Genomic DNA, 288,358 nt, shown 5'->3' with positions numbered 1-288,358 from the left:
CCCCATCTCACTGTACAGGCAATCACAGCCCTCTCCAAACCCCCATCTCACTGTACAGGCAATCACAGCTCTTTCCAAACACCCATCTCACTGTACAGGCAATCACAGCCCTCTCCAAACCCCCATCTCACTGTACAGGCAATCACAGCCCTCTCCAAACCCCTCTCTCACTGTACAGGCAATCACAGCCCTCTCCAACCCCCCATCTCACTGTACAGGCAATCACAGCTCTTTCCAAACCCCCATCTCACTGTACAGGCAATCACAGCCCTCTCCAAACCCCCATCTCACTGTACAGGCAATCACAAGCCTCTCCAAACCCCCATCTCACTGTACCAGCAATCACAGCTCTTTCCAAACCCCCATTTCACTGTACAGGCAATCACAGCCCTCTCCAAACCCCCATCTCACTGTACAGGCAATCACAGCCCTCTCCAAACCCCCATCTCACTGTACAGGCAATCACAGCTCTTTCCAAACCCCCATCTCACTGTACAGGCAATCACAGCCCTCTCCAAACCCCCATCTCACTGTACAGGCAATCACAGCTCTTTCCAAACACCCATCTCACTGTACAGGCAATCACAGCCCTCTCCAAACCCCCATCTCACTGTACAGGCAATCACAGCCCTCTCCAAACCCCTCTCTCACTGTACAGGCAATCACAGCCCTCTCCAAACCCCCATCTCACTGTACAGGCAATCACAGCTCTTTCCAAACCCCCATCTCATTGTACAGGCAATCACAGCCCTCTCCAAACCCCCATCTCACTGTACAGGCAATCACAACCCTCTCCAAACCCCCATCTCACTGTACAGGCAATCACAGCCCTCTCCAAACCCCCATCTCACTGTACAGGCAATCACAGCCCTCTCCAAACCCCCATCTCACTGTACAGGCAATCACACAGCCCTCTCCAAACCCCCATCTCACTGTACAGGCAATCACACAGCCCTCTCCAAACCCCCATCTCACTGTACAGGCAATCACAGCTCCCTCCAAACCCCCATCTCACTAGACCAGCAATCACAGCCCTCTCCAAACCCCCATCTCACTGTACAGGCAATCACAGCACTCTCCAAACCCCCATCTCACTAGACCAGCAATCACAGCACTCTCCAAACCCCCATCTCACTATACCAGCAATCACAGCTCTCTCGACCAGCAATCACAGCTCTCTCCAAACCCCCATCTCTCTATACCAGCAATCACAGCTCTCTCCAAACCCCCAGCTCACTATACCAGCAATCACAGCTCTCTCCAAACCCCCATCTCATTAGACCAGCAATCACAGCACTCTCCAAACCCCCATCTCACTATACCAGCAATCACAGCTCTTTCCAAACCCCCATTTCACTGTAGCAGCAATCACAGCCCTCTCCAAACCCCCATCTCACTGTACAGGCAATCACAGCCCTCTCCAAACCCCCATCTCACTGTACAGGCAATCACAGCCCTCTCCAAACCCCCATCTCACTGTACAGGCAATCACACAGCCCTCTCCAAACCCCCATCTCACTGTACAGGCAATCACACAGCCCTCTCCAAACCCCCATCTCACTGTACAGGCAATCACACAGCCCTCTCCAAACCCCCATCTCACTGTACAGGCAATCACAGCTCCCTCCAAACCCCCATCTCACTAGACCAGCAATCACAGCCCTCTCCAAACCCCCATCTCACTGTACAGGCAATCACAGCACTCTCCAAACCCCCATCTCACTAGACCAGCAATCACAGCTCTCTCCAAACCCTCAGCTCACTATACCAGCAATCACAGCACTCTCCAAACCCCCATCTCACTAGACCAGCAATCACAGCCCTCTCCAAACCCTCAGCTCACTGTACAGGCAATCACAGCACTCTCCAAACCCCCATCTCACTATACCAGCAATCACAGCTCTCTCCAAACCCCCAGCTCACTAGACCAGCAATCACAGCTCTTTCCAAACCCCCATCTCTCTATACCAGCAATCACAGCTCTCTCCAAACCCCCAGCTCACTATACCAGCAATCACAGCTCTCTCCAAACCCCCAGCTCACTAGACCAGCAATCACAGCTCTCTCCAAACCCCCATCTCTCTATACCAGCAATCACAGCTCTCTCCAAACCCCCATCTCACTAGACCAGCAATCACAGCTCTCTCCAAACCCCCATCTCACTAGACCAGCAATCACAGCTCTCTCCAAACCCCCATCTCACTATACCAGCAATCACAGCTCTCTCCAAACCCCCATCTCACTGTACCAGCAATCACAGTTCTCTCCAAACCCCCATCTCACTGTACCAGCAATCACAGCTCTCTCCAAACCCCCATCTCACTATACCAGCAATCACAGCACTCTCCAAACCCCCATCTCACTGTACCAGCAATCACAGCACTCTCCAAACCCCCATCTCACTGTACCAGCAATCACAGCACTCTCCAAACCGCTCACTATACCAGCAATCACAGCTCACAGAAGGGTGTAGGGAGGCTCCCGTAAACGCCAGCCTAGACCAATCAGGCCGAACGCCTGCGTGTGCTGTCGGCTCGATGTAACACTCACTCTCGGGGCGTAGATGTGAAGAATCGACTCTTGGCCCAGGCACTGGTGGGTTGCCAATATCTGTGGAACCAGATGCCAACAGGAGTCAGCGCCTCTAGCAGATGGGAGGCACATTTCCTTCACCCACTGGATTTCTCCAATCCCACTGCAGTTTGAAGGAATCCAGGCCACCCCCCCCCGCCCCACCCCGCCAAACAAACCCACTGATCCCAACACTTCCTGCCAGGTGTGTAATCATTGGTGTTGAAAAACTTCAGTGAAATGGAAGCGAGTGAACAAGTCACATCATGTGTGACCCAGCAGCTCAGGGCTATCAGGCACAGATTGAGGTGAATGCTTCTTCCCCCACATCCAGCACTGTGTACAGGCAGGCATCCGTCCAGCACGAGAATCTGGTGCGTCAGGCTGCAGGCTGCAGCTGTTCTGCATGTCGAGACTCATCTGCTGACAGGGATAGAACTCATCCCTCAAGTCTCTGCTTTTCTGGCTGTCGACTGCACTCCACGTTCTCAAACCACTCAGAATACTCGAAGAATCTGTACAGCCTGATTTCAGCCACAACAGTCCAATTTCAATAGTTCCTTACCATAACCTACTCTGCACATACCATTTCTCTATAAAACAGCAGTATTAGAAGAAGACTTGGATTTATATAGCACCTTTCACGACCAACGGATGTCTCAAAGCACTTTACATCCAATGAAGTACTTTTGGAGTGTAGTCACTGTTGAAATGTGGGAAACGCGACACCCAACTTGCGCACAGCAAGCTCCCACAAACAGCAATGTGATAATGACCAGATAATTTTTTTTTTTGTTATGTTGATTGAGGGATAAATATTGGCCAGGACACCGGGGATAACTCCCCTGCTCTTCTTCAAAATAGTGCCATGGGATCTTTTACATCCACCTAAGAGAGCAGATGTCTCGTCCGAAAGATGGCACCTTCGACAGTGCAGCCCTCCCTCAGCACTGCACTGGAGTGACAGCCTAGATTTTTGTGTGCTCAAGTTGGATAGGCTGGGTTTATTTTCCTTGGAACAGAGGAGGCTGAGGGGAGACTTCATTGAGGTGTATTAAATTGAGGGGCCTGGTTTTTTTGGCAGAGGAGTCAACAACCAGGTGCCATAAATTTGGAATAATTGGTCGAAGGTTTGGAGCGGAATTGGAGGAAGGTTTCTTCGCGCAGAGGGTTTTGGGGATCTGGGGCTCACTTCCTAGAGGGGTGGTGGAGGCAGAGACCCTCACCACATTGAAAAGGTATTTGGAAGTGCCGTAATCTGCAGGGCTACGGACCTAGAGCTGGAAATTTGGATTAGGCTGGATAACCTCTTGTTGACCGGCGTGGACCGAAATGGCCTATGATTCTAAGTCCTTGGAAACATAGAAACACAGAAAATAGGTGCAGGAGTAGGCCATTCGGTCCTTCGAGCCTGCTGCACCATTCAATAAGATCATGGCTGATCATTTCCTCAGTACCCCTTTCCTGCTTTCTCTCCATACCCCTTGATCCTGTTAACTGTAAGGACCATATCGAACTCCCTCTTGAATATATTCAATGAACTGGCATCAACAACTCTCTGAGGCAGGGAATTCCACAGGTTAACAACTTTTGGAGTGAAGAAGTTTCTCCTCATCTCAGTCCTAAATGGCTTATCCCTTATCCTAAGACTGTGTCCCCGGTTCTGGATTTCCCCAACATTGGGAACATTCTACCCGCATCTAACCTGTCCCGTCCCGTCAGAATCTTATATGTTTCTATGAGATCCCCTCTCATCCTTCTAAACTCCAATGTATAAAGGCCCAGTTGATCCAGTCTCTCCTCATATATCAGTCCTGCCATCCCAGGAATCAGTCTGGTGAACCTTTGCTGCACTCCCTCAATTGCAAGAACGGTTAGGTTAGGTTAGGTTAGATGAGTGGGCAAATGCATGGCAGATGAAGTATAATGTGGATAAATGTGAGGTTATCCACTTTGGTGGTAAAAACAGAGAGACAGACTATTATCTGAATGGTGACAGATTAGGAAAAGGGGAGGTGCAACGAGACCTGGGTGTCATGGTACATCAGTCATTGAAGGTTGGCATGCAGGTACAGCAGGCGGTTAGGAAAGCAAATGGCATGTTGGCCTTCATAGCGAGGGGATTTGAGTACAGGGGCAGGGAGGTGTTGCTACAGTTGTACAGGGCCTTGGTGAGGCCACACCTGGAGTATTGTGTACAGTTTTGGTCTCCTAACCTGAGGAAGGACATTCTTGCTATTGAGGGAGTGCAGCGAAGGTTCACCAGACTGATTCCCGGGATGGCGGGACTGACCTATCAAGAAAGACTGGATCAACTGGGCTTGTATTCACTGGAATTCAGAAGAATGAGAGGGGACCTCATAGAAACGTTTAAAATTCTGACGTGGTTAGACAGGTTAGATGCAGGAAGAATGTTCCCAATGTTGGGGAAGTCCAGAACCAGGGGACACAGTCTAAGGATAAGGGGTAAGCCATTTAGGACCGAGATGAGGAGGAATTTCTTCACCCAGAGAGTGGTGAACCTGTGGAATTCTCTACCACAGAAAGTTGAGGCCAATTCACTAAATATATTCAAAAAGGAGTTAGATGAAGTCCTTACTACTAGGGGGATCAAGGGGTATGGTGAGAAAGCAGGAATGGGGTACTGAAGTTGCATGTTCAGCCATGAACTCATTGAATGGTGGTGCAGGCTAGAAGGGCCGAATGGCCTACTCCTGCACCTATTTTCTATGTTTCTATGTCCTTCCTCAAATTAGGAGACCAAAACTGAACACAATATTCCAGGTGAGGCCTCACCAAGGCCCTGTACAATTGCAGTAAGACCTCCCTGCTCCTATACTCAAATCCCCTAGCTATGAAGGCCAACATACCATTTGCCTTCTTCACCGCCTGCTGTACCTATATGCCAACTTTCAATGACTGATGAATCATGACACCCAGGTCTCCCCTTTTCCTAATCTGCCGCCATTCAGATAATAATTCAGAAGGTTGAAAGACTTGAACCCACAACCTTCTGACTCAAAGGCAAGAGTGCTACCCAACCACTGAGCCACAGCTGCCACCATAAACTCCTTTAAACGTGGTGTGACCATCCTGCCACCCTCAATCTACCTGTAGCTTATCCAATCCTTTCTTCACAATTACCTCTCTCTGCCCTGATCGCTACTCGGGAGTACCCTTCACATTGAATTGCTCGTCATGGATATCAGCACGAAAATCTTGTTTCAGAGGAGAGGCCAACCATAGCCACGGCGCAAAGGGTTGGGGGAGGCAGGGGTTTGTATCGTACAGCAATTTATACCTTACAGCCTCGAAGCAGGCCAGTCGAGAACACCAGAGGCAGAGGGTCAGCTAGGCAGAATGCCTGCCTGTACAGTTGGCAAACTTGCTGCAGAGCCTGTAAACTGGGGCAAACGTGTTGAAGTCAGCATCGGCACTGATCCACCCTATTTAACCCCGGTTGTAACCTACCCTTTCAAAATCAGTGCACTAATTGATGAGACAGATGATCCACCCAGAGCTGAGCAGCCAGGTTATTAAAGGCAAATGTGAGAGATTTTCTCCTTGGGCTCAGTGTCACTTGCTATTTTCGTCATTGGACCCCACGTCCCCTACCATAGCGTGCCATTACCTGCACAGTATCTAGGTGAATGTAGAGACCCAGGGGACAAGCCGAGAACCTTTGTCGCTGCACCCCAGCTCATAGGGATATATCACGTGTTGCAACGTGATCTTATCTTCAGTGGAAAGAACTAACACTACGCTCAGGGTCCTTCACAATGTTAAACAGCTAAATAAGTAGAATTTTTACTGTTAATTGCAAGCTTTACTAACCTTGTTCCAATGTTTGAAAACAAAACATGCATCTCCTGCACTAACTCTTGACATAGCACTGACCATGGAAACATGGTTGTTTGCTTATTGGCCACTTGCTACCTTGGCTCGTACTCCTGACAGCTTCAGACTGGCTCGCAAGCCGAATGCAGGAACCCAATGCAAGTCCACATGGGTAGCCCCTGGCTACGGAGCAGCAGGTCAAAAGGGAACACACAGAATTGTGGCAGCGCCCCTCCCACTGACCTACCACGTTTTCAGCACAGTATTAATGGACAAATAAAGGCTCCCTGAAAAAGTGCAACATCCCCACTGACCCTGGCCAAAGACCGCCCTAAGTGGAGGAAGTGCAACCGGGAAGGCGCTGAGCACCTCGAGTCTCATCGACGAGAGCATGCAAAAATCAAGAGCAGGCAGCGGAAGGCGCGTGCAGCAAACCAGTCCCACCCAACCTTTCCTTCACCTGTGACAGGGACTGTGGCTCTCGTATTGGACTGTTCAGCCACCGAAGGACTCATTTTAAGAGTGGAAGCAAGTCTTCCTCGATTCCGAGGGGCTGCCTATAATGATGATGAATGGACAATGAAACTTATTACTTTAAAAAGGTTGTCAGTCACATCACCTGGTTCTGACAAAGGGTTATACCCAAAGTTTACGCTCTCCACAGATGCTGACTCGTGCGTTTACACAATTTCCGCTTACATTTCAGATTAGCAGCATTTGCAATTTGTGATGTTTGAACTGAATGGCATGGCTTGACTCATTGATCACTTTGTAACACTTGTACTGAATGAAGGACCACAAACAAAGGCAGTGATCAGCCCAAGACCTGCAAGGTCTTGTTCCAAGATGTATTAATCAGCCAAATTCTAATATAACATTCTCTCCAGTTTCGAAAACCAGCTAACAGTACCGGACTTTAACCTTGTGTGCATCCTGATCAGCAAGAAAGAATCCAGTAAATAACCCCTCACAGATAAAAGAGCTTTATTTTTGGCACAACCATAAACAGCAGACAGTGCACTCCGAGTTGAGAAAAGGAACACGGAGACAGGAATTGGCTCACTCATCTCTCCAGTGAGCAAGACATGTATTTATATAGCCCCTTTCATGACCTCAGGATGTCCCATAGTGCTTTACAACCAATGAAGTACCTTTGAAGTGTTGCAATGTAGGAAACACAGCAGTCAATTTGCAGGTCCCACAAACAGCAGTGTGATAGTGACCAGATAATCGACTTTTTTTTTTAAAAAGAGATGTTGATTGAGGGATAAATATTGGCCTGGACACCAGGAATAACTCATCTGCTCTTCAAAATAGTGCCATGAAATCTTTTATATCCATCTGAGAGACCAGACTAACGTCTCATCCAGAAGACAAGCGGAATCAGACCAGCAGTTGGCATGCTATCCCTGACCTCAGCACAGCTGAGTTAGGAAAGCAGTGTTCTTCTCCTGAAATTCTGCTGGAACGTGCTCTTGTGATCTGTAGGCTCGGACAGTATCGGGCTTGACAGTGATGAGCGTCACAGATTGGGTTCCCATGTGCAGAATGGCCATTCGGGTGGAACTTGACCCCAATGAGGGTCAACATCTTCAAGCAACCAAATAAATAGGCTCCCCATTTCTGGGATCAGAGGGGAAGCACAAGACTGAATGTTAACACAAAAGTGAAATGCTGGAATCTGACATAAAAACAGAAAATGCTGGAAATCTCAGTGGGTCAGGCAGCATCTGTGGAGAGAGAAACAGAGTTAACGTTTCAAGTCTGTGACCTTTGTCAGAACTGGAAAGTTTGAGATATAACAGATTGTGAAGGAAGTGCGGGGGCACTGAAAGGGGGGAGGAAAGAACAAAAGGGAAGGTCAGTGAAAGGGTGGAAGACAGGAGAGATTAGAGAGACAAAAGGGATGATGGGCAAATTGAGATGGTAATGGCACAAGTTGGGAAATTAAAGATGAGTCCAGATAGGGTGTGAAGGGCGGAATCACCACCAGCTGCCATGGGAGAGAGAAAATAAGGGAGGGTTGTTTAAAAAGAAGGGAAAGGGAAAAAAAAAGAGGCTGGGGTTATGATCTGAAATTGTTGAACTCGATGTTGAGTCCAGAAGGCCGTAAAGTGCCTAAACGAAAGATGAGGTACTGTTGCTCGAGCTTGCGTGAGCTTCACTGGCCTCTCCCGCATCCAAGTGGAGGCAAGTTTTGACTCCATCAGAGGCAATCTACTGCTTCCTCAGCTGGAAGGGAACAAATGGAAGTGTACCAGGGGAAGAGAGATGGTGAGCTAGTGGTCCAGGAAGCAGAGAACCAGCTGCAATGGCCAAGCTCTAACTTTCTGATCCCTCGAGTTTTGCTTGTGTGATTTATGGGGCCATCGTAAGCCCGACATTCCAGGCTGCAGCGACCACAAGACGGCTCCACCGTCTTTCCTTGAAGCACAGTGACAGTCGCTGTGTAAGCAAACACAACAACCCACAAACAACCAAGAGAAGAAAGGCTGGCTCATCTGTTTCTGGTGATGTTAGGAGAGTGAGGAATCGTTCCACACAGTCTTCGATCCTCATCCAAGCAGTTAACTGGGGCCTCAGTTTTAAGATCTCAGCAGAAAAACAGCACCTCCAACAAAACACTTCACTCAGTATTGCACTGGAATATGAACCAACTTGGAGCTCAAAGCCCTGGTACATAACCCACAGCCTTATGAACCAGAGGCAAGAGTTCTACCAACTGAGACAAGCTGACATTTACCAAATCATTCCCAGATATTTATTACTCAGTACATAACCCATCTGGACCCCTCAATTCGATTCCAGCTTGTGACTCATATCTAGGTTTCCATTACTGCGTGTGTAAAATAATGAAAGTGCTATCACAACAGAAATAGCTGAATTTGCGGGGAAACAGAATAAATCAGGTCTTGCTCATCTTATATATACTCTGCCTGTACACTTCAGTCAAGCACTGCATTCGCTGAGCAACACAAAGTGTGGAACTGACAAGTCCTCGGTATCACTCCAGGGAATCGTCACCACACCTGAACTGCAGGTGGCAGGTGAATCCGCTCAGTCAGCTGTGGGATCGCTGTGTCCTGCTACTTCAACACCACAGATCCAAATACAACGCCACATATCCTAATACAATGCCACAGATCCTAATACAATCATCCTGGCAAATGATACTTAAAGGGCTGATGGTGGATAGGCAATGGCAGACATTTAAAGATCACATGGATGAACTACAACAATTGTACATCCTTGTCTGGAGTAAAAATAAAAAGGGGAAGGTGACTCAACCGTGGCTAACAAGGGAAATTAGGGATAGGTTAAATCCAAGCAAGAGGCATATAAATTGGTCAGAAAAAGCAGCAAACCTGAGGACTGGGAGAAATTTAGAATCCAGCAGAGGACGACGAAGGGTTTAATTAGGAGGGGGAAAATAGAGTACGAGAGGAAGCTTGCAGGGAACATAAAATCTGACTACAAAAGCCTCTATAAATATGTGAATAGAAAAAGATAAGTGAAGACTAATGTAGGTCCCTTGCAGTCAGAATCAGGTGAGTTCATAATGGGGAACAAGGAAATGGCAGACAATTGAACAAATACTTTGGTTCTGTCTTCATGAAGGAAGACACGAATAACCTCCCGAAAATAATAGGGGACCGAGGGTCTAGCGAGAAGGAGGAACGGAAGGAAATCCTCATTAATCAGGAAATTGTGTTAGGGAAATTGATGGGTGTGAAGGCCGATAAATCCCCAGGGCCTGATAGTCTGCATTCCAGAGTACTTAAGGAGGTGGCCCTAGAAATAGTGGATGCATTGGTGGTCATTTTCCAACATTCTATAGACTCTGGATCAGTTCCTATGGATTGGAGGGTAACTAATGTAACCCCACTTTTTAAAAAAAGGAGGGAGAGAGAAAACAGAGAATTATAGACCAGTTAGCCTGACATCAGTAGTGGGGAAAATGCTGGAATCAATTATTAAAGGTGAAATAGCAGCGCATTTGTAAAGCAGTGACAGGATCGTTCAAAGTCAGCATGGATTTATGAAAGGGAAATCATGCTTGACAAATCTTCTGGAATTTTTTGAGGATGCAACTAGTAGAGTGGACAAGGGAGAATCAGTGGATGTGGTGTATTTGGACTTTCAAAAGGCTTTTGACAAGGTACCACACAAGAGATTAGTGTGCAAAATTAAAGCACATGGGATTGGGGGGGGGGGGTAATGTATTGACGTGGATAGAGAACTGGTTGGCAAATAGGAATAAACGGGTCCTTTTCAGAATGGCAGGCAGTGACTAGTGGAGTACCGCAAGGTTCAGTGCTGGGACCCCAGCTATTTACAATATACATTAATGATTTAGATGAAGGAATTGAATGTAATATCTCCAAGTTTGCAGATGACACTAAGCTAGGTGGCAGTGTGAGCTGTGAGGGGGAGGCTAAGAGGCTGCAGGGTAACTTGGACAGGTTAGGTGAGTGGGCAAATGCATGGCAGATGCAGTATAATGTAGAAAAATGTGAGGTTAGCCACTTTGGTGGCAAAAACAGGAAGGCTGAATATTATCTGAATGGCGATAGATTAGGAACAGGGGAGGTGCAATGAGACCTGGGTGTCATAGTACATCAGTCATTGAAAGCTGGCGTGCAGGTACAGCAGGCCTTCATAGCAAGAGGATTTGAGTATCGGTGTTACTGCAGTTGTACAGGGCCTTGGTGAGGCCACACCTTAAATACTGTGTACAGTTTTGGTCTCCTAATCTGAGGACAGACAGTCTTACTATTGAGGGAGTGCAGCGAAGGTTCACCAGACTGATTCCTGGGATGGCAGGACTGACATATGAGGAAAGACTGAATCGACTAGGCTTATATTCATTGGAATTTAAAAGAATGAGAGGGAATCACTTAGAAGCATATAAAATTCTGACAGGATTAGACAGGTTAGAGTCGGAAGAATGTTCCCAATGTTGGGGAAGTCCAGAACCAGGGGTCACAGTCTAAGGATAAGGGGTAAGCCATTTAGGACCGAGATGAGGAGAAACTTCTTCACCCAGAGAATTGTGAACCTGTGGAATTCTCTACCACAGAAAGTTGTTGAGGCCAGTTCATTAGATATATTCAAAAGGGAGTTAGATGTGACCCTTACGGCTAAAGGGATCAAAGGGTATGGAGAGAAAGCAGGAATGGGGTACTGAAGTTGCATGATCAGCCATGATCATATTGAATGGTGGTGCAGGCTCGAAGGACTGAATGGCCTACTCCTGCACCTATTTTCTATGCCACAGATCCGAAGGCAGTGCCAAAGATCCTGAAACCTTCCACGTGTCACACTTACACATCCTGGTAGCAGGTAGTCAGGGGACCTTTCAGCGGAAATCCAACTCATGGGGATCAGATGACATCAAAAGTAAGAACAAGGTTCATGTGCCTTACACTCACCAACAGACTGGAAAAAAACTGAATAATTCATTAACTGAGAAATACCACTGGCTAATTCAAAAAGATAGCAAAATATACTACTGCCTAATTCAATAATTGACCCAAAATATACCACAATCCAATTCTATATCTGACTAAAATATACTACAGGTCGAACCTCCCTCATCCAGAACCCTCCGGGATTGGTCAGTTCTGGTTAAGGGATTTTTCTGGACAAGGGGTGCTCACGTTAAATTAGATGGTACAGGTACTGAGCAGGGGTATATCGGGGCTGGCTGGCTTAAGGCTGGGAGTGCGGCAGAGAGAACTTTGGGGGGGGGGGGGGCGGTGGATCGCGGGGTCAGGCCAGCGATTGCAGGAGTCGGCTGCGAGGAAGGGCTTCAATTTGTTCATGTGGGAGTTCAGCGCATGCGCCACGCGGTGGCTGGGATTAGTTCTGGACGAGGGGTGGTTCTGGATAAGGGAGTTCTGGATAAGGGAGATTCAACCTGTCCTGCCCAATTCAATATTAAAATATACTCCTGCCCAATTCAATATCACTAAAATATACTCCTGCCCAATTCAGATTCCGACTAAAATATACTACTGCCCAATTCAATATCACTAAAATATACTACTGCCCAATTCAATATCACTAAAATATACTACTGCCCAATTCAATATCACAAATATACTTCTGCCCAATTCAATATCCGACTAAAATATACTACTGCCCAATTCAATATCACTAAAATATACTGCTGCCCAATTCAATATCACAAATATACTACTGCCCAATTCAACATCACTAAAATATACTACTGCCCAATTCAATATCACTAAAATATACTACTGCCCAGTTCAATATCCGACTAAAATATACTACTGCCCAATTCAATATCACTAAAATATACTGCTGCCCAATTCAATATCACAAATATACTACTGCCCAATTCAACATCACTAAAATATACTACTGCCCAATTCAATATCACTAAAATATACTACTGCCCAGTTCAGTATCACTAAAATATACTACTGCCCAATTCAATATCCGACTAAAATATACTACTGTTCAATTTGTTCTTTGACCTGTGTCTATCTGCGTGCACATTTTGGCTGCCCCTTCAGACCCGAGCCGTTAAACTCTTTTTACACTTCCTTCTCACGCTTTTTCTTTAATTCAATGCTCAATATCTAATGTGTTGTAAAATTATTGTGAAGCGCCTTGGGACGTTTTACTACGTTAAAGGCGCGATATAAATAAAAGCTATTATTATTACTGCCCAATTTAATATCACTAAAATATACTACGGCCCAATTCAATATCACTAAAATATACTACGGCCCAATTCAATATCACTAAAATATACTACTGCCCAATTCAATATCACAAATATACTACTGCCCAATTCAATATCACTAAAATATACTACTGCCCAATTCAATATCACAAATATACTACTGCCCAATTCAATATCACTAAAATATACTACGGCCCAATTCAATATCACTAAAATATACTACTGCCCAATTCAATATCACAAATATACTACTGCCCAATTCAATATCACAAATATACTACTGCCCAATTCAATATCACTAAAATATACTGCTGCCCAATTCAATATCACTAAAATATACTACTGCCCAATTCAATATCACTAAAATATAGTACTGCCCAATTCAATATCACTAAAATATACTCCTGCCCAATTCAATGGACCCAAGTTTCCACATGATTTGCTCCTAATTTTTAGGAGCAACTGGTGTAGAACGGAGTATCTTAGAAATCAGAATTCTCGTCATTTAGTTTGCTCCAGTTCTAGTCAGTTAGAACACTTTCACTTTGGAAGAGAATTTTTTTTTCAAAAGGGGGCGTATCCGGCCACTTACGCCTGTTTTCAAAGTTTCGTCAGTGAAAACTTACTCCAAACTAACTTAGAATGGAGTAAGTGAAGATTTTTGTACACTCGAAAAAACCTTGTCTACTCTTTAGAAAATCAGGCGTAGGTTACAAATCAGGCGTTGGGAATGGTGGGGGGCGGGGGGGGGTTTAAAAGGGAAATTTACAAACATTAAACACTTCAGTTTCACAAATAAAGAGCCATCATCAATAATAAATGATAAATACATCAATAAATCAACCAATAAATCAATCAAAAAAAATTAATGGGGGGGGGGGGAAGGAGACCGGGGGGGGGGGGGGTGGGAAGGAGACCGGGGGGAAGGAGACCGGGGGGGGGGGGGAAAAGGAGATTGGGGGGTGGGAAGGGTTGGGGGTGGAGGAGAAGGGGGAGGGAGGCTGAACGGGCCGGGCCCGAGACTTCGGGCAGAGCCCGTCCCCAGCACCAGATTTCCAGGTAGGTGACATTGGGTCGGGTCGGGGGGGTGGTGGGAGGGAGGTCGGTTCGGTTCGGGTCGGCGGGAGGAGGGAGCGGGAGTCGGGTCGGGTCCGTCGGGGCAGGGGGGGGGAAGCGGGAGTCGGTATCGGGTCCGGTCCGGAGGCGGGAATCACGAGTCGTGTCGGGTCGGCAGGAAGCAGATGCTGGCCATGGGAGGAGCCTTATTCACGCAGCCCCAGTGAGGCCATTCAGCCACGCCTAGGGGCTGCGTGCTTCGGGCCCCTCCTACACAGTTTTGTGCGCCTGGAGCTACTGCACTTGCGCGCCCACTGTAGCGCACATGTGCAGAGGTCCCTGCACGGTTTTCGGCGCAGGGACCTGGCTCCGCCCCCTACAGCTCCTGCTGCGCTGCACCGAGGGCCAGAGGACCTGCAGGGAGGTGGAGAATCTGGAGGGTTTTTTTTAAAGACGCACTTTGTGGCACGAAAAACGGGCGTCCAGGTCGGGACTGCGCTGTTCTAGGCGCGGCTCGAAACTTGGGCCCAATATCACTAAAATATACTACTGCTGAATTCAATATCCGACTAAAATATACTACCGCCCAATTCAATATCACTAAATTATAATACTGTGTGCAGTTTTGGTTTCCATATTTACGAAAGTAGATACTTGCTTTGGAGGCAGTTCCCAGAAGGTTTACTAGATTGATTCCGTGGATGAGGACGTTGACTTATAAGGAAAGGTTGAGTAGTTTGGGCCTCTACTCATTGGACTTAAGAATAATGAGAGGTGATCTTATCAAAACGTATAAGATTATGAGGGGGCTTGACAAGTTGGATGCAGAGAGGATGTTGCCACTGATGGGGGAGATTAGAACTAAAGAGCATGATCTTAGAATAAGGGGCTGCCCATTTGAAACAGAGAGGAGGAGGAATTTCTTCTGAGGGTTGTAAGTCTGTGGAATTCGCTGCCTCAGAGAGCTGTGAAGCTGGGACATGGAATAAATTTAAGACAGAAATAGACAGTTTCTTAAACGATAAGGGGATAAGGGGATAAGGGGTTATGGGGAGCGGGCAGGGAAGTGGAGCTGAGTCCATGATCAGATCAGCCATGATCTTATTGAATGGCGGAGCAGGCTCGAGGGGCCGTATAGCCTACTCCTGTTCTTATTTCTTATGTTCTTCTACTACTGCCCAATTCAAAACAGTTGAATCAGAGGACGTGTCAATATTCACAAATAGATTCGACAGGCAGTTGAAGGAAAGCTGGATAAAGGGAAGTGGGATTAGATCTACTCCTCGCTCAGGGTATAAACACCATCATGGTTGAGCTGAATGACCTGCTTCTGTGCTTTAATTTCTATATCATATTCTGCAAGCTCTGGTATGGCGCTGAACCCACCAGAGGCAAATGGAGTACCAACTTGCCAATGTGACAAAGTTTCGGCACCAAACTATAGGTGTAAATCCCAGCTTTTGCACTTTACAGACCAGCAACAAAACGTCAATCTCAAAGCAATCTGAAGTCACCTTGAACATAATTAAACAAACTGGAACAATCACCAAGCAATTAGCTTGTCGCTAACAGGATATGGGTGTTATCAGACAGTCTTTCGCTTTCAACGTTGCCTGAAAACTAACTACCGCAAGAAAATACTGACCTTCAGCCTGCAGGAACAGTTTTCAACTCAAAATCTGTATTAGCAGGTTGCTAAAAGCCACACGAAGATAAAGGAAGTAGTTTACTCAGAGTAGCGAGCAGAGAGGTTTCTGCAGTCAAGCGAGCAAGTTATACATGTACTTTTGAACAGCACAAAGTCCAAGGGGGAGTTTCTGTCGTGCAGACTTCCTCTGGCTGCCTCCAGGTAAACGATCAACATTTCTCCTGTACTTCGCTTCCTACTTTTAAAAGCTCTCCACTTGTGCAAGGGACAGTGGAGGCCAAAGAGGAAGCTGTGCGAGTACACAACGGCACAAAGAGCCGTCAGTTCCTGTTAATGACATCCTGCCCAGGCACAGCAACAAAATTGCATTTTTGATGCGGTAGAGACTGTAATCCACAGCACAATACATTCGGCACCTTTACAAGCCATGTCTTGGGGCCTGCTCACACCTGCCGATGGGCCACCACCAGAGCCGAATGCCCCTGACCTCTGCCCACTCAGAATTCGAACACAAGCTTCAAACACTGCTTGTATTGAACTTCAGACAGCTGCATCGAACAGCAACACCTCAGACCAACTACGATATCCTCTGAGGCTCAGTGGGTAGCACTCTCGCCTCGGTGTCAGAAGGTTGCCCCACTCCATAGACTTGAGCACAAAATTCTAGGCGGACACTCCAGTGCAGTGCTGAGGGAGTGCTGCACAGTAGGAGGTGCCGTCAGTCGGATGTGGACATAAAAGATTCCATGGCACTATTTTGAAGAGTAGGGGAGTTATCCCTGGTGCCCTGACCAATATTTATCCCTCAATCAACGTAAGAAAAATAGATTATCTGGTCATTATCACATTGCTGTGTGCAAATTGGCTGCCGCTTTTACCACATTACAACAGTGACTACACTCCAAAAGTTATTTTTTGGCTGTAAAGCACTTTGGGACATCCGGTGGTCGCGAAGTGCGCTACAGAAATGCAAGTCTTTCTAGTTCTGCACCCCGGCTGCATTCAAACTCCATCAACCGGCATCACCACTATCTGGAATTTGACCTACACCCAATAAACTGGGATACCACCAACAGTCCTCAGTACCTGATTACCACAATCAGTCCCTCCGTACTCTGGTCCCGACTGGTGTGAGACCACCGCAGGTCGGGGCTATAAATAGAGCTGGAGCGCCGGGCCCTGGAACATCGTGGGTGAAGGCGCGGCGAATGAGGGTATGGGGCCCAGAAGAGCCAAGGGCCCAGGGGCAGCACGAGCCAGCCCATACTGCAATGTGTGCGGGCACTAGGTCCGTGCAGCAGAGCAGGTCTCCAGCCGTCCTTGCCTAGGATAAAGGCCTAGCTCTGTTGAGCCCGTGTGGTGGCTGGTGTGCAACGATCACCACACGTTTAAAAAAATCCACGCACAGGCATCTTCCACCCCCCTCAATTGGAGTTCAGGACTGGAACATCGGCTCCTTTAATGAAACATCTGTGAACTCTCATGGAAGCAAGTCATCCTCGTTCGAGGGATCGCCTCTGACGACAACTCTGGTCCTGTGAGCAGTCATCTCATTAGCACCGTGCAAGTTTACAGCCTTGAGATAGCTGGCCATAGGGAATGTGACAGGTTGCTTTATTATGATAGTGGAGGGGCAAAATGATGAGGCTTAAATGCTGCTTTCTGCAGAACAAGCACTGCCCCAAAGCCAAGGGTCGTCCACTTGCATTGAAAGAACTTGCATTTACATCGCGTCTTTCACGAACTCAGGGCATCCCAAAGCGCTTCACAGCTAGTGAAGTACTTTTGATGAATATCACTGTTGTAATGTAGGTGTGGAAATGTATTCTTTATCTAAGCTGATACCACACGGTATTTGTGTGCCCTTTGCAATATATATAACAAAATGGAGTCCTGGTTCTTCCAGAACTTTCTGCATAAAAGCAGTCAACTTGCATAAACAGCTAAACCTGGTTTGAGATGGCTGATGGCCATCAGACAGCTAGGAGACAAGTCATGCTGAGACAAGTACCCCCCCCCCCCCCCATGATGCTCTCCTATTGTCTATACGACACCAGTTCCATGCCACCCCACCCTTTTCGAAGTACTCAAACCACCAGCCATTATCTCTTGTAGAGACCTCATCCATTTGATGCAAAAAGATAACTGACTAGGAAACTGGACAATCCTGACACAATGCAAGACAGGTAATAGCTCATTACCTCACTCTCATGGAGTAATGGCCGGCTGGCCAACTGATAACCCTGACAAAAGGAAATATCTGGAAACCATGTCAGGACAAGGATGTAGTAATTAACTCTTTATCTGTATTCACTGACTGCGAGACAGAGCCAATACCACCTAAGAGAATGGGTAAAGTGGACTAAGGGTGAAAACAGGCCATTTCCACCCGATGGTTCATTCAATTTAGAGAGAATAACATGTCTAGAAGAATGCCTTATAGACAGAGACCCAGGTAGAAGAGGTAAAAAGAAAGTGAATTGGTCAGCGTTTGGAGATTGGAAAAGGGAAGCTGAGGAACGACACGAGAAGAGCCTAAGAGTTAGCAAGCGGTGTACTAGAGGGAGAAAGCAGGTGGATGAACGAGTAGAGCAGGTGAATCGCCCTCGACATAAACATCCATCTGTTATGGTTGCTAAAGAGACAAAGGCACACTCACCAAGTGCCCCTAAGGGTTGGGAAAAAGATGAGGATGAGGACTGGGACGAGGATTGGACTCCCTACAGCCATCGACCACCGCCGTATGTTCCACCCCCAGGGGGTGCTCCAGGCCAACAAAGAGGAGACGATCCTCGGGCTGGAGCACAGGGAAATGGGGTAACACCCGCTCCCAACGATGCAGGTGCAGCTGCAGGAAAAATAGATCAGTCACAAGGGAATCAATACCATGACGGCCCTGCAGGTGGCACACGAAGTCTTACCTGTGGACAAGGGCCCAGTGCCCTGGAGCCATCATCATCTGCATACCCAGTAAGACTTATTCCCAGTCCACTCTCTGGGGGGGGGCTCCAGTCCCGATTTATCGACCATGGTCACCAAGTGATTTAAGAATAATTGTGGAAGGATTGGCAGACCCTAAAACCAATATTGAAAAGGCCATAGACCAGTTAAAAGTGATCATCTTGTGCCACGAACCCAGTATATTAGATGGTCAAATCTTACTGAAAGCATGGTTAAAGGACACGAAATTTGCCAAACTTGAGATAAAATTCAAAAATTTTAAAACCCATCGAGAGGCTCCAGATGCAGATCCCAGCACGAAGCCAGGAGAGGGGTTCTGGGAAAGATATTGGGAAGCCTTGCATTCGGTGTACCAAGAAAAACGAATTGGTCCAAAATTATGGAAATTACACAAAGAAAGGAGGAGGATTATGTAGAAAGAGTGCGAGAGATCATGAACCAATGTTCAGGCATGAAAATAGAGGAGGTAGAAGCTCCTATGATCAGCGCCATGGTAAACGGGCTACGACCGGAACTCAGAGATCGCTTTAAACTAGTTTGTCTCGGATGGCGACAGGAATCGCTATCCAAGGTTGTATCTATGTTAAAGGACATACAAGAGCGAAATAGAGAATCTAAAAGCAAGGTCACCATGTTTGTGGAACAAGCAGCTCCAACAACACCCACCCCGGTGACACCGTCCTATGCCCCCCCCCCCCCACCCAGGGTAGAGGAAGAGGGCGAGGCAGAGGAGGATATTACAGGGGAAGAGGAAGAGGAGGTGCAGGGCGGGAACAATATGATACCTGTTACAATTGTGGTCAGATTGGACACTGGGCTAGAAATTGCCGGGCAAAACAGCAACAACCAAATTATGGTTGGACTCAACAGGCAGGTAATAGAGCACCCCCTCCCCCTCCAGAACCCAACCCGTATGCGACCCAAGTCCAGGTACATGCTAGACCTCAGACTAATTTCTCTGTTCAAGATCCATTTGGATCACAGAATCAAAAGCAATTCGGCCAACAACCAAATTGCCCATATAATGATCAATGACGCCCAATCCCTGACCCGAGTGCTGCGAACAAACAGCTACCCGTCATTTCGTTAAATGCCATAGGAGAACCTGAAGTAAAAATACGCATACAAGGAAAGGATATCCCATTCCTAGTGGATACTGGTGCCACCTATTCGGTCCTTTCAAGGGAGGATACAAGGGGAATTCCCACTTCCACTAATCAAACCTCAGTGATTGGACTATCTGGACACGCGCAGCAAATGTTTTTCTCCAACCCTATCAATGTACAATTAGAAGATTACGAAGATAGTCATTCATTCCTACTGTCTAAGGAGGTTCCAGTGAATCTGTGTGGACGTGACCTGTTATGTAAAATGAGTGCCACGATCCTCTGTTCCCCAGCTGGTATGGAGGTTCGAGTCCCCATAGATAAATGTGGCGCATATCCACTACTTCAACCCACAACTCCCATATTGTATGCCTGGAAAAATTTGGACCCCACACTAAGCAAAACCCTATCCTATTTGGTTGGTTCATATTGGTGCGTAACAAGGTTAATCAGACTACCTCAAATCTCAAACCTTGGGAAATTGGCACGAAACATTACCCTGCACAGCATATTGTGACAACACGGGATCAGACGCTACAGCACAAATCTTTTATCAACCATTCCTGCACCAGAAACATCAATTGATGATCGAACAAATTTTTATCGGACCTGAAGGCATAGTGGCAGGGGTTGAATTATCCTCCCACAGTCAGAGCTTGTTTAGGGTTAAAGGGAGCGTTCCACACTGCACCCTTGCGGTTGCAGGCACACATAAACCCCAGGATTTGGGACGAATGGTTAAAAGAATGCAAGGATCCCCAGTGCAAGAGGAATGGCACACACTTAATGGAACTTTGGGGCAACATGAAAGGGGGGGGGGGGAGGCTATTCTGTCAAGTTGAATGGGAAAATATACTTCGATGCTGTCTTAGAAGAAAGGATGCTTTCAGCCACTAGCTTCCCATTACAACAAAGCACAGCAGAACTTCTTGCTAAGGTTCCAGAGCAACTATGGTCTACACACGCTAATGAAGTAGGAAAGATGCTCACCGCCCAACCATATAAGGTAGCGATCAATTCAACCGCCCCACTCCCCAAGAAGCCCCAATATCGCTTGTCCCCAGCCGCAGAACAAGGTATCGAGCCAGTCATTAAGTCACTGCTGGCCCAGGGAATAATCGTTCCAACTAGAAGTCCATGTAACACACCGATCTTTCCGGTGCAGAAGCCCAATAGTGACAAATGGAGATTTGTCCAAGACCTACGAGCTGTGAATAATTCTGTATTCCCAACTTATCCGGTGGTACCCAACCCGGCAATTATACTTGCCAGTATTCCGGCATCCTCAACGTATTACACAGTAATTGATCTGTGTTCCGCATTTTTCTCAATACCTATTCACCCAGAGTCTCAATTCCTGTTTGCCTTCACGTATAAAGGACGCCAATATACGTGGACAAGACTCCCGCAGGGATTTACCGAGAGCCCTACTATATTCTCACAATGCCTAAAGAGGGATCTGGAAAATGTAATTTTACCAGGTTCTACACTTGTGCAGTATGATGATGACTTATTGTTCGCCTCACCCTCCAAATTGGTCTGTGAAACGGACTCTCTTGTGTTATTAAAAGCCCTGGCCTCGAAAGGACACAAGGTGTCAAAGGCAAAGTTACAATTTGTCTCAGAAGAGGTTCGATATTGAGGGCACGAATTGGTCAGAGATACGAGACAATTGACACAAGACCGAGTAAAAGCAATCTGCTCTGCCCCACTACCAGTAACCAAGAGAAAAATGAAACACCTCCTCGGCATGACAGGATACTGCCAGCAATGGGTTATGAGTTATTTTGAGATCGTTAGACCAGTTAGACATGTCCATGCCCGCACTACCAGAGAAGTTGATTTGGAATGAGGTAACCCGGAATGCTTTCCAGAACCTTAAACAGTCCCTCACTTCAGCACCCGCCATGGGATTACGCAGACTACCAGGATGTCTTCCTTCGTTGGCAGCAGCTTATTATGCTATGCAACAGGCTCAGACAATAACTTTAAATCATCAAACCATTTTGTATATCCCACACTCTGTCGAGATTTTACTTACTAAGTGTGCCACCCAACACCTAACCTCCGCAAGAACCACTAAATATGAGGTCTAACTGTTATCAAATCCGAACCTTATCAAAAGATGCACTACCTTAAATCCAGCCACTTTACTCCCCACGGAAGAAGACGGCGAACCCCATTCATGTGAAATGGTAATCGAATTAGTGACTAAACCACGTATCAATCTAACAGATGTACCAATGTGTAACCCTGATCTAGTGTACTATGTTGACGGATCAGCCCTACGAAATGATAGGGGCCAACCTAGAGCGGCTTATGCAATTGTAACCCAGTTTAATGTTGTCGAAACAGCCTCTCTTCCAGACTCCTTTTCAGCCCAACAAGCCAAATTGTTTGCGTTAACTCGAGCCTGTATTCTGGCTGAAGGACAAACAGTTAATATCTACACTGATTCCAGGTATGCTTTTGGGGTATCACATGATTATGGACAAATTTGGAAGATTCGCGGGTACCTGACTTCTTCAGGAACCCCTATCAAAAATGCAGAACGTGTAAAATCTTCTGCGAGCCATTCAATGCCCCTTGAAACTTGCCAATATCAAATGCCAAGCACATACAGGCCAGTCGAATGAGGTGGCACTTGGGAATGCCAGAGCTGATAATGCAGCTAAGTCAGCAGCTCTGTCAAAAGGGGGGATGCAGGTGTCATTGTTCCCACGAAGGAAAAATAATTGCTCAGACCTGCCACCTACTATTAATGATGTGCTGGCCTTTTAGACACAGGCCAGTACGGATGAGGTGACCTGGACGAAGGATCAATGTTATAAAAATCCAGAAGGAATATGGGTTCACCATGACGGCCGCGTGGTGGCACCCAAATCCTTACTTCCATGGATTGCCCGATGTATTCATACGTTCACACATGCAGGCAAAGGGGGAATGGCAGATTATATTTTGGCAACTTGGTATGCACCAGGTATTTCGGCAATCGTAAAACAAATCTGTGAAAATTGTGTTACCTGTCAGACAATGAATCCGGGTAAGATGGAAAAAGTAGAATTTGCATCCCACCCAAATCCAGTCGGGCCTTTTGTACATTTACAAATGGATTTTATTGAATTACCTATGTGTATGGGATTCAAGTATGTATTAGTTATTGTAGATGTGTTCTCTAGATGGATTGAAGCCTTTCCATGTAAAAAGGCCAATGCCACTACTATTGCTAAATGTTTGTTAAAGGAAATCGTACCGCGCTTCGGAATCCCTGCTAAGCTTTCTAGTGATAACGGGTCACATTTCACGGGAACTGTTATAAGAGAAATGTGTAAAGCTTTTCAGATTAATCAACGTTTTCATTGCAGTTATCATCCACAATCAGCTGGACTTGTTGAAAGATATAATGGAATGCTTAAAAATAAGCTGGCAAAACTATGCAATGACACTGGACTGAAATGGACAGAACTGCTGCCCTTAGCTTTGATGGTAATGCGATCTGCAACCAACAGAACAACAGGCCTGTCACCGCATGAGATAGTTATGGGACGTCCCCAACGACTACCTTTTACAGCACCATTTACTGCAAAACAAATGGACATCCACAAAATGGAGGAAAATATGTTGAATTATTGCATTGCACTAACCAAATGTATTTCCAGCTTTCATTCACAGGTAAAGGAAGCCCAAGTCAAGCCAGCGGAAGGGAAGTGTCATAACCTGGAGCCAGGGGAATTCGTTTACATCAAGATTTTTAAAAGAAAAAGCAGTCTACAGCCAAGATTCGAAGGACCATACCAGGTCTTGCTGGCGACCAATACTGCAATGAAGGTAAAGGAAAGACCAACATGGATCCATGCATCCCATTGCAAACGGGCACCCGACCAGGAGGAAGGGAAGAAGGAACCAGAGGAACAGAAAAAGGAAGACTGAATAAGGAACTGTATGGACTATGGGGACTGATGGTGCTGGGCTTGACAGGGTTTTACTTTGCATTATTGATTACACCAGGGGTACAGACCCGCCACCGAAGGGAATTGCAAGTAAACGTATTTATGACACTGAATCATAGGTATGCTCAAGAAAGAAACTTGTCGAGTTGTTGGATATGTTCCCATGTACCTGTCCACTCCGAAGGGGGTATTCCCCTGAGATCTGTCCCCTTTAACGAATCAGAAATGGTAGAATGGTTGATAGTGCAAAATAGGACAAACCTAACTAAGGGGCCAGAAACGAAGGAGCAAACAGAATGGAGGTCAGCAGGGTATAAACTTACAGCCTTCCAGGGATGATACCAGCTCAATTATGATAATAACCGTCAGCCTCCCTTCCTAAGCATTACTCCCAGAATAGGAAATCCTGAAGGTATAATATGCCTAGTGAATAATGAGACTAAAGGACCCGAAATGGGACGCAGCAAGTGTTCCTAAATGGTAAGCCACAACTAATCCCACGGATGGGAGAAAGATAGCAACCGTTGGCTGGACAATGGTCCATAACAAAGCCCCAGGTGAAGGGTGGGAAGGTGAGACCTCTCGAGTATGGATAGCGCGAAAGGACCAAGAGCTGACGTCCTATAATTGCACCTACTTTATTTGTGGCCATAAAGCCTACCCATGGTTACCAGCCAACTGGACAGGGTCCTGTTACTTAGGATATGTGGTACCCTTTATCAGATCAATAAAGACTCTAAGGGATGCCTATGGAAGTCATAGATTTAAACGGGATTTGACATGGCTAAACGGAATATTCAAGGTAATGGTGCCACCCTATGGAATAGCATCAACCGAATGGCAGTTATGGGAACTGGCTAACTTAGTCAAATCAGTAGCCAACGCAACTTCCCAAGCCTTTGAAGGGGTAAATGATGAAATGGTAGCTATTCGAACAGTTGCTCTCCAAAATCGTATGGCCTTAGATTATCTCCTAACCAAGGAGGGAGGGACATGCGCATTAAAGGTGGAGAATGCTGTACGTATATCCCAGATAAATCAGAAGAAATCGGCAGTCTAGCTGAATACATCAGGAAAAAGGTAATAGAGTATAAACAGACAGTTGGCCAGGACGGTATCACCTTGTGGGGTTGGGCATCGGGATGGTTGGGATCCCTAGGGAAATCTGTGGTACAGGGTTTGATCATATTCCTGCTGATAGTCTTCGCCCTGTATCTATTATTTGTCGTCGTTAAGTGTTGCTGTGCCAGGGTGGGAAAAACTATGTTACCTACCGAGACCACGGCTAGAGTTATGGTAGCAACAACTGCTGAAGGCTCTTGTGTGGAAATGGAAATGGAGAGACTGTACAAGATCAGAATGGATTAAGTTGTCCTTGTGAAGGACAAAATGGGGGAATGTGGAAATGTATTCTTTATCTAAGCTGATACCATACAGTATTTGTGTGCCCTTTGCAATATATATAACAAAATGGAGTCCTGGTTCTTCCAGAACTTTCTGCATAAAAACAGTCAACTTGCATAAACAGCTAAACCTGGTTTGAGATGGCTGATGGCTATCAGACAGCTAGGAGACAAGTCATGCTGAGACAAGTACCCCCCCATGATGCTCTCCTATTGTCTATACGACACCAGTTCCATGTCACCCCACCCTTTTCGAAGTATTCAAACCACCAGCCATTATCTCTTGTAGAGACCTCATCCATTTGATGCAAAAAGATAACTGACTAGGAAACTGAACAATCCTGACACAATGCAAGACAGGTAATAGCTCATTGCCACACTCTCATGGAGTAATGGCCGGCTGGCCAACTAATAACCCTGACAAAAGGAAATATCTGGAAACCATGTCAGGACATGGATGTAGTAATTAACTCTTTATCTGTATTCACTGACTGCGAGACAGAGCCAATACACAGGGAGAGGCCATAACTTGGGTTTTACTGTATAAATATCTCGTGAAACTGTACCATTTCGGAGGTGTTCACTTAGCCCTTGACTGAGTGTGACCTGCCCCTTGCTAGCAAGTAAATTAAAGAAACTTCTGCCGGAGCTGTAAGTGTCGGAGTCATTTTCTTCGGAGGTCGAGATTTCGACATAGGAAATAACGTAGAAATGAAGCAGGACCAAACCATCTCATGATACTGGAGCACTGAGAGTCTTGGGTTATATGACAGGATCTCTACTGTCACAATGCCCTCTCAGTCTCTCCCAAACAGATAAGTTCTTTCCTTCAATCTGTAGAACACTCGGCACATTTCTAATAATCTTCCACCCCCAATCACAGCTGAGCAAAATCCTGGATGCTTTTGTCAGGCCTCTCCGGTTTTATACATAGCAACTTTCTCAACCACCACCCTCCCTCCCCCCCACACTCCCTGAAGGAAAGGGCTCAGTACTGGGATACAGCTCTGCAGATGGCCTCCCCAAATGTGAGTGCAAAGAGCGATGGCAGGCTATTTGATCACGAGGAGCGTGTAACTTTCAAAAGGAAACTGGATATATACTTGAAATGGAAACATTTGCAGGGGCTATGGGGAAAAAGCAAGGAAGTGTAATTTAATTGGATAGCTCTTTGAAAGAAACAGCACAAGCACCATGGGTCAAATGGTCTCTCTGAATGCTATATGATTCCAGGAGCAGCATCCGAGTATGGTAGCGTAGTGGTTATGTTGCTGGACAGTAATCCAGAGGCCTGGACTAATGATCCAGAGTTCAAATCCCACTACAGCAGCTGAAAAATGTAATTTTAATTAAATTAATCTGGAATAAAATGATAATATCAGTAACGCTCACCATAAGTTTACTGGAAATCGGCACGGTCCCGACCTGTAAGACCATCAGCAGGCCGGGGCCATTGGAGGGGGCAGCGTGCGGCGGCATACGTCTGCAGGGAGCAGCGCGTGCTGCTGCAGGAGGGCGATAGCTGTGAAGCCAGGTCACTGATTGCAGTGCGGGCAGGCACAGCAGGAGGGGCAAAGGAGCGGCAAGAGTTTGTCGAGGGAAGTGATCGGGGCCCAGGAGAGGCGTGAGTTTGGGACTCAGAAGAAGCGAGGGCTCAGGGGCAGCACGGGCCAGCCCACACTGCGATGTGTGTGTGTGTGCTCGGTCTGTGCAGCACAGCAGGTCTCCAATTAGTCTTGGGTAATCCTTGCCACTGGACCAAGACCTAGCTCTGTCAAGCCCCTGTGGTGGCTGGTGTGCAATCCACGCACAGGCATCTTCCACCCTTCAAGATGTAGTTCGGGATCTGGAATATTAGTTCGGGATCCGGAACATTAAAACACCTGTGAACTCATCCCTTTTTGGTGTGGAAGCAAGTCATCCTCGCTTCGAGGGACTGCCTATGATGATAATGAAATTTACCGGATTGTCGTAAAAACCCATCCGCTTCACGAATGGGAAGGAACTATGCAGCCCTTACCCGTTCTGGCCTATTTGTGACTCCAGACCAGCAGCAATGTGGTTGACTCTCAAGTGCCCTCTGAAATGGTCTTGCAAGTCACTCAGTTGTATAAGGCAGCTCACCACCGCCTTCTCAAGGGCAATTCGGGATGGGAAATATATGCTGGCCTTGACATGCAACGCCCACATCCCATGAATGAAGTACAAAAATCAAATCCACGCCGATCCTTAAGCCAATGCCCATCCTTCACCCACCAATACATACACTTTGTGGTAAGGGTGGCTCACTGAAACCGGGGTCACGTCCCTTTGGTGTCCAAGACTGGACTGATGTACTTCAAAAGAGGCCACCAAAGATGTGAAATATCGCAGACAATCCCCAGCCACAAGACCACACATGATCAGTACCTCCCAGACAACAGCAAGCCAACATGTTGTTGGGACCACAGATGCTGCCATTTCACAGAAGGGGAGAAAAATACAGAACTTCAATTTCGAGAACAGACTTTTCATGCCTGGTTCACAATTTAAAAAATTTCTGCACATCCCACTTTAAAAAAAAAGCCTGGGATGTCTGAATCAAAGCCAGACAAGCATCAACCATGATGGACTTACCCCTCCCACCACCCACCTCGTCCATGAACACTCAGGTGAATCGTAGCAAACCTACCTCTGCCTAATTGAGAATAGGTAACTCAAGGCAAACTAAGGATTGGGCCTTGCAAACATAGCCAATTACTGCAGCAAGTGGTGCACTCGCTAACTGAGCCACTGTTAGTGTTGTGCACAAACATTTATCAACTAAAGTTTCCAAAACACACAGCTCAATACAATCGAGGACAGATAACGCAAGGATGATGATAGTAAGATGTAAGATTATTGACTGTCAGTTCATACCACTCTCACCTTAAGTCAGAAGATTGTGGGTTCAAGCCCTATTGCAGAACACAAGCACAACAGCTAGACTGACATCTCAGTACAGTACTGAGGGACTGCCGATGATGACAGAGGTGCCGTTTTTCCAGTGAGATATTAAACCAATGCCCCATCTGCCTGGTCAGGAGGATATTAAAAAGATTTCCACAACACTATTCGAGGCAGAGCAGACTGATCTCCCGGTGTCCTGGTCAACATTCCTCTGTCAACCAAAAACAGATTAACTGGCATTTATCTCACTGTGGGCTCTTGCTATGCACACATTGGCTGCTACATTTATAACAGTAACACTTTAAAAGTCTTAATTGTGGCCGCCAGAGGATGTAAAAGCTGCTACATATGTGCAACTTTGTTCATTCTTTCAATGCATCACACTTTCTGATCAAAGCAAATAATACTTTATCAGACTTAGTTTTTCATTACAAATAGGAAACACGGGAATTCCAGACCCTTTGTTTGTACATTCTGAAGAGAAGTTGGCCCATGAAGCTTTGAGGAAGAAAGAAAGCAGGTTCAGACCTGTGTGCCCTGCTTGGAATGTACCAAATATTATAGTCTTGACTAAACACAAAACCTCTGCTTTGCTCCACGTCTGGCAACTCCACCACGACTGGTACAAATTATATTCCCATTATCAAATCAAGTGCTTTACGGACGAGATATCGCCAAGCACATTCTATCTGTGACTACCAGACGCAGAGGGTACAGTCAGCCATGAAGGAGTGCATTTGCATGTATCGGCAGATTCTAATCTTCCCCAGTCTGACTGCTGCTTCCAGCTCGTTTTCCATCAAAATCCTAACCGTAACCCTCAATAAAATCAGCACTTGCTCAAATCATACTAACCCTTCAAAGTGGATGATTCGGATAGTGTAACCACACCAACAACCAGATCAACTGGATTCACAGTACTGATTAAGCACTAGGAATATTTAATATCTATTATACACACACACACATATATATATATATATATATAGATACTGCATGAACCAATTCCTTCAGAATCAGAATTCTGGTTGCTTGCGACCATTTTCAGCATAAGTTTCGAACAGTGCCATCTCCTATTATGTAGAATCGAACAATTATACTGCTCTGTTGCACTTCCGCTCAAAGTTTTCCAGTGCTGTAGAGTCAGGAAATGGTAGAGAAAGCTTCTATGCAGTTTGCAGTACAATGCTGAGATTCAGGTATTACGAGACCTGTGCAGTGATCCAATACATGCTTTGCCCATCACCCCATATCTTCTCCCTACATGAAACACCCCCCTACACTAAACACCCCAGAACCTCCTGACTGATGGAAAGACCTTCCCCAAATCTAAGATCCGCACACACCAGCTTCCCAAAAGAATACCACAAGTTCTCCCTGATCTGATCCAGAGATGCTCCACAACCAAAACTGCTCTCCCTGACCCCAAGACCCCTTCACCCCCTCTCTCTGCCTTCCAAGACATCATTGCACGCTGACGCCCCGCCCCCAAGAAACCTTTATACCCTGACCCCGAGACCTCCCTCACAACTTCTCCCTGAACCCGAGACCCACCTCACCAGAACCCCTCACCCTGATTCCGAGACCCCCTCCACTCACACCTTCTCCCTGAGCCCCTCACTCCGAGGCCCCCCACCAAGATCTCAACCCCCCCCCCCTCAAACCTTCTCCCCGAGCCCCTCACCCAAGACCCCCCCTCTCACACCTTCTCCCCTCACCGGGCCTCCGGCCGGGCCCAGATGTTTCTGCATTTCCCGCCTGGGCTGCAGGCCCCCAGGTTCCCCCCCTTGCCCCGGTCTCACCCCCATCTCTGACCCCCAGGCTTCCTCACACAGTCGCGGCTGGAGACGCGCAGCAGGTGCCGGCCCCGATGAGTCGGCTGTCGGGGTCACTCACTCACCCGAAGTGCGGGGTCGTGGGTCCGGCGGGAGGGGCGGTGCGGACTCCCCCTGGCCGGGCGGGCAGCAGCTCTCTCTCTCTCTCTCTCTCTCACACACACACACACACACACAGGGCAAGCCGCGGCCGAATGGTGGAGAGAAGCGGAAGTGAAGCCGTGGCCCAGCCCAGGAAAGTGCGGGGCGCCAGATCCGGGCGGGGCTAGGCCCAGTCCCCGACTCCTCCCTCTCCCACCCCCGCCTCAATCTCCCTCCCAGGCTCCGCTCTGAGCGGCGATTAGTGAGTTTTAGGTGCATGTTGGGATTTGTAGTCTTCAGCCCCGGCACCCGTCACCTGGCCTCAGGGAGATCGCGAGAAAGGCGGACTACAACTCCCGACATGCGCGGCGCCTGGCTGCTGCATTGTGGGAGGGCCGCGCGGCCCGGCCCCGCGGGGCCCAGAACTACATCCCCCAGTACGCACCGCGCCAACCACTGCTGGTTACCGGAAATTGATGCTGCTCCTGTTGCCATGGAAACGGAGTGTTGCCTGCGGACTGTTGCTGGGGTTTGGCACTGACTCCCTGAAGTTAACTCCACATTGAGCAGTCTCTGTCAGTCAGAGCTGCTTTCTGGCAAAACTGGGCGTCGGCACCACCCAGACATCCTGAGCATTCAGCACAATTGCCTCCAGCCCAAGAACTTCCTTGGCCTCTCGAGGCCTCAACACAAATCCCCCGGGACTACTCAGGTCGCTTCAGACCTCAGCCTGTCCGATGTCCATGATAGTTACTTCCCAGGCGTTTACACCGGAGGTGGCACAGGAGCTCAGCACAGATCAGAGCAGCCAACCTCAATCCATGGAATCATACAGCTTAACTGCATAGAAAGAGCGGCGATGAGAACTGGAGAATAGATTCAGTGGGGAGAGAGGCAAAGCTGGAATTTAGCAGCAGAAAAGTAGAAAGTGAATTTGGAAGACAGAGTAAACTCCTTCTTCAGCAGTCGCTCGGCGTCGAGGATGACTTGCTTCCACACTAAAAATAAGTTCTCATGCGACCGAAGAGTCCAATGCGAGACTTACAGTCTCTGTCACAGGTGGGGCAGACCAGTAGTTGAAGGAACGGATGGGTTGGGTGTTTGGGTTGCTGCGCGCTCCTTCCGCAGTCGACTCTTGGCTTCAGCTTGCTCTCGGCGAAGACACTCGAAGTGTTCGCCACCTTCCCGGATGCTTTTCGGTCCACTTGTGCCAGGGATTCCTAGGTGTTGGTGGGGATGTTGCACTTTTTCAAGGAGGGTGTCCTTGAAGCGCTTCCTCTGACCACCTGGGGCTCATTTGCCATGTCGGAGTTCCGTGTAGAGTACTTGTTTTTGGAGTCTCGTATCGTGCATGCGGATGATGTGGCCCATCCATCAGAGCTGATCAAACGTGGTCAATGCTTTGATGCTCAGGATGTTGGCCTGGGCAAGAACACTAATGTTGGTACGCCTATCCTGCCGATGGATTTGCAGGATCTTGCAGAGGCAGCGTTGGTGGTACTTCTCCAGTGCTTTGAGGTGCCTGCTGTACATAGTCCATGTCTCTGAAGCATATAGGAGGACGGGTATCACTACAGCACTGTAGACCATGAGCTTGGTGCCGTATTTGAGGTCCTGGTCTTCAAACACCCTCTTCCTCAGGTGAACGAAGGCTGCGCTGGCACACTGAAGGCAGTGTTGGACTTCGTCATCGACATCTGCCCTTGTTGACAGTAAACTCCCGAGGTATGGAAAATTGTCCACGATGTCCAAGGCCTCATCGTGGATTTTGATAATCAGAGAACAGTGCTGTGTGGTGGGGGCAGGTTGGTAGAGGACCTTTGTGTAACGGATGTTTAGTGTAAAGTCCAAGCTCTCGTATACTTCGGTGAAGGAGTTTACGATGGCTTAGAGTTCAGCCACCCGAGTGTGCGCAGATGCAGGCATCATCTACATACTGCAATTCAATGAGGATGGGACGACCTTGGCTCTGGCCTGGAGGCGGCAGAGGTTGAACAGTTTCCCTTTTGTTCTGTAGATTAGCTCCACTCCAGCGGGGAGCTTGCTGAGAGTGAGATGGAGCATTGCAGCAAGGAAGATCGAGAAGAGCGTTGGTGCGATGACACAGTCTTGCTTGACCCCAGTCCAAATGTGAATTGGGTCTGTGATGGATCTGTTGGTCAGGATCACGGCCTGCATGTCATCGTGAAGCAGGCGCAGGATGGTGACAAACTTTTGAGGGCAGCCGAATTTGAGGAGGACACTCTATAATCCCTCACGGTTGACAGTGTCGAAGGCCTTTGTGACATCAAAGAAGGCCATGTACAAGGGTTGGTGCTGTTCCCTGCATTTCTCTTGGATTTTCCGCGCGGTGAAGATGATGTCCGTTGTGCCCCTTAGTGGGCGGAATCCACATTGCGACTCTGGGGCTGGAAAATAGACAACCAGAGAGTTTGGCACCACTAAATGAAATATACTTCAATGCAAGGAGTATAGGAAATAAGGCAGATGAGCTGAGAGCACAGATCGACACTTGGGAGTATGATATTATAACTATTACTGAGACATGGCTGAAAGAAGGGCAGGTATGACAGCTCAACATTCCTAGTTACAGGTTTTCAGACGGGATAGAGAGGGGGGTAAAAAACGAGGGGGAGTCGCAGTATTAATTAAAGAAACAATTACAGCTGTGAGAAGGGATGATATGTTAGAGGGGTCATCAAACGGGGCCATATGGGTTGAATTGAAGAACAAAAAAGGGGCGATCACACTACTGGAAGTGTACTATAGACCCCCAAATAGTCAGAGGGAGATAGAAGAACAAATATGCGGGCAAATTGCTGAAAAGTGCAAAAACAATAGAGTTGTAATAGTGGGGGATTTCAACTACACTACTATTAACTGGGAAAAAAAGTAGTGTAAATAGCACAGAGGGTGTGGAATGCCTAAAATGCATTCAGGTGAACCTCTTTAGCCAGTATGTAACAAGCCCAACAAGGGAGGGGGCGGTTCTGGACTTGGTTTTGGGGAATGAAGAGGGGCAGGTGGAAGGGGTATCAGTAGGAGAGCATTTTGGTGCTAGTGATCATAATTCAGTAAGATTTAGGGTAGTTATGGAAAAGGACAAAGGTGGACCAGGAGAAAAAAATCTTAATTGGGGTAAAGCTAATTTTGCTGAGCTGAGATGGGATTTGGCCAAAGTGGACTGGAAATGACTACTTGATGTTAAATCAGTGTCAGAGCAGTGGGAGGCATTCAAGGAGGAGATCCTGAGGGTACAGAGCAAGTATGTTCTCTTAAAGAAAAAGAAAAACGGTAGTGCTAACAAACCTAGAGCCCCCTGGATGTCAAGGGACATCGAGGGTAGGATAAAGAAAAAAAGGGAGGCTTATGACAGGTACCGAGGGCTCAATACTCCAGAAACTCTAGAGGAGTATAAGAAGTGCAGGGGTGCAATTAAAAAAGATATCAGGAAAACAAAGAGAGAGCATGAAAGAATGATGGCAAGTAAAATCAGGGAAAATCCAACGATGTTTTATAAATACATTAAGAGCAAGAGGATAGCTAGAGAAAGAGTGGGGCCTATTAGAGACCATAAAGGAAATCTGTGTGTGGAGGCAGAAGATGTGGGTAGGATTCTTAATGAATATTTGCATCTATTTTCACAAATGAGAGGGGCGATGCAGACTTTGCAATGAGGGAGGAGGAGTGTGAAATATTTGACGAGATAAACATAGTGAGAGAGGAAGTATTAAGGGGCTTATCAGCTTTGAAAGTAGATAAATCCCCTGGCCCGGATGAAATGTAAGAGAAGCAAAAGAGGAAATAGCAGATGCTCTGACCATCATTTCCCAATCCTCTCTGGTTACAGGTGTAGTGCCAGAGGACTGGAGGACTGCGAATGTTGTACCTTTGTTTAAAAAGGGAGAAAGGGATAGACCTAGTAATTACAGGCCAGTGGTGGGAAAATTATTGGAAAAATTCCTGCGGGACAGGATAAATCTTCATTTGGAAAGACATGGATTAATCAAGGACAGTCAGCATGGATTTGTTAAGGGAAGGTCGTATCTGACTAACTTGATTGACTTTTTCGAGGAGGTAACCAGGAGTGTCGATGAGGGCAGTGCATATGCTGCAGTGTATGTAGATTTTAGCAAAGCTTTTGATAAGGTTCCACATGGCAAACTGGTCATGAAAGTAAAAGCCCATGGGATCCCGGGCAAAGTGGCAAGCTGGATTAAAAATTGGCTCAGAGGCAGGAAGCAAAGGGTAATGATTGATGAGTGTTTTTGTGACTGGAAGGCTGTATCCAGTGGGGTTCCACAGGGCTCAGTGCTGGGTCCCTTGCTTTTTGTGGTATATATCAATGACTTGGACTTGAATGTTGGAGGTATGATTAAGAAGTTTGCAGATGACACTAAAGTAGGCTGTGTGGTTGATAATGAAGAAGAAAGCTGTGGACTGCAGGAAGATATCAAGGTACTGGTCAGGTGGGCAGAATAGTGGCAAATGGAATTCAATTCTGATAAGTGTGAGGTAATGCATTTGGGGAGATCTAACAAGGCAAGAGAATACACATTATATGGTAAAGTGTAGAGGAACAAAGGGACCTTGGAGTGCGTGTCCACAGATCCCTGAAGGTAGCAGGCCAGGTAGATAAGGTGGTTAAGAAGGCATATGGAATATTTGCCTGAACTGCATAAAACACTGTTTAGGCCGCAGCTAGAGTACTGTGTCATCATCATAGGCAGTCCCTCGAATTCAAGGAAGACTTGCTTCCACTCTAAATGTGAGTTCTCAGGAGACTGAACAGTCCACGTGTCTGTCACAGGTGGGACAGACAGTTATTGGAGGAAAGGGTGGGTGGGGAGCCTGGTTTGCCGCACGCTCCTTCCGCTGCCTGCGCTTGATTTCGGCGACAAGACTCAAGGTGCTCAGCGTCCTGCTGGATGCTCTTCCTCCACGTGGGCGGTCTTTGGCCTGGGACTCCCAGGTGTCGGTGGGGATGTTGCACTTAATCAAGGAGGCTTTGAGGGTGTCCTTGAAACGTTTCTTCTGCCCACCTGGGGCTCGCTTGCCCACCGGAGCTGGTCGAGTGTGGTCAGTGCTTCGATGCTGGGGATGACGGCCTGATTGAGATCACTGACGTTGGTGGGTCTGTCCTCCCAGGGGATTTGCAGGATCTTGCGGAGATATTGTTGGTGGTATTTCTCCAGTGACTTGAGGTGTCTACTGTATATGGTCCACGTCTCTGAGCCATACAGGAGGGCAAGTATCACTACAGCCCTGTAGACCATAAGCTTGGTGCCAGATTTGAGGGCCTGAACACTCTTCCTCAGGCGGCTGAAGGCTGCGCTGGCGCACTGGAGGCTGTGTTGAACCTCGTCGTCAATGTCTGCTCTTGCTGATAACAGGCTCCCGAGGTATGGAAAATGTTGTCCAGGGCTGCGCCATGGATCTTGATGACTGGGGGCAGTGCTGAGTGGCGGGGTCAGGTTAGTGGAGGACCTTTGTCTTTCGGATGTTTAGTGTAAGGCCTATGCTTTCGTACGCCCCAGTGAAGATGATGATGTTGTTGTCAGCCACTGGGAAAGTCATTGCTAGAATCCTCCTCAACCGTCTTCTCCCTGTAGCTGAGGAGCTCCTCCAGGAGTCACAGTGCGGATTCCGTCCATTACAGGGTACAACGGAATGATCTTTATGGCACAACAACTGCAAGAGAAATGCAGGGAACAGCACCAACCCTTATACATGGCCTTCTTTGACCTTACAAAGGCCTTTTGACACTGTTAACCGCGAGGGACTATGGAGCGTCCTCCTCCGTTTTGGCTGTCCTCAAAAGTTTGTCGCCATCTTCCGCCTGCTCCACGACGACATGAAAGCTGTGATCCCTTGTTGTGTATCTGTAAAGCATGCACTCCCATGTTCCACCACCAGGGAGCTCATCCCCTGAAGTCCCAAGGGATCCCAGCATCTCTTGGGAGCACTGTATATAAACCGGCCCCTAAGGCCTGTTCCTCACTCTGGAGTGTCTTATTAAAGACTGAGATCAGTGTTACTTTAACCTCCCTGTGTGCAGCCCATCTGTGTTAGGAACACAATAACTGGCAACGAGAATACGAATCCAACGCAAAGATTCCGCAAACTGTGGGCATCTGGAGAAGTTCTCGGAGGTGAGGACTGGGAAACCTATGTCGAACGGCTAGACCAGTACTTTGTAGCCAGCGAGCTGGACGGAGAAGGAAGCGCTGCAAAAAGGAGAACGGTCCTCCTCACAGTCTACAGAGCACCGACCTACAGCCTATATCATGTATTCAACTGTCATTGTATCCCATGTATAAACTGACCTAAGTTGTACACCGTGAGAACATTGACCACTAGGTGGTGAACTTGTGGGAGACACTCCTAACCAGGAGTTTCATGTATAAAAGGGGACGCTCCACCCACCTTCATCACTTCAGCGCTGGCTAATAAAGGTTACTGGTCACAGAGTGACCTTCTCTCAAGTATGGGCCTCATGTGTATTTATACTAGAAAGTAAGGATATATTATTGCCGATGAGAAACTGGGATTTAAACCACGTGAGCATGGCCACTAGCAGCACAGATGAGAGGTACTGTGTTGGTGATGATTGGGACGATTTTATTGAGAGATTACAGCAAAGTTTCGTCACCAAGGAATGGTTGGGACAGGATTCGGCCGACAAACGCAGGGCTCATCTTCTGACGGTTTGTGAGTCCAGGACGTACTCCCTGATGAAGGACCTTTTAGCGCCAGAGAAGCCGGCGGACAAAACTTTTGAAGAGCTCAGTAAGTTGATCGAGGAACACTTTAAACCGGCGAGCAGCATGCACATGGCGAGGCACCGGTTTTTCACGCACCGGCGGCGAGAAGGACAAAGCGTTCAGACTTCGTGGCAGACCTCCGGTGACTGGCGAGCCTATGTAAGTTCCCAGATGCATGCAGAGCGGAGATGCTGCGAGACTTTTTTATTGAGGGCGCCGGGCACTGATTGAGACCAAAGTCTTGACCCTGGAAACGGCAGCGTTGATGGCCCAGACATTTATCTCAGGAGAGGAAGAGACCAGAATGATGTTTGACAAAAATCTTGGCCTAAATGCAGCAAATGGACAGGGAGTCAACATTGTTAACGGGGGATGCAGTTCTCTCGGTAGGCAGGGGCAATCGGACATGCCCGAGCATGTAGTCGAACCCAAAGGGGAAATTCAACAAAGACAATGGCTAGCTGAATGGCGATTCATGTCATCGCAAAGGACAAGGCGGCTAGTAATGGGGCCATCAACACCTGTCAATGGTGCGTTTAAGGACAGTCAGAGACGATCGACGGGTAATGCACCTTTTGTTTCCAACAACGGCTCATGTTGGAGGTGTGGAGGCAAACTCGCAGCCTGAGCTTGCAGGTATCAGCAATATACCTGCAGAAACTGCAACGTCAGCGGTCACTTGGCACATATGTGCAGGAAGCCTGCAGCCAGATTGATGTACGAGGAGGACGGGCCCGATGTAAGCCCTACGAGGCCAAATGAACACTGGGGGAAATCGCTGGAAGCTGAAGTTCAGTGAGTTCATGTGGAGCACATATACAGTTCATACACCGGGACGCCACCGATAATGATGAAAGTGCTCCTCAATGGCATCCCAGTATCAATGGAGCTAGACACAGGGGCCAGCCTGTCCCTGATGAGTATCAAACAGTTCGACAAGTTGTGGGCATCCAAGGCCAGGAGGTCAAAATTATTGCCGATTGACGCACAGCTACGGACATATACAAAGGAGATCATTCCGATGCTAGGCGCTACGGTAGTCGTGACCCACAAAGATTCGGAGAACAGATTGCCACTCTGGATTGTTCCGGGCGACGGTCCCGCATTACTGGCGAGGAGTTGGTTTGCTGTCAAGAACTGGAAATGGGGCGATGTCAATGCAATTTCTTCTGTGGAGCGAGTATCATGCTGCCAGGTCCTGGACAAATTGGACTCATTATTTCAACCCGGCATTGGCACTTTCATGGGGACCAAGGTAGTGATTCACATAAACCCGGACACCAGGCCAGTACACCACAAGGCCAGAGCGGTGCCGTACGTGATGCGGGAAAAGATTGAAGGCGAATTGGACCGCCTGCTGAGGGAAGGCATCATCTCGCCAGTCAAATTCAGTGATTGGGCGAGCCCGATTGTGCCGGTGCTCAAGGTGGATGGGTCGGTCAGGATATGTGGTGATTACAAGGCCACCATCAATCGTGTGTCACTCCCAAGACCAGTACCGCTACCGAGAGCGGAGGACCTCTTTGCGATGCTATCCGGTGGCAAACTTTTTTCAAAATTGGACCTGACCTCAGCTTACATGACCCAGGAGCTGGCGAGTGAATCAAAGAAGCTGACCACCATCACAACACACAAGCGGTTGTTTGAGTACAACAGATGTTCGTTCGGGATTCGCTCGGCTGCCGCGATCTTTCAACGAAATATGGAAAGCCTCCTCAAGTCGATTCCAAGGACGGTGGTTTTTCAAGATGACATCCTCATCACAGGTTGTGATACTGAAGAACACCTCCACAACCTGGAGGAGGTGCTATGCAGACTGGACCGGGTAGGGCAGCGACTGAAAAAGGCGAAGTGCGTCTTCCTAGCTCGAGGTAGAATTCCTGGGAATGAGGGTAGCAGCAGACGGGATCAGACCTACCGCGTCCAAAACGGAAGTGATCCAGAGAGCACCCAGACCCCGTAACACGACGGAGCTGCGTTCGTTCCTGGGACTCCTGAACTATTTTGGTAACTTTCTTCCCAAATTGAGCCGCTACACGTGCTCCTACGTAAAGGTCGCGATTGGATCTGGGGGCACAGCCAGGAAAGGGCTTTTAATAGAGCATGCAATTTGTTTGCTCCAACAATCTTTGTTAACGCTATATGACCCATGTAAGAAACTTGTTTTAACGTGCGATGCGTCGTCCTATGGGGTCGGGTGTGTGTTGCAGCATGTTAATGCCAAGGGTCAGTTACAGCCGGTAGCTTATGCCTCCAGAAGTCTGTCCCAGGCAGAAAGGGGCTACGGGATGGTAGAAAAGGAGGCGCTCGCATGTGTATATGCGGTAAAGAAAATGCACCAGTACCTGTTTGGCAAGAAATTTGAGCTGGAGACAGATCACAAACCCCTAACGTCCCTTTTGGCCGACAACAAGGCCATAAATGCAAATGCATCGGCCCGCATACAGAGGTGGGCAATCACGTTAGCTGCCTATGACTATACAATTCGGCACAGACCGGGCACTGAAAACTGCGCCGAGCACTCAGCAGGCTCCCACTAGCCACCACTGGGGGGGCAACCGAGCATGCTGCTGAGATGGTCATGGCTGTTGAAGCTTTCGAAAGCAAAGGCTCACCCGTGACAGCCCGTCAGTTCAAAGTCTGGACAAATAGAGACCCGCTACTGTCTTTAGTCAAGAAATGTGTCCTGAATGGGGACTGGGCAGCCCTTTCACGGGCGCAAGGATGAACTCTCGAATCAGGCCGATTGCCTACGATGGGAAAACCGAGTAGTCATGCCCCAGATGGGCAGAGAGGTGTTCATCAGAGAACTCCACAATGAGCACGCGGGCATTGTCACGATGAAGGCAATTGCCAGGTCACACGTTTGGTGGCCAGGGATAGATGCAGACCTGGAACTTTATGTTCGCATGTGCAACACGTGTACCCAGCTGAGCAATGCGCCCAGGGAAGCCCCCCTTAGCTCCTGGCCCGCCAAGCCATGGTCACGCATCCATGTGGACTACGCAGGTCCTTTCATGGGAAAAATGTTTTTGGTTGTAGTAGACGCCTACTCCAAATGGATTGAGTGTGACATTCTTAATTCAAGCACATCCTCTGCCACGGTAGAAAGTCTACGGGCAATGTTCGCCGCCCATGACCTACGGGACGTCTTGGTCAGCGACAATGGCCCGTGCTTCACAAGCATTGAATTCCAGGACTTCATGGCAGGAAATTATATCAACCATGTCAGAACGGCACCGTTCAAGCCGGCCTCAAACGGCCAGGTGGAACGAGCAGTGCAGATAATCAAACAGGGGATGTTCAGAATCCAAGGGGGTTCCCTACAAAGCTGCTTATCACGCCTCCTGTTGGCCAATAGATCCCGACCACACTCGCTCACAGGGGTTCAACCCACAGAGTCAATGACCCTGTCTTTGTCCTCAACTATGTTGCAGGGCCCAAATGGCTCGCAGGCACTGTGATTGCCAAAGAGGGAAATAGGATTCTGGTAGTTAAACTTACCAATGGACAAATCTGCCGCAAACACGTGGATCAAACAAAAAGGAGGTTCAGCAACCCCATAGAAGAAGCAGAGGAAGAACACGATGTAGAGTTCACTCCACCACAGGTGACCAAACACCGGAACCAAGTGGAGAAGAGGCCAGTCACTGTGGGCAGTCTGGACAGGCCTGAGGCACCACAAACAGCAGATACTCAGGCCAGCGCCCAACAACTGGAGCCCCAACTCAGGCACTCTACAAGGGAGCGTAAACCACCAGAGAGACTTAACCTGTGACCCCAATAAGACTTTGGGGGGAGGTGATGTCATGTATTCAACTGTCATTGTAACCCATGTATAAACTGACCTAAGTTGTACACCGTGAGAACATTGACCACTAGGTGGTGAACTTGTGGGAGACACTCCAAACCTGGACTTTCAGGTATAAAAGGGGAAGCTCCACCCACCTTCATCACTTCAGTGCAGGCTAATAAAGGTTAATAATATGGGCCTCGTGTGTATTTATACTGTATAGTAAGGACATATTAGCCTCAATCTTCTGGCTCCGGTGAAACCCACAGATAAGTCGTATGAGGAGCTGTGAACACTGGTTCAGGAGCATCTTAACCCGAGGGTAAGCGTGCTGATGGCGAGGTATCGGTTCTGCACATGCCAGCGATCTGAAGGTCAGGAAGTGGCGAGCTACGTCGCCGAGCTAAGGTGACTTGGAGGACAATGTGAGTTTGATGGCTACCTGGAGCAAATGCTCAGAGACTTTTTTGTACTGGGCATTGGCCACGAGACCATCCTACGAAAGCTTTTGACTGTAGAGACACCGACCCTCAGTAAGGCCATTGCGATAGCACAGGCGTTTATGTCCACCAGTGATAACACCAAACAAATCTCTCAGCACACAAGTGCGAGAAATGTTCATAAATTAACTGGAACTCTGTTTGCGAGCAGAAATGTACAAGGCAGAGCCCATGAGTCTGCAACTGCCAGCAGGTGACCCAGATGACTCAGAGTCCCCAACAAAGGATGAATGCAAGGCAATTCATACCCTGTTGGCGCTGTGGAGGCTTCCATTCAGCCTATTCATGCCGCTTCAAAGGGTATGTTTGCAAGAGTTGTGGAACAATGGGGCACCTCCAATGAGCTTGCAGATGAGCTGCAAGCTCTGCAAAATCTGCGAACCACCATGTGGCAGAGGAAGCTCGGTCCATGGTGGATCAAAGCAATTTCAAGCCTCAGATAGAGGAGGCAGATGCTGAAGTACACGGGGCGCACACATTTTCGATGAAATGTCCATCTATAATGCTAAACGTAAAATTGAATGGCTTACCCGTAGCCATGGAACTGGACACTGGCGCTAGCCAATCCATCATGAGCAAAAAGATGTTTGAGAGATTGTGATGCAACAAGGCATTCAGACCAGCCCTGAGCCCCAACAACACAAAACTGAGAATGTACACCAAAGAGCTTATCACTGTCCTGGGCAGCGTCATGGTCAAGGTCATCTACGAGGGCACGGTGCATGAACTGCCACTCTGGATTGTCCCGGGCGATGGCCCCACACTGCTTGGAAAGAGCTGGCTGGGCAAAATCCGCTGGAACTGGGATGACATCCGAGCACTATCACATGTCGATGAGGCCTCATGTACCCAGGTTCTTAACAAATTTCCTTCCCTTTTTGAGCCAGGCATTGGAAACTTTTGCGGGGCGAAGGAGCGGATCCACTTGGTTCCAGAGGCACGACCCATTCACCACAAGTCGTGAGCGGTACCTCACCTGATGAGGGAGAGAGTGGAAATCGAGCTGGACAGGCTGCAACGCAAAGGGCATCATCTCCCCAGTGGAATTCAGCGAGTGGGCCAGCCCGATTGTTCCAGTACTCAAAAGTGATGGCACGGTCAGGATTTGCGGTGATTATAAAGTTACTATTAATTCTTTCTTGCTACAGGACCAATACCCGCTACCTAAGGCAGACGACCTATTTGCGACGCTGGCAGGAGGCAAGACGTTCACTAAGATTGACCTGACTTTGGCCTACATGACGCAGGAGCTGGAGGAGCCTTCGAAGGGCCTCACCTGCATCAACATGCACAAGGGACTGTTCATCTACAACAGATGTACGTTTGGAATTCGGTCGGCTGCAGCGATCGTCCAGAGAAACATGGAGAGCCTACTCAAGTCGGTACCACACACAGTGGTCTTTCAGGACGACACATTGGTCACGGGTCGGGACACCGCCGAGCACCTACAAAACCTGGAGGAGGTCCTCCAGTGACTGGATCGCGTAGGGCTGCGGCTAAAGAGGTCGAAACATGTCTTCATGGCAACAGAAGTGGAGTTTTTGGGGAGAACGATCATGGCGGATGGCAGTCGGCCCACAGATGCCAAGACAGAGGCTATCAGGAATGCGCCCAGGCCACAGAATGTCACGGAGCTGCGGTCATTCCTGGGACTCCTCAACTATTTTGGTAACTTCCTACCGGAATTAAGCACCCTTTTAGAGCTCCTCCACGTGTTATTGCGCAAAGGTGAGAACTGGGTATGGGGAAAAAAACAAGTAATTGCTTTTGAGAAAGCCAGAAACATTTTATGCTCCAACAAGCTGCTTGTATTGTATAACCCGTGTAAAAGACTTGTGCTAGCATGTGATGCGTCGTCGGACGGAGTCGGGTGTATCTTACAACAAGCTAACATTGCGGGGAAGTTGCAACTTGTCGCCTATGCTTCCAGGAGCTTGTCTAAGGCTGAGAGGGCCTACAGCATGATTGAGAAAGAGGCAATAGCATGTGTGTTCGGGGTAAAGAAAATGCATCAGTACCTGTTTGGCCTCAAATTTGAGCTGGAAACCGATCACAAGCCCCTCACATTGCTGTTCGTTGAAAACAAGGGGATAACTACTAATGCCTCAGCCCGCATACAAAGGTGGGCACTCGCGCTATCAGCGTTTAACTATACCATCCGCCACAGGCCAGGCACCGAGAACTGTGCAGATGCCCTCAGTCAGCTACCATTGCCCACCTCGTGGTGGAAATGGCACAGCCTGCAAACTTGTTGATGGTGGCGCAGCCAGTAGACTTGTTGATGGTCATGGAAGTGTTTGAAAATGATAAATCACCTGTCACGGCCCATCAGATTAGGACTTGGACCAGCCAAGATCCTCTGCTGTCCCTAGTAAAAAACTGTGTACTGCATGGGAGCTGGGCCAGCATCCCCGTTGAAATGCAAGAGCCAATCAAGCCGTTCCAACGGCGAAAGGACGAGCTGTCCATTCAAGCAGACTGACTGTTGTGGGATAAACGCGTAGTGCTACCAAAAAAGGGCAGGGAGACGTTCATCTCGGATCTCCATAGCACACACCCGGGTACAGTAATAATGAAAGCAATAGCCAGATCTCACATGTGGTGGCCCAGTATCGACTCTGACTTAGAGTCCTGTGTACGGCAATGCAGCATATCCCCAGGGCCTGATGGACTGCATCCCAGAGTACTTAAGGAGGTGGCCTTGGAAATAGCGGATGCATTGACAGTCATTCCATTGACTCTGGATCAGTTCCTATCGAGTGGAGGGTAGCCAATGTAACCCCACTTTTTAAAAAAGGAGGGAGAGAGAAAACAGGGAATTATAGACCGGTCAGCCTGACCTCAGTAGTGGGTAAAATGATGGAATCAATTATTAAGGATGTCATAGCAGCGCATTTGGAAAATGGTGACATGATAGGTCCAAGTCAGCATGGATTTGTGAAAGGGAAATCATGCTTGACAAATCTTCTGGAATTTTTTGAGGATGTTTCCAGTAAAGTGGACAAAGGAGAACCAGTTGATGTGGTATATTTGGACTTTCAGAAGGCTTTCGACAAGGTCCCACACAAGAGATTAATGTGCAAAGTTAAAGCACATGGGATTGGGGGTAGTGTGCTGACGTGGAGTGAGAACTGGTTGTCAGACAGGAAGCAAAGAGTAGGAGTAAATGGGTACTTTTCAGAATGGCAGGCAGTGACTAGTGGGTTACCGCAAGGTTCTGTGCTGGGGCCCCAGCTGTTTACATTGTACATTAATGATTTAGACGAGAGGATTAAATGTAGTATCTCCAAATTTGCGGATGACACTAAGTTGGGTGGCAGTGTGAGCTGCGAGGAAGATGCTATGAGGCTGCAGAGTGACTTGGATAGGTTAGGTGAGTGGGCAAATGCATGGCAGATGAAGTATAATGTGGATAAATGTGAGGTTATCCACTTCGGTGGTAAAAACAGAGAGACAGACTATTATCTGAATGGTGACAGATTAGGAAAAGGGAAGGTGCAACGAGACCTGGGTGTCATGGTACATCAGTCATTGAAGGTTGGCATGCAGGTACAGCAGGCGGTTAAGAAAGCAAATGGCATGTTGGCCTTCATAGCGAGGGGATTTGAGTACAGGGGCAGGGAGGTGTTGCTACAGTTGTACAGGGCCTTGGTGAGGCCACACCTGGAGTATTGTGTACAGTTTTGGTCTCCTAACTTGAGGAAGGACATTCTTGCTATTGAGGGAGTGCAGCGAAGATTCACCAGACTGATTCCCGGGATGGTGGGACTGACCTATCAAGAAAGACTGGATCAACTGGGCTTGTATTCACTGGAGTTCAGAAGAATGAGAGGGGACCTCATAGAAACGTTTAAAATTCTGACGGGTTTAGACAGGTTAGATGCAGGAAGAATGTTCCCAATGTTGGGGAAGTCCAGAACCAGGGGTCACAGTCTGAGGATAAGGGGTAAGCCATTTAGGATCGAGATGAGGAGAAACTTCTTCACCCAGAGAGTGGTGAACCTGTGGAATTCTCTACCACAAAAAGTTGTTGAGGCCAATTCACTAAATATATTCAAAAGGGAGTTAGATGAAGTCCTTACTACTCGGGGGATCAAGGGGTATGGCGAGAAAGCAGGAAGTGGGTACTGAAGTTTCATGTTCAGCCATGAACTCATTGAATGGCGGTGCAGGCTAGAAGGGCTGAATGGCCTGCTCCTGCACCTATTTTCTATGTTTCTATGTTTCTATATGTGCTCAGTTGAGCAACGTGCCCAGAGAGGCACCACTAAGTTTGTGGTCCTGGCCCTCCAGACCATGGTCGAGGATCCATGTTGACTATGTGGGCCCGTTCCTCTGTAAAATGTTCCTGGTGGTGGTGGATGCTTTTTCAAAATGGATTGAATGTGAAATAATGTCGAGAAGCACCGCCACCACCACCATTGAAAGCCTGAAGGCCAAGTTTGCCACCCACGGCCTGCCTGACATACTGATCAGTGACAACGGGCCATGTTTCACCAGTGCCGAATTTAAAGAATTCATGACCTACAATGGGATCAAACATATCACGTTGGCCCCATTTAAACCAGCCTCCAATGGGCAGGCAGAGCGGGCAGTACAAACATCAAACAGAGCCTTAAACGAGTCACAGAAGGCTCACTCCAAACCCGCCTGTCCCGAGTACTGCTCAGCTACCGCACAAGACCCCACTCGCTCACAGGGATGCCCCTGACTGAGCTACTCATGAAAAGGACACTTAAAACCAGACTCTCGCTGGTTCACTCCAACCTGCATGATCAGGTAGAGAGCAGGCGGCAGCAACAAAATGTAAACGATGGTCGCGCCACTGTGTCACGGGTAATTGATCTGAATGACCCTATGTATGTGCTAAACTATGGACATGGTCCCAAGTGGATCGTGGGCACGGTGATAGCTCAAGAAGGTAGTAGGGTGTTTGTAGTCCAACTAGACAATGGACAAATTTGCAGAAAGCACCTGGACCAAACGAGGCTGCGGTTCACAGACTGCCCTGAACAACCCACAGCAGACCCCACCTTTTTTGAGCCCACAAAACACACCCAAAGGATCAATGACAACACCCCGGACCAGGAAATCGAACCCATCACGCCCAACAGTCCAGCAAGGCCAGGCTCACCCAGCAGCCCTGCAGGGCCAACAACACGCCAGCCCAACGAGGGCACAGCCAACACACCAGAACAGACATTTGTACCGAGGCGGGCCACCAGGGAAAGAAAGGCTCCCGACCGCCTCACCTTGTAAATAGTTTTCACTTTGACTTTGGGGAGGAGTGATGTTGTGTATCTGTAAAGCATGCACTCCCATCTTCCGCCACCAGGGATCTCATCCCATGAAGTCCCAAGGGATCCCAGCATCCCTTGGGAGCACTGTATATAAGCCGGCCCCTAATGCCTGTTCCTCACTCTGGAGTGTCTTATTAAAGACTGAGGTCACTGTTACTTTAACCTCCCTGTGCAGCCTCATCTGTGTTAGGAACACAATAATCCTGACCAACAGATCCATCACAGACCCAATCAATGTCTGGACCGGGGTCAAGCAGGGCTGCATCATCGTGCCAACCCTCTTAGAAACACAGAAACATAGAAAATAGGTGCAGGAGTAGGCCATTCTGCCCTTCGAGCCTGCACCACCATTCAATATGATCATGGCTGATAATTTCTTCAACTTTAGTACCCCATTCCTGCTTTCTCTCCATACCCCTTGATCCCTTTAGTCTTAAGGGCCACGTCTAACTCCCTTTTGAATATATCTAACGAACTGGCCTCAACAACTCTCTGCGGTAGTGAATTCCACAGGTTCACAATTCTCTGAGTGAAGCAGTTTCTCCTGATCCCGGTGCGTTCTTGATGGCATCTGTCTTGGCGTCGGTGGTTCTGATGCCACCTGCTGCGATTCTTCTCCCTAAGAACTCGACCTCTGGCACCAGGAAAACACACTTCGAGCGTTTCAACCTGATTTCCACGTGATCTAGCCGATTTAGAACCTCTTCCAGGTTCTGGAAGTGTTCGATGGTGTCCCGACCTGTGACCAGTATGTCGTCCTGGAAAACCACGGTGCACGGAACCGACTTTAACAGGCTCTCCATGTACCTTTGGAAAATTGCCTCGGCCGATCGAATACAAAACGGGCATCTATTGTAGAAGAACAGACCTTAGTGTGTGTTGATGCCTCTAGGTCCTGCGTCATGTAGGCCGAGGTCAGGTCCAACTTGGTGAACGTCTTTCCTCCAGCCAGGATCGCAAATAGGTTGTCTGCCTTGGGTAGCGGGTACTGGTCCTGTCGCGAAAAATGGTTAATCGTTACTTTATAGTCCCCACAAATTCTGACCGTGCCATCGCCTTTGAGAACCAGAACAATCGGACTGGCCTACTCGTTGAACTCCACCATTGTGATGATGCCTGTCGTGTATCTTACATTATTATATATAACTGTATCCTAACATGCTATACATGACTGTAATAAGATATGACCTGTAACCACCAGCATACCGTACCACCAGGGGTGCACTTGCAAGTGACAGGTATATAAGGACAGGTCTCAGGCAAGTGCAGCATTCCAGAGCTGTGAAATAAAGGTGCAGGTCCAGAGTGACCTTGACTTCACTACATGCCTCTTGTGAATCTGTACTGAGGGGACAGGTGGCGACGAGTTACAGGATTACAGAATCCACAGAATGGCGAACAACGGATCAGATGAAAAGTACAATGCGGGAGACAATTGGGAGGACGTTATAGAAAGGCTCCAGCAAAGCTTTGTAACCAAAGACTGGTTAGGCGATGATAAGGCAGACAAGAGAAGAGCTCATCTCTTGACCAGCTGTGGCTTGAAAACATACGCTTTAATGAAGGATCTGTTGGCACCCGAGAAATCAGCAAGCAAGTCGTTTGAAGAATTGAGCACACTGGTAAGAGACCATCTGAAGCCAGCGAGCAGCCTACACATGGCCAGACACAGGTTCTACAACTACAGACGCTGTGTGGGCCAGAGCATACCCGACTTCATGGCGGAAATTCGGAAGTTGGCTAGTTTATGTGAGTTCTCCGATGAACTGAGGAGAGAAATGCTGAGAGACTTTTTCATTGAAGGAATAGGCCACGCAGGCATATTCCGAAAGCTCATAGAGACCAAGAACCTGACCTTAGAGGCAGCAGCAAGGGTTGCACAGACATTCTTGGTAGGGGAAGAAGAAACGAGGTTGATTTACAATGCAGGTACGACAACTAACGAAATATCGGAACAAGAAATTCACAGCACTAAACAAGCTGCTACCTCCACACACAGACAAAACAATAAGAACAGGCTCTCGACAGCAGGCAGAAGGGGTGGGCACTCGTCAAGGGGATGTCGATTTCAGCAGGCTGTTTGCAGAAATTGTGAATATACAGGGCATTTGGCCCGCATGTGCAAAAAAATGGCAGCTCGGTTGGTATACGAATCGGATGGGTCGGAAAGCGGACCAGAAGATGGTGGGAACAGTACCCGGGACACCGATGTACAGCGGGTCAACACGATCAATGGCCGCTGCTCCTACAACAGGATGCCTCCTATAATGATGAGGGTCCTACTCAACGGAATATCTGTCAACATGGAGCTGGATGCGGGAGCGAGTCAATCTCTCATGGGCGCTCAACAATTTGAACAACTGTGGCCGCATAAAAGAGACAGACCAAAACTCACAAGGTCGACACCAAACTAAGGACCTATACCAAAGAAATCGTACCAGTCCTCGGCAGCGCCATGCTCTCTGTCACACACAAAGTGACAGTGAACCGACTTCCCTTGTGGATTATCCCCGGAGACCCCCCAGCACTGCTGGGGAGAAGCTGGCTGGCAAAACTAAACTGGAAATGGGATGATGTCCGTGCCATGTCATTAGAGGAACGGACCTCCTGCTCAACAGTTATAAAGCGATTTGAACATCTCTTTCAGCCAGGTGTGGGCACTTTCAAAGGGGCCAAAGTCAAAATCTACATCACACAGGATGCTAGACCGGTCCATCACAAGGCCAGAGCTGTACCCTATGTGATGAGGGAAAAGATTGAACACAAACTAGACAGGCTTCTGCGGGAAGGCATTATACACCTGTGGAATTTAGCGACTGGGCAAGTCCCATCGTCCCAGTCATGAAGCCTGATGGATCCGTACGAATCTGTGGGGACTACAAATCTACCATAAACAGAGTCTCCCTACAGTACCAGTACCCGCGGAGGACTTATTTGCCACATTGGTTGGAGGTAAACTTTTCTCAAAATTAGACCTCACATCTGCGTATATGATGCAAGAATTGACCGAGGAATCCAAGCTACTCACCACCATCAACACACATCGAGGCCTTTTCATGTACAATCGATGCCCATTCGGCATCAGGTCGGCAGCTGCCATATTCCAGCGCAACATGGAGAGTCTGCTCAAGTCCATCCCGGGGACGGTTGTATTTCAAGACGACATACTTATCACGGGCAGGGACACCGACTCCCATCTCCGTAATTTGGAGGAAGTACTGAAGCGGCTGGATCGGGTAGGCCTACGAGTCAAGAAATCCAAGTGCCTGTTTCTCGCACCCGAGGTTGAATTTTTGGGCAGAAGGATTGCCGCTGATGGAATCCGCCCAACAGAGTCCAAAGCAGAAGCAATTCGCCTGGCACCCAGGCCCCGGAATGTCTCAAGAACTGCGCGCCTTTCTCGGGCTACTCAATTACTTTGGGAACTTTATGCAGAACTTAAGCATGCTGCTGGAGCCTCTCCACGTGCTACTCAGGAAGGGGTGCGATTGTTTTTGGGGGGATGCCCAGGAACGCGCCATCAATAAGGCACGCAACCTTCTGTGTTCCAACAGTGTTTTGACTTTCTTTGACCCAGGTAAAAAGCTAGTTCTCACATGCGATGCGTCAGCGTATGGGGTCGGGTGCGTTTTTCAACATGTCAATAGTGCGGGCAAATTACAACCCATTGCTTATGCCTCCAGGTCACTTTCGCGGGCGGAGCGCGGGTACGGAATGGTAGAGAAGGAGGCGCTCGCGTGCGTGTACAGTGTCAAAAAGATGCACCAATACCTTTTCGGGGCCAAGTTCGCGTTAGAAACTGACCACACGTCCCTCCTATCTGAGAGCAAGGCAATAAACGCCAACGCCTCGGCGCGAATTCAATGGTGGGCACTCATGCTGGCGTCCTACGACTATACCATAAGGCACAGACCAGGCACAGACAACTGTGCCGACGCGCTCAGCAGGCTACCCCTGGCGACCACGGAAGGGTCTGACGAACAGGACTGTGAGATAGTCATGGCAATCAATGCCTGTGAGTCCACAGGTTCGCCCATGACGGCTCGCCAAATCAGAGCCTGGACGGCCAGCTACCTCACGTTATCCTTAGTAAAAAGATGTGTCCTAACCGGTGACTGGGCAGAGGCTCGCGATGCCTGCCCCGAGGAATTAAAACCCTTTCACAGGCGCATGCATGAGCTATCACTACAAGCAGACTGCCTGATGTGAGGCAGCCAAGTAGTCATGCCTCTGCATTTGTTCGGGAGCTCCACCGCGAGCACCCAGGGATCGTTCTCATGAAGGCCATAGCCAAATCCCACGTCTGGTGGCCTGGAATTGATGCGGACTTGGAGCTCTGCGTCCGAAGGTGCACCATTTGTGCCCAACTCAGCATTGCCCCCAGGGAGGCTCCACTGAGCCCCTGGCCCTGGCCCTGGCCTACAAAACCATGGTCGCGGGTGCACGTAGACTATGCGGGCCCATTCATGGGCAAAATGACCTCGTAGTTGTAGATGCATTTTCAAAGTGGATCGAATGCACCATTTTAAACTCGAGCACAACCTCCACCACTGTGGAGAGCCTCGCAACCATGTTTACAATGCACGGAATCCCTGACATATTGGTCAGTGACAATGGTCCGTGCTTCACCAGCGCAGAATTCCAAGACTTTATAATTGACCACGGCATAAATCACGTCAAGACGGCACCGTTCAAGCTGGCCTCCAACGGCCAGGCAGAGAGAGCAGTGCAAATCATTAAACAATGCTTGCTTAAAATCCAAGATCCCACGCTGCAGGGTCGCCTGTCGCGACTGCTGCTAGCATACAGATCTCGTCCGCACTCACTGACTGGGATCCCCCCTGCGCAACTGTTGATGAAAAGGACTTTAAAAACAAGGCTCTCATTAATCCTCCCAGACATGCACGAAATCGTTGAGGCAAAGCGCCGTAAGCTGACTGAGTACCTTGACAGAAATTCAAGGGGGAGATGGAATGAGATAGGGGACAAAGTGTTTGTACTAAACTATGGCAGGGGTCCCAAATGGCTTGCAGGGACAGTAACGGGCAAGGAAGGAAACAGGCTACTGGTAGTACAAATGGACAATGGCAAAACCTGCCGGAGGCATGTAGACCAAGTCAAAAGCAGATTTACCAACAACACTGCAGAACCAGAGGCAGACTAGAATGTGGAACTCGCACCACATCTGGTGGACAGACAGAGGGAACAACCTGAGAAAAGGGCAATCCCAATAGACAGCCCAGACGAGTCAACAACAATCACACCAATCGAAACAGACAGCCCAGGCGAGATACCAGTAACCACACCCAAAGAAAAACAGACACCAAGGCAAACAACTGAACCACAACTCAGACGCTCCACGCGAGAGCGTAGACCACCTGAGAGACTGAACCTATAAAGACAATAAGACTTTGGGGGAGGGTGATGTCATGTATCTTACATTATTATATATAACTGTATCCTAACATGCTATACATGACTGTAATAAGATATGACCTGTAACCACCAGCATACCTTACCATCAGGGGTGCACTTGCAAGAGACAGGTATATAAGGACAGGTCTCAGGCAAGTGCAGCATTCCAGAGCTGTGAAATAAAGGTGTAGGTCCAGAGTGACCTTGACTTCACTACATGCCTCATGTGAATCTGTACTGAGGGGACAGGACTTTACAATGCCTTCTCGCTGCAGTCTGTCCAGCTCAATTCCCACTTTTTTTCGCATCATGTATGGCACCGCCCGTGCTTTGTGGTGGATGGGTCATGTACCGGGAACCAAGTGGATCTGCACCTTCGCCCCGAAAAACTTCCAATGCCTGGCTCAAACAACGACAGGAACTTGTTCAGAACCTGAGCACATGAGGCATCGTCGACGGACAAGAGCGCTCGGATGTCGTCCCAGTTCCAGCGGATTTTTCCCAGCCAGCTTCTGCCGAACAGTGTGGGGCCATCTCCTGGTACAATCCATAGAGGGAGTTCGTGCACTGCTCCATCATAGAAGACTTTTACTTCCGCTCTGCCAATAACAGGAATCAGTTCTTTGGTGTAAGTTCTTAGCTTGGTATGAATGGGGCTAAGCTTGGGCCTGTGTGTCTTGTTGCACCACAGCTTGTCGAAGGCCTTTTTGCTCATGATAGACTGACTCGCACCCCTGTCCAGTTCCATGGATACTGGAAATCCGTTCAGTTCAACTTTTAACACAATCGGTGGACATTTCGTGGTGAAGATGTGTACCCTGTACACTTCTGCCTCTCGGTTCGAGTCTCTAGTTCAGCCTGACCCACCATGGATTGATCTTCCTCTGCAATGTGGTGGTTTGCAGGCTTTGCACCTCGTCTGCACATTTGCTGAAGGTATCCCATTGTTCCACAGCCTTTGCATAGTGCTTGAAGCGGCATTGATGCGCTCGATGATCACCTCCGCAGCGCCAACAAGGTGTTAACTGCCTCGCATTAACGATTGATGGCGGACTCTGGGTCATCTGAGGTCGTGCAGCTGCCAACGTTCTGCCATATGCATTCCTGCCTGAAAATGACGTTACTTTGTGTACAGTACTAGCCAAAATCTCTTTATGCTGCGAAATTTGTTTGGTGTTATCGCTGGTGTACATACATGTCTGGGCTATCGTTATGGCTTTGTTTAGATTCGGTGTTTCAACAGTCAATAGTTTGCAAAGGATAACCTCATAGCCAATGCCAAGCACAAAAATGTCTCTTAGCATTTGCTCCAGGAATCCATCAAATTCGCAATGTCATGTAAGGCGCCTCAGTTCGGTGACGTAGCTCGCCACTTCCTGGTCTTCAGACCACTGACACGTGTAGAATCGATACCTTGCCATCAAAACGATTTCCTTCGGATTTAGGTGCTCCCGGACCAGCGTACACAGTTCTTCATAGGATTTAATTGTTGGTTTCACCGGAGCTAGAAGATTCTTCATGAAGCCATAGGGTGTTGCCCCACAGACGGTAAGGAGGAACGCTTGGCAGCGTTCTCATCCCCTTCCAGCTTGTTGGCCACAAAGTATTGGTCGAGTCGCTCCACGAAGGTCTCCTAATTGTCCTCTTCTGAGAATTTCTCCAGGATACCAACAGTTCTTTGCATGTTCGCGTGGTTATTCATTATCTCGTCGCCAATTGTTATGCTCATAATAAAGTAATGCAACTGAGTACTGTAGACAATGAGTAATTGTGACCTTAGCTCCTTTATTTAAACTCCAGAATCCTTGAACAGCATGGGAGGCCTGCTTATATGCAGTGCTCCCAAGGAATGCTGGGATCCCTTGGGACTCCAACTGGTAGGCCCTCTGGTGGCAGTATGATACAGGTTGCCTAGGGTTACATACATAACACCGATGTCAGGCTAACCGGTCTATAATTCCCTGTTTTCTCTCTCCCTCCTTTTTTAAAAAGTGGGGTTACTTTAGCTATCCTCCAATCCATAGGAACTGATCCAGAATCTATAGAATGTTGGAAAATGACCACCAATGCATCCACTATTTCTAGGGCCACTTCCTTAAGTACTCTGGAATGCAGACTATCAGGCCCTAGGGATTTATAGGCCTTCAGTCCCATCAATTTCCCTAACACAATTTCCTTACTAATAAGGATTTCCTTCAGTTCCTCCTTCTCGCTAGACCCTCGGTCCCCTAGTATTTCTGGAAGGTTATTTGTGTCTTCCTTAGTGAAGATAGAAACAAAGTATTTGTTCAATTGGTCTGCTATTTCTTTGTTCCCCATTATAAATTCACCTGATTCTGACTGCAAGGGTCGGCCTTTGTCTTCACTAATCTTTTTCTCTTCACATATCTGTTGAAACTTTTGCAGTCAGTTTTTATGTTCCCTGCAAGCTTACTCTCATACTCTATTTTCCCCCTCCTAATTAAACCCTTTGTACTCCTCTGCTGATTTCTAAATTTATCCCAGTCCTCAGGTTTGCTGCTTTTTCTGGCCAATTTATATGCCTTTTCTTTGGAGTTAACACTATCCCTTGTTAGCCACGGTTGAGCCACCTTCCCCGTTTTACTTTTACGCTAAATAGGGATGTACAATTGTTGAAGTTCATCCATGTGATCTTTAAATGTCTGCCATTGCCTATCCACTGTCAACCCTTTAAGTATCATTGTCCAGTCTGTCCGAGCCAATTCACGTCTCAGACCATCGAAGTTACCCTTCTTTAAGTTCAGGACTCTAGTCTCTGAATTAACTGTGCCATTCTCCATCTTAATGAAGAATTCTACCATGTTAAGGTCACTCTTCCCCAAGGGGCCTCGCACAACAAGATTGCTAATTAATCCTCTCTCGTTACACAACACTCAGTCTAGGATGGCCAGCTCACTAGTTGGTTCCTCGACGTATTCTCGATCTTCCTTGCTGCAATGCTCCACCTCACGCTCAACAAGCTCCCCGCTGGAGTGGAACTAAACTAGGCAGTACTGTGTGCTGTTCTGGTCACAGGAAAGATGTGATTGCACTGGAATGGGTGCAGAGGAGATTGACAAGAATGTTGCTTGGACTGAAGAATTTTGGCGATGAAGAAAGATTGGAGATGCTGGGTCTGTTTTCTTTGGAACAGAAGAGGCTGAGCGAAGCCCTGATTGAGGTGTATAAAATTAAGAGGGGCCTGGATACAGTAGATAGGGAGGATCTGTTTCCCTTGGCAGAGGGATCAACGACAAAGAGGCATAGATTTAAAGTAAATGGCGGGGAGGGGAGGTTTAGAGGGAAATTTCTTCACCCAGAGGGTGGTGGAGATCTGGAAGTCACTGCCTGAAAGGGTGAATGTGCGCTTAAAGTGCCATAACCTACAAGGCTATGGACCAAGAGCTGGAAAGTGCAATAGGCTGGATAGCTCTTGGTCGGTCGGCATGGATACTGTTGTGACTGTAAGCACTCTAAAAATGACTCCACGAGGCAAGGTATTGTACTTGAACTGAGGTAACCTTAGTCCATTTATTATAGTTCTTGAGTGAGGGTACAGTATGGTGAGCTCCCTTTTATACCTGGTTACCTGTAGTGTACGGGTGACCCCTAGGTCTCCACCAGTTGTTCCCTCTGGTGGTTCAAGTGTAGTGTATACAGTGTGAAGATACATCCAGTAGTCTTATGTGACTGTACATTGAGTGTACAGGTTATAAACTTATGTTATACATACACAACATCACTCTCCCCTAAGTCTTGTGCCACTGGCCTTTGCATTGTGTGCTCAAAGCCCTTGCACCTTGTCTATACTTTGGCTTGGCTCTCTCCCTGTAGACCCCCAAGTCCTTATTGCCACAACATTGGGAAATGGTCAGCAGTGGACGGTTAGAGGTTGCAGTGGGGATTGAGTGGGTTCTGGGTATGATCCATGTGTGTCCATGGCTACATACATCCATTTCCCCCCTGCCCCCCCCGCCACCCAGCCCATACATAGACCATGTGTGTGGCTCGACATCTGCATTGGCATACATGTACAGAGAATAAAGAATAGGATTAATTACATCACTGTTTGGGTTTTGCAGTAGTGGAACAAGTACATTTTACAGGTAAGGTACATATTGTGATATCACAGTCTTGCCCCTGGATTGTGTAGGTGCAGGTGGGTGAGGACACTAGTTCCAGTGTGACCGGACTGTGTCCAGGTTGTCTGATGGCAGCGCTGCGCCCCCTGCCAGCTGGGTGGGCTCGGATCGCCCACCTGGCTGAGTCTCAGGACTTTGCTGTTGCCTAGTGGTGGGCAGAGCCACAGGAGTGTGTGGCTTCCCTGTCCTCCTTTGAGGGCTGCAGGGTCTCCCTGCTGCCCTTCAGCGGTAGTGGGAGCCTGGTCATCCCAGGTCCCGTTGGGAGGGCTGGAGGGTGCTAGCCTCTTGCTCCCGGTACTGGCCCTAGTGGCCAGAGAAGTAGAGCTGATCTGGGGCAGGGTACCAGTAGTTGTGCCTTTGCCATCTGTTGATCGCTGGCCCTGCAGCTGGTATGCTCCCTCTGTGTGTAGCCACATTCCCTGGGGCATCACATTGGTCCCAGAGACGCAGGCTACATGATCAGGTAACCCACTGGACCTGGGTGCTTCCGACGGGAGGTTGCCCTTGGTTTTGTTGGTGTACTTGTAGAACCCGGCATCGCACATAATTTCTTCATTTACTGTTATAATACATTGGCTCCGACCGCAATCGCCCAACTCAACATGGTTCGTTACATTTACATACTTGCATTTGTCAATTACTTCTTTTCCATGTGTATTACCGGCATCGCTGTGCAAAGTTACATTTACATACTTGCATTTGTCAATTACATCTTTTACATGTGTATCACCGGCATCGCTGTACAAAGAGTGGAACTGTCCCTTTAATTTCGATGGGTTGCCGTTCTCCTTTAAGAGGGCCTTGCAGTCCTTACCCCAATACGGTTGGCTGCTCAGCATCACATGTTGCTCCCTCAATGTTGTCCCTCGTGGTCTGGCTGCCACCATCTTTACTTCAGGCGCTTTATCCCGTGGTGCGGGCGCCATCTTCTTTCTCTCCACAAGGTAGGCTGCGGTGATCCTTTTCTCCCCAGGTTCTGCCACAGAAACAGAGAAGTTACCTTCTGCACCGATTTTCTTCCTCCGGAGTCCTGCCACTGGAGCCTGGAAGGTGAGGTCGGGTCGTTTGGGCTGGATCATCTCGCCATTGGGTTGAACGGTCTGTGTCGTCTCCACGCAGTCGAGTTGAGCGGTTGGTTTTTCAGGTGCTGTGCTGGATCCAAATTTGGGGCCGCATAGGACGTCGATTGCCGGGGCCTGGAGGTTTCCCCAGCTCCAACGGAGTTGTTTCATCCATCTTCTTCATAGCAGCACTGGACCATCACCAGCAACGATCCACAACGATCCGCCATGGGACACCTGGACATCCACGCTGCCAACGACTAGGATGGTGTCGTTTGTGTAGGTGAGCAGCTTCACTTGGATCAGGATCATTTTAGGTCGTTCAATTGGATTGTCCCAGAGTTTCTCAAAGGCCGCCTGATTCATCAGTGACTGGCTCGCTCCTGTGTCCACCTCCATCGTGACTGGAACATCATTGATTTCAACTTCCATTTTCAACAGAGAGCTCTCAGTGGAGTAGGTAAACACTCCGTACATCTCTTCGTGGGGCTGAGCTGCCTCATGGACTCTCTCTTCATCATCGCTGGAGTCCGGATGATCGGCCAACTCTTCATCGACTCGGTGAGTAAAATTTCTCTTGCACATTCTCTGTAGGTGGCCCTTCGTGTTACAGGCTTTGCAAGTATAGTCTTTGTAGTGGCACTGGTGAGCCCTGTGATTTCCTCCACAGCGGGGTTGGTCTCATGTGACTGACTCAGGGTTGCAGGACTTGGGGTTCTGCTCTCGACCCTGAGAGAGACCGCTTGCAGCAGACTTGCCTCTAAAAGGCGCCAGTTGGTTCACAGTACTTGCTGGGTTAGAGTCCTGGGGGTGAGTCATCTGCTTGGAATCGCAGGCCGAGGCCATGAATGCCTGGCTCACGTTAATTGCCTTCTGCAGGGTGACCGTGGTGTCCGCCAAAAGCAGTCTGTGGAGAAGGCCCTCGTGGCCGATTCCAATAACTAAGATTTCCCTCAGCACTTCAGTGAGGTGGTCGCAAAAATCACACGGTGCAGCCATTCATCTGAGGTCTGCAGCATATTTTGCGATTTCATGGCCTTCGGGCCGCCGGTGTGTGAAGAACCGGTGTCTGGCTGTGAGGATGCTCTCCTTAGGTTTGAACTGTTCCTGTATCATCATTATGAGCGCCGCATATGTTTTGGTTGTTGTCTTCTCTGGGGCTAGCAAGTCCCTGACGAGACCATAAACGGTGGGTCCACAGCTGCTGAGCAGGATAGTTCTGCGCTTATCAGCTAGCGAGGTCGGTGTGTCTCCCGCCAGGTCGATCGCAATAAAAAAGCGTTCGAGCCTTTCCACAAAGGTCTCCCAATCTTCCCCTCGGCGAATTGTTGAAAGTTGCCAAGTTTTGGGAATTCGTAATCTCGTTGCCAGTTGTTGTGTCTGTAAGCACTCTAGTAATGACTCCACACGGTAAGGTATTGTACTTGAACTGTGGTGACCTTAGTCCATTTATTAAGGTCCTGAGTGAGGGTACAGCATGGTGATCTCCCTTTTATACCTGGTTACCTGTCGTGTACAGGTGATCCCTAGGTCTCCACCAGTTGCACCCTCTGGTGGTACAAGCATAGTGTATCCAGTGTGAAGATACATCCAGTAGTCTTATGTGACTGTACCTTGAGTGTACAGGGTATAAACTTATGTTATACATACACAACAAATACGATGGGCCAAAATAGCCTCCTTCCGTGCTGTAAATATCTATGATTCTATGATTCTATGGAAGAGGTTTGCGCTGGCTCTCTGCTGGAGCCAAGGATTGCCAACTCAGGCTGGTGGCATTCCTGGATGTTTGATCACGTGACAATCGAGGGATATACTTGCATTGGAGGCAGTTCAGAGAAGGTTCACGAGGTTGATTCCTGAGATGAAAGGGTTGTCTTATGAAGAAAGGTTGAGCCTATATTCTTTGGAGTTTACACGAATGAGAGGTGATCTTATTGAAACATATAAGATTCTGAGGAGGCTTGACAGGGTAGATGCAGAGAGAATGTTTCCCCTCGAGGGGGAATCTAGAACTAGGGGGCATCATTTCAGAATAAGGGGTCGCCCATTTATAACTGAGATGAAGAGGAATTTCTTCTCTGAGCGTCGTAAATCTGTGGAATTCTCTGCCCCAGAGATGTGTGGAGGCTGGGTCATTGAATATATTTAAGGTGGAGATAGACAGATTTCTGATCGATAAGGGAGTCAAGGGTATGGGGAGCGGGCAGGGAAGTGTAGTTGAGGCCAGGTTCAGATCAGCCATGATCTTATTGAATGGCGGAGTAGGCTTGAGGGCCAGATGGCCTACTCCTGCTCATATTTATTATGTTTTTATCTAACATCGGCATATGTTATTTGCATTGTAAAGGTTGGATAACCTGCAGTTGACTGTCTTTGCTTGTGGTTTTGCACCAACAGCTATAGTGCGAGAGGTTCCAAGAGCTAGGAGGCCACCTACGAGAAGGTGAAGCAGGGAAACCAAAGGGAGATGAGCGATTTGCAATCTCCCTCTCCCCCATGCTTCAACCCAATTCCCCAGTCTCCTTCTCTTCCTGAGACCCTATGCCAAGACCCCACATTCTCTCCCTCTCTTTCTCCTCCAACTCCCAAGCCCCCACCAACTCCCGATTTTTCCCTGCCATTGGACCCACACCATTGGACCCACACCATTGGATCCACACCATTGGACCCACACCATTGGATCCCACCATTGGATCCACACCATTGGATCCCACCATTGGACCCACACCATTGGATCCACACCATTGGATCCCACCATTGGACCCACACCATTGGATCCCACCATTGGACCCACACCATTGGACCCCCACCAATGCGACCCACGCCATTGGACCAATGCCATTGGACCCACGCCTATGCGACCCACACCATTAGACCCCCACCATTGGACCCCCACCAATGCGACCCACGCCATTGGACCCATGCCATTGGACCCACGCCAATGCGACCCACACCATTGGACCCCCACCAAGGCGACCCACGCCATTGGACCCATACCATTGGACCCACACCATTGCGACTCTACATTAAGCAGCATTCTTAGTGCAATGACAAGGAGTGAATCCAATCAGTGTACGGCTGTGTCACCGTGAGACAGTCCGTGAAACGGGGGTAATTTGAACTCACTGGGTGGTTGACTTCACTGGAGAGTAAAATGGGGCGGGGTATAAAACCAGTGTTGCACCCGATCCGGACCGTTTCCCAAGGCGGGTTAGGTTAAAATGTGTTTGCAATTAAGGAATCTTACTCAGGGGCTCAAGGCACAACTGGAAGAGAGGAAAACTTAGGTAATTCCATTCAGAGTACTGTTTTGTTCAGAAGGACTGATTTCTCCAGGTGAATGAGCAAGTTTTAATGAATCGGCAGAAATTCCACATGGCGGAACAGAGTAATTGGGCAGTTACACATAATAGGATTCCACGTAGACACTAGGAATGTGAACAGTCCATGAAAAATAAGTGACTCTTATAAGAAACATCAATTTTCTTCAAGTACATTCTGAAAATTCATATAATCAGACATTTGGTCACAGAAGATCATTTGGCCCAATGTGCCTGTACCCATGTCTGTGGTGAGCAGCAAACCAGAATTTCATCTCTGTTGTATTTTTGTCCCTTTACCATCCGGAACACTGGTCAACTAATGACTCTCCTCCTTGGATGGGGAGGCGAGGCGACGGTAGGTCAGTTCTCTTTGCAGTTGAACTGGCGCCTCGATGTCATACCTTATCTAAAATTCTCCAGGGCCTCATCCATCCCTATCTCTGTAACCTCCTCCAGCCCTACAACCCTCCAAGATCTCTGTGCTCCTCAAACTTTGGCCTCCTGTGCAACTCCGATTTCCATCGCCCCGCCATTGGTGGCTCCGCCTTCAGCAGCCTGGGCCCTAAGCACTGGAATTCCCCCTCTAAACCTCTCCACCTCTCTCTCCTCTTTTTAGACACTCCTTAAAACCTACCTTTTTGACCAAGCACTTGACCACCTGTCCAAATATCTCTTTATGTGGCTTAGTGTTGAATTTTGTTTCATAATGCACCTGTGAAGTGCTTTCACAGTTTTTACTATGTTAAAGGTGTTACATAAATAAGTTGTTGTTGTTGATAGCACACCAGCAATGGAAGTTTGTAATTAAGTTAACCATCTGGGGCCAACTCTTTTATCTGCACCAGGCATGTATGCAGTCCTCCCCAGGGTATTGTTCATGATTGACCAGCCACTCTGGCTCACTAAGGGAACGTTGAGGGATAGACCTATCACTGGGAGCCAAGATTCAGCCCACCCAGCGCGATATAACACTGTGAGCCAGTGTACTATTTGGGAAGCTACTTCTAATTGCACAAAGCGTAGGAAGTTTACCAAAGCTGTGTGCTGGTAGGCTGCATGATCTTATTTACTATTTGTGGGGTCTGGTTGTGCATAACTGGTTGCCTTTTTCACATAACAATGGTGACTATACTTCAACAGTAATTAGTTGGCTGTAAAGCTCTTTGGATCTTCTGAGGAAGTAAAAGGCACTATATAAACACGAGTTCTTTTTTTCTTTCTTGTGTGACTCTCCGAGGCATGGCAGTCTCTCTCTCTCTCTCTCTCTGTTAATAGCTACTACAAGATGACACAGTTTGTCAAGCTTGGGATCCAGACTGCCAGAGTTAGCTAAATCCCAGACTGGAGTCACATATGTGTGTTCAGGAGTCAGCATGATCCAAGCTTACTGGAGCAACCAGGGGTAAAATGATATAATCACATTTAATCGTAATAAAAAGAGGACAAGTATTAAATAAACTAATCATAGCCAAAGAGGATAAAACCCCTGGTCCAGATGGATTACATCTGCACATTTAAAAAAAAATCTAAGGAAGAGATACCAGAGGCATTACTACACATATTTAATAATTCATTGGAAATGGTGTTGTGCCAGATGATTGGTGGATGGCTAACGTAATACCTGTATTTAAGAAGGGGGAATAGAACATGTCCAGGGAACTATAGACCAGTAAGCTTCATATCGGTGTTAGGAAAAATATTGGAATCCCTATTAAAGGAGAAAATAGAACATCTAGAAACCAAAAATATAATAGTGAATAGTCAGCATGGATTTCAAAATGGAAAGTCTTGCTTGACCAACCTCATTGAATTTTTTGAAGGGGTAACAGAGAGAATAGACAAGGGTAATACAGTAGATGTAGTTTATCTAGATTTCCAAAAGGCCTTTGATAAGGTACCCCATAATAGACTGATGAACAAGGTCAGAGAATGCGGAGTCAGGGTTCAAGAGACGCGTCCTCCTCCACATCGGCTTCAAGACAGAAAGCAGAGAGTAGGGGTAAAATTCACAGTGGCAGAAGGTGGGTCGTGGGGTAGAAGAGCAAAGGGATCTGGGAGTGCAAATACACAAATTACTAAAAGTGGCGATGCAGGTTAATAAGGCCATACAAAAGCAAACCAAGCACTAGATTTATTTCTAGAGGGATAGAATTGAAAAGTAGGGCAGTTATGTTAAACTTGTATCGAACCTTGGTTAGACCACACTTGGAGTACTGCGTACAATTCTAGTCGCCATGTTATAAAAAGAATATAGGCACTGGAAAGGGTGCAGAGAAGATTTACAAGGATGAACAAGAATTGCGGGAGTATACATATCAGGAAAGGATGAACAGGCTGGATCTCTTTTCTCTTGAAACGAGAAGGCTGAGGGGTGACCTAATAGAGGCCTTTACAATAATGAAAGGATTTGATAGAGTGGATACAAAGATAATTTGTGGGGAAGAGCAAAACAAGAGACCATCAATATAAGACAGTCACCAAGAAATCCAATAGGGAATTCAGAAGAAACTTCTTTATCCAAAGAGTGGTGAAGCGAATAGTATCGATGCATTTAAAGGAGGCTAGGCAAGCATGTGAGGGAGAAGGGAATAGAGGGTTATGTGGATAGATTTAGATGAAGCCCGAGTGGAGCATAAACGGCGGCATGGATTGGTTGGCTCGAATGGCCTGTTTCTGTACCTATGTAATACCAGGATTTAGAGCAGACAGAAGAGGGGGGCATTACCCATGCAAAAAAAATTGAAGGACACACTTATTCATTCCCTTCACTCTGTTGCCCATGGACTAGACCTTTGCAGTCACTGAGAATCAGGGTCCAGGCTGATGATGTACTCATTGCAAGAGATGTTGAACAGGAGAGGCCAGGTTCCAGGCCAGCTCTGTTCTCAACCCTTGCGGCAGCACGCTTCCGCCAGGAACAAACAGGGCGGCGCCCAGTCTCGGTGCATGCGTGTGCCCCGGTGCCCGACTGTTTCCGGGTCAGTGAGGCCCCGAGATGGCGGCGGGCGGCAGCGAGTCTCGGGTCGGCGATGTGGAGGAGGACGCGTCTCAGCTCGTCTTTCCCAAAGGTACCCCCGGGGGGCGAGAGAGAGAGAGAGAGGCCCGGTACTCCCGGGGAGGGGGAGAGAGAGAGAGAAGCCGGTACCCCAGGGGGGAGGGGGGGGAGAGAGAGAGGGGGGCCTGGTACCCCCGGGGGGGGGGGGGGGGGGAGAGAGAGAGAGAGGGGCCTGGTACTCCCGGGGGGGGGGGGAGAGAGAGGGGCCGGTACCCCCGGGGGGGGGGGGGGGGGGAGAGAGAGAGAGAGAGAGGGGCCTGGTACCCCCGGGGGGGGGGGGGGAGAGAGAGAGAGAGGGGCCGGTACCTCCGGGGGGGGGGGGGGGGGGGGGAGAGAGAGAGAGAGGGGCCTGGTACTCCCGGGGGGGGGGGGGGGGGGGAGAGAGAGAGGGGCCTGGTACTCCCGGGGGGGGGGGGGAGAGAGAGGGGCCGGTACCCCCGGGGGGGGGGGGGGGGAGAGAGAGAGAGAGAGAGGGGCCTGGTACCCCCGGGGGGGGGGGGGGGAGAGAGAGAGAGAGGGGCCGGTACCTCCGGGGGGTGGGAGGAGTAAATAAAGACTTGGATTTCCAAAGCGCTTTTCATGACCACTGGGCATCTCAAAGCACTTTACAGCCAATGAAGTACTTTTGGAGTGTAGTCACTGTTGTAATGTGGGGGGCGGAGGAGAGGGAGCCCGGCCCTGGGGGGTGGAGGGCGAATGACCCCCTGGTCATGACCTGCAGTAACTGACGTTGAGGGGGGAGATATTCCTGCACCCCCCCATCCACTGGGCAGTGCCCCCTGAGCCCGGCTGCACAGAGTGCGGGCTCCTGCTGGCCGCTTCCCCCGCAATCGGTCTTTCGGATGAGACGTCAAACTGAGGCCCTGTCTGCCCCCTCAGGTGGGCGTAAAAGATCCCATAGCACTATTTCGAAGAAGAACAGGGGAGTTATCCCTGGTGTCCTCGGCCAATCTTTCTCCCTCAATCAACATAACAAAAAACAGACTATCTGGTCATTATCACATTGCTGTTTGTGGTAGCTTGCTGTGTGCAAATGGACTGCCGCGTTTCCTATATTACAAAACAGTGACTACACTCCAAAAGCTGTAAAGCGCTTTGGGATGACTGGCGGTCATGTAAATGCAAGTCTTCCTTTGTTTCTTTAATAGCCTTGGCATTGCTGGGTTGGGATCCCATCAAAAACAAAGCATCCCATTGGGGTTGGTGGTTTGAACAAGTCCATCGCTGCTCGGACTGTCACATATGTATCCGCAAAGCTCATTGGGCATTCCTTTTTCAAAAATCTCTTCTCTGTGTGCACTTCAAAGCAAAGAGATCATCATAGGATCATTATAGAGATGTAGCGTGTTGTAAACGACAGGGTAACCAATGTGGCGGAGAGGTGTGCCTTCCTTGGTCGTGAGAAAAAGACACAAAATCTCTGCCTCAATCCCCGCTTTAATTTTCCAGCTGGGTAACCTGTACATTGTGGGTTTATTTGGGTAATTCACCATTAATGTAAAAAAAAACGCAGCAAACGCGATATGGATGCCTGACCAGTCGACTACATTCAAGAATAAAAAGCAGTAACGTGGTCAAGGCCGGAGTTCAGAAGTAGAGAGGGAGCCATCATGCCACATATATGCCCATTTCAGTTTAAGAAAAATCTTGTTTACTTTTATGTTTTTTTGTAAATTTATCATTGCTTCCTGCCCATTCCCAAGTGAATAAACCATCGGCACTGCTGCCCATCAATCACTCAATTAGAGGGGCATTGTGACATCACCTTCTGATGGCACCCCCTTCATTTCTGTGCAATACTGCACACTGTTCCACGTTTCAGTCAGGTAGCTCAGTACACAGGAACTGCTATGTTCCGGATCTCGGAGCTGGAGCGCTCTGCCAGAGCATCGTCCAGCAATCTGGGTGTTATCGGAGCGCTTTGGGTGGGACGGTTATTGTGAGATAACTGACCGAGCGTCCGGCTGCAATTGGATGTGTTTTATGTTCTCACAGAGTTTGAAAGCTCAGAGACGCTGCTGAACTCGGAGGTCCACATGCTGCTGGAGCACAGGAAGCAGCAGAACGAGAGTGCCGAGGACGAGCAGGAGCTCTCTGAGGTCTTCATGAAAACATTGAACTACACAGCCAGATTCAGCCGCTTCAAAAACAGGGAGACCATCGCCAGTGTCAGGAGGTCAGTGCAGGAGCTGTTCCGTTCAAACTTCGCAGATCATAGACAAACAGTGGCGACTGTGCCAACTGTATCTCCCTTGGGGACGAGCTCAGTACAGAATTGGCCTGTGACATCAATCCTGTATGGCTTTTAGCTTCTGCCTTGCCTTTATGAATTAATAAGCCCAAGAGTCTTGTGTGAGCAACTTCAGTACTTTTTTTTAAAGAAATACAAGGTTTAGCCTCTGCTTTCCTTACATTGATACTGTAAAGTCCTGACCCCGCAGTACAGACTTACACGAGGCACATACTGAAGTCGAGGTCACTCTGGACCTGCACCTTTATTTCACAGCTCTCGAGTGCCACACTTGCCTGAGACCTGCCTTTATATACCTGTGTGGAACAGGTATGCAGTGTCTCCTGCAAGTGCACCCTTAGTGGTAAAGTATGCTTGTGGTTACAGGTCATATATAGTTACAGTCATGTATAGCATGGTAAGATACAGTTATATACAGTAGTGTGAGATACATGACATCACCCTCCCCCAAGGTCTTATTGTCTTTATAGATTCAGTGTCTCAGGTGGTCTACACTGTTGCGTGGAGCGTCTGAGTTGTGGTTCAGTTGTTTGCCTTGGTGCCTGTTTTTCTTTCGGTGTGATTGCTGGCATCTCGCCTGGGCTGTCTGTTTCGTTCAGTATGATTGTTGGTATCTCGCCTGGGCTGTCTGTTGAGATTGCCCTTTCCTCAGGTTGTTCCCTCTGTCCACCAGGTGTGGTGTGAGTTCCACATTGTAGTCTGCCTCTGGTTCTGCAGTGTTGTTGGTGAATCTACTTTTTACTTGGTCTACATGCCTCTGGCAGGTTTGGCCATTGTCCATTTGTACCATCAGTAGCCTGTTTCCTTCCTTGCCTGTTACTGTCCCTGCAAGCCATTTGGGACCCCTGCCATAGTTTAGCACAAGCACTTTGTCCCCTATCTCATTCCACCTCCCCCTCGAATTTCGGTCATGGTACTCAGTTAGCATCCGGCGCGTTGCCTCTATAATTTCGTGCATGTCTGGGAGGATTAACGAGAGCCTAGTCTTTAAGGTCCGTTTCATTAATAGTTGCGCGGGGGAGCCCCAGTCAACGAATGCGGACGAGATCTGTATGCCAGCAGCAGTCGCGACAGGCGACCCTGCAGCGTGGGACCTTGGATTTTTAACATGCCTAACGATTTGCACTGCTCGCTCCACCTGGCCATTGGAGGCCGGCTTGAACGGTGCCGTCTTAGCGTGATTTATGCCGTGGTCAACGATAAAATCTTGAAATTCTGCGCTGGTGAAGCATGGACCATTATCACTGACCAATATGTCAGGAATTACGTGTGTTGCAAACATGGTTCTAAGGCTCTCCACAGTGGTGGAGGCGGTGCTCGAGTTTAAAATGGTGCACTTGACCCACTTTGAAAATACATCGACGACTACGAGGAACATTTTGCCCATGAGTGGGCCCGCATAGTCTACATGCACCCACGACCATGGTTTGGTGGGCCAGGGGCTTAGAGGGGCTTTCCTGGGGGCATTACTGAGTTGGGCACAAATGGTGCACTGCCGGACGCAGAGCTCCAAGTCCGCATCAATGCCAGGCCACCAGACGTGGGATCTGGCTATGGCCTTCATAAGGACGATCCCTGGGTGCTCGCGGTGGAGCTCCCGGACAAACGCCTCTCTGCCTCGCAAAGGCATAACTACTCGGCTGCCCCACATCAGGCAGTCTGCCTGTAGTGATAGTTCATGCATGCGCCTATGGAAAGGTTTGATCTCCTCGGGGCAGGCATCGCGAGCCTCTGCCCAGTCACCAGTTAAAACACATCTTTTGACTAAGGATAACGTGGGGTCGCTGGTCGTCCAGGCTCTGATTTGACGAGCCGTCATGGGCGAACCTGTGGATTCAAAGGCATTGATTGCCATGACCATCTCACAGTCCTGTTCGTCGGACCCTTCCGTGGTCGCCAGGGGTAGCCTGCTAACCGCGTCGGCACAGTGGTCTGTGCCTTATTGTGTAGTCGTAAGACGCCAGCATGAGTGCCCACCGCTGAATGCGCGCCGAGGCGTTGCCGTTTATTGCCTTGCACTCGGATAGCAGGGACGTGAGGGGTTTGTGGTCAGTTTCTTGCACGAACTTGCCCCCGAAAAGGTATTGGTGCATCTTTTTGACACCGTACACGCACGCGAGCGCCTCCTTCTCAACCATTTCATACCTGCGCTCCGCCCGTGAAAGTGACCTGGAGGCATAAGCAATGGGTTGTAATTTACCCGCATCATTAACATGCTGTAAAACGCACCCGGCCTCGTACGCTGACGCATCACATGTAAGAACTAGCTTTTTACCTGGGTCAAAAAAGGCTAAAACACTGTTGGAACACAGAAGGTTGCATGCCTTATTGAAGGCGCGTCCCCCCCAAAACCAATCGCACCCCTTTCTGAGTAGCACGTGGAGAGGCTCCAGCAGCGTGCTCAAGTTCTGCATAAAGTTCCCAAAGTAATTGAGTAGCCCGAGAAAAGCGCGCAGTTCCGGGGCCTGGGTGCCAGACGAATTGCTTCGGTTTTGGATTCTGTTGGGCGGATTCTATCAACGGCAATCCTTCTGCCCAAAAATTCAACCTCGGGCGCGAGATACAGGCACTTGGATTTCTTAACTCTTAGGCCTACCCGATCCAATCGACTTAGTACTTCCTCCAAATTGCGGAGATGGGAGTCGGTGTCCCTGCCCGTGATGAGTATGACATCTTGAAACACAACCGTCCCCGGGATGGACTTGAGCAGACTCTCCATGTTGCGCTGGAATATAGCAGCTGTCGACCTGATGCCGAATGGGCATCGATTGTACATAAAAAGGCCTCGATGTGTGTTGATGGTGGTGAGTAGCTTAGACTTTTCGGTCAGTTCTTGTGTCATATACGCAGATGTGAGATCTAGTTTTGAGAAAAGTTTTCTTCCAACAAATGTGGCGAATAGGTCCTCCGCTCTGGGCAGCAGGTATTGGTCCTGTAGGGAGTCTCTGTTTATGGTAGACTTGTCATCCCCACAGATTCGTACGGATCCATCAGGCTTCATGACGGGGACGATGGGACTTGCCCAGTCGCTAAATTCCACGGGTGAGATAATGCCTTCCCGCAGAAGCCGGTCCAGTTCGTGTTCAATCTTCTCCCTCATCACATAAAGCACAGCTCTAGCCTTGTGTTGGACCGGTCTGGCATCCTGTGTGATGTAGATTGTAACTTTAGCCCCTTTGAAGGTGCCCACACCTGGCTGAAAGAGATGTTCAAAATGACTTAGAACTGTTGAACAGGAGGTCCGTTCCTCTGACGACATGGCATGAACATCATCCCATTTCCAATTTAGTTTTGACAGCCAGCTTCTCCCCAGCAGTGCTGGGAGATCTCCGGGGACAATCCACAGGGGAAGTCGGCTGACTGTCCCTTTGTGTGTGACAGAGAGCATGGTTCTGCCAAGGACTGGGACGATTTCTTTGATATAGGTCCTTAGTTTGGTGTCGATCCTTGTGAGTTTTGACCTGTTGCTTTTGTGCGGCCACAGCTGTTCAAATTGTTGGACGCCCATGAGAGATTGACTAGCTCCCGTGTCCAGTTCCATGTTGACGGGTATCCCGTTGAGTGGGACCCTCATCGTTATTGGAGGCGTCTTGTTGTAAGAACAGTGGACATTGATCGTGTTGACCCGCTGTACCTCGGTGTCCCGGGCACTGTCCCCACCGTCTTCTGGACCGCTTTCCGACCCTTCCGATTCGTATACCAGCCGAGCTGCTGTTTTTCTGCACATGCGAGCCAGGTGCCATGTATAGTTGCAGTTTCTGCAAACAGCATGCTGAAATCGACACCCCCTTGTTGAGTGCCTTCCCCCACATCTCCAGCACAGACCGCTTCCATTGTTTCCGAAGGATGAGCTGCGTCTGGCTGATCTCTCTTGAGCTTCTCTCAGTCTGTAGTTGATTGCTCGCATTGTGGGTTGATGAGGTGTGAACGGCCGTCCATGTGGCCCTTGATGGCTTCTGGCGCCACTGTCTGCTGTTGAAGGCCTGCTCTCCTGCCTTTGTCTGTGTGTGGGGGTAGCGGCTTGTTTCACGCTGTGAACCCCTTGTTCCAATGTTTCGTTAGTTGTCGTACTCGCAGTATAGATCAACCTCGTTTCTTCTTCTGCCAAGAATGTCTACGACCAGTGCTGCTGCCTCTAGGGTCAAGGTCTTGGTCTCTATAAGCTTTCGGAATATGCCTGCGTGGCCTATTCCTTCAATAAAAAAGTCTCTCAGTACTTCTCTCTTTAGTTCATAGGGGAACTCACATAAACTAGCCAGTCTCCGAAGTTCCGCCACGAAGTCGGGTATGCTCTGGCCCACACAGTGTCTGTAGTTGTAGAACCTGTGTCTGGCCATGTGTAGGCTGCTCGCTGGCTTCAGGTGGTCTCTCACCAGTGTGCTCAACTCCTCAAACGACTTGCTTGCTGGTTTCTCGGGTGCCAGCAGGTCCTTCATTAAGGCGTATGTTTTCGAGCCACAGCTGGTCAAGAGATGGGCTCTTGTCTGCCTTATCGTCGCCCAACCAGTCTTTGGTTACAAAGCTTTGCTGGAACCTTTCTATAAAGTCCTCCCAATTGTCTCCAGCATTGTATTTCTTATCTGAGCCGTTGGTAGCCATTCTGTGGATTCTGTGATCCCGTAACACGTCGCCACTGTAAAGTCCTGACCCTGCAGTACAGACTTACACGAGGCACATGCTGAAGTCAAGGTCACTGGACCTGCACCTTTATTTCACAGCTCTCGAGTGCCACACTTGCCTGAGACCTGCCTTTATATACCTGTGTGGAACAGGTATGCACTGTCTCCTGCAAGTGCACCCCTGGTGGTAAAGTATGCTTGTGGTTACAGGTCATATCTAGTTACAGTCATGTTTTGCATGGTAAGATATAGTTATATACAGTTGTGTGAGATACATGACAGATCCATCAATCACAGGAAACCTCATCATCATAGGCAGAACCTCGGAATCGAGGAAGACTTGCTTCCACTCTTAAAATGAGTTCTTGGGTGACTGAATAGTTCAATACGGGAACCACAGTCCCTGTCACAGGTGGGACAGATAGTCGTTGAGGGAAAGGATGGGTGAGACAGATTTGCCGCATACTCTTTCTGCTGCCTGCGCTTGGTTTCTGCATGCTCGCGGCGATGAGACTAGAGGTGCTCAGCGCCCTCCCGGATGAACTTCCTCCACTTAGGGCGGTCTTTGGCCAGGGACTCCCAGGTATCAGTGACACAATTGATAGCTGTCCGTATACTTACATGTAGCCAGCCCGCTGGATGGAACCTTGGATGTTCTGAGGCTGAACACCGCGGTGTTCTGACGTTTATACCCTATCATGATCCATCTTGTCAACTGACCCTTCTTTGTCTTGTTTGCTTTTGCCATGAAATTTGCAGCTGGGGCCCCTCTTATCTGTGATTTACAAGGAGCCATTCCTTGGTACCTCGCATCATTCAGTTACTTTCTTTCAGTAATTCTATGATCCCTAAACTAGCTTGCCTACTGTTAATTATGTAATAGTTTCATAATCATAGATAAAAACATCACATGCTGTTTCTCGCTCTTGCTTGAGCTTCCATTGCGGTTAATCACAGACAAACCCCCATTTCTCCTCCTTACATCACCTCGGTGCTCGCTATCCAGTCCGGAGGAATGGCTTATCATTGTTGCTTTGGCGACCTGTCTGCATTTCTAACCCTGGCTAACTTCTCTTTACCGTATCAGCCATTTTCTGTCTACGTAGGTCAGCAATTTTATGTCGATGTCCCTAAAACCTACACATCCTACAAACCATGTCTACTGGATGATACTGCCAGAGTCCTCAGAACAGTTCACCTGCTTTTGAGGATAGCTGTTATAATTGGGGTGATGGGGGGGGGTGGAAAATTAACTTTACAATCAACCAGATGGATGAATCTGCAATATTCACACGGAATTGTGGCCTTTCTGCTCAGTGGAAATGATTGTGTAGAATCCAGATAGGGCGACAGCCTCTTATGAAAAGGTTGAGTTGAAGCTGGTTTTATTTGAAGTATAACTCTCGTGCACTCTTTTTCTTTTTTGCAGTCTGCTGTTACAGAAGAAATTACACAAATTTGAGCTCGCCAGTCTGGCCAACCTGTGTCCCGAGACGGCCGAGGAGGCCAAAGCACTCATTCCCAGGTCAGTGCCCTGTCTGTTCTCAGATGGTGACATTTATCGGGCTACATGGTTCTATGCCTATATCTCTGTTTTTTGGGGCCTTTGGTCACAGCCAAAAGGAATTGGAGACGTCCCAGCACAATGAGTGTGAGGTGTTTATCAATTGCCAAGACAGACTAATGAATTGCTTATGGTTTACAGTCTCCGCATATTAACTACCTCTCGTTTAGGTGCTTTTGTGTGAGTACACTTTGCTTTAAAACCACAATATTTTAAATGAGCTCTTTTTCCAAATCTTTTCTGTGGAAAAAATGGTCTAAAGAACCCGAAAAGGGACAGGGAGTTGGTGTTCGATAAGTCGTGAACTGCATCGTGGACTTTGAAATCCCTTGCTGGGTGGCATTTTCAACATGTGGCCATGCAGAATAAATTGTGGAATTAGAATTAAAATGAAATGCTTTTTGTAGATCTCTGTAAACCCGATTGATTATTGATACCCAAGCATTTGCACTGCCAGGACAAGGTTTATGATCATTCCTTGATCCACAAGCTCATACAACCTTGCCATTGTCCTCTCTGGCGATTCCATCAAACTGAATCTGCTCAGCTTTCACGTGGGGAGATGCCTTCGGGTCCTGCAACTCTAGATGCCAAACATCATCATCATAGGCAGTCCCTCGGGGTCGAGAATGACTTGCTTCCACACCAAAAATGAGTACTCAGTTGATTGACGAACTAATTTTAAATGGTGGAAGATTGGAAGATGCCTGTGCATGAATTCTTTTAACGTGGGGTGACCGTTGCATACCAGCCACCACACGGGCTTGACAGAGCATGGTCTTGGCCCAGTGGCAAGGGGACCCAAGACAACTGGAGACCGCGCTCCGCCGTAGATGCCAATACAAACCAGATGCCACTCATCAATCAGTTATGGTGATTTTTTGTCTCCTGTTGTCGGTCAACAGAGCCCATACATCCCCCTCACAGCTTTTATTTCCAGCACTTGTCTGAACATGAATAGGCCTTCAGCTTCACTCATCTGCCTCTCAGCCCTCCCCGTGTCTGATGTCCTGTGTGACTGCGACCCATGGTATGTTATCCCTCCTCAACCTCTTCATGGCTTTCGATGAATTTGACCACAACAACCTCCTCCAACGCCTCTCTTTTGTGGTCCACCTTCATTGTGCCACCCTCGTACAGTTCCAACCGTAGCTATCCCACCCTATCCAGCACATCTCCTGCAATGGCTTCTCCTCATGTTCCTGCACCATACCTCCGTTGTGCCCCAAGGCTCTAACCTATTCTTCATTGATCTGATGCTCTGTCACATCGGCTGTAAACTTCCATTTGCATGGTGATACTAAGCTTTAACCTCTCCATCACCACCCATGATGCAATTGTTCTTTCCAACGGTGCCTGCCTGACATGAAGTTGTGGATCGTCCAGAGCTGCCTGCAGCTGAGCATTGATTATAAGAGCTTCTACAAGTATGTAAAAAGGAAGATCATAGCAAAAGTAACCGTTGGTCCTTTAGAGGCTGAGACAAGAGAAATTATAATGGGAAATAAGGAAATGGCAGAGGCTTCAAACAAATATTTTGACTTTGTCTTCTCAAGACATATAGCATACCAAACAAATATACCAAGGGGCTAATGAGAGTGAGAAACTTTGAAATAATGAATATCAGTAGAGAAAAGATACTTGAGAAACTAATGGGACTAAAAGCTGACAAATCCCCTGGACCTGACGGCCTACATCCTAGGCTTCTAAAATAGGCTGCAGAGATGGTGGATGCACTGGTTGTGATCTTCCAAAATTCCTCAGATTCTGGAGCAGTTCCGGCGGATTGCAAAGGTAGAAAATGTAACCCTGCTGTTCAAGAAAGGAGGGAGAGAGAAAGCAGGGAACTGCAGGCCAAATAGTCTGACCTCAGTCGTTAGGAAATGCTGGAATCCATTATTAAGGAACTGGTATCAGGGTACTTAGAAAAACATAATATGATTAGGCAGAGTCAACATAGTTTTAAGAAAGGGAAGTCATGTTTAACAAATTTATTTTAGAGTTTTTTGAGGATGTAACTAGCAGGGTAGATAAAGGGGAACCAGTGGATGTAATATATTTGGATTTCCAAAAGGCATTTGATAAGGTGCCACATAAAAGGTAGCAATGCAAAATAAGGGCTCATGGGGTTGGGGGTGATAGAGGATTGGTTAACGGACAGAAAACAGAGTAGGGATAAACAGGTAATTTTCTGGTTGGCAGGCTATAACTAGTGGGGTGCCGCAAGGATTAGTGCTGGGGCCTCAGCTATTTATAATCTATATTAATGACTTCGATGAAGGAACCCAATGTAATGAGAATTGTAAACCAACATGTTAGTTGCAGTTTATTATTGTGACAACAGTCCAAGCTTGTCATCTCACTTTTTGCCGGTTCTCTTGAGCAACTTATAAGTTCATCTGCCAATTAGAGCAAGATTAATAAAACAGAGCGAGGGTGTTCAGCTTTGAGTCCACTCTGAGCTCATCAAACAGCCATATCCCACTGAACTAGCCCCTGATGGACCAGTGACCTTGGAATGATATATTTTTTTCTGTCCCCCCCGCCCCTCCTGATCATTGATTCTCGCAGGGAGCAGTACCCCAGGCCGCGGGAGTCCTCTGGGCGTTCCTTGAGTGGCCAATCTTCATCTTGGTCCTAAACTCAACCCGTGCCCACTCTCCTGGACATCTTACTGGTTTACGAGTAGAAACACCAGCCTGGCTACGTTTTCTCCCACTGTCTTTTAGCACAGGAGGCTGTTGCCAATTGAAACCTCCAATTACTCCCCGGGTAAGATCTGCTAAATCAGCACAGAGTGAGGGTCAAACCCGGCATCTTGTCACCTCTGTGCCTCAGTACCATGCCACCCGCTGCATTGTGCCACTGAAGCAATTAGGGAAGCTTTTAGCTGTAATGCCAACAACAGCTTGTATTTATATAGCGCCTTTAACGTAGTAAAATGTCCCAAGGTGCTTAACAGGAGTGTTATAAAACAAAATAAATAAATTTGACACCAAGCCCCACACAAATAAATTACGGCAGATGACCAAAAGCTTGGTCAAAGAGGTCAGATTTAAAGAGCGTCTTAAAAGGAGGAAAGAGGCAGAGAGGTTTAGGCAGGGCGTTCCAGAGCTTGGGGCTGAGGCAACAGAAGGCACGGCCACCAATGGTTGAGCGATTTATAATCGGGGCAGAATTAGAGGAGCACAGACATTGGGGGGGGGAGGGAGGCGGCTGGAGGGGATTTCAGAGCTAGGGATGGGCGAGGCCATGGAGAGATTTGGAAATCAAGGCATAACCAATAAAAGCTTATCCTGTGAATAGATTGACTACATTGAGCGCAAAACCGATGGGCTTGATGCTGTTCTGCCACCGCGACCTGTGACCTCGATTGGATGTGTTGTCTGGGGCTTTAAAGCGACATAGATGTTTGTTGCACTGGTCTGTGGTGATGCTTGCAGTCTATTCATGTCTTTCTCTTTTTCCTTCCTCCACCTTCCCCATTCTCCGTTTTCAGTTTGGAAGGTCGATTTGAGGACGAGGAGCTCCAGCAAATCCTCGATGATATTCAGACCAAGCGAAGCTTTCAGTATTAACGGCACAGCCTGCGACCCACGGTTCTCTCCGGTGCTTGCTCACTGGACATTGGTGCTGGTGGTTCCCACTGACATGGACTCCTTTTAAAGAGTGACGGTGGAGAGGCTGTGGACTGAACCAGTCACACCACATCACCCGAGAGCGAAACCCTTGGAATAGTTCTGGATCCAACGTCATTCAGTAGCACATTCCATGAGCCACAGCATGTAAATATACTCTGGAATCACCTGTTTATCTAAAGGGAAAATTGTCATTTTTTTCATTCAGATGTCTAGATCACCCCCCCCCCCCCCCCCCCCTTGTTTTTATGTGTCAAATCTTTCTAACCGTCACTTTTGACAAACTGAAATCTTGTAACTAATTCTCAGAGGGCACTGGCCCCTTGTTTGATTAAAGTGAGGACACGTGTGTTGGAACCTGGTTGAAGATTGCCTCTTTGAAAGAAGTCGGGAGGGAATGAAGTTGTTTGGAGTCCACCATTTGGAGGCTTGTACGTAGATGTGAGAGTCAAGCAATGATCCATTGATAGTAACAGCCAAATTAAGGCACAATGCACCTTTTGTAAAGGAGGTGTATTTTACTAAATTGACCCATTATCCCAGACACTATACATAGCACAGGTACAGAGTTGGCCAGCCCCAGGTAAGGTGTCCCCGGCGGGCGGGCAGGTGGAGCGAGAGTCCTCTGCGTGCAGGTCGGCCAATAGTTGATAATCAAGGGCCGATAAGGAGGGAGGAACACTATCATTAAAGAAGTAGTACTCGGTAAAATAATGGGACTAAAGGCGGACAAGTCCCTTGGACCTGATGCCTTACATCCTAGGGTCTTAAAAGAAGTGGCTGCAAATGTAATGCCCCTATTTAAAAAAGGAAGCAGACAGAAACTATCGACCAGTTAGTCGAACATCTGTTGTTGGGAAAATGCTGGAGTTCATTATTAAGGAAGCTGTGGTGGGGCATTTGGAAAAGCATAATTCAGTACGCAGAGTCAGCATGGTTTGTGATGGGGAAATCATGTTTGACAAATTTGCTGGTGTTCTTTGAGGATGTAATGAGCAGGGTGGATAAGGACATAAGAAATAGGAGAAGGAGTAGGTTATTGCTCCGCCAGTCAATAAGATCATGGCTGATCTGATCATGGACTCAGCTCCACTTCCCTGCCTGCTCCCCATAGCCCTTTATTCCCATATCGCTCCGCATTAAATACATTCAATGATCCAGCCTCCGCAGCTCACTGGGTCAGAGAATTCCATAGATTTACAATCCTCTTAGAAGAAATTTCTCCTCATCTCAGTTTTAAATGGGCGGTCCCCTTATTCTGAGACTATGTCTCCTAGTTTTAGATTCCACCATGAGTGGAAATATTCTCTCTGCATCCACCTTGTCGAGCCCCCTCAGTATTAGATGTTTCAATAAGATCACCTCTCATTCTTCTGAATGCCAATGAGTATAGGCCCAACCTACTCAACCTATCCTCATAAGTCAACCCCCATCATCTCTGGAATCAACCGAGTGAACCTTCCCTGAACTGCCTCCAATGCAAGTATATCCTTCCTTAAATACGGAGACCAAAACTGTACGCAGTACTCCAGGTGTGGCCTCACCAATACCCTGTACAGTTGTAGCAGGACTTCTCTGCTTTTATACTCTATCCCCCTTGCAATAAAGGCCAACATTCCATTTGCCTTCCTGATTACTTGCTGTGCATGTACAGTGTCCCCGTACAGGTGTAGTGTTGTCTGATACAGGTACAGTGCCCCCCCCCCACACAGGTATAATGTCTCTTGTGTTCCCCACGCAGGTGCCGTGTCCCCCGGTACAGAGTTCCCTCCCCCCCCCGTCTCCTGTACAGGTAGTGTCGTCCCGTACAGGTATAGTAAGCAATATCTGCATAGGAGTGCCTCTGACCAGCGCTCCAACAACATACAGTAAGAAAATGAGGGATGAAGAGCTACCAGCATTTACACGGTATCTATGCTGAAGGCATTATCTGCTGGGTTTGGTACCACTGTGGTACTTCAGTCAACTTGCTGTTTCTCATGTATGAACCTAGGCAGTCGGTGGTGTCGGCCTATTTAACTAGACGGGTATCACGGCCGAGCCCAATTCCGTCATCCCCCAATATCCAGCAGGAACAGATGGACAGAGCAAGGTTGTCAACCATGGCCAATCTTCGCCCCTCATTCTTTGGTGGGTGGTGGGGGGTGTATGGCCAATTGTGACCTCCACCCCACCCTGACTGCCACCTCAGCTGAGAACGACTACCTCGGCAAGGCAGGGACCACGTGCACGCATTTAATTTGGCAAGGGAAAAGCCGGATATCTTTAAAGCCCCACATTTTGGGGTGACACTAAAAGCTTTGGAAACGGTACTTAATGTGCTGATTTAAATCTCCCCAGCCTCACAACACAATGTTGTTCTAAATCTAACTGGATGTGGAATCTACGCATCTTGGAATTAACAAACATAAATCGGGGGGAATGGAATGCACCATCCAATGTGCCATTTATGTGTGCCCTCTTCCCAACCAATATTTCAAATGTAGCTCTCCCAGATTGGATCTAGCATGGTTAGTCAGAGTAAATACCCCTGCATTCTGCCCTAACTATGTGCCTCAGACGATCACAACACAAGGCTCCAATGTAATATTCATTTCTCAAGCCAACTATACAAATGAGATTGTCAATCATTGTAAAATGGAGGCAGTTTGGAGACCTCTGCCCATTACGAGCTGTCAGAACACATCTCTTGAGACCCTTGAAGACAAAAGAAAGACTTGGATTTATATAGCACCTTTTACGATCAACGTCTCAAAGTACTTTTTGAAGTGTAATCACAGTTGTAAAGACTGAAACGCAGCAGCCAATTTGCACACATCAAACTCCCACAAACAGCAATGAGATAATGAGCAGATAATCTGTTTTGTTGATTGAACGATAAATATTGGCCAGGACATCAGGAATAACACCCCTGCACCTCTTCAAAATAGTGCCATGCGATCTTTTACGTCCACTTGAGAAAGCAGACATGGCCTCGGTTCAACGTCTTATCTGAAAGAAGGCACTTCCGACAGTACAGCACTCCCTCAGCACTGCATTGGAGTGTCAGCCTGAATTTTTTTGTGCTCAAGTCTCTGAAGCGGAACTTGAACCCACAACCTTCTGACTCTGAGGTGAGGGTGCTGCCCACTGAGCCACAGCTATCACTCGGGAGTTGGGGTCAAATACCATCTTAACCCAAGTCCCAGTGTTAAACAGCCATTCCTTCTGATAAACTAACTGCCAATAAATTATGTCCCTCGCTGTTCTATCCTGTCTTTATTTAATTTTATCTCCACTTCAGCTGAAAGTGGTGATTTGCATCCTCCAATGTGATCTGGACTGGTTTCGATCGCCCGAGGGGGTCTGAGAGCAACTTGATAGATTTTTCTTTCTCTCTGGTTCAGGGTTGTTTCCTTTTTTCCTTAAAATGATAGAAATTTACAGCACAGAAGGAGGCCATTTCGGCCCATAGTGTCTGTGCTAGCCGACCAAGAGCTATCCAGCCTAATCCCACTTTCCAGCTCTTGCTCTGTAGCCTTGTACTTTTAAGTATTTTTTAAATGAGGTGAGGCGTTCTGCCTCTACCACCCTTTCAGGCAGTGAGCTCCAGACCCCCACCACCCTCCGAGTGAAGAAATTTCCCCTCATATCCCCTCTAAACCTCCCCCCAATTACTTTAAATCTATGTCCCCTGGTTGTTGACCCCTCTGCCCGGGAAAACAGGTCCTTCCTATGCACTCTATCCTGGCCACTCGTAATTTTATACACCTCAATCAGGTCTCCCCTCAGCCTCCTCTGTTGCAAAGAAAACAGCCAGCATCTCCAATCTTTCCTCATAGCCAAAATTCTCCAGTCCAGGCAACATTCTTGTAAATCCCCTCTGTTCCTTTTCCAGTGCAATCACATCTTTCCTGTACTGTGGTGATAGAACTGACACAGTACTCCAGCTGCGGCCTAACCAGTGTTTTATACAGTTCAAGCATAACCTCCTTACTCTTGGATTCCATGCCTCGACTAATAAAGGCAAGTATTCCATATGCCTTCTTAACCACCTTATCTAGCTGGCCTGCTACCTTCAGGGATCTGTGGACCAGCACTCCAAGTTCCCTTTGTTCCTCTATACCTTTGTGTTGTACCATTTAATGTGTATTCCCTTGCCTTGTTAGACCTCCCCAGATGCATTATCTCACACTTATCCAGATTGAATTCCATTTGCCACTGTGCTGCCCACCTGACCAGTACATTGATATCTTCCCGCAGTCTGCAGCTTTCTTCTGCATTATCAACCACATGGCCTATTTTAGTGTCATCTGCAAACTTCTTAAGCATACCCCCAACATTCAAGTCCAAGTCATTGATATATACCACAAAAAGCAAGGGACCCAGCACTATGCCCTGTGGAACCTCACTGGATACAGCCTTCCAGTCACAAAAACCCTCATCAACCCTTACTCTTTGCTTCCTGCTTCTGAGACAATTTTAGATCCAACTTGCCACTTTGCCCTGGATCCCATGTGCTTTTACTTTTGTGACCAGTCTGCCATGTGGGACCTTATCAAAAAATCCATATACACTACATCATACACACTGCCCTCATTGACCCTCCTGGTTACGTCCTCGAAAAAGTCAATCAAGTTAATCAGACATGACCTTCCCTTAACAAATCCATGCTGACTGTCCTTGATTAATCCATGTCTTTCTAAATGAAGATTTATTCCTGTCCCTCAGGATTTTTTACAATAATTTTCCCACCACTGAGGTTAGGCTGACTGGCCCGTAATTACTCGGTCTATCCCTTTCTCCCTTTTTAAACACAGGTACAACATTAGCAGTCCTCCACTCTTCTGGCACCATACCTGTAGCCAGAGGGGACTGGAAAATGATAGTCAGAGCCTCTGCTATTTCCTCTTTTGCTTCTCTTAACAACCTGGGATACATTTCAACTGGGCCAGGGGATTTAATCACTTTCAAAGCTGCTAAGCCCCTTAATACTTCCTCACTATGTTTATCCCATCTAATATTTCACACTCCTCCCTCATTGCAAAGTCTGCATTGCCCCTCATTTGTGAAAACAGATGCATTCATTAAGAATCATACCCACGTCTTCTGCCTCCACACACAGACTTTCTTTGTGGTCTCTAATAGGCCCCACTCTTTCTCTAGTTATCCGAAGAACATAAGTAATAGGAACAGGAGTAGGCCATACGGCCCCTCGATCCTTCGCCGCCATTCAATACGATCATGGCTGATCTGATCATGGACTCAGCTCCATTTCTCCACCAGCTCCCCATGACCCCTTATCATTTAAGAAACTGTCTATTTCTGTCTTAAATTTATTCAGTGTCCAAGCTTCCACAGCTCTCTGAGGCCGCGAATTCCACAGATTTACAATCCTCAGAGAAGAAATTTCTCATCATTTCTGTTGTAACTGGGCGGCCTCTTATTCTAAGATCATGCCCACTAGTTCTAATCTCCCCCATCAGTGGAAACATCCTCTCTGCATCCACTTGTCCACTTATACGTTTTGATAAGATCACCTCTCATTCTTCTGAATTCCAATGAGTAGAGGCCCAACCTACTCAACCTTTCCTCATAAGTCAACCCCCTCATCCCTGGAATCAACCTAGTGAACCTTCTCTGAACTGCCTCCAAAGCAAATACATCCTTTCGTAAATATGGAAACCAAAACTACATGCAGTATTCCAGGTGTGGCTTCACCAAAACTTATATAGCTGTAGCAAAACTTCCCTGCTTTTACACGCCATCCTCTTTTCAATAAAGGCCAAGATACCATTGGTCTTCCTGATCACTTGCTGTACCTGCATACTATCCTTTTGCATTTCATGCACAAGTACCCCCAGGTCCCGCTGTACTGTGGTTCTTTGCAATCTTTCTCCATTTAAATAATAACTTGCTCTTTGATTTTTTTTCTGCCAAAGTTCATGACCTCACACTTTCCAACATTATACTCCATCTACCAAATTTTTGCCCACTCACTTAGCCTGTCGATGTCCTTTTGCAGATTTTGTGTCCTCCTCACACATTGTTTTTCCTCCCATCTTTGTATCGTCAGCAAACTTGGCTACATTACACTCAGTCCCTTCTTCCAAGTCGTTAATATAGATTGTAAATATATATATCCTCTTGCACTTAATGTATTTATAGAACATCTTTGGGTTTTCCCTGATTTTATTTGCCAATATTCTTTCATGCTCTCTCTTTGCTTTCCTCCAGGACCACTCGGCTCCAAACCTCATTACAGCCTTTGTCCAAACATGGTGAGGTGAGAGTGATTGCCCTTGACATCAAGGCAGCATTTGACCGAGTGTAGCATTAAGGAGCCCTAGTGAAATTGAAGTTAATGGGAATCAAGGGCAAACTCTCCACTGACTGGAGTTATACATAGCACAAAGGAAAATGTTGTGGTTGTTGGAGGTTAATCATCACAACCCCAGGACATCGCTGCAGGAATTCCTCAGCGCAGTGTCCTCGGCCCAACCGTCTTCAGCTACTTCATCATCATAAGGTCAGAAGTGGGGATGTTCGCTGATGATTGCAGTGCTCAGTTCCATTTGCAACTCCTCAGATAATGAAGCAGTCCATGCCCGCATGCAGCAAGACCTGGATGACATTCAGGCTTGGGCTGGTAAGTCGCAAGTAACATTTGCGCCATCGCCGAATCCACCACCATCAACATCCTGGGGGTCACCATTGACCAGAAACTTAACTGGATCACCCACATAAATACTGTGGCAACAAGAGCAGGTCAGAGGCTGGGTATTCTGCAGCGAGTGTCTCACCACCTGACTCTCCAAAGCCTTTCCACCATCGACAAGGCACAAGTCAGGAATATGATGGAATACTCTCCACTTGCCTGGATGAGTGCAGCTCCAACAACACCAAAGCTCGACACCATCCAAGCCAAAGCAGCCGCTTGATTGGCACCTCATCCACCACCTTAAACATTCACTCCCTCCATCACCAACGTACCGTGGCTGCTGTGTGTACCATCTATACGATGCACTGCAGCAACTCATCAAGGCTTCTTCGGCAGCACCTCCAAAACCTGCAACCTCTGCTACCTAGAAGGACAAGGGAAGCAGGCGCATGGGAACACCATCACCTGCAAGTTCCCCTCCAAATTACATACCATCCAGACTTGGAAATATATCACCGTTCCTGCATCGTCGCTGGGTCAAAATCTTGGAACTCCCTCCCTAACAGCACTGTGGAAGTGCCTTCACCACACGGACTGCAGCGGTTCAAGAAGGCGGCTCACTACCATCTTCTCGAGGGAAATTAGGGATGGGCAATAAATGCTGGCCTTGTCAGTGACGCCGACATCCCAGAACAAATAAAACAATAAATGTAATCCTTTCTGTCGGCTTTTAGTAAAGAGGATATCGGCGAGGAGGTAAATCTTGAATTGGGTGAGAATTAAATGGATGAAGTAAAATTTTAGATTGTTTGCCTAAAGGAATACAAAGTGCCATAGCTTATTCCCTTTCACCAATCTCAACTGTTAAGTATGGGAGAACTCCACAAGACTGAGTACTGTGAGGTAAAATTTCACTCGAGTGGCTAAGCAGCATGGCAGACAACCTTTTATACTCCCTTGCACAAGGTGTGCAGGTGACGCTTGGGCCTCCAACAGTTGCACCCTCTGGTGGTAAGCCTTACACAATTAAAATGTTTACATACATAACACCACTTCCGCCCCCCCCAAAAGTCTTTCATACAAATTATTTACAAGTTGAAACGATTCGGGGCCCTTTGCTCCCTGGTTGATCGTCTGAGTTCAAACTCTGGCATAGGTGAGTTGGTCGGACCATTGCTGCACTGCGGCGCAGCTGGTCTGATAGGACTGTTGGGAATGGAGGGTTCATCCTCTTGATTGACAGCGAGGTCAATTGCTGGTTGGGTGTGTGTTGGTGGATCGATGATAGTGGTGTCCTCTTCAGGTTGTTCCTGGTTGTCGGTGAACCGCAGTTTAGTCTGATCCAAATGTTTTCTGCACGTTTGTCCATTCAATAGTTTGACTATAAATACTCTATTCCCTTCCTTGGCCAAGACAGTGCCAGCGACCCATTTAGGACCATGACCGTAATTAAGGACAAACACAGGGTCGTTAACATCCATGTCACGCGATACAGCCGCGCGATCGTGGTTGATCAACACAGATGTGCAGATTGAAAGCACTCAGGACTCTGACACGGGACCTTCAAACAATGCAAGGCCAGTGCTCCCGAGAGGAAAAATGGGCATGGATTGAGGCAGGAATTAAGCTATGTGAAGATGGTGTCTGGAGACAAAGAGTTACCGACAAGCCAGTTGCGCCACAAGCGCTTATGCCTTTTTTAGCCCAACAGATCCACTCATGAGGACACTTGGCCTCACAACAGATGACGGCATGGTTCCAGAAAAGTTGGTGGGGCCGGGGATTTAAAAAACATGCCCAGCTGGTAGCAGACCGCTGTGTGGTCTGCCAGAAAAATAATTCTGGACCCATCACGGTAATGCCCCAACTGAGGCCCCCTACCCCTGTCGGACCATTCCAGCATCTGCAGGTTGATTATATATCTCTTCCTTCATGCCAAGGATACACTAACATTCTTGTCATGGTCGACAGATTATCTAGATGGGTAGAAGCTGTCCCAACTAAAAGAGCCACAACCAATCACACTGCAAAGGTCTTGTGTAAGGATTACATTCCCCGATTGGGAGTCCCGAGTAGCATTGACTCAGATCAGGGAACACACTTCACAGGTGCTGTCTGCCAAGAAGTCTGTAGGTTACTGAACATTACGTGGGATTTACACTGTCCTTATCATCCACAATCATCAGGACAAGTAGAGCGAATGAATCGAACTCTGAAACAACAGCTTGCCAAATATCACCAAGAAGGAACACCATGGCCCCAGGCACTACCAATAGTGCTATGTAGCATTAGGGCAACCCCGAACAGAACCACAGGTCTAAGCCCATTTGAAATGATAACAGGAAGACCCATGTCGCTGCCAGGAACTATCGATTTACGGAAAGCTGATGTTCACTTAATGAGTGACACTTTGTTATCATACTGTCAGAACCTAACCAATGCTATTAGTTCTGTTTCCCAACAGGTATCGGCAGTTTGGGGTAATCCACCCGAAGGAGGACACGACATCATCCCGGGAGTCTGGGTTTATGCGAAAAAGTTGCATAAAGAACCTTTGGGTGCCAAGTGGGAGGGACCTTATCAAGTGTTATTGACCATCCAGGCAGCTGGAAAGAAAAGGAAAGAAAGCCTGGATCCACGCTTCACACGTTAAACGAGCACCCGTAACTGAAGCTGAAATCTAATAAGGACAATTACTTTTTGCGAAAATGTATAAATTTACTGTATTACTGATTGTAGGTATTCTAGGCATAGGCCTACTTCTTACTAGCCGACCCTCTGCACCAAAGGGAAATAGTAGGGTAGCAAGGGAATTATAGTAACTGCTCCCGGAATTCTGAACAGGAAGGTACTTGCGCCCTACTCGGAACTGAGTATTGCACATATATCCCAGATAGCGCCAAAGAAATTACCCACTTAGCGGAGCATATCCAAAAGGAGGTAGAAAAACTTAAGCAAACCCCATCATTCACTTTGTGGAGCGGAGCCACTGAATGGCTAGGTTCAATAGGAACTTCATTGGTGGAAGGTATAATTCTAGTCGTTGCAATTATTTTACTTTTATATTGTTTGTTTATGTTGATTAAATGTTGTTGCAACCAGGCGGCTGTAGCTGCTGTCCCGCATGTGAGACACCTTGCAGGTCCCAGCAGACCGTCTGTATGTGGCACAGGGGTATGTTATGCTTAAGGGAAGGTTGGTTACTGGTTGAATTAAGATATTGATTTGGATTAAATTGGAATAAGGTTAATTAACCTACTAAAACCAGACTTCCATTGTGGCCATGATGGAATTCGGGTTGGTGTAAATTTGTGTGGAACTTACTAGTCCGGACATGTGGCGAAACACATCAACAAATTTTGGAAGGAAACTCTATTAACATGTATGAAATTATTTTGTAGAATGTTTAACCAGTGATATCTGATGTTTTATGATTCAGTTTGTGAAAGAATCAAAGGGGGGATTAATAGAGAATTCAAGCTCTGCAGCCTGGCTGCAGTTTTGAAAATTCACAGACCCCAAGTCAAAGCTGCTACGTGCAACTCAGCATGTTGTATTAAGTCATCAATCAACTTGACATTTTAGGACCCTTGGGTAGCAAGCCAATTAAAAGGTTAACAGACTATCAATTGAGCCAATAAGGTCAAAGAAGGCGAGTTCTTTTCTGTAAATTGAACCAGGTATAAGTGCAGCCATGTGGTCTCAGAAGGACAAAGGCCTGGCTTAAAGCCAGAAGCTTGTTGCTGCTGCCAGAATAAAGTTACATTAAAACTACAATCGGAGTTTGTATTTCATTGGAAATGAAGAGATCTAACAGTGGTACATGTTTTGCCAGTGACGCCGGGTTTCCACGTGACCATGTAGATCGGGCTGGACTAGGGAGAGCCTGGTTTTGAGTGCTCTCTTCATTAACAAATCTGCAGGTGGAACCCCAGTGAGCGGGTGGAATCACATCTGGTAGCTGAGCAGAACCCGAAATAAGCGGGTCTGCACGGAGCCTTCTGTCACGCTTTTCAAGTTTGGACTGCCCATTCCACTTGACGGTTGGATGCGGGCTTAAACGGGGCAGACCTGACATGCTTGATGCCATTGCGGGTCATAAACTCGTTGAATTCCGAGCTGGTGAAACACGGTCCATTGTCACTGACAAGGACGTTGGGCAAGTCATGGGTGATGAACATAGCCCGGAGGCTTTCAATGGTGGCAGTGGATGTGCTGGATGACATGATGATGCATTCAATCCATTTAGAGTAAACGTCCACTACAACTAAAAACATCTTTTCAAGAAAGGGGCCAGCAAATTCTACGTGGATCCTGGACCACGCTTTGGAGGGCCATGACCACAGACTCAATGGAGCCTCCCTTGGTGCATTGATCAATTGTGAGCACTTGTTGCACTGGTGTACGCATGACTCTAAGTCCGAGTCAATGCCGGGCCACCAAACATGCGACCTGGCTATAGCCTTCACCATGACTATGCCTGGGTGGGTATTGTGTAGATGCGTATAAACATTTCCCTGCCTTTTTATGGCAAAACCACGTGATTACCCCATATGAGACAATCCGACTGGATGGACGTTTCATCTTTGCGTCGGTGAAACGGCTTAATTTCATCTTGCATTTCCCCGGGAACGACCGACCAGCTCCCATTGAGGACACAACTTTTTACAAGTGATAGCACAGGATCCTGGCTGGTCCAGGTCCTGATCTGGCGAGCAGTGACGGGTGACCCCTCACTCTCAAAAGCATCCATGACCAGAAGCAAGTCTATGGGCTGCGCCATTTCCACCCTGATAGTGGGCAATGGTAGCCGACTGAGGCCATCAGCACAGTTCTCTGTGCCTGGTCTGTGGCGGATAACATAGTCATAGGTGGACAATGTTAGTGCCCATCTTTGGATGTGGGACGAAGCATTGGTGTTTATACCTTTGCTTTCTGAAAACAACGAAATGAGCGGTTTGTGGTCGGTTTCAAGCTCAAACCGAAGTCCAAATAGGTATTGGTGCATTTTCTTAACCCCAAATATGCACATGCTAACGCCTCTTTCCCAACCACACTGTAGACTCTTTCAGCCTTAGACAGACTTCTAGACCCGTATGCAACCAGTTGAAGGTTGCCCGATAAATTGGTTTGCTGTAACACACAGCCGACCCCGTACGAAGGTGCATCACAAGCTAGCACTAATCATTTACACGGGTCATACAGTACAAGTAAATTATTAGAACAAAGTAGGTTTCTGTCCTTCTCAAAGGCTGTCTCTTGAGTTTTACCCCAAACCCAATCGTCACCCTGACGTAGCAACATGTGCAATGGTTCCAGCAAAGTGCTTAACCCGGGTACCAAAATAGTTGAGGAGTCCCAGGAACGAACGCAGCTCCATCATATTCTGTGGTCTGGGTGCATTCTTGATGGCCTCTGTCTTTGAGTGCGTGGGTCTGATGCTGTCTGTCGCAATCTTTCTCCCCAAAAATTTGACCACTGGCACTAGGAAAACACACTTGGTGTGTTTCAGCCTGAGTCCCACTCTGTCGAGTAGACTCAGAACCTCTTCCAGGTTGTGCAGGTGTTCGGTGGTGTCACGACCGGTGATCAGGATGTCCTCTTGAAACACAACAGTGCGCGGAACCGATTTCAGCAGACTCTCCATGTTCCTCTGGAAGATGGCAGCAGCCGAGCGAATCCCAAAAGGGCACCTGTGGTATATAAACAGTCCTTTGTGCATGTTGATGCACGTCAATCTTTTTGAAGATTAAATCAGCTCCTGTGTCATGTAGTCGGAGGTTAGGTCCAACTTGATGAATGACTTCCCCCCGTCTAACGTTGCGAACATGTCATCTGCCTTGGGCAGCAGGTACTGATCTTGTAACGAGACTCGGTTGATCGTTATCTTGTAGTCTCTGCAGATTCTGACTGTGCCATCGCTTTTCAACACTGGAACAATCGGACTGGCCCACTCATTGAACACGACTGGCGATATGATTCCCTCTCATTGAAGTCTGTCCAGTTCGATCTCAACTTTTTCCCTCATCATATATGGAATGCTCGAGCCTTGTGACGAACGGGCCTTGCATCGGGGACTAGATGGATCTGCACCTTGGCGCCTGTGAAGTTGCCGATGCCTGGTTCAAATAGTGACGGAAACTTGCTCAGCACTTTGGCGAACGAGTCATCATCCACTGAAGATAGTGCTTTGATGTCATCCCAGCTCCATCGAATCTTTCCCAGCCAGCTTCTGCCGAATAGCATTGGGCCATCGCTTGGTACAATTCACAGTGATAAATCATGCACAGCTCCATCGTACGATACCTTAACTGCCACACTGCCAATGACTGGTATGAGCTCTTTGATGTAGGTGCACAGCTTTGTCTGAATCAGACTCAGTTTGGACATAAGAACATAAGAACATAAGAATTAGGAACAGGAGTAGGCCATCTAGCCCCTCGAGCCTGCTCCGCCATTCAATAAGATCATGGCTGATCTGGCCGTGGACTCAGCTCCACTTACCCGCCCGCTCCCCGTAACCCTTAATTCCCTTATTGGTTAAAAATCTATCTATCTGTGACTTGAATATATTCAATGAGCTAGCCTCAACTGCTTCCTTGGGCAGAGAATTCCACAGATTCACAACCCTCTGGGAGAAGAAATTCCTTCTCAACTCGGTTTTAAATTGGCTCCTCCGTATTTTGAGGCTGTGCCCCCTAGTTCTAGTCTCCCCGACCAGTGGAAACAACCTCTCCGCCTCTATCTTGTCTATACCTTTCATGATTTTAAATGTTTCTATAAGATCACCCCTCATCCTTCTGAACTCCAAGGAGTAAAGACCGAGTCTACTCAATCTATCATCATAAGGTAACCCCCTCATTTCCGGAATCAGCCTAGTGAATCGTCTCTGTACCCCCTCCAAAGCCAGTATATCCTTCCTTAAGTAAGGTGACCAAAACTGCACGCAGTACTCCAGGTGCGGCCTCACCAATACCTTATACAGTTGCAGCAGGACCTCCCTGCTTTTGTACTCCATCCCTCTCGCAATGAAGGCCAACATTCCATTCGCCTTCCTGATTACCTGCTGCACCTGCAAACTAACCTTTTGGGATTCATGCACAAGGATCCCCAGGTCCCTCTGCACCGCAGCATGTTGTAATTTCTCCCCATTCAAATAATAGTCCCTTTTACTGTTTTTTTTTCCCAAGGTGGATGACCTCACACTTTCCGAAATTGTATTCCATCTGCCAAACCTTAGCCCATTCGCTTAACCGATCCAAATCTCTTTGCAGCCTCTCTGTGTCCTCTACACAACCCGCTTTCCCACTAATCTTTGTGTCATCTGTAAATTTTGTTGCACTACACTCTGTCCCCTCTTCTAGGTCATCTATGTATATTGTAAACAGTTGTGGTCCCAGCACTGATCCCTGTGGCACACCACTAACCACTGATTTCCAACCGGAAAAGGACCCATTTATCCAGACTCTCTGCTTTCCGTTCGCCAGCCAATTCTCTATCCATGCTAATACATTTCCTCTGACTCCGCGTACCTTTATCTTCTGCAGTAACCTTTTGTGTGGCACCTTATCGAATGCCTTTTGGAAATCTAAGTACACCACATCCATCGGTACACCTCTATCCACCATGCTCGTTATATCCTCAAAGAATTCCAGTAAATTAGTTAAACATGATTTCCCCTTCATGAATCCATGCTGCGTATGCTTGATTGCACTATTCCTATCTAGATGTCCCGCTATTTCTTCCTTAATGATAGTTTCAAGCATTTTCCCCACTACAGATGTTAAACTAACCGGCCTATAGTTACCTGCCTTTTGCCTGCCCCCTTTTTTAAACAGAGGCATTACATTAGCTGCTTTCTAATCCGCTGGTACCTCCCCAGAGTCCAGAGAATTTTTGTAGATTATAACGAATGCATCTGCTATAACTTCCGCCATCTCTTTTAATACCCTGGGATGCATTTCATCAGGACCAGGGGACTTGTCTATCTTCAGTCCCATTAGCCTGTCCAGCACTACCCCGCTAGTGATGGTGATTGTCTCAAGGTCCTCCCTTCCCACATTCCTGTGACCAGCAATTTTTGGCATGGTTTTTGTGTCTTCCACTGTGAAGACGGAAGCAAAATAATTGTTTAAGGTCTCAGCCATTTCCACATTTCCCATTATTAAATCCCCCTTTTCATCTTCTAAGGGACCAACATTTACTTTAGTCACTCTTTTCCGTTTTATATATCTGTAAAAGCTTTTACTATCTGTTTTTATGTTTTGCGCAAGTTTACCTTCGTAATCTATCTTCCCTTTTTTTATTGCTTTTTTAGTCATTCTTTGCTGTTGCTTAAAATTTTCCCAATCCTCTAGTTTCCCACTAACCTTGGCCACCTTATACGCATTGGTCTTTGATTTGATACTTTCCTTTATTTCCTTGGTTATCCACGGCTGGTTATCCCTTCTCTTGCCGCCCTTCTTTTTCACTGGAATATATTTTTGTTGCGCACTATGAAAGAACTCCTTAAAAGTCCTCCACTGTTCCTCAATTGTGCCACCGTTTAGTCTGTGTTTCCAGTCTACTTTAGCCAACTCTGCCCTCATCCCACTGTAGTCCCCTTTGTTTAAGCATAGTACGCTCGTTTCTGACACAACTTCCTCATCCTCAATCTGTATTACAAATTCAACCATACTGTGATCACTCATTCTGAGGGGATCTTTTACTAGGAGATCGTTTATTTTTCCTGTCTCATTACACAGGACCAGATCTAAGATGGACCTTTGTGCATTGTTGCTCCACAGTTTCTCAAAAGCCTTCTGGCTCATAATTGACTGACTCGCCTCCTTGTCCAACTCCATTGATACCGGAATACCATTCAATTTGACTTTCAGCATGATAGGAGGGCTCTTGGTGGTAAAGGTATGTACCCCATACACTTCTGTCTCGGGTTGAGTTGCCTCTCGAGTTTGTTCTGCGTGATCCGCGCCGGATCGATCATCCTCTGCCGACTCTGCCACGTGGTGAGTAGCAGCACTCTTGCACATTTGCTGGAGGTGACCCATTGTTTCACAGCCTTTGCACACGGAGTGCTTGAATCGACATTGATGGGCTCGATGATTAGCCCCGCAGCGCCAACATGGTGCGAATGGATTTGCATTCACGCCCGATGGCAGACTCTGAGTCATCCTAGGTCTTGCAGCTGCAGACGTGTAGGCCCTGCCATATGCAGTTGTGCTTGCTAGCGATGTTATTTTATGCACACTACTTACCAGTGAGCTTCGATGCTGGGTAGGTATCTGTCTGGTATTATCGCTCGTGGGTATGAATGCCTGGACTATCCTGCTCAGGCCTTGCTCAGGTCTAGGGATTTGGCGGACAGCATCTTGCGAAGAATGATCTCGTGGCCGATGCCAAGCACAAAAAAGTCCCGCAGCATTTCCCCCAAAAATCCAGCAAATTGGCAAGTTCCCGCAAGGCATCTCAGGTTGGCGACATAACTCGCCACGTCCTGGTCCTTGGAGCGGTGGTGCGTGTAGAAGCGATACCTGGCCATTAAGATGCCCTCCTTCAGCTTGAACCAGCGTACACAACTCTGTATATGTCTTCTCCATTGGTTTCTCCAGTGCTTGATGAGGCCGTATATTGTGGACCCAAACACGGTGAGGAGAATCGCCCTGCGCTTGATCGCTTTATCATCCCCATCTAGCTCGTTGGCCACAAAGTACTGGTCGAGATGCTCAATGAAGGCTTCCCAATCATCACCCTCTACAAATCTCTCTAAAATGCCAATGGCAGTCATGACCGCGTGAAAGTTCGTAATCTGTTATTCGTTGCCAATTATTAAGTATGGAAGAACTCCACAAGACTGAGTACTGTGAGCTAAAACTGATGTGATCTTAGTCTCTTTAATACAACTCCAGAATGCTTAAGCAGCATGGCAGACAACCTTTTATACTCCCTTGCACAAGGTGTGCAGGTGACCCTTGGGCCTCCAACAGTTGCGCCCTCTGGTGGCAAGTCTTACACAGTTACAATGTTTACATACGTAAGTGTTTATTCTCTACAAACAGCATTTGCCGCTTGTTAGCCTAATTTTCCATCTATATGCCAAACCCCAACCTACATACTTAAACATTTCTTGTGTTTGTCCTTTCCAAATAATGGTGATCGCTGCAAACAGCAATGGCCTTGACTCTGATCCCTTAGGCACCCTGTTACTTGCCTCTTCAATTCTTTCGGATGAGACGTTGAGCAGAGGCCCCGTTTGCCCTCTCCGGTGGGTGTAAAAGATCCCACAGCACTATTTTTCGAAGCAGAGCAGGGGAGTTATCCTCAGTGTCCTGGTTGATATTCATTCCTCAATCAACATATCAAAAACAGATTATCTGGTCATTATCACATTGCTGTGTGTGGGAGCTTGCTGTGCGTGAGTTGGCTGCTGCGTTTCCCACATTACAACAGTGACTACACTCCAAAAGTACTTCATTGGCTGTAAAGTGCTTTGAGACGTTCAGTGGTCATGAAAGGTGCTATATAAATGCAAGTCTTTTTCATTGTTGCCTCTTACAACTTCCCTCGTTTCCTCTGATTCATCCAATTTACAATGGACTTCAAAAGTTATTCTCCTTTCCATGCATTCCACCCACATGGACTAATCTCCTGCTTGGCAGTGTGTCAAAAGCTTTACTAAAATGAATCAGCGTGTACACTGTTGATAGGAGTGTTGTCAACAAAATGTGCTGGGGAAATTGTCCCAGGAAGTAATTGTGACACAGGAAAGTGTGCTGTGAGCATGACTCATTCGGAGCAGGAGTAAGCCATTCGGCCCCTTGAGCCTGCTCCGCCATTCAATGAGATTATGGCTGATCTTCTACCTCAAGTCCACTTTCCTGCACTGTCCCCATATCCCTTGATTCCCTCAATATCCAAAAATCTATCGATCTCTGTCTTGCATATATAGAAAGACTGAGCCTCCACAGGACTCCGAGGTAGAGAATTCCACAGATTCACCACCCTCTGAGTGAAGAAGTTTCTCCTCATCTCAGTCCTAAATGGCCGACCCCTTATTCCAAGACTGTGACCCCTGGTTCTAGACTCCCCAGTCAGGGGAAACATCCTCCCTGCATCTACCCTGTCAAGCCCTGTAAGAACTTTGTATGTTTCATGAGCTCATCTCTCATTCTTCTAAACTCTGGAGAATATAGGCCTAGTCTGCTCAATCTCTCCTCATAGGACAATCCTCCCATCCCAGGAATCAGACTGGTGAACCTTCATTGCACTCCCTCTATGGCAAGTATATCCTTCCTTAGGTAAGGAGATCAAAACTGTACACAATACTCCAGGTGCGGTCTCACCAGGGCCCTATATAATTGCAGTAACCTCTTTACTCTTATACTCAAATCCTCTTGTAATAAAGGACAACATACCATTTGCTTTCTTAATTACTTGCTGTACCTGCATGTTAACTTTCAATGATTGGTGTACAAGGACATCCAGGTCCCTCTGAACACCAACACTTCCCAATCTCTCACCATTTAAAAAATACTCTGCTTTTTTATTTTTCCTACTAAAGTGGATAACTTCACATTTCTCCACATTATATTCCATTTGCCATGTTCTTGCCCACTCACTTAGCCTGTCTATATCTCCTTGAAGTCTCTTTGCATCCTCCTCACAACTTACAGTCCCACCTAGCTTTGTATCATCAGCAAACTTGGATATATTACATTTGGTCCCCTCATCCAAATCATTGATATAGATTGTGAATAGCTGGGGCCCAAGCACCGATCCTTGCGATTGGTAATAATGCATTACCGATGAATGATCTGTGGTGTTGCCCATGACAGACCAGGTGAATATCCCTCAGTGCATTGAAGAAGCTGTGGGTACACGGATGAAGATCTGCAATGGTAGAGGTGTGCAGCTGCAGGTGTGATTGAGTGAAAGGTAGCTTTGCGTGGAAGCTGCAGCATAATAGCAGCCCATTGAGCCCAACAATCTATACTGGTGTTTATATTCCACACGAACCTCTCACACTTAATGCCCCTCAGACCCTGCCCCAATATACCATTATTCCCATCTCCCCGTGTATCCATCAAGTATCCCCTTAAATGCATCAACACTGTCTGCTGCAACATTCTCACCCCTCACTAGATAAACAAATTCTATATTTGATCTGTAGTGGCTAACAAATAAATCTGCAGTGTCAGTAATATTGACCTTGAAACTATCGGATTGTCATAAAAACCCAACTGGTTCACTAATGTCCTACAAGGAAGAAAACCTGCCGTCCTAACCCAGTGTGGCCTATATGTGACTCCAGACCCACAGCAATGTGGCTGACTCTCAACTGCCCTCTGAAAGGGCCGAGTAAGCCACTCAGTTATATCACACAGCTACAAAAAAGCATAATGAGAATAAAACTGGATGAACCACCCGGCATCAACCAAGGCACCAGATTCAGACACGACAAAGGCCACACCCAGCCCAGTCGACCCTGTAAAATTCTCCTCACCCATATCTGGAGACTTGTGCCAAAATTGGAAGAGCTGTCCCACAGGCTAGTCAAACAACAGCCTGACATACTCATGCTGACAGAATCATACCTTTCCAGGAAACGTTACAGACCACCAAACAGTAGTAGGGAGGTTGGGGATGGCATCCAACAGCAAATTAAGGATGCTTGCAATAAGGGTACAGCAGTTATGATGAGTGACTTTAATCTACATATTGATTGAGCTAACCAAACTGTAGCAATACTATGGAGGAGAAGTTCTTGGAGTGTATAAGGGATGTTTTCTAGACCAATATGTCGAGGAACCAACTAGAGAGCAGACCATCCTAGACTGGGTCTTGTGTAACGAGAGAGGATTAATTCGAAATCTGGTCATGCGTGGCCCCTTGGGGAAGAGTGACCATAATATGGTAGAATTCTTCATTAAGATGGAGAGTGACACAGTTAATTCAAAGACTAGGGTCCTGAACTTAAAGAAAGGAAAATTCGACGGTATGAGACGTGAATTGGCTAAGATAGACTGGAGAATGATACTTAAAGGGTTGACAGTGGATAGACAACGGCAGACATTTAAAGATCACATGGATGAACTGCAACAATTGTACATCCCTGTGTGGCGTAAAAATAAAAAAGGGAAGGTGGCTCAACTGTGGCTAACAAGGGAAATTAGGGAAAGTGTTAAATCCAAGGAAGAGGCATATAAATTGACCAGAAAAAGCAGCAAACCTGAGGACTGGGAGAAATTTAGAATTCAGCAGAGGAGTACTAAGGGTTTAATTAGGAGGGGTAAAATAGAGTATGAGAGTAAGCTTGCAGGGAACATAAAAACTGACTGCAAAAGCTTCTATAGATATGTGAAGAGAACTAGATTATTGAAGACTTGCAGTCAGAATCAGGTGAATTCATAATGGGGAACAAGGAAATGGCAGACTAATTGAACAAATACTTTGGTTCTGTCTTCACGAAGGAAGACAAGAATAACCTCCCGAAAATACTAGGGGATCAAGGGTCTAGCGAGAAGGAGGAACTGAGGGAAATCCTTATTAGTCAGAAAATGGTGTTAGGGAAATTGAAGGGACTGAAGGCCGATAAATCCCCAGGGCCTGATAGTCTGCATCCCAGAGTACTTAAGGAAGTGGCCCGAGAAATAGTAGAAGCATTGGTGGTCATTTTCCAACATTCCATGGACTCTGGATCAGTTCCTATGGATTGGAGGGTAGCTAATGTAACCCTACTTTTTAAAAAAGGAGGGAGAGAGAAAATAGGGAATTATAGACTGGTTAGCCTGACATCAGTGCTGGAGTCAAATGCTGGAGTCAATTCCCACACAAGAGATTAATGTGCAAAGTTAAAGTACATGGGATTGGGGGTAGTGTGCTGACATGGATTGAGAACTGGTTGTCAGAAAGGAAGCAAAGAGTAGGAGTAAATGAGTACTTTTCAGAATGGCAGGCAGTGACTAGTGGGGTACCGCAATGTTCTGTGCTGGGGCCCCAGCTGTTTACACTGTACATTAATGATTTAGACGAGGGGATTAAATGTAGGATCTCCAAATTTGCGGATGACACTAAGTTGGGTGGCACTGTGAGCTGCGAGAAGGATGCTATGAGGCTGCAGGGGGACTTGGACAGGTTAGGTGGATGGGCAAATGCATGGCAGATGCAGTATAATGTGGATAAATGTGAGATCATCCACTTTGGTGGCAAAAACAGGAAGGCAGATTATTATCTGAATGGTGACAGATTAGGAAAAGGGGAGGTGCATCGAGACCTGGGTGTCATGGTACATCAGTCATTGAAGGTGGGCATGCAGGTGCAGCAGGCAGTAAAGAAAGCAAATGGCATGTTGGCCTTCATAGCGAGGGGATTTGAGTACAGGGCAGGGAGGTCTTGCTGCAGTTGTACAGGGCCTTGGTGAGACCACACCTTGAGTATTGTGTGCAGTTTTGGTCTCCTAATCTGAGGAAGGACGTGCTTGCAAAGGGAGTTCAGTGAAGGTTCACCAGACTGATTCCCGGGATGGCAGGACTGACATATGAGGAAAGACTGGATCGGCTAGGCTTCTACTCACTGGAATTTTGAAGAATGAGCGGAGATCTCATAGAAACGTATACAATTCTGACGGGACTGGACAGATTAGATGCAGGAAGAATGTTCCCGATGTTGGGGAAGTACAGAACCAGGGGACACAGTCTAAGGTAAGGGGTAAGCCATATAGGACCGAGATGAGAAGAAACTTTTTCACACAGAGAGTGGTGAACCTGTGGAATTCTCTGCCACAGAAAGTTGTTGAGTCCAGTTCATTAGAAATATTCAAAAGGGAGTTAGATGTGGCCCTTATGGCTAAAGGGATCAGGGGGTATGGAGAGAAGGCTGGAATGGGATACTTCAGCCATGATCATATTGAATGGTGGTGCACCTATTTTCTATGTTTCCATGTTTCCGCCAATGTCCCAGACTCCTCCATCACCATTCTTGGGTATGTCCTTTCCCAACAGCCAGGGTTCCGCTAGGACTACATGGCTCCAGACCTCATTGCAGCCTTGGTCCAAACATGCACAAAAAAGCTGAATTCCAGAGCTGAGGTGAGAGTGACTGCCATTGACATCAAGACCAAATGTGGCATCAAGGAGCCTCCATTGTAAGGTCAGAAGTGAGGATGTTCGCTGATGATTGCAGTGTTCAGTTCCATTTGCAACTCCTCAGATAATGAAGCAGTCCATGCCCAAATGCAGCAAGACCTAGACAACATTCAGGCTTGGGCTGATAAGTGGCAAGTAACATTTGCACCACACAAGTGCCAGGCAATGACCATCTCCAAGAAAAAAAGAGTCTAACCACCACCCCATGACATTCAATGGCTTTAACATCCTGGGGGTCATCATTGACCAGAAACTTAACTGGACCGGCCACATAAATACTGTGGCTACAAGAGCAGGTCAGAGGCTGGGTATTCTGTGGCGAGTGTTTCACCTCCTGACTCCCCAAAGCCTTTCCACCATCTACAAGGAACAAGTCAGGAGTGTGATGGAATACTCTCCACTTGCATGGATGAGTGCAGCTCCAACAACACTCAAGTGGCTCAGCATCATCCAGGTCAAAGCAGCTCGTTTGATCGTCATCACAGCCACCACCTTAAACTTCCACTCCCTCCAGCACCGGCGCACCGTGGCTGCAGTGTGTCCTATCTACAAGATGCACTGCAGCAACTCACCAAGGCTTCTTCGGCAGCAACTCCCAAACCCGCGACCTCTACCACCTAAAAGGACAAGGGCAGCAGGTGCATCGGAATACCACCACATCCAAATCTCCCTCCAAGTCACACACCATCCTGACATGGAAATATATCGCTGCTCCTTCATCGTCGTTGGGTCAGTACCTGGAACTCCCTCCCTAACAGCACTGTGGGAGTATGCCCTTGTCCTTTTAGGTGGTAGAGGTCGCTGGTTTGGGACTTGCTGCTGAAGAAGCCTTGGCGAGTTGCTGCAGTACATCTTGTAAATAGGACACACTGCAGCCACGGTGCGCCGGTGCTGGAGGGAGTGGAAGTTTAAGGTGGTGGCTGTGATGACGATCAAGCGAGCTGCTTTGACCTGGGTGATGCTGAGCCACTTGAGTATCTTCACCACAAGTACTGCAGCGGTTCAATAAGGTAGCTCACCACCACCTTCCCAAGGTCAATTCGGGATCGTTAATAAATGCTGGCCTTGCTAACAGCCTTTCCATCAAGTGAATAAATAAATAAAAAGTACATTTATGCTTTATAATGTATAAATTCTGTTGAAGTGACATGTAGAGGCATAAGTCATGATGCTCAAATAAGAAGTGTGCAACATAAATAGCAAATTTAATGGTTTGCTAATCCATCTCCCATGGTATTACACATGGAAAGTCAGAGAATATGGTCTGTCTCTTACCTGTATTGATTGTTGCTGTTTCTCTTGCTGAATACCCTCTTCTATTCCTGTCCTTAACACTTTTTGCTTTTATTTCTATCTTTATCTATTTTCCATTCAGGTGGGGCGTTGAGGGTAACATGGCCTGCTGTAGCAGGGGAATGCCAGTGGCTACAGGCTGCATTTAGGTTGGGGGTTGTGGGAACATTTTGAACTCGGCGGCTCTCTTCCCATTGCCCCAATTACTTGTGCACCTCCCACCCCTTGCTCCCATCACATTCCCTACCCTTCACCTTCTCACTACCATTTCTATTTTCTACTGCCTCACTCCTGTTAGTGCCCAAGGACATCTCCTTTCAACTACTCACTGAATCCCTGTATCTTCCCCTCCCCCTGCTTTGTTCACACTCACCTCACCTTTAATCTGCTATCTACTCTCCCCCGATCTCATCATCATAGGCAGTCCCTCGGAATCGAGGAAAACTTGCTTCCACTCTTAAAATGAGTCCTTATGTGGCTGACCAGTCCAATACGAGAACCACAGTCCCTGTCCTTTCCAGAAGAAGGTGTAACCTCCACCTTGTTCCTTGAGCTGGCCTTCCCCTTCCCGCCGGGTCTCGCTTAGGACGGTGATGTCGATATCAAAGCGTCTAAGTTCCTAGGCAACTATGGCAGTGTGGCGTTCTGGCCTGTCGCTGTTGGAGTTGTCCATGATGGTCCTGACGTTCCAGGTCCCGAATCTCACTCCGAGTCCCCCAATTTCACTCACTCACTCACTTACTCCCCCAAGGACAGGTGATGAGAGATGAGAGATTGTCTCTGCTTCAAGCTGTTTCCCTCCCTTCCCTAATTATTTCCCTCAAAGAGGCTTTGTTTTCTTTCATAATTCAATTAAAAAATCAAATTAGGATGAGGAAAGAAACTGTCAAATCTCTCACTCTCTATTTATCTGTATAACGCTCTTTTATGTGTCTCACAACTGGAAGCAATCAGCATTTTCCTTTCCCAACTGTGAACTGAACACGGGTGGAATGATTAGTTGGGTTCAGCATTTAGTTATACTGGTATTTTTCAAGCTACACTGTTAGCAGACACACACACATCTCTCAGCTTAATACACTTTCTGAAGTTTAGAGAACACAAAACAAAATAGGCAACATATGTGTAATCATAAGTAATATTTCCCCAATCTTTATCACAAACACATTCTCAAAGCCACACTTTAAAACAAGCAGCATACCTTTTACCTGAATAAAGCTTTCAAAATTTTTTCACTAGCTTTTTCAATCAATTTTGAAAAATAACTGACTAGAAATTGCTGGTAGCTAGAGAAAAATATTTCATTGGTACGGTTGACTGAAATTAGATAGACTGCACATGCTCAGACTGCACACACCAAATTCAGCCCACAGCTTCACAGCTTCAGGCAGAAATATCAAGTCTGAGCCCACACTCTGAGAGAGGCTAAGATCTGCAAGTTAAAACTCTAATGAAGGCATTAAAAGACACAACAGTGGTCAAAAACTCATTTCAGGGTCAAATATGACACCAAGGTTGAGAACAGTTTGGTTCAGCCTCGGACAGATGTTGGGGAGAGGGATGGAGTCAGTGGCGAGGGACTGAAAACAATGGCTTTGGTCTTCCCAATATTCAATTGGAGAAAATTTCTGCTCATCTAGAACTGGATGTCGGACAGTCTGACAATTTAGAGAACGGGGAGGGGTCGGGAGAAGTGGTGGTGAGGTAGAGCTGGGTGTCATCAGCGTACATGTGGAAATTGATTTTGTGTTTTCAAATGATGTACCAAGGGGCAACATGTAGATGAGAGATATGAGGGGGCCAAGGATAGATCCTTGGGGAACACCAGAGGTAACGATGCGGGGACGGGAAGAGAAACCATTGCGGGTGATTCTCTGGCTATGGTTAGCTAGGTAAGAAAGGAACCAGGCGATTGCAGTTCCACCCAGTGGACAACTGTGGAGAGGCGTTGGAGAAGGATAGAGTGGTCAACTGTGTCAAAGGCTGCAGACAAGTCAAGAAGGACGAGGAGGAATAGTTTTCCTTTGTCATAGTCACATGGTGACTTTGGTGAGAGCCGTTTCGGTACTGAGGCAGGCGCGGATTAGAGGGATTCAAACATGGAATTGTGGGAAAGAAGGGCACGGATTTGGGAGACTACAACATGTTCAAGGACTTTGCAGAGGACAGGGAGGTTGGAGATGGGGCGGTAGTTTGCAAGGACGGAGGGGTCGAGGGTTGTTGAGAGGTGATGATGGCAGATTTGAGGAGAGTGGGACAGTACCTGAGGAGAGCCGTTAACAATGTCAGCTAACACGAGAGCCGGAAAGGAAGTTAGGTGGCCAGCAGTTTGGTCAGAATAGGGTCAAGGGAGCAAGAAGTGGGTCTCATTGGCAGGATGAGCTCGGAAGGGTCATGAGGGGAGATCGGAAAGAAACTGGAGAAAGATGTGAGGTCAGGGCTAGGGCATGGGGGAACCTGAGAGAAAGTTTGGCCAGGTGGGCTAGAGGAAGGAAGGGAAGATGCAGAGGCGACTGAACGGATGGTATCAATCTTAGAGACAAAGAAGTCCATGAGCTCCTCACACTTATTGTCGGAGGTGAGAGTGGAGACAGGGGGAGAGGGGTTTAAAAAGACGGTTAGCAGTGGAGAATAGAAGCTGGGGTTTATCTTTACATTCCACAATGATTCTAGAATAATGAGCAGTTTTTGGCAGAAGAGAGTAGGACCTGATAATGCTTCATGTGGTCCAGCCTGATCTGGCAGTGAATGGCTAAACCAGTTGTCTGCCACATCCGTTCAAGTTTGCACCCCTTGGACTTAAGGGAGCGAAGATCAGGGCTGTACCAGGGGGAACGGCCAGTGTGAGAGAGAGTAATTGTTTTAACAGGGACGAGGGCAAAGGTCGTGGTGAGGGTGTGATTGAGCAGATCGGTAGCTGCAGAAATGTCATGGTGAAACTCTTTTAGGAGTAAACAAAAACCATTAAACCGTGCCCCCCGATCTGGGGGAAACACCAACATTTACAAGGCCCTTTTTATTATTTTTTGGGGGTTTTTTTTTGGGCACAGAATCAAATGTTTTTCCATGGTGAATGGAGGGCTAAAAGCTGGACAGTTGGGAGTCGTTAGGTGGAGTTGTAAGTCAGGAGAGAGTTTTATCGAGGGGCGGACACAGGAGGTAGGGATGATGGGGGGCGGTGGGGGAAGGGGGATGTAGGTGGAGAGCAATACGAGGAAGTGGTTAAAGATGGCCTTGTCTGGGATACACGGTATATAGTTCAAGTAGTTGAATGCAAAGCATCATTAATGGTTAGCATTGTAGATGAGTTGCAGTGAGGATACTGTAAGGATTACGGTATGTTTACACCGTGCGGTTTTTCGAGTGCGCAGCTTTGCAGAGTCGGGCGACACTCCCAGTGAAGGCAAGGTGGACAGCGCGCGTGCGCACGGGGCCGCGCCGGGCGCACGCTGGAGAGGGACGCGGCGGCGGGGGGCGCACACGCACCGGGCGCCGTGACATCACTTCCGGCGCAACGGGTGTGTGTGGTGTGTGTGTGGAAGATGGCGGCGGTGAGGAGAGCGGCGGCCTGAGGGGATCGAAAGGGCGGCAGCGGAGCGGCACCGGGGCGCAATCTGACGGAGCGAGCGAGGCCGCACTGCGGTAAGTGAGAGTCCCGCCGCTCGCCCCGCCCGCCTCAGTCTCACACTCCCCGGCCACAGTGGCGCAGTGTGCGCCGGCCGCCGCCATTTTGCGCACCGAGCCGGGAGAGAAGGTCCGGGGAGAGAGGGAAGGGAGAAGGCCAAAGGAGGAAGGGAGAAGGCCAAAGGAGGGAGGGAAAAGGGCCGGGGAGAGAGAAAAAGGCCGGGGGAAAGAGGGAAGGGAAAAGGGCCGGGGGAAAGAGGGAAGGGAAAAGGGCCGGGGGAAAGAGGGAAGGGAAAAAGGCCGGGGAAAGGGAAAAGGGCTGGGGAGAGAGAAGTGAAAAGGTCTGGGGAGAGAGAAAAGGGTCGGGGAGAGAGAAAAGGGTCGGGGAGAGAGGGAAGGGAAAAGGTCCCGAGGAGAGAGGGAAGGGAAAAGGTCCCGAGGAGAGAGGGGGAAGGGAAAAGGGCCGGGGGAGAGAGGGAAGGGAAAAGGGCCAAGGGAGAGAGGGAAGGGAAACGGGCCGAGGGAGAGAGGGAAGGGAAAAGGTCTCGGGGAGGAAGAAGACTTATTCTTGAGGTACAGAGGCTCCGGGCCTCGAAAGGACTGTGTCGCCCTGGTGAGTAGAATGGGATGTGCGGGTTGGGCTCTGGAGGTGAGAAGGGGACTGATAGAAAAAAGGAGGATTAGGGGTGCAGACTTGTTGGATTTCGTGGCACGTTTAATCTGCCCCGTGTTCAGCAGTGGGGGTTCGATGTGCCACAACTTGCATTCCTGACAAACGTGAAACTGGCAGGTGGGGAGGGGGAAGAATTGTTCAGTTGTACCTGGAGGAAAACGTGTCCTGAACTGGGGATTGAAAAACAAAACTGATTTTGGGAGAAGAAGAGGGACAAGATTGTCTAAGTCCACATAGTTGCGATTAACTGTGACAACATCTTGCATTTATGTGGAATCGTTAATAGCGTACCTTGACTCCGCTCCCATTTTCCATCTACATGCTGCTCCTTGATCATCATCATCCGAAAACAAAACGACACATTCCACATGTAATCTAACAACACCCAATTTTACCCCTCAACAGCCTCTGATTTGTCATACTGCTTGTCCGTCATCCAGTATTGGATGAGCAGAAATTTTTGTTGGTAGGGAAGATTACGGAATATTCACTCAAAAATGTAATAGAAAAACGTCTGAACCAAAAATACAACACGGATTTCAAAAGGAAAGGACATGCTTGAGCAACCTTATTGATTTCTTTGAAGAAGTAACGAGCAAATAAGGGTAATTTGGTAGATGCAATATTTGGATTTTCAAAAGATCTTCGATAAGCTACTGTATAGCAGACTAATGACCAATGCTGCTTCTATTTTTTTTGTGCGCGGCCCCTTTAAATTTGCGCGGCTATGCATGCGCTGTATCTCTTCCAGCGGTAACAGCTTGTGAGCGGCATGCGCAGAACCTCCGGATTGATGCACGTCCCTGAACATTAGGGGGGGCGTTGCTCATAACTAAGGTCAGAGGTTGTGGTGTCAAGGCCAAGTAACAGAATGAAACATCGAAACATAGAAAATACGTTCAGGAGTAGGCCATTAGGCCATTCGACCCTTCGAGCCTGCACCATCATTCAATAAGATCATGGCTGATATTCACCTCCGTAATCCTTTCCTGCTTTCTCTCCATACCCCTTGATCCCTTTAGCCGTAAGGGCCATATCTAACTCCCTCTTGAATATATCCAATGAACTGGCATCAACAATTCTCTGCAGTAGGGAATTCCACAGGTTAACAACTCTGAGTGAAGAAGTTTATCCTCATCTCGGTCCTAAATGGCTTACCCCTTATCCTTGGACTATGTCCTGTGGTTCTGGACTTCCCCAACATCGGGAACATTCTTCCTGCATCTAACCTGTCCAGTCCTGTCAGAATTTTATATGTTTCTATGAGATCCCCTCTCATCCTTCTAAACTTCAGTGAATACAGGCCCAGTCGATCCAGTCTCTCTTCATATGTCAGCCCTGCCATCCCGGGAATCAGTCTGGTGAACCTTTGCTGCACTCCCTCAATAGCAAGAATGTCCTTCCTCAGATTAGGGGACTAAAACTGAATATAATATTCCAGGTGAGGCCTCACCAAGGCCCTGTACAACTGTAGCAACACCTCCCTGCCCCTGTACTCAAATCCCCTCGCTATGAAGGCCAACATACCATTTGCCGCCTTCACTGCCTGCTGTACCTGCATGCGAACTTTCAATGACTGATGTACCATGGCACCCAGGTCTCGTTGCACCTCCCCTTTTCCTAATCTGCCGCCATTCAGATAATCTCACATTTATCCACATTATACTGCATCTGCCATGCATTTGCCCACTCGCCTAACCTGTTCAAGTCACCTTGCAGCCTCTTGGCGTCCTCCTCACACCGCCACCCAGCGTAGTGTCATCTGCAAACTTGGAGATATTACACTCAATTCTTTCATCTAAATCATTGATGTATATTGTAAATAGCTGGGGTCCCAGCACTGAGCCCTGCGGCACCCCATTAATCACTGCCTGCCATTCTGAAAAGGGCCCATTTATCCCGACTCTGCTTCCTCTCTGCCAACCAGTTATCTATCCGTCAGTACATTACCCCCAATACATGTGCTTTAATTTTGCACACCAATCTTTTGTGTGGGACCTTGTCACGGTTGTCAAAAAATAGCAAACTGGTTACAAAACAGAAAACAAGAGTAGGGGGCTAAAGGTGCATGGGCCACTGTTCACCATTTACATAAACTATTTGGACTCGTGAATTAGATGTACAATTTCAAAATTTGCAGATATCACCAAATTGGGGGTATAGTTAATACTGACGAGTGCAACAAAGTACAAGATGGCATTAATAAACTTGAAGGAGTTGCGTGTAAATGACAAATTAATTTGAATATGGATACGTGTTAGGTGGTGCATCGTGGAGGCCATATACCTCTGGGAAAATAAGAGTCTGGATGGGGTAGAGATGCATAGGGACCTAGGGTTGACCTATTAGAGGTCTTTAAAATTATGAAGGGATTTGATAGAGTAGACGTAATGAAGATGTGGGAAGTCCAAAACTCGGAGTCATCAATAAATCCAATGAGCTGTAGACTGCAGGAAGATATCAATGGACTGGTCAGGTGGGCAGGACAGTGGCAAATGGAATTCAATCCGGAGAAGTGTGAGATAATGCATTTGGGGAGGGCTAACGAGGCAAGGGAATACACATTAAAAGGTAGCATACTGAGAAGTGTCGATGAATAGAGGGACCTTGGAGTGCAGATCCCTGAAGCTAGCAGGACAGGTAGATAAGGTGGTTTTGAAGGCATACGGAACACAGGCCTTTTTATTAGCTGAGGCACAGAATAAATACTTGGAGTACTGGTCTCCAGATTACAAAAAGGATCGAGGTACAGGAGAAGGTGAAAAAAAGATTTACAAGGATGGTACCAGAACTGAGTGGTTATAAGAAAAGACTGGGACTCTTCAGAAAAGTGAAAGCTGAGGGGTGATCTAATCGAGGCCTTTAAAATTCTGAAGGGATTCGATAAGGTAGACAAAAAGATGTTTCTGTTTTTGGGGAGTCCAAAACTGGGAACGTAAATATAAGACTGGTACTAATAAATCCAATAGGGAATTCAGGAAAATCTTTACCCAAAGAGTGGTGAGAATGTGGAACTCGCTGCCACATGGAGTAGTTGAGGCTAATAACATAGATGCATTTAAGGGGATACTAGATAAGTACAGGAGGGAAAAAGGAATAGAGGGTATGATAATAGGGTTTGATGAAGTTGGGTGGGATGTGGCTCATGTGGAAGCATAGGTGCAGGAGCAGGCCCTTCGAGCCTGCACCACCATTCAATATGATCATGGCTGATCATGCAACTTCAGTACCCCATTCCTGCTTTCACTCCATACCACTTGATCCTTTTAGCTGTAAGGGCCACATCTAACTCCCTTTTGAATATATCTAACAAACTGGCCTCAACAAGGCTGTGGTAGAGAATTCCACAGGTTCACAATTCTCTGAGTGAAGAAGTTTCTCCTCATCTTGGTCCTAAATGGCTTACCCCTTATCCTTAGACTGTGACCCCTGGTTCTGGACTTTCCCAACATCGGGAACATTCTTCCTGCATCTAACCTGTCCAATCCCGTCAGAATTTTATATGTTTCCATGAGATTCCTTCTCATTCATCTAAATTCCAGTGAATATAAGCCTAGTCGATCCAGTCTTCATATGTCAGTCCTGCCATCCCGGGAATCAGTCTGATGAACCTTCGCTGCACTCCCTCAATAGCAAGAATGTCCTTCCTCAGATTAGGAGACCAAAACTACACAATTTTCAAGGTGTGGCCTCACCAAGGCCCTGTGCAACTGCAGTAAGACCTCCCTGCTCCTATACTCAAATCCTCTCGCTATGAAGGCCAACATGCTATTTGCTTTCTTTACTGCCTGCTGTACCTGCATGCCTACCTTCACTGACTGATGTACCATGACACCCAGGTCTTGTTGCACCTCCCCGTTTCCTAATCTGCCTTCCTGTTTTTGCCGCCAAAGTGGATAACCTCACATTTATCTACATTATACTGCAGCATAGACCAGTTGGTGAATGGCCTCATTCTGCGCTGTAAATTCTATGTAATTGAACAAACTTGCATTTAGATAGTGCCTTTAATGTAGTAAAAGGTCTAAGGTGCTTCAACATGAACGTTATCAAACAAAATTTGACATCGATCCACAGAAGGAGATATGAAGACAGATGATCAAAACCGTGGTCAACGAAGGAATCATAGAAATTTATAGCACAGAAGGAGGCTATTTTGGCCCATCGTGTCCGCGTTGGCCGACAAAAAGCTATCCAGCCTAATCCCCCTTTTCAGCTCTTTGTCTGTAGGTTATGTCACTCAAGTGCTTTTTAAATGCTGAGGGTTTCTGCCTCTACCACCCTTTCACGCAGTGAGCTCCAGACCCCCACCACCCTCTGGGTGAAAAAGTTTATCCTCAAATTTCCTCTAAACCTCCCCCCAATTACTTTAAATCTCTAACCCCTGGGTATTGACCCTCTGCTAAGGGGAATAGGTCCTTCCTATTCACTCTATCTAGGCCCCTCATAATTTTCTACATCTCAATAAAGTCTCCCCTCGTCCTCCTCTGTTCCAAAGAAAACAACCCTGGCTTTTTCAATCTTTCCTCATAGCTAAAATTCTCCAGTCCAGGAGATTGTAAGGAGCTTCTTAAAGGAGGAAAGAGAGGTTTATGGAACGACTTACATAGAAAATAGGTGCAGGAGTAGGCCATTCAATGAGTTCATGGCTTGCATAGACTTAGAGTCTAGGCAGCTGTTGACATGGCTGCCAATTGTGGAACGATTAAAATCGTGGATGCACAAGTGATCAGAATTGGAGAAACGTCGAGAACTTGGAGAATTGTAGGGCTGGAGGAGGTTAACAGATAGGGCAGGGTGAGGTCATGGAGTGATTTGAAAACAAGGATGAGAATTTTAAAATTGAGGCGTTAGAGAACCGGGAGCCAATGTAGGTCAGTGAGCAAGGGGGTGATGGGTGAAGGGGACTTGTTGCGAGTTAGGGTACAGGCAGCAGAGTTTTGGATGAGCTCAAGTTTATGGAAGGCAGGAGGCTAACTCGGAGAGTGTTGGAATTGTCAAGTTTAGAGGTAAACAAGACATGGATGAGGGTTTCACAAACAGATGAGTTGAGGTAGGGGTGGAGTCGGGTGATAGAGGTGGAAGTAGGCGGTCTTGGTGATGGAGGGTGTGTGTGGTTGGATGCTCATCATCACCAAGATTGCAAATGGCCGTGTTTCAACCTCAGGCTGTTGTCAGGGAGAAGGATAGAGTTGCTGGCAAGGGAACGGTGTTTGTGGCAGGGACCGAGGACAATGGCTTTCATCTTCCCAATATTTAGTTGGAGGAAAATTTTGCTCATCCATTACTGGATGTAGGACAAGAAGCGCGATACATCAAAGGCAGTGGAAGGGCCGAGAGAAGTGGTAGTGAGATAGAGCTGGGTGTTAGCGTGCACGTGGAACCTGACGTGTTGATGTAGCCAAGGGGCCAGCAAATAGATGAGAAATAGGAGGGCCTCCAAAAAAATATTGGGAAGATCAAAACCATTGCCTTCGGTCCTCGCTACAAACGACATCTGTCTGAGGCTGAACCAGACTGTTTGCAACTGCAGCATTCTTTTTGGCCCCGTGCTGAGAATCTGGCCCCTTGTCCACTCCATCACCAAGGCTGCTTACTTCCACCTCTGTAACATCACCTGTCTTCAGCTGCATCAACCCATCTGCTGCAAAGGCCCTTATCCATGTCTTTATTGACTCTACACGAGACACTTCCAATGTTCTCCTGGCCTGCCTCCCACCTACTCTGTAAACTTGAGCTCATCCAAAACTCTGCTGTCTGTATCCCAACACGTACCATGTCCCACTCACCCATTGCTCGCTAACCTGCATTGGCTTCCGGTCCGACAACACCTCAAATTTAAAATTCTCATCCTTGTGTTTAAGTCCCATCCTGTCCTCGTCCCTCCCTATCTCTGTAACCTCCCCCAGACTTACATCACTCCAAAATCTCTGCACTCCTCCAATCCTGGCCTCTTACACATCCTTGATGGCTGTGCTATCAGCTACCTCGGGCCCTATATCTGGAATTTTCTTCCTAAACCTCTTCGTCACTCTACCCCTCTCTCTTACTTTAAGACTCTCCTTAATATCGCCAAACTTTTGATCACTTGTCCTAATATCTCCTTATGTGGCTCGGTGTCAAATTCTGTCTGATAAAGCTCCCGTGCAGCACTGTATGACATTTTACTACGTTAAAAGTGTAATATAAATGCAAGTTGTGTAGCAAACTTCCTGATGTGCTTTGCAAAGAGAAGAAGCAAACACTGACTTCAGAGGAGGTTTAGGAGAGGTAACTTAAAGCTAGTTCAGAAATATTTCAAGGTGTGAGGGAAATAGGAGTTTGGGGGAGTTCTATGCGCCAGGGTGTCTCTATCATCAAAGGTGGAAGGAGGTAGGTGGGTCAGAGGACTGGAGGATAATGAAGATGTCATGGTGGAAAAGGTGGCAGAGCTTGGTGTGACTAGACCAATGAGAGCGTTGCAGATATTGGGGGTTGGAAGGCAGTGTAGATCAGCACAGAAGGGCAAGTGAGGAAGGCTGCAAGCAGTGTAGCTTGGACAATTTGAAGTTGATTGAGGGCAGTTTAAGTCTCAAGGTAACGAGGATGTGGCTAAGAATTTCAGTGACGGCGGAGCCCAAGATAGGGCAGAGGCAAGCAATGCTTTGGAGGTGGATGTAAGTGCGTGGTTGGGTATGGAGTTTGAAGTTCAGCTCTTGGTTGATCAGAATGCCCACAGACTGGCTCAGCTGGAGTGACTCGCCAGGGAGAAGGACAGGGCTGATTTTTGGGGGGATAAAAGAATGGCTTTTTTCTTTCTGATCAATTGGAGGACATTCTGGCTCATCTGTGATTTAGACAGACAGTCTGTCAGCATAGAGATGGTTGAGGGAAGTGGAGAGGAAAAGCTAGGTGCCATACATGTGGAATCTCACTGTTGGATTGGGGTTGCAGAGGTGAAGGTGCGGGTGGGAGGAGGTCAGTTGCTGGAGATGCATTAGCTTATTTGGACAAATAGTATAGCATAGTTCTGATGAAGGGTCGTCGACCCGAAATGTTAACACTGTTTCTATTTCCACAGATGCTGCCTGACCTGCTGAGATTTCCAGCATTTTCTGTTTTTATTTCAGATTCCAACATCCGCAGTATTTTGCTTTTGTATTCGAGCTTATTTGGACTGGTAGGAATCAGGCAAGGGCAGTTCCACTGATTTCAGATGTTACTGCTTCTCCAATCTAGGAGCACATGTGAATAATGGACTCTGGACAATATCCACGTTTGCATTTAATAGGAATAGAAACGCCAAAATTGTCTAAATATCTCTTAGGCGATGGTAGTTCCACCACAAAATGTGATAGATTTTGTATTATAGTCTAATTGTTATCATTTATTTCTCTCATTTATAGTTGTCATTGTTTTCTATTTCAAGTAAGCCCTGAAATTCTGTAACAGTTTCAAGAAGTTTTTTCAATAAAACAAAGCATTTCTTAACTGCTGACAATATGATGGATGGAATAGATATTTTGCAGTTGTTACTACTGATTTTTTGGTCTGGAGAGTGACACAGTTGCAGACTCCCAAAAACTCCCAATTGGTTTTTGAGTACTCTGATCTACTTGGAATTTACAGCTCAGATACTTGGCATTTGAACCAACTGGGTCTATGCTAATGTATATGCTCCACACTAATCTCCTCCCACCCTACTTCATCTCACTCTATCACCATATTCTTCTGGTGTATACTTTCTCCCTCATGTATTTACCTAGCTTCTGCTTAAATGCATCTATGCTATTTGCCTCAACTATTCTTTGGGTAAAGAAGTTTATCGTGAATTCCTTATTGGATTTATTAGTGACTATCTTATATTTTTGATCTCTAGTTTTTGACTCCCCTGCAAACGTAAACATCTCTCTGTTGACCCTATTGAACCCCTTCATAATTTTTAAGACGTATTAGGACACCTCTAGATCCCGACCCTATTTAAACTTTTATTTTCCAATGAATATGTGGCCTTTTTATTTGTCCTACCAAAATGTACCACTTCACACGTAGCTATATTGAAATTCATTTGCCATTTACACACCTATTCAAGTTTATTAATATCTTACTGTATTTTGCAGTCTTCCTCGGTATTAACTCTTTTCTCCCCCCCCCCCCACCAATTTGGTGTCACAGCAAATTTTGAAATTGTTCTTCCGATTCCAGAGTCCAAACAGTATATGTAAATGCTAAACAACAGTGGTCCCAGCACCGATCCCTGTGGAACACAATTTCCCATCTTCCAGCAGTCTGAGTAAATACCTTTAACCTCTACTCTCTGGTTTGTAGTCAGCTTGTTATCCATTCTGCGACTTGTTCAGTACTGCATACAAATTCCATCTGTAGTAATATTTCTGTCATCTTGTGTCCCTTCTGTCAAGCTACTGATGTCCTCGCTGTTTTTGTTTTCGCTAGTTTAGCTGTTTCGTCAGGTTCCCCAGTCACCTGCTGAAGTTCAAAGTTCCTTTTTCTGTGGCCTCCTCTTGAGGCTTTTTCTCTGGTCTTTGCATCTCAACTGGGTGTTGGGTTTGAATCTGATTTGGTTCTGCTAATCTTGTTTGTTGAATTACTTCTAATTACCATTTGGCATTCCCTGGCTGATTAATATTGCTGACTTCACTGGTATTTTGTTTACCATTGACCAGCTCAATGCAGGCTCTGCAGCAAGCACCAGGGTGGATGCTGCTGTCTCTCCTGGTGTTTACAGTGTGCAGATGAGACAGGAGAAATCTGAGGAAGCCAGCAGAATGGGGGTGGGGAACTGTCGCCTCATGCTCGCAAGACTTTTAGCAATACTGTTTATCTGGGAGGAATGAGAGGATCTGCTGTCTCCTCATGCTCACAGACTGGGGTGGCCTGGTTGGCAGGAGGTAGGCTGATGGGCTGGGAACGGGAATCCCATCATCAAGTGTGGAGCGACCGAGAGTGGAGCAGAGGCAAGGAGGCCAACTGTACTGGTTTAACCTCTCCAGCCCATGAGCCCTGTGCGTTCCCTCAGATTGTTTAGCTATGGTTACAGTGTGCCTCCAGCTCTTGGATTGGCTACACCCACGTACACTGATTCTCTTCAACTCGCTGTCATTCTCCTTGCCTTCTGCTGAAAATACAGTATCAGTCAAGTAATCATCAGTTGGGTTGCAAGAAAATGCATTGACTTGATGTACACTAACATCAGACAGCACAGAATTATTTTGTGGTGTTGCTTGTAAGTCGGAGGATTATTTTATTATAATGTGCCATGTAATATGCCACTGATTTACGGTGGCTATGTAAGTCAAATTTTGTTAAATTAAAAGGTGAGGGGGAAAGTGTTATGGCAGCAAGTATGACAATGGGAGTGGGGGTTAAAATCAAGTCATCATTTAGGTGTGTTTTCACAAGACTATACATATGCATCATTTCAGCTAGTTGGTGATCTGGCCCAGTGTAGTCATTTTGAAAGGTAGGTGTGATGAAGATACAACATGTAATAAGTGTGTAGAGTATAAAGTTCATTGTGATCTGAAAATCATCCATGTGATTGCTCTTTGATTAGTTCATTCCCACTAGCTGCATGGTTGCCTGGGACAAAGCTCTATGCTCCTAGCTTTTTTTGGATTGAAGGAGAGGCAAGACCATTCTATGTGTCAGACCCGTGAATTGGACTCCAGGTCTCCATGGGTGTGAGGGGAAAGAAGAGAGAGAAGAAATATTTTGTTGGGTGTACATCAAACTTGTATGTAATGCTCATTTCCTGTAACGCTTCTCCATCACACTTAGATTACTATTTTAACAGAACAAAGTCAGTCACCTGGCCAATGGATTACATTATACATGTGTTCTACATTGCATAACCTGTTTATTCCAAAACAATCCTGACTTATCATGAGTACGTCACAGGAAGTTCATGGGCGAATTACAAAAACCGAGATTGTGTGTGTATGTTAGCCAGCGCTGTACAGAACGTAGAATCGTGCAAAAGAGAGGCGAGCGAGTAACTTGGATACATAGATAGTGAGAGCCATAGAGCGAAAAGGAGACTGATCTTGCCATGGGAGATAAAGAATTAGAGACTGGGAGATAAACAAACAAAAGTATTTTAAATTTTATTCAAGTTCTGACATGGGAGATCATTTTAACATTAAAAAAAAATTGATCCACAGTTAAGTTAACTTGGCCATTAAAAAAGCAAACCAAGCACTAGGGTTTATTTCTAAAGGGGTAGAATTGAAAAGTAGTGAAGTTACGCTAAACATGTATCAAAGCTTGGTTAGACCACATTTGGAATATTGTGTGAAATTCTGATCAAATTATAAAAAGGATATAGAGGGATTGGAGAGGGTGAAGAGAAGATTTACAAGGATGATACCAGAAATGTGAGGCCACACCCATCAGGAAATGATGAGCAGGCAGGGTCTCTCTCTTGAGAAGAGAAGGAACCTCTTTACCCAGAGAGTGGTGAGAATGTGGAACTCGCTACCGCAGGGAGTGGTTAAAGCAAATAGTATAGATGTATTTAAGGGGTTGTTAGATAAGCATATGAGGGAGATGGGAACAGAGGGTATGCTGATAGGGTTAGATGAGGAAAGACTGGAGAAGGCTCGAGTGGAGCATAAGTGCCAGCATGGACTGGTTGGGCCGAATGGCCTGTTTCTGTGCCGTGTATCCTATGTAACGACAATAATTTCATAAGGTTTCCTTTCAGATTTTCATTTGTATTTCATTTTTAAGACTAAATGCATATCAAAGCTCACTTTCTTTGGCTTTTGTCTCATTTTCAGTCTACATCTCGCTAGTGCACGATTCCTTTCATTGAGCAAGTGAAACGGAGCCATTATCTCAAAATGTGGCATTTTTAGATTAACCAAACGGACTTTGTGAGCTGCCAGATAACTAAAGGTGACTAAACCCTTCAACTAGGCTGGAGTTTAATATTTTGATATTTCAAAAAACTGTGTCAATATTTGATGTCTCCAAGATAAGAGGAGACTAATTGATGTCCTGTTACTGACCGTTCCATTTTTAATCGGGGCGGAGGAGCGGTGACAGATTGGGGGCCAGGTCGGCGTGGGCCCAGGGTCAGCACGGGCCAGCCCACACTGCGATCTATGGATAGAGGAGCATTTGCGCGCACTAGGTCCGTGCAGCAGAGCTTGGTCTCCGGTCATCTTGGTTAACCCTTGCCACTGGACCAAGACCTAGCTCTGTCAAGCCCGTGTGGTGCTGGTGTGCAACGGCCACCACACGTTAAAAGAATCCATGCACCCTTCAATATGTAGTTCGGAAACCTAGAATGTCAGATCCCTCAATGAAACACCCATGAACTCATCCCTTTTGATGTGGATCGGGTCATCCTCGATATGAGGGACTGCCTAATACTATCAAGGTTGTCAGTTCCAGCTCGCGAGATGGCTCAGTGAGCGAGTGCATCACCCCAAAGTTTTTCTTTGCCTTCACTGTCCCTCTCATTAGCATTATTTAATCTGTATCCATTTCACCTCCCCGCCCTGCCACCCCCATCCAAATTGTACAAATGCCCAGGAGCTACCTTAAGTAAAAGTGTAGCTTCAGGTTGTCTTACCAAGGTGACTGACTGACTGCTGGAGGATCCCCAAGCTAATTGGCATTGGAACTAATAAGTGGTTGACAAGACTGACCCAAACACCTCTATATGAAGTGTCAAGAGTCTTATAGTCCAGAGTCGGCCAGCGCCAGTTATTTTGAGTCCTGCGATCGAAATACTTCTTCCTTGGAACAGTCTTGAAGTAATCTTTTTTTTGCAATTTAGGTGCTGCTTATATGCTATAAATGGCTGTGGGACCAGAATTTGCAAAATTGTGCTTATTCAACTATCCTGTAAAGCAGAAGAGTAAATGGATTAATTTTGCTTGTGGGTAAATGTCAAATTTATCAGTTAATGCATCTGAATATTTCCATATTTTTATATAATTGCAAGTGACTGTGGTACCTCAGATATCCAGCAGCAGAATTGTATTCCACCACACTCTAATCTCATCACCTGGCATATCCCTCACCATCATTAGCATCAAGCCAGGGGGCCAACCCTGGTTTAATGAGAAGTGCAGAAGAGCATGCCAGGAGCAGCGTCCCTGAAAATGAGGTGCCAACCTGCTGAAGCTACAACACAGGACTACATGCATGCTAAACAGCAGAAGCAGCATGCTATAGACAGAGCTAAGCGATCACACAACCAACGGATCAGATCAAAGCTCTGGATGGGAAAAGACTGCAATCATGAATAGTGATTGACAATTAAACCACTAACGGGAGAAGGTAGTTCCATGAACCCCATACCTCAATCGTGGTGAAGCCCAGCACATGAGTGCAAAAGGCAAGGCTGATGTGTTTGCAACCACCTTCAACCAGAAGTGCCGAGTAGATGATCCATCGCTGCCAATTCCTGAGATTCCCAACATCACAGAAATCAGTCTTCAGCCATTTCGACTCACTCCACGTGGTATCAAGAAACAGCTGAGTGCACTGGATACAGCAAATGCTATGGGCCTTGACAGCATTCGGGCTGCCATGTTGAACTAGCCGTGTCTCTAGCCAAGCTGTTCCAGTGCAGCTACAAAACTGGCATCTACCCATCAAAGTGGAAAATTACCCAGGCATGTTCTGTCCACAAAAAGCAGGACAAATCCAATCCAGCCAATTACCACCCCATCAAAGCGATGGAAGGTGTCGTCGACATTCCTATCAAGCGGCACTTGCCCACCAATAACCTGGTCACCGATGCTCAGGTGGGTTCTGCCAGGACCACTCCGCTTTAGCCTTCATTACAGCCTTGGTCCAAACATGGACAAACGGTGAGGTGAGAGTGACTGCCCTTGACATCAAGGCAGCATTTGACCAACTGTGGCATCAAGGAGCCCTAGTAAAATTGAAGGCAATGGGAATTGGAAGGAAAACTCTCCACTGGCTTGAGTCACACCTAGCACAAAGGAAGATGGTTGTGGTGGTTGGAGGTCAATCATTACAGCCCCAGGACATCGCTGCAGGAATTCCTCTGGGTAGTGCCCTAGGCCCAACCACCTTCAGCTGCTTCATCAATGAACTTTCATCCATAAGGTCAGATACGGAATTGTTCGCTGATCATTGCACAGTGTTCAGTTCCATTCGCAATTCTTCAGATAATGCAGCAAGACCTGGACAATATTAAGGCTTGGGCTGATAAGTGACAAGTAACATTCGCACTGCACAAGTGCCAGGCAATGACGATCTCCAACAACCGCTGCCCCATAACATTCAACGGCATTACCATCGCCAAATCCCCCACCAATCAACATTCTGGGGCTCACCATTGACCAGAACTTAATTGGACCAGCCACACACATACTGTGGCTACAAGAGCAGGTCAGAGGCTGGGTATTCTGTGGCGAGTGTCTCACCTCCTGACTCTCCAAAGCCTTTCCCTCATCTGCAAGGCACACGCCAGGAGTGTGATCGAATACTCTCCACTTGCCTGGATGAGTGCAGCTCCAACACTCAAGAAGCTCAGCACCATTCAGACAAGGCAGCCCGCTTGGTTGGCACTTCATTCACCACCTTAAACATTCACTCCCTCCACCACCGGCGTACCATGGCTGCAGTGTGTACCATCTACAAGATGCACTGCAACAACTCACCAAAGCTTCTTTGACAGCACCTCCTAAAACCGCGACCTCTACCGCCCAGAAGTGCAAGGGCAGCGCATAGAAACACCACCACCTGCAAGTTCCCCTCCAAGTCATTGTCGCTGGGTCAAAATCCTGGAATTCACTCCCGACCAGCACTGTTGGAGTACCTTCACCTCACAGATGGCAGCGTTTCAAGAAGGTGGCTCACCACCACCTTGTTGAGGGCAATTAGGGTGGGCAATAAATGCTGGCCTTGCCTGTGATGCCCACATTCTGTGAATTAATTAAAACGAAAGGTACCGTGTTCTGGAAGGACATGTGCAACTTTCAATAGATGCTAAGTCTGCATATGTAACATACACACCCCTTTTGAGTGAAGAAACTCCAACTCATCTCCGTTCTAAATGGCTGACCCCTTGTACTGAGACTATTTTTAAATAGGCATATGTGGGAAATTCCAGCAAGTTACTTAAAACATAACAGCCACACAAGAGTGTGAAAGTATTGCAGTTCATCGAATGTCCTTGTGTAGTTTTACTATATGTTCAAAGGCTTTGTTGTATATTTGGACTTTTTTGTTTATTTGTTACTGGTGATGAAACCTAGGTCTAGACTCTCCAGCCAGGGAAACTGCCTCTTAACATCTGCCGTGTCAAACCCTCTGAAAATCTTATATGTTTGAATGAGATCACCCCTCATTCTTCTAAACTGCAGAGAATATCGACACATTCTACTCCATCTCTCCTCATTGGACAATCTTCTCATCCCAGGCATCAAGCTAGTGAACCTTTGTTGCACCCCCTTTAAGGCAAGTATATCCTTCCTTGGGTATGGTGACCAAAACTACACACTACTCCAGGTGTGGTCTCGCCAAAGCCCTGTATAATTGCAGCAAGACTTCCTTACTCTTGTACGCCTTGCAATAAAGGCCAACATACCATTTGCCTTCCTAATTGTCTGCTGTCCCTACATGTGAAACATAGAAACATAGAAAATAGGTGTAGGAGTCGGCCCTTCGAGCCTGCACCACCATTCAATAAGATCATGGCTGATCATTCACCTCAGTACCCCTTTCCTGCTTTCTCTCCATACCCCTTGATCTCTTTAACCATAAGGGCCATATCTAACTCCCTCTTGAATATATCCAATGAACTGGCATCAACAACTCTATGCGGTAGGGAATTCCACAGGTTAACAACTCTGAGTGAAGAAGTTTCTCCTCATCTCGGTCCTAAATGGCTTGCCCCTTATCCTTAGACTGTGTCCCCTGGCTTTGGAACATCGGGAACATTTTTCCTGCATCTAACCTGTCCAGTCCTGTCAGAATTTTATGTTTCTATGAGATCCCCTCTCATCCTTCTGAACTTCAGTGAATACAGGCCCAGTCGATCCAGTTTCTCCTCATATGTCAGTCCTGCCATCCCAGGAATCAGCCTGGTTAACCCTTGTTGCACTCCCTCAATAGCAAGAACATCCTTCCTCAGATTAGGAGACCAAAACTGAACATAATATTCCAGGTGAGGCATCACCAAGGCCCTGCACAACTGCATTAAGACCTCCCTGCTCCTATACTCAAATCCCCTAGCTATGAAGACCAACATGCCATTTGCCGCCTTCACCGCCTGCTGTACCTGCATGGCAACTTTCAATGACTGATTTACCATGACACCTAGGTCTCGTTGCATCTCCCCTTTTGCTAATCTGCCGCCATTCAGATAATCTGCCTTCGTGTTTTTGCCACCAAAGTGGATAACCTCACATTTATCCACATTATACTGTATCTGCCATGCATTTGCCCACTCACTTAACCTGTCCAAGTCACCCTGCAGCCTGTAGCATCCTCCTCACAGCTCACACCGCCACCCAGTGTAGTGTCATCTGCAAACTTGGAGATATTACACTCAATTCCTTCATCTAAATCATTGATGTATTTTGTAAATAGCTGGGGTCCCAGCACTGAGCCCTGCAGCACCCCATGAGTCACTGCCTGCCATTCTGAAAAGGACCCGTTTATCCCAACTCTGCTTCCTGTCTGCCAGCCAGTTATCTATCCACGTCAATACATTACCCCCAATACCATGTGCTTTAATTTTGCACACCAATCTCTTGTGTGGGACCTTGTCAAAAGCCTTTTGAAAGTATAAATACACCACATCCACTGGTTCTCCCCTGTCCACTCTACTAGTTACATCCTCAAAAAATTCTAGAAGATTTGTCGAGCATGATTTCCCTTTCATAAATCTATGCTGACTAGGACAGATCCTGTCGCTGCTTCTAAATGCGCTGCTATTTCATCTTTAATAATTGATTCTAACATTTTCCCCACTACGAATGTCAGGCTAACCGGTCGAAAATTCTCCATTTTCTCTCTCCCTCCTTTCTTAAAAAGTGGTGTTACATTAGTTACCCTCCAGTCCATAGGAACTGATCCAGAGTCGATAGACTGCTGGAAAATGATCACCAATGCATCCACTATTTCTAGGATCACTTCCTTAAGTACTCTGGGATGCAGACTACCGGGCCCTGGGTATTTTCGGCCTTCAAACCCATCAATTTCCCTAACACAATTTCCCACCTAATAAGGATTTCCTTCAGTTCTTCCTTCTCACTAGACCCTCTGTCCTCTAGTATTTCCGGAAGGTTATTTGTGTCTTCCTTCATGAAGACAGAGCCCCAAAGTATTTATTCAATTGGTCTGCCATTTCCCTGTTCCCCATTATAAATTCACCTGATTCTGACTGCAAGGGACCTACGTTTGTCTTCACTAATCTTTTTCTGTGTGTTTCGTAAACAAGGATACCCAAATCCCTCGGGACACTAACATTTAATAGTTTCTCACCATTTAAAAAATATTCTGTTTCACTGTTCCTCCTACCAAAGTGAATAACCTCACATTTCCCCACATCATACTACATCTGGACAGGCACATGTGCCTTGGTTTGACGTCTCACATTTGAAAGATGGAAGCTCTGGTAGTCAGTGTCTTCCCTTAGATGCTGGAAAAAATACAGTGATAGTTTTAAATAAAAGTTTGAGGGCTGAAAAGGATGGTGTTTGATGCACATGTAAATCTGAGGTACCCTAGCAGTTTGAGAAATTGCTGTTTCCTGTTTAGGAAATTTACAGCTGATGCTTTTTTAAAGAAAGCAAGATGTATTTATATAGCGCCTCTCTTGACCTCAGGACATCTGAAAGCATTTTACAGCCAAGTGTAGTCACGGTTGTAATGTAGGAAATGCGGTAGCCAATATGTGCTCATCCAAATTCCACAAACAACAATGAGACAAATTATTTGTTTGTCAAATTGGTCGAGGGATATATGTTGACCAGGACACCACAAGAACAAACGTGTTCTTCAAATAGTGCCATCAGAACCATTGCATCTAACTGAGAGCAGCTGAGGCCTCGGTTTAATGTTTTGATCTGCAAGATGACTTTTTTGACAAGGCAACACTCACTCAGTACTGCACTGAAATATCAGCCTAGATTATGTGCTCAAGTCTCTGCAGTGGGAATTGAACCCACAATCTTCTGACTCCGGCATGGGTGATATAATTGAACCAAGACACTTTTAACTAGGCACACGTGGGAAATTCCAGCAATTTCGTTGAAACATAACAGCTGCATAAGAGTGTGAAAGTGTTGCAGTCCACCGAATGTCCTCGTGTAGTTGTGCTGTGTATGTTCAAAGGCTTTGCTGCATACTTGGACCTTGTTCTGTTTACTTGTTATTCGTGATGAAACCCGTCCGTTTCAGGCATCACCTGTTAGCATGCCAAGGCCATTAATCCAATAGGTCTGTGTGTGTCCACACAACAGTTCACGTTCCTGCATTTTGGGATTAATGCAAATACCTACCGGATTAAAAAAAGCTAGAAATGTTTGCTTCAGTAACACTGCTTTTATAAAAAGAAGCAAACTAATGGAAAATACTAAAAATAGCATGTTGTAAGTGTTTTCTGCATGCCACAAGACGGAAACACTGCACAGTTCAATGGTACTTGTTCAAAGGCAGTGGATTATGTTCCATATGGATCTATCTTTTTTTCGACTCAACTAGTTGGGACTTTTCAGCACCTGAAATTTGAATTGGGCAGAGTGGGTGCAAAAGGCAAGTTTTTAGGCCAGTTCAGATGGTATAGGGAGCAGTCTGGAAGCAGTGGTGTAGGGAGCAATGTATGAGCAGTGGTGTAGGGAGCAATGTATGAGCAGTGGTATAGGGAGCAATGTATGAGCAGTGGTATAGGGAGCAATGTATGAGCAGTGGTGTAGGGAGCAATGTATGAGCAGTGGTATAGGAAGCAATGTATGAGCAGTGGTGTAGGGAGCAATGTATGAGCAGTGGTATAGGGAGCAATGTATGAGCAGTGGTATAGGGAGCAATGTATGAGCAGTGGTATAGGGAGCAATGTCTGAGCAGTGGTATCGGGAGCAATGTCTGAGCAGTGGTATAGGGAGCAATGTCTGAGCAGTGTATGAGCAGTGGTATCGGGAGCAGTGTATGAGCAGTGGTATCGGGAGCAATGTCTGAGCAGTGGTATCGGGAGCAATGTCTGAGCAGTGGTATAGGGAGCAATGTCTGAGCAGTGGTATAGGGAGCAATGTCTGAGCAGTGGTATCGGGAGCAGTGTATGAGCAATGATATAGGGAGCAGTGTTGCAAACGAGCCCAGTACTGCCAGCTGGAGAGGGAACAGCCAGCACTGGCAGGGCGAGGGGGGAACACTCAACATGATTTCAACAGTCTGGCCAATAAAACTGGAATTCAACTGTAAAACACCATATTTGGTAACAGTTAAAAGTTAAGTGAATACCAAAAGCAAACCCTAACATCATGCAGTTCCCATTTCTGTTTCCAGTATGTACGAGAGAAAGTTTATTTGAGCATAGTTACAATGTTGCATTAAATAAATCTCTCGAGTTGTATGCATAAAGAGTTAAAGATGCCAGTATCAGTTTGAAGTTAATGAAAAGCTACCACAGCACAGCGAGGATTAAGTACTGCTGTGTAGGTACATAAAATGCTTTCGCCTGGAAGTGACTTGTGGGCCTGCAAAAGGTTGCACTGGGCTAGGAGGCCAGCACAAGAGGCAGTGTCTTGAGTGGTTTCAGCTCTTGATTTGTTGGATTTCGTGCGTATGGGTAAAAGACCCAGATTTGCAGGATACGTTGCATTAGATGTAGTGCTGTGACCAAGAAATCTGCCAAGGGATATAGACAGGCTAAGTGAGTGGGCAAAAATTTGGCATATGGAGTATAATGTGGGAAAATGTGAGGTTATCCACTTTGGCAGAAAAAATAGAAAAGCAAATTATAATTTAAATGGAGAAAAATTGAGGGTCCTTGTGCATGAAACACAAAAAGTCAGTATGCAAGTACAGCAAGGAATCAGGAAATGGAATGTTGACCTTTATTGCAAGGGGGATGGAGTATAAAAGCAGCTAAGTCCTGCTACAACTGTACAGGGTATTGGTGAGGTCACACCTAGAGTACTGCGTATAGTTTTGGTCTCCGTATTTAAGGAAGGATATACTTGCATAGGAGGCAGTTCAGAGAAGGTTCACTAGATTGATTCTGGAGATGAGGGTGTTGACTTATGAAAATAGGTTGGGCCTATACTTAGAAGGATGAGAGATGATCTTATCAAAACATATGATACTGAGGGGGCTCGACAAGGTGGATGCAGAGAGGATATTTCCACTCATAGGGGAAACTAAAACTAGGGGACATAGTCTCAGAAGGGGCCGCCCATTTAAAACTGAGATGAGAAATTTCTTCAGAGGGTTGTAAATCTATTGAATTCTCTGCCCCAGAGAGCTCTGGAGGCTGGGTCATTGGATATATTTAAGGCGGAGATAGACAGATTTATGAGCGATAAGGGAATAAAGGGTTATGGGGAACGGGCAGGGAAGTGGAGCTGAGTCCATGATCAGATCAGCCATGATCTTATTAAATGGCGGAGCAGGCTCGAGGGGCCAAATTGTCGCCTCCTGCTCCTATTTCTTATGTTCTTATGACCATGAGTGCTTTTTAGTGTTTCATAGTATCATTGTACCTACTCTCATGGCTGTGTTTCTGGCTTTTGGCTGCTATGTAATTTGTGCTTATGAATTTAAAAACAGAAAATGCTGGAAACACTCAGCAGGTCAGGCAGCATCTGTGGAGAGAAACCGAGTTAACGTTTCAGGTCGATGACCTTTTGTCAGAACTGAAAACGGTTAGAGATGTAACGGATTTTAAACAAGTACAGAGGGAAAGGGGAGAGGAGTAAAGAACAAAAGGGGACGGTCTGTGATGGGGTGGAAGGCAGGAGAGATTAAATAATAGAAGGGTTGATGGTACGAGGTAAAGGGGATGGTAATGGGACAAGTAAATAAATAAAGATGGGTCAAGATAAATGGCTGTAAATGTGCAAAACAATAGTGATCTGTTTCTGTGGAAGAAACAGTTTTTATTTTTACCAGTTGATTTCCCATGGCATTGCACATGGTTTAAGACTGTGTAGTCTTCAGGTGAAGTGGGGTTAGATGGGGGAGGGGGGGGGATAATTGGACCAGGGAACGCAGATGTAAGTTCAGTCCCATTTTAACTTCATACATTCTCTTTGTGTTTTTATTTCTATTATAAATCTCCATGTCGCAGCTTGACTGGCAGGAATAGCTGTTACATAATGACAACTTTACTCTGACAATTTATATTATAAATGGAGACATAGGAATTTATAATCAGAATAGGTGACAGGAAATGTGCACAGATCTAAGATTTTTAACAGTAGATATACCGTGGTGTTCCAGATCCTGTGTGCAAGACGCTGACTTGTGCTGGAGCGTGGTTCAGTGGATGCTGTCGGTGTTTGAACCTACACAGCATGTTGCGGGGGATTATTTGAGGAGGATGTTGCAACTAATCCTGAACATTTATGCAATTCACTCTGTAGCAGGAGACCTTGGGGTGGTGGCTTCAGCAAGTTGTGGTGCCCCACCATTGCCATAGCTGAGATCAACTAACTGAGAGAATGGGGATCAAACACAGGTCTGCTTGGTCTGCAGGAGTCGATTCACATTCGGTAGTTTCCTTAATAGCTGAGCTTTCGGGAGTCTGAAAAGTTGTTTGAATAAAGTTCTAATTCAGGAAATTACATGATTCTCCCACACAACATGAAATACTACATTCCTTAAAGAATAAAGCCAGAATTATCGGTAGGAAGTTGTATTCACATTTTCGATTCAGTGAGTTGTAGCACATTTATTTTTGATTTCCTGTTTCCTTTCATCCTAGTGGGTTCAATTGCAGCTCCAGCTGATAGCAGGTTTAATGTTTAAGTTCTTAATGGTTTGAGCTTTTTAAATGCAGTACTCCAACCAATAGGCCTGCCATTGTCCTCGAATTAAGCTATAACTCGAATGATTGCTTCAGCTGGCAGAGATAGCAGAGGATCATTCCACCAGCTTAGACTGATTTGAATCTAGGATGCAGAGGTGAAATGCTCACCAATTTTCCCATCTGAGATGGAAGATAGTCATCCCACAAGTCAGCACCAGGCTTTTTTCCTTGGGTGTTGGGCTGCTCTGACTCTATCCTTTTGGATAGTTTATCCATTCTGTGAACTTTAACTTTTCTCTACTGCTATCATTAGCTTTGTTGTATGTCTTTTTAAAAAATACAAGTAAACTACTTCGACAGTTACCTCACCCACTACCTGAGCAACCCTCAATAGAATTCCCATAAGACATGATTTATTACTACTTAAACCAGTGTTCTTCTAAGGTTGGCAGCGCGCTACAGAATTCCCTCGAGCATTATCCCACTCAGGATTTAAGATTAATTGGCCTGTAATTACAAGGTTTGCAGCTCACTTTTTGGATATTGAATGACAGTTGTCATCCCAGAATCATAGAATGGTTACAGCACAGAAGGAGGCCATTCAGCCCGTCGAGCCCGTGCCGGCTCTTGGCAAGAGCACTTCAGCTAGTCCCACTCCCAAGCCCTTTCCCCGTAACCCTCCAATTCCCTTCTAAAAGCCACGATTGAATCTGCTTCCACCACCCTTTCAGGCAGTGCATTCCAGATTCTAACTACACGCTGCATAAAATAGTTTCTCATGTCGCCTTTGGATCGCTACCAATCACCTTAACTCCTATGTCCTCTAGTTCTAGACCCTCCAATGGGAACAGTTACTCTCTATGTACTCTCTCTAGACACCTCATGATTTGTCTCAACCTTCTCTGCTCCAAGGAGAACAACCCCAACTTCTCCAGTCTATCCATGTAACTGAAGTCCCTCATCCCTGGAGCCATTCTTGTAAATCTTTTCTGCACCCTCTCTAAGGCGTTCATATCCTTTCTAAAGTGCGGTGCCCAGAATTGGACACAGTACTCCAGGATCCCGTATGCTTTTTAAACCGCTTTCTCAACTTGCCTTGCCTTCAACGATTTGTGTACATATACCCCAGGACGTGCTCTCATTGCACCCCCTTTAGAATTGTACCCTTTAGTTTATATTGGATCTCCTCGTTCTTCGTCATTTTGCACTTTTCTGTGTTAAATTTCATCTGATATGTGTCTGCCCATTCCACCAGCCTGTCTATGTCCTCTTAGAAACAAAGAAAATAGGAGCAGTAGTCGGCCATTTGGCCCTTCGAGTCTGCACCGCCATTCAATATGATCATAGCTGATCCTCTATCTCAACACCATATTCCTGCTTTTTCCCCATACCCCTTGATGCCTTTTGTTTCTAGAAATCTATCTCCCTCTTAAATATATTCAGTGACTTGCCCTCCACAGCCTTCTGTGGTAGAGAATTCCACAGGTTCACCACTCTCTGAGTGAAAACATTTCTCCTTATATCGGTCCTAAATTTCCTACCCCGTATCCTGAGACTGTGACCCCTTGTTCTAGACATCCCAGCCCAGGGGGAACATCCTCCCCGCATCCAGTCTGTCCAACCCAGTCAAATTTTATACGTTTCAATGAGATCCCTTCTCATTCTTCTAACTCTAGTGAACACAGGCCTAGTCAATCCAATCTCTCCTCATACGACAGTCCTGCCATCCCAGGAATCAGTCTGGTGAACCTTCGCTGCACTGCCTCTATGGCAAGTATGTCCTTTCTTAAGTAAGGAGACTAAAATTGCACACAATACTCCAGGTGCGGTCTCACCAATGCCCTGTATAACTGTAGTAAGACATCCTTGCTCCTGTACTCACATCCTCTTGCAATGAAGGCCAACATATAATTTGCCGCCTTAACTGCTTGCTGCGCCTGCATGTTTGCTTTCAATGACTGGTGTACAAGGACACCCAGGTCCCTCTACATCGACACTTCTCAAGCCATCACTATTTAAATAATACTTTGTCCTTATATTTTTCCTACCAAAGTGGATAACTTCACATTTATCCACGTTATACGGCATCTGCCACGTGTTTGCCCACTCATCCAAATCGCCTTGCAGCATCTTTGCATCCTCCTCACAATCCCACCTAGTTTTGTGTCGTCAGCAAACTTGGAAATATTACATTTGATTCCCTCATTCAAATCATATATATTGTGAATAGCTGGGGCCCAAGCACTGATCCCTGTGGTACACCACTAATCACTGCCCGCCACCCCGGAAAAGACTTGTTTATTCCTACTGTTTCCTGTCAGTTAACCAATTTTCAATCCATGCCAATACATTACCCCCAATCCTATGGGCTTTAATTTTGCACATTAACCTCTTATGTGGGACTTTATCAAAGGCCTTCTGAAAATCCAAATACATTACATCCACTGGTTCTCCCTTATCTATTCTATCAGTTACATCCTCAAAAAGCTCCAGTAAGTTTGTCAAACATGATTTTCCTTTCATAAATCCATGTTGACTTTGTTGAATCCTGTTGATCTTGAAGTCTATCACTATCCTCCTCACTGTTCGCTATACTTCCAAGTTTTGTGCCACCTGCAAATTGAAATTGTGCCCTGTACACCCAAGTCCAAGTTAATATATATCAATTATAGCAGTGGTCCTAGAACCAACTCCTGGGAAACACACCACTGTATACCTTCCTCCAGTCCGATAAACAACCGTTCCACTACAGTTTCCTGTCACTTGTCCAATTTCATATCCATGCTGCCACTGTCCCTTTTATTTCTTGGGCTTCAACTTTGCTTGCAAGTCTATTATTTGGCTCTTTATTAAACACCCTTTGGATGTCCACATACACTGCATTGCCCTCATCAACTCACTCTGTTACCTCATCAACAAACTCAGTCAAGTTCTCTACTGTTCAGGGACTATTGAGCTTATTCATTACTTGCTTCATTTCCTTGACGGTTCCAGCATGTATCCCATATGGTGGAGTGGCCTTTTTGATTTGTAGATAGCGGATGGTCTTAAATTCATGGGGCTATCTGTTTCAATTGGAACCTGATTTCCCAGTGACATTAACGTGAATTCTTGACTGACCCTGATAAATATGTATACAAAAAAGTTATTGTATATAGAGAGTGAACCATGTTCCTTAAAAGAGCAGTAATATTTGGGTTCTAATGTGATTAAGCCTGGTGGTACACAATTGAAGTGCTCTCTACTGGCATAGTGTTGAAGGTTAATGCAGAGTAGCGAGAGGCAGTTCAAGTACTTATTCAAGTACTTTTTCTCTCCGTTTCCATGAAATATTATGTAAAACTACTTATGATGTCTGTGTGATATAAATCTCGTATTGCTCAGTAATTGCTTCTGCTTGAGGCTGTCTAACTGTTGACTTTGAGTTGTGCAGTTGGTTTCATGTGTGGAATTAGAAATCTTGCTCACTGATGTATCAGTTTTCAACAGAAAAATGTTAATTAAAAATCACCAGTCTGTAGTTGTTGGATTGAGTGGGGGAGCGATAATGGTAGAAATTGTGCAAAGAAGTTACGCTATGAACAGTACAAAATTTCAACTGACTTTTTACATTTTTTTTTGTTGCAGGTTTGCTACAAAAACTTTATCACCATGGCTTTGGAAATAACTTCACCACCTCGGTTTTTCCACATGCCGAGGTTCCAGCACCAGGGACCAAGGCACACCTTTTACAAGCGGCCAGATTTTGCCCAGCAGCAAGCTATGCAGCAACTGACCTTTGATGGCAAACGCATGAGAAAGGCTGTGAACAGGAAGACGATCGATTATAATCCATCTGTTATTAAGTTCTTAGAGGTGAGATGAGAGTAACAGTGAGACTGGTGCACTGTTCAGAATGAGCTTGTGTTGGAGTGTGCTGCGCTCCAAGCTAAGTGTGAGGTTGTGAAACCATTTCAGTGATTTGCTTTTTTACTTCTGACATACTTGGTGTGAGATGCACATAGTGAATTGTGTAGTGCCACTCTTACACACTTGGATACTCTAAGATGGTAGATATACAACTATTGTGAATGGTTTTGTGACACTCCATAAAAGGTCCAATAAACTCTTACTGTTGTGCACAATAAATTAAGCACATTTTACATCGAAAGGTACTTGGTTGAAAACATACATTTTTTTTGTATGATTCACACACTGCACTGCTTTTGCGAGTGGACTCGGGTCAATAGCATGCGGTCACATTTCAACCAACTGATGTGCTTTGCTGTATATGTATAGTAAACTGGCGTTGAATAAATATGTTCTTAATGTGATGGGGAACAGGCCTGATTGTAGTTGGAATGAAATATATAAGCGTGAGATGGATGCTTCATACAGGTTGTAAACAGGCCTTGAGACAACCCAGTTTTGCCAACACATTCTAATCTGACAAACACCAGTTGTGACCCAGCATATTTCATACCAACGTTCCTGCTAAGTTGCATGGCCATGCAGTGGTCTGGAGGTCCCACGCAGGCCGCTCATCAGCTTTTAAATGGAAGAATCTGTATATGTGCAAAAGTTTGCATGGGTCATGCAGCCAGTTAAAGGGACCGTGCACAATTTTTTTTTAAAGAAATAGCATTGTTTCTTACCTTCTGCCCTATTGACAGTCTGAATTGAGCAGTGCTATTCTGAAATCACCCAGTCAGTGCTAATGGGGAGTTGTTTCTGTGCCAGTCTATACAGCACTACCTGTCTGGAACTGAATTTTGAGGTGATTGCCACTTGGGACTGTAAACTCCCAATCACTGGTGCATCTGGAATCTCTAGGTGTTTTAGGCTAAACAATATCCTGGTGAGTTTGGTAACTAAAATGGCAGGTCTACAGGAAGCTGTGGAATAATTAGAAAAATTAAAATGTTTTTTGTCTTTTTTTTTATTGCTTTAAGGCAAAGGTTCTTCCTAGGTCTGTTTCAATTGCAGTGCTTTGAAAAGTCCCAATGGTAATAGTTCGTCTGGAAAGCTACAGTATCCCATAAGGAATTTCTTTTCCATCAAGAGGTACAAGCTAAAGCAACTTATAGGTTGTTGTTTTTGCCACTCAGAAAAACAAATCCCACATGGGATTAATTGGCACTCAGCTCTGATCTTCGTTCATGTTTCTTGCCCTGAGACAAACCAGAATTAACGGTGAGCTGGTACAATGGTAGAATCACAGCAGAAACATTAAATATTGCTTCTTACAACTGCAGAGCTAGTAGCAGATAAATTATTTGTTTTTCTAAGTGTAGATGGGAAGAAAAAGCTGCAACTGATATAGAAACAGAAAATGTTCGAAATGAATGACCAGTCAATGTAATAAAAAAAACAGACTGAAATTTCAGGTAGAGACCGTAGTCAATGAAACAAATCTTGCACCGTGTGCTCTTTCATTCCTGCTCAACTTACCCAGATCAACGCGCTCTTTTCCTGCCAGTACTATTTTGGTTTCTACCATTTTGCTTCAGTTTTATTGACTTCTAACTGATTGCCTGGTCTTCGTAATTTAACCAACCATACTGCCACTAATTTTTGTAATTTTGGCTTTACTGGAATGGTTTTCTCGATGGTTTTCAGGCATTTCCCATAAGCGGATCTTATGCCCTACGATCTGGAAATTGTACATTTGTTTTAGATATTCTGCCCTTTGCCTACAGATTGTCAATTATCCTACTTATAGTAGATACTAGGTTCAATAGCATTTCATGCACACTATTGCACTCCGTTCCTTTTTGCAGATATTAAACTTGGACCAGTTTTGCAAACTGCAAGTTGTTAGTAAACTGCTGAGTTGGTAACACTGCCTGCAGCTCAAAGTTATGGCTTCTAGTTCTGCTCCAGGATTTGAGTGTACAATCTGGGCTGATTCTCAAGAGCAGAACTCTGAAGAGCTGCCTTGTGTGAGGTCCTGTCATTTGGATAAGATGTTAATCTGAAGTCCCATCTACCTGTTCAGTTGAATGATAAAGATCCAGTGACAAAGAAGAGCTGGGGTTTCCCGGTGTCCTGACCAGCGTTCCTCCGTCAACCACTGCCAGCAAGAACAAATAAATGAGCTTGATGTTCACCAGGACTACCTGTGGGGTGTTGATGGTGCAGAATTGCTGCCACATTTTCCCATAAGTCACTCCAGTTCAAAAAGTAATTCATTATGAAAAGTGATTTGAGATGTTCTGGTATCACAATAAGGTGCTATATAAATGCAGTTTAAAAAGAATTATTTACAATTATGTAAAAATGAAGCAGACTGTATCCTGCAAAAGTAGAGTGCCAATATATTTGCATCTAGCATGTGTCATCAGCCTAAGTGTTAACCATCTTGAAAGCGTATAACGCAGGTTTGTAAAACAAGAAATCACAAATGAACAGGCACTGAGTGTATCAATCAAGTAGCAAGTGCGACCAAAAATGACCAATCAAGAATTGTTCAATAAACATCTACCACTTCAAAAAGGAGAACCGATAAAATTGCACAATGTTTTTTGAAAAATCTTTTCCCACAAATCACGCTCACTAAGGTGAGGACTTGCTACTGAAGTAAGGTTCCTAACTTGTGTATAAAACACATCACAAGAAATGTAACTTAACCTGTCTAATTGTCTTTCACGTACCTGTAATGTTTCCATCAAGATTTTATGTGGATGGTCCACCTCTGTCTTCTAGAAGCCTGGCCATTAATTATTGGGGCTTTTAAGAGCTGTTATTGTGTCAACTGAGTGAATAAGTTCAACTAGGTGTCAGACAACATCAGGATGCTGCACCAGTGTCACTCTGCAAGCAATATGCACAGAAGAGCTCTTGCAATTAAAATTAAGGCTGCCTCCTATCTGAATTGAATGTAACTACTTTTTGAAGGGAGGGGGTGGCACAACACCCCATTCACAGAATGTTTGTAAACCTGGACACTTTTTCCCTCCTCCTTACCCCTTCCCTGTGTCTACCTATGGAAAAAGCCTGAAGTCATGCAGAGCAACGGGGAAAGAGCAGGGGGAGAGGAAATAATTCAGTAGCTCTTGCAATGAGCTGGCCCTGGCATGATGGGCTGAAAGGCCCCCTTCTGTACTATATGATTCTATGACTGATGGCACTAGAACCAGGAAGTCATTATTAGAACTGATAAGATAACTGATGTGATATTTTAAGAGAAATAAAGTAAAGCATGATCTTTATTTGCGATAGCAGCCAGGAAAGTGATGTAACTAGCTATATTCAAAATATTAATGCATTTGCGGCACATTTTAAGCAGTTATTTATGTAACTGGCATCTGAGGGGAACACCGTTCTTTGTCTACCAGTACTGGGTAAGGAAAATACTATTGTGTATTATTTGTTTTATATGAGCAATGGAAGATGTCTTGCACATATAATGTGTTAAGTACATTAAGTACATAGATGTCTGGCATTCTAAGAATCCAGGCATGCCTAACTTCCCAGGAGCCAATAGAAAACAAGTTAACTGTCTCTAAGCACAGCTCGAACAAACTTCTTTCCAAATTCTTTGAGGACATGTGCACTCTTTGACTCCCTAACTCAACATCCCCCTGACTTGCAGTGGCCAATGGTGCAGGGAATCTGCTCGTTTGACATATACAAGTATAGTGGAGGGAGGTGGCATTGTTGGGTGCACAACACTCCATTCACCGAGAAAGCTGGCATGCTGTTGGTAAACATGGACACGTTCTCTTCTCCCTGCCCCTTCCCTGGGTCTACCTGTGAAATGTTTTTTTTTTGTGCTCAACACTTTCTGGCATCGCATTTTGAATTCTAACGTATTCAGAAAAAAATCCAAAGTTGGAATGGAACCAATCACTCCTGACCATATGCTGGGATTTTGGAAGAAGTTGTGCCTTTTCGCTGCTCAGTTTCTAGCCATGTAGATTTTTTTTGTAGTCAACAGATGAGCATAATTGTATTACAATATGTAACAGCTGCACACAACAATACAAATATATATATGGGGTGAGAGGTCAATAAAACGTGCACCATCCCCTCAGGAAGGGCAGGTTGAGACAACGGTTAAAAAAAGCATACGGGATCCTGGGCTTCATAAATAGAATCATAGAGTACAGAAGCAAGGAAGTTATGATAAACCTTTATAAAACAGTGGTTTGGCCTCAACTGGAGTATTGTGTCCAATTCTGGGCACCGCACTTTAGGAAGGATATGAAGGCCTTGGAGAGGGTGCAGAAAAGACTTACGAGTGGTTCCCAGGCATGAAGGACTTCAGTTCTGTGGATGGACTGGAGAAGCTGGGGTTCTTCTCCTTAGAGCAGAGAAGAGTGGGAGGAGATTTGATAGAAGTGCTCAAAATCATGGGTCTGGACAGAGTAGATCGAGAGAAACTGTTCCATTGGTGGAAAGGCCGAGAACCAGAGGACACAGATTTAAGGTGATTGACAGAAGAACCAAAGGCGACGTGAGGAAAACATTTTTACGCAGTGTGTGGTTAAGATCTGGAATGCACTGCTTGAAAGGGTGGTGGAGGCAAATTCAGTTGTGGCTTTCAAAAGGAAATTGGATAAGAATCTGAAAGAAAAAAATTTGCAGGCCTATGGGGAAAGGATGGAGGAGTGGGACTAGCTCCAGTTCTCTTGCAGAGTCGGAACAGACAGCTGATGTTTATTTTGATGCAATCTAAATCTCTAGTCTGGGGATCTAAGGGCTCCATTTCAACTCTTGAACAGACGCAGTCTGAATTGCAGTGAAGCAAGAAAAATCCAGATTTTTTTCTCATTTCACAATTCCAAGATGTGTTCTGTTTTTTTTAAAAAAGTAGATCCACTTAAAGTTCATGGAAGAAATAAAAAGCTTCAGGGTAAATTTGGCCGAGGAATCATTAAGGCCATTTGATCTCGTCCTTTCAGAACATCAGTCCAACCACCTTCCCATCATAGCATCTAGCTGTTAGTTTCATAGCCTCAAATCACCCTTCCCAACAGCTAATTTCAGCTGTCCCATCAGTCTCTTAAAATACTTAAATGTGATGTTGCGTATCACTATTGTTGCAGGCTCACCTTCCAAATCCTGTCAAATAGCTTGTGCAGCTCCAAGAGTGTCTGATTTTCGAGCTGAAAGTTCGACGTTGCAACTCATTAACTTATTTCTAATTTTTTCCTTTTTAAGGGGCTACTTAAAAAAAAATGCAGAAGGGAAAATTTTACTTTACTGTGAAAAGTTAGAAAAAAATACTTCAATCCAATTTGCTTGATGCATGTAAGAAATTCAAATTAAAAAAACTTTTCAAGCACAAACGTGAATTAGATTGGGCTGGTGTTAGAGGCTGTCTGTGGACACGGTCGATAAGGAGATGCAGTTGAGATGGGGATAAAGGAAAGACTATGGACAGGTGGAGCATACCTACAGAAATTTGGGAAAGTTTGTCAAGTCACAGGCACGAATATAGAACTCAAAATAATTAGAATTGCCACCGGTGGCTGGATTTGTGATGAGTTGCATGGGGCGAAAAGAGTCGATGTTACGGATCATACAATGCCTAAATGTGCGACTGTGAAAAAGGCGTGCACATCTCATTCTCGTGAGAGTGCCAAGTTTGGGGAAATGACACAATGCTGCCAGTTTTTTGGAGTAAGAACCATATTTATGCACTCAGATATGTGCTTGATGCAGTTCTAAAAACCTTCTGCAAAAGACTGCATCTGACGGTCCAGTGGAGCAAGTAAGTGGTAGTGTTGGGTGCCTTTACTGCCCTGTTGGAACTACTGTGCTCCAGATTGGATGACCAAACCATTGTTAATTGGAGCCCAACTTTGATGATGCAGGAGTATTTTCAAAGTCAAATCCTGCTGGACTTTTGTTCATGAAAGCCGGATAAAGAAATAAGGTTGAAGCTCATTGTTCATCAGTGTTCAAAGTTGTAATTGCTATGTGACTGCCTCCTCAATGTTACAGCCCTTGTTCTATTTTGGGCAAGTGTAATATCAGACATTACAATGTAAGCTTCAAGGCAATTATTTGTTATATTTTCAGTATCTTGAAACATAAGTTACTGAAAATGTCTCCGAGTGACTCGGCATTTCAACTCCTTATGCAATATTGTAGGATCTATGATATTCCCGACAGAAGTATCCAGCTTCACTATTCCGTTGAGACTTTCCTGTCCGCTTCAGCCACCTACTGCACTGCTAAACAAATCCTCTGTTACTGGCCATCACATGCCCCAGATGTGGCAGCACCAAATAATACTTAGACTCTGTTCTCATGTTGTACTTGTACGTTTACCTTTAAGTAGTAGAGCTGTGTCTAGTTTAGAATTTTATGATATCAGAATGTAGTGTGTTTTATTTTCTTTTAGTCTTTCGCACACTTATTTCCTTTTCTGCTTGTTCACTTGGATCTGTTTGTTTTTAATATGTTTGAAGCGATGAAACAAATAACTGGTTGATCACAATGCACTGGGGATAGGTTTTGCAGAAAAGAGAACTGGTTCTTTTCAAAAATAAAATTGTATCTTTGTTCGTCATCCACCGAATGTGACTAATTTTCTGCTGTGAACAATGAGACTGCCATCAAAATTTTCTTAAAATAAAATCCCCACAAAGTTGCTCTACAAGCATGAACCCTTGTTGCCATGGCGTGTATGATGGGAGATCCTGTAGGTACAGGATTTTCTCATCTTTTGGGCGAAATGTTGAACTGTGGTCCTGTTTGCCTGCTCAGGTGAATGACACCATTTGAAGATGGAGAACAGAGTTCTCCCACTGTCCTGGTCAACATTCCTCCCACAACTAACACCATCAAAACAGATTAACAGTTCCTCACCCCACTGCTCTCGCTGCTTCCTGAGATCCACAATTAATGCCATGCAGTGCCACATGCATGTTCTCAACCTCTCCAACAGCACCGACGCTATTTCAGAGCTGTCCTGGTCCATTTCATCCATCGCCTTATCTGGCACTTGAACAAAAACATTCGTTCTTCAGCCAACTTCAACAACTCTTGTATACCAACGGCCCTCTGGATCCTCCTTCCCCTTCACTTTCCTCTGACTCCCATCCCTGCTTCCAATCACGCCCCTTGCCGGGTTTTCACTATCTCCTCTGACCTTCCCCTCTGACCCCAAAAGATCAATCCTCAGCAAAGGCATAGCTTCATCACCATACACCCTCACCTCAATGAATTTGAGCTTGACATGTCCCTGACCGTCCCATCTTCATTAAGATGGAGAGTGACACAGTTAATTCAGAGACTAGGGTCCTGAAAAAGAAAGGTAACTTCGATGGCATAAGACGTGAATTGGCTAGGATAGACTGGCGAATGATACTTAAAATGTTGATGGTGGATAGGCAATGGCAGACATTTAAAGATCACATGGATGAACTTCAACAATTGTACATCCCTGTTTGGCGTAAAAATAAAACGGGGAAGGTGGCTCAACCGTGGCTAACAAGGGAAATTAAAGATAGTGTTAAATCCAAGGAAGAGGCATATAAATTGGCCAGAAAAAGTAGCAAACCTGAGGACTGGGAGAAATTTAGAATTAAGCAGAGGAGGACAAAAGGTTTAATTAGGATGGGGAAAATCGAGTATGAGAATAAACTTGCAGAAACATAAAAACTGACTGCAAAAGCTTCTATAGATAATGTGAAGAGAAAAAGATTAGTGAAGACAAATGTAGGTCCCTTGCAGTCAGAATCAGGTGAATTTATTTATAATGGGGAACAAAGAAATGACAGACCAATTGAACAAATACTTCGGTTCTGTCTTCACTAAGGAAGACACAAATAATCTTCCGGAAATACTAGGGGACTGAGAGTCTAACGAGAAGGAGGAACTGAAGGAAATCCTTATTAGTCAGGAAATTGTGTTAGGGAAATTGATGGGATTGAAGGCCGATAAATTCCCAGGGCCTAATGGATCTGAATTCCAGAGTACTTAAGGAAGTGGCCCTAGAAATAGTGGATGCACTGGTAGTCATTTTCCAATATTCTATAGACTCTGGATAAGTTCCTATGGATTGGAGGTAATGTAGCTAATGTTAACCCCACTTTTTAAAAAAAGGAGGAAGAGAGAAAACAGGTAATTATAGACTGGTTAGCCTGACATCGGTAGTGGGGAAAATGTTGTAATCAGTTATTAAAGATGTAATAGCAGCGCATTTGGAAAGCAGTGACAGGATCGGTCCAAGTCAGCATGGATTTATGAAAGGGAAATCACGCTTGACAAATCTAGAATTTTTTGAGGATGTAACTAGCAGAGTGGACAAGGGAGAACCAGTGGATGTGGTGTATTTGGACTTTCAAAAGGCTTTTGACAAAATGCCACAAGAGATTAGTGTGCAAAATTAAAGCACATAGTATTGGGGGTAATGTATTGATGTGGATAGAGAACTGGTTGACAGACAGGAAGCAAAGAGTAGGAATAAACGGGTCCTTTTCAGAATGGCAGGCAGTGACTAGTGGGTTACCGCAAGGTTCAGTGCTGGGTCCCCAGCTATTTACAATATACATTAATGAGTTAGACGAAGGAATTGAATGTAATATCTCCAAGTTTACAGATGACACTAAGCTGGATGGTAGTGTGAGCTGTGAGGAGGATGCTAAAAGGCTGCAGGGTGACTTAGACAGGTTAGGTGAGTGGGCAAATGCATGGTAGATGCAGTATAATGTAGATAAATGTGAGCTTATCCATTTTGTTGGCAAAAACAGGAAGGCAGAATATTATCTGAATGGTGACAGATTTGGAAAAGGGGAGGTGTAACGAGACCTGGGTGTCATGGTACATGAGTCATTGAAAGTTGGCATGCAGGTACAGCAAGTGGTGAAGAAAGCAAATGGCATGTTGGCCTTCATAGCAAGAGGATTTGAGTATAGGAGCAGGGAGGTCTTACTGCAGTTGTACAGGACCTTGGTGAGGCCACACCTTGAATATTGTGTACAGTTTTGGTTTCCGAATCTGAGAAACAACATTCTTGCTATTGAGGGAGTGCAGCGAAGGTTCACCAGACTGATTCCTGGGATGGCAGGACTGACATATGAAGAAAGACTGGATTGACTAGGCTCATATTCACTGGAATTTAGAAGAATGATAGGGGATCTCATAGAAGCATATAAAATCCTGACGGGACAGGGACTGGCAGGAAGAATGTTCCCGATGTTGGGGAAGTCCAGAATCAGGGATCACAGTCTAAGGATAAGAGGTAAGCCATTTGGGACTGAGATTGAGGAGAAACTTCTTCACTGAGTTGTGAGCATGTGGAATTCTCTACCACAAAGTTGTTGAGGCCAGTTCGTTAGATATATTCAAAAGGGAGTTTGATGTGGCCCTTACAGCTAAAAGGATCGAGAGGTATAGAGAGAAAGCAGGAATGGGGCACTAAAATTGTATGATCAGTCATGATCATATTGAATGGTGGTGAAGGGTTGAAGGGCTGAATGGCCTGCTCCTATTTTCTATGTTTCTATTTCCGTACATCTCCTCAACTTCCGCATCCTTCTAGAACCACGATAGGGCGCCGCCCCCCCCGGTCCTTATCTTCCATCCCACCAGTTTCCACATTCAACGTAATCCTCCGACTCCTCCAGCGTGATGCCACCACAAAACCCATTTTCCAGTCCCCTCCCTTTTCAGCATTCCAAAGGGTTTGATCCCTTCGCGACACTCTGGTTCACTCTTGCATCATTCCCAACACCTGCCACCTTCCCATGCAAGTGCAGGATATACAACACCTGTCCTTTCACCTTCCGGGGCCCCAAACACTCCTTCCAGGTGAAACAACGATGTACTTGCACTACTTTTAATTTAGTGTACTGTATTTGCTGCTCTGTACAATTGGCTGCCCTTGTCCTTCTAGGTGGTAGGGGTCACGGGTCAAAGGAGGAGGTGCTGTCAAAGAAGCAGTTTCTAGTCTGTGCTGTACTTGGAGGGGCTTGATGCTGATGTATACCAAAAGAGGGAAGATATTCCTTTCTTCAGCACTGTCATCCTGATCAGATGTGGAGGTGGGGGCTGACTGTTGGTGGAGCCGGTCTGGGACCTCGTTTTAAGATGGTAACCAATCCGAAAGCTAATTGAAAGGGATGTGATCAGTTTCTTCATGGCCTCTGCAAAGTTCATGTCAGTTGCAGAAACTGCAATCTCTACTGGACATATATGTAGCTTTATCTCTAATTTCATGTCTTGAATACTGCTATTTCACGAGCTTAAGTATAGGCTGGTTCCTCCAGCAGCTAATACTCCTGTTCTTTTGTGGTATTGTTCATACAACCATTGTGGTTATTCTGGCAGGGGCACACATAGTTAACTAGCTGATGTCTTCCATCCAGTGGTAAGAATAGATAGACAACTACTTTTAATCTAAATGAGGATGTCAGTACAGGTTGTACCTCTCCAGTCCGGGACACTAGTCCGGAAACATCCCATGTCTCGCATCAGTCCCGGCGTGGCTGGCGTCCATTTGAAAAAAAAATTGTGGCTCCACATGTTAAATGTACTTGTGATGCATTTCGAATAACAAATCTCGACAGCCTTGCCCTGGCCAGCTGGAGCCTTTACACGCTGGCTGGTGCTGTGGTTTGACACACGCTCCTCGTTGCTGAGACCAGTTCACCTTGCCTGATTGGCGGCAGGCGCGCTGCTCTGAAGGCTGCAGTGCTGGGCTGAGCCAAATTTTTCCCTCCCTCCACGCGCCTCCCCCCCCCCCCCCCCCAAGGTCTCCGGGGGTTGTGTGTGTGTGGGTCTCGGTGTGAGGAGGCTGCCGCTTCCACCAGTCAGGCTCTGCTCGCGGCTTACACACGGACTGGCGCTGGGAGTAGGTTCGTGGGTAAGGGTCGGCGTCTCTTCTGGACTTTATCCTTCACTTTTATCTCCGATCTCTAGTTTTTTGTGTATGTATGTGGTGTTTTGAGATTTGGTGTTCATTGAAGTAAGCAGGCCGGGCAAAGGAAGGGAAGGGCAGGCGGCTAACTGAGGTGCCGAAGCTGGGCCTGAGGATTAAAAAAGAATGGAGTGTTTCTGGACAACTAAATGCTGCACAGCGCATGCGCAGAACGCGCCCGGGTCATTGGCAACAGCTTTGTCGCCAGTTGACCTGTGGTTCGAAAAATTCTCTGGTCCGGCACTGCTCAGGTCCCAAGGGTGCCGGACCAAAGAGGTCCAACCTGGACTCGTAGACAGAACAATTTCACTTTGGATACTTGTTCATAACATAAGGAACTGGGAACAGTAGCAAGGTAGTTGTTATTGGACTAGTAATTTACAGTTAATTAAATCTGGTATAAAAAAGCTAGTATCAGTATTGGTGATCAGATTGTTGTAAAACCCATCTGTTCACTAATGTTTATTATAGAAGGAAAGCCGCAGTCCTTCTTACCCAGTCTGGCCTATGTGCATTTACATAGTCTGGCCTAACTGCCCTCTGAAATGGCCTAGCAAGCCACTCCGCTACTACAAAATACAACAAGAATAAAACCAGGATTGACCTAGGTATTGGGTTCGGACATGTCAAAGGCACACGCAGCCCAATTGACTCTGCAGAGTCCTCCTCACTAACATATGGAAACTTGTGCCAAAATAGGGAGAGCTATCCCACAGACTGACAGTCATACCCTCAGAATCAAACCTTTCAGCCAATGCTCCAGACTCCTCCATCACCATCCCTGGGTATGTCGTGTCCCACAGGCAGGAATGACCAACCAGAGGTGGTGGAGAGTGGTTTACAGTCAGAAGGGAGTGGTTCTGGGAGTCATCAACATTGACTTCATACACCATGAAGTCAAAAGGGCTTAGCTGGAACATGGGCAAGGAAACTTCCTGCTGATTACTACCTACCGCCTTCCCTCAGCTGATGAATCAGTACTCTACCATGTACTCTAGGTGGGGGACTTCCATGTCCATCACAGAGAGTGGTTCGGTAGCACCACTACTGACCGAACTGGCTGAGTCCTGAAGGACCTACCTGCCAGACTGGGCTTGCAGCAGGTAGTGAGAGAACTAACACTAGGAAAAACCTACTTGACTTCGTTTTTACCAGTCTACCTGTTGGAGATGCATCTGTCAATGATCGTATTGGTAGGAGGATGCACTGCACAATCCTTGTGGAGACAAAGTCCCGTCTTCACACTGAGGACATCCTCCATTGTGTTGAGTGGCACTACCAATGTTTTAAATGGGATAGATTCAGAACAGATCTAGCAGCTGAAAACTGGGCTGTGGGCCATCAGCAGCTGGAGCATTGTATAGCACAACAATCTGTAACCTCATGGCCTGGCATATCCTTCACTCTGCCATCAAGCCAGGGACCAACCAGGTCAGAGGCTGGGTATTCTGCAGCGATTGTCTCACCTCCTGACTCCCCAAAGTCTTTCCACTATCTACAAGGCACAAGTCAGCAGTGTGATGGAATACTCTCCCCTTGCCTGGATGAATGCAGTTCCAATAGCGCTCAAGAAGCTCAACACCATCTAGGATAAAGCAGCCTCCTTGATTGACACCCTATCCACCACCTTAAACATTCACTCCCTCCACAGTCAGTACACACTGCAGCCACAGTGTGCTATCTACAAGATGCACTTCAATTTTCCAAGGCTTCTTCGACAGCACCTCCCAAACCCTGACCTCTACCACCAAGAAGGACAAGGGCAGCGGGCATTTGGAACACCACCACCTCCAAGTTCCCCTCCCAAACAACATCCTGACGTTGCCGTTCATCGTTGTTGGGTCAAAATCCTAGAGCTCCCTCCCTCCCTAACAGCACTGTGGGAGTACCTTCACTACGCAGACTGCAGCGGTTCAAGAAGGCAGCTAACCACCACCTTCTCAAGGGCAATTGGGGATGGGCAATAAATGCTGGCCTTGCTAGTGGTGCTCACATTCCATGAATTAATTTGAGATGGGAGTGTTTTTATGTTTTCAAATTTCATACATTTTTTAAATTTCCATGTTGTATAATAGTTGCAGTTGCCATGGTTGTGGGATCTTGCCATGTACAAGTTGGCTGCCATATTTCCATACGTTACTACAGTGACTGCACTTCAAAAGTATTCATGGACTGCAGTGCCTTGGCGAATCCTGAGGTTATCAAAGGCACTATATATAAATGCAAACTCTTGCTTTCTGAACTGGCAACCAAGCGGTCACGAGTTCAAATTACCTGATGTGATTTGCAAAACTGAATTCAATAAATTTGGGCTACAAGAGAAATGACAAAGAAAATTGAATTGTTGCAAAAACCCAACTGGGTCACTACTATCCTTTATGGCAGGGGTTCTCCGCCAGGGGTCCGTGAGAAATTTCAAGGGATCCTCCAGAGAATGGGCAGGGCCTATCTGGAGAAGTCCATGGCTGCGGGCGGGCAGGTTCAGGGGCCGATCCAAGGGGTGGTTGCAGTTTCACGGGGACAGAGCAGCTTCATGGCCTATTGAGACAGTATCTGGTAGTTGCAGGCTGGGTCCGGTGGGTGGGATGGGGTGGGAGGTGGAGGACACGTCGAACAGCGTGGGATTGGCTGAATTGCAAAGGTCCTTGGCTGTCCCGGGGTGGCTGACTGACTTCATTTGGTTGGGCGATGATTACCAAGCCTGGTAGTCCCCTGAAACAGTTACCAGGAGGCTCCAGTAATGGAATATGTGGCTGGAACTTGGAACTACCCCCCCCCCCTCCCTCCCCCCAACAGACTGGGACAAACTCTCTTTCCCCTCACACCCCCCCGCCCCGGCCACAGACTGTGGGACAAGCTGTCGTTTCCCCACCCACCCAATCCACACAGACTGTGCGACAAACTGTTTCCCCCGCCCCTGAAAAATACTTGTGTTACAGGGGTCCACAAATTTTTTATAACATGAGAGGGAGAGGCCTCAGAAGCAAATAGGTTGAGAACCCCTGATTAGGGGAATAGAGTCAGCCACACCTACCTGGGTTGGCTACACATGACTGCAGTCCCACTCTATTTGGCTGAGGTGGCCTCACACTTGTCAAAGAAAATAGGAATTAGCAATAAAAGTAACCTCGCCAACATTCCCACATCTTTATATGTGGCTGTAATCCACAGATTGTCCACTATCTGGACACTTGTACAATGCTACAAAGTAGAACATAGGTTTGTAGGGTGCAATTCTCCAAACGAGTCATCGATTGATGCAAGTGTTGACGTAGGAAGGTGCTGAGTGGAGCCTACAAGGTTAACGACAGAGAAGGTGAGGAAACGAGCACAGCTGCTGCTGAGCACACCCTAGGCTGCTGCTTGGAAGCAGTTCACTTACCAGCTCTCTTGCTAGTAAAATAGAGAGAAGGAAAATATCTTCGATAGACAAAGGAAATATTAAATCTGAACGGGTCAGATTAAATTTGCAGTGCTTAAAGGTTTAAAAATGCTCCCTTAAGATTAAGAAAAATGGAATACTTGGTCTATATAGGATGTACCACTCCTCAACTACATCATGATTAACATAAAGATCAAATTGGGAATGACAAAACTTCGTAGGCGCATACAGCACAGGAAGCTAATCGGCCCACCATGCCTGAGTTGTCCAATTCGTCTCACTGCGCTACTCTTTCCCCATAGCCCGGCAAGCTTTTCCGCTTCAAATATTTATCCAATTCCCCTTTGAAAGTTGTTATTGAATCAAGCAGTGCATTCCAGATCGCAACAACTTGCTGTGTAAAAACTTCTCTTCAACTTGTTTCTGATTCTTTTGCCAATCACCATAAATTTATGTCCTCTGGTTACTGACATATCTGCCACTGGAAACAGTTCCTCCTTATTTACTCTTATCAGAAACCTTCATGATTTTGAACACCTCTATTAAATCTCCCCGTCTCTTGCTCGAAAGAGATCACCACTTTCTGCAATACCATTCCAGTAAATCTCCTCTCCACGTTCTCCAAGGCCTTGACATCCTTCCTATAGTGTGAATAAAGTTAGGTGGTACATTGATTTTGAGCATTGTCCTTCCACCTCTGGAGACTGGGTTTGAATCAAGTCTACAGTTATTAGATGGCGCTAACCTATCTATTGGCTGTAAGGGTATAAGTTAAGTAGGTCTGTTGTAGTCCCAAACATGTTTCACACCCAACTACCAATAAATTGGAAGTCCACAATGAGGGTTGATGTAGTAAATGTCACACTGATACAGTTGTGAGTGGTCTTGTAAGATTAGGGAAAGTAAAGTGAATTTTACGATGCGTCTATTTTGTACTCCATATAAGTGTGCATGGACCAGTGCAGAGTATTGCAACCTGAATCTAACCCTCACTATACCAGAGCTGGAAGGTTTTATTCATTCACGGGATGTGGGCGTCACAGGCAAGCACCTAGTAATGCACTTGCTGGCACCTGCCTTGAGATCAGCTAATTCAGAAAAGAAAAACACTAACCATTTATGACCACTTGATGAAGGTAGCTGGCAAGCACAAGCTGGTGAACATCAGCATCAGTTCTACGGATGGCCCTTGTGTGCTCTGTAGCTGAGTACTGTGCACTGGTATGGACCAGAAATAGTTACACTCGATTGGTTGATGTCCAATTGCAATGCTGTGCATCATTTAAAGTCTCAAGTGGACCCCAACACCCTGAATGCTTGTTCTGCCGCACATTGCTCCTCCATCCATTGCCATGATGCTGCAACCCTCAGGGAATTCCAGTGAATCGTGAAAAACAAACATTTTCCCATCCACCAAGATCTCAACAACGCCCCTCACCATGGCATGAAGTCGCGCAAGCCCTTTTGGACCCACGCGCTTGACCTTTGACAATGTGACTTTAACCCAAAGAGTGGTGAGAATGTGGAACTCGCTACTACAGGGAATGTTTGAAGCGAATAGTATAGCTGCATTTAAGAGGAGGGTTATGCGGATAGATTTATGAGGAAAGATGGGAGGAGGCTCGAATGGAGCATAGACACCAGCATGCACTGGTTGGGCCGAATGTGCCTTATACCCTATAATCCTATGTAACCCTGATGATGTTTGGAAGGCCGAATGGAGTTCACATGCTCTCACAAACAAACACCTCGCGAAATACCAGGCACACAAGACCCTGGCTTCGGTCTTCGAAGCTGATGGGCAACCCTAAACTGCATCCACACAAACCGTGGCAGTTGTGGACACTTGATGCACAAATAGAGAATTAAAAACTCTCCTGTGTACAGCTGTGGTCACCCAGGACTCAGGACAGACCATGGAACATATAACGACTCAATGCCCAATCCACAAACTCGAAGGAGGCATCACAGCGATACCCTCCTCTACTCCTTATGCAATGATTTGCCGTAACCACCTAAATATTAAATTATAGTTGTTACTCTACATCTACATTAGCCATATGAAGTAGTAGAAAAGAACAAGGGCCTTCCTTGTTTTGAAATTTCAGGACCTCACTGAGTGATACATCTATACTATTTGTCTCAACTACGCCCTGTGGTAGCAAGTTCTACATTCTCATCACTCTGGGTAAAGAAGTTTCTTCTGAATTCCCTATTTGTTTTCTTGGTGACTCTTATATTGATGGCCTCTAGTTATGCTCTTCTCCACAAGTGGAAACACACTCTGTATCTACTCAAAACCTTTTATAATTTTAAAGACCTCAGTTAGGTCACCCCAAATGTGTATTTGTATTCTGAGATCCCTGTGCTCCTCTACCCCGCCCAGACTCGCACCCTTCAAGTGATAAGTCACCTCCCTATTCCTCCTACCAAAATGTAATACCTCACTTTTATCCATGTTGAATTTCATTTGCCAATGATATGCCCATTCTTGAAGCCAGCTAGCTATCCATTCTGCTACTTGTCCCTTGATCCCACATTCCCTGACCTTGTTCAGTAGTCTATTATGCGGTACCTTATTGAAGGCCTTTTGAAAATCTCGCTAAATTACATTTACTGCATTACCCTTGTCTATTCTTTGTTACCTCTTCAAAAAATGCAATGACGTTGGTCAAGCAAAACTTTCCCTTTTGAACTCCACACTGACTATTCATTATTATATTTCTACTTCTATTTTCTCCTTCAGTCGGGACTCCATTATTTTTCGTACCTCGGATGTTAAGCCGTCTAGTCTATAGTTCTCTGGACATGTTCTATCTCCTTTCTTAAATATAGGTATTATGTTAGCTATCCGCCAGTCCTCTGGCACTACGCCTTTTTCTCATAAATTGCTATCCCTTCCCAAAATGTGCGGATGTAATCCATCCGGAACAGGGGCTTTATCTTCAAATTTGATTAGTTTATTTAATATATCTCCTCTTAAATACAGTTATTTCATTACTAATCTCATGATCCGGTGTCATGTCCATCTGCTCTCTCTCCCTGGTCAGTACTGCGGCAAAGTAATGATTTAATATTTCTGCCATCTTTCTATCGCTGCCTGTGATACTATCCTTTCTATCCCATCCCACCCGTCTTTTTTTTATTGATGTGCCTGTAAAATATTTTGCTGTCTTGTTTTATGTTCCTTGATCATTTAATTTCATAGTTCCTCTTTGCCTTCCTAATTATTAAAACAAATTATTTCCTACTATCTTCATATTTTCCCTTATCATGCTCTCCCCTGCTGTCCATGTACTTAATGTATGTCTCTTTTCTTACTCTCAATTTTTCCCTTCTGGCTTTATTTGTCCATGGTGTCTCATTAGTGTTTATTGAAGCTCTCAAATTGGACGACGTGTTTGTGATGAAATAGTTTGAGAATGAGAGGCATATATTATGTACTGTAGCATTTCTTTTGGCAGGACAGAATTTTGGAAATTAACATTAATATTGTGGTGCAAATGAGAATACTGAAGACCGTGTGTAAATGTAAAGAAAGAAAGACTTGCATTTATAAAGCGCCTTTCACGACCTCAGGATGTCCCAAAGCATTTTACAGCCAGTGAAGTATTTTTTGAAGTAGTCGATGTTGTAGTGCACAGCAAAGTTCCACAAACAGCAATGTGATAATGGTCAGTTAATCTGTTTTTAGTGATAGTTGAGGGATATATATTTTCCAGGACACTGGGGAGAGCTCTTCAAAATAGTGCCATGGGATCTTTTACATACATCTGAGAGGGCAGATGGGTCCTCAGTTTAAAGTCTCATCTGAAAAACTCTGCTAGTGCAGCACTCCCTCAGCACTGCACTGTAAGTTTCAGCCTAGATTATGTGCTCAAGTCTCTGGAGTGCGACTTGAACCGATGACCTTCTGACTCAGGCGAGAGTCCAACCAACTGAGCCACAGCTGACAATGTAGAATTAGGGTCGTTCATATATTGCTGTTAAACCAGTTATTTTGAATTTATCGTTATGTGTAGTAGCATCAATGCATCATTTAATACGGAGTGTGGTGGTGAAATATTGTGCAGTATCAATGACCAATGCACTCTCTTGCTTTTTAAAGTACCTACTGAGTACCGAAGTAGTTTTACTTGCCTGGTTTTTCATTAACTGATTGAGTCCTTTCTTCATTTTTAGAATCGAGTTTGGCAGAGAGATCACCGAGACCTTCGAGCAATCCAGCCAGATTCAGCTTATTACAACGATGTAAGCATCTCAACAGGAAAATCTTTATAAATTCCCGATAGTGATTTAATGTGCTGCTCCTGTTGGCTGGCTTGGCTTTGCTAGTGGTGCGGTTTATCACTTTGTTTGGTTCTGTTTTGGTGGCAATAGTGCTTGTACTTTTATTTTTGTGTATTAGCTGGCAGAACAGCTGGATGGTGCTGTTAATGAATTTCTATTTCATGAATAGAAATTTCCTGATAGTGTATGTAACCTAAATAAATTGCTTCAGAAAAATTATCCTGATGGCAAATGAATCAAATAAAGGCACCCTGGGACTATTAGCTTTGTCTTAAATTGAAGCCACTCTGCTCCAGACCTCATTACAGCCTTGGTCCAAACATGGAGAAAAGAGCTGAGCTAAATTCCAGAGGGGAGGTGAGAGTGACTGCCCTCGACATCAAGGCAGCATTTGACCGAGTGTGGCATCAAGGAGCCCTAGTAAAACCAAAGTCAATGGGAATCAGGGGGGGAAACTCTCCACTGGCTGCAGGAAGAATGTTCCCGATGTTGGGGAAGTCCAGAACCAGGGGTCACAGTCTAAAGATGAGGGGTAAGCCATTTAGGACCGAGATGAGGAGAAACTTCTTCACTCGGAGAATTGTGAACCTGTGGAATTCTCTACCATAGAAAGTTGTTGAGGCCAGTTCGTGTGATATATTCAAAAGGGAGTTAGATGTAGCCCTTACGGCTAAAGGGATCAAGGAGGTATGGAGAGAAAGGAGGAATGGGGTACTGAAGTTGCATGATCAGCCATGATCATATTGAATGGTGGTGCAGGCTCGAAGGGCTGAATGGCCTACTCCTGCACCTACTTTCTATGTTTCTATAGCTAGCACAAAGGAAGATCGTTGTGGTTGGATGTCAATCATCTCTGGCACAGGACATCGCTGCAGGAGTTCCTCAGAGCAGTGTCCTAGGCCCAACCATCTTCAGCTGCTTCATCAATAACCTTCCCTCCATCATAAGGTCAGAAGTGGGAATGTTTGCTGATGATTGCAGTGTTCAGTATCATTCACAACTCCTCAGATAATGAAGCAGTCCATGCCCACATGCAGCAAGATCTGGCAACATTCAGGCTTGGTCTGATGTGTGGCGCAAATGTTACTTGCCACTTAAATGCCAGGCAATGACTATCTCCAACAAGCGAGAGTCTAACCAATGTCCCATGACATTCATTCAACGGCATTACCATCGCTGAATCACCCACCTGGGGATCGCCATTGACCAGCAACATACCTGGACCAACCACATAAATACTGTTGTCTACAAGAGCAGATCAGAGGCTTGATATTCTACGGCGAGTGTCTCACTTCCTGACTCCCTTTCCACCATCTACAAGGCACAAGTCAGGAGTGTGTTAGATTACTGTCCACTGGGTGGGTGAATGCAGCCCCCAACAACACTCCAGAAGCTCAACACCATTCAGGACAAATCAGCCTGCCTGATTGGCACCACGTCCACTGCCTTAATTCACTTCCTCCACCAACAGCGCACCGTGGCTGCAGTGTGTACCATCTACAAGATGCACTGCAGCAACTCACCACGGCTTCGGCAGTACCTCCCAAACCCGCGGCCTCTACCACCTAGAATATAAACTAAAGGAAGGGTACAATTCCAAAAGTGGTACATCAACAGAGACCTGGGGTATATGTGCACAAATCGTTGAAGGTGGCAGGGCAGGTTGAGAAAGCTGTTTTTTTTTTAAAACATATGGGATCCTGGGCTCCATAAATAGAGGTATAGAGTACAGAAGCAAGGAAGTTATGATGAGTTTTTATAAAACACTAGTCCAACTTCAACTGGAGTATTGTGTCCAATTCCGGGCTTTAGGAAGGATGTGAAGGCTTTAGAGAGGGTGCAGAAAAGATTTATAAGAATGATTCCAGGGATGAGGGACTTGTTATGTGGATAGACTGGAGAAGCTGGGGTTGTTCTCATTAGAGCAGAGAAGGTTGAGAGGAGATTTGATAGAGGTGTTCAAAATCATGAGGGAGTTCTAGACATAGATAGAGAAACTGTTCCATTGGTGGAAGGGTCAGGAACCAGAGGACACAGATTTAAGGTGATTGACAGAAGAACCAAAGGCGACCCGAGGAAAACCTTTTTTTACGATCAAGTTGTTAGGATCTGGAACACACTGCCTGAAAGGGTGGTGGAGGCAGACTCAATAGGGAATTGGATAAGTACCAGAAGGAAAACATTTACAGGGCTACAGGGAAAAGGCGGGGCAGTGGAAATAGCTGAAGTGTTCTTGCAGAGAGCTGGCACAGGCTCGACATGTTGAATGGCCTCCTGTGCTGTAACCATTCTATGGTTCTAGAAGGACATGGGCAGCAGGCCCCTCCAAGATACGCACCATCCTGACTTAGAAATATATCATTGTTCCTTCATCATCGCTGCACTGCTGTGTGGGGGTTGGTCCGGCACAGTCTCGCTTATGATGTTGGGTTGGTTTTGTACTGACTTTATTTTTGGTTCACTGGCCTTTTTGGTGGTGCTGGTGGACTTGGCTTTCTTATGGGGGTTTGCTGTTAGTTGGTCTTGCCATGTAATGCAGATGGCAATAGCTTTGCTGTTTTAGGTCTTTGGTCCTGATGGTGTCTTTGATGTTTTCCAGCTGGTACCACCGATGGGAATGCTGCAGAATCCTATGAATGCTGTAACAACAAAATTTGTCAGAACCTCAACCAATAAAGTGAAGTGCCCAGTGTTTGTTGTCAGGGTAAGTAGTCGATGAACGGATGTGAGCAAGAGTTGAATTAAAATAGATAATATGTCGTGAATATTTTGACCTTGTGCCAAACTGATTTATTAGATTAAAATTAAGCCTGAAATCTAGACTCTGTCAGCTGCACATCCCACTATCTGGCACTAAAGTATTTGTTGATCAGGGTCCTCACAGGTGCTTACATTATAATGAAGGGATTGGTGGACTTGAATCAAGCTCGTTTGTATGTGCTGATTCAAAAATGTTGCAGTGGAGCTGGTATGCAACATTGCAAATTTTAAGTATAATGAGAAATAGCGTCTCATTCCAATCAATTCCTCCCCCCGCACCCCCCCAATATATTCCAATAAAATGGGTTAATCTCCTTTTGCTGCTCATGTCCAGAGCCACCTTTGTTATCCCCTCAACCTTTTCCACTGCTTCTGTACACTGACCACAGTTAGACGCATTTGTCTACGCATGATCTCAGCAACGCTTTGCACAAGTTCAGCATCACTTTTTTGTATAGATTTGGGATTTACTTCCTGTCATTCTGTTTGCCTTGGTGATTAATGCATGCACTGACATTATTAGCGTTTGACAATCAGCCCATTGCTATTTTTTCGATATCTTTTTGTCATCCAATCACATTTACTACTTTTAACGCCATCAATTACTATATTTCTCGGGGTTATAACATTTTATTTATGTGCATAATGTAGACAAGCTATTTATGAAAGCCTCAATATCTTTAATGTTAATGAACGGCAGGAATTCCATTCCAGTTGAAGTCCCTGGACTCCCAGTGGGAGTGCCATGTGGACCTCCCCAAAAATGTTTACCAGCCTTATTAAAAACCAGAAATACAAAATATATTTGTAATACTTGAATTGTAATGACTGTTTCTGCAGTGTATCAGAGAGGTGGCTGCAAAATCTATTTTTGTTGCATTGTCAGTATTGAATAAGCTATGTTTGTTTGAATGTATGAATAATTGTTTTTGTTTTTTATTCAGTGGACTCCTGAAGGAAGGCGGTTAGTCACTGGTGCTTCAAGTGGGGAGTTCACTCTCTGGAATGGGCTCACGTTTAACTTTGAAACTATTTTACAGGTATGAGCCTCTCCAGTGCAACTCCAATGGAGGGTGGGGTGGGGTAGAGAGAATACAGTTTGTACTTCTACAGTAATAGAGACTAGAGTTGTAAAACAGAGTGTTTGTGTTATAGTGTTAAATTTCGAACACATTTGATGTCACTAATGTAACCACTGAAGCCAAGAACCTACTGTCTAGTATAGCCGATAAATATGGTTGCGTTGGTCAACTGATGACACAAAATGTTCATTCAAGCCATAGTGTGTGGGAGAAACTTTTTCACTTTCTTGCTTAGGGAGGTGTCCCATTGGTGCTATACAATTGGGATTCTAGGCTATTTTCCTCTGCAGCTGCAGTAACGTTGTACTTGCTACTGTGCTGATGTAGATTTTGTAATTTTTTCACTTTTTTGATGTTTCTTTTTCCCCATCCTTCTCAAACCTGCCATATTCTTCCCCCGTAGTTGGGTAACTTATCTCTCACCTTTGCCAAGGTCACCGAAGTCAGTTATTCAAGCAGGTTAGAGTAGTTCCTCATTCCAGTTTTCCTGGTTGCTCTCTGAAGCGGTTTGTCTTATCCTGGTGCATACTCTTGATGGTCCAAGCTGAGATTGAAAACCTACCCTCTGGGGGTTTGTGGGCACAGATCATGTGTTCTGCCTTGTGGTGAGGTGCACTTGTATTGCAGTACTACGAACTTGACTGAGTACACTCTCCATAGGACATTCCCTATTGTTATTCATAACTAAAACCTCCTATTTCCACCTCCGTAACATCTCCACATCGCCTATCTCTGCCCCTGCCTCAGCTCATCTGCTGCTGAAATGCTCATCCATGCCTTTGTTGCCTCTAGACTTGACTATTCCAACGCACTCCTGATTGGCCTCCCACATTCTACTCGACATAAACTTGAGGTCATCCAAAACTCGGCTACCCGTGTCCTAACTCGCACCAAGACCCGCTCACCCATCACCCCTGTGCTCGCTGACCTACATTGGCTCCTGGTTAAGCAACGCCTTGATTTCAAAATTCTTATCTTTGTTTACAAATCCCTCCGTAGTCTCGCCCCTCCCTATCTCTGTAATCTCTTTAAGCCCCCCCCCCCCCCCCCCCCCCAGATTTGTCGGTGCTCCTCAAATTCTGCCCTCTTGAGCATCCCTGATTATAATCGCTCAACCATTGGTGGCCGTGCCTTCAGCTGCCTGGGCCCCAAGTTCTGGAACTCCCTCCCTAAACCTCTCTGCCTCTCTACCTCTTTCCTTCTTTAAGACGCTCCTTAATACTAAGCTTTTGGTCATCTGCTGTAAATTTCATCTTGTTTGTTTTGAAACATTCATGTGAAGCGCCTTGGGACGTTTTACTACGTTAAAGGCGCTTATATAAACACTGTTCACTCGGACATAGTTATTCACTCCTGAAGAGAGGTCCATGGTCTTGTTTTATTCTTCTACTCAGTTGTTCCAGCCACATCTCCCAGGCTTTATTATCTTTGTATTTAAAATCATACTGTTATTTATATTTCCTTCATTAATATATTCATCCACTCTTCTTTCTGTATTCTATTATTCACATTCCATTGTATGCTATAGATGTTGATCCTTATGAAATTGAGCTATTGAGCTTAATTCTTATTTTTGCAATGACCTGGTTGTGCTATGAGTTGCAGTCTGTTCCAGGGTACATTATGTTATGTGCTGAATTTCAGAAGTGCTCTCTAGTAATGATTTAATCGTTCTGACTTCTTATTTTTTTCTCTTCATTGTCTTTTGATGATTTCTATATGTTTTGCCTGCTAGTACGCCATATACGCAACACAATGAAATTGTGCTTTTTAACAGAACTCTTACTATTATGGTTTCTCTTTCTGACAACCTCACAACCTCATCTCTTCCTTTTCCTACTTTAATGCTTCAATCATCCATTGTAATGAATAACACATTAATTTTACTATATTTACTTGACCTCATAAAATTGCTCCATCACCACATCTTCATTATGAATAGTGTTAATGTTAAAAAGTTTGGTTTCCAATTTCGCAAAACACACGTCAGAGAAACACCACTAAACTGTCTCTTGACTACCTCCTTGTCTAGGATCAACTCAACACCATTAGATCAGCTATGCTCTTCAACTGTGATTATCTTTCCAACATCTTTCACCGAGGTCTAAAATAGTCACTTTTTTTTCTATCATTATCCCATTTTGCCACTCCCTCTTCTAGTGTAAGTTTCTCAAGCTCCATGTGCCAAATTTTAGGAATTACTCATGTAATTTTCAGATGCTTAGCCTCAGTTGGTTGACTTCTCATGGTAATGCTTTGTCTGTCCATGTCATATAGAAACAACAATTCCCTGTATAAGAAATGTACTTCCTTGCTGTATCTGCCTGCAGTGTGTAAAGTCACCACTGGTGACACCCAAACTAGTACTGCAATTGCACATTTCCAGTTTTGACATCATTAGTGCTCTGCTTGATTCACAACAATATGCAGTGGTTGCATAAGGCCTACTTTGTGCTCCTTATTAGCTGCACAATGTGTTGTTACACCGTTGCTACCACTGACCAAATTGGTAGGCTCCTCTGCCATTTACGCATGTTTAGTGTTCACACTGGGGGTGTCCTTTCTATCAGGAGCAACAATCTGATTTACCTCCCCAGTCGAAGCACTTTCTGAGATATTGCTGCTCTCGTGTGCAAACACTTAGAGACAGCAGTGAGATTAGAAATTTGTGTGGACTCCAATGTATCGAGCCACCCTAGACCTTCAAGAGCTGATTGTCCTGGGATAGGAGGTGCTAGGGCTACACAAATATCCCCAACAAGAATCTGAACTAATGCTTTAAAAAAAAACTTTCATGTCAAATGGAAATTAATATTCATGAATCATCTGAGAATGTAATAAACATACTTTTTCCCTCTCAACAGGCTCACGACAGTCCAGTTAGAGCCATGACCTGGTCTCATAATGACATGTGGATGCTGACAGCTGACCATGGTGGATATGTGAAGTATTGGCAGTCCAACATGAACAATGTGAAGATGTTCCAAGCTCACAAGGAGGCGATTAGAGAGGCCAGGTGGATTAATGCTATGCAGTTTTCCATAGGGATTGGTATAATTATATTGTCATTTCAATGTATTCTAGGTGAAGTTGTGCATGGTTTCTATGAGACCCTGGGAACGATGCTTCACATTTTATGCTCAATATTTACATCTGTTTCCTCTTTTACACAAAGTGCCACATTGTCTGCTATAGAACTATAGTGTGGTATTGATACGTTGCCATTTTTGAGAAATGTGGATGTTGACAGTATGCTGTACTGCTCAGAGTTTTGCTGCAGTGCTAATGTATACAAGTATTCCTTTTATGAGTTCTTTGTAAAGCAAGATTTTGCATTTTAAATAAAGTATTTCCTTTTTTCTAAAACTGAATAAAGGTTAAAACTTCAGAAATAAAGCCAGTTTCAACACCGAAGTAAAATGGTCAGCAAAATCCTGATGGTGGTGATCTATGCAGGGATTAAACATAAATACTAGAGCACAGACATCCAGCTACATCTAGTGGCAAACAAGATTGAAGAACTTGAAAAAAAATTAAATTTTAAAACCATTTTAATATTTCCAACATCAAAATTGAAAATGGCGGGCTTTGCGGGTTGTAACTTTAGCTTATCGCGTGCTTTGAATTCATTCGGAGGGAAAGCTGTTGTTTAAGAAAAAAAATTTTTTAAGAAAATGTATCCCATTTTATCTGGGTTACATTGCATTAAGAAAGTGATGTCACAGTTTTTTTTCAGTATTGTGACTGACAACATTGTAGTATCAGATAATTTAAAAACCTTTCCATGTAGAAAATGGAGCCAGAACAGTCCAGTTAGCAATTAGCAGGGATTTTCCCTGAATCCTAGGAGTGCGCTTCTTTTCAAACTAACCTGTGCAGTACCAGGTTAATGTCACTATATATCCTGGTTATGCTCCAATTGTTGGGCTGTGCTATGTTGACACAGCATGCAAGAGGCATCCAGTGGCAGTAAAAAGTACTGCACAAACTTGCTCAAATACCTTCGTGAATAGAAGGTAAATATCAGCCAACTAGCAGCAGCATACACCACTGTTACTAAAGTTGATGTGGCTGGGAGTGTTGAACTAGATGTGCAACACACTGAAGTGCTTGCACTGAATGTGGCTAAATGAGCTGCACCTTTTGAATATCGAATGCTTGCAATGTGACAGTTACACCGTTGAATTTCACATTTGCAGGTACCCTTCACTTCTCAGGTCAGAAAAACAATCTTAAACCATGATACTGTGGTTATCTGATTTAAAATACACCATCACGCTTTTTTAGACCTAAATTTTAACAATGATATCGGGTGGCAGGTTTCTCTTAGCCCACCTCGTTCCCCAAGGCCATTTCTGCAAAATATTATTTTGTAATTTCCCTCTCATCCCTGCTTCTTTGAATGATGTAACTTGGGGATTAATGCTTTGTATAAAGTGACGAATCTGGTGAAAGTGCTAAACAGAAAAATACACTGAGCTATTTAACATTACTGCCATTCAGAACAGCGTTTGCATATGGACTCCAAGGAGCATTATGTAGTAGAGCTGCAGTGCTTGGTATGGTGCGGCCGTTCATCTAGTTGATAATGCTGTATGTGGCAGTGTATCGTCATATGCAATATCCTTGGTGGTGCAGTATCTTCTGTTTAGCACAGTGGAACCTCGATTATAGGCACGCCTGCCATCTGGACGCTCGTCCTGGTTTAGTTATATATGAACGAATTAAAATAAAGTGGAGTGTTCTTAAATTGATTTTGCACAACTAGTTATCCAGCAGGATAATTAGTTACTGATAGAATTTACTATTCTGATGGTGCACTTTGGGTCGAGGAGACCAATAGGGGTCAGGGCTTTGGGTCTGGGAGACCAATAGGGGTCAAGGCTTTGGGTCTGGGAGACCAACAGGGGTCAGGGCTTCAGGTCTGGGAGACCAGCAGGGGTCAGGGCTTCGAGTCCAGAAGAAGTTGGTGTGCTAGTACTTATTTCAGAATACTCAAGTTTAAATGCAAAAATGTGGGTCTTACTTGCACATGCAATTAAGTAATCTTAATTAAATAATCTAAATAAACCAATTTGAAGTTTGAAAAACTTGGTGTCAAGCTAAGGGGACTTTCGATTATCTGCCAATTTCTATTTCCTGCTGGGGGAGGATCCTCTCCCACATTCGCGGATAATCGAGGTTCCAGCGTAAAGTATTGTGGTTATTCTAGTTAACTTCTGGAGTCCATTTGTACAGAACGCTTAATGTGAGGATGCCCCAGATTGGGCTCAGTTCGGCTCCTGTTAAATGCTGACCTCTTTCCCCTACTGTGTGTCTTCATGTAACAGTTTCTCACCTACGGATAATAAATTTGCCACATGTTCTGACGACGGCACAGTTCGAATCTGGGACTTTCTTCGATGCCACGAGGAACGCATTCTTCGAGGTATGTACAGCAAAACGCTACTGTATCTACTGTGTACTGGGCCTAGCAATTTAAATGCGTATGTACATCTGGGAGTGTCAAAAATCCTGCACACCAGTGCTTAACTAGGCTGTGACGATTAGTCAGATATCTGCTTAAAACCCCACTCCCCTCTCATCCAAGGAGTAGAAAAAAACATGTATACTATTCATGCACATCCTTTTAAAAATATTGTCCTTTCTCATTCTTAACTCTGCGGTGCCTCTTCAGTGTATTGCCAGTTACTTCTTTCTGTCTCACTCATCATATGTCCTCTCATTTGAGGTGCTGAGATTATAACACATTTTGTCTCTTTTTAATGTGTGTATGTGTGTGTTGAGAGGAGGACTGGGTGACTGATGTGGTTTTGTAGTTTTGGGAATCGCCATTTCACTATTTAAAAATGCACTAGGTTTGCTCCCAGAAATTCTATCACAGAAGCCAAGTCTCACTACTTGAGGTGCATGTATAATGTACATTATATAATACAAAAGCCTTGCAATACATACACATGCACCTCACTTTGTTACAACCAGTCATGAGCAGTTGCACGCAGCTGTTGTTAAGGCAGACTCAGTGCTGCATAAAATCATATAAAATCTATTCTGCAGTCTGAACATTGCAGTCTAAACATGTCGCTGATAACTATCAGTATGTTTTACTTCTCTGACAAGTAGGGGATCAGTAATCTCTTGGGCTTGAAAGAAAGAGTAGTCCATTTCAGGACATCGCAAAGCACTCCACAGCCAATGAAGTACTTTTTGAAGTGTAGTCACTGTTGTAATGTAGGAAATGTAGCAGCTAATTAGCGCACAGCAAGCTCCCACAAACAGCAATATGATAATGACCAGATACTCTCTTTTTTCGTGTTGGTTGAGAGATAAATGTTGTCCAGGACACCGGGGAGAGCTCCTCTGCTCATCTCCGAAATAATGCAGTGGGATCTTTTACGTCCTGAGAGGACAGATGGGTACCTTGGTTTTTAACGTCTTGTCTGAAAGACGACATCTCCGACAGTGCAGTACTCCCTAAATACTGCACTGCAGCCCCAACCTAGACTTTGTGCTCATCCCGGGAGTGGGACTCAAACCCTCAACCTTCTGACTCCGAGGTGAGAGTGCTAACACTGAGCCCCGACAGACACTTAATCACTTGTGTCCAGGTTCAGCCTGGACCGATGGACTTGTGTAGTATTGCACATGGGTGTGGGCCTATGGCAGACTTTGGGGAATGATTAAAGTCTGCAATAGAATTTGTCTAACCACTTCAACAGGAGTAAGCTTTTGCTTATTCTGTGATGCTGCTTCAGAAAATTTCTTCCTCATGAAGGCAGTGTTATGTTGAAGTTTGTCCCATATTCACCAATTGGGAATGAGGTGCTCTCCAGTTACATTTGGCTCCATGGCTATTCATGTAAGCCTGCATAGTGAACGTTGGGATAATCAAGTCAAGGTGAGCAACAGTCAGCTGAGCCTCATTTTGTGTTCTCCCGATGTCCATATTTCCAGAAGGAATCACATTCTTCTAACCCAGAAGCAAGAGTATTATGAACTGAGGGAAGTTGACATGCAAGCTGCTTCTGTCCCCTCCCCATTCAAACACAAGTCCAGGAATATTAAGGTCAAGTGTTGTGCTCAGTGTTACTCTTTACTGTTACCAGTAAGTCAGCACAGACCAGAGATTGAATCTGGGGTCTGCCTTGTGGCTTTATATCACACCACACAGTACAGCTTTTTATTACTCAGTCACTGGGGGAAAGTTCTGTTCAGAAGTGTTCAATGTTGTATTCTCTACACTTTCTAATTTGTAAACTTCTGAAAATGAATGTTAAATATTGTTTAATATACATTTTGAAAGCAACATTTTTCAATACTGACCGGGTTACATGTTTTGGAGGTATTTGGTGATGGTGAATTTTCACCCAAATCCAACCCAGACTGATGTAATGCAGATCATAAGGGGCTTGTGTGAAATTAATCTAGGTTGTTTTAAGTCCAGTCCCCTGTGAACAGGGGTCCTCAACATAAAGATGCTCCCATGCTAATTGTCAATGTTTGAAGTTGGTATTAAAGCACATTCATATGTGGGAGTCACAGGTGCTTTACTCTGCAACTTGATATGCTGTACTTCACCTGTGTGTCCTGGTGCTGGACACATTTCACCCAGCACTGAACTCACTTGCATTGGGCATAATACTGCCACAATCTTGAATGAAAAATAATATTCTCTATTGGGAATGAAAAATAAATTTGAAATTATATTTCAAAGAACATATCTCGTGCACACAAAGTAAAAAATGTTTCTTTGCTTCATCTCAAAGATGATTGATAATTCTATGGGTTAGTAACTTAGCCACGGAGAGCTATTTAGAACAGTAGTTCCAGTTTTAGTTGCTTATACAGCATTTGCCTCTGCACTTGCCTCATCTGAGCTCCAAACACCTTCAGTTGTGATGAACTCCTGATCCAAGCATTTATTTCCGTAGTTTTTCAGTACTTAGGACATGACTTAATCTTACCCAACGATCACGTGGAAAATATGACGTACTAATTTATATCTTATTTCAATTTGTTATTTGATGCTCTGCGAATAATTGTGTTCAAGTCTCTTCATACTCACTTGCACCCCTTAAGAAGGCTGCAGTCCGGGAAACTAAACTGCCCCTCTTTGTTTTCCATCATAACGTTTCATATTCCTGAGTCCGTTGTAGCAACTTACATTGTGCTATTATGATAATGCATCTAAACTCATCTCTTGACTTTTTACCAGCATTCAGCATGATTTGCATTATGGACCAGAATCCTGAAAGCAAACACATACTGTGGACTCCAAAACTTGAAATGAAATTGGTGATATCTCACCACCAGGAAGCTCAACCTCTCCAAATCGCTGCAGAATTCAAACCCAGGTCCCAAAGTTAATAGGGTAGTGTTGTGACGTGTGCTCCACCTCGGACTTATTCGAGGCAACCTTCACCTTTTCTTCATTATTTCTTATCTACTAATCCTTGTTCTAGGAATATCCCAATCTGTGATCATTAAATGGAACCCATTTAAATGTATAGTGAATTCATTAATACTCAGTCTGTGACTATACGTCACCGATTCACATTTGACATGTAACATAAATAATTGCACAAATCATTCTACTAATTAAATAGTATTGGTGCAAAACCAATTTTGGATAGCAATTGTCCCTTGGCCCTAATCTACCTTCACAGTTTCTTTATAAACACAACATGTATTCCAGTTTTTCACCAGGGAGCAATGTTTTTATTTAACAAATAACTCTGACCCTTGAAAATAAGGATTGTTTCTGAATTTCACCAATCATTCTTCCATATTGGGAGTTTGTGATGCAAGGCAGGTCTGGATTTCTTACATTTACCTTGGTAGACACTGTTGAAATTTGCATAACATCTATTGTGCTTTAGGAAATATAATTCGGTCAATGCATGCTATTCAGTAGTGCCCAAATACAAGAGAAATGTATGATCCCAGTTTGTTAAACCTCAACCTAAATAGGAAGTCTTCCAATTAGGGGAGAGGGAAAGGGGGAGAGAACAACACTTAAAAAAAAAAAAAAAAAATTCATGCTATGAGGCAGGCTTGATGTGGTCATCTCTCACATGCTGAATATAAGCCCTTGTTCTGGAGTCATATGTTTTATCCGTCAAGTTGGCAGTGAGTTGATTTTGTTCGCACCAGGAGCAAGCTTTATCTATTGATCTGCATTAATGCCCTATTTGGAAAATATTGTTTAATTGAATTGAAATGTGCTTTTCTAAAAATTTGCAGAGTTTTGTTGATTTCTAGTTTCAAATTACTCTTTATTATTGAATGATGTGGGCCTGCTTTGTCTCAGTCAGTTCTTCAAATTCTGCCTGAAGCCAGATCTTGCCATAGATCTAGAACCCAGTGTCTTACCAAAAGCATTTGTGTTGCTTATGAATTTTATGTAGTAGGGCTCACAGTGCTTTAAGTAAAAAGATCTCCAGTTTGAGCTTCCTGGTAAATATAGAGAGAATCAAGTTGATTCAGGACACTCGCCAACAAACAGCAGTAGTCTGGAGGATTAGCTCAGGGCCTGTTGAAATTGACACACTGATCTTCAGCTGAAGCCATCCTCATTCTAGTTGACCTCATAGCAAAATTAATTGAAGTGACTGATAGAAATTCTCTGTTTTGGTTCATTAACCAACACTTAGAGTTGAACTTCCGTAGTTGTATCAGGGGATTGCTTCTGCACCAGCGATGGAGGTGGTGGATCTCTTCTCTTTTTCTGCCACTGCCCCCCCCCCCCCCTGCCCTGCACAAACTGGATCTACAAATGCCCACTGAAACTATTCCCACAAGCTCCACCTCAAACCACTGATCCCTTAATGCTTCTTTAAAATGAAACCTTGATTCTAACTCCACACTCTTGAGACCTTATTTGCCTAATTGCAAGGCAGGGATAATTTTAGACCATGGCCTTTGCAGCAATAGGAATTGCATCTATTCCATCTAATGGCACTGACATTAATACCAAACAAAATGCCCTGGAGTCTATGGACACCAGAGAATGCTGGACTGTCCATTTATTGAGTTAGCCAAACTGAGTTACTGGCAGCTGTGTAACTGAAATCACGGATGGTCTCAAACTCGTAGTTGAAATGGGTCTTTTGGTCTTGATGACTAAATAAAATTGCATTTTCTCTGTCTTAAAGAAGTGTTCCTTGAGCTGGAATTCTAACCTGACCCCAGCAGTCCTGTAAACTAGCATTTGTACAGATTTTACCCTGTCACCAATTTGGGTATCTAAAGGCTTTTTTGAGAAAATACAGGTCCTGCTGTGCAAGGAGCTGTCTTTTTGTGGAGCAGGTGGAAGCGATACTGAAGTCTTTAAAGAATCATCAGTGGAGCCTTGGGGGGTGGGAGGGTAGGGGGTGGGGTGAGGGGAGGGAATGAGAAATAGAGAAATAAAGTGTTTGTCCCAGCTAGAGTAAAGCAAGTTTTGAGTTTACTCGGGAGATGGGGGTTCTTTCTGAATTGAGAAAAATCTCATCTGAAGCAAGTACAGGGTTTACTTTTCAAAGATTCCTGCTCCTAAATAACAGTCTAGTCATTCTACCACTAAACTGTGTCCGGGCTGTTAATAACAAACAGGAGCAGGAGTAGGCCATTTGGCCCCTCAAGCCTGCTCCGATGCTTGATGCTTCTTGCTTCTTGCTCCATTCAATGATCATTTTGTATATGGGGAACTGATGGCAGTAGCTGTACAACGGTCAGATGCGACACTCTGTGACTATTGGAATTGAACTTTCTTACACGGTAATCTTTGAGGCATTTTTCCGTATCCTAGCAACTTGATCAAGTACAATGTGACCGATGCCTCAAAATAGACTTGAGACAAGCCTACTGAGAAGATTACAATTGCAGTGATCGATGTTTCCATCGCAGGTTCAAGCTTTGGCAGGTGTGGCTAGCTCTTAAAAAGAGGGAACATTGGTTACAATAAATCCAATTGGAAACGAGGTGAATTTTCTTTACTCGGTGAGTGGTCAGAAAGTGGAACTCGCTACCACAGGAAGTGGTGTTGAGGCAAATAGCTTAAGATACTTTCAATAGGAAACTAGCTGAGTACATGAGAGTAAAAGGAATAGAAAGATATGACCTGAAATGAGATCGATAGAACGGGGCGGGGCGGCGGGGGCGGGCGGCGGGGGGGGGAGACTGATGTGAATGTTAAACCAGAGCAGACTAGTTTCTGTGCTGTATATCCTATGTTCTTACTAATTCTATGGTTCTGGTTCAGCTTCCATATACAAAGATCTCTTTCTTCATCCACCTTGGTTGTCCCCAACCTGGTCTACTTGGATCTTTTGTGTGTATGAATTTTTATTTTACCCTTGCTGCTAACTTCCACAACAAGGCCCTAAATATGGCATCTAAATGAGGGCAATGTTTGAAGGACCAATAGAATGTCTTCCTGTTTGCATGACCCATTCATTTGTATTAGGTGGTTGTACATTCAAAGAGTGAGACTAACTGGCCTTAAATGCTGCCAAGTTGTTTGGTGAGGAGGTCACATTCGCAACAATAAATGGTTTCTTTAACTCCCAACTCTGTTCCTGTTGCTCACCCCTTCACAATGTTGTACCTGGTGCTGGGACACAATGCTGCTGTTGCAGAACACACAGTTGGAGCCATTGCATTCCCAGTGAGCGGAATGAGATGGGTTGTACCCACATTCGGTGGAGACAATTATGTGCAATTTAAATAAAGCTCTGAAAGCGAACTGTGCTTCAGTGATCATTAGAACCTGAGTTAGGTGACAAACTGACTGCATCAGTGAGAGGGTCAGCTAACATAAAAACCATGTGTAGGCTGTGGCTCAAGCTGTGGTCCTGGACTGCAGCTTCAGTCTGTAGTTCTCAGCAAGATGAATGTGTCATGGTTACAGATTGAACTGAGTCGCATCCTGATATGGGTATGTGTTCACATTGGAACTGTTGATCAAGAATATGTTCATAGACTTTAGGTAGTTTTTCTGTAATTGGTGCAAGCTACTGAATATGAAATTGTGCCGGAGGGGGTGGCAGGGAGGGGTCAGTCTGAAGAATAATTGAATAATAACACAGCAACAGTTTCAGGTAGGAGAAGACCTTCAGTCCATCTAGCACACCTGTCCACCGTATTTCCCTTGGTGCATTCTTAGAAATCCTAAAACCCATGTGTTGACTAGAAGCTGTCTAGTTCCTTCTTGAAACCCATTAAGGTTTCTTGTTCTACCACCCATGCTGGTAATCTGTTCCACATATTTACCACCCTTTCAGCTTTAAAAAAAAAATAGTTCCTCCTGCATTTCCTATTTTCTTTTATTGTCCTTGCTCTGTGTGAGTTGTGTAGGTTCCCTGAAATTAGTGGTAATGGGGAAAATGTTGGAATCAATGATTAAAGATGTAATAGCAGCGCATTTGGAAAGCAGTGACAGGATCGGTCCAAGTCAGCATGGATTTATGAAGGGGAAATCATGCTTGACAAATCTTCTAGAATTTTTTGAGGATGTAACTGGTAGAGTGGATAGGGGGAGCCAATGGATGTGGTGTATTTGGACTTTCAAAAAGGCTTTTGACAAGGTCCCACACAAGAGATTAGTGTGCAAAATTAAAGCACATGGAATTGGGGGTAATGTATTGATGTGGATAGAGAACTGGTTGGCAGACAGAAAGCAAAGAGTAGGAATAAACATGTCCTTTTCAGAATGGCAGGCAGTGACTAGTGGGGTACCGCAAGGTTCAGTGCTTTGACCCCCCAGCTATTTACAACATATATTAATGATTTAGACGAAGGAATTGAATGTAATATCTCCAAGTTTGCAGATGACACTAAGCTGGGTGGCAGTGTGAGCTGTGAGGAGGATGCTAAGAGGCTGCAGGGTGACTTGGGACAGGTTAGGTGAATGGGCAAATGCATGGCAGATGCAGTATAATGTGGATAAGTGTGAGGTTATCCACTTTGGGGGCAAAAACACGAAGGCAGAATATTATCTAAATGATGGCAGATTAGTAAAAGGGGAGGTGCAGCGAGACCTGGGTGTCACGATACATCAGTCATTGAAAGTAGGCATGCAGATACAGCAGGCAGTTAAGAAAGCAAATGGCATGTTGGCCTTCATAGCGAGAGGATTTGAGTAAAGGAGCAGGGATGTCTTGCTACAGTTGTACAGGACCTTGGTGAGACCACACCTGGAATATTGTATTCAATTTTGGTCTCCTAATCTGAGGAAGGACATTCTTGCTGGTGAGGGAGTGCAGCAAAGGTTTACCAGACTGATTCCTGGGATGGCAGGACTGACATGAAGAAAGACTGGATTGACTAGGCTTATATTCACTGGAATTTAGAAGAATGAGAGGGGATCTCTTAGAAGTATATAAAATTCTGACTGTATTGGACAGGTTAGATGCAGGAAGAATGTTCCCGATGTTGGGCAAGTCCAGAACCAGGGGTCACAGTCTTAAGGATAAGGGGTGAGCCATATAGGACCGAGATGAGGAGAAACTTTTTCACCCAGAGAATTGTGAACTTGTGGAATTCTCTACCACAGAAAGTTGTTGAGAGCAGTTTGTTGGATATATTCAAAAGGGAGTTAGATGTGGCACTTACAGCTAAAGGAATCAGGGAGTATGAAGAAAAGGCAGGAATGGGGTACTGAGGTTGCATGATCAGCCATAATCATATTGAATGGTGGTGCAGGCTCGAAGGGCCGAATGGCCTACTCCTGCACCTATTTTCTATGTTTCTATAAATGCCACATTCATCTGCTTGCCATCAAGTGTTCTGTTTAAACCACAATATTAAAAGGTAGAATCACAGCAACTGCTACTTGTTAGGACAGATTTAAATGATTTGGCCTGAATTCTTTGCAATTCCAATATGCGCAGGTGACGACACACAAAGCAAAGACTTAGAGATTTGAAAATGCATTTATTCCTATTGTAGTTGTTGGCCATGACAGTCATGGACTTGGAAATTTGGACTGAGCCCTTGGTTAGGAAAAAGTTCTGGCAGAATAAATTATGCAAATTAGATCAAATAATAACTCTACTTGATATCCCCCTTTTCACGCACGCCCACAAACCCCTGAGTGGACAGCTGGATGAACTGGTTTCAACCTTCAGAGAAGGTTCACGAGGTTGATTCCTGAGCTGAAGGGGTTGTCTTATGAAGAATGGTTGGGCCTATACTAATTGGCGTTTAGAAGAATGAGGAGCGATCTTATTGAAACGTATAAGATTCTGAGGGCGCTTGACCGGGTAGATGCAGAGAGGATATTTCCCCTCGTGGGGGAATCTAGAACTAGGGGGCATAGTTTCAGAATAAGAAGTCGCCTATTTAAAACGGAGATCAGGAGGAATTTGTTCTGAGGGTCGTGAATCTTTGGAATTCTCTACCCCAGAGAGGCTGGGTCATTAGATATATTTAAGGTGAAGATAGACAGATTTTTAAATAAGGGAGTCAAGGGTTATGAGGAGCAGGCAGGAAAGTGGAGTTGAGACCAAGATCCAATCAGCCATGATCTTATTGAATGGCGGGGCAGGCTCGACTGGCCGACTCCTGCTCCTATTTCTTATGTTCTTCTACCAGTGTCACTTTGCAACTGCTTGCTCGAGGGAGTGCAAGAACAGCTTTGACTCATTGTCCAATTTTTGGGCACCTCTTATTGGGAGATGCCATCCTTAGACAGTGAGCTGTCTGTAAAAGCTTTTTGTAATAGTGTGTGAGTATTTACCGCTTTCATTCCAGGTTCAGTAACTCTGATAGTTTTGGTTTGTATTGCAGTTTACGGCACCTTTTTTTGCTGTAGCTCAGGGTCCAATAACTATCCAGTACACAGGGTATGTGCTGAGAGAAGGAAGATGAATGACATGCTTTGTGCAACTGTTTGTATCAGTCCATGCCACATCATGCAGAAATATACAGACCAGGACAAGTGAAGGGAAGCCTTTGGAAAAATAAAATAACATTAGTGGAAGGGCATTAAATGGACATTGGAAGGAAACCCATATTAAAGCAATTCTCGGTGTCTGGACTTTTAGTATTATGTAAAGGGACTATTATTACTGAGACATCACTTTAAAACCCAACTAGTTAGGCGATGATTCCTTTAACTCTCAACAGTAGCCCAGAATCTAGTGTTAATTTTAGCAATGTAAGCACAGTGGATACAGGACACAAATGAATTACATGTCTAAGACCAGCTACTGCCTCCATTTCTGTAAAGACTGCTATTTGAAATGGTGTGCATTTTATGGGGCATGTGCATGAATGTACCTAGGCCTGGGTGTGGATTTGAATGTTAACCATTTATGCCACGGGTGCACCCCGTGAGATGCTTTCAATTCTACTATATGCATTCTAGAAATAAGTAAGGATTTACTCAGGAACCAGCATGTACGTACCATTGTGCTACAACCTCACTGACACTGATGAATGCACCAAAGAGAAAGACTGAAACTGGCCAGTAAATACAAGCCCTGTAACCACGTCATGACAGTTGCTGAGCCAGTAATAAGATCAAGCTCAGACAACTGGTGATACCCTGCGTACTACATATCCATCCTTGGTAAGCCTAGCCTAACCGCTCTCATGCATTTGTTCACTTTTCAACACCTGCAATTAATATTGATGTTTACACCCATGTTACGAACCAAAGTATGCATTTACCAATTCAAAGTAGTCAACAGATGAGCCTGTCAGTTAATCCTATTTCTGAATGTTGAGTAACTACATAATACAATATCATAGATGCTGATGTATGTCTGACATGATAGACATACCAAAAAAACCGCAGCAAAACAAAAGCAAAATACTACAGATGCTGGAAATCTGAAATAAAAATGCTGGGAATACTCAGCAGGTCAGGCAGCATCTGTGTAGAGAGAAACAGAGTTAATGCTTCATGTCAATGACCTTTTGTCAGAACAGGCTTGATGGTAACATCACAAAAGACCGTTGGTAAATTTTGCAGTCCAAGAAGTTCAGAAATTCTTAAGATTTCCAACTGACGTTTATTTTGATTGGAATTAGAATACACTGGTCAAGAAGTGTGTTATGATTAATTATGTTCATAACCATTTTGTGAGTTAACCATTCAGCTTCACTTGTGATGCTGGCTGAAACAGTCCTTTACATAACATCCTGAACATTTCCACTGTATACACTACTATTGTAGCATGGTAATGAATGACGTGTATATTATATATATCTCAAATGTTCTCCTTTTTCCTCTTGTATTCTGATTCTGATTTGCATTAGTATATAGTACTGTGAGCACTTGCAGTACTCGAGCATAAGTAACCACTATTCACGTGTGAGCATTTTACTTTGGGTGAGTCACAGCCATCCTTGATCATGTCCTTGTCTGATTTGTGTACGCATGCACTTCTCAGCAGGGGATGAATGCTGGATAATGATCAACGGCAGATTTTCCTTCTTCCCCCAATGACAGTAGTACACTCCTGCCTAATATAGATTAGCAAATTTACCACAGAACAAAAGCACAGTACGTGGGACCTTTAGTCTGCACAGCTTGGTTTCGTGCTGTTGATGCATTTACCCATGAAACCATCATAGGAGGACTTCTCCTGCATGTAGTATCTACCAGATTGCTACAGCTTGTCCTTTATAATGCTGTGTGCTTCTTACTGAGGCCAATGTGGCATCACTGCTGCTTATCCCATTGTTGAGATCTGACTTCACTGCCCGTTGGCTCTTACAGACTGTTTAAAGTGTGTGTCTTGCAGTGAGTTATGTTTAGCATAGCTGGGCTACAGTAGTCGACATGCGAGAGTCCCTAAGCATTAGTTTTGTGTGATGCAGCTGTGACCAACTGCTTGGTAGGCAAGGTTGCTGCTGTAATTCAGTGAGATTATGCCTTTGGGGAGTGGGTTTGTCCTGCTCTAACTGACTGAGGGGACATTGAAAATGTACCACTGTGGGAGGAGATTCAGCTGTAACTGTGGGCTGGACTCACTATTACAGTCCAAGTTAAATATTTGAGATATTGTAAATATTCAAAGAATAAGTGATTTCACCAATATTTGGTGAAAAATAAATCCTATTCGGCTGTCCTATGTCTCGATTTATCCGCTGAGTATCTGAGCCACATGAATGGGGAAGCTCCCAGATTCAAATCCCAGTCCATGCTGAGTTAGCTGATCTCATCCTTGGGTGTTATGGGCTCTACAATTGTGTCCCTTGGTTAGCAATGTGCTTGATTATGTGGATATTGTTTCAGGACAGGATTAGGCTCCACAGTGATGCCCTCCTTGACTGATTAACCTCCCATGTGAGTACAGGCAATTTGACCAAGGTACCCGAGGACTCGTAAAATCTTGAAGTATTTATCTCCTTCATGAGGGGAGAAAATTAACAAAATTTGAAATGGAAATCTCAATGAGTGAGTAATGAGTGAAAATGGTCACTGGAGGGCAGCATAACTTTAATGCTTGAACAGTTTGTTAAACTGCCCTGTTATCCCGAACAGGCAATGCCATGCTTTCACGCTAACTGCCTTACTAACTATTCTAGAGGCCATTTATGTTTAGTGCAAATTATAGAGAAATTTCTTATGTCACATTCATTTCTGGCGGAAATTAAAATAGTCCGTGGGTGGGGGAAACCTACTGCTTTCATCGATTGTTTTGAGTTGCTGTCTGCTCGATTTTAATCAAACCATCATCTTTCCCACGATTTCATCAGCTTGTGATTCTTGGCTCTGGGCCTTGTTTGTTCTCATGGTTCCTCCCAGGCATAGCCCATCAGCTGGAAATAACTAGAACAAATTCCTACCTGATAGACCAGCATTATACAGTGCCTGCCAGTGGTCTGGGCTGAATTTAGCATAGTCCTGTTCAGGAAACCAATTCTGTAAAACACAGAATAAGCAAACTGCACAAATGCTTCTCACTTTAGGATAAAACCAGTTTAAAATGCTTTTCTTCTACTTTACTAACCAAACTATAAAATATAAAAAAAATACAGGCAACAATTAATTGCATTGGCAGTGTACCAGTCAGTTACATTTACTGAAACCATCACATTATTCCAGACTAATTTAAACCTCTTGGCAATGAATCTGATTGTTTTCCACCTTATCCTCCAATCATAAAAGTGACTTGCACAGTGTTGACAATTCTGTTTCTAATTAGACCAGGTCTTATGACTTGGTCACTAATGTGTTTTTTTTAAGATGATTCTTAGCTTTTATCTTTAAGAAGTTTCCTACACCTCTTCCTGTTCTAGTAGTGACAGGGTGAGGGTGAATAGTCACAGCATAGCAAAAGTGCAGTCACTCAGTCTGGAAATTAGTCCTCACCACCTGCACGTAAAGGTGGATATTGGGTACCACGTTCTTTTACTAAGCCTTTATTTTATTGATTCTAGACTGTGATTGCCCAGTCTTTTTAAACAATGTTTATTGCCTGCCACTTTTCTGTTCATGAACAACAGTTGGACTTCCAGAAGGCATTTGACAAGGTGCCACATAAAAGGTTACTGCACAAGATAAAAGCTCACGGGGTTGGAGGTAATATATTAGCATGGATAGAGGATTGGCTAACTTACAGAAAAGAGAGTCGGGATAAATGATTCATTCTCTAGTTGGCAATCAATAACTAGTGGAGTACCGCAGGGATCAGTGCTGGGACCCCAACTATTTACAATTTATATTAATGAGTTGGAAGAAGAGACTGAGTATAACATAGCCAAGTTTGCTGACGATACAAAGATGGGAGGAAAAGCAATGTGTGAAGAGGACACACAAAATCTGCAAAAGGACATAGACAGGCTAAGTGAGTGGGCAAACATTTGGCAGATGGAGTATAATGTTGGGAAGTGTGAGGTCATGCACTTTGGCAGAAAAAAAATCAAAGAGCAAGTTGTTATTTAGATGGAGAAAAATTGCAAAGTGCTGCAGTACAGCGGGACCTGGGGGTACTTGTGCATGAAACACAAAAGGATAGTATGCAGGTACAGCAGGTGATCAGGAAGGCCAATGGAATCTTGGCCTTTATTGCAAAGCGGATGGAGTATAAAAACAAGGAAGTCTTGCTACATCTATACAGGGTATTGGTGAGGCCACACCTGGAATACTGCGTGCAGTTTTGGTTTCCAAATTTACGAAAGGATATACTTGCTTTGGAGGCAGTTCAGAGAAGGTTCACTAGGTTGATTCCAGAGATGAGGGGGTTGATCTATGAGGAAAGGTTGAGTAGGTTGGGCGTCTACTCATTGGAATTCAGAAGAATGAGAGATAATCTTATCGAAACGTATAAGATTATGAGGGGACTTGACAAGGTGGATGCAGAGAGGCTGTTTCCACTGATGGGGGAGACTCGAACTAGAGGACATGATCTTAGAATAAGGGGCCGCCCATTTAAAACTGAGATGAGGAGAAGGTTCTTCTCTCAGAGGGTTGTAAATCTGTGGAATTCGCTGCCTCAGAGAGCTGTGGAAGCTGGGATATTGAACAAATTTAGACAGAAATAGACAGTTTCTTAAACGATAAAGGGTTATGGGGAGTGGGCAGGGAAGTGGAGCTGAGTCCATGATCAGATCAGCCTGATCTTATTGAATGGCGGAGCAGGCACGAGGGGCCGTATGGCGTTGTCCTGCTCCTATTTCTTATGTTCTTATAATGGGATTTAGCCCTGAGCTGATGGACTTTGCTCACTGCTGTTGACATCTACAATATTTCACACCAGAAGTCCTCAAGCTCTTCTTTGCTGACAATGTTCTTCACTCCCCAACATTAATGGTGGCACCAACTGCATTCCACCTGTTACAGTTTTTTCAGTATTAGTGTGTCAAACTGTGTCCTTGCAGAATTAATATATTTTACTTGGAAGGAAATCATTACCTCTTGCCCCTCCCTCATGCCGCCACAATAGAAAGTAATGGGGCAGGGAATTAGTTGCATTCGATTTCATTTCTCTCTAAATTCAAAGGTAGTGCCTACAATTTAAATGAAGTGTAAATTCTACACTTCTGGAAAAAAAAATACTAGACAAAGTTCTCCCAAAGCTTTGGCATCTTGAAAGCGGTAATGAATATTGTGCTAACTGAATATGAATGCTTTCCTTTTAGGAGGAATTGCATGTTTGATACAGAGCATAAGTAATCCATCTCAATGATATGCTTTAGTCCTAGCTTTGGACCTTCATAATTACAACACAGCTGCAGATATATGAAACACACACACATTATGTACAACACTCTTGTATATTGTGAAAAATGCTATAGGGGAAGGTATGCAGGCTGTGGCTAAATGCAGATCTGATCAAAGTGGACCAAACCCTTTCCCTGTCACTCTCATCAGATCTTGGATTCTGTGCAGTATTCCCTGGCTTTTCATATTCTGCACAACTACAAAAAGCGAACTTCCACATGTCACCTACTAACTCTAATGATTTGGTAAACATGCTTTTAAACCTTTCCTGTTTTCTTTAGATTGAATCCAAGTGAATGATTAAATTGTCTGATTAGAACAGAACATTTCTTCACAGGCACGTAATCAGATTTTTACTTGTTTTTATTTGGATTTTCTCCCTCCTCACACATCCTTGCAAGTATTCTGTTCGATCTGTCCGCAATTGTACATGAAACACAAACAACAGTCAATATTCACAGGACAATAAAATAATTAAATTAAATGGATAAAATATGCTGTACCTGAGAAGAATGATCTTGAAAATAGAACTTATTCCTGGGAATCATGCTGTGCCATTGTAGACCTCAGCAGACGCTAACCAAATGTTACCTCTGCAGCTGCTGCTTTCACAATCTTACCTATGTCCCAGAGAGTTTAGCGGTCAGGAAAGAATCTTAATAGTCTCTTATTTTGTGATATTTTTCTGTTTTGGGATGATTTTGATTAGGAAATCTTTTAAGACAAATTTTCATGCTCATCAAAGTAAGGAATTACTTGGAGAATTAAAAATCTTCCTTTTATTTGATTCAAACACCCACAAGTTTTGTTATGTTGGGGTTAGAAACATAGGAATTAACAGCGCAGAAGGAGGCCATTCCGGCCCATCGTAGATGCAAGCTAAAGGTCGTTAACTACAATTACAGAGCGGCGTTCTGGTACATCAGTATCACACCAACCACTCTGAGAGCACAGTATCTACACACAACATATATTTGTGTTGTAATTTGCACTTACTAGAAACTGGATATCAGAATTGTCCACATTCATCACAGAGGGCCAATAAGACACAGCCTTTTATTCTGATGGATAGAAAGAAAACAGTGGCATTTCTATAACGCCTTTCACTATCTCAGGATGTTACAAAGCACTTTATACAGCCAATGAAGTACTTTTGGAGTGTAATCACTGTTGTAATGTAGGAAATGCGGCAGCCAATGTGCGCACAGCAAGCTCCCACAAACAGCAATGAGATAAATGACACAATTTGTTTTTAGGACAAGTTGATATGGCTGTTAAAAAGCATAGGCTTTATAAGTACAGGCAGAGTACAAAAGTAAGGTAGTTAGTTAAACCTTTATAAAACACTGATTCGGCCTCGCCCTAGAGTATTGTGTCCAATTCTAAGCACCATACTTTAGGAGGATGTCGAGGCCTTGGAGAGGGTGCAGAAGAGGTTTACCAGAATGATACCAGGGAGGTGGAATTTCACTTATGTGGAGAGTCTAGAGAAGCTGGGATTGTGTTCTCCTTTGAGCAGAGAAGGTTAAGGGAAGATTTAATTAACGTTTTACAAATGATATGGGTTTTTGATAGTATGAGTAAGCATAAACTGCTTCCATGAGGTTTGGTGAGCAGAAGACACAGATTTAAGATAATTGGCAAAAGAACCAGAGAGGAGATAAGAATTTTTATTTTATGCAGAGAGTTATGATCTGGAATGCACTGCCTGAAAGGGCGGTGGAAGCAGATTCAGCAGTAACTTTCAAAAGGGAATTGGATATATATATTTGGAAAGGAAACATTTGCAGGGCTTTGGGGATAAGAGCAGTGGAGTGGGACTAATTAGAAAGCTCTTTCTAAGAGCTGGCACAGGTATGATGGGCTGAATGGACTCCTGTGCTGTATGATTCTATGATCTGGTTTTTTGACATTGGTTGACAGATTAATATTGGCCAAGATATGGGAGAACTCTCCTGCTCATCTTCAAATAATGCTGTTGGATCTTTTACATGCCCCTAAGAGGCATCTTATCCGAAAGACGGCACCCTCTGACCTTCTCTCAGTACTGCATTGAAGTGCCAGCCTACATTATGTGCTCAAGTCTCTGGAGCGGGGTTTGAACCCACAACCTTCTAACTCATGGGCTAGAGTATTACCAATTGAGCCACAGCGAATGTTGGTGTGAGATTGATGACCTATGAAAGTCTAGTCCATTGAAAAGAGACGAGTTTCACTGTCCTGATGTATGAAGTAGCCCATCCTAACCTTTTAATCACTAAACATGGGAATATACTTTTTCTCTTATTGGCCTTCCTCCAACCACAGACACTAATGCTAACTTCATTTTTGCTTCCTTGTATGTGTCAAAGCTCTGCAGCTCTGTTGGACTTCCTAGCTGTGCAGCTCAACGCATTGAGTGGCATTTGGTGAATGAAACTGATTGGACTGCCCAAGCTTTTTACCTTCCTGGGCTTCTTGTGCCAATGCCATGAGGTCCAGCAGGCCATGTATAAAATTGAAATCAAAGTTCCCATTAGTTTGCATAGATCTGACTCTGCCAGTACTAACAGATCTTGTTCTGATTTGGGATTTACTCAAGAGTGTGATAACAGTATCACAAGTAGCCCTTTCCAAACCTCCAGCCCCACAAAATGTAAACTGGACAAACCAGCAACTAAGAAATCGAACGGAGATTCATGTGCCATAGTTGGGCACTCAGGATTGCTATCGTATGCTATCCTGCTTTCACCTCTATTATCAATGCAATCCACGTGTTCCTGCCCTCTGTACACATTACTTTATTGCTCATTTGTTCCACCTCCACATAAAAATTAATAGGCTATTAACCAAATAGGGGAAACCATTTGAGAGAATTTTTTAAGAAAGCATAGTGCCATAGCAGTAGTATTTTCCAACAGTTCCTACCTTGTTCTGGTACTAAACCTGAGTGCTTTTTCTGTCAGCAGTTCAGTTTGTTGCAACACCTCAGAAATTTCCTGCTGTTTGTTTTCCTTCATGGCTGCACTGCTAAAAGTATGTTCTAACTTAAGTTTCTTTCACAAAGTTGTCCAGGGCTTTTTGAAAGCTATTTTTGTGCCCAAAATACACGTGACAATTTACAAAATCAATGAGAATAAATTCATCCATTGGCAAGTGGCACAAACTAATCCAACTCAGATGGGTACCTCATGCTGTCAACGCCTCCCTCATGGATGCCAAGGTTCTTGCAACCTTTTGAAGTAGCTACCCTTAATGAGATACAGACTTCAGCCCATATCTGGCTCCATAAACAAGGTTTCAGAGCAGACATGCATGTGGAGCACAGCACCCCTTTTAAGGGAACTATCTCTTTGGGAATTTATTTGAAGTGAGGCTGGAAAGTTTCAATAAACCTGAAGAAGCAAATAGAGGTGAACAAGGAGTTTCACAAAACACCAATGGAGACTAGCAGCACTTCCCTAAAATGACTGTTCCTGTCACATGGTTGATCAGTTGCCTGTTTTTCAGAGCAAAGAAGAGGGTTCCTTTAATGTTCTAAAGAAGCAGGGGCCCAGAATGCCAAGTTACAGAGAACCAGCATGGAGTCAAAAATTGCCATTTGATCCAACAAACCTATTTCTTCCAGAGACCATGTAAAACCTGCTTCATCAGGAACTCCACCGAACACAAGAGCAAAGTTATGCAGTATTTCTTCTGCCCCCACCCCCAAAAGCAATATTGAAGACATTTTCAGAATATCTGATCTTGCATTCTACATTACTTTTCCTTTACTGGTTAATTACCTTTCCATGGTTCCATCAGAACAATGATACAATGTGTATTTAGCCTCTCTATACGTGCCAAGATATTTATCCAGTTTAATTTTTCTTTGAAAAGTTAGTACAGTGCTAACTGCCCTTCGCCATATCTAGTCTCCACTTGCACTCCAAGTGAAGTAACCTGTTTGTGTCTGTATTAAGCATTCCCTCAGCATTTGAAACACCTAGGGTCATGTTCACTCTCAATTTTGTTTTTCTCTCCCAATAAAAACAAAAGTTTAGTTCTGCAAGCCCCTCTTCATTACTTAGACCACTTTTCCCCAGAATCATTGAGGTCTTTCTCTAACGGTCAATGTCATTTTGAGGTGGAATTTCTAGATTTGGGTAAAATTTAAAATATAGCATCACAAATGATCTTTCCAGGGTTAGAATAACTAATTTCAACATGTAATCGAATGCTCCTGAGGTGCATTGTGGTACTTCATTAGCTTTGTTGCTAGCACCTTCAATAATTAGATATATTTTGTGATTAGTCTGTAATTGCACCTGAATCCTTTTCCTTCTTCACTTTTATCCTTCAATATTTATCCCTCAATCAACATAACAAAAAAACATTAACTGGTCATTATCACATTGCCGTTTGTTGGAGTTTGCTGTGTGCAAATTGGCTGCTGCGTTTCCCACATTACAACAGTAACTACACTCCAAAAGCACTTCATTGGCTGTAAAGTGCTTTGAGATGTCCAATGGTTGTGAAAGGTGCTATATAAATCCAAGTCTGTCTTTTACTGAAAGCAAAGAAGCCAGTTTTCTGTGCACGGTTCAGTGGGTAAAGTGCTGTCCCTGTACTGAAATCAATCGAGTGGGTTGCCAGTTTCATCCTTTGTGTCCACAGTTAGCTTGTTCAGCAGTGAAAGGAAAGTCATGTTTCTGCTTGCCTTTAGTGACTGGTGAACATCACATGGCACTTTTGGTAATTATTTCCTGATTTCACAATTGGGAAGGACCATTTCTTCCCTTAAAATGTTTGTGTTCTCACTATGACAGTAGACTCACTTCCTGAAGAAAATGTGAGTGATGTCTTAATACTTGATGTGTCCTGGTTTGGATTAGCCTTTTCCCAATCTTTCAAATAATTGCTGCTATACATGCCAACTATTACCCCTGATTGTGTTCTGATGTGTGTAATCTTACATTTACTTGTCCACATTGAGAACCCATCTACTGTTCCTGAGCCCATCCACTTAATTGGTCTTTTTAAGGGTGTTAGTCTCTTGTGTTTGTGATCATATAACTGGTTTCATCAGCAAGTTGAATATTACTGAAAGGATTCTCCTTCATATCTGCAAAGCAGAGCAGATATCTGTGGGACTCCATGGGTCACTGCCACCAGGGCTTTTCCCATTTAGTATCACTTGCATTGTTTTCTAAGCCAATTTTCAATCCAGCTAGCAATATTATCATTGATTCCATGACCTTAATCTTGTAATAGCTTTAATGTAAACCTTTGTCAACTACTTCCTGAAAATTCAAGTAAGTTCAGTGCACTGGACTGAATTGGCTGTGAAGCATTTAGGACATCCTGAGGTTGTGAAAGACACTATATTAGTGCAAGTCTTTAATTACCATTTTAGCTCTGTCATCAACAAATGCCAATAGAATTTAAGACATAACCGGTTCCTTCTCAGTCTATGCTGGATGTTCTTTCAAGCTGCAGAATCTTTTAGATGAACCGGAATTGCACCCTGTAAAATGCGCTTGGGCTGCATCAATGGTTCAGTGGGTAAACACACCACCCACTATGGTAGAGACCACAAAGATCAGGTTTGATCGTTGACCAAGGCGATTAGGGTATTATAGCTGGCCTTGGTATCCCAGGGCAAAGTACAAAAAAAAATCAGCTAGTGTTCTGTAGGTTTTATATGTATCATTGAGTCTGGACTTTCTCATAAACATAGAAAAGTCTCAGTTACAGCCAGTATAAAGTCTGCCACTCACTTGTGCAGGTCAAGACCTTTCTGTGCATTGTCTCACTTTCATTAGACCATCTATCTGAAATACTTCCTTGTCTTGGTAGGAGACAGAATTCCACCGTGACGTTTTCATGGTACCAGAAGCAAAACCTATAAAACACAACTGCCACTTAACCACCTCATCCTTGAAACAGTCTCTGTTGTCCTGGGACATAGCTCAACCAGGAAAATATTGTGAGACAATAGGTAGTGTGACTAAACAGTCTTCAGGAGCACGGACCTAAGCTGCATGGATCTTAGCACATTACTGGTCTCGGGTTTTGAGCAATTTGGTTAGATGCTCTGTATTTAATGTGCAAGTCCTTAATGAATTGATGGAAACCTGCACAAAAAACCCAATACCATGATATTTTTGATGGAGTAACCATGCCATATAGAGGGGCTATTGTTCCGATCTTCCAACCTGTCTCCTTCGGGATGCAAAATGACAGTATGGATGGCTTCAGTGGCAAACTCCTCCTTCCAACATAGACTCTTCAGTGATGTTGGTTCAGTTGATGCGATTACCTGGAAATATAGGTTACCCAAATCTCATGGTCATGCTCCACAATATGATGTTACCTAGATTTTATTGCAGCAATCAAGGCAATTGAACCATAAAATAGTATCTGTCCTGTAAAGAAGAACGGGGAGGGGTGGATGCATTCGTCTGCCTTGCCTCTATTTCACTTCTTGCCCAGGATTACAAGAGCTGGCGACGTTGACCATTATCTTGCTGGATGAGGACAGTTCAGTCGCTGAATGTTCTTGCTCTGAATATTTATTGACCCACACAGAGGCCCCACAGACAGAACCTGTTATCACAGCTGTAAACTTAAATATGGCATGGTGCTTCTCCGTGCCTTTATTTGACAGCAGGGCTCTCAAGACAATCATAAACAACTAATATGTTGTCCCTCCTGCAAGGTGGATTGCTCTCCTCACAGCTGAAAGCTATCGCCTTAAAATGGTATAAAGGTTTCTATATTGTCAGCAACAAGGCTGCAATCTGGCTATTCTAGTTTACTTATAGCTGAGGGCATTTCCCTGCAGCTCACTGACAATTATATTGCCAGCTATCTGCTGGTGGTGGGAACTCCCCTTGTTAAATGCTAACTGATATTCCAGTTCATGATGGGTATCTGGCAAGTCACTTTTTTGAATGGCGCCTAAAGCCCAACAAAGATCTGATTCTTAGAATCTTGGGCTGTTATAGCACAGAAACCAGCCATTTGGCCCATTATGTCTGCCAGTATTTTTTTTTCAAAATATTTAATGTTCATTTTTTTCAACAACTAAGTTTTGCTATCTAACACATTTACGCCCATGGTTTCACATTTATCCTTCTTGCAGTGTAGCTTGCAAGGATTAATTGGTTATCTTGACTTGTTTCGCACTTGGCTAGGATAATTATAAGGCCACATCTGTAATTGTTGACTTCAAGTTTAATTTATCTTAGCCTCTTAGTGTTGCTTATCTGACTTTGCATACCTCTTCCATTGAAGGGAGTGTTGTATTGTTCACCATACCACAGTATTTTATTTCGCTAAAAGACCATTATTTGCTGTGTTTTGGAGCTAAACTGTAGGCAATAACTTAAATTTTTATAATGTCTTTCATGGAACAAAATATTCCAGCTAAGACCAGAATGGAAAGAGCAGCAGGTGCATGCTGGGAATATTGGGAAGACCGAAGCCATTGTTTTTAGTCCCCACCACAAACTCCGTTCCCTTGACACTGACTCCATCCCTCTCCCCAACTTCTGTCTGAGGCTGAACCACACTGTTCGCAACCTTGGTATCATATCTGACCCTGAAATGAGCTTTCGACCACATATCTGCAGCGTAACTAAGACCGCCTATTTCCACCTCTGTAACATCGTCCATCTCTGCCCTTGCCTCAGCACATCCGCTGCTGATGCCCTCATCCATGCCTTTGTTACCTCTAGACTTGACTATTCCAACACATTCCTGGCTGGCCTCCCACATTCCACCCTATGTAAACTAGAGGTAATCCAAAACTCAGCTGCCCGTGTCTTAATTCACACCAAGTCCCGCTCACCCATGACCCCTGTACTTGCTGACTTACATTGGCTTCCGGTTAAGCAACGCCTCAATTTCAAAATTCTCATCCTTATTTTCAAATCCCACCATGGCCTCGCCCCTCCCTATCTCTGTAATCTCCTCCAGCCCCACAACTCCCCGAGATGTCTGCGCTCCTCTAATTCTCCTTCCTGCGCATCCCTGATTGTAATCACACAACCATTGGTGGCTGTCCCTTCTGTTACCTCTCTTTCCTCCTTCAAGACGCTCCTTAAAATATACCCTGCGCTAATTTCTACTTATGCGGCTCGGTGTCAAATGTTTAGCGCATAATAGTCCTGTTTAGTGCCTTGGGACGTTTCACTACGTTAAAGGCGCTATATAAATACAACTTGTTTTTGATTATTTAGGGTAGAGCTGAGAAAGCCGAAGAATTGGGGAGAAAACAAGTGGGATAGTTACAAAAGGTGTGGATGAAGGTTTTGGTGGAGGGAAAGCTAGGGATTTAGGCTGGCAGTGTTGAGGTTGTTTTTTTATATGGATTAGATGTGTGGTATACTACATGGAATTATGGAATGCAGTCCCAAAATAAGAGGAAAAGCTCTCGAATTCCATGTAGTTAAAAATAAAATTTAACAAACCAGTTTCCGTAAACTAATGTCTTCTGCTGGAGCACAGATTGCTTGTAGCTGATGTACATTAAGAAATCATATATTGCACATCTTTGGCAAAGTGAACATTGTTTGATTTCTCTATTAGACCAGCATTGTTAAGCTCTGTCGAGCATATCCCTGTAGGACTCCCAAATGAAGCAGTTAGAATAACTATTTCCAGTTTCTGTAATGTAGTTTCTTTGCATTCTAGTGGCTTTATTCGCAAGCATTCATTTGATAAAGGATTCTGTGTCTTTGCAAGTTTTGGGCAGTCTGCAAACTAAGCTGATATACTGCCAATACTTTATAGGTAGGATGCGGAAATGTAATGCAACCTGTTTAGCCACAGCTCTTAGCACACTCCTTCCCTCACTTTAAACTGAGTGGTGACTAGAATCCACATTAGAAGGCCAGATATATCTTCTTTCATGCTGTTGTGAATCTTGTCATTTCAAAACCTACTCATGGCATATTCTTGTTTTCTTGTCAGTTTTATTCCCTCCCTTCTGAATGTGTTGGCTCTTTACCATGGTGGAGTTCATCACCGTTTGGCAACCTCTCGCACCTTACCAGTGTTTTTTAAAATTTGTTCGCTGGATGTGAGCAATGCTGATAAGACTGCATTTAATGCCGAGTAATCATTTTACATTTGAGTGGCTTGCTAGGCCATTTCAGAGGGTATTAAAAGTCAACCAGCAGAGTCCTGTATAATTGTGACAAGTTCCCATCCCTGAAGGACATTAGTAAACCAGTTCGGTTCACTTGAACAATCCCTGCAGCGTTTCTGATGCTAGCTGACAAATTAAAAGATTTCACAACTTGCCATGGTGTGATTTGAAGTTGTGTCCTTTGGGCTGCTAGCCCAGTACCATAAGCGCCGCAGTAGCATATCCCACATATTTATGTGCAAGCTTTAATATTGAGTACCAACAAGCTATTCAGTGGGGAACCGAGTAATGTAGTTTTACAAAGTGTCACTGGCTTGTGTACAGCATTTCTGCCACCTGACCTAAGATCAGCTAACAGCACAGACTGGGAATTGACCCCGGGATCTTCTAAGTCTATGGTTCAGCTCCTTGGTAGATAAAATCGGCGAAACATGGGGAGATGCTAATGGGTCTTTCCAAAACTTGTCTGGCCTGTTACTGGTTTACTTCAGGTCACACGTTCCATTTTCATGGTCTATTCCAACAAAATCATGAATGTTAGCAGTGGCCTGCTTTATGTGTATGTCTCTGTCTCACACTCTCGCCCTCTCTCGCACACACATTGTTTATAGCCTGTTACCAACATACAACCTTTTACACCCACATGGGCCCTATCTGGGCTGATTTTTTTTTCCTCAGTAACTGAAATTTCTAATGTCCAAAATAAGGGGCTAAACATTTTTTTAAATCAAAAATTACATATTTCAGAATAATTAAATTTAACCATTGAATAGTCATTTGTGTCTTAATGTCTTTCTTAAAGTTTTTACTTGGTGGCCTCTGCCTCGCCCAAAATCCTAGGCTTCGCCTTGATATTTTTGCCCAGAGTTGTAATGCTGTTAGCTGAATTTGGATTATGCAGTTACTAATTTTCCAGGATATATCAGTACTGTACAGCCAGCAGTACTGATGGAATATTTTTCTTACTCTTCTAGAAGCTTCTTTTTTTAAAATTATTTGAGGAGAAGCTGGAGAACACATTTCAAAAACTTTATTGAAGTAAAGTTCACTATTAGCTAGTTTTAAAAGAGGACGAATGAAGAAAAATAGCTAATTACACACCTGTGGTAACTTTTGTAGCCGAGAGTTTTTCCTTATGCGAATAGTTCAATTAAATAAAACATTTTGTTGACCATTAGGAAAGGTAAATGTTCCAATTTCTTACACCTATTTGGGTGAGAGAGAGAGAGAGAAATAGAGGGAATCCACTTTTGATATGTGCATTGAGTTTCACCAGTACGAACCTGGTAATCAGTGAAGTTAATTGTCGTCTTATAATTCAATCTTTAATGTCCATTTCATTGAAATGCAGTAACCGCTGACATATCCATATGGTGCTGAGCTGTGAAGAGGTTCAAAATGCAGTGTCCTGCTCTTGTGAATAGCTAAGTGACTATGTAAAGCAAAGGCAAAAATACTATATTAAATTCCTACAGAACTTTATACAACATTACAATATTTCCTACATTACAAGAGTGACTACACTTAGTATTTCATTGGCTGTAAAGCGCTTTGAGACGTCCGGTGGTCATGAAAGGCGCTATATAAATGCAAGTCTTTCTTTATATAATTCCACAGCAGGAAATCTTTATCCTGCTGAAAGGAAGACAATCCTGCTTCTTGTTCATGCTGCTTAAACATGAGTTTTGCATATTGTAACATGTTAAATTCCTTGTGTTTGTGTCCTATACTGTGTGTGTATTTTTTGTGTGCGTGTGATACTGCCATTATTCCACCTATTTCAAATAATTACATCATTGAAAAGTTATCCAACTGTACTTTCTTAGCCACGTAAAATATCACTAATTCAAACGCTGTCTCAGAACTTGCATTCAATATATGTTTAAAAAATAAATCCATATTGATTTAATATAACTGAGTCTACATTTTATTTTAACAAATTAAAACAAGGAACTTTATAATCTAACATGAGCATCTCCCACACACAGACCTCTCTACGGTCTAACTTCAGCTCCAGTCCCTCTCATCAGTCTTGTGTCTTTGGTAATCCACAGTTAAGCCACAATTTAATGAATGTAAAGCCCAGCCAAACCCTCACTAACCGCACCCCACCTCCTCCACCCCCACTGCTTCAGCCACATGTTTTTATTGAGAAATATGGTAGGTTTCAGCTGGGAGAGAGCATAGAACTGATTAAAACAGGAGCTGAGTAAGTCTTTGAGTAAAGAGTGTTATAGAAATGCATATTAATTGAATGGTCCAGTCTTATGCTGGATTAAGGAACAAAGAAAATGAAAACATTCAAAATTTGTCTTGTGTTCTAACAATATCTGACAGTTATAGTGAAATGTTGCAAAGCACTTCACAAGATCACAGCTGTGGCTCAGTTGATAGCACTATTGTCTCTGAATCAGATGTTTGTGAGTTCAACTTGAGCACATAATCTAGGCTGAGGGAGTGCGTTCTTTCGAATGAGACTTTAAACCAAGGCCCCGTCTGTCCAATTGGGTGGATGTAAAAGATCCCATGACACTATTCAAAGAAGAGCAGGATAGTAAACCCATGTTCTGACCAATATTTATCCTTCAACCAACATCATTAAAACAGATTATCACATTGCTATTTGAGGGGAGCTTGCCGTGCACTAATTGGCTGACGCGTTTCCTACATTATAACATTGGTTGCACTTCAAAAGTAATTCATTGGCTACATTGTGTTTTGGGACATTCTGAGGTTGTGAACGGTGCTATATAAATATAAGTCTTTAATGAGAATGGAGTGGACATCAAGAAGAAACTGGGAATGGTTAGGAAGGATGGGTGAGGGTGTGATTGAAGAGGAAAGTTATTAGGTGGCTTTTGAAGGTGAGGAAAGATGCACAAGAGGGAGGGCCATGATGGCTGAAGGCTCTGCCACCAATTGTGAAGCACAGAGAGTGGATGAACAAATGGTAGTCTGGACACAGATGAGCAGAGGATGCAAACTTGAGGATAAAAGCTGGAGAAGGTTGGAGATTTGGGGTGGAGTGAGACCATGTATATGAGCATAAAGAATTTGAAGTCAATGTGCTGGAGGACTGAAAGGACTGCAGTGATATATGGAGCTAGGGAGGGCCAGGTAGGATGGTATTGGAAACACTGAGGTAGGGATGGAGGCATTTGCTATATTGGAGGTGGGATTGATATATAAAAGGTGGTCTTCAGTTGGACGGGAGTTGGGTTTGAAGCTCAGTGCAAGGGTTGAGCAGGACATCAATATTGTGCACTGTTGGTTTAAACCTAAACAAACAGTGAGGGAAATGAAGTATGGTGTGAGAGTGCAGAGTTTCTGTTGCAAGTTGAAGAGATGGTGATCTTGCCATTATTTAGCTGGAGGAAGTACTGGCTCATTCACTTGATGTTGGAAAGACACAGCACATTGGGCAGCACAGCAACAGTAATGGAGTCAAAGTTGAAAGGTAATGCTGGGTTTTGTTGCTGAGAGCTGTGACACGTGTACAGACAATGTCGCTGAGAGATGACATGTATATGAGAACTAGAAGGGGGCCAAGGATGAAATGGAGCATGCTCAGTAAGATCTTTGTTCCCTATTCCAGCAAGTAACCAACCAATCTTTCATCTATAGACTTCACTCATCTTGTGGTCTATTTAAATGGAACATCTGCTGCATCTTTTCCACATAGTTATATGCCCTGCTTTAAATAACCACCAGATAGATGGGTCAGGGCTGCCTTTTGGGGTATCCAGATTTCTCAGTGAATGTAGTTAGTGAGCTGAGCCATTCAGATCCTCAGTCTGAGTTTGGTGAATTCAATTGGACCAGTGGTAGGGGATGCTGCAGTTAACCTCGGTACACTTCGATCAGGTGGAAAGATGGCAAAAGAAGAGTGCCATTTCCAGAGGTTCGGAAGCAGGTCCTCTGCCCACCTTCCTGTGCAGTATGGGTGTCAAGTGTTTGCATTGTGGAGGAGTGTGTGTTTGTCATCAGAGGATAAAGTAAGGTTACGGATTGCTGAGCTGGGTTGGGGTGTGTAGACTGGTGGTGTTGGTTGCCAAGTCTTTGTGGCGGGGGTATGTGTTGGTGAGTGGCGGGGTAGAGTTATTCGCTGAGCTGGGTCGGGGTGTCTGGGCTGTGGAGTGTTTGCACTGCTTCTGGAGCAGTTGTCTACATTGCTGAGTGGAGGAACAGAGTTGCTTGCTGAGTCGAGTAAGAGGACGTGTTGCTGAGTGGTGGGGCTTAGTTGCTGAACACAGAGGGGCTTAATTGGTAGGGAAAAGGAGGTTACTGAAGTGCTTTGGAGGGTTAATGAGTGACACAGCGGAGTTGGTTGATTTTTGATCAAGTGGGCGTGTGGGTTGTTAAATGAGTTCAAAAGTGCAATTTAATGGTAAGAGTGCAGTGTAGTTTGCTTTGAATAATGTTCAGTTGTGTTTGTGCTCCCACTAGGACATGGTGCTGATGTGAAGTGTGTAGACTGGCATCCTACCAAGGGATTGGTTGTGTCAGGAAGTAAAGACAGCCAACAGCCAATCAAATTCTGGGATCCTAAGACGGGTCAGAGTCTTGCAACCCTGTAAGTGATGACGCTTTCAATGTAGATAATAATTACAATGTCAGAATGGTTTCTGGTCCAGTCAAACTGATGGGATCAGCTTAATTAAAATGTGAGCAGGAAGGAAGTCATTTTATTGAGGCTGAACAGGAATTTCAAGTTCTGATTTTTCTGGAGTCTCTGCCAGCTAAATGAGATCCAGACTAAGAAAATAGCCAATTCTGCTTATGGCCTATGCACTGTTTAGCTCTGTCCCAATGGGATCTGCAGACCAATGCCCTTTTTGCTGATTGATTTTACTGAATCAACTAGACACTGTAATTCTCAATCCAGAAATTTTAGTTTCAAATCCATTCATATAATTTAGGCACGGATGAGCACTGTAGGAACTCATAAGTCTTATCAGCTCAAATTGCTGCTAAATTATAGTCATTCTTATATAAGCATCTTGTGATTTCTTCCTTGGGAAGCCTCTGTTTAAAAAAAAAACAATATTCCAAAGCAGCAACCTTCCTCTGCATCCTTCCCTTCTCCGCGGCGTAGATTGCTGCAGTGACTGGGGTGTGAACTGGAACTCTGAGAAACGTACAGTATCTGTCGTGGAGACAATGAGGTACAGCACCTGATGTAAGAGGAGAGACGGAAGCCCGGGGGACCTCATGGTGCCCCTGGTGGAATAGAGGAGCTGAAGTTCTGTAGGCAGTATGGTTCACTGAAGACCCCTGCAGATTGAATAGCCTGTTCCTCTATATCATGAAGACTGAAGCCTGGCATTGAATCGGAGGAACCCGGCAAACAATATGGTGTTTGGGGTGGCAACAGTGGAGCCTTGCAGACCTGTATTACCTACAGCAGAGAAGGCGCCCGGAAGAAAGGGCAATGCAGACCATAATGGAAGGCAAGCCTTAGGATCAAATATCTTAAAAAGGGGAATGGGGAACACAGGAGGGAGGATAGGGTTGTGCCTGAAGCTGGGCTCTGCAACTGCATCTAACTAGTGGGGGAAAGAGAGTCCTGGATCGTGCACTGTTTGGAGTTAAAGAGGGACATGCTGCTGGGAGAGGGGGAGCCCTGTCAACCATATGGTGCCTGGAATAGGGAGATCTATTAGCTAAATATGTTTCTAAAAAAGCAACAGAATTTGGGGTTTTATAAATAGGGGTGCAGAGTAAAAACATAAGAACAGGGGTAGCCCCTCGAGCCTGTTCCACCATTCAATGAGATCATAGCTGATCTGTGACCTAACTCCATATATCCGCCTTTTCCCCATATCCCGTAATATCTTTGGTTAACAAAAATCTATCGATCTCAGAATTAAAATTAACAATTGACTCAGCATCAACTGCAGAAGAGAGTTCCAAACTTCTACCTAGAGTACAGGGGTAAAGAAGTAATGAAGAATTTGTACAAAACAACAGTTATTCCACAGTTCGAGAAATGTTGCAGTTTTGGACGCCCAGTTATATAAAGGACATCAAACAGCACAGATTCCTAGGGATAGGAAGCTGTAGTTATGGAGAGAGACTTGAGATGCTGTCACTATATCCATTAGAGCAGAAAAGGCCAACAGGAGAGTCAATAATTTTTTTTAAATTATGAAGGTATTTAATTATGAAACATAGAAACATAGAAAATAGGTGCAGGAGCAGGCCATTCAGCCCTTCTAGCCTGCACCGCTATTCAATGAGTTCATGGCTGAACATGAAACTTCAGTACCCCATTCCTGCTTTCTCGCCATAACCCTTGATCCCCCGCGTAGTAAGGACTTCATCTAACTCCCTTTTGAATATATTTAGTGAATTGGCCTCAACTACTTTCTGTGGTAGAGAATTCCACAGGTTCACCACTCTCTGGGTGAAGAAGTTTCTCCTCATCTCGGTCCTAAATGGCTTACCCCTTATCCTCAGACTGTGACCCCTGGTTCTGGACTTCCCCAACATTGGGAACATTCTTTCTGCATCTAACCTGTCTAAACCCGTCAGAATTTTAAACGTTTCTATGAAGTCCCCTCTCATTCTTCTGAACTCCAGTGAATACAAGCCCAGTTGATCCAATCTTTCTTGATAGGTCAGTCCCGCCATCCCGGGAATCAGTCTGGTGAACCTTCGCTGCACTCCCTCAATAGCAAGAATGTCCTTCCTCAAGTTAGGAGACCAAAACTGTACACAATACTCCAGGTGTGGCCTCACCAAGGCCCTGTACAACTGTAGCAACACCTCCCTGCCCCTGTATTCAAATCCCCTCGCTATGAAGGCCAACATGCCATTTGCTTTCTTAACCGCCTGCTGTACCTGCATGCTAACCTTCAATGACTGATGTACCATGACACCCAGGTCTCGTTGCACCTTCCCTTTTCCTAATCTGTCACCATTCAGATAATAGTCTGTCTCTCTGTTTTTACCACCAAAGTGGATAACCTCACATTTATCCACATTATACTTCATCTGCCATGCATTTGCCCACTCACCTAACCTATCCAAGTCACTCTGCAGCCTAATAGCATCCTCCTCGCAGCTCACACTGCCACCCAACTTAGTATCATCCGCAAATTTGGAGATACTGCATTTAATCCCCTCGTCTAAATCATTAATGTACAATGTAAACAGCTGGGGCCCCAGCGCAGAACCTTGCGGCACTCCACTAGTCACTGCCTGCCATTCTGAAAAGTACCCGTTTACTCCTACTCTTTGCTTCCTGTCTGACAACCAGTTCTCAATCCACGTCAGCACACTACCCCCAATCCCATGTGCTTTAACTTTGCACATTAATCTCTTGTGTGGGACCTTGTCGAAAGCCTTCTGAAAGTCCAAATATACCACATCAACTGGTTCTCCTTTGTCCACTTTACTGGAAACATCCTCAAAAAATTCCAGAAGATTTGTCAAGCATGATTTCCCTTTCACAAATCGATGCTGACTTGGACCTATCATGTCACCATTTTCTAGATGCACTGCTATGACATCCTTAATAATTGATTCCATCATTTTACCCACTACTGAGGTCAGGCTGACCGGTCTATAATTCCCTGTTTTCTCTCTCCCTCCTTTTTTAAAAAGTGGGGTTACATTGGCTACCCTCCACTCCATAGGAACTGATCCAGAGTCAATGGAATGTTGGAAAATGACTGTCAATGCATCCGCTATTACCAAGGCCACCTCCTTAAGTACTCTAGGATGCAGTCCATCAGGCCCTGGGGATTTATCGGCCTTCAATCCCATCAATTTCCCCAACACAATTTCCCGACTAATAAAGATTTCCCTCAGTTCCCCCTCCTTACTAGACCCTCTGACCCCTTTTATATCCGGGAAGTTACAGGGAAAGACTATCTCCTATGGTCGCAAACTCATTAAGGGGTCATCAACATAAAATCGTCACCGAGTGAGGCGAGAGATTGGGAGAAATTTGTCGCGGGTTGTTGGAGCGTGGAATTTTTTGACAGGGAGAGGCTGAGACAGAGACCATTGTATCTATCAAGGGAGAATTCGATAAAATTTTTTTTTTTTGAAATTCGTAGCCAATCGTTCCAATTCTTTGTCAAATCACAAACGCCAGAGGTCACCTTGGGCCCATTCAAGGATCACTCTGCGCCAATGCTCTTAGCCAAAAGGCCTAGAGCCACTGCACCGTTCCTGGAAGTACTGCAATACCAGGTTCGTGCCATGGAGGTGGATGGGTCAAGCCACCCCACCCACCTCCTATTTCCAAAAAAGCAAGCATATACCTTCCCGATCCAGGGAGAACCACCTTGGGGTTATGGTGGTTACTCCCCTGTCAGGTCAGTTACGCATGATCTTAGCCAAAAGGCCGAGAGAGGGAGAATTCGATAAATATTTGAAGCAGAGGAAGATACAGGGCTTTTGGGAAAGAGCAGGGTGGTAGGATTAGTTTAGGATTGCTCTAGTAAAGAGCCAGCACAGATACGATGAGTGGTATGACCGCCTTCTGTGCTGTAACTGTAAACTTGTTTCTCTTCTGGATGAGAGGAAGATTATAGCTGTTGAAAAATTGTTTGCCAGTGCAAATGCTAATGATTTGGTATGATGTTTAAATTCAGTGTGCTTTGCAATGTTGTGTCAGAGTTTCAGTGATTCATGCCCTGATGATTGTGCCTCCTCCCCCGCCCCCCCTCCCCCCCCCCCCCCCCCCCAGCCATGCTCACAAAAACACAGTGATGGAAGTTAAGTGGAATCAGAATGGGAACTGGCTTCTCACAGCATCGCGGGATCACCTCTGCAAAATGTTTGACATCCGTAACTTGAAGGAGGAGCTGCAGGTCTTCAGAGGCCACAAAAAGGAGGCTACAGGTCAGCTATCTTTGACTTTACCAAGATCTCAGCACAGTAGATACATAGCTTAGTTCTGCAGACAAGCAGAAATCCTAACCTTCCCATTCTCTAAGTCCTAGCCAACAAATGCATAGAAATAGTGTCAAGTTCAGATATATATGTACCTGAACTAAGCCTTTGCATTACAAAGCGGGAGTGCATCATTCTTATTTGTTCACCTTCCACATTCAAATTGATAAACTGTTATCCAAAGTAGAGAAAACCATTGAGGCACTGTTGCTTTAAGAGTTTTGGAGCTCCAATAGTGCAAGTCTCTTTTTCCCCACCCCCTATATATTAACCTTATTCCCCACCCCCTATATATAAACCTATCCCCCCACCCCTATATATAAACCCTACCCCCACCCCCTATATATATAAACCTATCCCCCACCCCCTATATATAAACTCTACCCCCACCCCCTATATATAAACCTTATCCCCCACCCCTATATATAAACCTATTCCCCACCCTCTATATATAAACCTATCCCCCACCCCCAATATATAAACCTATTCCCCACCCTCTATATATAAACCTATTCCCCACCCCCTATATATAAACCTATTCCCCACCCTCTATATATAAACCTATTCCCCACCCTCTATATATAAACCTATTCCCCACCCCCTATATATAAACCTATTCCCCACCCCCTATCTATAAACCTATTCCCCACCCCCTATCTATAAACCTATTCCCCACCCCCTATATATAAACCCTATTCCCCACCCTCTATATATAAACCTATTCCCCACCCCCTATCTATAAACCTATTCCCCACCCCCTATCTATAAACCTATTCCCCACCCCCTATATATAAACCCTATTCCCCACCCTCTATATATAAACCTATTCCCCGCCCCCTATATATAAACCTATTCCCCACCCCCTATATATAAACCTATTCCCCACCCCCTATCTATAAACCTATTCCCCACCCCCTATATATAAACCCTATTCCCCACCCTCTATATATAAACCTATTCCCCGCCCCCTATATATAAACCTATTCCCCACCCCCTATATATAAACCCTATTCCCCACCCCCTATTTATAAACCCTATTCCCCACCCCCTATATATAAACCCTATTCCCCATCCCCCACATATAAACCTAGGAATCAATATAAGTAAAGACGTAGTACTGGAGATATTAATGGGACTAAGTGGTGACAAATCCCCTGGACCACGACGACCTGCACCGTAGGGTTTTAAAAGAGGTAGCTTCAGAGATAGTGGATGCACTGATAGTAATCTTCCAGAATTCTCTAGATTCTACAACAGTCCCCAAGGATTGGAAGGTAGCAAACATAACCCTGCTGTTTAAGAAATGAGGAAGTGAAAAAACAGGGAACTATAGGCCAGTTAGCCTGATATCAGTAGGCAAAATGGTGGAATCTATTATTAGGGATGTGGTGACAGAGCACTTAGAAAATCATAATGGCCCAGAAATCCCGGCCTCCCTGTGTCCGTACGGAGTGTCTGTCATGTTTGTAATTACAATGTAACACCACTGTATTACTGTATACACTCAACTTAGATGCACACCTTGACCACAGGGGGTGAACTTGTGGGAGACACTCCTTACCTGATCACACAGGTATATAAAGGGAGGTCCCACGCAGGGTCATCACTTCTGGAGTCCTGTAATAAAGAGTTAAGATCACAGAGTGGCCTTGTCCCTGGAATGTGCCTTGTGTGGTTTCATACTGTAGAGTAAGGACTTTACATTGGTGACGAGAAACAGGAATTCACGACCCACGAGAATGGCAACCGGTAGCACAGAGGAATGATACTGTGTTGGGGAAGACTGGGACGATTTTGTCGAGAGGCTTCAGCAAAGCTTTGTTACGAAAGACTGGCTAGGGGATGCAGCGGCCGACAAGCGAAGGGCTCATCTCCTGACCAGCTGCGGACCAAAGACTTATGCGCTCATGAAGGACTTACTGGCACCCGAAAAGCCGTCGGACAAAACCTTTGAAGAGCTTAGCAAATTAATCGGGGAGCACCTCAAACCAGCGAGCAGCATACACATGGCTCGACACAGATTCTACACCCACCGACGTCGTGAAGGACAGGGCATACCGGACTTTGTAGCGGACCTCCGGCGTTTGGCCAGCCTCTAAGTTCACAGACGCCTGCAGGGGGGAGATGTTAAAGGACTTCTTTATCAAGGGTATCGGTCATGCGGGAATTTTTCGCGTTAATTGAGACCAAGGACTTGACCTTGGAAGCGGCAGCGTTGTTAGCTCAAACTTTCATGGCGGGGGAGGAAGAGACGAAAATGATTTACGCGCGCAATTCTGTCTCTAACGCAGCGATGGATCAGGGAGTCAACATCATCAATGCTGCTCAGAGCCCCGCAGGCAGGCAGGGGCAGTCCGATATTTACTAGGCAGCAATAGACCCCAGAGCAGGACCTCAACAGAAACAATAGCAGGCTGAACAGACGTTCACGCAATCACATTGGACAATGCGGCCCGGGATGGGGCCATTGACACCCACTAATAGGGTACTTTAAAGCAGTCAAAGGGACAGTCAGCGCGGAATTCCTGGCTATAGTCCCTTTGTCCCCAACAATGGAAACTTTAACTCATGCTGGAGGTGTGGGGGAAAATACTCAGCCAGATCTTGCAGACGCCAACAGTTTGTCTGCAGAAACTGCAATCTCAGTGGCCATTTAGCTCGAATGTGCAGAAAACCTGCAACCAGACTATTATATGAGGCAGATGGACCAGAACAGGGTTCTGTGAGGCAGAATGACTTTTGGGGCAAATCGATGGACGCCAAGGTTCAGTGGGTCCATGCGGCGAATATTCACAGTTCGTACACCAAAACGCTACCAATGATGATGAGGGTTTTGTTGAACGGTATCCCAGTACACATGGAGCTGGACACTGGGGCCAGCCAGTCACTCATGGGCGTTTAGCAATTTGAGAAGCTATGGCCACTCAAAGCCAGTAGACCCAAATTAGAACTTAGTGAGACACAATTACGGACTTACATCAAAGAAATTATTCCGGTGCTAGGCAGCGCAATGATGGCTGTCACACACAATGGGTTAGTGAACCGGCTGCCACTCTGGATTGTCCCGGGCAATGGTCCCGCTCTGTTGGGGAGTAGCTGGTTAGCCGAGATGAACTGGAAATGGAGGGATGTTCACTCAAGGTAGAGCGAAGTTCGTGCTCACAAGTCCTACAACAATTGGAGTCACTATTCCAACCGGGCGTCGGAACTTTCAAAGGCACTAAAATAGTGATACACATCACTCCGGACGCCAGGCCAGTGCACCACAAAACCAGAGCGGTGCCGTATGTGATGCGGGAAAAAATCGAAAGCGAATTGAACCGGCTGTTGCAAGAGGGCATCATCTCGCCTGTTGAATTCAGCGACTGGGCGAGCCCCATCGGATGGCTCTGTCAGGATCTGTAGCGACTGCAAGGTGTCCCTACAAGACCAATACCCGCTCCCAAGAGCGGAGGACCTCTTCGCCACGCTGGCAGGCGGTAAGCTATTCACCAAGTTGGACCTCACTTCAGCCTATATAACCCAGGAACTGGTCGACGAATCCAAACTACTGACCACCATTACCACGCACAAGGGACTGTTTGCGTATAACAGGTGCCCGTTTGGCATTCGATCAGTGGCCGCGATTTTTCAACGTAACATGGAAAGCCTGCTTAAATCCATTCCGGGAACGATCGTATTCCAGGACGACATCCTCATCACGGGTCGAGACACCGAGGAACACCTCCACAATGGAGGAGGTGCTATGCCGACTGGACCGGGTAGGCTTGCGACTCAAGAAGTCTAAATATATGTTTTTAGCTCCTGAGGTTGAGTTTCTGGGTAGGAGGGTTGCTGCAGATGGGATTCGGCCCACCGAATCCAAAACAGAGGCGATTCGACGAGCACCCAGGCCCTGCAACACATCGGAGCTGCGTTCATTCCTGGGACTGTTGAACTATTTCGGGAACTTTCTGCCGAACTTGAGCAGGTTGTTGGAGCCGCTACACGTGCTCCTGCGTAAGGGTTGCGATTGGTTTTGGGGGGACTGTCGGGAACGAGCTTTTGATCATGCGGGAAACCTACTTTGTTCAAACAAGTTGTTGATCCTGTACGACCCCAGTAAACGTTTAGTTCTGACATGTGATGCATCGTTGGGGTTGGGTGCGTGTTGCAGCAGGGTAATGCTGAGGGTCAGCTACAACCTGTGGCTTATGCCTCCAGGTCACACTCTCAAGCAGAACGGGGATATGGGATGGTTGAGAAGGAAGCGCTTGCATGTGTCTATGGTGTACAAAAAATGCATCAGTACCTCTTCGGTAGGATGTTTGAATTTGAGACAGACCACAAGCCACTCACATCCCTGTTGTCAGACAGCAAGGTTGTCAATGCCAACGCATCAGCTCGCATACAGCGGTGGGCTCTCACGCTAGCTGCTTATGACTACTCCATCCGGCACCGGCCCGGCACTGAAAACTGCGCTGACATGCGCAGCAGGCTCCCACTGGCTACCACCGAGGGGGCAGCTGAGCAAAGCGCTGAGATGGTCATGGCTGTAGATGCCTTTGACAGTGCAGGCTCCCCCATTCACAGCACGCCAGATCAAAATCTGGACAAACAGAGATCCCCTCCTATCCTTGATTAAGAAATGTGTCCTGACTGGGGATTGGGCGCCCGACACGGAGCATGCCCTGAGGAGATCAGACCGTTCCACAGGCGGATGGATGAGCTTTCCATCCAAGCCGACTACCTACTATGAGGCAGCCGGGTAGTCATGCCCCAGAAGAGCAGGGAGGCATTCATCAGGGAACTCCACAGCAAGCACCCAGGCATTGTGATGATGAAGGCCATTGCCCGGTCACACGTTTGGTGGCCTGGAATTGATTCAGACCTGGAATACTGTTTGCAGGTGCACGACCTGTGCCCAGCTGGGTAATGCCCCCAGGGAGGCCCCGCTCAGCCCGTGGCCTGGCCCACCAAGCCATGGTCATGCATTCACGTTGACTGCGCGGGCCCGTTCATGCGGAAGATGTTCCTCATTGTAGAAGATGCGTACTCAAAATGGATCTAGTGCATCATCCTGAATTCATGCACGTCATCCACCACCGTGGAAAGCCTACGTGCGATCTTTGCAACCCATGGCTTGCCGGACATCCTGGTTAGTGATAATGGCCCGTGTTTCACGAGCTATGAATTCTGGGAGTTTATGTCGGGCAATGGCATCAACCACGTCAGGACTGCGCCGTTCAAGCCGGCCTCCAATGGCCAGGCGGAACGGGCAGTCCATATCATTAAGCAAGGTATGCTCAGGATTCAAGGACCCTCCCTACAATGCCGCCTATCGCGCCTCCTGCTGGCCTATAGATCCCGCCCGCACTCGCTCATGGGGGTCCCACCCGCAGAGCTACTCATGAAACGGACACTCAAAGATTGGTTGTCCGACATCCACCCAGACCTGACCGACATAGTTGAGGGCAAGCGCAAGTCACAAAACGAGTACCATGACCGTAATTCAAGGGGGAGATGTATAGAAATTAATTATCCTGTATTCGTTCTCAATCGCGCCATGGGGCCCAAATGGCTTGAGGGTATTGTAATTGACAAAGAGGGGAATAGGGTCATCGTGGTAAAACTCAACAATGGCCAGATATGCCGTAAGCATCTGGACCAAGTAAAAAAAAAGGTGCAGCATGGACACGGAGGAACCTGAAGAAGACCATGAGATGGAGCTCACACCACCGCCAGTGAACGAGCAACAAGAGCAATCGGAAGAATGCACAATCCCTGCGGTCTGCCGGACAGGCCGGAATCACCACAGGTGACAGACACTCACGTCAGTGTCCAACAATCAGAGCCCCAACTGCGGCGCTCTACGAGGGAGCGTAGACCACCTGAAAGACTGAACCTATGATCCCAGTAAGACTTTGGGGGGGGCGGTGGGGGGAAGGTGATGTCATGTTTGTAACTACAATGTATTACTGCATACACTCAATTTAGATGCACACCTTGACCACAGGGGGTGAACTTGTGGGAGACACTCCTTACCTGATCACACAGGTATATAAAGGGAGGTCCCACGCAGGGTCATCACTTCTGGAGTCCTGTAATAAAGAGTTAAGGTCACAGAGTGGCCTTGTCCCTGGAATGTGCCTCGTGTGGTTTCATGCTGCAGAGTAAGGACTTTACAGTGTCTATGGACCCGGGAAGGCATCGCAAAAGCCGGTTTTCAGCGCACAATGCGCATGTACTGAAAACCGGCTTTTCCGACCTGTCAAACTCCAGTTCCAGCTCGACAGATCCTCCACATATCGGGAGCAAGGACATTCGCATGGGCAAGATTGTGGGATTTACCATATCTTGTCGAGCAAATGTCCTCAAAACTCTTGCGCCTGATAAAAGCAGGCGCATAGCCTACTGTTACAGGCATAAGAGTTTTAAAACACACAAACATAATAACATTTAAAAAGCAATTTTTATTGTTAAAAACCCTGCCCAATACGGTAAGTTTATTTTAAACCATAATTTTAAAAACTGTAATTTAAAAAAAATCTGATTTTTTTTTTCTAAGACATTTGTTAACTTTAATTTCAATTAATTGCAATTATGTGAGGTAAGTTTTTTTATTTTTTATTATGGTATTTAGTGTGTTTTTTTTCATCATTAATAGCAATGAGAACTGGTAGATACGGAGTTCTCATTGCTATTAATGAGAAAGCTGTGGAAATACATTCCTGATTGGTTGAGCAGTCACACGTGACTACACCTCTGCATCCGAACCTGGAGGATGGGAGCACGCTCTGGGTGTGAGAAGGCCTCTCCACCAGAATCGTAGGCTCCTCCGTGACCACCAGGTACTTTGGTTAAAAATTCTCCGGTCAGAGGTATTCGTCCGACAGAAGCTTCCGACTGGAATTTCAGAGCCAATATAATTAGACAGAGTCAACATGGTTTTGTGAAAGGGAAATTGTGTTTGAGAAATTTGAAGATGTAACTAGTAGGATGGATAAGGGTGAACCAGTGGATGCAGAGTCTTTGGATTTTCAAAAAACATTTGATAAGGTGCCACACAAGAGACTATTACACAAAATTAAGACTCACAGAATTGGGGGTAATATATAAGCATGGATTGAGGATTAATGAACAGAAAACAGAGTAGGAATAAACTGAACTTTTTCGGATTGTCAGGCTGTAACTAGTACTTGGACCTCAGCTATTTATAATCTATATTAATGACTTAGATGAAGGGACTGAGTGTAACGTATCCAAGTTTGCTGATGATACAAAGTTAGGTGGGAAAGTAAGCTGTGAGGAGGACGCAAAGAGATTGCAGATATAGACAGGTTGACTGAGTGGGTAGGAACATGGCAAATGGAATACAATGTGGAGAAGTGTGAAGTTAGCCACTTTGGTAAGAAAAACAAAAAAGCAGAATATTTTTTGAATGATGAGAGACTGGGAAATGTTTGTATTCAGAGGAACCTGGGTGTTCTTGTACATGAATCACAAAGTTACAGCAAGCAATTAGGAAAGCAAATGGTATGTTCGCTTTTGTTACAAAAGAATTGGATTAGAAGAGCAAAGAAGTCTTGCTACAATTACACAGGGCACACCTGGAGTACCGTGTACAGTTCTGGTCTCCTTACCCAAGGAAAGACATACTTGGCTTGGAGGAAGTGCAACAAAGGTTTGTTTACTAGACTTGATTCCCAAACGTTACAGCAATGTCTTATCAGTGCTAAACCTCAACCAATTCACAGCCTCAATTTGTCTCAGTGACCGTGCCAGCACTGGTTAATGCCAATGCAGTCAGGATATTCGTTATTACACCGCTTGAAGAATTTGTGGGTCTACCTTAGACCCCCAGGAGTCCAGCTTGGCTGTCATTGTGTGGAATAACTTGCATGTTTTCAAGAAGTTTTGTTTTAATCTGATAGTTTATGACAATATGCAGAGTCTAAAAATAGATCCACACAATCCTGAATAAATGAGCAATAATTCTATATAAATGACTACAGTTCAAGTGAGCATTGTTCCAATATCTCTGGATTTGAATGTTAAACCTTATTCTTGGAACTTGTGCTTGTGGCAGAAAGGCAGTTTTCATAGATAGGCAACGTCTCCTACGAACTGGAACCTGCATCCTTATATATGCCATGAGTGGGAAAGAGTCTCACAGGACTAATAAGCACCCCTTAGCTACGGTACATTGTGTCAAGAGACCCTGTTGAATCCCACGGCGTTCTATTGGCTCCTAAAGATGGTAAATAGCACCCAATCAGCCATTGTTTTCAAGATAAAACTAATAGGGTTACTTACTAGTAACATAATACGAGAAGCAGAAAGACACAACAAGTTACCAATAGAACAGGTATTAAAGAACACACTAACGGCAGAGTTAGACAACGAGGAGTTAAACTGTTAATCTTATAGAAACATTTAAAATAATGAAAGGGATAGACAAGATAGAGGCGGAGAGGTTGTTTCCACTGGTCGGGGAGACTAGAACTAGGGGGCACAGCCTCAAAATACGGGGGAGCCAATTTAAAACCGAGTTGAGAGGGAATTTCTTCTCCCAGAGGGTTGTGAATCTGGAATTCTCTGCCCAAGGAAGCAGTTGAGGCTAGCTCATTGAATGTATTCAAGTCACAGATAGATAGATTTTTAACCAATAAGGGAATTAAGGGTTACGGGGAGCGGGCAGGAAAGTGGAGCTGAGTCCACGGCCAGATCAGCCATGATCTTATTGAATGGCGGAGCAAGCTCGAGGGGCTAGATGGCCTCCTCCTGTTCCTAATTCTTATGTTCTTATGTTGTCTTATGAACATATTTCTTACATATTCCAGACTTCCCGATCTGCTGAAGTATTGGGAGACACGATTCTCTTGATTGACTTCACACTGTTCGACTTCACAAGAAAACTGAACTAAAGTGGAGCGAAAATGCCAAATTAAGCCTTCCATGTCAAAAATATTAATGTTGCGATAATTACTATCATCCACTAAGTATATCACTAGGAATAATGAATTTGTCCACCTCAGTCTGCAGACTCGCTACATCAGCATTTCAAAGAGAAACTGCTAGAGCAGAAAGCAAAATTTGACCTAATTAATTTGATTACTGGCTGTGGAACCAGCTGACTCTTTTTTCCAAAGTGAAGATGGGTCTGCTCAATTTTATATGTTGGCCTGACAAAGAAACGCTTTTAAGGATGGAGCTACCTGAAGCTGGTTTCTAAATCGCATTTATTTAAAGTGAAATGCAAAAAAAAATTGTTTAAAGTGGAATGCAACACAATTCCCCCAAATTGTTACAGTAAGATTAAGCTTGTGTAGTGAAACAGCGACATCACTGTATAAAAAATGATTTCAGTCCTTGCCTCCTCTTTAACTCTCTACTTCTGTCTGTTCACAGCTGTGGCTTGGCATCCAGTGCATGAAGGGCTGTTTGCTAGCGGGGGATCTGATGGCTCTTTGCTGTTCTGGCATGTGGGGTGAGTAACGATCTGGAAATATGGTGTGTATGAGGGACATGTAACAAATAACATTCCAACCAAATGTACTCTGGTTGTTTTCCTGTCCTTTTGACTTTTGTCAGTGAAAGATGTGTAGTTTTCCTAGGCTGCATCTGAATACACTGTAACCAATTTAATGTCAGCGAGGATAAGGCATTTTCCGCTGCCGCACCAAAATGTCTTCCGTCCACGTTGTGTGCTAGACATGATGAAAACCTTGATAAGACCAATATTTTCTTTTGTAAGATCATGCTGATCTGGTCCATGCTCTGCTGCTGAAGTCCTCATCCATGCCTTTGTTACCCCTAGACTTGACTATTCCAATATACTCCTGGCTGGCCTCCCACATTCTACCCTACGTAAACTAGAGCTGATCCAAAACTCGGCTGCCCGTGTCCTAACTCGCCCATCACACCTGTGCTCGCTGACCTACATTGGCTTCCGGTTAAGCAACGCCTCGATTTCAAAATTCTCATCCTTGTTTTCAAATCCCTCCATGGCCTCGCCCCTCCCTATCTCTGTAATCTCCTCCAGCCCCACAACCCCCCGAGATACCTGCACTCCTCTAATTCTGCCCTCTTGAGCATCCCTGATTATAATCGCTCGACCATTGGTGGCCGTGCCTTCTGTTGCCTAGGCCCTAAGCTCCTAGAACTCCCTGCCTAAACCTCTCTGCCTCTCCACCTTCTTTCCTCCTTCAAGGCACTCCTCAAAAAACATATTTCTTTGACCAAGCTTTTAGTCACCTGCGCTAATTTCTACTTATGTAATTCGGTGTCAAATTTTTATCCCATAACACTCCTGTGAAGCGTCTTGGGACGTTTCACTACGTTAAAGGTGCTATATAAATACAAGTTGTTGTTTAAAAAAAAGTGGGTCTGACTGTTTATGGATGTATCTGATTGCAGTGTGGAGAAGGAGGTTGGAGGAATGGAGATGGCTCATGAAGGAATGATCTGGAGCCTGGCTTGGCACCCACTTGGGCACATACTTTGTTCAGGATCCAACGACCATACCAGGTATAACTTTAACTGACAAAAGTAAAGGATAGTTAAAAATATATATTCAGGGAACCGGATGAAATTTGCAAAGCCTTCAGATATGGAGCTCTCCTTCTGTTTAACAACTTCCCATACCATTGATACCCACAGGAGTTTCCTGTAATTACCAATCAAAAATAACAACAGCTGGATTTAATTCCTTTCACTTAAGTTATTAGAAAACAATCTATTATTATAGCTAATACAAAAGCAAAATAATTTGATGCTGGAATCTGAAATCAAAACAGAAAATGCTGGAAATCTCAGCAGGTCAGGCAGCATCTGTGGTGATGTTACATCTCGAACTTTTCCAGTTCTGACGACAGGTCACAGACCCGAAACGTTAACTCTGTTTCTCTCCACAGATACTGCCTGACCTGCTGAGATTTCCAGCATTTTCTGCTTTTATTTGTTATAGCTGTTGCTGTGATTCTGTACAGCCAGCTTTTTAATTCAAATATTGTGATTCTCCCTCATTTGTTCAAATATCACACACAAGTGAACAGATTGCAATCCCGGGAACCATTGGGGTGCTTACTCTTTCAAGGTTTTGCGCAGCATAGGAGCTGGTATAGAATAAGACAAAGCACTGTGTAGTGCCTGCTGGTAAAGGAGCTGTGTCCAATGTTGTTCTGTCCTAGTTTGGCCAACTGTTGGATGTGAAGGTCAACCTATATTCGAAGAACAGGAATGGCCATGACCTCAGTAAGTGGTCTTAATACTGTAAAGTTTAGCAGTATGTTAAATTACATGCAACCTGTCATTGGCAGCAAATTCTGGACAAGAAACAGACCTGGAGATAAAATGAGAGATCGCTACAATCTCAACCTGCTTCCAGGGATGTCAGATGAAGCAGTGGGAGAGTATGGTAAGAATAGAATATACCGTATCAGAATATGTTGGGCACTATTTTACAGTGTATAAATACTGGAAGAGACCAGACTATGCTGTATAGTGTAATAAATTTAAAACATTTCTGTTAAAATGTGCACACAAGCAGAATGCATTATACAGTGTATGGAATATAATATAAGAAATAGGAGCAGGAGTAGGCCATTTGGCCCCTCAAGCCTGCTCCACCATTCAATAAGATCATGGCTGATCTGATCTTGGCCTCAACTCCAGTTCCCTGCCTGCTCCCCATAACCCTTGACTCCCTTAATACAATCATAATGAGATTACAAATCTTGTTAATATTCTTAATGTACAGCATAATTTACAATAATATATAAGAAGTGAATTCATAATAAATAGTTCCTTGTGTGATGGGAATGTGAGACACTCAGCCACTGAACTGGCATTTGACCAGCACAGGAGCTGTTTACTGCCTCGCACACTTCCTGTCAAGGGAAGTAAACATTTAAGCACAATATTTCATAAAGATGAAACTCCTTGTACAAATCCTGAACTTTTATTCATATTTGGAATTCCACAGATGACATTGAGCCAAACAGTCTATCAAGTATTCCTGGGATGGGCATTCCAGAGCAACTGAAACAAGCCTTAGAGCTGGAAGAGGCCAGTAAGTAGATCACACAGCATTTAATATCGCCAGGAAGGAGATTGAGCCTGCTCTGAATGGCTCAGTGTTTTGACAAACTGAACCATGCACATAGTCATTCTATTGAGTTTGTCGTTAAAGTTGGAACTGACAGCTGTTTTGGTGCAAGACCATTCCCTTGAGTTGGACCAAGCAGCCAGGAAATGACGTGATTGATTCTGCATGGTTCAAGGAGATTGATTTAATGGCCCAAAATTTGCTGAAAAAATAACAGGGTGTGAACGACTCATAGAACCATAGAAATTTACGGCACAGAAGATATGTCTGCGCCGGTCGAAAAAGAGCTATCCAGCCTAATCCCACTTTCCAGCTCTTGGTCCGTAGGTTATGGCACTTCAAGTGCATATCCAAGTACTTCTTAAATGTGATGAAAGTTCCTGCCTCAACCATCCTTCAGGCACTGAGTTCCAGACCCCCCACCGCCCTCTGGGTGAAAAGATTTCTCCTCAACTCCCCACTAATCCTTCTACCAATTATTTTAAGTCTATGCCTCCTGGTTATTTACCTCTCCTATCCACTCTATCTAGGCCTCATAATTTTATACTCCTCAATAAAGTCTCCCCTCAGCCTCCTCTGTTCCAAAGAAAACAACCTCCCTGTCCAACCTTTCCTCAGAGCTAAAATTCTCTAGTCCTGGCAACATCCTCGTAAATATCCTCTACTCCAGTGCAATCACATCTTTCCTGTAATGTGGTGACCACAACTGTACGCAGTACTCTAGCTGTGGCCTAACTAGAGTTTTATACAGTTCAAGCATAACCTCCCTGCTCTTATATTCTATGCCTTGGCTAATAAAGGCAAGCATTCCATATGCCTTTTTAACCACCTTATCTACCTGTCTTGCTACCTTCAGGGATCTGTGGACATGCACTCCAAGGTCCCTCTGTTCCTCTACATTTCTCAGTATCCTACCATTTGTTGTGTATTCCTTGCCTTGTTAGCCCTCCCCAAATGCATTACCTCAAACTTCTGTGGATTGAATTCCATTTGCCACTTTTCTGCCCACCTGATCAGTCCATTGATTTTTTCCTGTTTTCTTCCTCACTATCAACCACATGGCCAATTTTTGTATCATCTGCAAACTTCTTATCATGCCCCCTACATTGAAGTCTAACTCAATCATGTATACCACAAAAAGCAGGGGACCTAGATGTGAGCCCTTTGGAACCCCACTGCAAAGAGCCTTCCAGTCACAAAAACACCCATCAACTATTACCCTTTTCTTCCTGGAACTGAGCCAATTTTAGATCCAACTTGCCACTTTCCCTTGGATCCCATGGGCTTTTGCTTTTTTGACTAACCTGCCATGTGGGACCTTGTCAAAGACCTTGCTAAAATCCATGTAGACTACATCAAATGTACTACCCTCATTGACCCTCCTCATTGCCACCTCAAAAAGTTCATTCAAGTTCGTCAGACACAACCTTCCCGTAAAAAATCCATGCTGACTGTCCTTGATTAATCCGTGACTTTCTAAATGATGATTTATACTGTCCCTCAGAATTTTTTCTTATAATTTTCCCATCACCGAGGTTAGGCTGACTAGCCTGTAATTACTCAGACTATCCCTTTCTCCCTTTTTTAAACAATGACAGAACATTAGCAGTCCTCCAGTCCTCTGGCACCACTCCTCCAGCCAGAGAGGTTTGGAAAATGATGGTCAGAGCCTCTGCTATTTCCTCCTTTGCATCTCTTAACATTTCACCTGGGCCCGGCGATTTATCTACTTTGAAAGATGCTAAACCTCTTAATATTTTCTCTCTCTCTATGTTTATCCCATCTAATACTTCACACTCCTCCTCCTTAACTACAATGTCTGTATCGTACCTCTTTTCTGTGAAGACAGATGTAAAGTATTCATTAAGAATCATACCCACATCTTCCGCCTCCGTACACAAGTTATCTTTTTGATCTCTAATAGGCCCAACTCTTTAGTTATTCTCTTGCTCTTTATGTATTTATAAAACATCTTTGGGTTTTCCTTGATTTTACTTGCCAATATTTTTTAATGCCCTCTCTTTGCTTTCCTAATTTCCTTTTTAATTTCACCCCTGCACTTTCCAAACTCCTCTAGGTTTTCTGTAGTATTGAGCGCTTGATATCTGACATAAGCTTCCCTTTTTTTCTTTATCCTACCCTGTATGCCCCTTGACATCCGGGGGGCTCAAGAAGGGTCCCACCCTTTTTCTTTCTGGGAACATATTTGCTCTGTACCCTCCAGATCTCCTCCTTGAATGCTTCCCACTGCTCTGAAACTGATTTATCTTCAAGTTGCTGTTTCTAGAGTCCACTTTTGCTAAATCATATCCTCAGCTTAGTAAAATTGGCCTTTTACACCTGGGCTATCTTTGTCTTTTTCCATAACTGCTAAATCTAACTGAATTATGATCACGACAACCAAAGTGCTCTCCCACTGACTCCCCTTCATCCAGCCCAGGTTCATTCCCTAAATCTAAGTCCAGAACCACGCCCTCTCTTGTTGCACTTGTTATGTACTGGCTAAAAAAGTTCTCCTGAATGTATTTTAAGAATTCTTGCATGCAACGACTTCATGAAAAACTTGTGGAAGAGATACCCTGTAAATTGCGAATCACCGCAAGTTGCTGGACTCTGCCGCCAACTTCTCGACAATGGCATCTCGCCCTTAACTTCCCGTGAGTTCCATGATGTTGATGCATTTGCAAGTTAATTATCCATTAAACTCGCCACAGAAAATTGCATTTCGTAATTAACTGCGGAAGTACCCCTTTAATTGTTAATAAGTGGCAACCAACCTTTCTTGCCCAGAAAGTGAACAATTAAAAATATGAAGTCTCATTCGTTCAGGTTGTGAATCGTTGGAAATGTTGAAAATGTAAAATTAAACTTATTTTTTCTTACTTTTTCTTTCTATATCTTTTTCTCTCCCTTAATCCAATCTTTCTTTCCCTCTCTTTATTTCTCTTTCTGCATCTGATTTGACCTACCAATCCTTAAATCTCATTGGTTAAGGAGATGCTCTGTTGGTCCAGTTGTTCACCAAGATCCCAGATTCCCTGCCGCCCTCGCTGCGCCATTTTCAGCTCACACTTCCTGCAACTTTGTGGGTAAAATATTGAAAACCTAAACGAGCAAAAACAAGTCAAACTAATGGGGCCGGCAAAATCTGTGCCCATTTCTGTCTGCTCCACTGATAATGCATCACATCAGGGGTCCCCAAATAGCAGACCCGTGGTCCATTGCAGACTCTTGGAACCTTTTGAATCAGGGGCATTCAGAACTTTGCAGAGGTAGCACAATGACACACATCCCAAAACTATTCACAGCCAATGAAGTACTTTGGAATTGTAGTCAATGCTGTAATGTAGGCAAAGGTGGCCTCCACTTTGCAGGCAGTGAGGAAGGTCCCAAAAGCAGCAATGAGAAAAAATTACCCAATAATCTTCTCTGGTGGGGTTGGTTGAAGGATAAATATTGCCAGGACACATCAGTGACAGAAGAGTATTTGATAAAGTAGAGTGGGAGGAGGCTTATGTAGAGCATAAACATCAGCATAGTCCAGTTGTGCCTTATGGCATGTTTCTGTTGTCAATTCTATGTAATTCTATGTCAGTTATTAAACGTAGACCCATCCACAAAGCTGTTTCACTTCTGACTAGCCAGTCATTGCTGTTAATCATTGCTCATGAGTGAAAGTCAGTGATGAGTGAGAGCAATGTTGGACACAAATGAGATTGAGGGGTAGGGGTGGTGATTAGGATAAGATTTCTCATCACTGCTATCACTGCTATCACTGCTGATTTGCAAAAATTAAAGTTATGAATTTAAGATTAATGACTATGCATATTAGGTTAAGCTTATCTTGCTCATTTCAACCCTGCAGGGTCAGTTATATAAATATCTTTATTTGTTGTGTAAAAAAAGTTAAGCTAAAGTAATTTTGCAAGCTTAAAATGAAGTTTAATTTTTTTTTAAATGGCATGAAAGGGACATTATTATTGAAATAATATCCATACTGGTTACAGCTCCGCCGATTAAATAGGCCTGTAGTTTCCTCCTTGGTGCCATCCCAAGTTAGACCAATAAAATGCTCCCAATGTCGTACCCATTTTGCCAGTGTCAAAAAAAATCCAAGTCTCCTCCCAACCTCATTAGAATACACACAGACATAAAATGGGTGTAAATAGGCATACATGAGCATAAACAATCAAGGCCCAAGGAAAACTGGGTATCCATGCCAGTATATTTCTTCTTTGGGGTGGAAATTTGGTCGTGGAGTTAAACCAGGCGGGGCGGTAGATTTTGCACCGGGAAATGGTTTGCGTCTCCAGCCACAAAATTCACCAACTGGGCCCTGAGTGTGGGGCAGAGCGCTAAGGGAGGTTCCACACCTCTTTTAGGGCGCTAAGCTGGCTGAGCAACTGAAAATCCCGAGCTAAACAGCTGGCCTAGAAGTGCCCTAAAAGAGGCTTCCAGTAAAGGGAAAAAAAACCTGAAAAAATCCACTAAAAACATTCCCAATTCATTACTGATGCAACCCCAACATAAATCGCAAAAATAAAAAAACAATCACACTTACCTGAGGTAGATATTTCTTCAATCACTTTGGCCGGTACCGCTTCGAACGCCAGCTTTCCCAGAAGTTTCCATTAGGAGGCGCTATGGAGCGGGTGCGATCCAAATATCAAGCTGGTGTCACAATCAGGGACGTTGCATATCGGCTCGCCGCTCCCGGGCGGTACTGCCCTGCGCCCCTGTAAACCCGCCACCGAATATCCTGGCGGGGTACTGGAAGCTGGCCGCCCGGGCGCAAGTGCTTTCTGCCGCCATTGCCCCCCCCGCGGGGTGCTCAGAGGGGCGGCAAAAGACCGAAAATCCAGCCCACAGAGTCTTAAAATGTAAGTTTCAACTCATTTAACCATCATTCGGGCACAGCAAGTTTAAGAACCTATAATTGGAGAAGCTTTTCAATTTTTAATGTGACTTATACTTATGCCATATAAATGCATTCAAAGAAACCAGACACTAGAGCAGGTGTCAGTGAGAATGTTAAAAATATCATTCAAAACAGTGCAATTAAAAGACCAGAAAAATGACATTGGGCTAATACTATACAAATAACAGTGAAGCAAACGGCACTCACTGTTATTTATTAACAAATTGGACAGCAACTTTAGGCGAGTGCAGATGCACAGTTAATCACGAAAATCCAGAGGTTTATGTCCGAGAGGCGCCGCCCCTCTAAACTATGTGAAAACGGCAGCTCATTTTCTGCTCCCCATTCAAATGTAGTGAGCGGTGTGACGTTCCTGGACTTGCACTGTAGATACGGATTCAACTCTCCAAGGAAAGTTAGGGCTTGTCCACTTCAGCCATGTTCTCTATTAATGTCGTGATAAGTCTTAATTACTGCCAAACAAGCTCTCTGGAACTGAAAATTCACGTTTACTCGTGTGCAATCTCATTCCTCAGAATGCAATTGTTGCAGATTTAAAAAAAAAAATTAAATTAATTTTCTTTGCTTTTTCTTTCTGTCTCTTTTTTTCTCTATCCAATCTTTCCCTCTTTATTTCACTTTCTGTACTTGATTTGACATTGATTTCACTATTCTAACTTCCACTTCATGGTTTAGACTGTGCTGTTCATTAACATAAGAACATAAGAAATAGTAGTCGGCCATTCGGCCCCTCGAGCCTGCTCCGCCATTTAATAAGATCATGGCTGATCTGATCTTGGCCTCAGCTCCACTTCCCTGCCCACTCCCCATAACCCTTGACTCCCTTATCTTTCAAAAATCTGTCTATCTCCATCTTAAATATATTCAATGATCCAGCCTCCACAGCTCTCTGGGGCAGAGAATTCCAAAGATTCACGACCCTCTGAGAGAAAAAATTCCTCCTCATCTCCATTTTAAAATGGCGATCCCTTATTCTGAAACTATGCCCCCTAGTACTAGATACCCCACGAAGGAAAACATCCTCTCTGCATCTACCCTGTCAAGCCCCCTCAGAATCTTACACTTTTCAATAAGATCACCTCTCATTCTTCTAATACTCCAATAAGTATAGGCCCAACCTGCTCAACCTTTCTTCATAAGACAACCCCTTCATCTCAGGAATCAACCTTGTGAACCTTCTCTGAACTGCCTCCAATGCAAGTATATAATTCGTTAAGAACTTCCGGTGCGAAAGGTGACAGAGATTAAATGAGCAAGTGTAAAAAATGCCCTTGTTCATGGGTCTCTCAACACGGAGACCGGATTTTCAAGCACAGTGGGAAGGGAGAGAGTGTATGATCAATACCCAGGGACCCCTGATGTACGTGACTGTGTCTGAATGCCAGGTAAGGATAGGATTGGGATTAGCTATAGCGCCATACATAGTTGAATAATTTCCAGCACCGAGTGCCTCGGCTCACACACGCACAATTCTCTCTTGTGTGGGGCATTCAGAAGCTAGTTCCGATGGAACAGTTCTGCAGCAGGAAGTCAGTCCCTTAAGGAGATCTTGGAGAAAATTGGCAAGAGGGGAAAAAAAATATTTACTGCATTGGTATATCCTAACAAAACACAGCAAAGAAGTCCCACCATTTATCCAGAACAGCACCTCGACAAAGATGAATAATTACATAATTTGCGAAAGAAAAAAAAACAATCCTTTACTGGGTATTGCTAAGGGTCAGCATTCCAGCAATTCCTTCATTTAAAAAGGCCTTGGCTGCACTTATGGTGTATAGATTTGTTAAAATGAGTCACTCCAAAAATATTTCAAAAATTTGCTGTCTAGTTTCATAGCCTTATAAAGCATGATTTTTTTTTTACAGACAAAGAAGAAGTGAATGAGGTGGAGATGGCGATCCCAGGATTGGACTGGGGTATGGATGAGATGATGTTGAAGGATCAGAAGAAAGTGATACAGAAGAAAGTCCCGTATGCGAAGCCAATTCCTGTACAGTTTCAACAGGTCAGTCAGAACCAGTATGTTCACTCCTGTCTGAAGGCAGGAAATCCTTGATGCATTTTATGGTGTGGCACTGAACCAGACGGAGGGGGAATATCCTAGGTTTAATCCTTGGTGAGTGCTGACTTAGCCAAGCTCAGTTGCAGGGCAGTGAGGGCGCAATAATTAGCTTCAGTGTTCGCAGGAAGGAGGAAGAAAAAAACCCAAAATTCCAGCCTCTGATTGTTGCCCGGCAATCTCTGTCGACAGCGGATATGTATTTGAGGATAAGTGTAATGAGTTCTTTGCTTAAGAATTCATAGTAACACATTGCTATTAAGAACTAGTTGGTTTATTAGCAAAGGTTTAACAATCACACTACACATTACTAGTTCATCCACCAGGCTCACAACTACCTGCCTCACCATGGATTCCCGAACCCAACTGGCTGGGGTTTTATTGTGGACATCACGTGAATGGCTAAGCCACTCCCAACTCAACAGCTCTACCAACCTGTGAGCATACTCACAGGTGCATATATTACAATAAGGACTATCTCGGAATAGGGATGGTCTCTTTTGGTTGAGTAGCCCACCACCATTCACTGTCTAGACTCTTGCACGACGAGGCTTGGAGAAGGTTATTGGAACACTGCCACTGCTTACAGAACCCTATCACCACATGATTACTGTCTTCAGGAGAGGGAGTGGGGTAAGAGGGAGGAGGGTATACCAGAAAAGATGGAGGGTATGCAGGGTAAGATGGGGAGTGTATACCGGGTAAGATGGTGAGGGTATACAGGGTAAGATGGGTATACAGGGTAAGGGGGAGGGTATACCGGGCAAGATGGAGGGTATACAGGGTACCTGACTCCCATGAGATGCATACATTCAACAACTGATTTGTATCAACTACAGAGCACATTCCTACCTTACAGAAAGCAAATTAATGCTTTGTTGTATAACAGCAAACAAAACATCCACTGAACATTTTTCAGTGAAGTGAAATTATGTAAAATTGAAGCGGCAGAAACATGGGAAGATGGTGGGATTTGAAGGTGGGAGAAATATGTGAATGTCATGCAATGTCTATCTTCTGTCTGCAGGCCTGGTCTCAGAATAAGGTTCTCACAATCCCTGTTACGGAGCCAAAGATTGAGAGAATAGAAGAGAAGAAACTAGACGAAAAGAAGAAATCTCAAGCAGAAATCGAGCAGGAGATGGCTGCTCTGCAGTACACCAATCCTCTGCTCTTGGAGGTTAGAGAAGACCGTCATTGCCTCAGTCTTTATAACCTGGACACTTCCAACTTGTCATTTAATCTTACACAGTCTGGAGGCTAATTTGTAGCCTTTAGCTTTCAGGCATTGTTGTTAACATGAAGAGAAATGTTTTTGGTGATTGTTACCTGTTTGAATCTTTAACTCTGATTGATCAAGTGTTGGATCCAAAGAGCAAAATAAAATGAGGGCTGATCCATGACAGCGTCATGTTAGAAAGCCAGCATGCTGCCCCACATACAAGTTAGTGTGTAGGACACTGATTTCGTAGTCTCAGCCAATCAGAGAGCAAAGACTGCACACTTCTTTGAAGGAGTAAAAAATCAGAGGAAATGTTGCTCTGGGACATTTGTGCAGTTCCCAGAAGAGCAAGCTATTCTTATACAGTGGAAATCTTCTGTCTCATCGCTTCTGTATGCAACAGCTCTACCTGTGTTATTTTAGTCTCAACCTGTAGGGGAAACCTTGCGCTGAAGATGCGGACTCAGCCATTATGCGTGTACAAGGGTTGCCTACGCTAGCAACCAATGTGACCACGAATTGGCGGCATCACAGCCCTATCTCTTCTCACAGAAGCACAATTCCAGCAGGAACCACTGGATAGCCATTGTGCTGATCTCCTCCAGGAGCTTTGAGGCCAATTGTAGGTCTCCTCTTGCTGCCTTTGTTGAGATCGGCTAGCTCAGCAGAGACAGCGATTGAACTGGACTTTGTGGTCTGTACGCCTCACCCCATTGCCTAAACCCACTATAAAATGTGCGGTGGTCAAAATGGTGCATAATGTGATTGGGGTCAGGAGCAGAAAATTAGCGTTACTTAAAACTTCTATCAATGCTACCTAAAAAGAAGTTTGTCGCCCTCAGTTAGATGATCCCTTTAAAGACAGACTCATCGGACTGAAGTGTCCACCAGGTTTCTTCAATAGTCTCTGATAAGTTCCCAAATTGGAAAAAAAAAAGTCTTTACGTTTTATGTGTTTTCTTCTGTACAGCAGCTAAAGATTGAGAGGATGGCACAAAAACAGGCAGAACAAGCGCAGCAGCAAGGTGCTTCTTTAGCACCACAGGCCTTCCCAGGACAAGGATTTATCCCGCAGCCTCCACAAGGATTTCAACAGCCACTTCCACCTCAACAGATGCAGATGAATATGCCGCTCGGACATTCAGGACCCCAAGGCAATTTCAGACCACCAGCACCTCCAGGACAAATGGGTCCTCAAGTCCCCCCACTCATGCAGGGTCCTGTCGTGACGCAAGGATTAATGGGCCCCCAAGGACATGCAGGCCCACAAGGAATTCATGGCCCAGGAGGACCTCCAGGGCCCCAGGGTCATCCGGGGCCCCAGGGTCATCCGGGGCCCCAGGTTCATCCGGGGCCCCAGGGTCATCCGGGGCCCCAGGGTCATCCAGGGCCCCAGGGTCATCCGGGGCCCCAAGGACATCCCGGGCCCCAAGGGCATCCAGGGCCCCCAGGACATCCAGGACCCCCAGGACATCCCGGGCCCCCAGGGCATCCAGGGCCCCAAGGACATCCAGGACCCCAAGGACATCCAGGACCACACGCCGCAAAGGGGTTTCCAGGCCCCCAAAATCACCCGGGGCCTCAAGGACAGCAAGGGCCGCATGTTCAACAAGGTTTAGGACCCCAAGGTCATCCAGGGTCACAGGGACATCCAGGACCTCAAGGATTACCTGTGGCACAAGGAATGCAAGGGCCATCGGGCCCAAGAGGAATGCAGGGACCTCCGCAGGGAATGCAAGGACCTCCACAGGGAATTCAAGGGCATCCCCAGGGCCTGCAAGGGCCACCAGGACCTCAAGGGCCACAGGGTGCTCCGGGAGGGCCACCTCATCCTCAGCAGGGTACTTCAAACACACAAGGGCCACCTCATCAAGCCCCTTCCTTTCAACAACCAGCCAAGCCATCACTGCTGGGTGATGGACCGAGAATGCCATTTAACCAGGTGAGCCATCCTGTGTTTATTAGGTGTCACGCCAAGTATTACGCAAGCCATATCCATATACAGTACAACACAATTGAAAATGCAAGGAAGCTAAATCTATTTGGCTTCAATTGAATACTTGGAAACATCGAGTTGTTCAGAAAATGTTTATGTAAAGATTTTATTCAAACTTCCTTCAGTCTGGGTGGTCCATTCCCTACCAGGAATCGTTACTGCCCTGGCCAGTATATTCTGCCCATTATTCAAGTTTTCCACTGCTGATGTTCAGGCAATCAATAACCCCTGACATGTCAAATATGGCAGCGCCAAGGAGAGAAAGGGAAATCTATCCTATCGCTGAAGTGAAGGATAGATAGAAGAGCCTACCTCACTGAGGCAACCAAGCCCATGTACCTGAAGATAAGTGAAATAAGGTGGCCCACAGTTAATGTACTCCACCCATGTGTTTTTGAACATGCATGTTGCAGAATGGGGTTTATGTTGCTACTAAAAGTAGGGCACTACAATTTCAGCCTAAGAATTATACCAGGTGTCGTGTTATGTCACTTGCAAGCTTCTTTAATATTTTTAATGAGTGTTCTAACATCGCAATAAGACCAAAGAATAAAAGATTTGCACTTATGCGGCACATGTCTCTGAGAAACATCTCAAAGAGCTTCACCTGCAAGAACTTGCATTGAATGCAATTATGTTATTTTGTAGGTAACACAGCAGCCATTTTACACAAAGATAGATCCCACAAAGAACAATGAGATGAATAATCTGTTGCTCAAAAGACTGGGCCTTTGGTCTTCTACGAATAATCTCCACCTCAGTGAAGTGCAGAATAACATCTGATCTAAAGAATGACACTTTGAACAATGCAGCAGTCCCTCAGTATTGCAATAGAGTGCAAGCCTAGATTATGGGTTCAGGTCCTGGAGAGGAGCTTGAAACCACAGCTTTCTGGCCCAAAGATGAGAGTGCTGCCAAATGAGTCACAATGACACGAGTGCACGTACTGTTGGAAGCATGCGAATTCCCTCTGTGAAATGCATCCTACAGCTTTTGCTCAGTTACCTTTGGGGTGTGAGATGTATACTCCAGCAAATGTATTTTGTATCCACCTCTGTCAGGAGATGAAGTTGGGGCAAGTACATGTACATGGTACGGAATGACTCAAAGGACCTTTTCTTAATCCAGTTTAGAAACATAGAAACATAGAAAATAGGTGCAGGAGCAGGCCATTCAGCCCTTCTAGCCTGCACCGCCATTCAATGAGTTCATGGCTGAACGTGAAACTTCAGTACCCCCTTCCTGCTTTCTCGCCATACCCCTTGATCCCCCGAGTTGTAAGGACTTCATCTAACTCCCTTTTGAATATATTTAGTGAATTGGCCTCAACTACTTTCTGTGGTAGAGAATTCCACAGGTTCACCACTCTCTGGGTGAAGAAGTTTCTCCTCATCTCGGTCCTAAATGGCTTACCCCTTATCCTTAGACTGTGACCCCTGGTTCTGGACTTCCCCAACATTGGGAACATTCTTCCTGCATCTAACCTGTCTAAACCCGTCAGAATTTTAAACGTTTCTATGAGGTCCCCTCTCATTCTTCTGAACTCCAGTGAATACAAGCCCAGTTGATCCAGTCTTTCTTGATAGGTCAGTCCCACCATCTCGGGAATCAGTCTGGTGAATCTTCACTGCACTCCCTCAATAGCAAGAATGTCCTTCCTCAAGTTAGGAGACCAAAACTGTACACAATACTCCAGGTGTAGCCTCACCAAGGCCCTGTACAACTGTAGCAACACCTCCCTGCCCCTGTACTCAAATCCCCTCGCTATGAAGGCCAACATGCCATTTGCTTTCTTAACCACCTGCTGTACCTGCATGCCAACCTTCAATGACTGATATACCATGACACCCAGGTCTCGTTGCACCTTCCCTTTTCCTAATCTGTCACCATTCAGATAATAGTCTGTCTCTCTGTTTTTACCACCAAAGTGGATAACCTCACATTTATGCACATTATACTTCATCTGCCATTCATTTGCCCACTCACCTAACCTATCCAAGTCACTCTGCAGCCTCATAGCATCCTCCTCACAGCTCACACTGCCACCCAACTTAGTGTCATCCGCAAATTTGGAGATACTACATTTAATCCCCTCGTCTAAATCATTAACGTACAATGTAAACAGCTGGGGCCCAGCACAGAACCTTGCGGTACCCCACTAGTCACTGCCTGCCATTCTGAAAAGTACCCATTTACTCCTACTCTTTGCTTCCTGTCTGCCAACCAGTTCTCACTCCACGTCAGCACACTACCCCCAATCCCATGTGCTTTAACTTTGCACATTAATCTCTTGTGTGGGACCTTGTCGAAAACCTTCTGAAAGTCCAAATATACCACATCAACTGGTTCTCCTTTGTCCACTTTACTGGAAACATCCTCAAAAAATTCCAGAAGATTTGTCAAGCATGATTTCCCTTTCACAAATCCATGCTGACTTGGACCTATCATGTCACCATTTTCCAAATGCGCTGCTATGACATCCTTAATAATTGATTCCATCATTTTACCCACTACTGAGGTCAGGCTGACCGGTCTATAATTCCCTGTTTTCTCTCTCCCTCCTTTTTTAAAAAGTGGGGTTACATTGGCTACCCTCCACTTGATAGGAACTGATCCAGAGTCAATGGAATGTTGGAAAATGACTGTCAATGCATCCGCTATTTCCAAGGCCACCTCCTTAAGTACTCTGGGATGCAGTCCATCAGGCCCTGGGGATTTATCGGCCTTTAATCCCATCAATTTCCCCAACACAATTTCCCGACTAATAAAGATTTCCCTCAGTTCCTCCTCCTTACTAGACCCTCTGACCCCTTTTATATCCGGAAGGTTGTTTGTGTCCTCCTTAGTGAATACCGAACCAAAGTACTTGTTCAATTGGTCTGCCATTTCTTTGTTCCCCGTTATGACTTCCCCTGATTCTGACTGCAGGGGACCTACGTTTGTCTTTACTAACCTTTTTCTCTTTACATGCCTATAGAAACTTTTGCAATCCGCATTAATGTTCCCTGCAAGCTTCTTCTCGTACTCCATTTTCCCTGCCCTAATCAAACCCTTTGTCCTCCTCTGCTGAGTTCTACATTTCTCCCAGTGCCCAGGTTCGCTGCTATTTCTGGCCAATTTGTATGCCACTTCCTTGGCTTTAATACTATCCCTGATTTCCCTCGATAGCCACGGTTGAGCCACCCTCCCTTTTTTATTTTTACGCCAGACAGGAATGTACAATTGTTGTAATTCATCCATGCGGTCTCTAAATGTCTGCCATTGCCCATCCACAGTCAACCCCTTAAGTATCATTCGCCAATCTATCCTAGCCAATTCACGCCTCATACCTTCAAAGTTACCCTTCTTTAAGTTCTGGACCATGGTCTCTGAATTAACTGTTTCATTCTCCATCCTAATGCAGAATTCCACCATATTATGGTCACTCTACCCCAAGGGGCTTCGCACAATGAGATTGCTAATTAATCCTCTCTCATTACACAACACCCAGTCTAAGATGGCCTCCCCCCTAGTTGGTTCCTCGACATATTGGTCTAGAAAACCATCCCTTATGCACTCCAGGAAATCCTCCTCCACCGTATTGCTTCCAGTTTGGCTAGCCCAATCTGTGCATATTAAAGTCACCCATTATAACTGCTGCACCTTTACTGTGTCATGTCACGCTGCACACTATTTAGTCCGAGTGTTATAGTCATTGGCTCAGTTGGTAGGTTATAGGATCAAGCCCCATATCAGGATCTGAGCACATAATCTAACTTAACCATCCATTGCAAAACTGAGGGAGACTACATTGTCTGAGGTTATGCCTTTCCGATTAGGCATTAAACTAAGGCCTGTTCTGATTAGTTCAGCTGAATGTTAAAGTTCCCATTGGTGCTATTTGAAGAGGAGCAGGAGGTTCTCTGCTTCTCTGGGCCAACATCTCCTCCCCCACCCACAACATTGAAAGCATTGGTGTTTGAGAGAGTTTGTGCGCAAAATGGCTGTTGTGTTGTTTACATAATGGTCACTGTCCTTTAGAATGATTCATTGTGTCTGAAGGGCTTTGGGACATTTACCAGATATAATAAGGCCACTGTTTAAATGCAAGGCTGTTTCGTAATTTAGAATTACAAAATTAGCCATACTGCTGCATAGAGATTCGATTGGCAATGTCTGAGCTTATCTTCACAACTCTCAAGATTAATCGGATTAATTCATTATGTTTTTATTGAGTCTTCCACATATTTTCTATGTAGCTAAAAGAATTCAGTGAATGTTTACGGCCTCTGATCAGGCAGTGGTGGATCTGACCTGCTTACTGCCTCATTATCTCTACTTTCCAGCATTTTAAAGACCTGGTCCATGTCCGACATCTATCTTCTGTAATGAAAACTGTTTAAATTATGTCGGCCAGAGATGCAGGTCTCAACGTAATACAAGTTATTCTTATCTTCTATATACATTAGTATCTAACCCCGTGTCGTACCTGCCCTGGCAGTGTTTGATGGGACAGTGTGGAGGGAGCTTTACTCTATATATAATCTGTGCTGTATCTGCCCTGGAAGTGTTTGATGGGACAGTGTAGAGGGAGCTTTACTTTGTATCTAACCAGGGCTGTACCTGCCCTGGGCGTGTTTGATGGGATAGTGTGGAGGGAGCTTTACTCTGTATCTACGTATTGGAGTTTAAAAAAATAACAGATGATCTTATTGAAAAGTTTAAGGTTCTGAGGGGGCTTGACAGGGTACATGCAGAGAGGATGTTTCCTCTCGTAGGAGAATCTGGAACTTGGGGGCATAATTTCAGAATAAGGGGTCGCCTATTTAAAACTGAAATGAGGAATTTTTTCTCTGAGGGTCGTGAATCTTTGGAATTCTCTGCCCCAGAGAGATGTGGAGGCTGAGTCATTGAATATATTTAAGGTGGAGATGGACAGATTTTTGAACGATAAGGGAGTGAAGGGTTATGGGGAGAGGGCAGGGAAGTAGAGCTGAGCCCATGATCAGATCAGCCATGATCTTATTGAATGGCGGAGCAGGCTCGAGGGGCCAAATGGCCAACTCCTGCTCCTGTTTCTTGTGTTCTTATGTTATGTAGTATCCTTTAGAAAGATTCAACACATTATTCTAAGAATGACCTTACCATTGAAATGCATCTTAATCCAAGAATAGGCTTGTTCTGAACCCAATGGTTGATAACTGCACCCAAATCCACCTTTGCCATTGGGCACCTATCCAGTTACATGAGTTTTTGTATTACTCATTCCATGTTTTACCTCGTACATTGGATTCCATTTGCTATTTGTCAACTCCTATATCTTGCCCAGACCTATTTGAATGTTATTGGGTCCCCTCCTATACTTGCCACCTTGCACACACTGAGACAGCAACGATTTTGAGGGTGTTAGTAGAGTCTTCCTTTTGTACAGTGTACCCAGAACAGATCCCGCTGGAACAGATCCCGCTGGAACAGACAGGTCCCAGGTCACAGAGAGAGTCGGATTTGTTTATCACAATTCTGCTGATTCCTATTGCTCCAACACTTGACTCCAAGCCGCCTGTGGTGTAGCAGCACCCCAAAAAAGGATGGATAAATGTGCCCTCATGACCTCGTTATTTAAAAATGATTAGAAAACAATCCTGATTATTCCTGTTGATTTTGGGGGCAATATTTTTGTATAATCAGTGAGATCCAATGATTTATTGGGGAACCAACTGAGGAGAAGTAATTGAAAAAAACTTTGACATACACAATTAAAATGGCCCATTTGCCAACGCTTCCTCCTACCGCCCCCCCCCCCCATCCCTTCCCCCGTAAAGTGCCTGGGGCTGCTCTGATGTTCTGACAAAGGTCCTATATTAATTGAAGTTGTTGCTGAATTGCACTTGTACTGTTAAGCAACTCCCTCATACCATTCTCAATAACTCCTTCCATTCAGCTCCTTACATGATACAGCACTCATTTTAAGCAAAACATTCAAAAAGACAATTAAATTGGCGTTGAGTAACATGCCAGTTTTTTGACCATATTTGCTACAACGAAATACCACGGTGCAAAATAAAGTCCCAAAGTTGGCTCTTTTTTTCTGGTTGTGCAACATCTAACTCATTTCTGTCCAGTCTGATTTATGAAACATCACAGGTTTTTTTTTGCATTGGTCTGTGTCTCACAGTTGACTCATTTATTACTTTCTTTCCACAAAAGGCTCCAAACCAAGTGCCACCGTTGCTGATGGTACCACAGAGTCGATTACCTGCCTCCAATCAAGGACCTCCAGGTCCTGGGCCAAGCAAAGGTGAGACGAGCAGCAATGCACATACACAGATTTATTCCACAGAAGCATAGAGGGTGGACGCCTTCTCAAACCTCACACTTACGAAACTGCCGTGTGGAACTTTTTCTGTGTGTAAGGTTTATTGAGTTAAAGGGCCATGAAGGTCCTGATTCGTTGTTACTTGTAACTGAAAAGAAAGACTTATATTTATATAGCGCCTTTCAGAACCACCGGATGTCCCAAAGTGCTTTACAGCCAATGGAAGTACTTTTTGAAGTGTAGTCACTGTTGTAATGTAGGAAACACGGCAGCCAATTTGCACACAGCAAGCTCCCACAGACAGCAATGTGATAATGAGCAGATAATTTGTTTTTTCAGTGATGCTGGCCAGGACACCGGCGATATCTCCCCAGCTCTTCTTCAAAGTAGTGCCACGGGATCGTTTACGTCCACCTGAGAGGGCAGACGGAGCCTCGGTTTAACGTCTCATCCAAAAGTCGGCACCTCCGACAGTGCAGCTCTCCCTCAGCACTGCACTGGAGTGTCAGCCTAGATTATTGTGCGCAAGTCCCTGGAGTGGGACTTGAACCCACAGCCTTCTAACTCTGAAGCGAGTGTGCTACCCACTGAGCCGCAGCTGACACTATCTTGACAAGAGGAAAGAAGCACCAGTGATTTATATATTAACACACTTCAATGTGTAAGGCACAAATAACAGAGTCCTAACAGCAAAGTGGGCATTATAAATAAGATATTATTGACCCTGCAACAGTTTAAAATAAGATCCTTGATGCATTGTGCTTTGGAAATCTTACTGTAATCCGAAGTTCACTCTATATCAGATTGTATGGCTTCACTTTTAAGAGGGTGCTGATTGGCTAGCTCACTAGTTCTTTTTGTCAGTGATTGGTTCTCAAACAGGAGGTGATAATTGGGATAGTCGGTCTACCAGCCAGTCGTGCTCGCTAGTCTCAGTTGGTCATTGATTTGTTAGGTGACTGATTGTTACTCTGTTACTTCATGTAAGTAAAGTGCTCCATTTCAGAAGAAACCAGCTGAACCTGCAGGGGTCCCACCTCTTGTTGCAGCAGGTAGATAATTGGCATTGATTGAACTATAAAAGTTTACAGTCACAACTGAAGTGGACGTTTGCTGTTGAGTAGCACTGACCGTGAAAAAATTGTAAGGTGAGGGAGAGAAATGTTCAAAAAGAACAAATTGAACGCCCCCTGATTCAAGGTTTCTCAGCTAAAGAGAGACAATTGGTCCAGCATATTGTACTTGTTTTTAATTCATTCTCGGGACGTAGGCATCATTGACATGGCCAGCATTTATTGCCCATCCCTAATTGCCCTTGAGAAGGTTGTGGTGAGCCGTCGCCTTGAACCGCAGCAGACCATGTAGTGAAGGTATGCCCGCAATGCTGTTAGGGAGGGAGTTCCAGGATTTTGACCCAGCGACGATGAAGGAATGGCGATATGCTTCCAAATCAGGATGGTGTGTGACTTGGAGGGGAACTTGAAGGTGGTGGTGTTCCCATGCCCCTGCTACCCTTGTCCTTCTAGGTGGTAGAGGTCACGGTTTGGGAGGTGCTGTCGAAGAAGCCTTGGCGAGTTGCATGAAATGATTCCTAAAATGATTCCATGTTCACCATTTGCTCAATACGTAAAATTGTTGCAAAGGTTGGTCTAACACTTGCTCTTGAAGCAGTTTCTCACATTCAATTTCTAATGTTGTCTAATACTGCACTATTTCAACTATAGCTACAGAGAATATTGTCATTTGTGACAATGTCTAGGTCACATAAGTGCACCTCATTTCAGATAATGGGCGAATTTAAGAAAATGTCTGAAATATAAATCATCTCACCTAGTAAAGGCAGAAGCTTGGCTCACCTTTGATACTGGTATAAGCAGACTGAAGGGCGAATCATCTTTCCCACACAGTGCAAAAAACAAGCTCACAGTTGTCGATGACCTCTTCAGTAAGGCATCTGTGTCTTTAACTGCAAGACCTCACCGCAGTGCTGGGAATAATCACTAGTAGGATGCTGAAAGATTATTCCCTCTGGTGAGTGCGTCAGTAACTAGGGTCATAGATTGAAAATCATTGGAAAAAGATCTAGAGGGGAGCTGGGGATTTTTTCAGTGTGTGGATCTGGAACGCTCTACCTGAAAAGCTGGTGGAAGCTGATTGCATAAATAATTTTAAAAGGCAGTTAGACAGGTACTTTGGGGATGAGGAATTTACAGGCTGCAGACAAAAAGCGGGGATGTGGGACTAAACACGACTGCTCTTGCACAGAGGCAGGACGGGCCGAACGGCCTCCGTGCTGTACGTTTCTACGATTCTACAAGTAATCCTAGTGTACATCTGGGATTTACTTCATCAGAATTTTGCAAATTAATCCAGTTACAGGTTTGCGGGTTTACAGAATCACAGGTTTGTGGATTGATTTACAGAGTTGGTTTACTTTTTAGTGTCAGCTGTGGCTCAGTGGGTAGCACTCTCGCCTCTGAGTCAGAAGATTGTGGGTTCAAGTCCCACTCCAGTACAAAATCTAGGCTGACACTCCAGTGCAGTGCTGAGGGAGTGCTGCACTGTTGGCAGATGAAATATTAAACCGAGGCCCTGTCTGCCTACTCAGGTGGATGTAAAAGATTCAATGATGCTGTTTGAAAAAGAACAGGAGAGTTCTTCCTGATGTCTTGTCGAATATTTATCCCTCAGCCAACATCACTAAAACAGATTATCTGGTCATTATCTCATTGCTGCTTGCGGGAGCTTGCTGTGCACAAATTGGCTGCTACATTAGGACAGTGACCACTTCAAAAAATACTTCCAATGTCTGTAAAGCAAATTTGAGACATCCTGAGGTTCTGAAAGGCACTATATAAATGCAAGTCTTTTTCAATCTGTGTCAACGGACAACATAACACAGCACAAGCACTGTTCCTATTCCTCCATTGCTTGTCCATGTAGCAGTCTATGGGAAATCAAATGTTTCAGTGACTGAGTGAAGTGAAGTATATATGAGGAAAACAAAACACTTGACAATGTTAACAACTATGTACTGGATCTGTCAACTATACGACCTCAGAGCCCTCAAATCTTGCTGCTTTAATGTCTTTGGGCACTGCAATCAACATGTGAATGGATCATCACTGTTTACATTGCACATTTGATTGGACAATCAATCTGTTCAATTAAATGCCACTGTGCATGGGGAGGATAGCTCTTGCGTTTTTGTGCCCATATAGTTGATCTGTTTGCATTAATTAATAGTGTCAAACGAATTTTGTCTTGACAGGTGAATCTCATGGTCCTCCAAACCATCACATGGGCCACCCACAGGAAATGAGGCGTGATCAGAGCGTGGAACGTGATTCTGAACGGGGACCTCCTTACAGGGGGTCCCAGGACTGGGGGGATCCCCGGGAAAACAGAGGGTCTGCAGAGAGGCGTGGCCCACCGCAAGACTACCACGATCGTTTTGAAGGACCGGATCAGTATCACGACGATTTCCGGAAGGATGAGCGATACAGCCACAGGTCGCGGGAGTTTGATAATCGCGTGGGCCCGCCGCCTCATGAAGAGGGTTGGCGACGGGGACCTGGTCCTCAGCGGGATTTCCCTCCTGATCAGGAGTACAGGGACTTTGGGGATCCTGAGCACAGGGGTCCAAGCCGGGGTCCACCTCAAGGTTGGGATGGAAGGAAACCATTAGATGAACGATTCTCCAGGGAGCCAGAAGATGTACGTTTTCGTGGGCGGAGGGATGACAGGTGAGAATAAATTCTGAGCAGTTTATTTACTGGGGAACTTTTTTTTTGCACGCAGCCCTATTTAATCAAGAATACTTTGGTCTAGAAATTCGGCTGTGTAGTGCCCCGGAGAGGCGTTAAACCATGCAGGTTGTAGCGCCCCCACCGGGAAATTTGGTTCAGGATTACCGGCGGCGCAAATCGCTACCGCCAGCCATGTAACATCAGTCAGATCATGACATCAGACATCAGCAATGACCTGCTAGCGCCCCACTCACAAAGTTAGGTGTCACCGTCTTATTTAGCGTCCTCCACTGAACACGCCGGAGAAACCAGGCTTCTTTAGACGATAACTGGAGGCTATTTGAAGGGAGGCGCAACCGGATTGGTCGGAGTGAGTGCAACGTTTCGGCAGAGCCATGGTGCGTGAACCTCTTACTTGGCAGCGGCAGATTTATCTGACCGTACAGATTCCTAGCAACTTGAGCTCGAGTTCCAGGCTGCATCAGGGGACATATGCAGCGTCTCTCAATTCGCTGTATCCGCGACATGCCACAGGTTCTGTACAGACAGAGAATCGACTTCATAATGTTACCGATGAGCAGGGATAAACAGGATGAGCAGCGGACATGTGGCTTTGCCAGAATAGCGGGCTTCCCGATGGTTCAAGGAGCCATTGACGGCACACATGTGGCCTTGTGAGCACCATTCCAGAATGCCGAGATCTTCCGAAACCGAAAGGGCTCCCACTCCCTGAATGTGCAGCTGGTGTGTAACCACAAGCAGCGCATCCTTGCAGTAAATGCCCGTTGTCCTGGCAGCGCATCCTCGCAGTGAATGCCCGCTATACTGGCAGTGTACATGATGAGTCCATGCGGATAGTATTCGGAATAAGGTGGACGAATTAACTGCAGTTAACGGGTATGATGTAATTGCATCACGGAGACATGGCTCCAGGGTGACCAAGGCTGGGAACTCAATATCCAGGGGTATTCAACATTTATGAAGGATAGGCAGAGAGGAAAATGAGGCGGGTGGCGTTGCTGTTAAAGAGGAAATTAATGCAATAGTAAGGAGGGACATTAGCCTGGATGATGTGGAATCGGTATGGGTGGAGCTGCGGAATTCCAAAGGGCAGAAAACGTTAGTGGGAGTTGTGTACAGACCACCAAATAGTGGTAGTGAGGTTGGGGACAGCATCAAACAAGAAATAAGGGATGTGTGCAATAAAGGTACAGCAGTTATCATGGGCGACTTTAATCTACATATTGATTGGGCTAACCAAACTGGTAGCAATACGGTGGAGGAGGATTTCCTGGAGTGTATTTGGGATGGTTTTCTGGACCAAATGTCGAGGAACCAACTAGAGAGCTGGCCATCCTAGACTGGGTGATGTGTAATGAGGAGTGACTAATTAGCAATCTTGTTGTGCGAGGCCCCTTGGGGAAGAGTGACCATAATATGATAGAATTCTTTATTAAGATGGAGAGTGACACAGTTAATTCGGAAACTAGGGTCCTGAACTTAAGGAAAGGTAACTTCGATGGTATGAGGCGTGAATTGGCTAGAATAGACTGGCAAAGGATACTTAAAGGGTTGACGGTGGATAAGCAATGGCAAACATTTAAAGATCACATGGATGAACTTCAGCAATTGTACATCCCTGTCTGGAGTAAAAATAAAACTGGGAAGGTGGCTCAACCATGGCTAACAAGGGAAATTAAGGATAGTGTTAAAGCCAAGGAAGAGGCATATAAATTGACTAGAAAAAGCAACAACCCTGAAGACTGGGAGAAATTTAGAATTCAACAGAGGAGGACTAAGGGTTTAATTAAGAGGGGGAAAATAGAGTACGAGAGGAAGCTTGCAGGGAACATAAAAACTGACTGCAAAAGCTTCTATAAATATGTGAAGAGAAAAAAATTAGTGAAGACAAACATAGGTCCCTTGCAGTCGGATTTAGGTGAATTTATATTCAGGTGAACAAAGAAATGGCAGACCAATTGAACAAATACTTCAGTTCAGTCTTCACGAAGGAAGACACAAATAACCTTCCGAATGTACTAGGGGACAATGGGTCTAGTGAGAAGGAGGAAGTGAAGGATATCCTTATTAGGCGGGAAATAGTGTAAGGGAAATTGATGGGATTGAAGGCCGATAAATCCCCGGGGCCTGATAGTCTGCATCCCAGAGTACTTAAGGAAGTGGCCCTAGAAATAGTGGATGCATTGGTGATCATTTTCCAACAGTCTATCGACTGGATCAGTTCCTATGGACTGGAGGGTAGCTAATGTAACACCATTTTTTTAAAAAGGAGGGAGAGAGAAAACGGGTAATTATAGACTGGTTAGCCTGACATCAGTAGTGGGGAAAATGTTGGAATCAATCATTAAGGATGAAATAGCAGCGCATTTGGAAAGTAGTGACAGGATTGGACCAAGTCAGCATGGATTTATGAAAGGGAAATCATGCTTGACGAATTTTCTGGAATTTTTTGAGGATGTAACTAGCAGAGTGGACAAGAGAGAACCAGTGGATTGGTGTATTTGGACTTTCAAAAGGCTTTTGACAAGGTCCCGCACAAGAGATCGGTATGCAAAATCAAAGCACATGGTATTGGGGATAGAGAACTGATTGGCAGACAGGAATCAGAGAGTCGGGATAAATGGGTCCTTTTCAGAATGGCAGGCAGTGACTAGTGGAGTGCCGCAGGGCTCAGTGCTGGGACCCCAGCTCTTTACAATATACATTAATGATTTTGATTAAGGAATTGAGTATAATATCTCCAAGTTTGCAGATGACACTAAGCTGGGTGGCGGTGTGAGCTGTGAGGAGGACGCTAAGAGGCTGCAGGGTGACGTGGGCAAATGCATGGCAGATGCAGTATAATGTGGATAAATGTGAGGTTATCCATTTTTGGGGCAAAAACACAAAGACAGAATATTATCTGAATGGCAGCAGATTAGGAAATGGGGAGATGCAACGAGACCTGGGTGTCATGATTCATCAGCCACTGAAAGTGGGCATGCAGGTACAACCGGCGGTGAAGAAGGCCTTCATAGCTAGGGGATTTGAATATAGGAGCAGGGAGGTCTTACTGCAGTTGTACAGGGCCTTAGTGAGGCCTCACCTGGAATATTGTGTTCAGTTTTGGTCTCCTAATCTGAGGAAGGACGTTCTTGCTATTGAGGGAGTGCAGCGAAGGTTCACCAGACTGATCCCAGGGATGTCTGGACTGTCATATGAGGAGAGACTGAATCAACTGGGCCTTTATTCACTGGAGTTTAGAAGGATGAGAGGGGATCTCATAGATGCGTATAAGATTCTGACGGGACTGGACAGATTAGATGCAGGAAGAATGTTCCCGATGTTGGGGAAGTCTAGAACCAGGGGACATAGTCTTAGGATAAGGGGTAGGCCATTTAGGACTCAGATGAGGAGAAACTTCTTCACTCAGAAAGTTGTTAACCTGTGGAATTCCCTACCGCAGAGAGTTGTTGATGCCAGTTCATTGGATATATTCAAGAGGGAGTTAGATATGGTCCTTACAGCTAAGGGGATCAAGGGGTATGGAGAGAAAGCAGGAAAGGGGTACTGAGGGAATGATCAGCCATGATCTTATTGAATGGCGGTGCAGACTCGAAGGGGCGAATGGCCTACTCCACCTATTTTCTATGTTTCTATCCTGCGTGAGAGCACTGTGCCACGAATGATTGAGCCACCACGGGAAGGGCACGGCTGTCTGCTCAGGGACAAACGATGCGGCCTAGGCACCTGGCTAATGACCCACTTCCACAGCCCCACCGCCCAAGTGGAGCAACACTACAACGACAGCCATGCGGCCACCTACAACGTCATCGAGCAGACAATAGGCGTGCTGAAGCTGTGTTTCCGATGCCTGGACTGCTCTGGAGGCAGCCTTCAATACTACCCTCAACAGGTGTCGCTATTCATTGTGGTGTGCTGCATGCTGCACAACTTGGCCATAATACGAACCCAGACATTGCCCGTGGAGATTGCAGCCCCACCTCAGGAGGAGGAAGAGGAGCCTGGCAAAGCCCCGAATGGCCAGACACACGAGGCGGAGGAGGAGGCACGGAGAGGCACTGTGGCAATGCTGCCGGTGCAAGGGCCACACGCCCGCGGCTCATAATGCATCGCTTCTCTTGAATGGAGGAAGCTGACGGAAATAGCTGATATTGGCCGGGGCTATGTGCTACGAAAATGACACATCTCGGTGAAATTCCGCATTAATACACAAGACAGGAATGCAAACGGTCAAATGAACATTTTATTAACTGCATCAAAAGTCTTGCCTCAAACAGCACACCAACAATCCCTCACCAGCAACGAATACATTTTTTAAAATAAATTCCCCTTGAAACAGCATAACACACAATCAACTTCAGCAATATGAGTACAGACGCCTCTGCCATTTGTAATTCCACACCAGGTTCCATGTGATGTATTAGGTCCACACCCATACACCAACAGCAGGCGTCAAACAACAGCACCGAGATATTTACAATGATATTTACAGGATGAGGACATCTGTCCATAGTGGGCAAATTGCTCAACGATTTGCTACCCCTTTCTTTAACCCCTCCTCCCACGCCTACTGCTCCTCTTTAATGGGGCCGCAGTGCCTGCAGCAAGGCTGCTTGAGGGCTGCTGTGTCTAAGAAAGACACCACAGACTGCCTAGCAGGATGCCCTGGACCAGCTCTAGGCTCCAAAGCCCGACTGCGGACTGTACCGCCTCAGCATCGGCGGCAGCAGTCTCGGGTGGCTGGGGTGATGGGTGGGAGCTGGAATGCTGTCATCTTGAGCAAGGACAGCACCTTCCATTTCCAGCGACCCACTGCCACTTCCCCGGGGCAGAGCCTCAGCATCCGGAGCAATCTGTTGGAGCACACATTGCCAGCCTGCTTCGGCACCGTCACTTCCCTGTTGGACAGTGGGGAATACAGAGAGGATGGCAGCAGTCAGTGTTTGCATGGCATCAATCTGAGACTGACTTTCAGCACGCTGAGTCTGAAACGCAGCAGTCAGAGCTGATGCCAGAAACCAGTGACTGCATCACATCATGAAGGCCTTGCTTGGCTTCGGCCTGTGATGTGATAGCTGCTGTCACGTCAACCATGGCATGCGCCATCACCTCTGGCACTCCACTGTCGCTTGTTGAGTCCATCTCCCTGTGTAACCGGGCAAGGATGGGCTCGATGGGCTGCTGAGAGCCACGGGCAATGCTCAGAGCAAATGCATCCATGCTCTACGAGACCCTTTCCAATGCACCCATAAACATTATCATGGACTCTCTTGACAGAGCCTCCAAGTCCAGGTCCACATCTGAGTGTCTCTGAGCAGGACCCATGGGCTGACTCACCCTCCAGGGAGCTGGCCCCCGAGCTTCCCCTCGCGCTGGGCATTGCTGCAGGCCACTGGGGCCAGGAGCCTCAGGATCTTCGAAGCCCAGGAACGTCGGCTCTTCCACCGAGGTGGTGTCCACACTCGGTGCTGCTGATGGTGGATCCCGCTCTGTGGCTAGACTTTGGTCCATTACCTCCTTGTCTCCGCCGTCGTTGGATGTGGAGGGCTCACGGGCAGGCTGCTGCGCTTCTGGCTCATGGTAGCAGGGGAGGGGGCAGGAAGGGAAGAAGGCATTGGACATTTATATCTAAAGGGGGTAAGGCATATGATATCAACGGTAAAGGATATTAGATAAAACACAAAGGTCATTAACACACTGTCGCTGTCCCCAGGGGACCTGGCTTCACCGACCGCTACCGCACTAACTGGTGTGCCCATGAGGCGCACATTCGCTCCTCCACCTCCGCGAGGTCCTGGATGTTGGGCTCCCCTCCTCCAGTGCACCTCTGCTCACCCCTGTTGTGTGCCAGTTTCGACTGCAATAACAAACACAAGAAGGTGTGAGTGAGTGTGTGTGCAGCTCATCATGTGCTACATGTGCCTACTATAGTTGAATAGCTGCTACTGTATGGAAGTAGTAGTTTTCCATTTAAATCCGCGTGGCTGCGCAGAGTGGCTGTGTGAACAGTGGGATTAGGTGACAACCACCCAAGGTAAAAGACGAGGCTGTAGTGTTGCGAACGCATAACGAGAGTGAAATGGGAATGCGTGGAGGGGTCAGGCTGAGTAGGGAAGAAGGTGGTAAGCATAGCTTGGGCATAGCCTGAACTTTTATGGTGTCTTCATCGACAAAGACCATGGCCTGGTACACATAGTGAAGGAGCAGGTACTGCAAAGACTTGACATTGTGTGAAACCTTAGCTAAGGAAGGATATACTTAGCATTGGGGGAGTGCAACGAAGGTTCACCAGAGTGATTCCTGGGCTGGGGGGATTGTCCTATGAGGAGAGATTGGGTAGACTAGGCCTATGTTTTCGAGTTTAGAAGAATGAGAGGTGATCTCATTGAAATATGCAAAGTTCTTATAGGGCTTGACAGGGTAGATGCAGAGAGGATGTTTCCTCTGGCTGGGGAGTCGAGAACCAGGGGTCACAATCTCAGAATAAGGTGTCGCCATTTAGGACTGAGATGAGGAGAAACTTCTTCACTCAAAGGGTGGTGAATCTTTGAAGTTCTCTACCTCAGAGGGCTGTGGAGGCCCAGTCTTTGAGTATATTCAAGACAGAGATCGATAGATGTTTGAATATTAAGAGAATCCAGGGATATGGTGACAGTGCAGGAAAGTCATCATCATAGGCAGTCCCTCGAACGAGGATGACTTGCTTCCACAAGTTCACAGATGTTTCAATGAAGGACCCGATGTTCCAGTCCTGAACTCCAATTGAGGTGGTGGAAGATGCCTGTGCATGGATTTTGTTAACGTGTGGTGACCATTGCACATCAGCCACCACACGGGCTTGACAGAGCTAGGCCTTTATCCAGTGGCAAGGGTTGAAGCAGGACGATTGACTTACTGGTGCCCCTCCCCTATCCCCCATTTACTGGTGCCCCTCCCCTATCCCCCATTTACTGGTGCCCCTCCCCTATCCCCCATTTACTGGTGCTCCTCCCCTATCCCCCCATTTACTGCTTGTACTTGACATGGCAGTGTCAACATAACAAAAACAGATTACTTGCTGTATCTGCATACTAACTTTTTGTGTTTCATGACAAGGACCCCCAGATATCCATATATACTACATCAAACGCACTACCCTCATTGACCCTACTGGTTACCTTCTCCTGGTTATGGTCAGTGTAGGGGTCGGTGTAGGCCGGTCAGTGTACGCATGTCAGCGTAGGTCAGTGTACTGTGTACGCGATACTCTAGCTACTTGATAATTAAGGACTTTAAACTCAAACTTAGAGTTGAGGTAGAAGATCAGCCATGATCTCATTGAATGGCGGAGCAGGCTCGAGGAGCTGAATGGCCTACTCCTGCTCCTAATTCTTATGGAACAAGTAAGGTTCACATTATGGCATTGCACGTTAATAGAAAGGGTACGCACCCTCACTTGTTGTCGCTGAACTTCTTGTGACATTGTGTTGCTGTTCTGGCCACTGTGTTCCTGGCGGAGACGTGCTGGGCCACCTCCCTCCATAGCCTCCTGAAGATTTTGGGAATGGGCCTCCTTCCAGTGGAAGGTTGGAGCACATTCCAGCGTCTCTCCACTGCCTCCACCAATGCGTCCACGGCCATGGCCGAGAAGCAGTGTGCACACTGGCAACCTCCTTCCTGCTCCATTGTCCCGCTCTGAGCAGACAGAGAAATTGGAACTGCGCATGCGCATACTTATCTTACCACGCCTTGAAGAATCGGCTGTCCCCGGGGATGTGTAGCAGCCTTTGCACCAAGCGCATTCATTCTGGAAATTTACCGCTGAGATTTTCGGTTCCACCACCCTGAGAGAATTGTGCAACGACTGATCTAGCGCTCCTTTACCCTCTTGCGTCGCTGAAACCGAATTTTGCAGTAAGCGGCACAAACCTTCACGGGATGCTATGGTTTCCGCACCGACAGGATTAACGCCTCAAAATGGGCAATAGCGACTTTCTAGCCCTTTGACCTTTTATTTACATATATTGAACTGGATTTTAAACGATATAATACCTTGATTTTGAACCCACTCTATTGATTATTATCATGAGGTGAAACCTTTCTTCGCCTGGAAATGCAATTTAACGGACTTTGTAATGCAAATAAACCACATGATACAGCAAGAGTATAACAACTATGTTACTAGCAGAAAGAAGGTCAAAGAACAAGTGGGTCTGTTAAAAGATAAATTGGGTTAAAATATTAATGCGAACATGGCAGATATGTTAGATAGATTTTGTCATACTGGTTTTTACAAAGGAGATCTGTAAACAATTCCAGCCAGCGTAAATGACGCCAAACAATCTAGCAAATACAGAAGCTAATAAAGAATGTTTTATACAGAAACTGGAAGGTTCCTGGGCCTCAGGGGACACATCTGGAATACAGTATTCGAGGAATTGAGGAGAAATTAGCAATGCTTTGACATTTTTCAGGGCTCTATAAATACTCCAATACACAGGAACTGGAGGATGGCCAATGTAGTTTAAGTATTCAAAAAGGAGTAAAGTTCAAACTAACAATTATAGGCCAGTTAGCCTAAAAATCCATAGTGGGAAAAATTGAGGGAATTTGGATGCTGTATAAGTACATCTAAGGAACACCAGTAACATAGGGAGCAGACAGCGTGGTTTTAGAGGCAATGCCAGTAATTTGTGGTCAGTGGCAAAGCAAAGGCATGAGCCACTGGCTTCGAAGAAAGCTGGCCACAGATTTTGCGCTCACTGTGGCGAGAAGTTCGGCTTTTTCGACGAGTATGTGAGATCAGTGTAAGTTAATGGGGATCCCCTAGTGCGAGCTGCTGTGACATCAACAAGCTGTCTAAGCAGCCAATCACAATGCAGAATTCTCACAGATTGGAAACCAGGAGGTGAAGAAGCTTCTTTTATTCTAATTTAAAAAAAAATGTTAGAGAGAAAATATGGGGTAATGATAAACCTGAAATAAATTAGGAAAAAAAAAATTTTTTTTTAAGTTTCTTAAATTTGTAATTTTTATTAAAATGGAGAAATTCGACACTCCACAAAATTAAAATTAGTTTTTCAGGGCCATAACGTTTGTTTAGCAGTCAATTCGCTGTTAAACCCCAGTTCCCCCATATCCAACAAGGTGTGACTTTTAATGGGGTATTTAACAGCGATATTACCGAGGAAAAAACAACGTTTTGTCAGTGTTCACTGATTTCCCTGAATACATTGATTGCCAGCTATTGGGTGGGTGGGGGGCACATTGCAACCAGTGTCGGAGCAGTAACTGACTGACCTCAACTCTGGACTTCCACGTCAAGATACACATGCGCTAAATCCTGAAGATGCGTCAGTTTCAATGGGGTAATAATGGCGAATGCTGTTCGTTCGCTGTTCTTACCCACCGCAAATTGCGGGTTAAGATATGGTGCCATGCAAATGGCAGAGAATCCTTTTAGGAGGTAATTATGTTGATGGTCTACAATAATCCAATGAATTTCTACGGTGTAGTTTACTTAGGTTTTCAAAAGGCATTCATCAAAAGTTCCTTACAGGAGCCTTGTAGAAATGGTTAAATTGTCTAGATGGATTGAGAATTGACTTAATAACAGGAGATGGTGATAAATGGCAGATGCCCTGGTTGGGAATTGAGGGGAGTATCAAGTTAAGTTCAAGCAAGAAAGGACAGGCTTGTTGGCCCAACAAACCTGTTCCTAAAATACTGACGACTGAAACTTTTTTTTTCTCAAAAATATACTTTATTCATATAAAATTTTTGCAATACATTGGAAAATTCGTTTGGATGCTGACAGCAGTTCCATACAATGCATCAGCGTGCATTTCATTTCAAGGTACAGTTTAGTACAATCCGTAAATCACGTTACATGTAGTACTGTACAAATAAGGGTATTACATGGAGCAGATGAGAACAGGTTTACATTACATTCCAGGATACATTTCAACACCGATCATGAATCATGTTACATGTAGCACTATGCAGATGAAAGCAGTACAGGGAATGGATGAAAATACATTTACATTTCTTTACAAGTTACTAAACATTGCAGAGACTTTCATTATACATGGCACAACACAGATGTTTTTCAGTACATGGTGCTCTATGTATACAAGCAGATTAACACACGACTGAATTGTGAGAGGTGTGAGAGTGTAAGATTGCAGCCTACTGCTGGAATTACCCTCTTCACAGATCTCCTTTAAGCTGTGAGCAGACGCGAAGACTAAATTTGCCAAGAGATGGCTTGTTCACACTTAATTTGAGCTCATTCATGACTCCAATCCTTCAGATTGGTTTTAGCACAAACAAAGGAGTCTCCAAATTCCTTTTGTAGATTTGAACAGGGTTTCGATCAGCATGGGAATGAATTTGACCAGAGATAAAGAGATTGGCGGGGACCAGATTTTGATCAGTTTGATGATTCATAAGTGTCTTTGTGTAGATTTGAAAATCAAATTTTAAATATCCGCCAATAGTAGCATCCCTGGAACCTCTCCTCCTAGCGATTGGAAACGGGCAGCGATCCATCAATCCCAGCTACTATCTGGACAGAGCCCAGCAGTCGATCAGGTCTACTTACAGCTGGACCCATTTATTCCAGACAATTATGAAATGCAGTGTTGCAATTCAAGCTCAATCCAGACAGTTTCCCTGTACCTAACACAAACAGTCCGCTGGCAAGTCCTTATGTCCTGACATAGTTTGCACGATGCGAACAATGAACCCCTTTATTATTACAGGATAGTGTGTAGGGATTCCACTGTACCTTGCATTGCTTCAGATGAATAGCATCAGCCATGCCAGATATTTTTGGTAACTGTAAGCAGGTTTATTCACAGAAGCAACAGAATAAGCAACACATTGAATCAATTCAAATACAGTAATGTGGAGTCAACTCACAAAGGGTTAAACAGACAAATCACTCAGACAAAGTATTTTGAAACTCCCTTGCAGTCCTTGAGATCAAATTATTTTTCAGAAAGAAATAGCAGATTTATTTCTCAGGGAGCAAATTGAATCGACATTTCAAGAGTTACCCACGGGGACACGTTCTGTCTCCCCGCGACCAGACAGACACTGAACTAATGATACCTGAAATGTGCTGAATTTTTACATTCGTAAAACTCTGAAAACCGGCCCAGCTTTGAAGGTCAGTCAGTGAGACCGAGATAGTATACTTGGAACAGTGTTGACAATCTTCATAATCTATGAAGACAGATGTGCGATGTTGCTAGCCTGGGGTCTTTAACGTGCAAGGTCTATGTTTAGGCTATTTTCCAATTGACTCCTTACGGTTTGAGACGAGCAGTCTATTTGATTGGATTACAGCAATTGTTTTTACTGGTACGTACACTCATGACGAATTTTACCATCAAAATATTCACATATTAAGGATACTTATCTCTTCCAGAGTTGTCACAGCTTCTATACTGACAATCCAACCCTCAAAGCCCAGGCAACTCAGTTGTATTGTACTTGTATTCCTTATTTATTTGTTTGGATTTTGTGAGCATGAAGGTTTGGAAAGAGTTGATCTTGGATGTGTGGCTCATTGACTCCTAAAGCAAAGCACCAAGATCTGTTAGTATGAGATCTTGGTGTTCTGATATAGAATTTAACCACGAACGTGTGTTCGTGTAGCATGTCGAGTTAAACCAAACTAAGGGTTTGTGTACGGAATATCTAGTGAATGTTGGATAGAAGTACGGCTGTAACTTTTGGAATGCCCAGATGACACTTGGGCATTCTTCTCGATTTGCTGAATGCCATTTCCCATGGCAATATAATTGATGGCTCAGGTAAACAATAAAATGGTCCTTAACCTGACTCAACGCTGCACCAGTGCACATGTCTGACACACTCACATGGACAGTAAACACCAGCACCATCACTTTACAAACACATTCTCCCCACTAACAGATTTGGTAACGCTTTATGGGTTCAATCTGTTAATGGCGCAACTACATTTCTGTTAGTTGGGCATAAAGCTGCAAATATTGCTGGGCAACCTGGAGATTGCTTGCATCTGTTTCTTGCTGTCAGTTTAGACCATTTTGTAATGGCATCCACCATCGCCTGCTCGAGTCTCTGTCCTCCCACCTATACAGTAACCTCGGTACAATACATCAGTCAGTCCAAAGTTAAATATTTTGGCCTTGACAGTTGACTGCTTTGGTTAATTGGGTCAATACATTGGTGATGTGAGCAATGGGCTCGAGTCTAACCCTCAGTCAGTCCAAAGTTAAATATTTTGGCCTTGACAGTTGACTGCTTTGGTTAATTGGGTCAATACATTGGTGATGTGAGCAATGGGCTCGAGTCTAACTAAAGATGATGATATTGCCCATGTGTATGCCTGTGTGTAATCCTGGGCTACTATTTCGACCACTTGCGAGAACATGGTGCATAAATTTTTCATCCCAAAGGGCATGACTGTAAACTCCTACAGTTCTGTTGATGTGGTGAACTGTAAGCGTGCCTGGGCTCCAGCATTTAGGAATTCCTGTCTGCACCCTTTTACCTCGTCAAGAGTTACCCAATACCTAATAGCCTCTAGCTTACCATGAATCTGCTGCATGCAAGGCAGAATATACATCAGTTGATATCAAGTCATTTAATCCACAGAACTATCTCTCTTGGGGACCAGTAGCCAGGAGAAGCCCTGAGGTTCAGGGTTGGTCATGTTACTCCCAAGCCTAACATGTACTGTTCCCTAGATATTTATGGCACATGTTCATAACTTGTGCCTGTATTTAGCTCACGGACAAAGTGTTTTGAATAGCCTTGCTTGTTTGACATGCTTCACTGCTCGAATAATCTCAGTGCAGAAGCTTATAATGTTGTCTTCTCCGAGGCACAGTCTTGTCGAGTTCTGCGATCAAAATATTTGCATATTAAGATATATTTGTCCTGTCACAGAATTACTGTGAACCTTTTGTTTCTCTAGGCATTTTTATCTTAAGTGTGGCAGTTAAAACTAACACAGTAAAGGAAATGAATTTTTTTGGCACACACCCATGTTCAGATAATTCACATAACTGAGTATATATTGATTTCAGTGTAAGTACTGAATTAAACAGTATTAGTTCAGTACAGACACTGATGCACAATACAGAGAAGTAACTCAACACAGCATGCTGAGAGGTCCAGCTGCTTTGAGGAATGAGTAATGGTTTCCATCTGTACCATATTGGTGAAGAAATAACCACTGCCAAACTCCAGTCTGGCTTTGTCGTTCGATATTTGAGGTTGGGCTGCAAGAGAAAGTCCGTATTCCATGGGTTAAAGCAGAGGCACTCCAAGCAACACTACACAGTGAAAGCCCAGGAGCTGCAAGTGTTTTTAAATGTATTATGCATACTGTACGCCATGGGGAAACAGTGTTTGGCTCGAGCGTCCATGGCCAGAGTGAAGCTGGAGAGAAAGATGACAGGAAGAACGGCTGGGAGAAAGGAAAAGGAGCCAGAAGATGATGTAAGGGTGACAGCTAACCAAGTTTTTTTCTGATCGGGAATGTTTCCAGAGGCTGTTTTTGGAGGAAAACAGACAGTTAGCAGGCGCTCTGTGAACCATGACTTGTGGAGCATACTACTCCCTCGGGGTCGAGAGAACATGGGAGGAGGCAGGTGCATTAAAGAATTCAATTGTCTTCTCATGTCCTGGATGTCACAAAGTGCTTCGCAACCCATGGATTACTTGTGAAGTGCAGTCACTGTTAATATGTCGGTAAACATGGCAGCCAATTTGCATATGAGAATGTCCCATAAAGAGTCAATGAGATGAATCACCAGATAATTGTTTTTTGGTGATGTTGCCTTTCAATATCACTGATATTTAGTCAGAGCCACTAAATCTCTCTGCTCCTCCTTTTAAAGTTTTACTATTTAGTGTATATGTCCTCTCCTTTATCCTCCCTTTTCATTTATATAGCACCTTTAATGTACTAAAATGTCTCAAGGCACTTCACAGGAGTGTTATCAAACAAAATTTGACACCAAACCACATAAGATGTCAGGACAGAAGAGGTAGGATTTAAGGAGCATTTTAAAGAAGAGAGGTTTAGGAAAGGAATTCCAGAGTTTAAGGTCTAGGCAGCTGAAAGCATGGCTGCCAGTAGTGGAGCGAATAGAATAAGGGATGCGCAAGAGGCCAGAATTGGAGGGGCGCAGATATCTCGGAAGGCTGTAGGAGGTGATAGAGAGGGGTTGAGGCGTTTTGGATTAGCTCGAGTTTATGGAGGGTGTAAGATGGGAGGCCGGCCAGGAGAGCATTGGAATAGTCAAGTCTAGAGGTAACAATGGCGTTGATGAGGGCTTCAGCACCAGTTGAGCTGAGGCAGGGGTGGAGTCGGGCGATGATACGGAGGTGGAAGTAGGTGGTCTTGGTGATGGAGGGGATATGGGGTCGGAAGCCCGTCTCATCCATTACAATGGCAACCCTCCAGTTCTCTGACACAGCTATATCCAAGGATGTTTGAATTGAATATGGTCAGAGCCTCTACTACTTTTTTTTCGACTTCTCTCAGCATTCCAGCATAGGTGTCAACAGGGCCAGATGCCTTTTCCATTTGAGTGCCACCATTTTTTTCAACACTGCTTCCTTATCTATAGTGACCGAATTACTGCACCCCTCCTCCTCCTACACCCTTCCCATTTCCACATTTTTCTGCAAAAGCAGAGGCAATGTACTCATTTAGTATTTTTGCCACCATAAAAAAAAATAGCTTTTTCATCTCTAATAAGACCTATCCTTAACTATTCATATTTTTCAAAAATAGCTGTTTCCTCTCAATTTACCTGCCGATCTTTCTTCAAACCCTCTGTTTGCACTTCTAATCACCTTTTTTGCCTCCCCTCTATATTTCTATATTTGGTGTGATTTTCTTTTGTGTTATTGGCCCTAGATTTCTCTTCATTACAACATTGACTGCACTTCAAAAGTACTTCATTGACTGTGAAGGTCTTTGGGGCATGATGAGGCCATGGAAGGTGCTATATAATGCAGTATTGCTCTTTCTAAATTCTTTGTGAATCTTCATTCATATTAATTTCTCCACGCATTCGAGGAACTCGGGCTTTTGTTCCAGCTCCTTTACTTACTACCATATGTCTAATTTGTATCCTAATCATCTCCTGCTTGAATGTTTCCCATTGCTTGCATATTCTTTTATTTGCCAATTTCTTTGCAGTTTATCATCTATTTATTATAAATAAAGTTTATCTGTTTTGTCTTGTAACACTGCTGTGAAGCGCCTTGGGACGTTTTACTGCGTTACAGGTGCTATATAAATAAAAGTTGTTGTTACCTGAGCTAATTTCAGTCTTGGGGTTTTTTATAGACAGTTGCTTTGATCTTTGCCCTTTCAATTTTTGTATTGAACCTAATTTTATTGGAGCCGTCATTTCTTAGATGTTCCCCGAAAGTTAAGTTACCAATTACATTCTATTAATTCACGAGGCTGCTCTGTTAATTTCTTAATTTATGGGTGCCTGCTTAATTTAATAATTCACGAGTGCCCGCTGCTAAACGAATGTTTATTAATTTAGTTCTTTCCCATTGCTCCATTCATTTGTTAGTACTCCATTTTGCTTTAATTTAGGTTCTTTAGTTTATTTTGTTAAGTCATTATAGTTGCAGGTTCTGTTGTAGGGAGTGCTATCATCACACCTTTTGGGACTTTTCAAGATCCGTAACCTTTGACTCCTGTGCAATCCCATGACAGATTGACGAGTGTTATAAATATATTTACATGACCGTTTTGCGGCTGGTATCTCGCGCTGGTGTGCACAATTTTTCTATTGCCCTTTGCACGGCTGTGCTAACATATCTGGCTCTCTGCCTGTGTACCGCTGATGCCCTGTGAGGATATTTGCTAATACACTTGCAGAACTGGTGCCTTAAGCAAACATAGCTGTACCTCTGGTGCGCTGTGTGTGGGGGTTCGAGCAAGGCAACCGCTGCCTGCCATGGGTGCTGAGAAAACAGCAGTGATTCTGATACATGCCCTCTCACACAACCAATATTGTGAGCAAACGTGTGCAGACGAAATGGTAACCCCTGTACTTTGTTGTTGGGCTACCCTTCACGTACTGTTATTCAGCCTCGGCTGCCAGCTATGCTCATCAGGTACTTGTATAGAAGACTGTTTCGTAGTTGAAGGTAGGGAGACACAGACCCTTTAAATTAATTTTCCTGTGTGTGCTTTGGTTTGAAGGTGGGTGTTAACTTCTGTTACACAAGCTAAAGAACCACTTTCCCTCATCTATTCAACCTTCGCACAACACAAATGAATTGTCCCATATCCAAATAGAGGAACTGTAACAGAGATGACATATCTATAAAAATGTGATGGTATGTGGGAGCTTTATGAGTTGTAAGATCTCTTGGCCCGTTACATAAAGGAGTTCCTTCTTTAATGTTATTTCTGCGTTCCCACATGACCTACAGTACCAAGCACCCCAATAAGATGACCACCCGACTTTCAACCACTAAACAGTGACCTAAAATCCTCATCTTGTATACAGAATGTGTTCGATTCAAACTTAGAATTCAGTGTCAGCTCATATTTATTTTTAAAGTCAGTTATTTCAGATTGCCTTCAGACTGTTGTGGTGGGCATGCTTTGGCTAACATTCTTCTTGGGTAATTGTAAACCACACTGCCTCAATGCCTCGATACTGGGGATGTTGGCCTGAGAGAGAATGCTGACGTTGGTGCGCCTATCCTGCCAATGGATTTGCCAACAGTCCATTAGGATCACAAAAGCTATGAGTGAGCTTGTAAATATTTTCTCTCTAGGTTCCGTCCAGCTCGAGGGGGATCTCGACATGATGGTCGTGGCCCACGAGGGAGAGATGCTTTCATGAAACAAGACGAATTCATGGGCGATGAGAAGTTTGACCAAACAGAGGAGAACGCAAGGGGTCGTGACCTAGGAGGGAGAGGACGGGGCCGTGGAACAATGCGAGGTACAGCTAAACATCAATGTACCGTATTTATACCGACAATTTAATGGGAATGAATTGAAACTGTATGTAAATGATAAACCACATGGCCAATTTAAAAAGCATTTCAAACACTGATGAATCCCATTGCATCTGAACTGATGTAGAGACGCAGTCTGTGGAGGACAAGCTCTGGTGTGCAGTAAAGCACACTGGGGTACAGATCTAATTACAATCAAATTTATAGAGCACCCCCTCACAAATATATCAACCCATTGATAGCTGAACGTGCATACAGCCTGCCCCCTGGTGTCCCTGCTTGTTACAAGTATACTGGAACATAGGAACAGGAGGAGGCCATTCAACCCTTCTAGCCTGTTCCACCATTCACTTAGATCATGGCTGATCTAAATCTTCGCTCTCATCTACCCACCTTGGTTCCGTAACCCTTAATACCCTTACCTAACAAAAATCTGCCAATCTCAGTTTTGAAATTTTCACTTGGCTCCCAGCCTCAGCAGCTTTTTAGAGGAGTGAGTTCCAAATTTCCACTACCCTTTGTATGAAGAAATGATTCCTGATTTCACTCCTGAACAGCCTAGTTCTAATGTTAAGGTTTATCCCCTTATTGTTCTGGAATCTCCCACCAGAGGAAATAGTTCCTCTTTATCTAACCCATCAGCTCCTCCAATCATCTTAAAGACCTCCTGATGCTGCATGATAACAAAGCACAAAAAAACACCAGAGTGGCTTCTAATATTGATGAGAGTTGTTTCATTTTCGGTGTCTGACGTGTTGAACTGTTGCGCAGGCGGGCGAGGGGGCCTCCTTCCTTTACCTGGCCATGACGAATTCCCCCGCTTTGAAGGCGGCCGTAAATCGGAGAAAAGGTCACTGTCCCCAGGAGGTCACCGCGATGGCTGGGGAGGGCGAGGAGATCGAGGTGAAATCCATGATGCCGGCAGGGAACCAGGTTTGTTCTGGGGATCTTCAACATCCACAGTCAAATAGTGTCTGAACAGTTAAACTGAAGCCCGAGGTAGGGTAGTAGGGAAGAATCAATTTTTTGATAAAAAAAAAAAAATTGGCTCCTCTAAAGTTTGAATGGCCCGTGTTAAGAATATAAATTGCGGTTTGGTGCATAACTGATTTACGAGAGACCTGTACTATGAAGTTTCAGTCAGTTTCCTACCCTTCACATACTTGTCTGATTGGACAGGCGTGCCTGGCCACGATCACTGTGCAGATGATTCTCGCCAGAACCAATCGCCTCGTGATGGCCAGTCTCCAGTCAGCAGGGAGCGACCTACATCACTCCATAGCATGGATTCTGCGTCACTTCCGCCCCGCAAACGGCCATGGTGCGAAGGGCCGGGGACGCCTGATAAGAGGAATTTGGATGCACCTGGCCCCCCACCTGAGGATAGAGGCCCAAGTAAGTTTCTGTCTGTGTGTATCCACCCAAGACTGCACCAGCACCGAGGCAGTCACAGGGTGTCTGAGCAATCCAGTCTGTTTGGCAGCCAGTGGCAGCACCCTCTGCCTGTGCAGGAAGAGGATTCATTGGGAATCCAGCGCTTGCCACCCTGCGCAACGCTGTGTGGGGCAGCACAGCGGCCGTGAGGGATTTTTGCAGAAGCCAACCTGTTGCTGCACAAGATGTACGGAGCAGCATGGCAAAGTGCAAGTGGCTGTAGCTTGTCCTGTGTGAATCTATGGGTCTGAGGCAGTCAGAGTTGGAGGGATTAGTCTTCACTGATGATTTAAAAGTTCATTGGTATCTGAACAAAGTGTCCAAGCTTGGCCTCTTAACAGAGTTAGTCACCCTGTTCGTGTCCCACTTGTATCGGGACATTTTGCTTGTCTCTTAAGACAGGCAGGTTCCATTCGCTGTGCAGCTCCTGCCAGTATTGAGCTGCCGTCGCACAGCAGCAAAGCAGGTTTGCACAGGCTGTCTTATCGCCGATGCAAAGGGCCGTATTCAAAAAATACGCAGCATAGGATGCCACAGAGAGAACGAGTGCTTGAAATGACCTGTTCTTTTTTAATTGATTGCTTTACAGGCCGAAGTGGGCCTGCCTCATCACCACGCATGCCCAAGTCTGGCCGTTCCAACTCGCATGAGGGAGACCGGCACGACGGCTTCCACCGAGACGATACGTTCAGTGGCCCCGTGGGACCTCCTCCCCGGGGCGGAGCCAGAGGCGGCGGGCCCAACTGGGGAAGGAGTGGGAAGAGCTCGGGCCCAGCTTCACGTCGAGGCTCCTCCAGAGGCAGCAGAGGGAGATGAGTGGAGCAGCAGCACTGAGAGAATGGATTTTACTCAAGATGCCCAGTGACATGTACAGCCTTTCAACTGGAACTTGTGCGTGCTGCCAGTGCGAGAGTCTGGGCCCTGGAACAAGCAGCGGTCGTTCCTTTTTCATTTTTGTACAGTTGGCAGCAGTGTTTGTTGTTAAACTCCAGCAGTTTGTGTTGTGGGCTCTGGAGTACTGCCACACACAGCAATACGTGTCAGAACCGAGCAGCTCTGACTCCGTGTACAGTTTGTCTCCAGTGTCATTTTGTATGACTACACAATATAATTTGCAAAATTTAACAAAAAGTTACGAAAACTGTCCTGTTTTTATTTTGACGCCTCTCGCACCACCCCAGGCACACACATCACACACCGGTTGACCATCTTCTGCATTCTTTGTCTGAACCGCAGATGCAGAACTAAAAATGGGTTGCAAGGCTTGTATGGCCAGTGAGATTTGGTGCTCCAAGGGCCAGATGTGTTAAGAAATAGTAAGTAGGTATATAAGAAATAGGAGCAGGAGTAAGCCTTACGACCCCTCGAGCCTGCTCCACCATCCAATAAGATCATGGCTGATCGTCAACCTCAATTCCATTTTCCCGCCCGATCTCCATATCCCTTGATTCCCCTAAGCTCCAAAATCTATCGATCTCAGCCTTGAATATATTCAGAGACTCAGCATCCACAGCTCTCTGGGGCAGAGAATTCCAAAGGTTCACAGCCGTCTGAGTGAAGAAATTCCTCATCTCTGTCTTAAATGGCCTACCCCTTATCCTGAGACTATGTCCCCTAGTTCTAGATACTCCAGCCAGGGGAAACAACCCCTCAGCATCTACCCTGTACTGAGTGCAGAGACCGCAGCACAGAGACACCACGTGAATGACCAATGAATCTGTTTGTGTGCTGCTGGTTGAGAGATGAATGTTGCCCAGTACACTAGAAAAACTACCTGCCCTTGAAGACATGACACCTATTGCGTCCACCTGAACAGGCAAATAGGGCCTAGATTTAGTGTCTCATCTAGGAAACGGTACCTGCGACAATGCAGCACTAAGTACTGCACTGAAGTGTCAGCCTAGCTTATGTGCTCAAATCTTGGAGTAGGTCTTGAACCCATAACCTTCTGACTCAGGTGAGAGTGCTACCCATTGAGTCAAGTTGACACACAAGTAGGGATGATGCAGAGGCATGTACTGGCAGCAAAGGCACGGCTCATTCAACACATGTCACAGCCCAGACGTAAGTGAAGACATCTCGAATCCAGGTATGGGCAGTGCAGTCACAGGCACAGAGAGCTCGATCAAGATAGACACAGCAGTGGTATTGCAGATTCAGAGAGAGACTGCTGCCGGTAATGAAAAGACAGGTGTGAATAATGCTGATGTAATTATACACAGCTACTGGCAATACAGGCACAAGCAATGGCAACAGAGAGACACTTGAGGGGCTGCTGCAAAAGTAGCAACAGGTTTTGGCCATACAGATATACAAATGGTTGTTGCAGCAACATTGCAAGTTGGGTACTGGCAGAATTTGACGGGTGCAAGCAGTATGGACAGTGCAAGTATTTACTAATGCTAAAGCAAAATACTGCGGATGGCGAAATCTGAAATAAAAACAAAGTGCTGGAAATCTCAGCGGGTCAGGCAGCATCTGTGGGGAGAAACAGAGTTAATGTTTCAGGTCAGTGACCCTCCGTCAGAACTGGCAATAGTTCGAGATGTAACAGATTCTTAAGGAAGTGCAAGGGGCACTGAGAGGGGGAGGGGAGGAAAGAACAAAAGGGAAAGTCTATGATAGGTGGAAGGGAGGTATTTACTGGCGGTGCAGAGAGAATTACAGAAAGTGCAGAGGAAGCGGTAGAGGTAGTACAAGCTCTCCAATGTAGAGCACCAGTTGTCTCTCTCAGTAACCACTCATTGACATTGATTGTTCATTAATTCTCCCGTGACCCAGATTGCACTGGATATCACTGACTGCCACGCTTCCCCATGAATGTATCCAATATACATTTATATTTGTCTTTTAGTTCATTTGACATGTCATTCCTTGATGTCCTTTATCCCTGCAGATCCCTGTACTTCGTTGACACAGGAGACAAAAAGAAAGATTGTTCCATAATAAAGGAAACTTGAAGCCTCTGATTTGACCTCATTCTACGTACCCCATATGCAACCTAGCTCCCCTTCATTTACTTATCTATCATTTCTATAATCCCTTGTCTACCCCCCTAGAACAAAATAGACACAACAGCCCTTTAACTGAGATCAAGTCTTCAGTGGTTTCACAGTAAGGACTAAGAGCAAAGGTAATTGTTACAAGTTTAAAGGTTCTGCTTTCGATATTCTCCTGGGTCCAGCGGTGCTCGCCACTCCCTTGCATGGTCTCAGTGTCTTGTATTTAAGAATGTGCCCGTACTGCCTGATATCTGTGTGATGGCATAATCCAGAGGTGTAACGATAGTCCCCTCTTGTAATTTGAACCAGATATTCATGTCTTTCGTGTATGTCTCCACGTGCCTCTCATAATTCTTTGGCAACAGACCAAGAACAAAGTTGGTAAGACAACACCAGAGATGAATCGTTCAGCTGCTTTATTTCACAGAAAGCAAACATACAGATTGGACTCAATTCAATAAGCACAACCTGTCTTTACATAATAATACAAAAATAATGAACATACTGCACTTCCCCACATCAGTGGGTCAGTAAGCTTGATTTAAAATAACTCCTAACTATCTTCCCGCATTCTCCTTCTGAGCCTGGCTAGAGCTTTGTCCTCATAGCCTTCTGTTTAAAACTTGACTGACAGTGTGTGTCTCTGTCTCTGTTGTTACTACCCTGTGTTCACACCCAAAAGGGAAGGACTGCCAAACACCTGTACAATCAAAAATGAAAGAAAGACTTGGATTTATATAGCGCCTGTCACGACCACCGGACGTCCCAAAGCACTTTATCGCCAATGGAGTACTTTTGGAGTGTAGTCACTGTTGTAATCAGTGTGGGATGTTTACTGATTATTGAGACAGGCTAAATAAAATGATCATTTACATCAAAACCAAGATGATTAGCATTTTACCCTTACTGTCTTCAGTTCCTTTTTTAAAAAAAACAATGGTTGCTTTAAAAACCCCAAATTTAAACGTAGCTCTTTTGCTAAATCCTATCTGTGGGTAAAATGATCAAAAAATGTTACAGTACAAATGCCCTCGTGGAATCTAGAACTAGGGGCACAGTTTCAGAATAAGGGGTCGCCCATTTAAAATGGAGATGAGGAGGAATTTCTTCTCTCAGAGGGTCGTGAATCTTTGGAATTTTCTGCCCCAGAGAGCTGTGGAGGATGAGTCATGGAATATATTTAAGGTGGTGATAGACAGATTTTTGAACGATAAGGGAGTCGAGGGTTATGGGGAGCGGGCAGGGAAGTGGAGTTGACGCCAAGATCAGATTAATCATGATCTTATTGAATGGCAGAGCAGGTTCGAGGGGCCAAATGGCCTACTCCTGCTCCTATTTCTTATGTTCTTAAATACCTGGGTCAGTTGAAAAAGACAGCCTGAGGTAGCATTCACATGCCACAACTGAACTGTGGAAATTCTGCTTCAAAGGTTGTGTTGTGTTACACTCTGATCAGTGAAGTTGACAGTAAAAATGTGTGAATAATGTTCATTTTCTTTGGGTCTTCTCTCTGATTGCACTCTGGAGTGTTGGATCTGTTGCTTGTGATTTAATTTTGCGAGCTAGGAACTGTTTCCTTCCTGTGTATTAACATCCTGACATGGACGACTGCAACTGAATCAAACTTTTCAGTTCTCGATTCTTTACCCCTGAAAGTATGTACCTCTGGCACCAGTGTGTCATCAGAATCCCTTGTGACTACAGCACTGCCTGTTTTCTATACCTCCAGCTCAATGTTTGCAGTTGGATCCTTTTTTCTCTGAAGAACTAAGCTTCACTGTCTGACTCTGAACAGCTGTCAAGAAAGTAAGTGGACCAATCGATCTCCAACAAACAGCTAAACCAAATGCTTGTTAAAAAAATGACCTTATGTATTTTTTTACAGAAAGCAACATAGGTGGTTTCATGTATATATCACAAAAAGAGGCAGCGTCCCAAGTATGGCATCATCAGCCCAACATCAGCCTCCCTTTACAACTCGAGGAATGTCAATAACATTCTACTTTGTCACAAGCTTGCCAACTTATAAAAGTTTTGATGCGGTTTATGACTCACACTGTAAACCATGGAAAAAATTAAACCTTTTTATTTTTTTCCCCACCACTTAGTTATTTATACATTTTCTGTCTAACTTATTGCTCTATACAGCGAGTTACAGAGGAACCTAGTACAGCCTCCATGATGCATCTCTCACATAGTGAACACTGGTGTACAGTTAAGGAGATATTTCACAACGCTCAAGAAAAATATATTCCAGTGAGGAGAAAAGGACGTAAGAGAAAAGATAGCCATCCGTGGCTAATTAAAGAAATAAAGGACGGTATCCAATTAAAAACAAGGGCATACAATGTGGCCAAAACTAGTGGGAGGACAGAAGATTGGGAAGCATTTAAAAGCCAACAAAGAATGACTAAAAAAATGATTAAGGGAAGATAGACTATGAAAGTAAACTAGCATGAAATATAAAAACAGATAGCAAGAGTTTCTATAGGTATATAAAAAGGAAAAGAGTGGCTAGAGTACCGTAAATGTTAGTCCCTTAGCTGACGAGACCGGGGAATTAGTAATCATCATCATCATAGGCAGTCCCTCGGAATCGAGCAAGGCTTGCTTCCACTCCTGAAGTGAGTTCTTTGGTGGCTGAACAGTCCAATACGAGAGCCACAGACTGTGACAGACATTCGTCAAGGGAAGGGGGGAGTGGGACTGGTTTGTCGCACGCTCCATCCGCTGCCTTCGCTTGACCTTTTCACGCTCTCGCCGTTGAGACTCGAAGTGCTCAATGCCCTCCCGGATGCACTTTCTCCACTTAGGGCAATCTTTGGCCAGGGATTCTCAGGTGTCAGTGGTGATGTCGCACTTTATCAGGGAGGCTTTGAGGGTGTCCTTGTAACATTTTCGCTGCCCTCCTTTGGCTCGTTGGCCGTGAAGGAGCTCCCCATAGAGCACTTGCTTTGGGAGTCTCGTGTCTGGCATGTGAACTATGTGACCTGCCCAGCGCAGCTGATTGAGTGTGGTCAGTGCTTCAATACTGGGGATGTTAGCCTGGACGAGGACACTGATGTTGGTGCGCCTGTCCTCCCAGGGGATTTGCAGGATCTTGCGGAGACATCGTTGGCGATATATGTCCAACGACTTGAGGTATCTTCTGTACATCGTCCATGCCTCTGAGCCATACAGGAGGGTGGGTATTACTACAGCCCTGTAGACTATGAGCTTGGTGGTAGATTTGAGGGCCTGGTCTTCGAACACTCATTTCCTCAGGCGGCCGAAGGCTACACTGGAGGCGATATTGAATCTCCGCATCAATGTCTGCTCTTGTTGTTAAGAGGCTCCCGAGATATGGGAAATGGTCCACGCTGTCGAGGGCCACGCTGTGGATCTTGATGACTGAGGGCAGTGCTGTGCGGCGAGGACAGGCTGGTGGAGGACCTTTGTCTTACGGATGTTTAGCGTAAGGCCCATGCTTTCATATGCCCCAGTAAATACAGCGACTATATCCTGGAGTTCAGCCTCAGAATGTGCGCAGACGACAGAGGTTGGGGTGATCTTGGACCTGGCCTGGAGGCAGCGAAGGTTGAACAGGTTCTCACTGGTTCTGTAGTTTAGTTCCACTCCAGTGGGGAGCTTGTTGACTGCGAGGTGGAGCATGGCAGCGAGGAAGATTGAGAAGAGGGTTGGAGCGATGACGCAGCCCTGTTTGACTCCGGGCCGGACATGGATTGGGTCTGTAATGGATCCGTTAGTAAGGATCACGGCCTGCATGTCGTCGTGAAGCAGGCGAAGCATGTTGACAAACTTTTGGGGACATCCGAAACGGAGGAGGACGCTCCATAAGCCCTCGCGGTTGACAGTGTCAAAGGCCTTTGTAAGATCGAAAAAGGCCATGTATAAGGGCTGGCGCTGCTCCCTGCATTTTTCCTGCAGCTGTCGTGCTGCAAAGATCATGTTCGTTGTGTCCCGTAAGAGACGAAATCCGCACTGTAACTCCGGGAGGAGCTCCTCGGCCACAGGGAGAAGACGGTTGAGGAGAACTTTCCTAACTATTTACAATCTATATTAACGACTTGGAAGAAAGGACTGAGTGTAACGTTTGCTGACAATACAAAGATGGGAGGAAAAGCAATGTATGAGGAGGACACACAAAATCTGCAAATGGACCTAGGCTAACTGAGTGGGCAAAAATTTGGCAGATGGAGTATAATGTTGGAAAGTGTGAGGTCATGCATTTTGGCAGAAAAAAAATCAAAGAGCAAGTTAATATTTAAATGCAGAAAGATTGCAAAGTGCCGCAGTACAGCGAGACCTGGGGGTACTTGTGCATGAAACACAAAAGGATAGTATGCAGGTACAGCAAGTGATCAGGAAGGCCAATGCAGAGAGAATGGAGTATAAAAGCAGGGAAGTCTTGCTACAGCTACATAAGGTATTGGTGAGGCCACACCTGGAATACTGCGTGCAGTTTTTGTTTCCATATTTACGAAAGGATATACTTGCTTTGGAGGCAGTTCAGAGAAGGTTCACTAGGTTGATTCCGGGGATGAGGAGATTGGCTTATGAGGAAAGGTTGAGTAGGTTGGGCCTCTACTCAATGGAATTCAGAAGAATGAGAGGTGATCTTATCGAAATGTATAAGATTATGAGGGTGCTTGCCAAGTTGGATGCAGGGAGGATGTTTCCACTGATAGTGGAGACTAGAACTAGAGGACATGATCTTAGAATAAGGGGCCACCCATTTAAAACAGAGATGAGGAGAAATTTCTTCTGTAAATCTGTGGAATTTGCTGCCTCAGAGAGCTGTGGAAGCTGGGACATTGAATAAATTTAAGACAGAAATAGACAGTTTCTTAAACGATAAGGGATAAAGGGTTATGGGGAGCGGGCAGGGAAGAGCTGAGTCCATGATCAGATCAGCCATGATCTTATTGAATGGCGGAGCAGGCTCGAGGGGCCATATGGCCTACTCCTGTTCCTATTTCTTATGTTCTTATGTTAACTCTAGCGACAACTTTCCTAGTGGTTGATAGCAGGGAGATTCCCCTGTAGTTGCCACAGTCGGACTTGTCCCCTTTTTTAAAGATGGTCACGATCACTACATCTCTGAGATCTCCCGGCATGTTCTCTCCCTCCAGATGAGAGAGATGAGGTCATGTATCTGCGCCAACAGCGTCTCTCTGCCATAATTTAGCGCCTCAGCTGGGATTCCATCCGCTCCCGTAGCCTTGTTATTCTTGAGCTGTTTTATGGCTTTTCCTACCACTTGCAATGTTGGGGTTTCACTGAGGTGGTGACGGGTCGCATGCTGCGGGATGGAATTGAGAATACTCGAGTCAAAGGCAGAGTCTCAATTGAGGAGGTCTTCGAAGTGCTTCTTCCAGCGGGCCCTGACTGCCTCGGTGTCCTTAATGAGTGTTTCCCCGTTCTTGGCCAGCAGCGGGATGGGGCCTTGGGTGTTTGGACTGTAGGTGGCCTTGACTGCGATGAAGAATCCTTGCATATCATGGCTGTCGGCCAGTTATTGTATCTCCTGTGCTTTCTCCATCCACCACCTGTTCTTAAGGTCCCGGTTTTTTTGTTGGACCTCAGCCTTGAGCCGCCTGTAATGTTGCTTTGCTGCTCCGAGTTGGGTTGTTACTTGAGGCTCAGAAATGCTCTGCGCTTGCGATCTATTAGTTCTTGGATATCCTGATCATTTTCATCAAACCAGTCCTGGTGTTTTCTGGTTGAGTGACCAAGTGTCTCTTTACAGGCATTGGTTATGAAGGCCTGGAGGGCAGACCAAGTGTTGTGGGCATTCAGCATCTCAGGGTCATCAAGGCACACCAGGTTAGCTGTGAGGCGCTGGCTGAATAGGGCTCTCTTAGCTGGGTCTTTAATGCCCCGGCATTGACTTTTTTGCGGCACTGCTTCTGCTGTCCCCTCTGCTTTGGGGCTATGTTAATGTCGATGATGGATCGGATTAGGTGGTGGTCCGTCCAACAGTGGTCAACTCCTGTCATGGCGCGGGTGATGCGCACATCCTTGCGATCCCTGGCACGGACGATGACACAGTTGAGCAAGTGCCAGTGTTTGGAGCGAGGGTGTTGCCACGATGCCTTGTATTTGTCCCTCTGGTGGAATAGGGTGTTGGTGATGAGGAGTTCATGTTCTAGACATTTTGTCAGAAGTAGGGTACCGCTGGAGTTGGTTTTCCCTATCCCTTCTCTCCCAATTACGCCTCCCCAGAGGGCTGTGTCTTTGCCGACCCTGGCATTGAAGTCATCTAGGAGGATCAGTTTGTCGCCCACGGGGGCGCAGGACAGGGATGTCTCGAGGTTGGAATAAAAACCCTCTTTAGTCTCAGCTGTTGCATCGAATATTGGGGTGTACGCACTGATGACTGTGGCGCACTGGACCGGCAAGCAGCACGCACCGGCAAGCCGTTCGGTCAGGGCTACGGGCGAGCAAGTCCGAACTCCCGACTCACCAACTCGCCGACTTCAGGGCCTTAGCGACACGCCGACCTCCCGGCTTACCGACCTCAGGGCATTACCGACTCGCCGACCTCAGGGCATTACCGACTCGCCGACCTCAGGGCATTACCGACTCGCCGACCTCCCGACTCGCCGACCTCAGGGCATTACCGACTCGCCGACCTCCCGACTCGCCGACCTCAGGGCATTACCGAATCGCCGACCTCCCGACTCGCCGACCTCAGGGCATTACCGACTCGCCGACCTCCCGACTCGCCGACCTCAGGGCATTACCGAATCGCCGACCTCCCGACTCGCCGACCTCAGGGCATTACCGACTCGCCGACCTCCCGGCTTACCGACCTCAGGGCATTACCGACTCGGGGCCAGCATTTAACCGGCTTTTTAATCTATTTTTAAACTTTTAATCAACCTGAGTAACTTTTTCAACAAATGGGAAAACTTTTAAACAACTTGGAGACTTTCTCCTTTGAAACCTCTGGAGAAACTTTTAAATAACTTTGGAAAAAACTTTTAAAACATCCCTTGGAACTCCAGCAGACAGCTGACCTTCCGAATGCCTGCCTGCAACCAAGCCTCGGGCCACCTACCATCAAGGGCGCTGCTCGGTGCCGAGCTTGCGGCCAACATCTCGCCATAGGCAATTAGGTCATAAAGCAGTGCCTGGTTTACAGTCGTCTTGGACCCCCTTGCCACTGGACCAAGACCTTACTCAGCTAAGCCCGTGTAGTTGTCGGTGTGCAGTGGCCACCCCACGTTAAAAGAACTCACGCACAGGCATGACACTGGAGGATAGGCCCAACCTACTCAAACTTTATTCATATGTCAACCCCCTCATCTCAGGAATTAACCTCGTGAACCTTCTGTGAACTGCCTCCAATGCAAGAATATCCCTCTTTAAACCATGATTCCTCCACACTTCTGAATAACCAATCTGCTCAATGGGAAAGACCATCTCCCCTCCCAGGGAACTAAATTATCCCTACTCAAATAAAATATAGGGGTGAAATCAGGAAGCACTTCTTCACTGAAAAGGGGATTGGAAATTAGGAATTCTTTCTCCAAAGCCTGTGGGTCAATTGAAATTTTGAACGCCAGATCTTGGTTGGGTAAGAATATCGAGCGATGTGGAGCAAAGGCAGGTAAATGGAATTGAGGTACACACCAGCCAAGATCTAACTGAATGGTGGAAAAGGCTCGAGGGGCTGAATGGCCTAGTCCTGTTCCAATGTTTCTGTAAGATCTTTCAAGATGAGGAACAACCAATTGTGGATCTGAGCCCATTTGATTTCCATTATAAGGAGCAGCGAGCATTGGGACCAGCTCAAGTAGTATTGGCCAGTGTAGGAGAGTTGTGAGTCTGTATCCAGTGCCACTTCCACTGATAGAGTGGCACAGTATTAGCCACCCCACCTCCTCTCAGCAGCAAGATGGGCTAGTGCTGCCTGCACAGCATCCTCCAAATACAAGAGTAGGAGTCCTCTGAAAGGGGACCCAGATGTGGCGCGTTATGGGCAATATCCCACCGCTCTTTTCTGCCAATTGTCACTCGCCTGTGGAAAGTGTTGATTCATAAGTTCCTGCAAGATTCAGCAGTGGCTCCCAGCATGACCTCAGCCCAATGACCCTGACTGAGGTGGAGCAAGTCATGCGACCATGAGGAGCATCACAGCAGAGCCCAACTCTGTCCTCATCTGATGTTCATATTATGGGTTGGGCTTGCTGAATGAGACCCAAAGGGGGAACCCAGGGCTGATCTATATTTCCCTAGCCCAGAGTTGCTGAGGCCAACTCTAGCATGGTTGAGTTCAGAGCAGATTCCACCTCGATTTCAAAATTCTCATCCTTATTTTCAAATCCCTCCACAGCCTCGCCCCTCCCCATCTCTGTAATCTCCTCCAGCCCCACATCGCCCCCCCCCCCCACGTCCCCCGAGATCTCTGCGCTCCTCTTATTCTGCCCTCCTGAGCATTCCTGATTATAATCGCTCAACCATTGGTGGCCGTGCCTTCTGTTGCCTAGACCCCAAGCTCTGGAACTCCCTCCCTAAACCTCTCCACCTCTCTACCTCTCTTGCCTCCTTCAAACGCTTCTTAAAACCCACCTCTTTGATCAAGCTTTTGGTCACCTGAGCTAATTTCTCCTTATGTGGCTGGGTGTCAAATTTTTAATCTCATAATACTCCTGTGAAATACCTTGGGACGTTTCACTGAGTTAAAGGCGTTAAAACTGAGGCTCCTTCTGCTCTCCCTGGAGGACGTAAAAGATCCCATGGCACTATTTCGAAGAAGAGCAGGGGAGTTCTCCCCAGTGTCCCTTAATCAAAATAACAAAAAAAACATTATCTGGTCATTATCACATTGCTGTGTGTGGGAGCTTGCTGTGCGCAAATTGGCTGCTGCGTTTCCCACATTACAACAGTGACTACACTCCAAAAGTACTTCATTGGCTGTAAAGCGCTTTGAGACGTCCGGTGGTCGTGAAAGGCACTATATAAATTCAAGTTGATTTAACAGGCGCCCTTGTCCCTTTATTGCTCTGAGATGGTCACGGCAATGTGCGAGTCGTGTTTCCCCGATTAGAGCACTAAACTCGCCAATGCTAGATGGAGCAGTTGGTTCTGAGCCTTTCTGTGACTCTGAGTGTGGAGATCTCAGGAGAGGGAGACGGTCTCTTTAAGGCGCTGATTATAATCTGAGAATCTGGCTCAAGGACCCGGGCTGTTTATGAGATGTGAATAGTTGCAAATCTCCTCTCGGCGAGCCGTCCCGTGATGTTGCCAAAAGTCGAGCGCTCGCCTTTTTTGGGTTGAAAACTCAGTCTCCAGATTTGCAGACACCTCGCCATTTCCATCGGCGGGAGAGCGGGCCGGCCGGGAGGACCATGACGGGAAGGTGAGGAGCGGGTCCTGCCCAGGGGCTTTCACCCCACTCTGGTCAGGGAACACATTTAGGGCTCGGGGCGGTGGCCCTGGGAGGGAGATCTCAGGCAGAGAGGCTGTGAGGTGAGGGAGAGCAGGAGCTGTTAGAGACAGGGTATGGGGTATGAGAGAGAATGAGACAGGGATGTGGGTGAGAGACAGAATGGGGGGAGAGACAAGTAGTGGGGTTGGGTGGGGGAGAGAGACAAGTAGAAGTGGGGGGACGGGGAGATTGACAGGGTGTGGGGGAGAGAGAGGGAGTGACAGGGTGTGGGAGAGAGAGAGAGTGACAGGGTGTGGGAAAGAGAGGAGAGAGAGAGTGACAGGCTGTGGGTGTGGGAGAGAGAGTGACCGACAGGGTGTGGGGGGGAGGGAGAGAGACCGACAGGGTGTAGGGGTGAGAGAGAGAGTGACAGGGAGTGGGGGTGAGAGAGAGAGAGAGTGACAGGGTGTGGGGGAGAGAGAGAGAGAGAGAGAGTGGCGGTGTGGGGGAGAGAGGGAGAGAGAGAGTGACAGGGTGTGGGGGGGGAGAGAGAGAGAGAAAGTGACAGGGTGTGGGGGAGAGAGAGAGAGAGAGAGAGAGAGTGACAGAGTGTGGGGGAGAGAGAGAGAGTGACAGAGTGTGGGGGAGAGAGAGAGAGAGAGAGTGACAGGGTGTGGGGGGGAGAGAGTGACAGGGTGTGGGGGGGAGAGAGAGAGAGTGACAGGGTATGGGGGAGAGAGAGTGACAGGGTATGGGGGAGAGAGAGAGACAGGGTGTGGGGGAGAGAGAGAGAGAGGGTGTGGGGGGGAGAGAGAGAGTGACAGGGTGTGGGGGAGAGAGAGAGAGAGAGAGAGAGAGAGAGTGACAGGGTGTGGGAGAGAGAGAGAGACGGTGTGGGAGAGAGAGAGAGAGAGTGACAGGGTGTGGGAGAGAGAGAGTGACAGGGTGTGGGAGAGAGAGAGTGACAGGGTGTGGGAGAGAGAGAGAGAGTGACAGGGTGTGGGGGAGAGAGAGTGAGTGATAGGGTGTGTGGGGGGTGGGGTGGGGAGAGAGTGACGGTGTAGTGGGGAGAGAGAGTGACAGGATGTGGGGGGAAAGAGATGTGTGAGTGAGACAGGGTGTGGGGGCGGGGGGGGGGAAGAGAGAGAGAGAGACAGCGTGTGTGAGAAAGAGAGAGAGAGAGTGAGTGACAGGGTGTGGTGGGGAGAGAGAGTGACAGGATGTAGGGGGAAAGAGATGAGTGACAGGATGTAGGGGGAAAGAGATGAGTGACAGGCTGTGGGGGAGAGAGAGAGAGACAGGGTGTGGGGGAGAGGGAGAGAGTGACAGGGTGTGGGGGCGGGGGGGTGGGGGAAGAGAGAGGCTGTGACAGCGTGTGGAAAAAAAGAGAGTGACAGGGTGTGGGGGAGAGAGAGAGAGAGAGACAGGGTGTGAGGGAGCGAGAGAGAGGGTGTGTGTGAGGAGAGAGAGAGAGAGATAGGGCGTGGGCAGAGAGGGAGTGAGACGGTGTGGAGAGGGAGTGAGATGGTGTGGGGAGAGAGGGAGTGAGACGGTGTGGGGAGGGAGGGAGACAGCGTGGGGAGGGAGGGAGAGAGGGAGTGAGATGGCGTAGAGAGGGAGTGAGACGGTGTGGGGGGAGGGTTAGCGAGAGAGACGGGGTGTGTAGGGAGGGAGAGAGAGTCAGACAGACAGGGTGTGGAGGGGAGAGAGAGAGAAAGAGACGGTGTGTGGAAAGAGAGAGAGTGAGACGGTGTGGGAGGAGAGAGAGAGAGACGATGTGCGGGGAGGGAGTGTGGGGGATTAGAGTGTGACGGTGTGAGGAGAGAAAGAGATTCAGACAGGATGTGGGGTGTTTGTGTGTGTTTGAGAAAGTTACAGTGATGGGGTGTTGGTGTCAGAGTGTCGCAGTGATGGGGAGTGAGGCAGTGATGGCGATGAGGGTGTCGCAGTGATGGGGAGTGAGGGTGTTGCAGTGATGGGGAGTGAGGCAGTGATGGCGATGAGGGTGTCGCAGTGATGGGGAGTGAGGCAGTGATGGCGATGAGGGTGTCGCAGTGATGGGGAGTGAGGCAGTGATGGCGAGTGAGGGTGTCGCAGTGATGGGGAGTGAGGCAGTGATGGCGAGTGAGGGTGTCGCAGTGATGGGGAGTGAGGCAGTGATGGCGAGTGAGGCAGTGATGGCGATGAGGGTGTCGCAGTGATGGGGAGTGAGGCAGTGATGGCGATGAGGGTGTCGCAGTGATGGGGAGTGAGGCAGTGATGGCGAGTGAGGGTGTCGCAGTGATGGCGAGTGAGGCAGTGATGGGGAGTGAGGCAGTGATGGGGAGTGAGGCAGTGATGGCGAGTGAGGGTGTCGCAATGATGGGGAGTGAGGCAGTGATGGGGAGTGAGGCAGTGATGGGGAGTGAGGCAGTGATGGCGAGTGAGGCAGTGATGGCGAGTGAGGGTGTCGCAGTGATGGGGAGTGAGGCAGTGATGGCGAGTGAGGCAGTGATGGGGAGTGAGGGTGTCAGAGTGTTACAGTGCTGGGGAGTGAATGTTTCATGTAGCCGTGGTATTGCCTGGTTTTTGTACCATTTTCTGCCTGCCCCAGGGTTGTTGGTCAGTTTATGCTGAGTTAGTGATCTTGGGTGTGGGTGGGATTTCCTGCCGCGCAGGGGCAGAGACCAGGCAGAGTGCCCCACTGCTGTTGCCATTGAATTGCTTGGCTGGATTGTGGACATTGGGTGAGGCCCTCCGTGGTCCAAAGTCTGAAACGAGCAGAATGGCCACACAGGTGATTACTCTGTGGCTGACCATCCCATCGAACTGTGTCCGAGCAGGAGTCAAGCACTCGGAGACACAACTTGTAGGGTAAAAGCTGGGAAGGAAATCTGAGGCGATGTCCCGATCCTAGGCCTCTTTGGCCTAACAGTGGGAATGGGTCGAACAGACTGGGGCTCCCGGCTGGACAGGACTGAGCCCGTGCACTGGACCATTAGGATATCCCACTATCCTCCCCAGGTTCCTCTGCCTGTTCTTCAATAGAAAAAAAGACTTGCATTTATATAGTGCCTTTCATGGCCATCGGATGTCTCAAACACTTTACAGCCAATCCAGTACTTTTGGAGTGTAGTCACTGTTGTAAGTGGAAAACACGGCAGCCAATTTGCGCACAGCAAGCTCCCACAAACAGCAATGTGATAATCACCAGATAATCTGTTTTTGTTATGTTGATGGATAAATATTGGCCCCAGGACACCAGGTATACCTCCCCTGCTCTTCTTCGAAATAGTGCCATAGGATCTTTTACATCCACCTGAGAGAGCAGACAGGGCCTCGGTTTAATGTCTTATCTGAAAGACGACACCTCCAACAGTGCAGCACTCCCTCAGCACTGCAGTGGGCTGTCAGCCTAGATTTATGCGCTCAAGTTCCTGGAGTGGGACTTGAACCCACAACCTTCTGACTCAGAGGCGAGTGTGCTGCCCACTGAGCCACAGCTGACACTTTAATTGGGACTCTCCTCCCCCAACAGCCTATGCCTGACCCCAGGGATTATGTCGTTCCTGCTAGGAAGTTGCTGAGAGGATGCTGGAAAGCTGCAGGCAGTACTTGTACTCAAGTTCACAGCTTTTTAAAGCTTTGCTGTTATGCCCCATTGCTGAAGTTAGGCTGGGCTGAGTTGAGGGGAGGGGCTCCCGTGCAGTCGGAGAGCTGGAGAGTGCGTGTGGATTTGCTGTGGATGTGTAAGTTGCCCTGGGAAGGCCCACAGCGCCTGACCTGTGAGAGGAACTGAGCAGGAAGCCTGTCTCTGTGCCCGAGTGCAGCAGGAGATGCCGGCCGGGGCCCCCTTCCCATTGTACTTCCAGTCCCACCCATTCCCCTCATTGAACCGGCGCGGTGCGTCCCAGCTAGCCATGGCCGGCGTGAGGCTTCGGGAACTGGCTACCTCTCAGCTGTACCGGCGGCGCTATGAGCGCCCCAGCGGAGGGCTGGAGCCATGGCAGGTCCGCGGCGAGCCCTCGACACCGAGACCAGGGTAGGTGTTGTCTCTTGGCACCCCACAGAGTTTGTAAAAGGGCAAAGAAAGCTTCCCCGACAGAACAGGAAAGGGCCGGCTTGCTCGAGTTGTGAGCAGCATCGAGGGCACAATAAAAGAGAGGCGGTTTCTCCCGGTCTCGCTCCTCGCACATTCAGTCTCCATCCCCTCCTGCAATTTGCTGATATTTTTCCTTCGAATGCAAAGGCAGTGAATTAATTACTGGGTCCTTGCTCCTCCGACGGCAGAGGTGTCTAAACTGGGGCCGGCGGGCAACCACCAGCCCCAGGCCACATGACCGCTCGAGCCACGGCCAGCTCAGTCCGATTGACGCTGACATCTCTGTCTCGCTCGCTCGGCCTGTTTTGAATTTGGTTGCCCGGAGGTTTGCAAAGGGCCGCTCTTCGTGCTGCTGCCTTATTGGTGGATCAATCCTAAATCAGGAATAGCCCAGATCAGCAAACCTGAGACGTGGAATTAGTGGGGAAGAGGAGGGGGGAGGGGAGGGATTACAATCAATGCTACATAGCCCGGAAAGCGTGTACGCACCCCCCCAGGCCTGGTGTGTACATTTAGCACCTGGGGCACGCTCGGGCTGCTGCTCTCAGTCAGGGGGCGAGACCTGGCCTCTGGCCAAGGGAGGACAGGCCAGGCCGCAGGCTCCTCTCCTGGTTGTATTCCAGTCAAACCTGCTGAAACTGCGCGTGTGTGTGTGTGCGTGTCAGGTGGCAACAGGATCGGGCTGTAATGCACCCTGTGGTCGAATAGTCTGCTGCCACTCAATGCCTGTGTTCTGGCAAAAAAAAGGATGAGAAGCCAGTGAGAGTCGGGACTACAGTGGCGGGGGGGGAGGTTTGGAGGGGATTGAGCATGCTGCATTGATGATTCCAATTACAGAATATAATTTGTACCCCAGCGAAACAGATCTCTCTGAGAACTTCTCTCCGTCTACCGGGGGATGCGACCCCTGAACTCACTGTGGGAATGGAATCCCCTGAATACACACACTGCAGGGATGGGATCCACTGAACTCACTCACCGTGGGAATGGGATCCCTGAAATCACTGTGGGAATGGGATCCACTGAACTCGCTTTAGGAAAAGGATCCCTGAACTCACTCACTATGAATGGCAGATCCCCTGAATGCATTGTAGGAATGGGATCCCCTGAACTCACTTGGGGAAGCAGATCCCCTGAAGTCACATTGTAGGAATTGGATCCAGTGAACTTACAGCAGGGATGGAATCCACTGAACTCACACACTGTGGGAATGTGTTCTACTGAACTCGCTCACCGTTGGAGCAGGATCCCCTGAACCCAAATTTGCTGGAATGGGATCCACTGAACTCGCTCATTTTGAGAATTGGATCGTCTGAACCCACTCACTATAGAAATGGGATCACATGAACTCATTGTGCGAACGGGATTCCATGAACTCCCTTTGAGAATGGGTTCTACTCAACACACTCACTGTTGGAGTGGGATCCCCTGAACCCAATTTGTTGGAATGGGATCCACTGAACTTGCTCATTGTGGGAATGGGATCCCCCAAAATCACTGAATGAATGGGATCCACTGAATACACTGTAGGAATGGGTTCCCATGAACTTACTTTGGGAATATGATCCACAAAATTCACTCACTGTGGGAATGGGATCCCCCTGAAGTCACTCACTGTGGGAATGGTATCCCCTGAAGTCACGCACCACAGCAATGGGATCCACTGAATTCGCTGTAGGAATGGGATCCACTGAATTGACTAGGAATGGGATCCAATGACATCACTAGGAATGGGCAGCATAAATCTCCTGAACTCATTGTAGGAACGGGATCCCCTGAACTCATTGTGTGAATGGGATCTCCTGAATTAATTGTGTGAATGGGGTCCTCTGAACTCACTCACTGTGGGAATGTGATCTCTGTGCTACCTTTGTGAATGGGATCAGCTGAACTCACTCACTGCAGGAATGGGACCTCCTGAACCCATTGTACAAAAGGGATCCCCTGAACTCACTCAGCGTAGGAATGGGCTGCATAAAACTCACTGTAGGAATGGGATTCTATGAACTCACTCACTGGATATGGGATCCCCTGAACTTACTTTGCGAATTACCACAAAACTCACTGTGGGAATGGGGTCCACTGAATTCACTGTAGGAATAGATCCACTGAATTCACTAAGAATGGATCCACTGAATTCACTACATGAATGGGATCCACTGAATTCACTGTAAGAATGGATCAACTGAATTCACTGCAGGAATGGGATCCACTGATATCACTGAAGGAATGGGATCCCTGAACTCACTATAGGAATGGGCTCGGTTGTACTCACTCATTGTAGGAATGGGATTCTCCGAACTCACTTTGGGAATAGGCTCCCCTGAACTCACTCACTGCAGGAAAGGGATTCACTGAACTCACTACAGGAATGGAATCCACTGGCATAACTACAGGGATGGGATCCACTGAGATCACCACATAAATGGGATCTACTGCCATGGCTGTATGAATGGGATCCACTGACAGCACTGTAGGAATGGGCTGCATAAAACTCACTGTACGAATGGTATCCCTTGAACTCACTCAATGTAGGAATGTGATCCCCTGAGATCACTTTGTGAATGAGATCAACTGGACCAACTTACTGCAGGAACAGGACCTCCTGAACCCATTTTGTGAATTGGATCTCCTGAACTCACTGTAGGAATGGGATCCCCTGAAGTCACTTTGGAAATGGGATCCCCTGAACTCACTATAGGAATTGGATCCTTGAACCCACTGAAAATTGGATCCCCTCAATTCATTGTAGGAATAGAATCCCAAGGCTCACTCACTGTAGAAATGGGATCCACTGCACCCACCCACTGTGGGAATGAAATCCCATGAACTCACATTGGGACTTGGATCCGGTGAATTCACCGAAGGAATGGGATCCCCTGAACGAGCTCACAATAGGAATGGGATCCACTGAACCCACTGTGGAAATGAGATCCACTGACATCGCATAAAATTCACTGTGGGTATGGGATCCCCTGAACTTTGAGAATGAGATCCACAAAACTCACGGTGAGAATGGGATCACAGAAATCACTCACTGTAGGAATGGGATCCACTGCACACACCCACTGTGTGAATGAAATATCATGAGAATCCACTGGAAATAGGATCCCCTAAACTCTGTCAAAATGAGATCCCCTGAACTCACTGTAGAAATGATACCCCCTGAACTCACCCACTGTAGGAATGGGATCCCCTGTGATCACTTTGAGAATTGGATCAACTGAACCCACTTACTGCAGGGACGGGACCTCCTGACCCCATTGTGTGAATTGGATTTCCTGAACTCACTGTAGGAATGGGATCCACTGAACATACCCACTGTGGGAATGAGATCCCCTGAACTCACTCACTCACTACATAAATGTGATCCAATGAATTCACTGTAGGAATGGGTTTCCATTAACTAACTCACTGTGGGAATGAGATCCCCTGAACATACTGTAGGAATGTGTCCCCATGAACTCACCCACTGTAGAAATGGGATCCACTAAACTTGTTATAGAAATGGGATCCACTGACATCACTGCAGGAATGGGATCCCCTGAACCCACTTTGGGAATAGGATCCACTGAACTCGCTCACTTCAGGAATGGGATCCACTTATATCACTGCCGGAATGAGATCTACTGACATCGCTGCATGGACGGGATCCACTGACATTACTGTATGAATGTGCAGCATAAAGATCATGGTACGAATGGTATCCCTTGAACTCACTCAATGTAGGAATGTGATCCCCTGAGGTCACTTTGTGAATGGTATCAACTGAACTCACTTACTGCAGGAACAGGACCTCCTGAACACATTGTGCGAATAGGATCTCCTGACCTCACTGTAGGAGCGGGACTCACTGAACTTACTTTGGGAATGTGATCCACAAAACTCACTTGGAATGGGATCTCCTGAACTCCCTTTAGGAATGGGGTCCCCTGAAGTCACTCATTGTAGGAATGTGATCCACGGAATTCACTGTAGGAATGGGATCCACTGACATCACTGTGGGAATGGGATCCTGAACACATCACTATAGGAATGGGATTGGTTGTACTCATTGTAGGAATGGGTTTCCATGATCTCACTTTGGGAATGGGATCCACAAAACTCACTCACTGTGGGAATGGGCTCCCCTGAACTCACTCGCTGCAGGAAAGGGAGCCACTGAACTCACTGCAGGAATGGGCTGCATAAAATTCACTATGAATGGTATCGCTTGAACTCACTCACTGGGAATAGGATCTACCAAACTCACTCACTAGAAATGGGATCCACTAACCCACTATGGGAATGGAATCCCTGAACCTGCTCTTGTAGGAATGGATATCCTGAACTCACTTTGCAAATGGAACTCTGAACTCAAGTGTTGAAATCGGATCCCCTGGGCACACTTCAGGAATGGGATCCTCTGAATTCACAGTAGGAATGGGATCCTCTGAACCCAATGTAGAAATGGTCTCTCTGAATGCTCTTGCTTTAGAAATTGGATTCATTGAACTCACTCATTTTAGGAATGGGATCCTCTGAACTCACTAGGGGAATGGGATCTGCTGAATGCACTCACTTTGGAAATGGGACCAAGTGAACTCACGCACTGTAGGAATGGGATCCCCTGGACTCACTCACTCGGAATGGGATCACCCAAACTCACTCACCTGTAGGAATGGGATCAACAGAACTCACTGTAGGAATTGGAGTCCATTGACTCACTAATTGTTGGAATGAGATCCCCTGAATCACTCACTGTAGTAATGGGATCCACTGAACCCACTCACTGCAGGAAGAGGATCTCCTGAACTAACTGTAGGAATGAGATCTCCAAACTCACTGTAGCAATTGGCTCTCCTGAACAAACTGGGAATGGGATCAACTGAACACGCTCACTGTGCAATGTGATCCCTGAACATCCTCACTGTGGGAATTAGATCCACTGAACTCACTTTGCAAATGGGATCCCCTGATCTCAATGTAGGAATAGGAGCTCCAGAACTCATTAAGAATTGGATCCCTGAAATCACTCACTGTAGGAATTAGATCCACTGAGCTCACTCATTGTGGTAGTGAGATCCCTGAACAGAATCACAGTGGGAATGAGATCCCCTCAACTCACTCACTGCAGGAAGGGCGTTCCCCGAACTCACCCATTGTGGGGATCAGATCCCTGGGCTCACTCACTGTAGGATGGGGACCACTGAACCCATTTGCTGCAGGAATGGAACACCCGGAATTCATTGTGGGGATGGAATCCACTGAACTCTCTCACTGTGGCAATGGGATCCACTGAACATTCTTTGGGAATGGAATCCATTGAACTGACTCACTGTGGGAATGGGAGCACCTAAACACACTCATTGTAGAAATGGGTCCCCTGATATCACTTTGCAAATGGGACCCCCTGAACTCAATGTAGGAATGGGATCCCCAGAACTCACTGTGGGAATGGGATTCCCTGAACTCACCAAGAATGTTATCCCTGAACTCACCCACTGTGGGAATCAGATCGATGGGCTCACTCACTGTAGGAATTAGATCCATTGAGCTCATTCACTGTGGTAGCGAGATCTCTGAGCTGAATCACAGTGGGAATGGGATCTCTTGAACTCACTCATTGCAGGAAGCGGGTCTCCTGAACTAACTGTAGGAATGGGATCCCTGAACTTACCCACTGCGAGAATGAGATCCATGGACTCACTGTCGGAATGGGATTCACTGAACCCATTCGCTGAAGGAATGGGATACCCTAAATTTACTTTGGGAATGGAATCCACTGAACTCATTCACTGTGGCAATGGGATCCACTGAATGTACTTTGGGAATGGAATCCATTGCACTCACTCACTGTGGAAAGGGGTCCCCTAAACTCTCTCATTGTGGAAATGGGTCCCCTGAAATCACTTTGCAAATGGGATCCCCAGAACTCACTGGGAATAAAATCACCTGAACTCGCCCAATGTAGGAATGGGATCCCCTGAACTCACTCCATGAACGGGGCCCCCTGAATTCCCTAAAGGAATGTGATCCTGGAACTCGCTCACTATGGGAATGGGATCCCCTGTACTCACTCACTAGGAATGAAATCCCCTGAACTCACCCACTGTGAGAATAGGATCCCTGAACTCACCCACTGTGGGAATGGGATCCCTGAACTCACCCACTGTGGGAATGGGATCCCCTGCACACACTCACTATTGGAATGGGATCCCCTGAACTCACCGTGAATGGCATCCCCTGAACTCACTGTGGGAGCGGGATCCCCTGACTCGCTCACTATTGGAATGGGTTCCTCTGAACCCACCTTGGGGATATGATCCACTGAACTTACTGTGGAAGTGGGTCCCATGAACTCACTCACTGTATGAATGAGATCTGCTGAATCCAATGTGGAAATGGAGTCCAATGAACTCACTCACTATAGGAATGGGATCCACTGAATTCTCCTGTACAAATGGGATTCCCTGATCTCATTGTATGAATGTGATCCCCGAACTCACTGTAGGAATGGGATCAACTGAGCTCGCTTACTGTGGTAATGAGATCCCTGAACCGAATCATTCTGGGAATGAGATCCGGTCAGCTCACTCACTGCAGGAAGGGAATCTCCTGAATTAACTGTGTGTATGAGATCCACTGAAATCATTGCAGGAATGGGATCTACTGAACACACTCACTGTAGGAATGGGCACCCCACAACCCTCTGTAGGAATGGAATCCCTTAACTCATCCACTTTGGGAATCGGATCCCCTAAACTCTCTCATTTTAGAAATGGGATCCCCTTAATTCACTGTAGGAATGGGGTCCACTGAACTTACTGTAGGAATGGGATCCCCTGTACTTACTGTAGGAATGGGATACCCAAACTCACTCACTGTAGGAATGGGATCCACTGAACAATCACTAAGAAGAGGAACCCCTAACTCACCCACTGTAGGAATGGGATCCCATGAACTTACTCACTCTATGAATGGGATCCCTTGAATTGACTAAAGGAATGTGACCCCCTGAACTCACTGTAGGAATGTGATCCACTGAACCCACTCCCTGTAGGAATTGGGTCCCTGAACTCACTCACTGTGGGAATTCAATTCCTTGAACTCACTCACGTTGGGAATAGGTTCCTCTGAACTCACTCACTGTGGGGATTGGATTCTGTCAACTCACTCGCTGTAGGAAAGGGATCTCTTGAAATCGCAGTGTGAATGGGATCCCCTGAGCTCACTGCAAGAATGGGATTGCTGAAGTCACTCATTGTGAGAATTCAATTCCTTGAAATCACTCACATTGGGAATAGGGTTCTCTGACCTCATTACCGTGGGAATGGGTTGCCTTGACCTCGCTCACTCTATCAATTAGATCTTTGGACTCATTGTAGCAATGGGATCCACTAAACTCACTGTGCGTTGGGACCCCCGAGCTCTCTGCGAATGAGATCCCCTGAACACTCTGCAGGAGGATGGGCCCCTGTGAACACCATGTGGGAATGGAATCCACTGATTGTTCACTCACTGTAGGAATGGGATCCCATGGGATCACTCACTGTAGGAATAGGATCCTCTGAACTCACTGTGCGTTGGGAGCCCCGAACTCTCCGGGAATGGAATCCACTGAACTTACTGTAGGAATGGGAACCGGTGAACTCCATGTGGTCACGGGATCCACTTAACTCATTCACTGTATAAATGGGATCCACTGAACACACTCATTGTATGAATGTGATCCCTTCAATTCACTCACTGTAGGAATGGGATCCCCTGAACTAACTCGCTCACTGTAGGGATGAGATTCTGTCAACTCACTCACTGTAGTAATAGGATCCACTGAACTCACTCACTGTGGGAATGGGTTCCCTGAACTCACTAACTGTGGGAATGGGATCCCTGAACTCACTCACTGTGGGAATGGGTTCCCTGACCTCACTTGCTGTGGCAATGGGATCCACTGAACTCACTAACTGTAGGAATAGGATCCCATTAACTCATTCACTCCATGAACAGGATCCCTTGAATTCACAAAAGGAATGTGACCCCTGAACTCACTGCAGGAATGGGATCCACTGAACTCACTCACCGAGACTTGGATCCACTGAACGCACTCACTGCTGGAATGGGATCCACTGAACTCACAGGAATGGGATCAACTCTACTTACTGTAGGGATGGTATCCCTGAACTCACCAACTGTGGGAATCAGATCCATGGACTCACTCACTGTAGGAATGGGAACCACTGTACTTACTAACTGTAGGAATGGGATCCCTGAACTCACCCACTGTGAGAATGAGATCCATGGACTCACTCACTGTAGGAATGGTGTTCACTGAACCCATTCGCTGAAGGAATGGGATATCCTGAATTCACTGGAATGGAATCAACTGAACTCATTCACTGTAGCAATGGGATACGCTGAACATACTTTGGGAATGGAATCCATTGCTCTCACTGTGGAAATGGGATCCCCTAAACTCTCTCATTGTAGAAATAGGTCCACTGAAATCACTTTGCAAATGGGATCCCATGAACTCAAAAAGAATGGGATCTCCAGAACTCACTGTGGGAATAAGATCCCCTGAACTCACCCACTGTAGGAATGGGATCTTCTGAACTCACTCACTCCATGAACGGTATCCCTGAATTCACTAAAGGAATGGGATCCTGGAACTCACTCATTGAATGAGATCCATAGAGCTCGCTGCGTGAATGGGATCCACTGAACTCACTGTAGGAATAGGATCCTCGGACAAACTGTGGGAATAAGGATCCACTGCACACACTCACTAGGAATGAAATACCCTGGACTCCCCTACTGTGGGAATGGTATCCCTGGACTCATTGTAGGAATGGGATGCACTGAACCCATTTGCTGCAGGAATGGGATACCCTGAATTCATTGTGGGAATGGAATCCACTGAATTCACCCACTGTGGTAATGGGAATCCCCTGCACTCACTATTGGAATCGGATCCCCTAAACTTTCTCATTGTCGAAATGGGGTCCCCTGAACTCACTGTGGGAATGGGATCATGTAAATTCACTGAAGGAATGGGATCCTGTGAATTCACTGTAGAACTGGTATCCCCTGAACTCACTCAGTGTATAAATGGGCTGCATAAAACTCACTTTAGGAATGGGGTCCCCTGAAGTCACTCATTGCAGGAATGGGATCCACTGATATCACTATAGGAATAGGATCCCTGAACACATTACTATAGGAATGGGATCGGTTGTACTCACTCATTGTAGGAATGGGTCTCCATGATCTCACTTTGGGAATGAGATCCACAAAACTCACTCACTGTGGGAATGGGATCCCCTGAACTCACTTGCTGCAGGAAAGGGAGCCACTGAACTCACTGTAGGAATGAGATCCCCTGAACTCACTGTAGCAATTGGCTCTCCTGAACAAACAGTGGGAATGGGATCAACTGAACTCGTCCACTGTGCAGTGTGATCCCTGAACACTCTCACTGTGGGAATTGGATCCACTGAACTCACTTTGCAAGTGGGATCCCCTGAACACAATATAGGAATAGGAGCTCCAGAACTCACTAAGAATGGGATCCCTGAGCTCACTCATTGTAGGAATTAGATCCACTGAGCTCAATCGCTGTGGTAGTGAGATCCCTGAACTGAATCACAGTGGGAATGGGATCCCCTCAACTCACTCACTGCAGGAAGGGGGTTCCCTGAACTCACCCACTGTGCGAATCAGATCCCTGGCCTCACTCACTGTAGGATTGGGATCCACTGAACCCATTTTCTGCAGGAATGCAATACCCTGAATTTGCTGTGGGAATGGAATCCACTGAACTCTCTCACTGTGACAATGGGACCCACTGAACATTCTTTGGGAATGGAATCCATTGAATTCATTCACTGTGGAAATGGGATCCCCTAAACACACTCATTGTAGAAATGGATTCCCTGATATGTTGCAAATGGGATTCCCAGAACTCACCAAGAATAGGATCCCTGGACTCACTCACTGTGGGAATTAGATCCACTGAGCTCACTCACTGTGGTAGTGAGATCCCTGAACTGAATCACAGTGGGAATGTGATTCCCTCAACTCACTCACTGCAGGAAGGGGGTCTCCTGAACTAACTGTAGGAATGGGATCCACTGTACTTACTCACTGTAGGAATGGGATCCCTGAACTCACCTGCTGTGAGAATGAGATCCATGGACTCACTGTAGGAATGGGATTCACTGAACACATTCACTGTGGCAACGGGATCCCCTAAACTCTCTCATTGTGGAAATGGCTCCCCTGAAATCACTTTGTAAATGGGATCCCCAGAACTCACTGTGGGAATAAGATCCCCTGAACTCACCCACTGTAGGAATGGGATCCCCTGAACTCACTCCATGAACAGGAACCCCCCCGAATTCCTTAAAGGAATGGGATATGGAAACTCACTATTGTAGGAATGGGATCCATTGAGCTCACTGTAGGAATGGGATCCCCTGAACTCACCCACTGTGGGAATTGTATCTCTGAATTCACCCACTGTGGGATTCAGATCCCTGGACTCATTGTAGGAATGGGATGCACTGAACCCATTCTCTGCAGGAATGGGATACCCTGAATCCATTGTAGGAATGGAATCCACTGAACTCACCCACTGTGGGAATGGGATCCGCTGCACACACTATTGGAATGGGATCCCCTGAACTCACTTTGGGAATGGAACCCTCTGAGCTCACTGTGAATGGCATCCCCTGAACTCACTGTGGGAACTGGATCCCCTGATTCGCTCACTATTTTTTAATGGGTTCCCCTGAACCCACCTTGGGGATGTGATCTACTGAACTCACTGTGGGAGCGGTTCCCATGAACTCACTCACTGTATGAATGGGACCCGCTGAACTCTCCTGTATAAATGGGATTCCCTGAACTCATTGTATGAATGTGATCCCTGAACTCACTGTAGGAATGGGATCCACTGAGCTCACTCACTGTGATAATGAGATCCCTGAACCGAATCATTCTGGGAATGAGATCTCGTGAACTCACTCACTGCAGGTACGGGATCTCCTGAACCCATTCACTGTAGGAATGGGGTCCCTGAACTCACTCACTGTGGGAATATAATATCTTGAACTCACTCACATTGGGAATAGGATCCTCTGAACTCACTCACTGTGGGAATTGGATTCTGTCAACTCACACGCTGTAGGAAAGGGATCCCTTGAAATCACTGTGTGAATGGGGTCCCTGAACTTGCTCACTGTGGGAATTCAATTCCTTGAACTCACTCACATTGGGAATAGGGTCCTCTGAACTCACTGACCGTGGGAATGGGATGCCTTGAACTCACTCATTCTATCAATTAGATCTTTGAACTCATTGTAGGAATGGGATCCACTAAACTCACTGTGCGTTGGGACCCCTGAACTCTGTGCAAATGAGATCCCGTGAACTCACTGTATGAGGATGGCCCCCTGTGAACTCCATGTCGGAATGGGATCCACTGATTGCTCACTCACTGCAGGAATGGGATCCCATGGGTTTATTCACTGTAGGAATGGGGCCCCCTGAACTCACTGTGCGTTGGGACCCCTGAACTCTCCTGGAATGGAATCCACTGAACTGTAGGAATGGGTACCTGTGAACTCCATGTGGCAACGGGATCCACTCAACTCATTCACTACCAGAATGGGATCCACTGAACACGTTCACTGTATGAGTGTGATCCATTCAATTCACTCACTGTAGGAATGGGATCCCCCAAACTCACTCGCTCACTGTAGGAATGAGATTCTGTCAACTCATTCACTGCAGTAATAGGATCCACTGAACACACTTACTGTAGGAATGGGTTCCCTGAACTCACTCACTGTGGCAATGGGATCCACTGATCTCACTCACTATAGGGATAGGATCGCATTAACTCACTCACTCCACGAATGGGATCCCTTGAATTCACCAAATGCATGTGACCCCTGAACTCACTGTAAGAATCGGATCCCCTAAATTCACACACTGATAATTGGATCCACTGAAGGAATGGAATCCACTGAACACACAATAGGAATAGGATCCACTGTACTTACTCACTGTGGGAATGGGATCCCTGAACACACCCACTGTGGGAATCAGATCCATCAACTCGCTCACTGTAGGAATGGGATCCACTGTACTTACTCACTGTAGGAATGGGATCCCTGAACTCACCCACTGTGAGAATGAGATCCATGGACTCACTCACTGTAGGAATGGTGTTCACTGAACACATTCGCTGAAGGAATGGGATACCCTGAATTCACTGGAATGGAATCCATTTAACTCATTCACTGTAGCAATGGGATACACTGAACATACTTTTGAAATGGAATTCATTACACTCACTGTGGAAATGGGATCCCATAAACTCTCATTGTAGAAATAGGTCCCCTGAAATCACTTTGCAAATGGAATCCACTGAACTCAAAAGTAATGGGATCTCCATCACTCACTGTGGGAATAAGATCCATTGAACTCGGCCACTGTAGGAATATGATCCCCTGAACTCACTCCTTAAACGGTATCCCTGAATTCCCTAAAGGAATGGGATCCTGGAACTCACTCACTGTAGGAATGAGATCCATAGAGCTTGCTGCAGGAATGGGATCCACTGAACTCACTTTGAGAAAGTGATCCCCTGAACTCACTGTAGGAATAGGATGCCCTGAACTCACTCACTGTGGGAATAAGAATCCACTGCATACACTCACTAGGAATGAAATCCCCTGAACTCCCCCACTGTGAGAATGGTATCCCTGCACTTACCCACTGTGATAATGGTATCTCTGGACTCATTGTAGGAATGGGATGCACTGAACCCATTTGCTGCAGGAATGGGATACCCTGAATTCATTGTGGGAATGGAATCCACTTAATTCACCCACTGTGAAATGGGATCCCCTGCGCGCACTCACTATTGGAATCGGACCCCCTAAACGTTCCCATTGTCAAAATGGGATCCCCTGAACTCACTGTGGGAATGGGATCCTGTAAATTCACTGAAGGAATTGGATCTACTGAATTCACTGCATGAATGGGATCCACTGACATCACTGTAGGAATGGGATCCCTGAACTTACTCACTGTAGGAATGGGATCAGTTTTACTCGCTTATTGTATGAATGTGTTCCCATGAATTCACTTTGGGAATGGGATCCACAAAACGCACTCACTGTGGGAATAGGGTCCCTTGAACTCAGCTTGGGAATGGGCTACCCTGAACAGACTCATTGCAGAAAAGGGATCAACTAAACTCACCGCAGGAATGGGACCCACTGACATCACTGTAGGAATGGGATCCACTGGCATCACTGTAGGAAGGGCATGCATAAAACTCACTTTACGAATGATATCCCTTGAACTCACTCAATGTAGAAGTGTGATCCCCTGCGATCACTTTGTGAATGGGATCAACTGAGCCCACTCACTGCAGGAATGGGACCTCCTGAACCCATTGTGTGAATTGGATTTCCAGAACTCACTGTAGGAATGGGATCCACTGAACACACCCACTGTGGGAATGAGATCCCCTGAACTCACTCACTCACTACATGCATGTGATCCCATGAATTCACTGTAGGACTGGGTTCCCATGAACTAACTCACTGTGGGAATGGGATCCCGTGAATTCACTGTAAGAATGGGATCGCCCAAACCTACTGTAGGACTGTGTTCCCATGAACTAACTCACTGTGGGAATGGGATCCTGTGAATTCACTGTAGTAATGGGATCCCCTGAACCTATTGTCAGAATGTGTTCCCATGAACTCACTCACTGTAGGGATGGGTTCCCCTGAACTCACTTTGGAAATAGGATCCCCTGAACTCACTCGCTGCAGGAATGGGATCCACTGACATCACTGTAGGAATGAGATCCACTGACGTCACTGTATGCATGGGATCCACTGACATTACCGTAGGAATGGGCAGCATAAAGCTCACAATACGAATGGTATCCCTTGAACTCACTCAATGTAGGAATATGATCCCCTGAGGTCACGTTGTGAATGGGATCAACTGAATCCACTTACTGCAGGAACAGGACCTCTTGAACCCATTGTGCAAATAGGATCTCCTGACCTCACTGTAGGAACGGGACCCACTGGACTTACTTTGGGAATGTGATCCACAATACTCACTGGGAATGGGATCTCCTGAACTCACTTTAGGAATGGGGTCCCCTGAAGTCACTCATTGTAGGAATTGGATCCACGGAATTCACTGTAGAAATGGGATCCACTGACATCACTGTAGGAATGGGATCCCTGAACACATCACTATAGGAATGGGATCAGTTGTACTCACTCATTGTAGGAATGGATTTCCATGATCTGAGTTTGGGAATGGGATCCACAAAACTCACTCACTGTGGGAATGGGCTCCCCTGAACTCACTCGCTGCAGGAAAGGGAGCCACTGAACTCACTGTAGGAATGGGCTGCATAAAAAGCACTATGAATGGTTTGGCTTGAACTCACTCACTGTGGGAATGGGGTCCCTGAACTCACTCACTGTAGGAATGGGATACGCTGAACCCACTATGGGAATGGGATCCCCTGAACCTGCTTATTGCAGGAATGGATACTCTGAAATCACTTTGTGAATGGAACTCTGAACTCAATGTTGAAATCGGATCCCCTGGACACACTTCAGAAATGGGATCATCTGATTTCACAGTAGGAATGGGATCCTCTGAACACACTGTAGAAATGGGCACCCGAATGCTCTTGCTGTAGAAATTGGATCCACTGAACTCACTCACTTTAGGAATGGGATCCCCTGAACTCACTATAGGTATGGGATCTGCTGAATGCACTCACTTTGGGAATGGGACCAACTGAACTCACGCACTATAGGAATGAGATCCACTGAGCTCACTCATTGTGGTGGTGAGATCCCTCAACAGAATCACATTGGGAATGGGATCCCCTAAACTCACTCACTGCAGGAACGGGGTCCTCTGAACTCACCCACTGTGGGAATCAGATCCCAGGGCTCACTCACTGTGGGAATCAGATCCCTGGGCTCACTCACTGTAGGAATGAAATCCACTGACCCCATTTGCTGCAGGAATGGGATACCCTGAATTCATTGTGGGAATGGAATCCACTGAACTCTCTCACTGTGGCAATGGGGTCCATTGAACATTCTTTGGGAATGGAATCCATTGCACTCACTCACTGTGGAAATTGGATCCCCTAAACACACTCATTGTAGAATTGGGTCCCCTGATATCACTTTGCAAATGGGATTCCCTGAACTCACCAAGAATGGGATCCCCAGAACTCACTGTGGGAATCAGATCCACTGAGCTCACTCACTGTGGTAGTGAGATCCCTGAACTGAATCGCAGTGGGAATGGGATCCCCTCAACTCACTCATTGCAGGAAGGGGTTCTCCTGAACTAACTTTAGGAATGGGATCCCCGAACTCACCCACCCTGTGAGCATGAGATCCATGGACTCACTGTAGAAATTGGATTCACTGAACCCGTTCGCTGAAGGAATGGGATACCTTGAATTAACTTTGGGAATGGAATCCACTGAACTCATTTACTGTGGCAATGGGATCCACTGAATGTACTTTGGGAATGGAATCCATTGCACTCACTCACTGTGGAAATGGGTCCCCTAAACTCTCTCATTGTGGAAATGGGTCCCCTGAAATCACTTTGCAAATGGGATCCCCTGAACTCAATGTGGGGATGGGATCCCCTGAACTCACTCACTGTGGGAATGGGATCCCCTGAACTCACCAACTGTAGGAATGGAATCCCCTGAACTCACTCCATGAACGGGACCGCCTGAATTCCCTAAAGGAATGGGATCCTGGAACTCACTCATTGTAAGAATGGGATCCTGGAACTCACTCACTGTGGGAATGGGATCCCTTGAACTCACTCACTAGGAATGAAATCCCCTGAACTCACCCACTGTGGGAATGGGACCCCTGAACTCACCCACTGTGGGAATCAGATCCCTGGACTCACTGTAGGCATGGGATGAACTGAACCCACTCGCTGCAGGAATGGGATACCCTGAATTCATTGTAGGACTGGAATCCACTGAACTCACACACTGTGGGAATGGGATCCCCTGAACCCAATGTGGAAATGGGGTCCAATGAACTCACTCGCTATAGGAATGGGATCGACTGAACTCTCCTTTCTAAAAGGGATCGCCTAAACTCATTGTATGAATGTGATCCCTGAACTCGCCGTAGGAATTAGATCCACTGATCTCACTCACTTTGGTAATGAGATCCCTGAGCCGAATCATTCTGTGAATGAGATCCAGTGAACTCACTCACTGCAGGAAGGGAATCTCCTGAACTAACTGGGTATGGGATCCACTGAAATCACTGTAGGAATGGGATCTACTGAAAACACGTACTGTAGGAATGGGCCCCCCTAAACTCTCTCATTTTAGAAATGGGATCCCCTGAATTCACTGTAGGAATGGGGTCCCCTGAACTTACTGTAGGAATTGGATCCCCTGAATGTACTGTAGGAATGGGATCCCCTGAACTCGCCCACTATATTAATGGGATCCCATGAACTCACTCGCTCCATGAATGGGATTCTTGAATTCACGAAATGAATGTGACCCCTGAACTCACTGTAGGAATGGGATCCCCTGAACTCACTCACTGAGAATTGGATCCACCGAACTCACTCACTCTGGGAATCAGATACATGGACTCACTCACTGCAGGAATGGGATCCCTGAACTCACCCACTGTGGGAATCATATCCATGGACTCACTCACTGTAGGAATGGGATCCACTGTACTTACTTACTGTAGGAATGGGATCCCTGAACTCAGCTACTGTGGGGATCAGGTCCATGGACTCATTCACTGTAGGAATGGGATTCACTGAATTCATGGAATGGAATCCACTGAACTCATTCACTGTAGCAATGGGATACACTGAACATATTTTGGGAATGGAATCCATTGCACTCACTGTGGAAATGGGATCCCCAAACACACTCATTGTAGAAATAGGTCCACTGAAATCACTTTGCAAATGGGATCCCATGAACTCAAAAGGAATGGGATCTCCAGAACTCACTATGGGAATAAGATTCCCTGAACTCACCCACTGTAGGAATGGGATCCCCTGAACTCACTCACTCTCCATGAACGGTATCCCTGAATTCCCTAAAGGAATGGGATCCTGGAACTCATTAATTGTAGGAATGAGATCCATAGAGCTCACTGCAGGAATGGAATACACTGAACTCACTTTGGGAAAGTGATCCCCTGAACTCACTGTAGTAATGAGAGCCCCTTAACTCATTGTAGGAATAGGATCCCCTGAACTCACTCACTGTGGGAATAAGGATCCACTGCACACACTCACTAGGAATGAAATCCCCTGAACTCCCCCACTGTGGGAATGGTATCCCTGCACTCACTTACTGTGGGAATGGTATCCCTTCACTCACCCACTGTGGGAATGGTATCCCTGCACTCCCCCACTGTGGGAATGGTATCCCTGGACTCATTGTAGGAATGGGATGCACTGAACCCATTTGCTGTAGGAATGGGATACCCTGAATTCATTGTGGAAATGGAATCCACTTAATTCACCCACTGTGGGAATGGGATCCCCTGCGCGCACTCACGACTGGAATGGGGTCCCCTGAACACACCTTGAGGATGTGATCCACTGAACTCATTGTGGGAACGGGATCCCATGAACTCACTCACTGTATGAATAAGATCCGCTTGACCCAATGTGGAAATGGGGTCCACTGAACTCATTCACTATAGGAATGGAATCCCCTCTACACACTGTAGGAATGGGATTCCCAAACACTCACCATGAATGGGATCCACTGATCACAGCCACAGTGGGAATGCGATCCACTGAACTCACTCACTAAAAATGGGATTCCCCGAACTCATTGTAGGAATGTGACCCCTGAACTCACTGTAGGAATGGGATCCACTGAGCTCACTCACTGTGGTAATGAGATCCCTGAACCGAATCATTCTGGGAATGAGATCTCGTGAACGCACTCACTGCAGGAAGGGGATCTCCTGAACTAACTGTGGTATGAGATCCATTGAAACCATTGTAGGAATGGAATCTACTGAACTCACTCACTGTAGGAATGGAATTCCTGAACTCACCCACTGTGGGAATCGGATCCCCTAAACAGTCTCATTGTAGAAATGGGATCCCAGAATTCACTGCAAGCATGTGACCCCCTGAACTAACTGTGATATCCAAACTCACTCAGTGTAGGAATGGGATCCACTGAACACATTCATTGTAGGGATAGGATCCCCTAACTCTCCCACTGTAGGAATGGGATCCCATAAACTCACTCACTCTGTGAATTGGATCCCTTGAATTCACTGAAGGAATGTGACCCCCTGAACTCACTGTAGGAATGGGATCCGCTTAACCCACTCACTGCAGAAATAGGATCCACTGAACCCACTCACTGCAGGATTGGGATCCCCTGAACCCACTGAGAATACGACCCACTAACATCATTTGACGCGCGGATGGGATCCACTGAGACCACTCGATACAGGCCTGGGATCCACTGAATGCACTAACTGTGGATTGGGATCCACTGATTTTGATCACTGCATACATGGGATCCACTGAACTCGCCCACAGTGGGAATGGATCCGTTAAACTCGCTCACTGTAGGAATGTGATCCCCTGAACTTACTGTAGGAATGGTATCCCCTGAATTCACTCACTACAGGAATTGGATCCATTGGACTCACTCACTGTGGATATGGGAACCCCAAACTCACTCACTCACTGTGGGAATGCGATCCTGTGCATTCACTGGAAGGAATCGGATCCCCTGAATCACTGTAGGAATAGGGTCCCTGAACTCACTCAATGTGGGAATTCAATTCCTTGAACTCACTCACATTGGGAGTAGGATCCACTGAACTCACTCACTGTGGGAATGGGATTCCCTGAAATCACTCACGGTGGGAATGGGATCTCATGAGCTCACTCACTGCATGCATGGGATCTACTGAACTCACTCACCAATAATGGGATCCACTGAACTCACTACAGGAGTATGATCCCTTCAATTCCCTCACTGTAGGAATGGGATTCCTGAACTCACTCACAGTTGGCATGTGATCCACTGAACTCACTCACTGCAGGAATGGAATCTCTGAACTTACTCACTGTGGGGATGGGACCCACTGAACTTACTCAGTAGGAATGTGATCTCCTGGACTCACTATGGGAATGGGATCCCCTGAACCTGCTCATTGTAGGAATGAATATCCTGGACTCACTTTGTGAACTCTGAATACGATGTTGAAATTGGATCCCCGGACAATCTTCAGGAATGGGATCCTCTGAATTCACATCAGGAATGGGTCTTCTGAACCCACCATAGAAATGGGATTCCTAGATGTATTTGCTGTAGGAATGGGATCCACTTAACTTACTCACTCTAGGAATGGGATCCATTGAGCTCACTGTAGGGATGGGATTCTCTGAATCTGCTAATTTTTGAAATGGGATCCACTGACCCCATGCACTGTAGGAATGGGATCCACCAAACTCACCTATAGGGATGGGATCAACGGACCTCACTGTAGGAATTGGAACCCATTAACTCACTCATTGTCGGAATGGAATCCCCAGATCACTCACTGTAGAAATGGGATCCACTGAACCCACTCAGTGCAGGAAGAGGATCCCCTGAACTCTCTGTAGAAATGATATCCCCTGAACTCACTGTAGGAATTGGCTCTCCTGAACAAACTGGGAATGGGATTTTTTGAACGCACTCACTTATGATTGGGATCCCTTGAGTTCACTCACTGCAGGAATGGGCTCAACTGAACTCAGTGCAGGTATGGGATCTACTGGACTCACTCATTGCTGGAATAGGATCTACTGGACTTGCTCACTAAGATTGAGATCCACTGAACTAACTGCAGGAATGTGATCCCTTCAATTCACTCACTGTTGGAATGGGATCCCTGAACTCACTCACTCTGGGCATGCAATACATTGAGCTCAGTCGCTTTGGGAATGGGATCGCTGAGCTAACTCACTGTAGGAATATGATCACATGACCTCGTTCCCTGCAAGAATGGGATCCACTGAACTCATTCACTGCAGGAATGGGATCCACTGAACTCACTCAAGAATGTGATCTATTGAACTCACTAGGGGAATGGGATCCCTTGAACTCACTCAATAGGAAAGTGATCTCCTGAACCTGCTCATTGTAGGAATTGATATCCTGAACTCACTTTGTGAATGTAACTCTGAATTCAATGTTGAAATTCGATCCCCTGGACACTCTTCAGAAATGGGATCCTCTGGATTCACAGCAGGAATGGGTCTTCGGAACCTACTCATTTTAGGAATGGATCCCCTGAACTCACTGTAGGAATGGGATCCCCTCAACTCACTGTAGGAATGGAATCCCCCAAACTCACTGTAAGGATGTGATCCACTGAATGCACTAACTTTAGGAATGGGATCCCTTGAACTCACGGACTGTAGGAATGGGATCCACCATACTCACTCATCTATAGGAATGGAACAAACGGAACTCACTAGGTATTGGAACCCATTAACTCACTCATTGTCCAAATGGGATCCCAGATCACTCACTGTAGAAATGGGATCCACTGAACCCACTCATTGCAGGAAGAAGATCCCATGAACTCTATGTAGGACTGGGCTCTCATGAACAGACTGTGGGAATGGGATCAACTGAATGAACTCGATGTGCAATATGATCCATGAACACAATCGCTGTGGGAATGGGATCTGTTGTGCAAACTGTAGGAATGTGATCTACTGAACGTACTAACTATGGGGATAGGATCCCTGAACTCATTTGCTATTGGAATGGGATCCACTGAACTCGCTCACTGTAGGAATGGGATCCCCAAACTCTCCCACTGTGGGAATGGGATACCCTGAACTCACTCAGTAGGAGTGTGATCTCCTGAACTCACGAGGTGAATGGAATCCCCTGAACCTTCTCATTGTAGGAATGGATATCCTGAACTCACTTTGCCAATGAAACTCTGAACTCAATGTTGAAATCGGGCCCCCTGGACACTCTTCATGATTGGGATTCTCTGAATTCACACCAGGAATGGGTCTTCTGAACCCACTGTAGAAATTGGATCCCTGGATGGATTTGCTGTAGGGATGGGATCCACTGAACATACTCACTTAAGGAATGGGATCCCCTGAACTCACTGTAGAAATTGGAACCCATTAACTCACTCATTGTTGGAATGGGATCCCCGAATCAATCACTGTAGGAATGGCATCCACTGAACCCACTCACTGTAGGAAGAGGATCCCCTGAACTCTCTGTAGGAATTGACTCTCCTGAACGGACTGTGGGAATGGGATCAACTGAACTCACTCGCCGTGCAATGTGATCCCTGAACACGCTCGCTGTAGTAATGGTATCTGTTGTGCACACTGTGGGAATGGGATCTACTGAACATATTCGTATGGGAATGGGATGCCTGAACTCACCCACTGTGGGAATGGGATCCATTGTGCATATTGTAGGAATGGGATCCTCTGAACTCACTTTGTAAATGGGATCCCTTGTACTCAATGTGGGAATGGGATTCCTGAACTCACTCATTTTCAGAATTAGATCCCTGAACTCACCCACTGTGGGAACCAGATCCCTGGACTCACTCACTGTAGGAATATGATCCACTGAACCCATTTGCTGAAGGAATGGGATACCCTGAATTCACTGTGGGAATGGAATTCACTGAACCCATTCACTGTGGAAATGGGATCCACTGAACGTACTTTGGGAATGGAATCCATTGAACTGACTCACTGGGGAAATTGGATCCCCTAAACTCAATGTAGGAATGGGATCCCCTGAAAACACTCACTATATGAATGGGATCCACTGAACTCACCCATTGTAGGAATGGGATCCCTGAACTCACCCACTGAGAATCGGATCTGCGGAATCACTGAACCCATTGGATGCACTGAACCCATTGGCTGCAGGAATGGGATACCTTGAATTCACTCACTGTAGGAATAAGCACCCCTTGAATTCACTGTAGACATTTTATCCCCTAAACTTACTCATTGTAAGACTGGATCCACTGAACGCATTTTAGGAATGGGATCCACCAAACTCACTTTAGTAATGGGATCATCTGAGCTCACTTTACGAATGGGATCCCCATGAGCTCACACACCGGAATGGGATCCACTGAAATCACCGCAGGAATGAGATCCACTTAAATCACTCACTGTGAGAATGGGACCTGATGAACCCACTGCGGAAATGGGATCCACTGAACTCATCGTGTGAATTGGAACCAATGAACTCACTCACAACGGGAATAGGATCCAATGAACTCACTAAAGGAATGGGGCCCCTGGACACTCCCATGGCAAGAATGGGATCCAGTGAATGCATCTGTTGTAGGAATGGGATCCACTACACACACTTATCATGGACATGGGATCCATTGAACTCACCCTGGAATGGGATCCACTGAGCCTGACCACTGCAAGAATTGGATCCACTGATTTCACTGTGGGGATTGGATCCACTGACCTCACTCACTGTAGGTATGGGATCCCTTGAATTCACTCACAGCAGGAATTGGATGCACTGAACTCACTCACTGTGTGTATGGGATTTCCAGACTCACTCACTCACTCACTCACTCACTATGGGGATGTGATCCTGTGAGTTCGCTGAAGGAATGGGATCCCCTGAATCACTGTAGGAATGGGGTCCCTGAACTCACTCACTGGAAATTCAATTCCTTGAACTCACTCACTGTAAGAATGGGATCCCCTGAGCTCACTCAGTGTCGGAGTAGGATCAACTGAACTCACTCACTGTAAAAATGGGATCCACTGAACTAATCCACTCACTTTAGTGATGGGATCCCCTGGAGGCAGTCACTGTGGGAATCAGATCCCTGGACTCACTCACTGTAGGAATTAGATCCACTGAGCTTGCTCACTGTGGTAGTGAGATCACTGAACAGAATCACAGTGAGAATGGGATCCCCTGAACTCACTCGCTGCAGGAAGGGGGCCCCTGAACTCACCCACTGTGGGAATCAGATCCCTGGGCTCACTCACTGTAGGAATGGGATCCACTGAATCCATTCACTGAAGGAATGGGATAACCCGAATTAACTGGGAATGGAATCCATTGAACTCACTCACTGGAAATTGGATCCCCTAAACTTTCTCATTGTAGAAGTGGGTCCCCTAAAATCACTTTGCAAATGGGATCCCCTGAACTCACTATCAGAATAGGATCCCCTGAACTCACTCAATGTGGGAATGGGATCCACTGTACACACTCACCGTGGGAATGGGATCCACTGTACACACTCACTAGGAATGAAAACCCCTGAACTCGCCCACTGTGGGAATGGTATACCTGAACTCACCCACTGTGGGAACCAGATCCCTGGACTCACTTACTGTAGGAATGGAACACACTGAACTCATTCGCTGCAGGAATGGAATACCCTGAATTCAATGTGGGAATGGAATCCACTGAACTCACCCACAGTGGAATGGATTCCCCGCACACACTCACTATTGGGATGGGATCCCCTGCACTCACTTTGAGAATGGGATCCCCCGAACTCACTGTGTGAACAGGATCCCCTGACTCGCTCACCATTGGAATGGGATAACCTGAACCCACCTTAGGGATGTGATCCACTAAACTCACTTTGGGAGTGGGATCCCATGAACTCACTCACTATAGGAATGGAATCCCCCCTACTCACTGTAGGAATGGGATCCCTAAACACTCAACATTAATGGGATCCACTTATCATGGTCACCGTGGGAATTGGATCCACTGAACTCAATCACTGTATAAAAGGGAACTCATTGTAGGAATGTGACCCCTGAACTCACTGTAGGAATGGGATCCACTGAGCTCGCTCACTGGTAATGAGATCCCTGAACTCACTGTAGGAATGGTATTCACTGAGCTCACTCATTCTGGTAATGAGATCCCTGAACCGAATTATTCTGGGACTGAGATCTTGTGAAATCACTCACCACAGGAAGGGGAACTCCTGAACTAACTTTGGGTATGGGATCCACTGAAATTATTGTAGGAATGTGATCTGAACACGCTCACTGTAGGAATGCGATCCCTGAACACACTCATTGTAGGAATGGGTCCCCCTGAACTCTCCATAGGAATGGAATCCCTGAACTCACCCACTGTGGGAATTGGATCCCCTAAATGTTCTCATTGTATAAAAGGGATCCCCTGAACTCATTGTAGGAATGTGAACCCTGAAGTCACTGTAGGAATGGGATCCACTGAGCTCGCTCACTGGTAATTAGATCCCTAAACTCACTCTAGGAATGGTATTCACTGAGCTCACTCATTGTGGTAATTAGATCTTTGAACCGAATTATTCTGGGACTGAGATCTCGTGAAATCACTCACCGCAGGAAGGGGAACACCTGAACTAACTTTGGGTATGGGATCCACTGAAATTATTGTAGGAATGTGATCTGAACGCGCTCACTGTAGGAATGCGATCCCTGATCACACTCATTGTAGGAATGGGTCCCCCTGAACTCTCTATAGGAATGGAATCCCTGAACAACACCCATTGTGGGAATTTGATCCCCTAAACTCTCTCACTGTAGAAATGGGATCCCCTGAACTCACTGTGAATGGGATCCCCAGAACTCACTGTAGGAGTGGGATACCCAAACTCACTCGTTGTAGGAATTGGATCCACTGAACACACTCACTGTAGGAATAGGATCCCCTAACTCACCTACTGTAGGAATGAGATTCCATGAACTCACTCACTACATGAATGGGATCCCCTGAATTTACTGAAGGAATGTGACCCCCCGAACTCACTGTAGGAATGTGATCCACTGAACCCACTCACCGTAGAAATTGGATCCCCTGAACTCACACGATGTGAGAATGGGATCCACTGAACTCACATGCTTCAGGAATGGGATCCACTGAACTCACAAATAAATGGGACCCACTGCACCCACTGAACCGAATTATTCTGGGACTGAGATCTCGTGAAATCACTCACCGCAGGAAGGGGAACACCTGAACTAACTTTGGGTATGGGATCCACTGAAATTATTGTAGGAATGTGATCTGAACGCGCTCACTGTAGGAATGCGATCCCTGAACACACATTGTAGGAATGGGATCCCCTAAACTTATTCTCTGTAGGAATGGGATCTCCCGAACTCATTCTCTGTAGGAATTGGACCCATTGAACTCACTTACTGTAGGAATTGATCCACTGAACTCACACTGGAGGAATTGATACACTGAACTCACACTGTAGGAATATGATCCTTTCATTCACTCACTGTGGGAATGGGATCCCTCAACTCGCTCACTATAGAAATGGATCCATTAAACTGGCTTACTGTAGGAATGGGATCCCCTGAATCACTGTAGGAATGGGGTCCCTGAACTCACTGTGGGAATTCAATTCCTTGAACTCACTCACATTGGGAATAGGATCCTCTGAACTCATTGACCGTGGGAATGGGATCCCTTGAACTCACTCACTCTATCAATTAGATCTTTGAACTCATTGTAGGAATGGGATCCCTTGAACTCACTGCGCATTGGGACCCCCAAACTCTGCGATTGAAATCCTCTGAACTCACTGTAGGGGAATAGGCCCTTGTTAACTCCATGCGGGAATGGGATCCACTGAACTCACTTTAGGAATAGGATCACAGGCTCACTCACTGTAGGGATGGGATCCCCTGAGCTCACTCGCTGCTGGAATAGGAGCAACTGAACTCACTCACTGCAGGAATTGAATCCACTGAAGTAATCCACTGCAGGGATGGGTCAACTGAACTCACTGCAGGAATGGAATCCACTGAGCTATTTCACTGTATGGGTGGGATCAACTGAACTCATTCACTGCAAGAATGGGATCCACTGAACTACTTTACTGCAGGGATGGGATCAACTGAGCTCGCTGTGCAAATGGCATCCACTGAACTGATTCACTGTAGGGATGGTATCAACTGAACTCACTCGCTGCTGGAGTGGGATCCACTGAACTAATTCACTGTAAGGATGGGATCAACTGAGCTCACTAACTGTAGGAATGTGATTCCTTCAGCTCACTCACTCTAGTGGTGGGATCCCCTGAACTCACTAACCGTGGGAATGGGATCGACCAAACTCACTCGTTGTGGGAATGGGATCCACTGGACTTACTCAGTTGGAATGTGATCCCATGAACCTGCTCATTCTAGGAATGGGTATCCTGAACTCACTTTGTGAATGTAACTCTGAACTCAATGTTGAAATTGGATCCCCTGGACACACTTCAGGAATGGGATCCTCTGAACCCACTGCAGAAATGGGCTCCCTGAAAGCTCTTTCTGTAAGAATTGGGTCTACTGAAAATACTCACTTTAGGAATGGATCCCCAGAACTCAATGTCAGAATCCGATCCACTGAACTCACTCACTGTAGGAATGGGACCCTCTGAACTCACTGTAGGGATGGGATCTGCTAAATGCACTCACTTTGGGAATGGGACCAACTGAACTCACGCACAGTAGGAATGGGATGCCCTGAACTCACTGTAGAAATGGGATCAACGGAACTCACTGTAGGAATTGGAACCCATTAACTCACTCATTGTCGGAATGGGATCTCCTGAATCACTCTCTGTAGGAATGGGATCCACTGAACGCATTCACTGCATGAAGAGGCTTTCCTGAACTCTCTGTAGGAATTGGCTCGCCTGAACTCACTGTAGGAGTGAGATCCCCTGAACGCACTGTAGGAATTGGCTCTCCTGAACAAACTGGGAATGAGATCAACTGAACTTGCTCACTGTGCGATGTGATCCCTGAACATCATCACTGTGGTAATGGGATCCTAGAAATCTCTCAATGCTGGAATGGGATCCACTGAACTCACTGCAGGAATGGTATCCCCTGAACTTCCTAATTGTAGGAATGGGATCCGTTGTGCACACTGTCGGAATGGGATCCACTGAACTCACTTCACAAATGGGATCTCCTGAACACAATGTAGGAATGGGATCCGCAGAACTCACTCACTGTAGGAATTAGATCCACTGAGCTCGCTCACTGTGGTAGTGAGATCCCCGAACAGAATCACAGTGGGAATGGGATCCCCTGAACTCACTCACTGCATGAAGGGGGCCCCTGAACTCACCCACTGTGGGAATCAGATCCCTGGGCTCACTTACTGTAGGAATGGGATCCACAGAACCCATTCACTGAAGGAATGGGATAACCCAAATTAACTGTAGGAATGGAATCCATTGAACTCACTCACAATGGAAATGGGATCCCCTAAACACACTCACTGTAGAAATGGGTCCCCTAAAATTACTTTGCAAATGTGATCTTCTGAACTCACTGTAGGAATAGGATCCCCTGAACTCACTCACTGTTGAAATGGGATCCACTGTACACACTCACTAGGAATGAAATCCCCTGAACTCACCCACTGTGGGAACCAGATCCCTGGACTCACTCACTGTAGGAATGGGATACACTGAACTCATTCACTGCAGGAATGGAATACCCTGAATTCAATGTGGGGATGGAATCCACTGAACTCACCCACTGTGGAATGTGATCCCCTGCACACACTCACTATTAGGATGGGATCCCCTGAACTCACTTTGGGAATGGGATCCCCAGAATTCACTGTGTGAACTGGATCCCCTGACTCGCTCACCATTGGAATTGGATAACCTGAACCCACCTTACGGATGTGATCCATTGAACTCACTTTGGGAGTGGGATCCCATGAACCCACTCACTACAGGAATGGAATTCCCTCTACTCACTGTAGGAATGTGATCCCCAAACACTCACCATGAATGGGACCCACCGATCACAGACACTGTGAGAATGGGATCCACTGAACTCAATCACTGTACAAAAGTGATCCCCTGAACTCATTGCAGGAATGGGATCCACAGAGCTCACTCACTGTGGTAATGAGATCACTGAACCTAATCATTCTGGGGCTGAGATTTTGTGAAATCACTCACCGCAGAAAGGGGAACTCCTGAACTAACTTTGGGTATGGGATCCACTGAAATCATTGTAGGAATGTGATCTAAACGCACTCACTGTAGGCATGTGATCCCTGAACACACTCGCTGTAGGAATGGGTCCCCCTGAACTCTCCATAGGAATGGAATCCCTGAACTCACCCACTATGGGAATTGGGTCCCATAAACTCTCTCATTGTTGAAATGGGATCCCCTGAACTGACTGTGAATGGGATCCCCGGAACTCACTGTAGGAATGGAATACCCAAACTCACTCACTGTAGGAATGGAATAACCGAACTCACTCACTGTAGGAATTGGATCCACTGAACACACTCACTGTAGGAATAGGATCCCCTATCTCATCCACTGTAGGAATGGGATTCCATGAACTCACTCACTCCGTGAATGGGATCCCCTGAATTCACTTAGGAATGTGACCCCCTGAACTTACTGTAGGAATGTGATCCACTGAACCCACTCACTGTAGAAATGGGATCCCCTGAACTCACACCATGTGAGAATGGGATCCCCTGAATTCACTCACTACAGTAATTGGATCCACTGAACTCACTCACTGTAGGAATAGGATCCCCTAACTCATCCACTGTAGGAATGGGATTCCATGAACTCACTCACTCCGTGAATGGGATCCCCTGAATTCACTTAGGAATGTGACCCCCTGAACTTACTGTAGGAATGTGATCCACTGAACCCACTCACTGTAGAAATGGGATCCCCTGAACTCACACCATGTGAGAATGGGATCCCCTGAATTCACTCACTACAGGAATTGGATCCACTGAACTCACTCACTGAGGGTATGGAAATCCCAAACTCAATCACTGTGGGAATGCGATCCGATGCATTCACTGAAGGAATGGGATCCGCTGAATCACTGTAGGAATGGGATCCCTGAACTCACTCACTTTGGGAATTCAGCCCCTTGAACTCATCCACATTGGGAATAGGATCCACTGAACTCACTCACTGTGGGAATGGAAAATGTGAACTCCATGTGTAATGGGATCCACTGACCGTTCACTCACTGTAGGAATGGGATCCCCTGAACTCACTGTAGGAATGGGATCCACTGCACACTCCGACTGAGAATGGGGGCCCCTGAACTCATTGTAGGAATGGGATCCACTGAACTGACTCACTATTGTAATGGAATCCCTTGATCTCACTCACTCTATGAATTAGATGTTAGAACTCATTGTAGGAATGGGATACACTGAACTCACTGTGCAAATGGGATCCCCTGAACTCTGTTGGAATGGGACCCACTGAAGCTACTCACTGTAGGAATGGGATCCACATAACTTACTCACTGTAGGAATGTGATCCACAGAACTTACTCGCTGTAGGAATATGATTCCCTGAACTCACTTTGGGAATGGGATCCCCAGAACTCGCTGTGTTGATGGGATCTGCTGACTTGCTCACTTTGGGAATGGGATCTACTGAAATCACCTTGGGATGTGATCCGCTGAACTCACTCACTTGGGAGTGGGATCCCATGAACTCGCTCACTGTAGGAATGGGATCCACTGAACCCACCGCGGAAATGGAGTCCACTGAACTCACTCACTATAGGAATGGATTCCCCATTATCACTGTAGGAATGGGATTCCCAAGCTCACTCACTGCATGAATGGGACCCACTGATTACAACCACTGTCGGAACGGGATCCACTGAACTCACTGTAGGAATGGTATTCACTGAGCTCACTCACTGTGGGAATGAGATCCCTGAACCGACTCATTCTGGGAATGAGATCCACCGAACACACTCGCTGTGGTGATGGCATCCCCTGAACTCCATCGCTGTAGGAATGAGATCCACTGAACTCACTCACTGTCAGAATGGGATCCTCGAGCTCACTCACTGTCAGAATGGGATCCTCTGAGATCACTCACTGTCAGATTGGGATCCACTGAACTCACTCACTGTGGGAATGAGATCCTGTGCATTCACTGAAGGAATGGGGTCCATTGAACTCACTGCAGAAATGGGATCCACTCAACCCACTCACTGCAGGAAGAGGATCCCCTGAACGCTCTGTAGGAATGAGACCCATGCACTCACTGTAGGATTTGGCTCTCCTGAACAAACTGCAGGAATGGGATCTACTGAACTCACTTGCAGTAGGATTGGGATCCATTGAGCTCACTCACCTTAGAAATGGGATCTAATGAACTCACTCACTAAGAATGAGATCCATTGAACTCACTTACTGCAGGAATATGATCCCCTCAATTCACTCACTGTAGGAATGGGATCCCTGAACTCACTTGCTGTGGGCATGGGATCTAGTGGACACACTCAGTAGAAATATGATCCCCTGAACTCACTAGGGGAATGGGATTGCGAATGGAACTCTGAACACGATGTTGAAATTGGATCTCCTGGACACACTTCAGGAATGGGTTCCTCTGAATTTGCAGCAGGAATGGGTCTTCTGAACCCACTGTAGAAATGGGATCCCTGGATGGATTTGCTGTAGGAATGGGATCCACTTAACTCACGCACTGTAGGAATGGCATACACCAAACTCACTCATTGTCAGAATTGGATCCCCCGAATCACTCACTGTAGAAATGGGATCCACTGAACCAATTCACTGTAGGAAGAGAATTCCCCTGAACTCTCTGTAGGAATGAGATCCCCTGAACTCACTGTAGGAATTGGCTCTCCTGAACGGACTGTGGGAATGGGATCCACTGAACTCACACACCGCTGGATAGGAATCTCCTGAACTCACTCACTCCATGAACGGAATCCACTAAATTCACTAAAGGAATGGGATCCCTGGACTCTCTAACTTTAGGGATGGGATCCACTAAACTTGCTGTAGGAATTGGATCCACTGACCTCACTCGCTGTGGGAATTGGATCACCTGCGCCCACTGCAAGAATGAGATCCCCTGAACTCACTGTAGGAATTGATCCACTGAGCTCACTCAGTGTGATAATGGGATCCCAGAACTGACTCAGTGAGAATGTGATCTCCTGAACTCACTCACTGCAGCAACGGGATCTACCGAGCTAACAGTGAGAATTGGATCCCCTGGTCACACCCACTATGGGAGTGGGATCCACTGAACTCACCCACTGTGAGGATGGGATCACTGAACTCACCCACTGAGAATCGGATCCGCGGACTAACTGTTGGAATAAGATCCACTGAACCCATTCGCTGCAGAAATGGGATCCACTGAACTCACCCACTGTGAGGATGGGATCACTGAACTCACCCACTGAGAATCGGATCCGCGGACTAACTGTTGGAATAAGATCCACTGGACCCATTCGCTGCAGAAATGGGATCCCCTGAGTTTACTCACTGTAGGAATGGTATTCCCTGAACTTACTCATTGTAAGACTGGATCCACTGAACTCACTGTGAAAATGGGATCCAACAAACTCACTCACTGTTGTGATTTCAGTTAAACCCAGAACTGACTCAGTGAGAATATGATCTCCTGAACTCACTGCATGAGGGGATCTATTTAACTAACAGTATGAATGGGATCCCCTGACCACACTCACTGTAGGAATTGAATCCTTGGACTCTCTAACTGTAGGAATGGGATCCACCTAACACATTCACTGCAGGAATAGAACACCCTGAATTTACTGTGGGAATAGAATCCACTGAACTCACTCACTGTGGAAATGGGACTCCTTGAACTCAATGTAGGAATGAGATCCCCTGAACTTACTCATGTAGCAATATGATTCACTACCACTGTCTGAATGGTTTCCCATGAACTCAGTCACTCCATGAATTGGATCTCCTGAATTCACGAAAGGAATGGGATCCCTGACCTCGCTCACTGTGGGAATTGGATCTCCAAAACTCTCATTGTAGAAATGGACTCTCCTGAACTCACTCACTTCATGAATGGGATCCCCTGTATTCCCTAAAGGAATGGGATCCTGGAACTCACTAATTGTAGGAATTGGATGCATTGAACTCACTGTTGGAATGGGATCCCCTGAGCTCACTGTAGGAATGTGATCCCTGAACACACCCACTGAGAATCGGAGCCGCGGACTCACTGTTGGAATAAGATCCACTGAACCCATTCGCTGGTATCCCCTGAACTTACTTATTGTTGGACTGGGTCCACTGAACCCGCTGCAGGAACTGGATCCACCAAACTCACTCACTGTAGTAATGGGATCCACTGAGCTCACTTTACGAATGGGATCCCTGTGAACTCACTGGAAATGTGATCCATTGAAATCACTGCAGGAATGGGATCCACCAAAATCACTCACTGTGGGAATGTGACCCCCTGAACTCACTGTATGCATGGGATCCACTGAACTCACTCACCGTGGGAATAGAATCCACTGAACTCACCCACCGTCAGAATGGGATCTCCTGAACTCACTTACTCCATGGATGGGGTCCCCGAATCCACTAAAGGAATGGGATCCCTGGACACTCTCACTTTAGGAATGGGATCCACTGACCTCACTCATTGTAGGAATGAAATCCGCTGGAATTACTTTACAAATGGGAACCCTGAACTCACTGTGGGAATTGGATCCCCTGCATGCACTGCAGGAATGAGATCCCCTGAACTCATTATAGGAATTCATTCACTGAGTTCACTCACTGTGGT

General features: G+C 45.8%; 3 protein-coding genes and 1 pseudogene across 6 annotated transcripts in view; 3 read left to right on the top strand and 1 right to left on the bottom strand.

The window, feature by feature from the left end:
• Window positions 1-63,379: 63,379 nt before the first annotated feature.
• On the top strand, window positions 63,380-75,876 carry polr2d (RNA polymerase II subunit D). Its single transcript, XM_070883269.1, has 4 exons — window positions 63,380-63,460; window positions 65,443-65,623; window positions 71,747-71,842; window positions 75,381-75,876. The coding sequence occupies exons 1-4, from the start codon at window positions 63,388-63,390 to the stop codon at window positions 75,457-75,459; spliced, it is 429 nt and encodes a 142-aa protein (XP_070739370.1). The 5' UTR covers window positions 63,380-63,387; the 3' UTR covers window positions 75,460-75,876.
• A 26,220-nt stretch (window positions 75,877-102,096) lies between these two features.
• On the top strand, window positions 102,097-240,319 carry wdr33 (WD repeat domain 33). 4 transcript variants are annotated; one of them, XM_070883264.1, is made up of 22 exons: window positions 102,097-102,234; window positions 127,476-127,703; window positions 146,267-146,335; window positions 148,974-149,078; window positions 150,079-150,174; window positions 153,081-153,232; window positions 155,547-155,644; window positions 183,936-184,062; window positions 188,191-188,345; window positions 197,787-197,865; window positions 198,795-198,905; window positions 199,697-199,794; window positions 200,362-200,448; window positions 207,289-207,428; window positions 208,510-208,662; window positions 209,675-210,646; window positions 216,887-216,977; window positions 220,267-220,741; window positions 237,569-237,738; window positions 238,526-238,687; window positions 238,934-239,149; window positions 239,778-240,319. In XM_070883264.1, the coding sequence occupies exons 2-22, from the start codon at window positions 127,500-127,502 to the stop codon at window positions 240,002-240,004; spliced, it is 3,987 nt and encodes a 1,328-aa protein (XP_070739365.1). In that variant the 5' UTR covers window positions 102,097-102,234; window positions 127,476-127,499; the 3' UTR covers window positions 240,005-240,319. The 4 variants fall into 4 exon arrangements, with proteins under 4 accessions (XP_070739365.1, XP_070739366.1, XP_070739367.1 ...); XM_070883265.1 differs by lacking the exon at window positions 238,526-238,687; XM_070883266.1 differs by lacking the exon at window positions 238,934-239,149.
• LOC139266350 (U2 spliceosomal RNA) lies at window positions 187,655-187,858 on the bottom strand (annotated as a pseudogene).
• Window positions 240,320-251,495: 11,176 nt separating the features above from the next.
• LOC139265252 (LIM and senescent cell antigen-like-containing domain protein 2) overlaps window positions 251,496-288,358 on the top strand; it is a 302,489-nt gene continuing 265,626 nt past the window's right edge. The window contains exon 1 of the mRNA XM_070882190.1: window positions 251,496-251,557. Within this exon, the coding sequence (XP_070738291.1) occupies window positions 251,547-251,557 (11 nt within the window). The 5' untranslated portion in view covers window positions 251,496-251,546. The remainder of the gene's footprint in view (window positions 251,558-288,358) is intronic.

Source organism: Pristiophorus japonicus, chromosome 6 (genome assembly GCF_044704955.1).
Source record: "Pristiophorus japonicus isolate sPriJap1 chromosome 6, sPriJap1.hap1, whole genome shotgun sequence".
NCBI lineage: Eukaryota > Metazoa > Chordata > Chondrichthyes > Pristiophoridae > Pristiophorus > Pristiophorus japonicus.
Note: the sequence above shows the minus strand (reverse complement) of the source record. Positions and strands in the feature narration are given on the sequence as shown.

What these genes read in the sequence shown, in the direction of transcription:
- polr2d (XM_070883269.1), top strand. Translation starts at nt 63,388, where the DNA reads ATGGCGGCGGGCGGCAGCGAGTCTCGGGTCGGCGATGTGGAGGAGGAC. An exon ending in TCAGCTCGTCTTTCCCAAAG is followed by an intron (nt 63,461 to 65,442) that starts GTACCCCCGGGG and finishes ATGTTCTCACAG; the next exon opens with AGTTTGAAAGCTCAGAGACG. An exon ending in ACCATCGCCAGTGTCAGGAG is followed by an intron (nt 65,624 to 71,746) that starts GTCAGTGCAGGA and finishes TCTTTTTTGCAG; the next exon opens with TCTGCTGTTACAGAAGAAAT.
- wdr33 (XM_070883264.1), top strand. Translation starts at nt 127,500, where the DNA reads ATGGCTTTGGAAATAACTTCACCACCTCGGTTTTTCCACATGCCGAGG. An exon ending in ACTTTGAAACTATTTTACAG is followed by an intron (nt 150,175 to 153,080) that starts GTATGAGCCTCT and finishes CCCTCTCAACAG; the next exon opens with GCTCACGACAGTCCAGTTAG. An exon ending in TTGCTGTTCTGGCATGTGGG is followed by an intron (nt 197,866 to 198,794) that starts GTGAGTAACGAT and finishes ATCTGATTGCAG; the next exon opens with TGTGGAGAAGGAGGTTGGAG.